Consider the following 288,358-nt stretch of genomic DNA (forward strand, 5'->3'; position numbering starts at 1 on the left):
GGAACTATACAACATTGAAACTTCTGTCTCCAGGGACAAAAAACCCCCAGCCCTGTAGCACCAAAGATATAACAGAGAAGTATTACGGGAGAGGTAACAGCAGAAACAAGAGCCAGAGCCCAAGACAGTGCTGTGGGCTTCCCCACTTATAGAGCAAGTAAAGCTGAAAACCTTTGGACAGGAGGCTTGCTGGTGGAATAGGGTGCCTCTAGGCACTTAATTGAGAAGTTAGGTTTGTTCATCCACAGAGTTAGAGCTGAGTGCCTTTGGGTTGAGGCTTATGGTGGAGTGGAGTACCCTTTGAGCATTTATCAGCAGTGCGAAAAGAACTGTATCCTGATCATTTCTGATCCCGAATTGTAGTCTGTTAACTTCCCTAATAAGTCTCATGAGTGTGAGTGTTGCCCATGAGTTCTACATGGTCATTGCAATGAATAATTTAACTAACGGAGATGTAGAGAGTGCCATGGGAGGTACACTGGGTATAAAGCTGGCAAGGATGTTGGGAGGTGGAGGCCTGTTTGATTTCTGCCTCATAGGAATTGGACTTGAGCTGATCTTAAGTTTGATTCTCCTCCCCTCTCATGCAATCAGAGGAGGCCATATATTTCCCCCATGTCCTTTTGATAGCACTTTATCACATAACTCTGCCCTTCATTTAATCCCACATGTGTTCATGGGCCAGGTTGACACAATAAATGTTAACTATCTCACAGACCAAACCACAGCATCTTCCAAAATAACAATAATGCTATCATAGTTACAAAAGTCTGGCCTCTGTTATACTAGGTTCTCAACTTTAGATGTTATTATTAAACATGCATATGTAGGCAGGTTTCTGGTTAGATGTTATTATTGACCACGCGTATGTAGACAGGTGTCTGGTGAGCTCCGGGTCGCCTTATGCTGCACATATAGCTGAAATCCTCCATATCCAATAGCTTTTCTGAAGGTATTGAAAATATGTATTCGAGTTCATGTACCCGTGACCTCCTGTGTTTCTTTCTATTGGGTGCTTGTGTTGGAGAAAGGTGGGGCCGTCTGTGTCCAGAAAGATGGGCTGCTTTGAAACCCTGTGTAGGCTGCTGTGAGTTGGAATTGACTTAATGGCAGTGGCATGGGTGGGTGTAGGGTTTCTGAGAAGACTGGTGCCTCAGTAGCTGAATGTTTGGCCACTAAATGAAAGGTCACCTGTGGAACCCACTAGTTGGCCCTGGGGAAAAGATGTGATGGTGTGCGTTGTAATTAAACTCCTCCCTCTCAAGTGAAAGAGAAAACAGCACCCACCACCTTAGGCAAACCAGGTGTTCAGAATGCAAGCTCTGATACAATCATTAACAGCACTGAATCTGCAGCTCCGTGAGAAGGAGATGTCTGATTAGAGCACACGGGAACAGATGAAGGGGGAGGAGGAGAGAGTGGAGCACATCCTGGCCCACCAGGCCTTTTGTGGAACAAACCTCAAAATCATCAGAGAGACCAGAGTGATTGGTGAGAGGCAGATGGACCCATCCTTCAGGTCTGAAGCTGAGCTCATCCCTCAGCCACAAAGAAGGAGCCCCATGGTGAATACCAACATTAGGCAGGTATGCCTACCTTAGAACCATTAACCATTTGAGATCAGAGGGCATCATTTGCCCAAGGATGATGTTCAGAAGGCAAAAGGGTGAGGTCAGAGAGTACTAGAAATGGGAACAATGTGAAGGAAGGCGGGGGTGGGGGGAGAGGAGAGGCACATGACGGGGATTACAATGGATAGCAGGAAACAAAATGGGTACGCATTGATGAATGGAAAACTAATGTGTGAACTTTCACCCAATGCAAAATACAAATAAAAACTTTACTTTCATTTACTGCACCCCCTTTTTAATAAGGTAGATGAAACCCCCACATAGCGGGCAATATTAGCATGGCCATTTTACAGATGAGGAGACTGCGGCATGGAGAGGTTACATAACTGACCACGGTCGCAGGCTTTGTCTGGGGTGGGGTTTAAACCCCCCTGGTTTGCCTCCCAAGTCTGTCACTTGCATAGCCGTGCCTCTAAAACTGAGGGGGAACTGTGAGGCTGACTGCTGTTCTAGTTGATGGGGCCAAGGAGGGGTGCTCGTCTTCGTGGCAGTAGGTATTGGGGTCCTACCTTTAAAGGGGGCCCCTGGTGATGCAATGGTTAAAGTGCTCATTTACCAGTCAAAAGTTCAAGTGTGCACAGATGTGGCTGGCTGAGTCTGTGAAGATGAAAAGAGAAAAAGAAAGAGATGTGCCGCCTGGGTAGCCCTGTGGGCTAGTTCTACTCTGTCTGTCTGCAGCGTGGTAAGGGGTGGGAGCTGACTCGGGAACCACGGATGTGGCTGTTTACATTCGAGTTCTTAAAAGGCTGAGAAATGCATTTTAGAAAACTTGAGTGCTCTGTAGCTTGAGATGCCTTTACACCACTCTTCTGCTTGGAGGGCACTCTCACCTGAGAACTAGCTCCCGTTCAGGACACGGGGCCTGTCCTTGGGAGACTGACCACAGACACCAGGGAAGGGAAGCAGCACAGTAGATCTTTTTGAAGAACAAAGTGGCCTCTTTAGCTGAGAGTCTTAAAGGGAGAGAAGCTGTCTGCAGGCATAAGGAGATCACAGAACAGGCCAGGCCCTGGAAACCCCTCTTTTAAAGACCTAATGTGGGGCACTTATTGGTTATAAGGCACAGAAGATCTCTCAGCTGGGGAGCACTTTCATGTGAGCATCTCTTCTGCTCTGGAAATACCCTTTGGACATTGACCGCCAAGTATCATAAGAGTAGGCACGGAAGAGGACGTCATTCAGGTGGGGCTGATGGGAGATAGCAACAGCTCATATTCGGCATTAATCTTGAAAACCACCCCAGTCCCCACAGATTATACACATCCTACAAGTGAAACGGGTCACATCTCTGTCCGACGCCAGGTCTTTCCGTGGGACTTTCCCACAGGCCTGGCCTCTGTCAGGCTTGAATCCATCCTTTGTCTGCGGGACAATCCGGAGACCAAAGGGTTGGCGATGTGCCACCACATAGAGAACTGTGCTTCTCAGTAAAAGGAACTTAGGCGGGAGGGAGATTTTGATGTGCGTGCATGCGTGTGTCTCTCTCTTTGGGTGTGTTTCTGTGTTGCGGGTGTTCACATTGCTGGAGGCTGGAGGCTGACTGGGAAAGCCCAAGACAGGCCCAGTGGGATCCATACTACTTTCCAGCCTTGATGGAGGGGAGGTGTGCTCAGCTCCTTTGTGCCTTTGTGTAGCATTAGATGTGGCCCTTGACAAGGGGGAGGGGGGGCGAGGAGGCCTGAGAAGGGCCAGTGAAGACCTTCAGGTATGAGAGGTGATAAAACTCCAACTCAGGAGGAACTCGTATTTCAATGGACTGAAATGTGGGAAGGCCGGTTCACCGGGCTGGAAAAAAGGAGGCCCCCTGCCACATAGTTTAACATATGTTTGTCTTAAAACCATTCTTTCGAGTGTATTAGCATCTCCTTTTCTTCCTGTCTTCAGGACTACACTTCCGCAGGCATCGATATTGCTGGTCGTGGAGCCGTGGGCGCTTGAGATGCACTTTCTCATGCCCACCGGGTGGCGGGACTTGGCAAATGTGAGGTACTTGTGTCCCACCAAGGGCATTAGATAGCTTGTTAATAGTGTAAGAAGGGAGGGGGCACCCTTGTGAGAATGGGACCATGCAAATACAGTGACTGGAATCCTAGCATCGGAATTGAACAGTTTGTCATCCGAGAGAGGGACAGGAGGGTCTCCTGGCAAGGTGGAAAATCAGAACTCATCTTCGGACCTGAGCCCCCTGCCCTGAACCTTTTCAATCCTAGAGACAGATCTGGGACACTGGAGGCCATGGAAGCCAGTGAGAACCAGAGATGTAATGACAACAGTCACGGCATAGCCTGTGGGCTGCCCAGTCCCAGGAGCAAGGAAGCTTTCTGCTTCAGGATGGAGGCTTTCTGGCAGAGCGGAGCATCTCCAGGCACTTGGTGGATCCAAGTTGGCTTTGGGAGCTAGTGCTGAGTGCCTCCAGGCCCAAGACACTAGAGGAGCAGAGTGCCTCTGGGCATGTATCAGCGGAGAGAGTGCTCAGGTAGTGAATGCTCAGGTAGTTGGTGCTCAGGGAGTGCAGAGACCTACAGGGGCCTCAGGGCGTGTGCATGCCTGTGGATCTACCTAAGAAGATTCTGCCCTGACTGAACAGCTGTACCCTACGTCATTCTGAATGTCAACCTGTTACTTCCTTTTCAGACTTAATAACCCCGGTACTCTGAGCGTGATCTGTGAGTTACTTGGGGTCATTACAATAAATGCCTGAACCTAGCTGGGAAGCAGCGAGGGACAGGTGGTGTCAGGGCTAGTAAGCATGGGGTAGCAGTGGCAGGTGGGACCTCTGCCTCAAAGGACCTCCACCTCGGCGGATGCTATCTCTCGCCTCTTGCCCCTCGAAGTTAGAGGAGGTCAGACACAGACCCCCTATCATTTCTACGAGTACATGAGTACCTCTATTTTATGCTATTCTAACCCTCTCCCTCGACTGGTTGCTAGAGGGAGTGCTCTCTTGGAGAGGAAACAGGTGGAAAAGCATACCTTCTGTATTTTGCGGAGAGGGTCCCCTTTTGCAGACAAGGTTTCAAGGTACATGAGTGGTTTTAGATTTGCTCCCTCTCTGGGACCGGAGAGGCTTGCACTTGAGACCCATGGCCCAACTGCAGTGCTTTAAAGGTCACCAGCTTACACCTGCGGCACAAATAAAGAGAACGAGCTGATTGTCCATTAACATGAACCAAAAACCAAACTCGCTGGGACGCTGGATAGCATTTCCTGGCATGTGAGTCTCTATGGGAACAGACAGCCTCTTCTTTCTCCCATGGAGTGACTGTTGGATTTAAACCACTGACCTTGAGGCCAACACTGACCCAACCAGACCACCCCAGCTCAGTCTACATCAGCACAGTTTCCTTTAACTATGAAAGAAGTAGGAAAAATCAAGAACAAAACAAAACAAAAAATACATAGACTCTATGAGTTCTAGAAATCACCTTCCCCACGCCGCAGCCTTTCCAGTTGGCCCTGCTGAAATAAAAGTCCAGTCAGAATCTAAACTCCAGGTCCAATCACAAAGCCGGAAACTGAGATTAGACGTGTAAACAGGCAGCCTGCTGAAGCCGCACAGGATCATTGTTGCTGGGACTGATGGAGCAATTTCAACCATGGAACAAAATGTTTCTCTTCTTCCATCCCTATGTTCCTCCAGTAAATGAACACTGTAAGTCAATACCTTAAAATATAGAATATTATATTACAATATTACAATACAATATTACAAAGGTGCTTGATACAGTTGATGTGGTAAGAGCTGTAAGAGCCCCCAATAAAATGATTTCTTTACAATTTTTTTAAAAGCCTCCTGAATCAGGCTTCTTCGTCAGGAATCCCAGGTTACCATCTTCTGAAAGCTTTCTCATCTGTAAGCAGAGTATTAAAAAGAAACAAGCAAAGCCTACCTCAATAGGGTTGCTATGAGCACTAAGTGACTTAATGCATATCAGGCACGTACAACAATGGCTTAGAGCAGTGACTTCCATGAAGTCAATTTTGACTCACCCCAACTCCAGAGGACAAAATAGAAGTGCTTCTCAGGGGTTTCTAAAAGCAGATGGCCCCATCTTGCTCCCCAGTAGTGCCTATCACAGCCACCTAACCGTGCCCTCAGGCCTCCTTGACTTAGATGGCTTGGGGTCACAGAGGTTGCAGTGGCCCAAATCATACAGAAACTATTCAAAATGGACAGACATCTCTGCCACCGGTGTTGACAGTGACCACCCGCCTCCCTCCGTCTAGAAATGTGTCCTGCGGTGTTCTCATGGCCTATGTTTGGGGAACAAGATTTCCAGGCCTTTCTCCTGAGCCACCTTTGGGTGGACGTGAATCCCCAACCGTTTGGTTAACTGCGAAGCATGTTACTGCTGGACGCCACCCAGGAACGCCAGAAAAGACACCCGTCCACTGTGTCTGCGGTGCTAATGGGGAAAGGCGGAGGAGGCTGTCTGAGAAGGCCTCTGGGTAGACAGAAGATTCTAGAAAGGATGGAAACAATTGTGCTTCCCAAACATTGGCAATTACAACTTGATTTCCTTAAGAATCCCACCCCAGCCTCCGTTCCTCTTCCTCACGTCCACCCACTAGGTCAGGCTGTCTTTTCAAGGATGAGGAAAACAAGTCAAATCATTTTGTAAAACGGCAACATGCCCTACAGTGTCAAGGTGAGGAGACAAGACGCGGAAATCACACACAGGAAGCACAATCATCTATTTTTTTAATCTTCATATGAATAGTTTGCTCATTCTCAAAATGAGTGATTCCACAGGCATGTTAATTGAATCATGCCTCAGGCCCTCGGGCTTGTTAGTGTTGATTTATAGGGCAGTAAACTGTGACTCAGAAACCATTTGTCCGATAGAGCCCTTGAGTCAGTAACAGAGTTGAAAAGTCGTGCCCTCTGGCTGCACTTGAAGCCCAAAGGAAGGCCTGCCCCCGCAGCACCCTCCATTCCAATCTGCTCACCTTGTTTTGGATGAAGCCTTGTCTTACTACCAGCTCTGATGACTCAGGGGGATCCCATCAGGGTCAGGAAGCTCAGCTGCAGGAAAAGCCAAGTATCCACATGGGAAGAGCCTGGACCAGTTTTTCAGCCTTGCAGGCAGTTATTTTGTCCTTCAAAACACCCCAAAGCAAGAAATGCATAGATATCTATGCGCAAGCGTAGTTGGTGAAGACCTACGTTTTGTACCTTGCTTGACTCTACAGAATCCTTGCAAGAAGACTGTAGAGAAGAGGTTTACACAAAACTGCACAATAGATGATATGTCCCAATGGTCAACCAGCTCTTGAGAAGACGCTGTGCTTCATTAGTCGGCAGAGAAAGTCAGAGTTGAACCACAGTGAGTTCCGCTTCCCATCCAGTAACCCTAACCTCACTCCCCGCCAGTTGACTTCACCTGTTGATGACCCAGTTGGGTAGAGAAGAGCCGCCCACAGGGAGCCCACGGCTGTGATCTGGGAGCAGTGGATTGCCACGTCGTTCTCCTGGGCGCCAGCTGGTCCACTCACACTGCCAACCTGTCGCTTTATCCCCATGACGGTGGCTCAAATGCAAGTAAAGACACCAAGCAGAAATGCAAATTAAAGCCACAATGTGAGACCACTTTCCATCCACAATGTTAGTTCAAATGAAAACAAATGCTGGGAGGAGGTGGAGAGATTGGAACTCATGTACACTGCTGGTGAACTTGTAAATACATACAGACACTGCGAAAAACTATATAGCAAGGCTTAAAGTAACTGGGAATTGAAATCCCATATGATCCATCCAGCAATACCACTCTTAGGAATATACACTAGAGAAATAAGAGATACAACACGGGTGGAGGTGTGCTCTCCCATGTTCCTAGCAGCACAGTTCACAGTAGCAAGAAACTGGAAGCAGCCCAGATGCCCAACAGTGGGAGAATGGGTAAAGATGGTACGTACACATATAAAAACAGGACATACACCCTAAAGATGGTACATACACCCCAAAACAGTACACACACACCTAAAAATCAGTGATGAAAGCATGGAAAACCACATGACACAGAAGGACCTGAAAACCATTGTGCTGAGTGAAGTTATTCAAGCACAAAAGGACAAGGATTATATGAGTCGACTACCATAAGGAGAAATACCCATTAAACAAATCTTAGGGACCAATTCCTGAACAAAAAGGGAGAAGGCTATCAATGTAATAGCCTTATGCCCCAGGGGGATGATAGACAAGGTTTCAGGATTTTTTTTCTATGGGTTTTCGTCTTCCTGCCTTTTGTTTATTTTGCTTTTGTTTTGTGTTACTGTCTGCTGGTTGGTTTGTTGCTGTTATTGAGGTAGTTGGTCTAATGGGGTTTTGACTATGTCGTATTACAGCTTCCGACGCAAACCTGAATCGTGCATATTCCATGGACAAGCAGATGGATTCTGGGCTCCAACTTAACTCTAGCCCCAATCCAAGAACAGTTACTTCTGATAGCATGGCCTTGCTCTATACTCACCTTTACTAAATGATCACTGAAGACAAGGGTGCTACAGCAAAGTATGGTGAAGAAAGCAAATGGTGTCCAGCTGTCAATCAGAATAGTGTCTGGAGTCTTACAGGCTTGATTTAAACCAGCAGCCATCTTAGCAAGGAGTCAACTAAGTCCACATGGAAGAAACACACCAGCTTTTGTGATCCAAAGATGACAATAGTAAAATTGAAATATGATGAAGGGAAAATAATCAGAGCTTAAATTGTGAACACCCAATTTATAGACGGCTGTGGAGGACAGTGGGAACCTAAAACCCATCTGCAGAGTGTAGCTGGTCAGATGAAGCCTCTGGCAGGTCCCCTCTGGCCACAGGCCAGGGGCTCAAACAGCTTTACTCTCAGGTTGAATTTGATACTCGGTCATTTGACTCCCCTCTTCAACCAACCTGAATTTGTTCTAGGTACAAATAGTTCTTGCTTGTTCCATGACAAAAATTTCTTCCCTGGCTTTTTAAAATATTGATGGTGGTTTTTTCTTTCTTAGTCATTATTTTTATTTTTAGCTTTATATTATTAATATTTTATCCTTACCACTTTATTATGTTTTTTTTTCTGTTGGGTTTTCCAGTTTCCAGTGAAACACAGAAACAGGAGATGCATGGAGATAGTAACTGATGCAAGAGTTGATAAGGGATAGAGGGGTGCGGGTGGGAGATAGGGAGGGTGAGGGAATTTGGAGAGCAATGACTGTGGGAAGGGGGAGCACTAGAACTGATTGTGATTACATAACTCATTTTAAAAGCGATGTAACTATGACATTATATGCTATGTGAATACCATATTAAGAAAATCATGAAGAACAAAAAAGAAAGGCAACAAATGTGGCCAATGATTACCGTAGGTGAAGGGGAGAGGGTTGTTGCGCAGAGGCATTGAGTTGATGTCCACGGTGGGAGAATCATTTGGAAAAGGATCTCCATGGTGTAGTCTTCTCGACGCAAAGTGCAGTCAACGACACTGAGTTATACAGGTAGTCGTTGTGGAATTGGACAATTGTGCATATTTTTTGCACAGTTAGAAAAAAAATAATTACATGAATAACAATGAATACGAGGAAGAAGAAAATGTTCTAGAATTGAATGTGGTCATAATTGTACAACTCTTCTTAATATGATGAATTCCTGAATTATATGGCATGTAGGTAACATGCTAATAAATCTGTTAGGAGAAAAGAAAAGAAATCAAGGAAAAGTTAACAATTCCAGGTATTTCTGAGCTTGTAGAACAACTGGATTCTAGTACATGGATGATGGGCGTGTACTTCAGCCATTTCAGAAAGCAATTTGATTATTTCATATTATCCCATGGCCATTCCTAAACATTTTCTCAAGAAAAAGTAAAACCTGCCCACCCAAAGACATGTCCACCAACATTCATAGCTGTCATATTGTAGGCAGCTCCTGATAATAGAGCCCACAATCCTGCTTCGGGACAGTTGTGCTTTTGAGAAGCATCCTCCCTCTTAGTGTCGGATGAATTTAGTGACTTATTCATAACAAATACAACAGATGTGGTTTCCTGTCTGCTCTCATCTTCACTTGCTTACCTGGTCTGATGAAGCCAGCTGCCATGTGTGAACTTCACCACAGAAAGTTCTGAGTGACCAAGAGTTGAGGGAGGCTTCTAGTCAACCACTCTGGAGAACTCAGGCCACCATCCCTGCGGTTCACAAGGAGCTGAATCCTGCCAGCAAGCACACCAATGAGCTATGCTGGCCAACACTTTGACGAAAACCTGGTGAGAGACTTCTTTTGGCACATGAAACACAGTAACAGTAAGATAATAAATATTTGTTGATTTCAGAGTCTATGTCTGGGGGTAATTTGTTATGGAGTCATTGTAATCTCATACTAGCCAAAGAGAGAGAAAGAGAACTCAAATAGGACAAACTCACTGGCCTCGAGTCAATTCTGACTCCTAGAGCCCCTATGGAGGAGAGCAGAACTGTCCCCTTTGGGTTCTTGAGACTTTAGCAAAGCAGAAAGCCTCTCCTTACCCCCACAAAGCAGCTGATGGCTTTGAACAGTTAACCCCGTGGCTGCATCAAAACATGTAACCCACCGTGCCAGCAGAGCTCCTGGGAGAAATGACACAAGAATACTAAACATACCGTGATTTATGCATGCAATGGAATGGAACTAGGATAGTAAGAGAAACACATTTTTGATACATGCAGCACCATGGATAAATCTAAAGCCATGATGCTGATCAAACAAGCTACACACAAAGGAGAATGTAAAGTAATTACATGAACTTCTAGAAAAGGCAAACACTTCTAAAAGGAGAGTGAGCAACATCATTGGTTACCTGGGGCCAGGAGACAGAGGTTCACTACCACAAACAGAGGAAACTGTCTGAAGTGATGGAGAATTTCCGTATCTTCACTGTATCAAGATATACATGTAGGTTATGCCTTTTTCAGAATTCATCAAGCTATGCTCTTAAAATAGGCAGCTGTATTTAAGTTAGATCTCAATGAAATTAGTATGCAAAATAAAAAAAAATCCAAAGCAAATACTATGCATGAATTGATGGCAGCCCATCTTTAAGATCGGCATGATATGAATAGGTTCCTAGCAAAACAGAAGTAAGCATAGTCGGTCCAACAACAAAAATTGGAAAATCCAATTAACAGTGACCAGATAATGGGTCGAAAGGAATTATTAAGGAACTCCCACACGGTATTTATAACCTATTGACTTCTTGACCTTCAGTCATTTAATCTGAAAAGGAAAAGGGAAAAAAATAATATCTCAAAGATTTTTGTGAGATTTAAACAAATACGCCTAGTAGAATCCTTGGGACATAGAATCAACCAACCAACTAGTTGCCATCAAATGGATTCTGGTGCCAGGGGCCCCGTAAGCACCGGCTCCCGAGGGATCCTAACGGCTGAATTGGGGAAAGCGTTCACCAGATGTTTCTTTCCAGGCACTCTGAGTGCATCTCAACCTCCACCCTTTTGCTCAGCAGCCAAGCGCATTAACCGTTTCCACCACCCACGGACATAATAGATGCTCAGTGCCATGACCCGAGCCTTCAGTGGTGTTTTACACATTTCCAATGGTAGTTTCACCCCTCTTCAGATCAACAACAAAAAGTTGCTTAACCGCCCAATAAGCATGGTGCTCCTACTCTTGAGATTCATCTCAACACCCCAGCACAGGATAGCATCTGATGCTTTCTCACCCTGCACCTCCTTGTGGAGTGGCGGGGGGTATAACTGAGAGCTAGACTTGGGAAGCTAAGCCCCCAGAAAGGAAACAGGCCATGAATCTCCCCCATTCTCTACACGCCTGTAGACTCAGACACGTATCCCTTCACAGCCACTAACCTGGCGTTGTGTATTTAAGTCACTAAGCTGAAGGGTTCTAGGAATCAGGGGGTGTCCCTTCATCGGGCTGGAGGTTTCTGGGCCGAGGGCGGAGGCCGCCATCTGGGAGGTTTGGGAGTGGTGTTCAGAGAATGCAGTTTGCTGCCAGCTTGGAGCTCTGAAGGAATGCATCCGGTCAGTTCACTGCTGGCCTCCTCCCAGGCTTGACTGTTGCTCTTGGCCGCCTCCACAGTCTGGGAACTGTAGAGGTTTCAAGAAGTTTCAGGAGCCTCCTGCAACCAGCCCAGGCCAGGAGATGGAGAACACCACGGAGCATTGCTGTGGGGAACTGGGATGTTCTCCTAAGGAGCAGGAGTGAATTCCAGTACAACCGTTAGCTGTTCTTCCCACCTGAGGACACACCTCCCAGCCTGACTGAAAGTCCAGGGATGACAGGGCTATACACTCGGGCCCTCAGGGACCAATCCCAAGAATCTGCCATTGCCTACAGATTTTTTTCTGTGAATTCCTTAGGTGGTAGTCTGTAAACCTTCTTTTAGATGGGGGAATCACATTCTAAATAAGGTGGGGGGCACCTCTGCGGCCTCCATTGTTGTCTCGTCTCTAAAAGGAGTATGATCCTATCGCCCTTTTGCTGCCATTGTTTTGAGAGTAAAGTTAGACGTCCAATGTCAAGTGCACGGTACTGCCGCTGGCTCCTAACAGAGCCCTGACCAGTGGGTGTCTTCTGCTTCCCATTGTCCTTTCATAGAAATCCAACAAGGATGTGAAAGACCCTTCCCCCCTCGTGCCAAACTTGTCTTTATTAAAACCACCATGGAATCTGGAGGGATCTGGTTGGTGTGCTCTTCAAAGAAAAAGAGTTCATCTCAAATTCAGCTTAACAAATATTTGTGGAAATGAGCACTTGATATCTACTGTCCAAACCACTCCAGAACACAATGCCTTAAAAACCATAACAAGAGGGGGTACATCCCCCAAAAGCTGAAAACAGCTCCACCATTTTCAGGTGGAATTTTCATGATATGCATTTTTCCTGCTAGGCGAGCATCCAGCAGCTCCCTCTGAGTTAGTGCACCCAGTGGCATTACCTGGGAAGGTTCTCTCTGGTCACAGTGATTTTTTTTTTGTAAAAGAAGTTTCATTCAAACCCGGGTATGTGTGTGTGTGTGTGTGTGTGTGTGTGTGTGTGTGTGTGTGTGTGTGTGTGTAAGAGAGAGAGAGATGATTTAAGAGAAGAGCATGCCACTGTGAAATTTTGTCTCCTGCTTTGGAAAAATGCCACGAAAATTCATTGTGATATTGAACACAGCTGACAAGGACAGCGCTATGGGGGGAGGGGGTGGAAAGGCCTCCAAAGTGGCAGATGAGGGACTGGGTTTTCCACCACGACAATGACAATGCACCTGCTCACATAGCCATCTTGGTATGACAGCTTTTGGCAAAAAACAGCATGCCTCTCTTGCCCCATGCACCTGACTCACCTGACCTTGCTCTGTGAGAATTCTTTTTGTTTCCATGAATGCAGAGGGACATGAAAGGACAGCGATTTGACGACTTAGAAGAGGTGAAGTAAAAAACTTGGGAGGTGCTGTCAGCCATCCAAACAGATGAGTTTGAAAACTATTTCCAAGAACGGAATCATAGATTTGACAAATGTATTAAGTGTAATGAAGAGTACTTTGAAGGTGATAAGGTTGTTTTGTTAAGTATATAGCTTTGGGGGCAACCAAAAATCTTTTTTTTTTGTATCCCCTCCTATAATTGACTCAGATGGTGTTTGGAGACCACACTGGGTGCTTCTCATGTGGTTAATTGCAGTCGGTGGCTGGTGTGATCTGGGCTGGGTGTCTGCAGCACAGTGAATTCCTTAATGTGACTGTTCTAGAGCGAGTCTTCCTACCTCCCATCAATGAGTTTTTCCTGATGGGTCAGGTAAGAGAAAGCTGGGAGGAGATGCTGTTGGGATTACAGGAGTGTGGGAAACAGAAAGATTTATCCCAAGTCGTCTCCAGCCATCCAGAGCAAGCAGACACCATTGTCCCTCCCACAATGCATAGGGCTCACTCCTTGTTATTAGGGACAGCAATATCTTCCCCTGAAAGCTTAGGGCAAATAAAGTCTCTAGCTCTAGGCAATCAAGGTTAGGCTACCATCATGAATCTAGGGTCCGCCCATCTTGTCACAGGGATACCCTTATTCCCTCCTCTTCCTATAGCGTGTGAACCTAGATCACCCCCCTCCCATTACTGTATTACCTATAGCACAACTCTTTCCTGTGACATACATCTTCATCTATAATTAGGAAGCTTGCACATCCCCAGAGAATATAGAAGCCTTGGTTAGCAATAAATCTCTGTCTCTCTCTCTCTCCACATGGACCACCAAGTGAGGCTGAGGTAAGCATGCTACTATGAAATGTGTCTGACTCCATTATTTCAATCTCTCTTCTATCTCTCATGTTCTCTATGTCTTCACTAAATCTTTACCTATTATCGCTGTACAATTGCGCCTACTGGACCTGTGATGATTTGTTATGGGCTGGATTCCCTGACACATGGGTGGTAGTTATATAATCTGGTGTCAATTTGGAACTTGAGAGGATTAAAAGTGAAGGGGTGGAGTTTAGTTTGTCAATATGATCATAACAAATGAGGCCTCTGTGTGGGCATGGCCTTCTGAGAATTCTTGGAAATCTGTTTTTTTCTCCTTCAAGGCATGAGAGACTCTCTGTTCACTCTCTTAGAGATGCTCTACTGACAAGACACAAGGCACTACGCTGATAGACCCCATGCCTAGGGAACCGGAGAAGTCACATGGAGACCCCTGCCAGTGCTGGGATGCTTACCAGGCCACTGGATCCAAAGACTTTCTACCCACTGGCCTGTGATCATCCTACATTCGACATCACTGCATGTGTTTTGTGAGTCTGAAGAGGACTTTATAGACTGGCATCGGACATATACACTAATATCGGACTTAGGGGCTTGGACTTGCCTGGGCTGGGATGCTTTCTCAATATTCAATTGCTCTTGTATATAAACCTCTTTCTTATAAACATATGCATGTTTCTGAATTTGTTTCTCTAGTCTGACTGACACACCATGGTCCCAGTTTGAGCAACTGTTCACAGAACTAGTGATTGTAACAACGTGGAATTTCCACATAGAGATGGGTCAGTTTGGCCATCCTGCCAGGTACAACATGAGTCATCGCTGCAGCAGAAGGAAAGTTCTGAATGAAAGATGAATTATAAAGGTTAGGCCAAAGCTTGCTGGCACGGCCTACACTCGAGTTTACAGTTCACCTGCACCTTTTTCCCCGGTGCAGAGAACGTGCATACACCTCCTAGCTGTCCAACCCTGCACATTTCGCAGATGGTGGAATCAAGGCTCAGAGAAGGACACTGCCCAGGCTTCCCCAGAGTACGAGTGGCACAGTTCAGAGTGGCTAAACCGCAAGCTCCAGGAGTGCGGGGAACAGGTCTGTGCAGGCGGAGGGGAGTCACTCACTACACGCTGCATACCTGACTGTCCATAAGCTACGTGGGCTGCTCCGTCAGGAGACTCGCCGGCAGCAGGCCGGGCTGGGTTAGGAAGGAAGTTAACTGTGAGTTTATCTAAGTGCTGGACCGTGAGAAGTGACGGCTCTGAAGCTGGGAGAAGAGGTGGAGGAGGCGTCCGCTAGGCCTTCCAGCGAAGGTGAGCACAATGCGAGGAAAGGAAGCAGATGGGAGATAAGACAGCTGGCAGATGAAACTGTCTATTTCTCTGCCCTTTGAGAGGAAGTTCAGACTCAGCAGCTGTCACCGGGCAAGGATCATGACAAGGTCTGGGGAGAGAAGCTCTTACCTGGAGGCTCCCAGGCCATGGGAGAAGATGATCAGAGGGTATCCAGAGTCCTTTGTCTTAGAGGGGCCGTTCCAGCAGACAGGCAGGTGACAGTTCCTAGCAGAGACTTGGGGTATAGAACTTCTGGCTGCCCCTCAGCTGTAATGTCAAGGGCAACATGAGCACGGGCACTGGAGGGAGGGAGTGCATGTGTTCCTCCACTCTGAAGAGCCACTACGCCCCCAAGTCAGATACCCATACTCTTCCTCCTCATATTCTTTAGGAAGCAGGAATGCGATAGAAAATAGAGAGATAAATGCAAAGGGGGTAATTCTGAACCACTGTGAGAAACCACCCCCCTGATCCCTGACATGCAAGGCAGTGGATCCAGCTTCTAGGAGTGGGGTCTAGGGGTTGTGGGAGAGGTTGGCTCACTCAGTGTGCCCCTGCCGGCAGAGGGAAGACATACAGGAGGCTTTATGCGCCTTGCTAGCTAAGAATGTTTCTCTGAGCTATGCAGCAGCGGGCACCAAGTGGGAATTCATACATGCTGGATACATGAGTAAGGGCCACCATCGCCAGCACACACTCAGTCGCAAGCACTACACTACATGCTTTACGTACATCCACAACCACCCTGCAAAGTAGGCCTGCCATGGAGGAGAAAGCCAAGCCTCAGACAGGTCTAGTAACCTACCCAAGACCCAGAGCTAGTAAGTGATAGAGGCTGGATTTGTGCCCAGGGCAGTGGAGTTGCAAAACCCAAGCCCTTAGGCAGATGGTGATGGCCCAACTTTCCACACTACACTGAGCGGATGAATAGCACCCCACTCCCAAGGGCGGGGCCAGGCCCCTCTCCTGAACCGGGCATGCTAACAGGTGCCGGGTCTCCCACGGACACCACCAAGTACCTAGAAAGGCACCCAGGACTCAGGCCAGCCCTTACCCACAGCCAGGTTGAAGAATAACCCTCCCCAGTGCTTCTTATTCTGCAGGTGATCGGCCAGGCCAGCGCAGGACTCCTGGCCAGGCCAGTGCAGGACTGCTCCGTGGTCACTCCCGCCCCCCAATAGGGATAGAAAGGCTAAAGAAGCCCCTTGTGGGAAAGAAGAGCACAGCTGTTGAGAGAGCAAGAAGCCAGGTGGCCAGATTTCCCAACACTGTACAGGAGGGAGGGCAGGGGTTACAGGAAGCCAGAGTGTGCGCTCACGAGGCAGGCAGGGGAGGGGCAGTCGGGTGGGCTAGCAGAGAAAGACCCAGGAACTGACAAAGGGAAAAACAGAAGTCTTTGGTGTGTGTTTGGGGGTGGGTGGGGTTCCCCCCACCACCACCCCCACACACACCTCCGCCCCCCCGCTAACCCCTTCTTTCCTTCAGGGCTGGGAAAGGCTTTGTGATCAGAGGAGAGTATGTTATAGGGTGGATTGAAGCCTTGTAGCTATTTCAGACTGTGACACCGCATCACTGTAGCCCCTCTTGATCCGGTGTATAATCGGTCTGTTTTTACTACTTTCTACTTTGCTTCTGAATGAGGTGTTTCTGTTTCATTCTGCCATGGTTGGGGGCGTTGGTTTGGATTTTCTGTCTATGAAATCCAGGATGGGTAAACCTATAGAACCAACAGTGGATTCCTAGTTGAAGGGATGTGTCAGGGGAGGTGGGCAGAAACGGAGAGCTAACAACAGCCAGGATAAGAAGGAAGCAGTGCCCTGGAACTGGCTGCCTGGTGTCTGCCCAACTCTTATGAATGAGATTGAACTAGTGAAATGTTAAAAAGGAAAATCTGAGTATCTTTGGGGAGGAGGCTCACGTACAGAGTGGAGTGCCCCTGAGCACTTGTTTGGGAGAGCAAGGTTTGCTGAGGAGAGCCCTTGTGTAGTGGGGTAAGCGTGGGGCTGCTAAGGTCAGTGGTTTGAAACCCGCAGCAGCTCTGCAGAAGAAAGACAAAGTTTTCTGCTGTGTAACTTCTCAGAAACTGACTGGGCAGCTGTGCTCCATCCTAAAGGGCCACTACGAATAGGAGGACTCAACAGCAGTGAGTTTGTGCTTGCTGATCTACAGAGCTAGGCTGATCGTTTTGGGGGTGAGACTTACTTAGGACAAAAGGGCGTGCCCTTTTAGGGCATTTGACAACAGCCCCCAAAGAGCTTTATAACACTGCCTGGACAGAGCAGAGACCAAGGGACCTCACTGGTTGAGAGAAAAAGGATCAGAGAGTCGCCTGCCTATGGGCATGGCAGGGAAGGGGTTCTCCTGAGCAAAGGACTCTGTTTTCTGCAAATCTAATCCTGAATTGTAAGCTATTCACTTCCCTAGTGACCCCGTATTCATGAGGATGTCTGTGAGGTCTGTGTCACCCTGCAGTGACTTGTGGAACCCAGCTAGGCAGTAGAGTCCCGTGGGAGGAAAGGGTTTGGATCAGAAATTGGTACAGGAGTTAGATGGGGGAAGCATGTCTTCCTCAGCATCACAGGAATTGGCCTGCGCCTGATGCTGAGTTGACCTCTCCTTCCCCTATGTGAAGTCAGAGGAGGTCAGAGGCCATCGCCATGCCATTTCTTACAGTGTTCACTGTGTTATTTCATTTCTTCCATAACATCTTCAACGTACGTAACAAGCAATTTCCCATCCTCAACACTAAGAGCATTTTGCCAGTACTTCTTCTAAGACAGATTCGTTCCTCTGCTGGCAGTCCGTGGTATATTAAATATTCTTCACTAAGACCACAATTCAAAGGCTGTCTTTTTTTACTCTTTTTAAAATAGTTTTATTGGCATATAATTCACATACCACTAATTTTATTCACTCAGTCATATTAAGAAAAGTTGTGCAAACCTCACCACAAGTAATTTCAGAACATTTTCTTCTCGTATTCATTGTTATGGCTCCCCCTTGCTCCCCAACCTCCCCTGCCCTGTGCCTAGGTGTTACTGTCTTTATAGATGCACCTCTCCTGGGTTTCATAAACAGGAAGTCATATGAAATGCAAACCAAAAAAACCAACAAAACAAAGAGGAAAACCTCAATTGAAAAGAAAGCAGACAATATTAAAAACAGAAACAACTTTAAAATGGGTCAAAAGGAGATCACATGATAATGTGTTACCTTTTAACCCAACTGCATCTGTCAAAGTCAACTTCCCAATGTTCTCTTTCTGATAACAGCGATGCAGCGAGAACTGATTTCTCTGCTGTGCCAGGTACAAAATTCTAGATCAGGTATGTGCAGTCATGTCCTTTTCTGTCTGAGACTGTGTTGTACCTTCTTCTTCCATTTCCAAAAACTTATATTTGTGAAACCGGGTTTTCCATTTGTTGGTTATCAAGTCTAAATATGGAAGTAGACTTGTTGTGGAAGATGATCTTCATTGTGCTCTTGCAAGGACTGCCCTGAGAATTTCTAATCTGGTGAGAAAGAAGCTATCTCAACCTTCACACTGAAGTTGGCTTTTTATGCATACTGTCGCAAAATGTAGCAATGTAGTTTACTGTTATTATATTAAGACTTACCCATGCTACACCATGCTTCAAGACAAAATTTCATTTATTTGTCATTACAAATAAATATTTCACAATAAATAATTGCATATTGTTTCATAATTAATCACTATGCTTGAGTTATGTTCAATTTGTAACAATGAAAATACATCCTGCACATCAGATATTTATACGACGGGATTCATCATAGTAGCAAAATGACAGTGATGAAGTAGCAACAAAAATAATTTTATGGTTGGGGTTCACCACCACATGAGGAACTGTATGAAAGGGTAATGGCAGGAGGAAGGTTGGGAACTACTGGACTAGAGGCATACACTTAACAGCAAGGGGATATGCTGGGGGATACACACGTCAGGAAGGTATATACGTAACAAGCTGGGCACGTTCTAGAGTTAAGATAGCAGCTTAACCTTGGCTGTCCCTGAGCTGGCTTGACCTTAGGGATCCCTGAGCATTTCTCCAGGGGAACAATCTGATCAGTATCAGAAGGGACTCACCTCAGGTGGGGAAGATAATGGGATCTAATTGCTCTCAACCAAGACAACCTTCAGGCAGAGAACCTTCAAACATATAGTAAGAAAACATGTATTTGCAAGAAGCATATTCCCCATTGTGGGGAGTAACTTTAGATAGGAGAATGTGGCAGTGATTCATTTACAACTCACAAACATTTACAACTCACAAACATTTACAACTCACAAACATTTACAACTCACAAACATGAAGACCTCCCTTCACCAGAGTCTTGGCCTCCCAGACTCTTAATTATGAGTGTAGAGAGTTTGTTGGCATATACTCTCCTCCTGATTCTCAGTTTCCCATGTAACACTAACATACAGTGTCCACTACTTCAGTTTAAAGCAGTGGTGACTTGATTCCCAGTTGCTGAATATGGTTCTTGAGGAAGGAGCTGGGCAGCACACTGCCTCTTTACCACTTGGCTGCAAAGCTAGTTTTGCTTTTCACCTTTAATGTTGGAAATGCTCTTTGGGTTTCTCAGTGTTAGGAAAACCAGACCCAATATAAGTCTTTTGTAAAAGCATCGTAGCATAAAACAAACTTTCAGAAAACCTTATTTTTATTTATTTTTAATCATTTTATTGTGGGCTCATACAACTCTTAACACAATCCATACATACATCAAGTGTGTAAAACACATTTGTAAATTCATTACCCTCATCATTCTCAAAACAATTGCTCTCCACGTAAGCCCCTGGCATTAGAAAGGTGAATATAAGACTGGTCCCAATGATGGTGGAAATAAAAGATTCCCCAATGTCCAACTTTTCCAAAATGCAGTTTCTGTGCTATTATCCCCGATACCAAACAGCACTCCTCCCTCAGTAAAAATTCTTTCACACCCCAGGGTTCTACAATTCCCTGGAATGTCTCACAGAACTCACGAATGCTGAAGGAAATGGCGTGCATGGCTGAGCAAGTAATAACTGGATATTTTTCAGCATCGCTTGAATTTAAAATGCATTCAACATTATACAAAGATAAATCAAAAAGTATTGCTAGTAGGGTCCACTTCCTATGTTCATGGGTTTCTTCTAAACAAAGTAAGCATACACATGTCTCTGGTCAGGGGATAGCTGAAGACAACTTCTCTCAGTAATATAGCTTAAGGTTGAGAGCACGCCTTAATGAGGGAGAGTGTGGAGGAGTCCCATCAAAATGGTGCCGCCTTAGGGAATCTACTGGACCAATTAAGTTCAAAGCAGAGAGGTCACCTTCAGGTTTGGGCTACACTTGGTGACCCTGTCCAAGTGCTATAGACTACTGGTACTTTATACTCAGTTCTTTTGAGGTGCACAACATCCTTCATAGGCCACACCAGAAGGACTCAATGTGGAATCCCCACTACTTGAACTGGGTTTTCCTTCAAACTCAACTGTAGCCAATGGACTTAGGCTGAAACTCCCTAGAGGGAGAAGAATCTGATGATTACTAGCCCAAGGGCAGAGAACTGGCAGATATCAGACTTTGGTTAGAATCACTTGCCTTAAGGGGACCCAAAATTGGGACCCATATACTACCAAATACTTACTATTTTAATGGCCTCCTTGCTTCATTATAATACGTGTTCATCTGGTAGGTGAGGCTTTGCTGTTGTGAATGAATATTTCTGGAAGATATGCTCTATCAATAACCCCTCTTGTTTATGTAAATAGCACCCAGTTGAGTTTAATCTGCACAAGTCAACAATTCATGGATTGCAGTTCATAGCTGGCCTATATTCATAAAATTTCCATTTCTCAGCAGTGTTTCAAATTCTATTCCATTGGCTAAACTCATGGCACTATGAATGCCTAGGGGATACCCACTCGGCTGCTATCCACAAGATCACCAGCTAGCTCTGCAGAGGAAGGATGAGGTTTTCTGCTCCTGTGAAAGCTTGGAGGTTCAGAGACTCCATGGGGGCAGTTCTAACCTCCCCTACAAGGTTACTATGAGCAAGTACTGACTTGATGGCAGTGGAAGTGATGCCTCAGGGGGTGATTGATAATGTCCTCTAACACAAAATGACAATGAGGTCTCCCACGGGGGAGGCTTCCAGGGCTTTTATTCAAAGCATTTGGGGGACCTCTCTCCTAGGGCGCCCGTAGAACATATGTTAGGAAAATCGTCTGAGACACACACATGAGCATGTGCCAGCTGGGTTGCCTCTGGCCATGGCCTCTCGGTGGCAGGATGGTGTCCCAGGCCAGCATCTGTGAACAGTCTGAGCCCCACAGGGGTGGCCAGGCCTCTAAGAGTAGAACTTGCTATTGCTGACTCTCTTCTCGCGAAGCCTCCGGTTGCACGTCTCCTGGTACAGCTGCAGCTGGTTCTCGTTGGTGTTGAATTCCTTCACCAGTGCATCCAGGGCGCATTGTGCAGGTTCTGCTGGGTGTCGTACAGGAAGAGCTGGTGTTGAGCTCCTCTTGCTTCCTCCGCAGCTTCCGGCAGGAGGAGTACAGCTCCTCCTCACTCTCCAGGACCGGCTGCATTTCACAGAACACCAGCAGGGACGCCGGCTCCACGTCTTCGCTGTGCCCATTCTTGAGAGGAACCGACCTGAACCGAAACACATGCAATGACGCCGAATGCAGTAGATCACAGGCCAGTGGGTAGAAAATCTTTGGATCCAGTGCAACTGGAAACATCTCAGCGCTAGCAGGGGGTCTCTCTAGGGCTTCTCTGGCTTCCGAGGTCTGGTTGCATCCATGTGGTTTGTCTTCTGCAATGTCTCCCAGGGAGTAGGAGAGAGAGAGAGAGAGAGAGAGAGAGAGAGGTGTCTTGACAATGATGTCTCGGTGAACCAGAGACAGAGAGAAACCATCGATATATGAATGGATTTGGGACTTGCACTTAATTCAACCTAGCCCCAATCTAAGAACAAAGCTTTCTTATGACAGAGCCCTGCTTGAGGCTCAACCTCATGATGAGATCACTGAAGTTACGGGTGCTATGGCAAAGAGTGGTAAAGAAACTATCAGAAAGTGATAGCTCCGGTGCTCTTCAAGGCGTGTTTCAAACAAGCAGGCATCTAGGCTGGTAGTCACCTAAGTGCTCGGGAAAGAAGCACAGCAGCCCGTGTGATCCAAGGTCGTAAATAATACACTCCAAAAAGCGAAAAGGAGGAATGTCGTCAGAGCTTAAATTGGGAACACTTGCTTTGAATGACAGTGGAAGCCCAAAATTCACTTTCAGGGCCCACACAAAGATTAAGCCACCACCCTCTGATCATGGCTGAGGGAGTGTGTATAACCCTGACATCAGACAGAGGGCATGGTAAAACTGATGTGGCAGACATAGGGCAAACTGTATGATATACAATGTAATCTGCCATCATTTGATCTCCATTTTGATCCATTTTAAAACCTTTTCAGTTAAAAAAAAAGTGTGAGGGGGAAATATACGTGAATTCAGCCCCTGGTGCATCCCCTCTGACCACAGACCAGGGATGCGCCTAGCCTTGCTGTCATGCAGGCTGCATTGAAAAATGCATTGCTGCAGATGTCCTTAGGTAAACATTTAGCACCCCATCATTAGATGTTCTTTATGACCCATTGACATTTTTTCCAGTTTGTAATATTTTCTGCTTCCTTTTTGATTAGTTTTTGAAATCTGTTTGACTTTGTTATTCTTGTTGGGGTTTGTCATCATCATCCTGGTTGTTGCTTATTAATGTTTTCTTTTTCTGTATAAGAAACCCAGGGGAGGTGGGGAAAGAAATCCAAGATAGGTAAATCTACAAAAACTTTAACTGGATTGATGGTTCCTTGGGGGTAGGGTATGGCAGGGGAGGTTGGGGGGAAGTGGGGAGAGCTAATAATGAGAAAAAATGTAGAAAATGTTCTAAAATTGATTGTGATGATGAGTGCACAATGCTTCTTGATGTGATTGAACTATTCGATTGTACGATGTATGAATTACATGCCAATAAAATCATTCGAGGTGGGAGGAGGTTTTGTCTACAGTGTTTTATGATTCTAAAGGGGTAATCCTGACAGATTTTCTTGAAAGACAAAGGAAGATCCTGTGGGCTTATAATGAGGATGTGTTGAGGAAACGGAACACTGTGTGGTGAGAAGGCCAAGAAAGCTGCCCGGAGGGATGCTTGTCCCGAACTGCACTGGCCCTACTCCTTCTCGGAGGGTAGCCAGGCAACCCCAGCCACCCTTCAGCCGCTTTCTGGCCCTTCCGACTTCTTTTTGGTCTCATTATTCAAAAAACATTCCAAAGGAACATAGTATGACTCACTTAGGTGCTCTGGAGGTGCATTGAATTGGAGTTGGGATGCTAGCCACAAGGTCAGTAACGCAAAACCAGCAGCCGCTCCATGGAAGAAAGATGAAGCTTTCTACTCACGTAAAAAGTCCAGGAACAGGAATGGGAGTAGCGATACCAGAAGGGTAGGGGGAAGTCGGGGAGAGGATGGAGGGACTGATCACAATGATCGACACATAACCACATACACACACACACACACACACACACACACACACCATCCAGGGGGACAAACAACAGAAACTATGAGGGAAGAAAGACAACGATCAGTGTATGTGAAAATAATAATAGTTTATAATTTATCAAGGAGTAATGGGAGGGGAGGGGAAGAGGAGCTGACACCAAGGGCTCAATAGAAAGTAAATATCTAGAAAATAATGATGACAACACATGTACAAATATGCTTGAGACAATTGATGTATGGATTGTTATAAGAGCTGTGAAAGCCCCCAATAAAATGATCTTTTAATTTTTTTTAAAAGTTACAGTCTTGGAAACCCACAGGAGCAATCCGAGCCAGTGCTTGGGTCGCCAGAGTCAAAATCAACCCGATGGCAGTGAGTATCAAGATGTCAAAACTACTGCTGTTTGAATGTTAGGTAAATGAGAGTACAAGATAGTTTGGGGGAGAGTTCGAGAGATGGAAAGCTCACCTTCAGCAATGCGTAGGCCTTAATGGGGGACATGTGGAGAAACAGTAACTTAACATACTGGTTTATATTTTTTTTAAGAAAGGATTCTATGATTTTGTAGCAATACTTTTTAGACTTCTCCGCCTGTAGGGATCACAAATCAAAAACAATGAACAGACTCGCGGTTATTGAGTGGATCCTGTCACATAGCCACCCTTAGCAGAGCCTGGGAGTTCGTCTCAGAAAGTTAGGTTGTGAGCCTTGTAGTTGATCCCAAAGGGGACTAAAACGACAGGCTCAGAAAGTAGATCAATGATCTTGTGTTTTCCACAGGTCTCTTTCTTTCTGTTTTTTTAATAATTGCGTTATCAGTAGAATTATCACTCCTATCAAGTTAATATTTTACAGGCCCTGATTAATTGGAGCACCGTGCTAGGTACTGTTAGGAACTTTACCCTTTTAAGAGATAAAGTCACTGTCTTTAAGGTGTGTACCATCTCTGGGACAAGGTAACGTGAAAGATTTGGACGTGGAGAGACACCTGGAACAGACAGAGACCTGAAACTTGTGGGGGTGGGAGGGGGAGGGGTAAGCTACAGAGTGCTGGCTTCCAAAGTCCTTCCGCAGATACATAGTGCGGCTCCAGCGGCTCGTGGATCCACTCCTACAGAGCAGACACTACTGACTCCAGGGGCCATTTCTCTGAGCTGCAGGTGCAGGTGCTCCACATCGCTGTGGCTGTCTGCTCCTGCTGACAAAGTGTCGTGGAAAGAGAGACAGAAACCATATGGCAATTGGTTCAGAAATCGCTGGGGGTTAGGGAGTCGCACGAAGTGCTTGGTGGCAAAATGAAGGCAAAAAGCCGAGTCCTGGTTGGCGAAGGAGCAGGGCCGGGGGAGATGCTCTCCAGGTGGCGAGAACTCAGAAATGGCCAGGTTCATGAGTCCCTGTTCGGTGAAGGGTAAAGGGAGCCCCTTATCTTATTCGCTCTGCTTGGTGTCTGTTTAAAATGTTAAAGTAGTTATTTGGGGAAAGAAAGATGAGAACTAGGAACGTGCGGGAAAAGGGAAGAAAGGATGTAGCCCTTCTCCAGTTGCCGCCCAGTATCTGCGACTCACACGGCTCGCCCTCCAGGTGTGCACGGCGGCCGCCTGTGTGTAAGGAAGGGGCTGTCTTTTTCTTGCAGAGCCACTGCTGGGCTTGAACGGCTAACTTTTGATTAGGGGTCATGAATAATTAGGGAGAGGATATTAAATCCACCAGAGAGAATAATAGGACAAAGGCATCATCTTCAGCAAGTGTGTGGCGATGGAATCCAGGGTGCAGCTGACCTAATGGGGGGAAGAAAGATGAAGCCAAGGACCACATTTGTGTGGAAATGAAAACTCAAAACCAAACTCAATGCCGAATCATAGTGATCCGCCAGGGCAGGAAGGAACTACCCACTGGGATTTTTCAGAAGTGTTAACTCTTAACAGGAGTAGAAAGCCTCACCTCTCTCCCTTAGAGCAGCTGGTGAGTTTCGAGCTGCGGACCTTTGGGTTGGTAGCCCAGTACATACCCACTATACCACTAGGGATCCCTTGGAAGAGAAAGAGGTCTTTCTATATCATACAACTCAAAAGGATGGAGATAAAGGACTTGGGTCTTTATTTCAGCAAAGTGGGAGGAGAATGTCTAACGTACAAAGGAGGGGAGAGTGGGAGAAAGGGGGGGTGAGTGTGAAGAATGCGGATGAGGGTTGGAATAAGAGTCATGGAAAGTGGAGGGAATGAGGAAGAGGAGAAAGAGAACTGCCCACTTGTAGGGCCATTCCAGCGGACGTCAGCCTAACGAGTCAATTGGCACACGCTCTGGGAGCCCCTGCCTTGAAGCATGCAGAACAGCAATGCCAGAGCCTTCAGAAGTCTGCAGGTGGGCAGTGGCTGACTGACAAAATGTGCCAGATCAGGTGACAACCACCTGCCACCATTCACAAAGAGCACAAAAATAGAGATACATGGTATATCTATAAATAGATATGCTGATTATAAATAGGCATACATAGATAATCAACATACAGTTTTCATATACGTCTATGACCAAGTATGGCCCCAGGGCCCACCGCCACTTGTTATGCATATATGTAATCAAAGCCATGCAATCTCAGCCCATAACTCTCGGGACTCTACAGCACGCTTCCTGCTCTACTAGAGGCAATGAGGACCACCAATCAGGACACCATCTCTACCCTTTGCATTAAATAATTATTATTATCACTGGGAATCATTTTTCACCATTGCAGTTCAATCCCCAAAGCTGATAAAATGGGGAGAGAGAGAGAAGGGTGGGGGCGGGGGAGAAAAGAGCTTTGTTTTAACTTTGATTTTTCTGTACATTGGAGCTGATCCTTCAAGAGAGCTTCATTCAGTGTGGGCTCCCGGACTCTCCACCACTCTCAGGGTGCATGTTTGAAAACGAGAAGGGACCCCCACCAAAATCAGTTGACAGGACACAGACTTTAAGCCAGTTGCCTTCATTAGCACTCTCCCCCTCCCTGCCCCTCGATTCCATGTCTTGTTCTTGTTTTGTTCTTTAAAATGAACGTAATTGAGAAAGGCTTGTGCAGCTGTGAAGACCCATGCAGACATGGAGACATAAACACAGGCCATAGGCTGTGCTAAACAGTCTCTGCTTTTTAAACGCAGAACATGAGAGTCTGCATGAGAATCCCCGTGTACATTTAGTCCTTTAAAAAGGACAGGGGTCTCCATTGGTGGTGTTTGCCTGTATGGAGGTATTGGGGAGAGTGAGTTTCTGTTGAAATTTAACTTTCCTTGTTACCATGGTGATATGAAAGAACACTAAAACAAATCAATATTTGGGCAGGTAACATGGGCTGAATTTCTCAGCCAGGACTCACACCTCCCTCAGGGGCCACAGGGGTGGCCTTTTGTACTGAGTCTGTGTTAGGAAAGGCCGTACAATACCTCTTTGTGGGCCGTGAAGCAGGGCCACACTAGTTCCTGCTCATTCTCATTATTTTTTAAATGTTGAGGATATGTCTAACCATATAAGGTAAAAGAAGCTACCCAGATTATTGGGGCAGAAAATTCCTTAATTTCAACCTACATGTCTGCAGGCAGTCCTCTCTGTAAATCAAAATACCATATACACTCAAATATAAGCCAATCCAAACTTTTCAAAATTTTAGTTAGAAAGTTTTGGGTTGGCTATGCTTGGGTATATATGGTAGTGGGTCATGGTTTCTGGTTCCCTACAGCATTTCTCTCACCCCTCACTTATTGGCATGTTTAGGTTCTGAAAACCAGCTCATGATTTGAAAGCAGCCATTATTTGAAAGTGGAGGGCGATCACATCACATCAGAGTGACTGTATTATTACATAATTTCCAAATGGCGTCATTACATGACTGCCAAACCACTGAGAATCATGGCTCAGTCAAGGTGGCCCATAACCTTAGCTGTCTGTTTTCCTTTGTTATTCTTGTCAGTTTTGTTTGTTTGCTAATGTCTCTCTGTATATGAACTCGGAGACAGGTGTATCTATAGAGACAGAAACTAGATTAATAGTCCCTTGGGGGTATGGCAGGAGAAGTTGGGGGAATGAGGAACTAAGTTCAAGAATGAAGGAAATGCTCTAAAACTAACCGTGGTGATGATTATGTTACTTTCTTAAGGTCATCGAACTATTGGATTGGATGGTATGTGAATTATATGCCAATAAAATTATTGGAGGGGGGAGGCCAGTGTCACTCTTGCCTATGACCTCAGTGTTCATTACCACCCAACAGGTATCGTTAGCGTGCAAAATAATTGGATAGTAGATTTTTTTCACTGTCATCAAAACGTGATGTCATAAATGTGACATCATAAATCTTGCTATTCCAGATAGCAAGATAATTGTTAAGCAATGAAAGGATATGTCCTGGGGTGGGGTGGTAGAAGTAGGGAGGGGAAAGAGGTGCAGGTGTGGTGAGCCCAGTCTTAGAGTCATTCCTTCCAGGTATGTGAGTGAGGTCATCTCGGACCCGCTGGCTGACTGAAGGTGGGTCACCTTAACTTGCTGCTCCAGGGAACCAAGAACCACTTAACTGAACCCAACAGCATGAAATCATCACATAAGTTAAAAAGATGGCCATGTCCAATTCTGTTCTGAAGGCGTTTAGAATGCATCAGCAGCTAACCCCCCCCCCCCGTCTTGTTTTCTTCATCTCTAAAATAGAGAGGATGATGATGATGATGATGATGATGATGATGACAAGAATAGTGCTGCCTTCCAGGAAAACGCAAAGGAGCAGATGAGCCGATGACGTACGGTTGTTAGAAGAGTGTTTGGCATCTTGTAAGCTCTATTAAAATGTGGTCTCGTGCTATGTTTACAGTGTTCTAACAGAGTAGAGTCTCCAGGTCATTTGGTCTTTGTGTAATCCAACACGTCTCAAGAAACTTTCCTCGTGGACTCCTCATGCTGACGTGGCCCAGGCATTGAGGGGCCAAGCATGCAACCAGAGAGCCAATGGTTCCATTTAAATAACAGCTGCTGCCGACCCCCAGCCACATATTTCCAATTCTTCAGGTCAATGGAGACCTGGCTGGCTGCCAACACCAGCTTCCAGAACATGGCCCTGAGTGCACTGAGCTCCTCGCTGTTTCCCCCAAGACCCATCTTCAACCTTTCCTTTCGTTAACCTCCCCCCTGGTCTCAGATAGCTACTTGCCCTCTCCCGCAATGCAGATTCCATCACAAAAACTTGGGAAATGAGTGAGTTCCACATTTCCCAAAGAGTGAACTGGGGAATTCTCACGTCCATTAAAGTGTGCAGAAAAGAAAGGTTCTTCGGACATCGACATTTCGGAAGCGCCAGACATTGTATTTCTCAACTCATCCTAAATAAAGGATCCCTGGGATGTATATGTTAGGCTGCTAAGGATAAGACTGGAGGTTCAAACCCACCAGCAGGAAGATGGTGATAACATGCTGATAAGCTTTACCCACTTGGGGAGGGAACACCATTGTTTTTCCTCTTTTCCATTTTACTTCTCTGTGCTTTTGATTTTCTTATTGCCAAACCCCCCAAAACGTAAGAAAGCAAGCAAACATTATTTTTTGGTAAGAAAAAGAATCGTATTTCTTTTCCAGAAGAACTGATCACTGCATACATAGACTTCCCACACGGAGCCCACGTGTTCCTTGTATGGAAACCGAAAGGCTCCCTGCCATCCGTGGTGAATCACTTCAGACTCCCTTGTTCGGAAAAGGTGGAAAAGTTGGAAAAGAAAAAGGGAAGGTGGGTGGTTTTGTTTTGTTATTTTTGTTTTGTTTTTTTACTTCCACAAATAAAACGCTACTAAGCAAACAATAGGATGGATGGAGAGTATAGGTTGTGGAGGCAGAGTCTCAATATAAAAATCTTGGGTCTTTCCCTAATTCTGTTGGGATAACTGTGTTAGTCTGGGTTGACTAGAGAAACAAATTCATAGACATTCATGTGTATTAGAAAGAATTTTATATAAAGAGTAATTGTACATTAAGAAAACATCCAAGCCCAGTCCAGACCAAGGCCATAAGTCTGATATTAGCCCATATGTCTGATACCAATGTGTAAAGTCCCCTTCAGACTCATGAAACACATTCAACGACACTGAACGCAGGCAGATCACAGGCCAGTGGACCCAGGGGCGGTGGAAGCATCTCAGCACTGGCGTGGGTCTCCACGTGGCTCCTCCAGCTCCAGGACTCTCGCTGCCATCAGCGTAACTCCATGTGGCTTGCAGTAGAGGGGCTCTCCAGGAGCCTGTGTCCCACCTCCAAGGAGCTCTTTATCTTCTTAGCGCCTCCAGATGAGGTCATTGAGCTGTGAGCTGATTGACAGGCTAAACTCCACCTCTTCACTCTAAAGCCACAAATTTGCAACACATTATGTAAGGGCCACAATAACCTGGAAAGAAAACGCCCCCCCCCTCCCTCAACCGCAGCGTCTCCTTCTGTAGCAGGTACGTGCCACCGTCCTCTCAGAAGGTGAAGCGTGCTTCTGAGATCTGTTCAAAGCAGTGACTGCCTCTGAGCATGGGCCGCTTTCCTCCCCTCAGCACTGAGCTCGCCGAAATTATCTTTAGAAACCAACTATACGTCGAGTCCGTCTCCTTTTCTCCTCTTTCTCTCTTCCTCAGTGGAAGGATCGCAACTTCTGTCCTCCGATCTGAGCGAGTAAAGAACTTGTTGTCAGTGCCCGGATGGAAGAGGACGTCACCGGCACCGACTGTTCTTTCTGATTTCCAGTCCCTCGATGGGCTCTCGAGAGGAATCGGGGTCTTTTGCGTTTCCTGGCACGGCCTTTTTATAGAAAACATATGTTTAAAGTCTTCGGGAGACTGTTTTAAAGCATCCAACCAAGTTGACGTCACTGAAACCCTTTTCCACGACAGCATACGGCCCGTCTGTAACCCAAAAGGGTTTCCTTGATTGGGTTTCTGAAATAGACACCAGACGTTTCTTACTAGCCCGTCTTCGTCTGTCAGTTTCACCGTAGCCTGCTCAGCACACTAGCCTCCACTGGCCGTGCTTGAAACACACTGGCCGGCAATGAACCGAGATCTCCCGGATGGAAGGAAAGAATTCTACCCCGAACCACCACGGAACACAGGTGGAGAAATACAGCAACAACAACAAATTCTGATGTTATCTGTAAAGTCCTCTATGTCTGAACGAGCCTGGGTCCCTGGGTCCTAGACCAGCAGGGTAACACTCGACAGTCTGAAGCCCCACAACAGAACCCCAGACGAAAGAAAGGCCCGAGCAGGACAAACAGCCGCCACATTATTTTCTCTATCTTGAGAAAAACAGAAGACCTTCTGAAGAATCCTTGCCTGCCAGGTTGGTTTCCCACGGAAGAGACAAAGACACGCCTGCAGACTGCAGAAGGTATGGGGACATGCGATGTTAGCCCGAACCTAACTCAGGTATCCGGGCGTTTCTTGCAAAGAGCTAAGGGGCGCGGGCTCTTTATTGGGCAGCCTGGTTGTCGGACGGCAAGTGTAGTGGTTCTCGCTGCTGTTTGTCCCTGTCCTCTCTCGATTGCAACAGTGCGAGTGTCTTGTCTGGCCTGGTGGATTATTAACAGAGGTGATTGGTCTCCATGGCAAAACGATTACTTACCACGTAATCTCATTTATGGAGGGACAGAGAATAGGAAGCCAGGGGCAGGAGCGCCTATAAAGGTCCAGCTCTGACCTGAGAGGCTCTCTGTGAGAAGCTGAAGAGACGCCACAGACACAGCTCCCAGGGCTGGTTTGGCTCTCAGCCCCACCCCAACCCCCACCACCCCCAAGAAGAGTTTGAATTGAAGGCGATTCCTAGCCCCACCCCACCCCCTACCCCCAGGACCACAAACTGTGACGATCCCGTGGCAGAGAGAAGGGCCTTTTCCTAGGACCTCGCTGCTCCCCCAGCATGTGTACTGGGAGCTGTGCCAAGTGCCTGGGGGTCACCCTCATCCCCCTCGCTGTGATTGGCTTGCTGGCGAACATTCTGCTCTTCTTCCCAGGAGGAAAAACGGTCGACAACAAAGAGCAGCTCACGGACGAGGTCTTGTATCTTGGAGGAATAATCGGGAGCGGTGTCTTGGTAAGTAAACTAAAGAACCCGCCCCTGTCCACTGGATTCTGACTCCTGGTGAGGAGCTGGGGGACTAACCTCCAGTCAGGTAGGGAAACAACAACTTCAGAATGACAACTATCCCCACCCTGCACCCCCACCCCCTGCTTTAGACTTGGGTACTAGTTGAACAGGGCCGTCTTTCCTTGCTCACAACAGCCTTTAGAGTCGCACCATGAGAAGTCCTACTGCAGCATGACCCTTCCCTGTTCATGTCTGCCTAGGGCACATCCACGTGACGGACTTAGAAATGAATGCCCAGGCTTGACCGGGTGTTTCCCTGAGTCAATTGAGTCCCATGAGCCCATATGAAGGCCAAGTCCATTCTGTATTTTTAAAAAAAGGCTGTGCCACGAAAGGCCAAGGACCCAAACTACCCTTGTGAGCAACTTCATAACCTTTAAATCACAGAGGACAGTAGGTGCCAGTGGAGCTCTCTGCCATCCGGGCACCCAGAACCATTTCTTTTCCCCTCGGATCCAATAGAAACCGGGACCCTTCAGCTGAGAAAAAGAGAAAGAGGAGAGAGACTCCTCCACCCCTCTTTTTTCCCCAAGGCAATTGAGAGAATAAGACAAGCGTCTTGTCCTGTTCTAACCTGTGGTCTAAAAGCGCACTCAGAGTTAAACCTTGAAGTTCGGCCCCATGGAAGCTGGAATGTACTCAGCCCAATGGCAAGTTCAATGCTCAGTAACTCTCAGTGTGTGCCACCAGTCATTTACTCTTAGCTTTGGCGACAAAGTCCACACTGTGGATGTGGCTCCCCACACACGCAGCCAGCCAGGCAGTCAGGGCAGGCTCTCCACACCCAAGCTGAGCAGCTTCTCCTGCCCTCAGATGATCTTCCCCGCGCTGGTGTTCCTGGGCCTGAAGAACAATGACTGTTGTGGCTGCTGTGGCAACGAGAGCTGTGGGAAGCGGTTTGCGGTGAGTTCCCGACGGGGCCGGAGACACACCAGACTGTGTTCCTGGGGCTGCACTGTCTCCTTTGGTTGGGCAGCTCCAGGCAGGGCCTGTGGGAGCACAAGGTGGTGCAGAAATAAAGTAGGAGCCCTGCTCATCGTGTTCAGATCCGAGACCCCTCCTGCTTCAAGGGCCCCCATGCTGTGGTTTCAATTCAGCAGCAGGGAGTTCAAGGACCACAGCTGGAAGGCGGAAGTGATGCTCTGTAAATAATGCTGGCTGGGGAGGGAAAGGAAGGGACCATAGTCTCCCCCTGCTGTGGAGTGTCTTTGCGGCCTCGGGCTCACACATTGCCCTGTGTTGCCTTGGGTGTAAAAGGAGAGGTTGGGACAGAATGAAAGGTCATCGCATCCCTTCCCCCATAGCTGCATGCATTCTGCCGAAAGATGTATGTGTGCGAGTGTGAGATTGTAGGTGAACACATGCAATGCAACAGGTTAGGTTTTCCTTCAATCAATTCTATACAAATTTCTCAGGGGCGCCAGGTACACTCTCCCCCGGGTCTGCACCGCCTCCGCACTGCCATTCTGGCGGCTCGAGCTTGCCCGTGACCTCTGCTGTGCTCCTGATGTCTAGGGGCTGTTCATGTCCCCACAGGCGAGCTTGGGCAGTCACGCATCTCCTGGGGTGGAAGGGGAAGAACACCACCTTTGCACACAGGAGAGGTGGGGTCCAGTCACTTTTCTGACGCTGGGCAAGTGCTAGAACTGCTCTTGAGAACCTTCCATAATCTCCCTTTTGAACAAATGTCTCGGGCTTCCGGAATTCAATCCATGTGACTTCACTAAAATCCAATGAGTTATGATTGTGTTGGCCGGTGGGTCTAGCTTGTCCTCCAAGGTAGGGATCGAGGTGTGTTTCCTTCCAGTTGGCCTAAAGGAAAATCACAAGTAAGGGCTCAGGTACATTCATGTGATGCACATGGAGAAGGCGGGCTGGCTTGGCCGATGAGCGAAGCTGACTTCCTCTCTACTTGTCCTTCTACCCCGGGGCCCTGAGTTACCCCAGCTCACTTTCACTTCCAGAAGGAAAAGTGATGTCACAATCCATGCTGGCATTAATTTCCCATAATTCTTTCATCGCTCATGCCTTGAAAAACTTATTTCCTGGACACCTAAAAAGGGCCAAGACTAACGTACCAAGTCCGGAATCCAACTGACTGTAAATTTTAAGTTCCTTTGAAAAAGAACAATTTCTCCTTCTTATCACCCATGAGTCTCAAGCAGCCTTGATAATTGATAATGATAACCTTTAAAACCATAATATACGAAGAGATGAAACTCCAACCACAATGCCTTTGCTCTCACCCTATTATTACACAGGCTGTAGAAGCCATGGTATTTAATGCACTCAACTCTGAAGGAAAGGAAGACGTTTTTATGCCGACTCCTCATTGAGTCATCATCTTGTCATCTGGTACTTTGCATTTACAACCACAGTGAAAATTTGACTCTCCAACTATTTTGCACACTGACGAGATAACATCTGGCAGTAACAAATGCCAAGAGGGAGCAGAGCCTGATGCCGGGCCATGGCGATGGTTAGGCGTTGGCTTGCCCAGGCAAGGATTGGCAGTGCTCTGCGATGCAGTCACCCTGTATTTGTGCTTTGATGTGATCATGCTCCATTTTTACATAATGCTGAGTTTCCCATAACAGCTGGGTCTTGGGAGCCTAATCTTGTTGAGACATGAGACATGAGAGTAACTGGTTTTCCAAAGAACCGTAATGATTCCTGATGAACATTGGGGGGAGGGGGAGGGGGAGTGACGCAGGGAGGAGAGGTGGCTACGCTGCAGCTGAGAGTTTAATTATCAATGATTCAGAAACTGGACTAAAAGGGAGGCAAGGGCAGGGCTTAGAAATCTAACATCTCCTTCCCTGATTCTGGGAAGAAGATGGAAGATGGGCAGTTTGTTCCTTTGTTGTTCGCATTCTAGCTTAATGCCGTAAAGACTAAAATAGCATTCCAAGTATCACCAAAACTTGACTTTTTTTTAAAATGGGGGTGATTTTTGTTTAGTTTTTATGTTCTTTTTTAAATTTTGAGACTGATTTTATTCATTATCATATTTTTATGAATTGGGATTTAATACACATACTCTATCATCCCATACTTTAGTCACGTCAAGCAAAATCGTCCCATTGCTACCACAATCAGTTTTAAAATTAGATGGAAGTCCAAGGGGATGCAAAAAATGTCAGGTGTTTTGTTTTTTGGTTTTTTAATGTCAGGTTTTTATAAGCACAGCAGAGTGCATAGGATCTGGTCTCTTTTGATCTTCCTAGCCCGTCCCTCAGCCTCCTGTGAGGGACCTCCTCTCCTTTCAAGCTCCCCGGGCCATTAGGCTCTGCCTGTGGCCTCCACATGACCCGCTGACCAGCCAGAAGAACATGGCTCCAGCATCTGGCTAGCTGGCAGGAAAGCAATTTTGAAAAATCAGAAATCAGTTTTTAGAGATGGGAAGATTTCACAAGAATTATTTACTATAAAAAAATATGTTTAATTGGCATTTCCCGACCTGTAGGTTAGCAGAGCAACCACCGGCTGCCCGGGGTCATGGCTGAGGGCGTGGAGATCCGGCCTCTGCTTTCCAGTGGGTTTCCCTGGTGTTCTGAGGCACACTCACCAGTGACCACGAGGAAGCAGGGTCTTGATAGACGTGTTTGGTCAGACGAGAGTTTAGAAGCTGCAACATCATTGGCTTAGGACAGTCCCGATGGGCCTTTGAGTTCTTTTTCTGCCTGGTCAGTCTTTCTCTTCAGATTCTTAAGAACGTGGCTCTCTGTTGAAGACACCGTGCTCTGTAGGAGAGCTTAGGAAGCAGTGTTCCATCTTTCAATGTCATCCTGTATGAGCATATTCTCTCTGGCTAAGTGCTTGTCTGCTAGCCAGAAGGTCAGCAGTTCAAACCCACCTGCCGCTTCATGGGAGAAAGATGTCGCCGTTTCCTTCCATAAAGATTTACAGCACTGGAGAACATCCAATGGGGGCAGTTCTATGGGGTCGGTGTGAGTCAAGATCAAAGTCATTATAATAGGTTTGATCTGGGACTCTTCTTTCAAAAGAAAGGCCTTTCTTAAATCCCCTGCAAGCTGGCTGTTACTCGGGGCCTTCAGAAGTAGCTGGCCAGGAAGTCAATGGTCTGGGTCTCTGAAATTTCTGTCTGGGTGAAAACCTAGTAGTACTCACCCAGGAGGCTGCTGGGCTCAGGTCTGCCACCTTCTGCACGGCCTTTCCCTCCCTCATATCTTTCCTGAACTATCTCCCCTCTCCTGGTGTGCTCTCCAGCAATTTACTCACCATTCTCTTCCCTTTCCCTGGGGAATAAAATTGGGACATTTCCCGGATAGGACTCTTGATCCAGTCACTCAGTCACTCACTCAGTCACTCAGTCACTCACTCACTCACTCACTCAGTCACTCACTCACTCACTCACTCACTCACTCACTCACTCACTCACACCAGCACATCAGTTCTGACCCAGTATGACCCTGTAGGACCAGGTAGAACAGCCCCTGTGGGTTTCTGAGACTCTTGACAGGAGTAGAAAACCTCATCTCTCTCCGGCGCCCAGGCTGATGCTTTCCAAAAGCCAAGTGTGTAACCCACTACGCCACCAGGGCTCCTCGAACACCTGAATAGGTACATTGCCTTTGGGTGCCCTTGAAGATAAAGTGGGAAACCATCTTGAGATCACCTCGGGGTCCCTCCAGGAGGCTGAGGAAGAGGAAGCAGGCTGTCTGCTGACCCCGAGCAAGGCCTGAAGCCCAGCCCCAGGACTCTGTGCTCCTTTAAATAGACGGGGCTGATGGAGGGCAGAGACTGTGAGAACAGAGTGACTTTCAAGCCGGCCTTGCAAACCTTGACCCGGGTTTCCTATCAAGGGATTCTTGGCCACCCAAGGAGACCTCTGCTTCAATACATCACTAGCTCATGCTAAGTGCATCCTTGGATAAGAGCCCGGGTTTTCCTCTGGGAGTGGCTTTAATCAGGGGACCGAAGGTGGATTGATAAAGGAGATTCATGGGTGCGGCCAGGCATTTCAGCATCCTGAAAGCATATCAGGTAGATAAGGGCCCACCCCACCCACAGGGACGGCCAGATGGTTGGGCGGTCCATTTGGAAGGAAGATGTGGGTCAAGTGAAAGCAGTCTGAGTGTCAAGGGCAGCTCTCCCTCCCCTGCCTGGGTTGCCAGCGCCCCCTAAAGATGCCTTCTGGGGGAGCACGCCACCCCTGAGACCAAGTGCATCCAAGGACAACTGCATTCCTTGAGCAGCACACAGTTTGAGGGGGAGGTTAAAAGACATTCCTTTTCAAAGATTAGACCATCTTAAAGGAAGAAACTAAAAACAGGGAACCCCATTTCCTTGCTACGTGTTTCCTGGGCCTCGATAGTTTCTGTGCTTCGTGGTAGACACCATCTTTCAACAGAGCAAGGAAAGGATGTGATGTGCAGACTAGGTGGGGACATCGCCAGCCTCAGGGTCTGGGTGCCAGGGAACAGTAAATGTGGCCCGGATGAGCGGGATCCGTGAACACCCAGGATGGGGTTGCAGGTGGTTTCCATCCTTCATCTCAACCTCGTGATAACCTTTTGAGATGAGCACCAAGCCTCTCTCTGTAGAAAGGAGGAAACCGAGGTCCCTGCCTGCCACACCCTCCACCCAAGGCTGCAAAACAGGGTTCAGGCAATCCCCGTAAACACTGCAGAATGAGCCCAGGGGGTGTGGAGGTGGCGGCGGCAGGCGGTGGGCAAGGCAGGACCCCACCCACCCACTACCCTCTGCACCCCACCCCCACCCCCCACAGGGCCCTTGGACAGAGGGGAGGGTTTTCACCTAGACCTACTGGTGGGCAGAGGCCTAGCAGGGGGGGGGTGTCATATGACTAAAGTGGGAGGTGGGGTGGGGGTAGGGCAGGATGATACCACAAGTTCTATTGCACTGAGAACACTGCAGTGACACCACCACGAAGTCCCTAATGACGGTGTCCCCAAACGCCCGCTTTCCCTTTCTTCCCCACCCCCAGGACCTCCTCCATTGGGCTGGGTCCACCAATGTCTCTAGCTGACCAGGGCCACGCTAGGAATGGATGAAATGCTGGATCTGATCAGCCAGTCCCAGAGCTTGACAGAGAAGGTCTTAAAGCTGATAACGTGGCATATTGGAGAGCTCGCATAGCAGGCCCACTTCCCTCCCATTTCCGGGGTCCGTGTCAAAGGCAGTGTTTCTTTAGCAATGTGAACACAGGATGTGTGCTAAACAGACACGAGGTTGGGTTATAAACCTTTTCTTTTCTCCCCAAAGTCGTGTTGTGTGTGTGTGTGTGCGCATGCGTGTGCGTGATGCAAGAGTAAACATGGTGAAATAATAAAAACGATCATACCATCCTGACATTGATCTAGGGCAACGGTTCTCAATCTGTGGGTCATGACCCCTTTGGAGGTCGAACGACCCGTTCACAAGGGTCGCCTGATTCATCACAGTAGCAAAATGACAGTGATGAAGTAGCCACGAAAATAATTGTATGGTTGGGGTCACCACCACATGAGAAGCTGTATGGAAGGGTCGCGGCATTAGGGAGGTGGAGGTCCACTGGTGTAGGGCATGTGAAATCACAAGAAATGTTCCTATGTTGGAAATAGACCAAAGGGATTGTGTCTATCATGAGCCAGCAGCCCAGCCCCTGCAGGGTATCTGAGTTTCTAGAAGACGCACCTGGGATGCACTGCTTACTACGGGAGGTGGGGTGGGGTGGGGTGTGGAGCAGGACATGTTCATGCTGTCCATCCATCTCTGTGTCACTGTCAGGACGCACCGCCCCACAATCAGGCGTGTTAGGTTTGCCGCGTGGGAGCTCGAGACCGTCTTTGGAACTCGGCCATCTCGCTCGTTCTCTTGCAGATGTTCACCTCCACCATATTTGCGGCCATCGGAGTCCTGGGTGCAGGATACTCTTTTATCGTCTCAGCGCTGTCGATTAATAAGGGTCCTAAGTGTCTCATGAAGACCAATGCTACCTGGGGCTACCCCTTCGTGAATGGGTAAGACTACATTCTGCAAGGCCCACACATCACCACAGAGGGCCTGAGAGGGCAGGCGGGCCCAAGAGGAGACATGGGACGTCCATGGTGTGGCGTTGTCTGCAGTCAGACATGTTACTGGAGTTGGTGGTAAGGAGGGAGGTTGCCCAGGATCTCACTTCCAGTGGCCTCCAACAACCAAAGGGCCAACAGGCGATGATTAAGATTCTGAGTAAAGTCAGAGAAGATAGGAGAGAGTACATAAAGGAACCAGACACGTTTCTATGGTACATGCTCACCTCAGCCCCTCGTGATGGAGCACGTGGAGCTGGGAGAAGCGGGAGAGCGAATCTTTGCTATCTTGCGACATTTATAGGTGTTCATAAGACATGCGTGTTCCATAGTTACATGTGTTACAAGGTGGGTGGTGTCTACATTAAGGTCTCTGAGCTCACAGGTGAGGAAACCTAATACCTGCATTGGGGGAAGGTATGAAGGGGGCTGGGTGACACGGTGGGAAGAGAGAAAAGGATGTCTGCCTCTACGGGGAGACAGAATCAGCCATGTGCTCACTTTAAGGCCGCACAGCTGTTAGAGGAGGATCTGTGGGGATATTTAAAGCAGGATCATGTACTTGGACTTTATCTCTAACTCACCAAAATAGAGGCTTTCCAGTACATATACAGCTTTCCAGATTCCGTCTGCTATAAAGTAGGGAATCTAGTCCTCGTCCCACTTCCCTCAGTGTGAGTGTCCCGGTCTCCTGTCTGTAGAGCCCGACGCCTTCCCTCAGACACTCGCCCCTGGTTAGGGTCAGTCAGCAGGGTAACGACAGGTGGCCTGGGGGCCACCAGAGGCCATGCCAACTTCTGGGAAAGACAGGAGGCCACTGTTCAGAGTACCCTGCGTTGGCCGCTGGGACGAGTGAGGTTCCTGCCCTCCCACAGACAGTGCCTGCTCTGAGACAGGTGAACTCGTGGGCCATCCTTCCGGAGATCCTCACAACGTCGGGTCCATCCGTTCACATGGATCAGACCATGGGGCTTTCGGAATGCAAACCGAATCATGCACCAGCCCAGAATCCTCCCCGCACCCTGCGCCCGCTGCCAGGCAGCGACCAGTCTCTGAGAGGGGGCTCGGGGGGATGTCTAGCATCTTCAAACCCATCCGGGCTCCCAAAGGACTGTGTAGGGATGGAACCACCCAAGCGGATACATGCCGCTCTCCAGGGTCAGCGTAGGAGAGCCCAGAGTGATTTTCGACTCTGGAGGGTGGATTTTCCACCTGTCCTGACTTTAGAATGGAATCCCACCATGGTGGGGCAAGGCATGACCATCATGTGTCAGTCAGGATGGACTAGAGAAACCAATTCATAAACACACATATGTGTGTCAGAGAGAACTTTATATCAGACAGCAAGTGCACATTAAGAAAACATCCCAGCCCAGTCCAGATCGAGTCCGACATTACCCCAGAGGTCAATACTAGTCCTTAAAGTCCTCTTTAGCCGCCCGCAGCTATGCAATGTGGGAAAGGCAGCCAGGAGGGTGGGTGCAGTGAGGTCTGGGCTCCCTTAGTGCACCCTTGTCCTCCGCTGGTCCTCATGCCCCAGCGTCCTGCGTTTGTCTTCTGCATTGACAGTGGTCTCCCACCACCCCACCTACCATCCCTCTGCCAGCTGGCCGAGGGCCCTCTGGCACTTGTGACCGAAGCCACAGCTCTCGCTGTCTCACTTCCTGGGTGCTCCCCCTGCCGTGTGACATTTCATCCGCACTAAACATCTGGGAGCTCATTCAGGGTCCCTGATGGGCAGATGGGCCAGGGTCTGGGGAGGACAAGGGATTTCCACCCAGGAAATCCAGACGGCGTCTTGGTGAGTGAGGCCCACAGCAAAAGTCTTCTACAGCTGAGCCACAGGGCTTTCCCTGGGGTGCATCATGGACAGGTCTGTCCCCTTGTCCTGTGTGCTGCCTGGATTCCCAGCTGCCTGAGCTTCTGGGCTTCCCTGGGCCCCGTCACCTAGGAGGGACTCTGGGCCACCAGTCAGATCCAGGTGTGAGCCTCACTGTCTTGGTGCATGTCCTAGGTGCAGATCGAGCACAATAGGTGGACAAGGATCACCTGGTGGCTGGCGGTGCCCCTGCTGCTTCTCCATTCTTTTCCGCCTCCTCCTTCCCCCCCCCCTCCTCTTTCTTCCTTAATGATAAGGCAAAACAAGTGCTTTGACAAGCCTGATCTCACTTCATCTTCTTGGAGCTCTGACTCCTGGGGGAGAAACAATGAATTTCTTTTTTAATTTAATCTTTGAATGTTTTATTAAGAGGGAGATCATGCATCTAGCATATCCTTGCACCCCTCAAACATGTCCAGCTGAATTATGCACTTGCTATAACCACCATCCGCGGCCAAACATTCCTTTGAGTATGCTAGCGCTTCACCACCTGCCCCAGTCCGTAGTTAGTAGAGGGAGCAGGGTGCTCCCACGGTGGCTGCTAACCACAGGTCAGCCTTGAAAACCATCAGCTGCTCTTTTCTGGAGAAAGAGGCGGCTTCCCCCTCCAGGAAAGATTCAAGGTCTTGGGGCAGATTGACGCTTCCCTCTAGGTCTGCTCTGGGGTCGCAGCTGAGTGGATGGCAGTGACATTGCGGAGCGTTTAAACAGATATGGACTTGTTGGACACCCCTTTGTGCTCGGCCCTGCGCCAGATGCAGAGCGCCAGATCCGACACAGTTTCCATCGGATGCGTGCATGGCGAGGCAGGCAATATGGTCGATGCCCCAGTGATGGGTGGAATAGACCAGGAGGCGGGGGGACATCCCTGCGAAGGTAATAGGGGCCAGTGAGGGACGATAGACCTAAGCTTGCTTTCCAGAGAGGGCGGAAAGCAGACCTTTGACGGGAACCAGGGCAGGCCAGGGAGGTTCAGGCTGTCAGGAAACTACGATGGTGTGTGTGGCCTGTGGTGGGAAGAGGGAAAGCAGAAGGGGTGGGGTGGGGGAGTCCAAGCAAGGGGGGTGAAGCTGAGAAGCAGGCTGGGGTGACGGGAGATGGACGGCAACAATGCATTATACTAAGCAGGATGTACCATGCCGCTTGGGCTATTGGGGATGGTGGTGGTGGTAATCATAATAATAGCAATACGGATGGATGGACAGAAGGGCCCCGTCACACACACGCACACACCAACAGAGAAGCTGGGAGGATGAGCCAACACTTCATGGGAGATCAGGAGCCAGAGAAGATTCCTCAGCTAGTGTTACCATGACAAAAATACCACAAGGGGGAGCTTTGCCAAAGGTATTCATTCTCTCACGGGCTAAGAGGCCAGGGATCTAAATTCAGACCCCCAGTGACCTCTCATGTCCGCTCAACTCTGATGGATTGTCCATACCCTCCTTTAACCCCTGAGGGCCTGGTGTCCCTTGGAGAGCTGCAGGTGTCACCAGGCTTCTCCAGGATTTAGGAAGCTCTCGTCACAGGGTCCCTGGATCCCAAGGATGAACATGACTTTCACCCCTTCTTTTGTGGTGGTTGTAGGTCCCTCGGGATCTGAGCTTTCTTATTTAATCTCTTTGACCCCTCTAAAGACACAAACTCAAAATGCAATCTAAACGCTTAGGCTGCCTCATGGGCGCCGCTGTAGTGAGGTGCCGGGAAGTCCGCTCTGACTCAAGGCGACCTCGTGGACGACAGATGGGCAGACCAGAGCCCTGTGCTGTCTTCACCATTAGAGCCCTGCGCTGTCCTCACCGTTGGCCTAATGTTTGAGCGCCTTGTTGCAGCCACCGTGCTGCTCCATCTCAGCGAGGGCCTTCCTCTCTTAGACTGCCCTTCCACTTCACCAAACGCGATGTCCTCTTCCAGGGACTGGTCTCTCCTGACAGCACGTCCAAAGTATGCATGGCAGAATCTCGCTCATAAGGAGGATTCTGGCGGTACATCTTCCGAGACAGATATATTCGTTCTTCTGGCAGTCCGTGATACTCCCGATGTTTTCCGTGGTACTCCCGATGGTCTTCGCCAGCACCATCATTCAATGCATTGATTCTCCTTCGGCCTTCCTTATTCCATGCCCGACTTTCACAGACCTATGAAGTGATCACCAAGACCACGGGTTGGGTTTGGCACACTACAGTGAAAGAGGTCTTGGGCAGCAGATTTCCCCAATGCTGTGAGCCAGTGGACCTTTCAATGGCTGCTTCCATGAGCATCAATGGTGGATCCAAGCCACATGGAATCCTGACGGCCTCTGCCTGCTCCCCAGTATCGTGATGCTATGATGGGTCCAGTTGTGAGGATTTGGGTGTTCTTCCCATTGGGTTAACACGACCGCCTCGAACCTTGCCTCGATGCCATCATAAGGGTTGGCATTTACAAGGCATGGAATCATTGCTCTCATCACTGACCAAAGTCGTTTCACAATTCTGAGAGCTCAGTGGACACCTGTTTGGGGCAGGGACAATGCAACATCATCCGAATGGACCCAAAGTTGTCCATCCTGCAGTGCTAACCTAGCATGGGAGAAGGGAAAGTAGTCTGGCACTCTTGAGTCCCCCTCCGGACTTCCTCAGAAGGAACGCTTCCTTCCCCTTCCAAGGCCTTCCTTTCTAAGACAATCAGCTCCCATCTCCCCTTGAACTTGTACCCTGACCCTGAGCTGCCGAAAGGGAAGCAGTTCGTTCAGGCGGTTGGGACAGCTGTGGACGAAGGAGGCAGAGGGAGAGCTTGCAGGAAGCTCAGCAGTGGCAGCCCGACACAGCCCAGCCCCGCGGCACCCCAGCCTGCCTCCCCTTCTGCTCCCCAGGGGAAGAGCACACCGAGCAGGGCAAGGCTCGCAGGGCTGTGGTTTAGATACTGAGACACAGAACTAAGTGCAAAGAACTTCCCCCCCAAAACTCTCCATGGAGAAAGCCTGCCTTCACATTAAATAAGAATAAGACCCATCAGCCACGAACACCAGGAGCTGGAGCTGCCGCAGTCTGGTTTCCCAGAGCTGGAAGCCACACGGATGGGATGAGCTTGGATGAGACTGGTCTTCACAGAGCAGGAGCACCACTGATGGTCACACTGCGTTCTGTCAGTGGGCTGCCTAAGAGTCCAGCCACACCCTGCCTGCCACCTACAGTCAGCTCTCAGGTGCTCCATCACCAGCAGCATCTACCTCCGACGTTAACCTGGGAGTGAAATTAGCTAGCGTCGGAAGCCCTTGGCACAATGCCTATCATGTTCTAGTTAATAGGCATTTGCCCGAGGAGTGTTTCTTGTGAGTGGAATTCGCTGTGATGCACTAGAACTTTCTGGAATGTTGTACTTCTCTCATGATGTTATTAGGCTTTCATTTCAGTCTTTTCAGCCAGGCACAAGAAGGTTCAAAGGGAATAATCTTTTTGCTGTGCCCCGGACAAACCTGGATTGGGACACTCCATCAATATGTATCTTGTCTAATTCCATGAACAAATCAAACACTAGGGGAATCTACCTGCTCAAGTAGAGGCCTCTATTTGTGTTCAGCAATCGCTTTGGAGCCAGACGGGCTGGAAATCAGACCTGTCTCTTTAATTCATCAGCCGGTCACTCGGAAGCCTCAAGCATCATGGTCTCTTTGGTGGCCTCATCAGCATGTGACAGTTGGACAGGGAGAGAGTGACCCCTGAAGAGGGGCGGGTGCATTGGCATGTAGGTGTTGGCGAGGAGTATTGAATACACCATGGGCCACTGGAAGAATGATCCAGTCTGCCTTTTGGAAAGAGAGCCAGAATGCTCCTTGGAGGCATCGATGGTGAGACTTTGGCATGTCATCAGGAGCGCCCAGTCCCTGGAGAAGAGCGCTCAGTGAAACAGAGCGCCGCTCCAAGCCCTCTAGGAAACAGAGTGGCACAGCGGTGGCAGCAGTGAGCTCAAAGGTCATGACCCTGGTGAGAAGGGCACAGGCCTGGGCAGCTCCTCCTTCTGTTGTACCCAGGGGTCCCAGAAGGAGGAACTGACTCAGCGCACCTCACACCCACGATGTCTTCATCTGGGAATGGGTTCCCCCCTGAATGAAGACTGAAGTCAAACGGTACCTCCTTGTCCCATCAGGGAAGATGATGCTCGCCACGTCCACGTCCGAGCCTGGGCCAGTGCAGGACCCCGTCAATCGTGTCATTGCTGGGTTCTAAGCCATAGCGACCCCGTGGGCCAGAGGAGAACTGCCCCGGAGGGTTTCCTAGGCTGTAGCTTTCTCGGCAGCAGATCTCCAGGCCTTGTTCCCACAGAGCTGTTTGCAGGACTCAAACGGCCAACCTTTGGTTAGCAGACCACTGGGCTAGCAGGGCACCCAGGCTGCCGTTTGTTGAGCAGCCCCATGCTGACACCCACCGGGAGAGAGTTGCTGAGCATCTAGTCTCTGCCCTGGTGTGTTTACAGACAGATGGGTGGCCAGGGTCAGCACACATCCTAGGTGCTCTGCAGGAGAAAGAGCATGGGTCGTGGGATGGGCAGAAGTGGACATGGCTCCTTCAAGAGCCCAGGCAATGGGGACCTTTTAGAGCAGTGGTTCTCAACCTTCCTAATGCCTCCAGTCTTTAATACCGCTCCTCCTGTGGTGGTGACCCCTATGTGGCCATATCAGCATGTGGTCGACTCACTTGGAGATGGATGGAGGAGCAGGGTCTCGGTTCCTGACTTAGGTGATCCCCCCAAAAGGATCGCAACCCCCAGGTTGAGAACCGCTGCTTTAGACCTTGGGATCCCTTTAGGCCCCTCTTGCAGCTACTGTTGGTGGTGGTGAGAAGTCAGTTTGGGAAATGATAGGTTTGCCACGAGTCATAAGTCGCTTGGCAGAGGTGGGGTTTTGAGGCTGTACTTTTTTGGTTGGAGGGGCAATGACTACAACTTAGGTGGGAGTGCCCTTTGCCCTAATCCAAGGCTGCTAAAATCCAATTAGATAGATTTGCATGGCCCCAGCTCCCCTCGCCTCCCAAAATGAGGAATTTTGATTAGCTCGCAGGTCTGTGGAAAGGATGCGTCCTTCTCTCTCAAGATTGGCACGTGTGACCCATTTAATTGGGCGGGCACAGTCCTGAGACTGTGGTTGCCTCCTCTGAGGGCCTGGGGGCAGAGAAGGCCCTGGGGTGGGGGTGGGATGGCTGTGGTATTCTGTCAGGGTGGCAGGGCAGCTGGAATGACCCTGAGAGGAATCCCCACCCCCACAGGCACCTACACTCAACGCTTTCTACTCTGGGCAGCCAAGGTTACCAAACAACTCCTACCTGCCCTTTGATATCATGTAAATTTGCCCTCACTTTGAACCAACCCCTCCCAAACTCTCCAGCCTTAGATTAGCTAGAACTGACAGTGACCATATAGCAAAGGGTAGAAGTCCCCGTGTGTATCCCAGGAGGCAAATCTTTCTTTCTTTCTTTTTCGGTAAATCTTTACTGGAGCAGAAAACTCTATTTTCCTCCCCTGACCTCACTTTTCTCCCCTGGGAAGGGTGGGAGGGCTCACACTGCTGACCACAGGGTGAATGGCCCACTATGTAACCTTTGCACCGCAGGGCTCCTCAATCAGCTGCCTTTTAAACTAAATTCCTCCCCACGGTCACCTTCAGGGTGACTCCGGCAGGTGACTCTCGTATATTGCTGTTTTGAATCGGAAAACTAAAGGAATGCTAAACAAGAATCATTTGCAGCTGTGCCCACTGGCCTGCAAATACTACAACCCCGGGAGCAATAAGAATCATTTGCAGCTGTACCCACTGGCCTGCAAATTCTGCAACCCCGGGAGCTCATCTCATTAGCGACCTGGTCAATCGCCATCCCTCCCTTGAGCAATTCCTCCATCTCACCGCAAGGTGGTGGCAGAGTCCGCGATGCAAACTCCAGCTTGGAGAAAGCGCTGTGCCTGAAGACCTTTTCTTTCTTCTTCCTAAAAAATCATTTTATTGGGAGCTCTTACAGCTCTTTTCACATCCCATACATCCATTGCTTCAAGCACCTCTGGACATAGGTTGCCATCATCATTTTCTAAACATTTACTTTCTATTTGGGCCCTTGGGATCAGCTCCTCTTTTCTTCCTCCCTTCCCCCCTCCCCCACCCTATCTTGAGACAGTGGACCTAGACGTTTCCTTGGTATCTTTGTAGCCTCTGGTAGTTACCGCGCGTTGATAGGTTGGGCAAGTAGGAACAGTTCCCATATTCAAACCCCAAGGGATATCTGTACTGGAACCTTCTGAGGACAAGTGTTTTACCTGAAGGAGCTCATTCCAGTCTCATGGTAGCCCTGGAGAGAGGTCAGTCCACATCACGCCCATCATCCAGCTCAGGAAGGGTCTTTCCATAAGGCAACAACCGGAGATGATCCTGGACTGGTTCCAGGATGCATAGACTTGAATCAAGGCTGTAGAGAAAGGCTGTATTTTAAATCACGGGCAAAATGCCCACCCCTTCCATCAGCCCCACCCCCCTTCCATGGCATCCCAGAGCACCTCCCAGTATCCCCCAAAGAACTTTCCAGGCTTAACACAAACTGTATTTCAGTAAGCATGCCCTGATGGAAGGAGAATTGAACAAAAGCAGAGGTTGTAAACCTGCACGGGGACACAGTCTTCTCTCTCTGCTAAGGGCGGCAAACCCGTGTGACTTCGAGCGAGCAGCCGTGCTTAGGCTACAGTGCCACGAGGGGTCCTGAGAACTCTGAAAACCGTAAAAGAAAACACACTGCTGTGGAGTTGATGCTGACTCATGGCAAGCCACTGTGTGATTTCCCATCTTTCTGGTTCCACAGGACCAGAGCTCCTTGAAGTTAGTGAACCCAAATTCATAGCATCGAGTTGATGCCAACTGTCCGTGCCCATGTGGGACAGATTGGAACTGCTGATAATGAACCCAAATTCACGGCATTGAGTTGATGCCAACTGTCCGTGCCCATGTGGGATGGATTGGAACTGCTCACATTGGGTTTCCCAGGCTATAAATCTCTTCAGGAGCAGAGAGCCTCATCTTGTGCCACCAGCGCTGCTGGTGTCGTGTGGCTAGTTGCTCAAAAGGCCGTCCACTACACCACCAGGTTCCCTTAAAAAGTATTTCAACAAAAAAAAAAGTATTTCAAACCTAAACTCACCGCCATTGCGTCCACTCCATGCAGAGTGACCCACCAGCACAGGGTAGAAGAGCCTGTGTGTCTCAGAAACCATGACCCTTAACTCACAGGTAGAGCAGGCCCTGTGACCTCAGACAGAAAGTCTGATCTTTCTCCTGCAGGAGGGCTGGTGGTGCTCAACTGTTGACCTTGCAGTTGGCAGGCAGTCCAACCTGTGTCCATATACCACCAGGGCACAGGTGCTAACTCAGTTCCTAGAGGAGGGTTTCCCACCAGGGCCCTGAAGGGGTGCAGGACGTGTGGGGGAAGAAGGAGGTGCCCATTGTCTGCAGGTTTCAGCATGCGAGAGGGGATCTTGTTCCTCCAAAGGACTTTACCCACTTGGCTCCCAGCCTGGTCTCAAAGACCCAGCACTTCACTCTGCTCCTTCAAGGTGCCTGCTCTGGAGACGGCAATCTCATTGTCAGCAAGGGGATGTGGACCCAGCATGACCCTGTGGGGCAGGGTAGAGTTTCTGAGACGGTAGCTCTTTACAGGAGTAGAAAGCCCCGTCTTTCTCTCCCATATTGCAATAGACAGATGTTTTTGCCTAAGTCAAGGCTGTGGGAAAACAGAAACTAAGGCAGCAGGTGTCTTCCTTGTAAAGAGAATGAAACGAAACGATCTGCGAGTGGGATGCCTACCTAGGGCAGAATTACAGCGTCAAATTCACACTTTGGTTAAGCAAGGGCCCGACCACGCGGCATGACTGAAAGCTCATGGTTGCAGATGGCTGACAGGCTGGACAATATTTTGTGGGAAGTGAAAGTGACCTTTCGGCACAGTAGCCAGGACAAAGGTGGTGGACACTTGGGGCTTCTGCTGCTGGCCCCGCCAGAGATGGGGCATTGACCAGTTTCTCATTTTGCTTGAGAAAATCTTTCCAGCTGCGTGGCCCAGGGGCAAGGCACTTAACCTCTCTGCGCCTCTATTTCCTCATTCACAAAAGGCAAGAAAGGAGCCAGGGGTTTCTATGGGGAACACATCAGCTCGTATGTGTCACGTGCTTACAAAAGGGACGGGCACAGGGGATGTGCTCAATAAAAACCCTTGTGGTCGCTGTTGTTAGACGCTGTCCAGCCAGTTCCGACCCATAGGGACCCCATGCGCAAACGAATGAAATATGGCCCGGTCCTGCAGCACGCCCACCATCCTCATGTTTGAGCTCATTGTGGCGGCCCCTGTGTCAGTCCATCTTGGTAAGGGCCTTCCTCTTTTCTGCTGTCCCTCTGCTTTACCAAGCATGATGTCATCTTCCTCTAGGGACACGTCTCTCCTGACAGCATGTCTGAAGGGTACGTGAGACACAGTCTCACCATCCTTGCCTCTAAGGAGCATTCTGGCTGCACTCTTGCAAGATAAATGCATCAGTTCTTCTTGCAATCCATGGTGCCTTGAACAGTCTTTACCAGCCCCATCATTCAAGTGCATCGATTCCTCTCCGGTCTTCTTTCTTCATGTTCACCTCTCACAAGCATATGAAGTGATGGACATGCCCACGGCGTGCAGGTAGTTGCACCTTCGTCTGCAGAGGAAGGTCCTTCCACCTCTCACACTTGAAGGAGGTCGTGTGCAACACGCGTACCCAGTGCAGTGCATCGTTGGTTCTCTTCGCTGCTGCTTCCATGGGCATTCATTGTGGGTCCAAGCGAGACAAACTCCTTGACAACTTCCACCTTTTCACTGGTTACCGTGGTACCGATGGGTCCAGTGGGAGGGTTTTCACTGTCTTGACATTGAGTTGTCATCCATAGGGAAGGCTGCCATCCTTGAACTTCATCAGCAGGGGCTTCAAGACCTCCTCCCATTCAGTAAAGGAGCTCTGGTCATGCTGTGGATTACCCATTGCGCTGCTAACCGTGAAGTCTGCGGTGCAAAACCACCAGCTGCTCTGAGGGAGATGAGTGAGGCTTTCTACTCCTGGCAAAGATTACAGTCTCAGAAATGCACCGGGGCAGTTCTCCTCTGACCTGGGGGTCGCTGTGCATCAGAATGGACTCAAGGGCCGTGCCCAGCGGAGCCCTCGAGGAATTCTTGGGCTCAACAATACGCTTTTAAAATAAAAGCATTCCAATGTCAAGAAAACATAAAGCTTCACACCCGGACCGATAAACAAACTCATGATAAACAAACAAACAGGCAAAAGCATTAGGGACGACTTTCTGCATCACTATTCTTTTAACCAGGCATGACCATGGCCGTACGTGGGCTGCAGATGGCTCTTGTGCTTGGCGAGGAACAGACAGGCAGGCTGCTGGTTGCAGTCTGCTCAGAGGGCAGCTAAGAAGAAAGGCCTGGCGCTCTAATTCTGTGCCATCAGCCCTGGAGAGGAAAATCTTACAAAGGGGGCAGGGCCCTGCTCTGACACTCGTGGGCTCGCTGGGCTCCTGCACTGGCTCCCGGGCACTGGTTTCAGAATCCTTTCCTGTCGAGCTTATATTTGGGATGCAAAGGACTGCACCGGAGCAAGGCCCGTGGTGACTGTGCTTGAGAATATCACCCGTTTTGTCTGAATGTCCCCTCTGCTCCATGTCACCCATAGGGATTACCTCAACGACAAGGATTTATGGAAGATATGCGCACAGCCTACTGATGTGATTCCCTGGAATCTGACCCTCTTCTCCATCCTGCTGGTGGTCGGCATCGTCCAGATTGTTCTCTGTGCCATCCAGGTGGTCAACGGGCTCCTGGGCACCCTCTGTGGAGACTGCCAGTGTTGCGGCTGCTGTGGGGTAAGTCGAGGTCCTCAGGGCTGCTGCACAGCCTGCGGGAGGCCAGGACACCAGCCACAGGGACTGAGAGTGGGCTGGCTGCAGAGACCAGACAGGGACTGGCCGTCTAGGGAGCCTGTTCTGTCTGCTCACGGAAGCAGCATGTTGTTATGTTGCTGAAACCCACGGACACTGCTCTTTATGCCACAGATTCACATCCAGGCTGAAGTTGAGCCAAACTGACAGCCACGTGCCCACGGGCCATAGTCCTGAAAGCAGAGGGTTTGGGTGCACAGAGAATCGTACACTGTGCATGTGAGGGTGCATGGGAGGTGGGCGTTGGCCCTCTGGGTTAATTGGTAGCTCATAATAACAGAAGACGTAGCCTATGCAGCCCCGCTGACTTCCTGACTTAATCCAGGCGAGGACCCCCGCAGCTGCCCAGGAGAGAGTGGGTACCATACAGTGGGCATTTCTTTCCCTTGGCACATTTTCCACAAGTGAGCAGAGCACGCCAATACAAAACCGATATTTTGATGAGATTTCTGATATAGACGAGAGGCTTGATCCTTATGTAAGGGGGAGAGGGGAAAAAATAACAAACAGTTTCCAAATAGGATCGTAAAATATCAACCCCACTGTTTTAAGTGTCAAGATAAACTCTTGGACGGTGAGACTGGCTGTTTCAATGCATAAACCAGGTCAGGCAATGAGTCACGTGCACGCACCAAGCTATGAAAAAGAACATCAAACTTCAGAGTGTCCTAATTGATAAGCTTAGGATGTAAATAGATGTAAGTAAAATTGCATCTCTTAGTGTACTATTATTCCAAACATTTGAATTATTTAAATATTTCCCCTAAATTTCTAAGAAGTGTATTGTATTACTCAAAACTGTGCCCCAAAATGAGAGTTTTTTCCCTTACTGCTTTTATTTCCTCCAACTTAAACATGTTTTTAAAAACTGTAGTAATACTGAAAATACTTATGAGATTGTGCAATCTGGGAATAGTAGGGTACAAAAACTGTAGACATCATATATTGCAGTATGGCGATGAGTTGTTGAAGAGTTATATACAAATAAGAAAAGAAAAATACAATTAATAGAAAAATTATCTAAAGAGAATCAAACATAAATGTTAAATGATAGTGATTTCTGACTAATAGGACATTTAGATATTTTTCTCTTAATCTACATTATTTTTTAAATCAATTGTCATATGACCATTTTAAAATATATAACATATAAAATGTCCCCAAAAGATCCATTGTAAAGTGAACAAATCACAAATAAATTTCACTGTCTGTTGAGTTTTTGCTCCATAAGCTTTCCATTTTGGTGTGTGGCATCAAAAAATGTTTTAAATGATTTTATTTTTAGTATTTAAATACAATAGTGGGGTGACAGGAAGCTCCTTGATCTCAAATATTTTTATGATAGCAGTTAAGAATCCTGAGCATTTAGGTCTTGTCCTTCCTCCAAGATGAATTAACGCTTGTAAAATAAGCGATGGCATTTCGCAGAAGGGAAAGGCCTATGGTGTCGTTAGATGGCGAAGTCTGTTTGCCAGATTGGTGGAACCTGCTGCTGCCCTTCCACGGGATGACAGTGGCTCGTGGAACCTGAGGACGATGTGTCCACTAAATACGTGCCCACAGATGCTAGCCTTTGACTGCTCTCAGCAACTTGATTTGAATGTCGTGTTGTGGTGACTGTAACTACTGACTCACTTGATCGCCACACATGGTAGATGGATTCTACAGTGGTCTAAGCACACTGGAGGATACCAGAGGGTCAACTCCTTCCTTCCGACCTTCCTCCTGCCCTCTCCCCGCTCCCGCCCCCTCTTGCTTTCAACTCCTCTCCCTCCCTCAGTTTCTTCTCTCCTTGTTGACTTCCTCAACTGTTTGCTTCGAAGACTTCAAGCCTACACGCGAGAGCAGAACCAGAACACCTGGATGTCCTAAACTAGATCCATCTCACACTAAGATTTGGTTCCCCACACCCCCCTCTTTGAGCTACTGGCAGGCAGGCAAATTACAGACATCATGAAACTTTACTCCTAAATACTTCAACATATGTGAGGGGTGCATTAAAAAAAAATCCAGTCTGCTGCGGATTCCTGTCTGGTCTCTCACACAGCTGGGTGGCACTTCTCCCCAGGAGGATGTGTGGAAACACTTGGGCCTTCAGCCTAGGCAAGTGACCTCGTTTCTCAGAGCTTCCGCTTCCACCACTGCCTCTTGCTAAACTCTGAGCAATTGAGCGAATCCACAGTCATTTGGGCAGGAGCACGAAGTTCGTGAAAGCCTCCTTAAGCCAGGCACAGTCTTTAAATGAGGAGATAGAGGGGAAGGTGCTTTGCATGACCAGCTGTGATGAGACTTGGCTTGCAGGTCCAGCTGCATGGGCCGGGCCAAGCCAGTTGCCCTCAGCTGTCTGTAAAATGCGCGTGTTTGCACCTCTCTCCTGGAGTTGCTGGCAACATTCCTTGAAGTGATGGAGATGCGCCTATGTCAGCCCTTCAAAGGCTCAGTGATGGCCCTGCTGTTCCCTGAGAGCTTGGCAGCCAATCAGGGGAAGGAAGCACATAGTCCCTGCTGTCAACATTGCTGTGGTCACATCTCAGCTCTGCTACGTCCTAGCGATGACTTCATATCCACCACAACATTCCCCTCATGCCTCGTATCAGTGCGATTCTTAATACTACACGATGCGAGGTAACATGAGGCTCCATCCCTTCAGCATCAACGCACGTGGTACAGTCACACTCGGAAACAGAGTTGCCAATGGAGAGACAGCTGCAGAAAGGAACCTGGGAGGGGCCAGGGAGCAGGAGGATGAGCACCTGATCCTGGGGAAGGGGCAAGGCAGGGGAGAGGAGAGGAGAAAGAAGGAAACAAGGAAAGGGATGACATTGGCACTTTGTTTCTCCACCCTCTAGGGAGACGGCCCCGTGTAAACCTCTAGGACGAGCTGGCCCTCTCGACAGCACGGGAAACTCCAATGGACTCTTCTGCGCAAGGGGAGTCGATTCGGGCCATCTTCCTACTGACCGAGCTGAGGGTGGGCGGGCAGATGGGCAGGGCTGGGCCAAGTCCTCTCGCTCAGTCAGGCTTTGATATTCTTTTCTAATGGCAAAGTCCTTTTCAAATTTGCTTCTCTCCGGTACTTACAAGCAAGTTCCAAGTGAGATTTTCCTCATTTTCCTTTAGCATCGTGGAAGGTGTGGTCACCCCAGCAGCCCCGCTGCTCCTCTGGGTATATGATGCTGACGGCGTTTGTTGGTCTGCAGGATGCCCAGGGGAATGCACAGGAAAAGGGAGAAACCCAGATCGGTTTCTGCTTTAAAGACTTGGGGCGGAAAGATTGATGTGTGTGTGTCACCATCAAGATTCGCTGGCTGTAGATTGATATTTCTTTTGCCTCCCCTGCAGCTTGTCTTCGGAGCCTGACTTCATTTGTCGGGGTGTGTGTGTGTGTGTGTGTGTGTGTGTGTGTGTGTGTGTGTGTTCAATTAAAATTGGAATTCTTAAGAAAGGATCCTACAGACTTCTGGGTTTGGGGTGGGCCAAGCAAATGGTTTAAATTAATAATACTTTTCCTCAAAAATGTTTCCTTTGATCACTGTGTGAGTCTGGGTTGGCTAAAGAAACAAATTCATAAACACTCATATATGTATAAGAGAGAACTGTATAGCAAGAAGCAATGATGCATCAATAAAACAGCCCAGCCCAGTCCATGAGTTCAATATTAGTCCATAAGTCTGATATTCGCCTATGAATTCCTCTTGAGACTCACACAACACATGCAATGATGCCAAATGCAGGAAGGTCACAGGCCAGTGGGTGGAGAGTCTTGTGGATCCAGTGGCAGTGGAAGCATCTTAACACTGGCAGGGGTCTCCACATGGCTCCTCCAGTTCCAGGACTCTACTGTAACTCCATGTGCCTTGTCAGCAGGAATGTTTCACAGGGAGTGTATGTGTGCCCGCCTTCCAGGAAGCTATTTATCTCCTTAGCATCTCCAAATGTGGTCATCAAGCTACACCTGATTGAAGGTTAAACTCCACCCCTTCACTCTTAAAAGTCTCAAATTGACAACAGATTATGTAACTACCACAATCACACAAACAAAGAAATTATTTTTTAAAAGTTGATTTGGGCAATTATTATGTCCACCTGTCTGTGGCCTGTTACGACAATTATTGGTTATTGATCCTGGCATGATATGAAGATCTTCACTTCCATATTATGAGTCAGGCACTAACACAGAGCCGAATCCATTTTGTGGATGTGAGGTCAAATCCCAATTCTACCATGAAACCAACACACACCAAAAAAACCCCACTCCTGGTGAGTCGGGTCTGACTCACAGTGGTACCACTACAGCTAATAATAAAAACATTGTTCTCTAAGTCTCCGTCCCCGATCAGACTGTCGACGGATGAGCAGTCATCCAAGAAATAAGGAAGTCAACTGAGGTGTAGCGAGATGGCCTGAGGGGTTATGAACTCCACTGACACATAAGAAAGAAGACTTCAGAGATGACTGCCCGTCAGGGTCTCACTTCTGTATCAGCCGATCTGTTAGGCCACCTTGTAAATATATGTCAGGCACACTGAGCACGTGACGTTTCAATCATCAGCAATAAAGCAATCAACAAACATCTACAAGATCCTGTGGCATGGCGGTTATATGTTGGCTTGCTAACTGCAAGATCAGGTGTCTAATACCACCAACTGCCCCTCGGAAGAAAGGCCGAGTAAAGAGTTACAGTCATGGAAACTCACAGGGGCAGTCCCACAAGGCCCTAGAGGGTCTCCGTGAGTCAGCATCGACTCAATTGCAGTGAGCTGGGTTTGCGGGGTCCTTGCTGCAGAGAGGAGTGGACTGTGGGAGTGGGGAGGGAAGGAGAGGGGCCAGGCATTGAAGACAGGAAGGCCATCCCTCCATGATTTTGTCCTCACTACCGCATGAACTCTCTGAGATCAGAGGTCTCATCCGGCATCCAGAACTCCCTGGGCAAAATGGAGAAAGCCAAAAAGTGAGGTTCTTACCCTCTAGAGCAGTTGTTTTCAACCTTCCTAATGTGGCAACCCTGTAATACAGTTCCTTGTGTTGTGGTGACCCCCCCCCCCCAACCATAACATTATTTTCATTGCTACTTCATCACTGTCATTTTGCTACTGTTGTGAATCAGGCGACCCCTGTGATGCCTCAAAGGGAGGGCGACCCACAGGCTGAGAACCGCTGCTCTAGAGGGTGGACAAACGAACTGTACACATGTATGCACACATGTCTGCACACACATGCACAGCATTTCCATGCAGTCCAGAGCAGTAGTTCTCAAGCTTGTCATGAGACGCGCTCTGAAAAATGCGCTGGAACTACAGATGCCTGAGGCCGGACTGTCGCTGCTGAATCTCTGTTGGCTCGGGGTGGCTCCGGTGCACAGAGCAGAGCCTCTCCTCCAGGTGTGACCTCTCAGAAGCACAGCTCTGGGCCTGTCTGGGCCCCTCTGGGTGGGCCAACCCGGAAGCACCTTCTGGTCAACCATTGGCATCACCCAAGGACCCAAACCCTCATCCAGACCAACGGAATCTGAAAATCAGAGCCCTGAGCCTTTGAAAAGTCTTCAAGTCTTGCCTTTTCACTTGTTTTTCTGTTTGTGACTTCACTCGTAAAACTCACCAGGTGATGATGAATTCCAATCACTGATACCCATGGACTCAGCCCCTGGACCCACAGGAACCAGGGAGGAAGATGAATCAGATCCATCACAGCCCACTGGGGCTCATACTCTACTGAGAAACCTTCATACAAAGGGTCTCCTGTGAAGCATACAAGGGTAACACGAGTAAAAGATGTGCCAGGAGTTCATAGAGGTCAGGTTCTTTGGCCTGTCCACCAACCTGACTTCCTTGATGAGGAAATAGGAATATAGGTCATTCATTGCGTCTTGAAGGGTCTGCATCAATTCAGAATTAAAAGGTGCAGACTCCGTATCCATGATCAGTACTCTACTGGTCTTACAATGTTACAGATGAAGAACAGAAATAAGCCTTCGTCAAACTCTCATACAAAAGATCACTTGGCAAATCCCCAAACAAAAAAACAAACCAACTGCCAGAGAGTCGATTCTCAGTCTGAGTGATTCTGAGGCTGGAGATCTCCGTGGGCATGGCAGCCTCATCGTCCTCCCGGGGAGCAGCAGGTAGGCTTGGGCTGGCAACCTTGTGGTCAGCAGACCAGTGCCAAACCCACAGCACCACCAGGATTCCCTAATACAATGAGGAGAAATTTTATCAGGGGAAATCTCTATACTGCTTACCTTGTGAGACAGTATATAGGAAAGAGAGTAAGAATGCTGAGGATCCTCTTTGGGAATATTTTCCTTCTTCTACAAGGTGAGTCTTCACAGCACCCACACACTTTCCTTATAGGAGTTGCGAACTTTATGTGGCTTATCAAAAGCTTTCTTTCCCTACAGTTTGGACTGCACGTTCTTGGAACAAAGGGCAGGGTCTCATTCAAGTCCCAGGGCCTACCACAGGACGCAGCACATTACAAGTACAGTAGAAATGTTCGTATAAACAATCGAATGTGCTGTGTGGATGAAGGGGCCCCAGGACTGGGGGAGGTTTCAGAAATTAGTGCTAACCACCCTGGGGTCGGTGCTGACACGCAGCAAACCCCTGTGGGTTTCCGAGACGGTACCTGTTGACAGGAAGCGGAAGGCCAGTCCTTCTCCTGAGGAGCTGCTGGTGGGTTCAAACTGCTGACCACGCCGACCACAGCCCAACATGTAACCACGACACGTGTCAGTAGCCAATAAAAAGAGGAAGAAAGCATCGATGGACATCCTAATTGACCACAGAGCCATGAGTATACGAATCAGAATGCAGTGCTTCTGTAGCTGCATCTGGCTGCTGACTGAGTAAGATAGTGCCGGGCTGTAACGTGCGTCCTCCTGGGGGTTTTCATCTGTCTCAGCATCACGCTGAGCCCTGGAGAAATAACCACAAACCTGCTGGAAGGAGAGAAGGATAAGGGAGCACCCTGGGAAGGGGAATGTGTTAGTCTGAGTTGACCAGAGAAACAGATTCATTGACACTCATATATGTGCAAGAGAACATTTTATATCAGGAAACAATTGTGCATCAATAAAACACTCCAGCCCAGTCCAGATCAAGTCCATAAGTCCAATATTAGCCCATAAGTCCGATATTAGCCCTTGAATTCCTCATCAGACTCACACAGCACATGCAATGATGCCAAATGCAGGAAGATCGCGGCTGGTGGGGGAAAGTCCTGTGGGTCCAATGGACGTGGATGCATTTCCAGGACTCTAGCTGTCCTCAGTGTGGCTCCATGTCAACAGGAATGTGGAGCAGAGAGAGAGAAAGAGAGAGGCTGTGACCTGATTGACAGGAGAGACTCCACCCCTACATTCTTTTATCCAGTTGACCTGAAATTGTGTAACTACCACAGGAAATAAAATGATCTGTGAATGTTTGTTATCCAGCTATATTCGCACAATATGCTAATGAGCTCGGGCCTTTACTGATAACTGAGGAAAGAGGTCTAGAATTTCTGGGTTATACCCAAACATATCAACAGGATGTACTATCGGCACAAAGACTCACAGAGGGCTGACGATACCACAGTGGAACATAAATGACACCCAACTTCTCTTTCAACGGCTGAACCCTGGACGGAGGGTGGCGCTAACGTTGGCATCTTGAGGTGGCAAGAGCTCTAGGAGCGAGCTCTTCATATGGGGCAACAAAGCAAAGGTTCAAATAGAGTCTTAGCACAGGCACCTCAGTCCTTCAATCTAGAGAGGCCCGGGCGGCAGCAGAGTATGAATGACTTGTGCTCATTTCATGGGAAAAACACTTAGAATACATCCAAAGTCAGTCAGCGAACCCTAGAACAACTCTCTTGTCCTACAACCCTGGCAAACAGGAAAGGAAATCCAAGAATTGACCAGGATTAGTATGGGCCTAAGCCATGGCATCCAGGCATCCGGAAGGTTAACTAGGATCGTGTCTAAGACTGTGTTCCCCAGGGAAGTATAACCGGAGATGCTTGTACAGTATACTTGCAGATAAATGTATATCAAAGGAATGGATCGCACAATTGTAGAAGTTGGCAAGTCCGAGTTCATGAAAGTTCCACATCTGGAGGTCAGATCTTAGGCTGGAGGCTTCTCCTGACCCATGTAGCTGTGGGGACTGATGATCCTCAGGAAGATTACAGGCTGCTGGCTGCAGAGGAGAATTAACCCACGGTCAGCTGGTCAGATAGAATTTTGCTAATGACTCCCAGGATCCGTAGGCACTATGGTAAGGCTAATGGCTCAAGTCCAAAGAACCTGAGTCCAATGAGCCAGATGCAGGCTCTAGACCCAGAAACAGAGAAAACCGATTTCCCACAGCATCCACTTGTATCAGAAGCAGGCCATATCCCTGAGGCAATGATTTATATTGGGCTCTGAAATGTGTAAGCCTGATGCATTCCATCCTAATCTCATCCCATCATGGAGGCTTACAACTGATTAGCTGTGATTACCTTGTATTAGATCAGGTCAGGGGGCATTGGCTAGCCATTGATTGACAAAGCACTGAAAATCCTGGCCCAGCCAAGGTGACACAAAATCTTAACGATGGCAAATAGTTAATAACAAGAAATAAGAAAGAGAAAACAATAGATCCGGAGTTTGGAACAGTTCCTTGGGGAAGACTGCCATGATGTCCCCAGGAAAGAAAATCACAAGAAACATGACCTTTTGACAAAGTTACGTAATCTTGTGTGAGAAACACTACTAAGGTAACCTTGACTTTAACCTGTCCATCAATGTTCAATCAGAGACTGCATGTGTGTGTGTGTGTGTGTGTGTGTGTGTGTGTTTCTCAGTCTTTATATCAAGATTTCTCAACCTCAGCACTATTTACATCTGGGTCTGAGCATTCTTTGCTGTGGGAAGGGTGGCAGGGCAGTTCTTTTCTTGTGGATGCAAGGATGTGCAGCACCGAACATTGACATATGTACCCTGTGAGTCAAAGTTCCCATGGTTGCGAATCATTGGTCTGGAGATCTAGTCTAGATCTGGAAGCAGGAACCTCTAGTTCTCTATCTTAAAAGCCATCACAATATTTTGTACATAGAAAGTGCTCGGTAAATATTGGTTAACTGCACACTTGGGTGCATAAATATGTACTTACCGTCAAAATGAGGTGTGGACCTTTGGAAGCAGGTAAATGTATGGCGACCAGCACTGCTTCTACTGGGTCTGAATGATCTCCTGGGTGATGAGTCCTAATGAGTACTCTTAGGACTCTGCCTTCACCTCCCCTGCAACCCTTTGGAGGGCTTGCTGAAACCCAAATAATTCACCCCCAAGTTTGATTCAGTAGGTGTGGTAGCTATATAGTTTCATGTCAACTTGAAGATATACACGTCAGCCACAGCCTGGTGGTACCTACTGGTGGGCATGGCCTTCTCACAAGGAGGCTCCTGGGAACTTCCTCTCTTTCACTCTGCTTCCCCTTCCTGTTGAAGAGGCACACTGGTAGCTGTCAGAGCCCTGTGATGCCACTGCCACCCTTGGATCCACAAGACGTTGCACCCACTGGCCTGTGATCTTCCTGCATTGTTGCATGTGGCTGCATGAGTCTGAAGAGGGACTTATGGACCAGTATTGGACTTATGGACCTGAATTGGACATAATTACTTCTTAATATAAAGTTTTCTTGTAGAGAGGGGGAATCGATTATAAGGATCTACATATAACCTCCTCCCTGGGGACGGACAACAGAAAAGTGGGTGAAGAGATACATCAGACAGTGTAAGATAGGACAAATAATAATTTATAAATTATCAAGGGTTCATAAGAGAGGGAGGAGCGGGGAGGGAGGGGGAAAATGAGGAGCTGATGCCAAGGGCTTAAGTGGAGAGCAAATGTTTTGAGAATGATGAGGGTATCAAATATACAAAAGTGGATTATACAATTGATGTATGTATGGATTGTGATTAGAGTTGTATGAACCCCCAATAAACTTATTTTTTTAATGAAAAAATATATATACGTACATACTCAAATATAAGCCGACCCGAGTCTAAGCCGAGGTACCTAATTATTACCTGGGAAACCAGAAAAGCTGATTGACTCGAGTATAAGCCTAGGGTGGAAAATGCAGAAGCTATTGGTGAGTTTCAGTAATCAAAGCAAATGAAAATAACATTACTAAAAATTGAGACATCAGTGGGGTAATGTATTTAAATATTTATTTAAATAAAAACATAAATAAAAGGACAAGTCATTTAACATTAGTAAACCAGCACAGCAAGTAGAAAATAGGTTCAACAAAAACAATAAGGTATCAACAATGATACCTTAACAGTACTATTCCCTGAGCTCAATCAGCAACCAAGCTAAAATGTAAAGAGTTAAAATCCTTCAAAACTGGATTCCTCATCATCATCCGTATCCCAATGCAGAGCTTCAGCTGGTGTGAGGTCATCATAGACGCTGTCCTCACTGAGATCGCCGTCATCACCATCACTGCTGTCATTTTCATACAAAGCACAGTCTTCACTGCCATCCATAGCATTACTAATACTACATTTCTGGAAGGCACGTCGCACCATGTCTTCTGGAATGCCTTCCCATGCATCTCGAACCCACTTTGCTATTAACTCTATGTCAGGCTTCATGAGATTTCCTCCTATTGTTAGTTGGCCTTGACCAGATGACATCCATTCATGTCACATCCTTCGCACTGGTCTTTAAAAGGCTTATTCAAAGATACATCCAGAGGCTTCAGTACAGATGTAAGCCCACCTGGAATAACGGCTCAAGTAACTTTACTAGATTTTTCCAATTTTTATTATGTCATCTGATAGGTGGGCTCTGAACATATCCCAAACAAGTAACGATGGCTTTTTCTTTAAGGCTGCTCCTGGTCGTCGGTTCCAAATTTCTTCCAGCCATGTTTTTGTTCCGTCTTCATCCATCCAGCCTTTAACATGTGCACACACAGTAATTCTTGGTGGGAAATTGATCTTTTTAGACAAGGTCTTTCTTTTAAAAATAATGACAGGATGCAGCTTAGTTCCATTAGCCAAACATGATAGAACAACTGTAAAGTGTGTTTGTTTGTTTGTTTTCATTTCCTGTGATTTTGAGAAAAATGTTTTTTTCTCCTAAACTTGCCACAGTTCTGTTGCTTGGAAGATCAAAAGTCATGGCAGTTTCATCCATATTCCCAATATCTGCCAGGTTACAATTATAAATCCTTTTTTGTTTTATAATAAATGACTGGAATGGCATGATTTTTTCTTCAAAGTCTTGTGCCAATTCCTGGGAAATCTTTGTTCTTTGTCTCAAACATAGTAGGCCAAATCTTTTCATGAAGCGGGTACACCATCCTGCTGACGCAGCAAATTTTTCAATGCCTGGTGCTTTATATTTGTCATCCTTAGCCATTTGTAGAGCACGTATGTGGATTCCCATGCATGTTACACAGTAACCATTTTGACAACACTCCATAGCCCATTTATGCAATTCAGTCTCTAGAGCCCCATAAAACGACGTTAAACCGCCAGGAGCTTTTTTAGCTTTTGGAATCTGTTCCAAGTCAGCCTTCATTTTCAGCCACTCCCTCACTTGCTTTTCATCAACACAGAATTCGCTACTTGCAATATTGTTATTGCTCTCTTCTACTCTTGACACAACCTTCATTTTGAAACCAGCCTCATATGACCGGTGTTTTTGTTTTGGTTCAAGAGTATTCATTTCTAATAGGATAAAAAAACAAGAGTTTGAAAAAGAATTTTCATGGTAATCTGCCCCCCCACCACCTGTGACATGTTAGCCAGGAGGAGGGGGTGGAGTCCGTACGGGTGGGGGATGCAGGATGTGAATTAACACAGAGACCAGAGGGGAGAGTTGGAGTGCAGCAACAGACACATCCTTACCAGTTCAGCTGCCAGCGTAAGTGAATCACTACAGGTGCTTCTGCGAATTGGAGCCGTCCATGTCATAGGACGGCTCTGATTGGTTAGATGTGAGTAAACAAACATTCAAAGCCCTGCAGTGTCAGCGGGGCTTTGAATGAACAGTGGAGAAACGGCAATCACCCGTGAAATAACTGGCGCTCCTCCCATTACCTCGGGGGGTGGGGGTGGGGGGGGGAGAGGGGAGCAGCGAGATGTTACACCTTGCTGGGGTACCAATGAGATGAGATGTTACACCTCGCTGGGGTACTACTGACCCGTGTATAAGCCGAACCCCAGTTTTTCAGCACAATTTTTTGCTGAAAAACTCGGCTTCTACATGCGTGTATACGGTATATATAAAGCCCTCTCTTGAACATATATCTGAGTATCCCTGGCTTCCTTTCTCTAGTCAACTCGGCCTAGCACAGAAGGTTTAAAAGTGGGGCTTCACAACTAGCTCCCGGGGCCCCATGCTGCTGCTGAACCCAGAGATCTCTACAAGCTTTCACACGCCCTGAAATGGTCTCTATAGCCGACGAGTGCGGCAGCATGTGCACTTAGAAATGTAACTGGATAGAAAGCTCGTAGAGTTCATTAGAGTCTCCAAAACAAAACAAAACACCACCCACGACCCCATGATAGTTCGGAGCCAGACTTAGTTTGCCAGGCAGATACTCACAGCAGGTGACGTGGTAACTGGCTCAGTCTCAATGTAATCACGTGGCTGTGGTTTTTTGTGTGTTTTTTTTAAGTCCTTTTATTAAGGGCTCTTATAGCTCTTATCAGAATCCACCCATCCATCCATCCATTGTGTAGAGCACCTTTGTGAAAATATTGCCATCATCATTCTCAAAACATATTTTTTCTACTTGAGCCCTTGGTATCAGCTCATTTTCTCTCCTTCCCCACCCTTCCTCCCTCATGAACCATTGATAATTTATATATATATATATATTGCCCTGTGTGTACATTCTTATTGAAGCACCTAGTCCCTGCTCAGCCCTGGTGCCTGCATGTTTGCCCGCCCACCCTGTGCGACTTCGTATCCAGAAGTTTTGCTCACTGCCTCAGCTTGAGGACAGGGGTAAGCGTGGTGGTGTTTCCCAACAGTGGTGGGCATTGGTGGGGTAGGAAGACAGGGACGGAGGGAAGCAGGAGGGCTGGAGGAAGAGGTAAAGAAAGAACGGGAAGAGAATGGAGCTACAGAAATCCCAACAATACCTCTGCACACCACCATGCTGCCTCACATGCCCATGGATGTGGGGGAATGAAGGGTGTGGCATCATTGCTGCCCCAGGGATCCGTTAAAGACCGTTTCATAGGCATCAATCATCCTCACGGCCTGGGCCAGCATGTGGCGTAGTACGTTCACACACACACTCCTTGCGAGCTGCAGTTGAGTGAGCACTGACTCACGGTGGCCTGTTGATGACAGCACAAGGCAGAGGCCAGGTCTGCAGGTCTGCACCGTCGTCTCCCTGACTGGCTGTGGATGACAGCCCACGGGGATGCTGCTGGCTGGAGTGGCAGTCTGTCTTTCTAGTCTGCCTTCATCTGGGAGCGGCACTGAGGGCCATTCTGCATCACGGCAACTGCAAGCCTCCACGGATGGATGCATGGAGGCCACGCAGGAGACACACTGACCGGTACCACCCTTGAGGACAGAGTAGATTTCTCCCCAACCGCTCCCAGGGGTGGGACCTTTGTAGAAGCAGACCCCTGCGTGCATCTTCCTCCTTCAGACCAGCTGGTGGGTTTGAACTCCTAAATGTTGTGTTAGCAGCCACGTGATTAACCCCTGAACTACCGGGCACCTCTTCACAATATGCTACAATCGTCATCTTTGTGTACCATTTTTAAAAGTAAGAAAACAGACACGCACACACAGGATCTCCGAGATGCAAACGTGGAGCAATGCCAGGTGTGGTGGGCCTCAAACAGGAGAGCCCCTGGAAGCTCGCTGGGACTGTCATTGGACCACCATTCCAGAAAAGCACGTTTAAACGTGCACTCCAGAGTAGTGCAAGTCACGTGATTCCATGACACCATTGTGAACCTTACCCTGATGATATTCTCCTTAAAGAATAGACACTGTGATGCCCACCTCCCAGACACGATCGCCATAGACAAACTGGGTGCATAAGCAAATGTGGCGAAGAAAGCCAGATGGTACCCGGCTATTAAAAGATCTAGTATCTGGGGTCTGAAAAGCTTGAATCCAAACAAGTGACCATCTAACAGGGAATCAACAAAGCCCACACGGAAGAGGCACACCAATCTGTGTGATCATGAGGTGTGGCCAGGAAAAGACATCAGAATAAAATAAACAGTCTCATTGAGGTGACGGAGAGGCGTCAAAGTAGAGACCCAGAACCCATCTGTAGATAATTGGACATTCCTGAGCAGAGGGGCTGCACAAAAGAGAAAATATACCCAGGGGGTAGTTTAATAATGATGAAACACACAAAGCCCCTCTAGTTCTTTAATCCCTCCCCCCCCCCCACTATGATGATCTCAATCCTAGCTCACAAATCCCACTAGAGCAGTGTACATACTGCAGCACAGGCAAGAACATTCAGTATACAGAACTCACGGTAGGCAAACCCCTCAGAATCAGTAATGGGAGTAAGATTCCAGGAGGGCAGGGGAAGGGAAGGGGAGAGGGGGAGCAGATAGCAACAATGGCAGAATAACCCCCTGGGTGGTGGGGGGACGGACAAATACCAGGATAGTGGGTGAAGGGATAGAATGGGCACTGTAAGATATAGCTATATTTATATAATAACAACACATAATTTGCTAAGAGTTCATGGGGGTGGCCGATGGGGGAGGGAGGGGAAAAAAGAGTTGATATGAAAGGGCTCAAGATAAAAGAAATTGTTTAGAAATGGTTGAGGCCAACAATGGTAGCTGTCGCTTGATATCAAGAATGTATGGATTGGTATAGTATATGTAAGAGCCCCCAATTAAAAAAATAAACAATAAACATTGTGGTTAGAGTTGCCTTACTCATTTTCACACACCACCCACAGATCAGCTCTCCCCACGGAGGCAATATATGCAGATGAACCCAAAGAAGGAAACAAAGGCAGTGATAAAAAGAAACCCTTGGCAATGCCCCCCTCCCGCAGCCTCAGCCTGTAGCGCCCCAGAGTGGGGGCTGGTGACCACCTGGTGACAAGACCATCTGCTGCCCTCTACTGGTGACTGGCCTCAGTAGGTCACTCGGTGGCTATTTCTCAGCAGGAATTTTAGGCCATCTCTCTAAACAGGGCAATTACTCTCTGACATTTTCCCGTCAAGAGGTGTTTTCTGAAAGCCTCATTAATGCAAGATACGGACACGTGAGCTAACAAGTCAATCAAAAGTAGTGCTGTCGAAAGGAAAGGTTGCTGAGCGCAAGATCACGTCTCACCAAGAGGCTCATTCATTCAACCAAACGTGCAAAAGCTTCATCTTTCAACTGCAGGCTAAGCGCTGGTCCCGCTGCTGGCTATGAAACTAAGGACAAACGCCTGCTCTGAAGGAGCTGGCAGGCTCCTGGAGGAAGACACGAAGAGGCAAGTGACCTCTTACTGTCGAGCGGTCCGCGCTGTGGGGAAACATGTGACTTGGGAGGAAGAGAGACATGTTCACCAAGGAAAGAAAGGAACAAATATGGAGTAGAAGCCGGATGCTCTGTGCAAACGACTCCTCGCCCTCCTCACCCACCCTCACTGTCAATCCTGCTCCTCTCCCCATGTGAAGAGGCCAGTGTTATGGGGGACGAAATTGCAGTTCCAAGACCTCGCTTACTAGACTTGGCTCGGGCTGCAGTTCGAATGAATGCTTACATGGCCCTGACCGTGTAGCGGGTGGTAGGAGCGAAGCCTGGGGCCAGTGTGCAAGGAGACTTCCCACGTACATCCTTTGTTAATGCTCACACTCCACCTTCCTCGGAACATCTCCAAGGCTGCATGGGGTGGGCAGGGGTCCCTGACCTGCCCCTTTCTTACCTTCTCATGAATCCCTGAAAGCTTGGCCCTATAGACCCTGTACATGACTTCCCTTTCTAGGGTGCAAGGCGTTGGTGATGGTGCATCTCAGCAGATCCCATGAATTCATGGACCCCCTTTATAGCCCAATAATGTTTGTGATAGACTGTTCAGGTAGAAGTTGGGCGTTCAAACGCACCCAACATTGCCACGAAAAATGCCCTCATCCCCCTGCTCTGAGGATGACGGCCAAGGAGGCCCCAGGATGCAGTTCTGTGCCCTAACACGGAGCCTAGGGTGCAGTCTGTGCCCTAACACGGAGCCCAGGACGCAGTTCTGCGTCCTAACACGGAGCCAAGGACGCAGTTCTGCGCCCTAACACGGAGCCCAGGACACAGTCTATACTCTAACCCGGAGCCCAGGATGCATTTCTACCTTCTAACACAGAGCCGGTCACCGGGAGTCAGAAACTGACTCGGGGTTAAGAATTTAGTTCGGTTCTGCTCTCATAGCCCAATGAGTTCTGCCATGGTAACCCAGGTGAGGTATCAGAATGGGATTTTTCTGGAAACAGTTCCCTGATTCCTACATGTAGAGCCAGGTCCTCTGCTGGGGAATGACGGGCATACCTTGCTAAGATCATGTCACTTAGGGGGTTAGAGTGTGGGTAGCGTGCCCATTTGTCATCTTCCAATCTGCTATGGGTGTCAGACCCATAACATCCTGTAAGAAAACAGAAACAGAAACAGTGACTGCTTTCTGGCTGATTGATAGGAGAACCTCAGGGAATATCAAAGAAGACCCGGGAGTCTAAGTTTTGTGTTGAGGGGGGAGGGTGAGGGGTGAGGGAGTGGGAGGGAGCTGTCCTTGAGAGAAAACCTGGTTGAGGACAAAGAGCCTCAGAGCCTCCTACCTCTCTCCAACTACTGGAAATACAGAGGGGAATTGTTCCCTCTGGCTCTGGCTCAGTCCTCAGCTGGCTGCCTGGACGTTTCTGGGAAAGGCTATTTTCAGAGAGCAGGTTACTAATTTCCAGGATGAATTATTATAATGATTTCCTTGTTTGCGAAGCACTTTAACATCAGCCTTTTCTGTCATATTCCTACAGAGGGATGCACTAGGACTCAGGATCCCTGGCTTGCAGGGTTATACAAACCCAAACCAAACTGGTTCTGACTCCCGGTGGTGACTTCTGCACCTGCGAGTCTCTAAAGGCCCAGGCAACCTCATCTTTCTCCCGTGGAGCAGCTGCTGGTTTTGAACTGCTCACATTGTGGTTAGCAATTCACTGCTTACCCAAGGTCACCCCAGGGTTCTGTGCAATAATGATACACGAAGAGAGACCCATGCATAGGGCTGGCTTCCTGGTCATGCGCCCCATACATACAGATGCTCAGGGTCTCGCTCTGAAGGCCCTGCACTTGGCCTAATGTTCTGCTGCCAGCACCTTGAAACTGGAAATGCCAATTCAGTTCTGAGCAAGCTCTCCCCACACCTCTGCCGAGTGCAACCGATAGCCACTTCTCAATGGCTTCCGGCTCTCTGGGACTTCGTTCGTTTGTTTCCACATTGGAAGTCTTGGGAAGCTTCTAGGTCCCAGACAAACTCAGGCAGTTGGTCCCCCTTCTTCTGATCCTCAGACTACAAGCTGTGAGTGACATGTCACTACATCCAATGAGTGACATGCCCTAATGACCCACAAGCAGAAAATCCATTTAGAGCATGAAACACTAGCCCCCCCCCCCATATTAATATTTCAAACACAACTTATACACATTTGCTAGCTACCTTTCAAGGTCTTATCAACCCACAATTTTTAAGTCCCACAACGGCTTTCAAAGGCAACCTGTGGACAAGGTTTGCTGGGTCTAAAGTCAATGGGAGGGCGGCAGACAGGCTATGAAAACCCACTTCTGACCCTGGGAGCGCCACCCTTGGACCGAGCAGAACTGCCCCGCGGGTTTCCAACGCTGTAGACCTGTCTGGATGCAGACCGCTGTGTCTGTTCTCCCGCAGTCTGGCAAGTGGGGTTGAACTCCCGACGTTGCTGTGAGCGGCTAAGCTTTCACTCACTGCTCTCCCAGCACTCGCCAGGGGCCACCTGGACCGAAATGATAAATGCGCTGCCCGAGTGAGAGTGTCTTACTGCAGACAGCATCTAGGGCTTTCCTCAGTTGCTACAGCCTTGAGAGACCCTGAGAACGTAACATGTGCCGTTGGTTAGTGGATTTGGTGAATCTCGACATTTGGGAGTCTCCCAGAGAAAGCTCATTTTGGAGTTCAGCCTTGAGGAACTGAATTCCCAGAGCTTTGTGGAGGCATGACTGGTATCAATTCATCCCATGTAAGGCCAGAAATCGGGCACACATTTATCTCTGATGACCAGAAATGCAACCTAAATAACATTCCAACGTGCCCTATTTTTACACCTATAATGCACTCGCGACCGCTTCCTAAGTGTGCTCTGTACATTGAGTGTGTGCAGGGGCTATTTATGGGGCCATGTTATATAGCAATATGTCTGATCTCCACTGGAAAATGTTACAGATATGGATCACTCTGGGCAGTCAGACCGATGCCATCATTTCTCCTCATTCTAACCTCACACCAACGATACTTTAGATGTGATTCCAATAAAAGTCAAGAGTTTCAATGCCCATGAAATACTAAACCATACTTTTTAAAAAAAATACAGAAAAGGCCTAAAATAAGAGTTATTCTATTTTAATGAAAACTATCAGAAAATCCGTTTTTGGTAGATTGCGTTTTTTAACAAGGTCCCCTGACTATTCTATCAGTGTACAAGTCTCTGCTCTGAACTGGTGTGGCTGCAATGCAAGCCATGGAATTGTAGCTGACTTGCTAAGTCAACTAACTTAGCTAAGACATTCCTCCTTCTTGGTTTGGAAACCCGACTGCTTTGTGAATCCCTCCCAAAAGGACTTGCTTCCCTGTGGAATACAGGTACCAGAAACATCTAGTCCATTCCACAGACCGTTGCTGGATATCCACAAGGGGGATTCCATGGTCAGAAAACAAAACGAAACAACCCCCCCCCCCAAAAAAAATCAAACAGATGAAGTTGTGAGTCTCGTGGGGCTTGCCAAGTGACTGGGTCGATTTGCACAGCCAGCAACAAGGCCAGAGTATCCCCCTTTCCCCACCTTGTAGCCAACACTGGGTATTTCTAGTCTTTCTAATTGTGCCAGTTTGAATGGCACACCATGATTATCTCAGTTCCCATGATCCTGATGAGCAAGTTCTGAGGTTGACGAATGATGGACTGCCCGATTTCCTTTCCCAGGAATTGTCTATGTGGATCCTTTGCCAGCGCGACTTGGATTGTTTGCTTTATTTCTGGTCTGTAGCCGTTGGCTGTTCATTTTGGAAACTCGCTCCGCTCTGGTTTCCAGAAGCAGACTCTGGGACAGGGACTCATACACATTTTTTAAAGACCCAAGAAAAGCTTTATTAAAGAAGGGATACCTATTTACAAGGGAAACCATGGGAACGGGGAGAGCAGGGAGGGGGGAGCCAAGCAAAGACGTTTCTCAGGCAAAATCCCACTGAGAGGAGGCTCAATGACCATATCTGCCTGCCATGGGTGGAAGGACCTGCTGTGTGAGCATGTGGACTCCTAAGCATCTCTAGTCCTCTTGGTCTACTGGCAGCCCTTTCAGGAGAACCTCAGGTGTTCACTGCTGGAAGCAAAACCAAACAAAAGACCCACTGGGTAGAAACCGGACATGATCCGCTAAAGGCCATAAGGAGGAAAAGATCATTTTTGTTTCCACTTTTAATCCAGGGACTGAAACAATCCTGGAAGCTCATCTTCCTCCGTCACCGTTGTGAAGACTTCAGGGGTAGGTAACACTGAGCTCTTGAGCCCCTGGGAGGTAGCTTGTGCACTTGTTGCTACCTGAAAGGCTAGTGATGCCAGTCCACTATTAACAACTATGTACCATGTTGAGCACTCGGGAGACTGGCCGACCTCTGAAACACCAGTCACGGAAGACTCTTCAGAGGCCAGTTCTACTGAGGGTCAGCATGGATCCAAAACCACCTGGTTTTAACACTTTACGATTTATTTTTTTATGGTGTTAATTTTAAAAAATCATTTTATTGAAGGCTCTTACAGCTCTTATTACAATCATCCATCCATCCATTGTGTTACGCACATTTGTACCTATAATGCCATCATTGTTTTCAAAATATTTTCTTTTTTTTTCCTTGCCTGGATCAAGATTTTTATTAGGGTTTGAAAAAAATGTGCTTCTCCAATTCTGTCTTTCTTCTTCTTCTTTTTAATCATTTTATTGGAGGCTTGTACAACTCATCACAATCCATACATCTGTCCATTGTGTCAAGCACATTTGTACATTTGCTGACATCATCATTCTCAAAACATTTTCCTTCTACTTGAGACATTTTCCCCCTCCCTCCCTCATGGACCCTTGATAATTTATACATATTTGTTTCATGTTTTACTCCAACTACTGTCTCCTTCACCCACTTTTCTGTCGTCCATCCCTCTGGGAGGGGGGTTATATGTAGATCATTGTGATCGGTTCCCATTTCTCCCCCCACCTTCCCCTTCCCCTCCTGGTATCACTACTCTCATTATTGGTCCTGAGGGGTTTATCTCAGGTTTTGACACTTAAAAAAAAGATAACACTCAGCTCTAGGTTGGCGGACATTGTCCCGGGAGCATTCATCAGTATGTTTCTTTGGGGGAAGAATATTTGGCTCATCTACCGAAATGGAAACCATATACCTTTTGATGTAATAGTTTCCTTCCTGTGGATTGCCTTCCAGCCATATTGATACAAGTGCAGGTTCATGGCAGCTTCTGATAAGGTATAGCCACATGGAATATTACTCACTTAAAAATACTACTGTGTCACCTCTATGTACCGAAACAGAGAGATGCTCATGGGACGGTATACACACATATTTGCTGTTACTAGACCTCAATTTCTTTGCCCCATAAAGTGAGGATAACAGTATTATTGAAATAATAGGGGCATTGGGCATATTAAATTATGTATGTATCAGATTTAGCAAGTGATCCATCATTAATGGTTTTTGCTAAGGGGAAAAAGCACTCCAGTGGTGCAGTGGGCTGTGTTGCGCAGCAAACCACAGGCAGGAGGTCCAATCCACCAGTCACTTGGCAAAGGTTTACAGTGCTGGGAACCTTAGGGAGTAGTTCTACTTCCTTTGTTCTATAGGGCTTCTATGAGTTGGAATTGGCGTAAAGGTGCTGGGTACAAAAAAATAAAATAAATTCACTGTGGGTGTCCAAGATTGTAAATTTTTACAGGAGTAGAAAGCCTCGTCTTTTCCTTTCAGAATGGCTGGTGGTTTTGAACTGCTGACCTTGTGGTTAGCAGTCCAACATAAAACCCACCACAGTACCATGGCTTCTCAACAATGTGTAGAAGAAGGGGTTAAAAAAAAGCATACTCCCTCAATGCAAGAACACTTTGTTCTACTAAAATGGCATTCCATGATGCTCACCTTCCTGACACGATCGCTGAAGACAAATGGGTGCATAAACAAATGTGGTGAAGAAAGGTGATGGTGCCCGGCTATCAAAAGATATAGCATCTGGGTCTTAAAGGCTTGAAGGTAAACAAGCAGCCATCTAGCTCAGAAGCAACAAATCCCACATGGAAGAAGCACACCAGCCTGTGTGATCATGAGGTGTCGAAGGGATCAAGTATCTGGCATCAAAGAACAGAAAATAATATCATTGTGAATAAGGGTGAGTGCAGAGTGGGGATCCAAAGCCCATCTGGGTCACAGGGAGATGAGCCAGTCAGGGTGCAGCGTAGCAATGATGAAACATACAACTTTCCTCTGCTTTTTTAACACAGGAAATCCAGGACAGATGAACTCTTCAGGACCAGTAGTGAGAGTGGCCATACCAGGAGGGTGTATGGAAGGTGAGGTAGAAAGAGGGAACCGATCACAAGGATCTACATATAATCCCCTCCCTGGGGGATGGACAACAGAAAATTGGGTGAAGGGAGATGTCAGACAGTGTAAGACAGGACAATAATAATTTATAAATTATCAAGTGTACATGAGGGAGAGGGGTGGGGAGGGAGGGGGAAAATGAGAAGCAGATACCAAGCGCTCAAGTACAAAGCAAATGTTTTGAGAATGATGAGGGCAATAAATGTACAAATATGCTTGACACAATGGATGTATATATGGATTGTAAAAAGTTTTGAGCCCCAAATAAAATGATTTAAAAAAAACAAGTTTCAAACCAGCATATATATTATTTTTAGTTTTGTTGTTGTTGTTGAAAAGCCAAACTCCAACTTATATGACAAGGGGAGCAGGGAATCTAAGAATACAGATTTCTGCCCAAGTGTGCGATTTAGGCGATAGAGGACGCTCCCCATTCCTTTATGTTTACTTGTTTGCATTTCCAATGATGAGTCAAGACGGCCTTAAAGTGATCACTAAGCGTGTGTTCTAAAAAGAGAATGAAGCTTTCACTCTGGAATGTTAAGCTGTGTCCACCAACGCCTCTTGTTCCGTTGCTTATCTGAAGGCTTATCTGCCAAGCGTGCTCTCATCTGAAGTTGCTGTTGAGTGGAAGGAGGTATCGTGGCAGTGAGAGCCCGGGAACAACACAGGTGAGGATGTATACCCTCATGGCACTGCACTGAGGGCATTTGTAGGGACATCAGACTAGCTGCCACTGTGGTGAAACTCTGGCCAGTGCAAGCGGGCACGTCCTAGTCATGGTAGAAGACTAGGAGTGCTGTTGTTGCGATGTCCCAGGTCCATAGGAAGGGCTTACTGGAGGACCGATGTGCTCTGTGCAGGTGGTAGACGGACAGTCTGATGTTTTCTGAACAGGTTGTTGTCGAGTCACGTTGGGACCCATAGCGCCCCATACCCTGCGTCGCCCCCACTATCTTTGTGTGAGCCCATTGTTGCAGCCGCTGGGTCAGTCTGGCTCCTTGACAGTCTTCCTGTTCTGCCAACCCTCTGATACCAAGAGAGATGTCCTTATCCAGGGGCTGGTACCTCCTGACATCTACCCTCCTTGCTTCTGAAGAACACTCCGGCTGTGTTTCTTCCAAGGCAAATTTGCTCGTTCTCCTGGCAATCCATGGTATGTTCGATCTTCTTTGCCGACACCACGATCCAGAGGCATCGATTCTTCGCGTTCCTTATGCCGTGTCAGTCATTTGCATGCAGGCACAAGAGGCACTTAAATATGCCATGACTCGTGCCGGTATCTCTTCCTGGTCCTAGGACAGAAAGTCCTCCCCTGGCTTTTGGAACGCTGCTAGGGTCTCCTCCTTCTTACGCACGATACACGATTGTCTGTAGCCTTACCGCCTCGGGCGGGGTTTTCTGTGGTTTTCCGTTGGGTCTCCCAGCTGTGAAGCACACGAGTGATGCATAATGATGATAAGGGAATACAGGGGGGAGGGGAGATAGGGAGGGAAAGGGAATTTCGGGAGTAACTCCTGAAGATGGAAGGGGGAGGGGGGAGGGGGCACTAGAATGGACTGCGATTGCATGAACCATCTGAAAGGCGGTTTATTTAACCATGGTGCGGGCAGGGGGAAGAAGGTTCTAAAATTGATGTGGGGGTGATTGTACAATTCTCCTTGATATGATTGAGCGATTATTGAATCCTATGATATGCAAATTACTTCCCAATAAAACTGGGGGGAAAAATTCTATGATTTAGGTCAGGCACACCCTCAAAAGTGCCCTCTAAGCAACCTATCGACTGTGTCACACTTTAAGGAAGTGTGCAGCAGATGTGCCCGATGCGACACAGCATTTTATTTCTTGACTGCTGCTTCCATAGGCGTTCGTGGTAGAACCAGAAAATGAGAGCCCCAACCGCTGTGACCTTTGGCTCCTCTACCTCGCTAACTGGTCCAGTTGTGAGGAATTTTGTTTTCGTTGTGCGGAGGTGGAAGCCGTACTGCAGGTTTTTAAATCTTGGGTACTAAGTGCTTCCCATCTTTTCCCATCTAAAGCATACCAACCTTTCCGAGCTCTCGCTGGGATACTCCAGGTGGAGCAGGAAGCAGAAACTCGTGAGGATTCACAATGTGAAGAACCAGACCTGAGCCCACAAACCATTTGCCGACAGAATGTTATTTCCTGCCCTCTGCCAAGAAGGGTTCATAAGCATCACTTCAGAATCACCCCCCAGACTCTCAATGAAAGGTACACACACACACACAAAGGCAAAGGCTCCAAGTGGAAATTCAATTGTATTTATTTTTTCTTATACAGAATCAGGAAAGGAAATACCAGTACCAAACCCTTGGGGAAATGGTTTGATCCGATTGATTTGGCGGGGTACTCTCTGGTATGCATAGCATTCTAAATTAAAAAATAAATGCACATATGTCATATTACAAAATGCAGAAGTAACATTTTTAAAAAGTTTAAAAAGACTAGCATATAAATGATGTAGTGTGTTAGGGAATGGCCCCTGTCAATCACCCATTTTCCCAATTAAATTAATCAACCATTGTCACTCCCCACTCCCCCAAAAGTTACACTTTCAGAAGTTACTTTCTCCTTACATCATGAGGACACAAGATGTAAGTAGAATTCCTGTCTCACTTCAGATTCCCCTTCTTCAACAGAGAACCCTTCTCTCAAGCTGTGATCACCAGCACCCTGACCAGCCCACTAACATCCTCAGTGTTCCCCGTGCTGCCGCTCGGTGGCAGAAGGAGTGAAGGAAAATGGACCCCACATCCTAAACACCACGGCGGAACACCTTCTAGAGGTCACCTAGTTTGAGCAGAGCTACAGGTCGGTTTTGACAATGTATTCACTTCGAGATACTTTATCAGGGGAGGGGGAAAACCATCAAAGATTTATGAAAGTCTTTTTCAATTTCACTTCCTAAAATACCTTTTCCACGGCTAACTTACTGGGTGGAAAGGTATTCATTGATTCACTTAGGATGAAAAAGACTAGACACCCTGGCCATTGCTTCATAGTGAGAAATGTAGCATCCATATAGCACCTTATCATGAATTTTTCAGGAAAATTTATTTACACTGATAGAAAGCATCCCATGTAAAAGTTGTCCCTCCTTTAGGGATTCTAGTTTTAGTGTTTTCTGATAACGGCCACACTTTGTGGCCTTAACCCCCCCCCCACACACACACACAATCCTGTATCTATTAGTCAACATACAGTCAGGATCCATCCTTTATTTTGGAAGAGCATTTATGATGCTCAGGAATAAATGTTCCAACTCATTTCACTAAAAAATTAAAATCTAGTGTTTTCTAATGCCACAACCCTCCTAGAGAATCACCTTTAAAAACTGGTAATGCAGAATTCATCATTGTTTTAATTACTTTAAAGAGAGAGAGGATACTCATTTCTTATGCTTAATAACCTGAAAATGAGTCTATAAAAATATTTCTTAAATACAGTAACACTGCTTCATTGTGTTAGGTCCCTTGTTTTTCTTTCTTCTTAGAATGTGCAACTCTTTTTGCAACTATTGCTAACACACAAGAAAAAAAAAGTACTCCTTCAATGTAGTAGCCAAGTAGATATTTATCTACCCATCTCTCCCAGAGTGCTCAGAGAGAGGGAAAGGACTTAGGGGGACATGACCATGGGTATCTTGGGAAGCGTTCCTATTGCCTTGGAAGTCCCAGCAGGCTTGTGTGCTTGTTTGCTGCACGCCCAGCCACACCGTGGGCAGGGCACCACCAGCCCTACCCGCCTCTTCTCACCTAAAGTGCACCAACATCATCTTCCCTCAGCAACACTCTTGGTATAAACATTGTAGCAGGAAATCATTGCTTCATTCTTGCCAGGCGCCTCTCCCACCTCCTGCTTCTTTTCAATGGGGGTGCGGGGTGGGGACTACGACTCCTCTCCTGCCACTTTGCCACGAGTCGTTTCTCCCTTAACTAGACTCACTGAACTTTCCTCCTTCATCTCTGCCTTCTCACTTGCCTCTTCCCAATACGGTAAAAAAAGTATTCTGCATGCCCCCAGCCTGTCTGGCATGCCAAAAAAAAAAAAAAAAGGATCCGATTCGAGATCCCTCACCAAGAAGCATCTTTGGGAATCAAAAGGTTCCTCTCAGAGACCTGAATTATTAATGCTTTCTCCAAACCATACATTTTAAAGAGGTTAAGTTCATAGATTATAAATAATGTTGGTTGGGAGGATTACGCGGTTGAGGACTTCATCAGCATGGCAGGCCGACGTTGAGCCTGATACGCTCTCTCCATCCTTAAAAGCTATGAAAACATTCCTGGTTACATCAGAGGTATTGAGTACATATGCCAGGCCTTTTCATACCAATGGCAGCAAACAAGGTCAGGATGATACGGGCAGAGATCCGCGAACTGACTTCAGAAACACAGGTCTCCACTTTCCACCCACAGAGGGCATTTTTGGGTTTGTTTGATTTTACACACACATCCGTCAGACTTGTTTCATCCTTCAAACAGTCTCATGGATAAGATCATGACAAGCCTTGGGCATCCCTAAAAAAGGCAGCTGCATATTTTCCAGAACCATCTCAAGAGGCAAGCGATGGACTTGCCGCCGATGTACCCGGAACATTTGGCTATCTAGTGTTGTCTGCTATGAACCACCACCCACCTCCAATTCTAAGCTGCAAACTTTTTTAAAAAATGAAAAGAGCAAGGCACAATTTTAAAGAAAGGGTGTGTTGGGTCAATGCTCGGAATTAGTACCAAGCTAGAGTCTTCCCAAGACCCCCCAGTGTGGCTAGAGCTGCTCCCATGGGGTGGGGTGGGGTGGGGATTGCTCTAGTCTGCTCCAGCCTCTGCAGGAGACGGCCAGAGCAAGGCTACATTGGGGCTCTGTGGGCCTTTGTAGAGTCTTGGGAGCCAGCGTGGATTCCGAGCTACACTGTATCCCTCCACCAGAGTTTCACACTGATTTTTAAAGCTCAAGTTAGATATATATCTATATATATATATGCATTTAAAGCACTGGATATTACTTCCACAATACACTTGTTGAAAATTGCAAATCAGGTCTTACTTTTGTGCACATTTCCTGGACCAAGACGCTGGCCAGGAGCAACTTCCCGAGGCTAGCTTTTTGTGATTTCTAATCAATTGATTTCTAATGTTCAATGATCACCCATACAGCTTAATCATGAAGCTATAGGGGGGGGGGCGGGGGAAACATTTCAAATCATTAATGCTGCAGAGACAAATCTTCATCAGCCATCACAGGAATGCGGGCTCGCAGAGGATGACAATATAATACTGATTTATGAATTCATCTGAAGCTACTGCGAATCAAAGCCTGGGCCACAATTAAGCTGGCCGCATGGAAAAGACAGAGCAAGGGCCCTGGATACAGAAAGGGGTGCACCTGCAGACATGCGCTGGCCCACTGCTGGTTCCCAGGGGACCCTGGAAACGGCAGGCTACCAGCTGCATGTGCGTGGCAAGGGTACCAATTACAGCCAGGTTAGGAAGGGCTCGCTTTTGTTCAGAGCAGACTCCACGTCGTTGAAGAGGGGGATCAGGTCTTCAGATTCCAAAGTGCCCAGGTCAACGTTTGTTCCCGGAAGACAGTCAAGGAAGTCAGGGAAGCGGGTGTGCTGGGCACTGATGGTCATCGGGGCCTGACCTGCATTTTCTGCTGCAAGAAAAGGAGAGACAGTGTTTCAGTTCTCTCGCTGCAGCCCCGGGGGAAAGGAAGCGGCCAAACGTCCGCTGCACGTGTGCTTATTTAGTTCCCCCGCGCCTGCACTGAACGCCCAAGAAGACGCTCGCGGCCGGTCCAGAAAGATTCGCCTCGGTGCTGACTCTCAGCTGCCACAGCACGGCTACTGAGCTGGTGGCCGCACGCGTGAGGGAGGCAGAGAGGACAGGCGAACCGTCCCTAGGTGTTTCTCCATGGGAATTCCAGGGAGATGAGCAGCGACCCAAACTCACCGCCATCGGCTCACAGGCTGAGCCCTGGTGACCCAGCAGGGCAGGCTGGAACACTGCCAGAGTAGAAAGCCCCTCTTTCTCCCAGGGCGGGAAGCCAGGAGCAGGCTAAGGCGCCATGCTCTGCGCTCTGAGCCTCCCCTCGACAGAGGCTGTTTTAGGACAGCCGAGACTCCACCTGTGATGAAGACCTTTGTACAGAGCTGTCGTCTCAGGGTTTAACGATACACCAGTATGTACTCACATGTTCCAAGACAGGAGGAAAGGAGTTTCTTTTAACCGTGTCATTAAAACCTCTCTTCATTGATGGCCCTGGGCCTCTTTTTCAAAGCATTCTCTCCAGTGGGCTCTGCAGATGTGGCCCTGCCCTCCACACCTACCACTCCCCTTCCCATCGGACACACTGCCCATGAGCACGCTGAGGTTTTGAAGTGACTTGCAACAAGCGAACCGGTTTTATTTTAAAGTTAGTGTTTCCTAGATCTACTTAATTGCCCCTTTCTATTTTGGAGGAATGTGCTGATATCCTAAGGAACCACAGTTCTGCAGAATGCAGGTGGGAGAATGCTGTCCTGGAGGAAGGCGACCCGAGGGGAGAAGACGAGAAAAGGTATCTGTCCTTTCCATGGAGTCGAGCAGGAGAAAGGGGCTCAGTCTGGTGGCGTAAGATGAGCTCTCTAGCTGTGTACTTAGGCACACTCATCCGACCCTTGGTCTCCAAACACCGTTCTCTGGCGTAGACTAGGCAGAAGTGGGTAGAGTGCGTGGGGGCGCCTGTGCATGCTGACGTTTAATGGCGGGATTTCAGAGTTGCAGTGACTGGGGAGACCGTTTCAAACCACAGTGCTCCCCTGCCCCGCCCCGCCCCCCCCACTATCATGATCCACTTCTACCTCACAAACCCAGCTAGGCCAGAGGATGCACGCTGGTGCAGATGGGAACTGGAAACACAGGGAATCCAGGACAGATGATCCCTTCAGGACCAGTGGTGAGAGGGTGGAAGGAAGGTGGCGTAGAAAGGTGGAACCAATCACAAGGATCTACATATAACCCCCTCCTTGGGGATGTACAACAGAAAAGTGGGTGAAGGGAGACATTGGACAGTGTAAGACATGACAAAATAATAATAATTTATGAATTATCAAGAGGTCGTAAGAGAGGGGAAAATGAGTTGATATTAAGGGCTCAAGTAGAAAGCAAATGTTTTGAGAATGATGAGGGCAGCAAATGTACAAATGTGCTTGACACAATGGATGGATGTATGGATCGTGATAAGAGGTGTACGAGCCCCCAATAAAATGATATTTCTTAAAAAGAAAAATACATAAAAGAAAGACAATAAGTAAACCACAGCGCTCGGCTCCTACCAGTGTCCATCTCGTCCACGTTGCTGAGGAAGTCTTCCGGAGTCGTCGGGACGCTGTAGCATCCCAGCCCCAGGCCGCTGTCAGTGCTCTGTTCCCTCGAATGGTACGACCCTCTGAGGAGCAAGAGGCGCAGATTCATCGGGTGAGCTCGGCAGAGAAGCCGCAGAGTTCACAGACAGCCATCAACACCCGACACCCCGAGAGCTGACCCTTCTCCCCCGCTCCCCAGGTGGTGAAGGGAAGTGCATCTCACCACGGGGTGAACTGTAGTTCTCAGGCTCAGGGTCAACAGTGAAGGTACGAGCCAGCGTTTCCCCAAGTGGGTAAAACACCTCCCCCCTGGGGGGCACTGCACCAGTTCGGGGCGTGCTGTGAAAGCAGCACCACACATTATCCTGGACTGTGGCCCATAGTACACAAGTTTTTAATTGACAGCGATGCACTGAGGAATTTTTTTTTGAAAAGGAAGGCATAGACCAAATAAGTTTGAAAATCTATCTTTAGAAGCTAATAAAACGGGCTATTCACAGGAGGGTGACATTGACTTCAATAGCACAAGTCATATGCATATGTATACATTCACACACACATATACACCACTTACAGAAACAAATCTTACATAGAAAACTATATAATATATAGAAAACTCTATTGATTATTGCTTGTTGGGTACACACAAGAAAAAGTAGTGACACGGATGAGAGGTTGTTGCTGGACACACGGCAATTTCGGGACAGTTGCTATCACTGAAGAAGAAAGAAGGGAGGGAAATGAGGATTCAGTGGTGGTAGGGGTAGGAGTAAAATATTTGCAAGTTTCTTATTTAAAAAAAAAAGACAGACCCAAACCATCAAGGTGTGGTGAAGAAACCAGATGGTGTCTATCAGAAAGAATAGTACGGGAGGTCTTAAAGGCTTGTCTGCAAATAAGCAGCCATCTAAGGAAGGCATTATCGAAGTCCACAGAGAAGAATAACACCAGCCTGTGTGATCCAAAGGATTGTAAGGAATAAAATCCGAGTCCAAAGGAGGGAACGGTATCAGAGCTGAAATTGTGAGGCACCTGGTTGGCAGAAGACTACGGATGGCAGTGGAAGCCCAAAATCCATTTGCAGGGTCCTCATACGGATTAAGCCTCTGGTGAATTCCCTCTGCCCATAGTCTAGGGATGTGAATAGACTTGTTATCAGACAGAGAGCATTGTAAAGTCGATCATGGCAGGTCTAGTTAGGTTAAAGTTATCATTTGATCTTCCTTTTGATCCATTTAAAGTTGTTTCCGTTTTCAGGATTTTCTGCTTTCTTTTGGATTGCGGTTTATCTGTGTTTTGTCTAGTCATTGTTGGGGTGGTTAGCGTGTTGCTCTCTTTCTTGGTTTGCTTCCCGTTTGTGTCTTCTATGATTTTCTGTCTATGAAATCCAGGGCTGATAGATCTACAGAGACAGTGGCTGGATTTACAACTGCCCAGGGACATGGAGGGGAGGAAGGGGTCACGGGGAGCTGGCAACAATGAGGACCAGAAGGGCATGTCCTGAAACTGATTGTGGCGATGATCACACAGATCGTAATACACTACAAGAAGTATACGCCAACATAACTTTATTTTTACAAACCCATTGGAAAAAAATGAGACAAAACTGGATGGTGGGTAGGTAGATGGGTAATTCTTATATTATTCTTGATAATTTCTCAGATATTTGAAATATTATAAAAACAATCATTTAAGCGTCTGCTCCCCTTTTTTCATTTCTGTCTTTTTATCTTTAGTAGCTCTTATAATTGCAATCATTCGCTTGCCATAAGCTTCTCCAGGAGTAGAAAAGATAAAGGAAATAAAGGTTTAAAAGCTACAATTAAGGTTGAATATACTCCTGGGTAACTTTCCTCTTTTCTCCGCTCATATGTTTCCTCTTTTTTTAAAAAAAGAATTCCTTTTAAAAATTATTATTTCCTGTTTTACAGTAAGTTTAGACTCCCATGGAAGTTGCAAAGAGAGCACAGAGCGCTCCCCTGTGTCCTTCACGTGGCTTCTCCCAAGGACAACAGCTTATACGAATAGAGCACACCGGTCGAAACCAGGAAGTCCACGCTACATCACACGATGAGCTAAGCCACAGGCTTTCCTCAGATTTGACTATAACTATGACCACCTAAGTGTTTTGTTCTCTTTGCACCATGCCTTTGTCTCTGCTGGGGATAAAACTGCAAGTTTCTATCAAAGCATGACTACCCACCCCACGGTGTGCCAGCTGTAAGCTCATCTCCTTATAACGATTCCTGATTGGGACTTTTGCTCTATGCCAGAGAACCAGAACTTAAGATTTTATGACATATAGGTGACTTATTTTGCTTTGCTTTTTATCCAACCACCCCACCCCCACCTCTGACTTCTACCCCTACTTCTACCCCGACTTCTCCCCACACTTAGGCACTGGAGACCCCACAATAAAGAAGTAAGAGAAATGCCTCCCAAAGCCACTTACCCATTGAGGAAAGGATCCGAGCCATTGTTCGTGATCGGTCTCATGTCTGGGGTCATGGCCGGGGCGTTGACGGCAGCCTGGATCGTGGCCATGGCCTCGGCGGCTTCCACGGGGAGCTGTCTACAGAGGGCAGCCTCCTGCAGGAACAGGACCACCACAGAGAGAGGGGAGAGTCACGCATCGTCTCAAGGATTGGAGCAAAGGGCACACCACAGGGCCATTTCCCATCACACGAACGCCCAGCACTCTATCTGTGTTCCCAAAAAGCACATCAGCAGGACCATCTTTCTCTGGAGAACGTCCTAGAGCCGGAAGCCACCTTCCCCACTTTCACGAGAAGCTCGGCTAACGTTTGCCCCTTGGCTGCTGCTGTTTGAACGCCCAGCCAAGTTTAGGCCTCCCAGGATGCTCTCTTGGAGGCAAGTTATTTCTGCCCTGGGTTCTCAGACCCAATCGAAATCCACCGATTCAAAGCGTTTGGACTGCTCTGGTCTCCAGCTCCACTGCAGATGGCTGCCATTCTCGGGCCAGGAAAAAGGAGGGGTCCCAGGGTTCAGGCTCCACATTAAGTGACACCTGGCAGGTTCCTGTCACTGGTCAGAAGGGCACAGCAGCCAGTTAACAGAGTGGTGGTCCACCAATTTTCCTATCAGGTGCCTTTCCTTCGTCTCAACGCCTGCGGGTCGAAGAAGCAGGCTGATGCAAACCACGTATCACTGGTATGGTTAATTGCTGACGACACCTCCGCAACACACGTTGTGCTCGAGTTCCTATTATATTGTAACTGAGCACTATTTTGATCTTCTTTAAAAAAACATCATGTTACTGGGGGCTTGTACAGCTCTTATCACAATCCATACATCCATCGTGTCCAACACATTTGTACATTTATTGCCATCATCATTCTCAAAACATTTTCTTTCTACTCGAGCCCTTGGTATCAGCTCCTCACTTCCCCCTCCCCTAACTTTCCTCCCAACCCTTGATAATTTATCCTTTCTTTTTTTTTTTCATGTCTTACATCGATCATTGTTGACCTTCACCCACTTTTCTGTTGTCCATCCCCTTGGGAAGGTGTTATATGTAGATCATTGTGATTGGTTCCCCCTTTCTCTCCCCACCTTCCCCTTACCCTCCTGGTATCTCTACTCTCAATATTGGTCCTGAGGGGGTTATCTGTCCTGGTTTCCCTGTGTTTCCAGCTCTTATTTGTACCACTGTACATGCTCCAGTCTAGCCGGATTTGTAAGGTAGAATTAAGGTCATGATAGTGGGGGTAGGGAGAGCATTAAAGAACTAGAGGAAAGTTATGTTTCATTGGTGCTATACTGCCCCCTGGCTGGCTGGTCTCTTCCTTGTGACCCTTCTGAAGGGGGATGTCCAACTGTCTACAGGTGGGGTTTAGGTCTCCACTATTTTGTTGAGGAGACTCCACCTGAAAAGTTGCAAGTTTATGAACTCCAGCCACTTCCTCTAGCTGTAGCCTCTCTCATTTTGGCAAACATGACCCGACACCCAACTCCTTTCCAACACACTGCTCTTTTCAGAGCAGCGCATTCTGTAGGTTTGCATCCCATGCCAAGGGTAGGCCCTCCCCCAGGTTTAGACCCATCAGCTTCCCACTTTCCATGCCGAAGTCACTGGTCTCTGCCTCCCCCAAGCCCCCAAAGCACAGATACGAGGGAAAACAGAACATTCAGGCCATGGAAGTAACAGTATCTTTGAGATCTCTTCCGGCCCTGACACGCTATGACTGTGGAGCGTAGCTGCTGTCTAGACAAGTCCCAGTGAAGTCATCGCCTATAAAACTGCAGGTTACTAGAGTTCACTGCAGCATTCTCCAGAGTTATGGCAGTTTGAGTCTCAGTGTGCTCAGACCCAAGTGATAAAAAAACAAAACACATTAAAAAAACTTACACCAAAATCAGCACCCTGACTAGGAAAGGCCGTTGGTTCACTTCTGCCCCTTCACGGTGCAAGGAACCACAGTGCCCAGCCCACGCCGATGCCCTCCTTAATCCATTAAAGGATGACGACAGCAATGATGGTCTTAATAAAAGACAAGTTTAGTACATAATTTAAATCACGGATAGACATAGAAAATGGGATTGTTTCACAGTGACTGTTTCTATGTGGTGGGAGAAACCCTATTTTCAAACAAAAGCTTGCTTGGAAGCCCGGTATGGAAAAACAGTGGAAAGTGCCTGTCTGAAACTAGCTGAGGAGACTGGCATCCGGCAGTGCCAATCCCTCAGGCACCCGCCAATACTCCAAACCACAGCTTGAAAACAGGGAAGCCAGGCTGTGGCCTGCAGGGCACTGTGTACCATCAATGCAAGGCACATCTGGATGCTAACATTCTGCATGTAAAACAAATCACCCTGTGCACTCAGAATACATGCTGGAGTTTACCCCTAAACAAATGCCCTTGAAAACATCTATATTGGTTATAGTATACAACGTGTATAATGCAAAAAGGCTGTGAACTTCTCTGCACTTGATAAAAATGGTATAATGTTTAGGAAAACTGATGGATTTGTAATTTCCAGCAGAGCGTATATAGAATAAGAATCATTTATATAATTTCATAAGACAACTCTTACCCATTTGTCTCATCTATATGTGTAGTATGTGTGTGTGTATACTTATGTAAGTAGATAAGGGTATGGATAATGTTAAGTAAACTACCTGTCGTCTGAGATGAAATATAACATGAAAATTAAACTTACCAATTGAAGAATAAAAATTGGGGACTAACATATAAAATAGAGAGTTGTACACATTCCTTCTCATTTAATTTGCTCCTAGCCTGTGTCCGACAGACAGGCAAGGCTGTTGGCGGCTGAAAACAGAGCTAGTCCACGAGGACTGTCTTTAATAACAAGATCTGAAGGAACTTATATCAGAGAAAACACTTTTCGGTGCCCTTCCACACTGGCTCCCTGTGTTTTAATGTCAGGGTCAACAGAGGGGCCCAGGCCCTTCTTTAGTCTCCCGCGGTTCCCCTAACTCTTCTGGAGACTGGGCCAGGCTGTGACAGGAAATGCCACATAGGGGACTTCCTGTCTGTAGGGCACTGGCATTACCTTTCCCACCGTCAAAGGGTTGAAGAATGCTGCATATACCTGAATAACAAACTTGAGAGAGAAACCGGGCCTGAGTGAAGGCATCCTGATGGGCCAGCAGCTCCCTGCAGTTACCTGTGTTAAGGTGCTTAGAACGGGCCTTGGCTCAGGCGATCTTCTCCTAGGCGTGAACTAATGATTATCATCTCAAAATACAAAATGCAACACTTGTACAAGTCACGTGAACCACGTGTAACCGATCCGGGTTCAGAGGTGAGACACGTCTTCTTGGTGAGCTTTCACCTCGGAAGGATGACACTCAGTGTGACACTGATTGGGATGCGTTGGCAAGGCTCAGAAAATGTGGCTACGGTTGATTTCCACTTCTCCTGCCCCTCCACCCCCTGACAGCAAGAAGAGGTTTGCAAGACTTTGGGTTTAGCGCATAGTTATTGCTTCATATAAGCGGAGAAAGGCGGGAAGTTGAATGTCACTTCATTAGACCACTTGGAAATTTCTAAACTTTCACAGAACGAAAATATTTTTTTGTTTCTGTTCATGAATTGAGTGAAAAACAAACCACAACAACAACAACAACAACAAAACAACCAACCCAAGTAACAAAACAAACAAACAAACAAACCAAAAAAACAAAGCAGAATGGAAGCCAGGGTTTTAACATAAAGGACAAACTTCACGGATATGATAGGAGTCTCTCTGAAAAAGGAGGGTCTGATTGTTGTTTTAAAACTAGCTTTGGGGCTATTCTTAAGGCTCAGACCTCGGTGTCTTCAACTGCCACACTACTGTAGCCCGGACTAAGAAAACTTCTGTGGAACAGAGAGGGGTGACGGATGGCCGAAGGATGACTTACTAGGAGCTAGCTGAGCTGTTGATAAAGGTGAGCTGTTATGAAAGTAGCTGACGTTGCTGTTATACAGGATGCAGAAAATCTGTCACAGTGAGGCAGCTAATCAAGAGCTACCACACCAAACTCAAGCCCATCTCTGTGGTAGCAGACAGCCTCATCGTTCTCCCAGAAAGTGCCTGGTGGGTTAGAAGCACCGACTCTACATCTAACAGCCGATGCCTAACTCACAGCACCACCGACAGCATGGCGGACAAAGGAAAGCCAAGCACTGAGGTGGGCAGGCTGCAGGCTTTCAGCCCCATTCACCTACACGTGGTGGACTTTGGCACATGACTTCCCTTCCCTGAGCCTGTTTTCCCAGCTAGAAAAGGGGAATGCCAACCATCAGGCCGTCCAGAGGAGGATCTGGGGAAACAGCCTGCTGACTGCTCCACACGCGGTGCCCCTTTCGAAAATCGCAAAAATACTCGACCGGGTACCTCCTTGGCTCCTTTTCAATAGATAGGGGATGGAGTTCGAATTGTGGGAATTCACAGCCTATCAAGCAATGATGTAAGCTCCTATGTTAAAGTCCAGCTTCAGAAAGATCTGGAACATTGCCCCTAGTCCGCCTAACCCTTCACTCTCCCCAGAACCGCAACATTTTCTCCCTACCTCCATGCTGCGGGTGGGCAGACGCCTGAAATGAAAAGGCGTGGACACTTCTTTCAGAGTTTGCGGGCTGTTCCTCTAGACCAGCGGTTCTCAACCTGAGGGTCATGACCCTTTTGGGGGTTGAACGACCCTTTCACCGGGGTCGCCCTATTCATCACAGTAGCAAAATGACAGCAATGAAGTAGCGATGGAAATAATTTCATGGTTGGGGAGTTACCACAACATGAGGAACTGTATTAATGGGTCGTGGCATTAGGAAGGTGGAGAACCACTGCTCTAGATCTCTGGATTGCAGACACAGTACCTGGAACTCTTAGTGGCTGAGGGATGAGTGGTGTGTAAACATCTGGGCTAAGGGAGGTCAGGGACAGATGCTGATGTACACAGGGGTGCTCCCCCAAACCTAGAATTTCCTTTTTCAAAGCTATGTATTAAAAATCTTTTTTAGCCAAGCAATCTTATCACCTTCAGAGTACTCTCCATTACACTCATACATTTGTCAAATCTGTGATTCCATTCTTGGAAACATTTTTCAAACTCATCTGGTTGGATGGTAGACAGCCCCTCCCTTCTTTTCTTCTTCACCTCTTCTATGTGGTCAAATTGCTGTCCTTTCATGTCTCTCTTCATTCATGGAAACAAAAAGAAGTCTCACAGAGTGAGGTCAGGTGAGTAAGGTGCATGGGGCAGGAGAGGCATGCTGGTTTGTTTGGGGTTGTTTGCTTTTTTTTTGCCAAAAACTGGCACACTGAGAAGGCTGCATGAGCAGCTGTACTGTCGTGGTGGCAAAACTAGTGCCCGTCTGCCACAAATCAGGCATCTTTTTTTGAATTCTGTTACGTGATCTTTTCAGAACTTCTCATTAGCACGCTTGATTAACAGTCTGACGTGGTAGAATGAATTCCAAATGCATAAGCATCGGCATTTTTGTTCCATTAGGAAGTTGGTGAATGTTCAAAATGAGGTTTGTCATCAATCGATGTTTCACCTTTTTTGACATGAGAAAAAAAATAGTCGTACACTTGAGTTTTCCCCATAGTGCTGTCCTTGGAAGCTGTGTTCAACATCACAGCAGTTTCCGCGGCATTTTTCCCGAGCAGGAAACAAAATTTCATAGCCACACACTGATCTCTTAAATTGGCCATCACAAAAAACGAGGTTCAAGTGAAACTGCTTTTATGAGACAATTCATTGTGACCAGAGAGAACCTTCCCAGGTGATGTCACTGGGTGCACTAACTCAGATAGAATTGCAGGATGCCAGTCTAGTGGGGGAAAATGTGCACTACAAAAACTCCATTCCACCCAGCACAATTCTGTTTTGGGTTGTTGTTGTTGTTGTTGTTTGGGGGGATGCACTCATATAAGTTGACCTTGTCCTGGGAGGCAAACCTCAAACACCCTTTCCTCCCCTCTCTCCATTAGCCTGCAGCTTGTTGAGTGGATCAACAGGGAAGGCAGGTGAGAAAGCAAGCAGCAGCTAATGGCATATTACAGCCCTGCCTGAACCAGCACCTCCCTCCAGCCAGCGAGCCACCTCCTGGCCTCCCTGGAATGTACTTCAAAAGGGGAACAGCTGTCTGCAGCCTTCTTCTGGGGGCACTCTCCCGAACTTCACAGCGCTTGGCAAGGGAAAGGAGTCTACAAAGGTGAGCGCCTGGATTGGTCCCATGGTGAAGGTAGGGTGGGAGGAAACAGATGGGAAAGGGGGCAGTGGCAGAGAGATGCAGCCCCTGCTTCCATCCATAGATACAGCCTTGGCAACCCGATGGACAGGGCAGCTCTGCTCTGTCCTAAAGGCTGGGTCTGCATGTGGACTCAACCTGATGGGTAACGGGTTTGGGTCTTCTCTGGTGTAGAAGAGCTCCTCTCTCAGATAGTGAGTCTCCGCCTTAGAAACACTACCGGGGTGAGTCTGTTCTGTCCTGGAGGGTCACTACCAGTGAGGTGGAATTGGTCCAATTGCAACGCAACTAGTTCTCCGGTTCCGGTCGGTATTATTTTTCAGCAAGGGAACACTACGTAACATTGCAGAAAATGAATTCTTTCTAGGGCTTCTTGGCAAGGGGAAGATCTGGGGATAAGCAGACGGGAAGCTTGCTGGGTAGGCAGCAGGTCGGTAGCATCCCTGTACATTTAAAACCTTGAACATCTGCTGAAAAAAGGTGCACTTCACCTCTCCGAGTACTACGGTGAGGTCGTTAGTCATCCTGACTCACTGTCGCCCTGTGTGTCACAGAGCACAAAGGCCCGGGGGATTTTCCTTGCCCATCATCTCTTCCAGCGGGGCACCTCCCGGTCAGTCCCGAAGGACTTAGAGAGTGATTATGTGCTGGACTAAAGGGCCTCTAACATCCCAGTCAACTCTGAGACGGAGTTCTGCGTGTCGAGTTTGGCTCTTTTATTTTTCTTACGACTCAAGCGGCGTTCTGAAGGAGAGACTCTTATAACACAGCCACAGATCCGCTGCGAGATGACACGTTGTAACCTCTCTCCTAAGCTTCCCCAGACCAGCTCTGTTCACAGCCGGGCGTGTCCACCACGGAGCCCTTGGGCAGGAAGGGCTGTGAGAGGGGCCAGCTGGCCAGTCCGACTTGGCAGTGGCTGTAGCCCGAACTGAAATCTGCGGGACCTGCCAGGAGAATTCTGCGGCCTCCCGCCCAAGCCCCATCCCAGTCGCCTCGGCAACCAGAGGCCAGGCTTAGTCAGCATTTCTGTCCAGGCGCTGTAGTCGTCCTGTCCACCAACCCCCAATTAAGGAAAGGGATGGAGGCAAAACAACAGAGCGGGATTTGTTTGGAAATCCCAGCAATGCTGCCTCTGGAGGAGGAGGAAAGAGCAGCAGAGGTTGCTTCAATGACAGCCTTTCAGGCTCAGGAGAAAGAGGGCCCTGGGTTAAAATGGGAGCCGGAGGCCCTGCAGCCTTCTGCTGAAAGGAGCGTCGCAAAGCCAAGCGCCTGTTCTCGCGTCAGGGTTCTTCTGTGACACGCACAAGCAGGGTGCAGAGCCCCTTTCTCAATTCTTAGCAGTTACTAAAATTTTCCATTTCCTTTGCTAGCGTTGCAGTCAGGCCCTGGAAGACACCAAGCAAGCGCTCTGTTGCATTTTAAGTGGGAACAGCGGCATAGTCTGGAGGACCGTGTGGGCCAGCATGGCTCCTCGTTCTAAAAGGATGTCCATTCCTGCTTCACACAGGACCCCGGGCAGCCCTGTCCCTTGAAGTCCACCACCACGTTGGGGTGGAGCCAGTCCCAGGCCCCAGTCCAAGTCAGAGCACAGTGTCCCTGACGGCTACACGGTCAGCATATAACCTCGCAGTGTATGCAGAGAGCAAGGAAGACGGAGCAGTCTGATCACACCCCCCCAATCTGTCCCAACAAACCCCAAACTGTACAACACTGCCCAATGCGAGTGAGTTCTGGGATGCTATGGTATCTGTAAGAGTTCCCAACAGAATGATTAAAACTTTAAAAACAAAGTCTACATGCAGCTTCAAACAAAAAGAATGGAAAAGGAGTTACAGACGCCTTCTGTAAGTCGTAGGAAAAGATTCTTCTCTTGTGTTTGAGTGTTGTCAACCTTTTCTATGATGAACGTATGCTCTGGGCATTGTTTGTGTTTTAGTTTGAAAAAAATGTAACACTGTTTATTTAATTTCAAAAACATTTCAGCATTCTAAATATACAAAAACCAAACCAAAACAAAACAAAAAACCAAAGCCCCAGAACACTGCAAAGCGGGTTTACGTCCAGATGGCTCCATCAAAACAGCGCTCATCGCTGACAATGAAGAGGTCGACAGTTTGCTCAAAAACTGGTCGAAACGTTCGCCCTCAAGTAAAGAAAAAAGAAGCAAACACTTCTCACGCCAGCTATGTCACTAAATACAGAAATAAGACAACCTGAAGCTAAATGGACGGCCCCCACAGTGTCAACAGGTCAGCTTCACCGCGCAAGCCCTGCCTTCCGGCCCCTCCTAAGGGCGCCTCACCCCACCCCCTGCCTCGATGTGTCCTGGCTACCTCCTTCTTTCTTTCATTTTGTGTCTTTACAAACATCGATATGTGCAGTGTGGAACGCGGGAGTCCCAGCCGATCACCACTTAGTGATCCCCACCTCACCACGGGGACAAACCAACAAACACGAGCATCAGTGCCTTGTCAGCTCCACAGCAGAGGGAACATACCGAGGGGCCCACAGGCACCTTTTCTTTTACGAATACATGGAAATATGTACAATTTTGATCCAGTTCCGGGGTGTTCCGGACCCCCTGACCACGTCACGTAGATCCTGGACAGGTTCTAGAGCACTATGATCATGACCCAACTGTGGAATTGAGCCTGAGGAGGGTACCGAGACGTGGCAATCCCAGGCACTCCCTACTCTAAGGTATTCACAAGGAGACAAAGAAACCGGTCTTTATTCATCTTCCTCCTCCTCCTCCTCCTCTTCCTCCTCATCTTCTTCATCTTCCTCTTCCACCTCTGTCTGGGTAACTTTGGTGGGACCCTTCGCACCATCAAACCTGGCCTTAGACTTAGAGTCTGCAACATCCTGGCAGGATATCCCATTCTGGCTACAGCCCCCCACCCCACCCCCACCACAGTACCGCAAGCCTGGGACACAAAGGAGTAAAGTCATCCAAGCCACACCCTCCCGGGCTATTGCTTGCCCACCCACCCAGGCATTGGGGGCTCAGGGGAGCCAGGGGAGCCCTTGGGTGCCTTTACCTTTTCATACTTCTCCTTCAGCTTTGCCACCTTGTGGATGTAAGGCTGCTTCTCACTGTCACTCAAGTAATCCCACATCTCACCCAGCTTTTTGGCCACATCGGCCGTGGAGATGCTAGGTTTGTAGATCTGATCTTGGGCGGAATTCAGAACAGAAGAGGAAGGATCCTGATGGCGGCCGTTTGGGAGTGGGGGCCCTTCTTCTAGCTGCCCTGAACTGGCCCATAGTCCTTCATTTCCCGGTCCTACCACACTTTGTCCGCCACCACCATCTCATCCACTTTGGATTTCTCCTTCCCAGACATGGTCTTCCACCGTTCAGACCACTTCTTGGGAAATTTGGCAAAATGGACAGGGATCTCTGGATTTTTCTTAGGTTCTTGTCTGCACGTCTGCACAAAGCAGGTGTCAGCAGACGTCTGGCCTTTTGGTTTCTTGGGGTCACCTTTCGCCATCCTGACTGATCATTTGGGCTCTGGGCAGCGCCCGCTCTGGGTTTTTGTGTCATGATTTCCCCTCCCCCCACCTTCTTTTTCCCAATTAAAAAAAACAAAACAGTAAAATTCACTTTGGGAAATTCACCTTTATGGTCCAGCTCTGCGTCTTGCTAGGTCACCAAGTTGTGACACAAGTAGCGCTGTGGAGACACAGAGCATGCCAGGCCCCCACATTCACTATGGCTTCCCCGCTGTCACCACCCCTCCCCCACCCCGGATGCTCCCTGGCCATCATGGACCAGTTTGCCACGCCTACACTCCTGCCTCTTCCGGAAGGCCACAGACGTGGGGCCCTGCAGCACGAAGCTTTCTTTGTCCATCTCCTTCCGCCTTAGAAAAATGTTTCCTTTTCTTCATCCAAGAAAAACTTTAATAAACTATATAGTGCAATTTTTAAAGAACATTTTCTTCATTCTCGCTTTTTAAAAATCATTCTATTGGAGGCTCTTACAGCTCTTGTCACATCTATCCATCCACTGTGTCAAGCACATGTGTACACAGGTTGCCATCATCAATTTCAAAACATTTTCTTTCTACTTGAGCCCTTGGTATCAGCTCATTTTCCCCCTCCCTCATGAACCCTTGATAATTTGTCTTTTTTTTTCATTTTATTTAAAAATTTTAAAAAACCTTACATGTCTCTCAAAACAAAAACCACCACCACAACACTAAATCCTCACTTCTTAAAAGACAAAAATAACGATGGAGGGGAAGCGGAGAACACACCAAAAGCCTCACCAAGCTCCAGCGGAATAGGCTATTGCTTTCTTTTCTAAGGCGGCTTTTTTAAGTGAACCCGAAATCATCTCAGGTCCTTTTGGAGAACTTAGCAGAAACACCACTCTCATTCTAATGAGTACTGGGGACTGTCTTCACGCAAGCCCCGTCTCTATAGTGCCTGTGATCGATGGCCACGAGACCGCAGATCCCACTTTGTGCCCGCCCTGCTCCCCGCCCTGCTCCCAGTACCACTGTGCTCAGAGAGCCTGTCACATGCCTGGCAATCCATGCATTTATCAGATGTCATTACTGGAACTCTCCTGCTAGGACGGCTCCCCCAAACAAGACAAAACACCCTGTCAGTCTAGGGATCGATTCTGACCTGTGATGACCTCATCAGTAATGTAGGTTTTCTTTGGCTACCGTTTTACAAAGCAGATCGCCAGGCCTTGCTTCTGCGGCACTGCCTTAGACCTCTGCGGGAGTTACGGCCAGACCCCATCATTAATGAGCCAACAGCCAGATTCTCTTTGGTTTGTTTGTCTTTTACGATTGCTGTACATACAAAATGCTGGCTGATATTTGAGAGGTGAGGAGTGGGCGAGGGCCCTGCCCCAGGAGTAGGAAGAAAAGGGCCCTGCACACACCCATTCCCAGGACATGTTCACATTCATTACTGACTGATCAAATTCGCCCAGCGGTCCAGGGTGGCCAACCTCCCCCCATTCTATGGAAAAAGCACGAGACAGTGTCTCCCGCCTGAGACTTCTCTTTAGGGTGGGTCTAGGCCTGCCTGAAGGGAAGCCACCCGGGATAGGCTGTGGAATGAGGTGCTCCAAAAGCCAAGGATAGCAGGCTGACTCCAACCTGTCCGCTGGCCAAGGACACAGGCCAGGCAGCCCTGATTCCCCAGGGCAGGGGTGAAAGAGGTACCCTTCACACCTCCCCCGGGCCATCATTCTCCCGTCCCTTCATGTTTCTCTCAGATGCTGCAGGGCAGTTAAGCAGATTAGATGTCACTTAGACTTCTGTTGCATCTCCTTGGCCTCGCCTGGTCTGGCCCAGACACACGGTGAGGCTGAGCACCACACCAGATGAACCCCACAAGGTGATGCGCATCACACACACACACACACACACACACACACACACACACACACACACTCACACACACACACACACACACACCCCGCCCCCTCAACAATCAGGTCTCTCGGCAGATGGGCAGAGAACTATACTTCTGCGTTGCTACTCCCCACCCCTTTCTGTGGGCAAGACAGAGGAGGGCAGGCACAAGAGACACACAGGGGTAGTTGGAAACAGAGAAAGAGATTTTGGGGTTTTTTTTTGGGGGGGGGTAAGAAGGGTTATAGCTTTATGTAAAAAATCAAATCCAACCCAAATCAAGGATGGCTCACTCTTGGGATTTATAAATGCCACTGCGACCCTGTGTGGTTTAGGCTACAGTGTCAAGGAGGAAAAAAGTATCCCACCTGGAATTCTCCAAAGACAGAGACTCGTGATATCGCTATTTCCTGCCCAGAGACATGATCTTACATTTCTGAAAACAGAAGAAACACCGGCCCGCGTGAAATAAGTACGCAAGTTCGGGCGTCGAGCCGCAGGCCCCGTGTAGCTGTGGGAGGCCCCGCTCGCAGCTCTCAACTCCAGAGGGACGCTGGGTGGCAGCGCGCACCATGTCTCATCTGGAGCAGGCGAGAGTCGGCACCGGCTTGGTGGCACTGAGCTTTGGAGTCATGTCTAAGGAACTATTCTTCACCGGCACTCTATCTGACATTACACGGGCCCTAGCGTTTCTGTGCAGAGAAATAATATGCTTCGTGTATGGAATCAGGAATGAAAAGCTGATCGCCGGCTCAGTCAGGACTGAAGCCGGAGCATGGGCGGGCGTGCGGCAGGCTTCCAGCTTCTCTCACCACGGTGCCACACAGGAGAGCCTGGGAACCTTCAGACGGGCTCAGCCACCAGCGACACGCCACCCCGCCACCCCACAGATGTAGCGCACCAGAAGGAACTTAAAAGAAAAATGTGTTTACAAGGAGGACACCCCTCGCTCGGAATACAGTTCTCTGGAACAGTCTGAATGCCCCATTTCCTTAAACTGGAGGAAAGGGGTGACCCATCCATCTCGAGCCGCGTGAGTCACAAAGCAACGTCTGAAAATGAGAAGGACAAACTGAAGCTCTCCTCCCCGAGACGCAGCCAGTGAGATTTATGACATCCGCAAACACGAGCTACGTGCGTTTCGCTGCGCGGACGAACGCGTTTCTGCTCTTCCGTACGCCCAGCCATGGGCGTGAGGGGGGACCCTGGGGGTTCTTTCCCTCCCAAACATGTTTCTGATGGGCCAGGCTCAGCCTGACACACGGTGGACACACCGCGGCCAAGGAATGAAGGGAGGGACGGCACAGAGTCCAGGGAGGTTTGCCGAGCTCACTGTCCACGCTCATGGTAGCACCATTTTCCTTCTCCCTTTACCCCTCCCCTCCGCCCCTCTCTCTATGCACCCTGGCAGAATGAGCTCTGTCTTTCCCCTGAGGAATGTCCCCTCCACCCTCTGCCTTCATCCAGGTGTGCTCTGCTACTGTTTGGACCCCAAGGACTCTGGCTACAGGGACTGCGACGGCTTCCAGAGCCGGGCCCTGAGAACCGGCAGCCCCCTCCCTGCCTCCTGGAACATTGCTTCTGGGAGAGTCTGAGCTGCCCTGGGCGGCCGATGCCATCCAGAGGATAGTTGAAGACCAGGCTCAGTCAGGACTGAAGCCCGGCGCATGGACAGGTGACTGTCCACTCGCCACACAGGAGGGCGGCCACCTGCGACCCTTCAGACCGCCCAACCCACCAGTTATATACCACCCCACCCCCAGCCCCCGAGAAGAGAAGACTAGCCACACTGAGCCCTGCCCAAATTCCTGCCCCACGCAATTGTGTAATTGAATTTTTTAAAAATGTTTTAAAGGCTATCGTTTTAAGCCACTTGGGTTTGGGAAATTTTGTTCAACAGCAATTGGTCAAAACGTGCCCCTTTCTCTCCACCCTTTTGGAATACCATCGGTGAAAGCCAAAACTAGCAGCCGCAAGCACAGAACTAGACCTTGCCCTCATCAATTCAGCTCTGAAGACCACGCAGACAGGTTTGTGGGGAACAAACTGGCTTTGAGGAAAAGGTTTACCCTGACTGCAAACACCGCCTCAGCCTGGACTCCCAGGACCGCCCCATACCGTGCAAGGCCTTACCTGCCTGATGAGCTCCTCTTGGCGCATCCGGATCCTCTCTCTCTCCATCTGAATTCTCTGAAGGCGCAGCTTCTGCTGCTGCTGCTGCTGCGTGGTCAGCGCATTGGGCATGGGCATGAGCCCTGCGGGTGGGTTCTGAGCAGGGTGGGTCGGCGGGTTCAGGTTACTGGCTGCCATTTGCTGCTGGTGTTGATGATTCATCACTAAAGGGAGGCAAGAACAGACAGATTAGCGGCCAGGCCTACTGTGTGCTGTGCTGACAAGGCCACTTGAACACCTGCACCCTGGGTCCTCGCAGGGCATGTCACAATCCACCAGTACTGATTCGGTCGGTCACGGCCACCTGCATGCGGTTGCTGGGGGCTCCGCTCCGGGCCTACTCTGGATGCTCCTCATTCCTGTTTTTGCACGCTGTCTAACATCCTAATTCCCACCCTTCCCTCTCTCCAGGGTCCACAGCAGACTGTCCACGATACACTGTGATGGAGAGATCTTCACTGGCTGTCCTACAGAACACCATGCTCAGGCCAGGCAGCTCCTCTGCTCTGTTGCTAGCACCGCACTACCTGGGGCGCCATTCGAAAGGCCAGATACACCATTGATTGGGCTACTTGAAAACCTACTTATTACCCATCTTTGCATGCAATGTACTAAAAGATCTATGATATGTCACTTCTGGATTTTCAGTGAAAATCTGTCACCATGCTAATCACGTTATCATGAACGGGCAACAGAATCAAATGCAGCAAAAGTTGAGCGAGGTCTTTTCTCAGAAAAGAAGCAAGTGTATAAACTAACGCCTTGTCACCGTGGGCCCCGCTATGTGTGCAAGTAAGTGGAAAGGCATGTCTGTCCTTATTATGAGATTTGGACAAATTTTAATGGTAGACTGCTTTAAAAATCACTCAACATATTTTAAAATGCACTCCACGGAGGGATGCGAACGGTGGCATCTACGGACCTGGCAGGGAGCCCTGGTGGTGTCGCGCTGACGTGCTGGGTTGCTAAGGGCAAGGCCAGCGGTTCAAACCCACCAGCCACTCAGTGGGAGAAAGAGGAAGCTTTCTACCCCCACAAAGAACTACCGTCTCAGATGCACAAAGGGGCAGTGCCAACCTCTCCTACGGAGCGGAACTCCCTCGATGGCAGGAAGTGAGTACATCTTGACCTGGTGGCTGCGGGCTAGTCGTTGTAGCCCATACATTAAAAAAAGCAGGCTGGGTGAAAACAGAACGAGATGTATAGCTTTTGGGATATGCATGTATATGTGAATAAACATGTGTGTGGCTATGTAAGAATATATAAAAACATAAATGTATATGTGTAAATGTCTATCCAAACATATAAACACTGAATAGTTTATAAAATATTGGTGAAAGAATTCAAAAGCAGCTACTTCTTCCACATGAAAAGATGTTAGAAATTCACCTCTTCAAAAGCAGAGGCTGCCCAGCTATCAGTTGGAAACAGCACCTGGGGTCTCAACGGCTTGCATTCAAACAAGCAGCCAGCTAAGTGAGGCATCAGCTAAGTCCATACGGAAGAAGCACACCAGCCTGTGTGATCCAAAGATGACGATGACACAATCCAAAGACAGTGAGGGGGAAAGTCTCAGAGCTTAACTTGTGAACACCCAGTTTGTTGGAGGCTATGGAGGCCAGGGGGAACCCAAAATCTATCTGCAGAGTGTCTGGTCCGATTGAGCCTCTAGCAGCTCCCCTCTAGACACAGGCGAGGGACTCAGACGGAGAGCTCATTGTAAACTCGATTCATGTGGATCGAACCTTGGTGCACTAGGCTACTCGGTCAGTTGATCTCTCTCTTGACCCAACCTGAATTTTCTCTGGTCGCAACTATTTCTTGCTGGTACCATGACAGAAAGAGGGAGTGCTCAGGAGATGATCTGACAAATGAATAAAACTCATCGGCTGGGTCTTAAGCTCTTAGTTCAAAAGCAGAAAAATAAATTTTTAGAAGTGCGAAGTAATGTATTTGATCGGTACCAGATTACCCCAATGGGCGTTTTGCTTCTCTAGCCTGTTAGTGCACTGCTGTGATCCCTAGCTGAAGCACTGTGGAGGGGGCTCAGGGTGATACATTCAAGTAAGACAAAATCCAGATATCCAAAAGGCTTCCTTCATAAAGCATGCCAGGTCAGAGGAGAGAGGCCTCACGGGAATCTAGTGATTATTTCAAAGTATAGGCATTTCTGAATCTTTCTGAAAACATATGGGCCTATTTTTCTTTAAAACTACAAGAAAAAAGATGTCCAGTTATGTCTACAAGAGAAAAGTGTAGGCTGATTATTCCCCAAACCAGAAATCCCCAGATTCGAACAGAGAGGCATGGAAGGTTCGAGTTATTGACTCTATGCTGGTTTTTAGACATACTTAGAGACATTAAGAAAAACCGGTGCAGGTCTTGTAAGCACATTGACATGATACACAGACTGGCTGATGCGCGAACTTCCTCTCTTTCTCCCTAGAGGCAGGCCTCTCTCTCTCTCTCTCTCTCTTTCACCTTCCTGTGGAGGAGACACACTCAGAAAGCTGGAGCAGCCACATGGAGACCTGCGCCAGCGCTGAGATGCTTCCACCGTCACTGGATCCACAAGACTTTGCACCCACCGGCCTGTGATCTTCCTGCATTCTTCATGCTTGCATGTGCTGTGTGAGTCCAAAGAGGATTTTGTGGACGAATATCGGACATATAGGCTAATATCGGACTTAGGGACTTGATGTGGACTGGGCCGAGGTGTTTTCTCAATACACCATTGCCCTGTGATATAAAGTTCTCTCTCTTACACATCTATGAGTGTCTCTGGATTTGATTCTCTATTCAACCTAGCCTGACACAGCTGGTTTTGTACCACTTGGTTTTAGTGTTGAACATTCGGATGCAGCCTCTCTGGTTAGCAGTAACTGTAGAGACTGAGAAAGAGTGGAGCTTGGCTGTGGCTTTGTTTCCAAAGTACAGCGCACACCAACAGAAGGGCGTGTCGGGTGCTCACTGCAGTACTGTCTAATGTAAGCATGGGCATGCTACCTGGGGCGATGTGTCTGCACCAAATGTCTCTGGAAGGAAGCACAAGGAAATGATATCGGGGGGGATGTGTGCCTCTGGAGAGGAAACTGGCTGCCTGGATGGGAGGAGATTTTCCTTTTCCTCTGCTACCCTTTGATGTTTCCCCACATGCATTTATTGCTTAAATAAAACATAAATGAAAGTATGAAAGCAAAAAACCCACAAACCAATGTGTTTGCTTTGGCCGTGCATGCGTCAAGCTCACCATTCTCTTGGTGAAGGGAGAGCGGTAACCCTCAAATCACTTGAGAAAGAACGAGTAAGGCAGAGACATCAAGCTCGTCAGAGCTGAGCCGGTGCGTATGCATTGCCCTTGTTGTGGAGATGGGGATGCTAATGGCCAGAGAAGGAGCCAATGAGGTCAAGGTCCTAACATATGTCAGAGGCCTAGTAAAAGGACGCCTTGACTCAATGCCCTCAATTCCATCTGTGGCGAAACCTCTGCTCCCCGAAGCTCTTTAATTCAAGTCATCAGCAAGTCTTCTCTGAGAAGGAAGGAAGCTCACGAGCTTCACTGCTGACTGAACTCCTAGCTGGCTACCACTCCTGAGCAGTTTAGTTTGTTCAGAGATTCTACAGAAGACTCTTGATCAAAAGGGGGGGGATGTAGGGCAGCATTTCAAATTCTCAATGGCTCCAGAACATCCCCTGACCCGATGAACCCCAGACACTATCCGCTCTAAGATAATTTCTAAACCTAATATCAGAAATGTCCCCTACGTCTTTTTAAAACCAAACAATAGCCTTGCTTGACCAGTGAAGAAGTTCCTCTGCCTTGAACATCATGCCCCTTCAAGATCTGTGTGCACATGGGGTCAAACTGACAGTGGCGGCTCAGAAGACCAGATGGGAACCTGATGATTCAGGCTGTGTGCTCATGCCTGGGGAGGTCCACTCAGCAGAGGAGTGTGAGGCTGGTTTCAGAGCTCGGAGAATAGAATCCACACAATTGTACGCGGAGAAATTGGAACCGCTGTATGTGTTTGCTCTGCGTATGCTCAAAAGAACATAAAATGATAAACTACTTTTAAAACACCAGAGCAAAACAAACAAACACTCCGTTTTAGTTACCCGCCGAGGGAAACAGTGAGGAGGTTGGGGCCAGCGGCAGGGTGGAGGCAGAGACACACAGAGAGGAGGCCTCAGAAAGGCAGGGGGAAGCACGACATCTAACCATGTAATGGACAGACTATTCCTTGAGCTAATCTTCCAGCACATTTTAGAGAAAGAACAACCATTCAACTTAAAAAATAAAAGAGGCAAGTGTCGGAAATGTAGTGTCCGAAGCCAAACCGGATTAAGGGCAGACTGCCATGAACATTCTCAAAAAGGCAAAACCTCTGGTTCTCAACCTCCGCCAGTCCGCACACAGAGGAATGACCCGAACAGAAGACTGCTCCCTCCAGACAGGGTGCGTCAGAACTAAAACAGGCGCCTCGAGTTTTGCTTTCCTTAGTTTTCCTTGCAAGAGTCGGCCTTTCAACCCACAGCGCCCATCTTTTCCTTTAGGATTGCTCTCATCTTCTTTTTATTTTTTAATGTTTTGGGGTGGGCTTTGTCTTCAAAGCACACAGGCCTATCACACCTTGCAGGTGAAAGACCAGACACTTGATTAGATGGGTCGTATTCAGTATCAAATAAAGCCCCGGGAAAAACCCACCCCGCACATGCGAGACCTGGTGGTCCTGTGGCTGTGTCTGTGGTGAACGGGGAGCCCCGGTGGGTGGCACGGTGAGAGATGTGTGTCGAACTGCTAGCTTCAAGGTCGGCCGTTCGAACCCATGACCGCTCTGCTGGGGAAAGAGGAGCCCTCTGTTCCCATCAAGATTGGCAGCCTGGAAGCTCCAGGGGCAGTTCCTTTCCAAGGCGTCATCCACTCTGTGACAGTGTGTGTGTGTGTGGGGGTGGGGGATCTGGGTCTGCCTGGCTCCTCTGCGGCCCTCCGGGAAGGAGTCAGCATGGGCGGGGGAGACGGCAGGGTGACTCGTGTTGGACTTGGCGTTCTGGTCCATGCTGCCAGGACAGCGCACACAGCACAGTCGCTGGTCACCGCAGGTGAGCACAGCCGGTCACTTCATCAAAGGTCCGGGAGGACCCTGGCTCAGCTCTGAGGCTGCTTGGGGCTGGCCAGGTGAAGGAGCAGACCTGGAAAAGGCGAAGGCTTCATTCCCGAACTTCTGCTTTCTGCCGCAGCACCCGGGGAAAATCGCGAGGGTGCACACAGAAAATTCTTCGGCAGTTGCCACCGGCCGGGGAGCTACTGGCAAGCCCAGAAGCCAGAGACATGGGAGCTGCCCGTGCACCTCCGGGAATGATGTAGAAATGTCTTTGTGGCCTCAGAGAGGTTTGGTGGCTTGCTTCCCTGGGTCTTAGGCTTGCTTTTCTCATTTTAAAAATAGGCTTTGGGGACACCACACACACACACACACACACACACACACGGAGACAACCAAACTGTAGGTTAGACTCGGATGGAGAACCGCGGTGTCAGGGAGCTGGCTCTGCACTGGTTGTAGAAAGAGCGCCCAGTGCTCCCATGGCCCCAATGGCTTAAAGAGACACAGGAACGACTTGACCCCCGAGAGACTAGAACTGAGTGTGTGACACAGCTCATTTTCAAGGCGATTTAGTCGTGGGGGATCTGGGGGTGGGGGTGGGGGTAAGAAAAGAAAGTATTCTGAAACGGATGGTGGCCCTGATTGACCAGACTTCTTGACAGGACTGAAGGACTGGTATGAGATGGGTTGTGTGCCGGTAAAACCGAAAGACAAAGAAACGACTTGGCCCTCTGCCCATCCTTCCCCGATGTCCAGGTGAGTCTGGGGAAATGGAGGACTACTGTCACTGGTCACGCTCTTCCCGCATGGGGCTCAGTCTCTGCTTTCTGTGTTAGCCAAGCTATCCTTGGTGATTTGGTCGGAACTGCGGAGTCACCACTGATTCCGTTTTTGCCAGTGGGAAGCCTCCCTGATGTTACATTTGCATCGGCCCATCCCAAACTGCCCTGTGCTTCAAGAATGACAACGACGATGGTTAACCAGGGTCATAGGGTACGGCAGCCGCCAGTTCCACAGTAAGAAGAGAAATACAGCAAATGGATCGACAAACAAATGTGGGACCAGAGCCCAATCTCCTAGGTGCAAGAATTCCACCCCCCACAAATGTATGTAGATCCCACGGGGGCTTCACAAAGTTCAGAGGCGTCCTCCGGAAGAGCGCAGTACACGAGGGGCCGGCACAAAGCCCTGGGCCTGCTTTGCCAGGGGATCAGAGGCACAGCGGAACTCAGGCTGAGAGTGGGCTCCCTAGGAGGGTGAGATGAAAGAAAACCTCATCTCTGCCCTCCCCAAAGCCCATCATCTCGATCTCCTTCCGGAAAGAACACCAGGCAAATCCCAAACACCAGGCGAATCCCAGCTGTCCTCAAAACCACCAGGACCCAGGATCACCCCAAGCAAGGAAAGCTTGTGAAACTGCCCCCGCCAAGGGACACCAAAGGAGGAACGATGACATTTAATCATCGGTGCCCCACAGGGGACCCCTAAAGAGAAAAGGGTATGAGGGTGGACATGAACACAATCTGTACAAAGTGGGGGTTGGAGTACCTAAGATACCACTATTGGATCATTCATTACACCACAGGTACCATGCCAATTAGCTTCTGTTAAAAATAGGAGAAACTGGGCGAGGAGGTCTACAGAGCATGGGAAGTCCTCACTCTGGTCCACATTTCTCCAAGTCTGTGCTGATGGATAAAATGTGTGGATGTGGGCAGCATGTGGTTTCACTGCGTGCCCGACGCACTTGGCACGCTGCCTTCAAGATTTACTATGCATTCATTTATAAAACTCATGGCCAGTCCGGTTCCGACTCAAAGCAACCCTATGGGCAGAGTAGAACTACCACTATAGGTTTCCAAGACTCTCATTCTACAGGAGTAGAAAGCCCTTTCTTTCTCCCGAGTGGTGGCTGGTAGTTTCGAACTGCTGCTCTTGAAGTTAGCAGCCCAATGGGTAACCACTACACCACTTGGGCTCCCTATGAATCAGTGTATAGAAGATTAGAAAAGATACAATATTCAAAAGTAAATACGCTCTAGCATGTGCCCAAGGGAGTAAATAAGTTATTAAGCTATACAACCACAACCCAACCAGTTGTTGCCAGAAGTATTGCAGGGCAAGTGTTCCTGACGCTCAAAGAGTAGCAATAATGCGTTAGATGGCACGGTTTCTCAGAGCCTGTAGTGTACTCATAGACAATGAGATTCTCCAGGAGGGGATGAAGGGTGTAGGAAACTTCTTAAGCTTGCAAGGCCAGTGTTCTCCTAAGTGGGAAGACTGGGGCAGGCTAGTCCCACTGAAACTTTCCCAGATGTCAGGGGCAGCACTGATGAAGCACCTACTATGTGCTAGGCTCTTTAATGTCCACTAAACAGTCGCTCAGGAGGCAGAGCCAGGTCAGCAAAACAGCAGCCAGTGGATGCTGAACAAAAGTGGCTTTGGGTGCCTCGAATTACCGACTGCTATTCAAGACACAAGTACAAAGAAAAACAGAGAAGCCAGGGTTATAAAACACTGCCGGAATACAGAAGACCTGCTGAAATCCTCCACAAGCAATGGCCGATTGAACAAGATCTCAGAGATGGTTTAATGCACCTGTTAGTTTTCACAGGTGAACAACATCTTGCTGGGGAGAGGTTTCATTGTATTCATTTAGATTAACAGGCGTCCTCAAACTACAGCCTGCCAAGGACATTTATCCAGCTCGCCAGTGTTTCTGCCCCATTTGTGTTTATTTACCTCAAAATAAGATATGTGCAGTGTGCATAGGAATTTGTTCATGGTTTTTTTAAAACTATAGTCCGACCCTCCAATGGATCTGAGGGCAGTGAACTGGCCCCCTGTTGAGGACCCCTGATTTAGAAGGTATAGAACCTTTTTTGTTTTTTTTTTTGTTTTTAAAACTTGCTTCTAGAATCTAGGATAGAATGATTTTGTTCTTGTTGGGTGACATGAAGTCCATTCAGACCCATAGCAACCCCACGTGCCATGGTAGAAATATCCCTTAGAGTTTTCTAGGTTATAAGCCTTAGGGAAACAGCTGCCTAGTCATTTCCAGGGCAGCATCACCGGTGGGTTTGAATTGTCAGCAAGAGAGCGCCAGGCCTCCTGATCTTGCCCCATTAGTTGCTCCAAATAACTCCCGTGACATCATCCTGGGGGACGAGGAAAGGGCTGAAATTGTTTTGACAACCTGAGTGCAATGTCTCAGAACAGGTGACTTGGCAACATCCAAATGTACCTGGGGTCACACACACTGGATTCAGGACCTGGGAAACTCCCCCATGGATGAGAGGCGCAGGTCAGCCTGAGACGGGGCTGCATCAAAGCCATCTCTAGGAGGCTACGCCACCAGTAGAGGAGACGTCAGGAGCAGCAGCAGCGCTGATACTGACGAGCCTTCCTGTGACCTCAGTCTCCCGCTGTCACAGAGAGTCTGCCTGCTCTGAAAGGGTTTCTCAGGAGGCAGGATTTTCTGCTACCCGGCAAGGTCCCGAGCAAACCAACTGGTTGCATTTTCCCCTTGGCCTGTGGCTGCGACTGCCCACAATCATGTTGCTAACCAACGGCAGCAGAGCCCAAGCCTCCTAGCTCCATCCTAATGCCTTCCCTTAGGAAGATGCCCAGATTCAGGAGCCAGGTTGGGCTATCCAGATGACCTGCCCATGTCACCTCCCTGATCACAATGAGGTGAAGGCTGTCCTCCTATGGTCCTGTGTTGCTTGATACTCGGAGGGGAAATAGGACAGACACATGTGCTTTGTAACGTTTTAACGAACCCATGCGTTATTTATGATGCCCGACAGTCAGGGCAGAGCCACATGCATGGTACAAGTCACACGGCCCTCTTCATTCCCTGTTATTGGAAAGAACCCACATTTCCTCCAGGTCTAGGTTTGTGCTCCTTATAAACAAATCACAGGAAAGAAAGAAGTATGTAAGTGTTGTCTACTCTCAAAAAACCAACTTCAGTGACACGGATCTTCCTTACAAAAAACACGCAGAAAATAAGCTCAGTGTGCTTTCAGCCTGACTAGCTTCACACACACAAGCAGTGGCGGCGGCGGCAGCCACTGTCAGCTTCCATGCCGGAGACCCCCGTGCAAACCGCAGCAGAGCCAGCTCCACAGGATCCTTTTCTGAAGCCGATCTCCAGGCCTCTCTTCCAAGGGCCCTCGTGTGTTGAACTTGCAATCTTTTCAGTCAGCGGCTGAGCACTTAGACCCTGCGTACCACCCAGGCACTCTGACGAATGCACAGGGAAACCCAAACAATCCAAGCACACTGCCACCGGGTCGATCCCGACTCGAAGCAATACTGCACAGGGTTTTGAAGACTACGTTTTTAGGGGAGCAGACAGCTTCAGCTTCCTCCCAAGGAGCGGCTAGTGGGTTTGAACTGTTGAGCTTGCAGTCAGCAGCCCAGCATCCCACCCTTGGCATCGCCATGGCTCCTCTGCCCATGCCGCAGCAGTACTGCCGTGGGTCAATGCTGAGTCCTGGCGACCCTATGGGGCAGATGGAACTGCCCTGGCAGTTTCTGAGATGGGAAATCTGCATGGGATTAGAAAAATCTACGTTTTCTCCCGTGGAGCGGCTAGTGGCTTTGAACTGCTGAGCTTGCAGTCCCGTGGAGTGGATGGTGATTTTGAACAACCCACCTTGTGGGGAGTGGCCCCAAGCATCACCCACGATCACACAGAGGCTCAAAGTGTTTGCCTTTTATTTGCTCATGAAAAAGTCAGGTGTTGGAAAATAAAGAATTGCACCGCACCGAAAAAAAAAAAAAGTCAGGTGTAGACTGAGTTAGTTATCTACCACTATGAAATGCACTCCAAGTTTGATGCTTTATAATTTTTTAAACAGAAAATAATATAGGGCTTTGTTGATCAGTCTTAAAAAAAAGGGAAAAGGCATGGACGAATTCAAAGGAGTTTTGGAAAATTGCATTCCACAGAGCAGGCAGGTTGACATGGGAAGAAGGGACTGGCATAAGCCTTCCAGCCACAGCGGCTTTAGAGGAGTTGGGGTTGGGTCACACTATGCAAATGTGTGGCGGTTACATCATCTCCTGTCAACTGGAATGAAGAGGTAGAGTCTAGCCTGTCAATCAGGTCTCAGCTTGATGACCTCATTTGGAGGCACGACAGAGATAAATGGTTCCCTGGAGGCCGGATCCAGTCTCTTTTTCTTGCCTTTCCTGCTGTGGAGACACTCAGAGCTGGAGGAGCCACACAGAGTCAGGCGCCTGCATTGAGATGCATCCCCTGCCACTGGATCCACAAGACTTTGCACCCACCGGCCTGTGAGCTTCCTGCATTGGATATCATTGCATGTGCTGCTTGAGTCTGAAGAGGAATTTATGGACTAGTATCGGACTTGTGGACTTGATCTGGACTGGGCTGGGAGGTTTTCTTAATATATAATTACACACTTTGATATAAAGCTCTGTCTTTCACACATATGAGTGTCAATAAATTTGTTCCTCTAGTTGCCCCAGACTGACACAAAAGGGAAGCAACTAAAGCCTACAGGTGATCATTGCATTTGCCAGGTGTGGGGACACCAGGTACACCAGGCTTAAACAAATACTATGGTATCTGGAGCACCTGGCTGCAGACTCGGCTCTTTCCTCTGGGTTCCAGACCGTCCACGATACAACTTATGTGTGCTGGCCAGTGTCAGGTGTCACGCAGCCCTGTCTGATGGGAAACACATGTCCACAGAGGCGGAGAGAAAACCCTGTCCCGGCCCAGCCTCGACTCCGTCATGACATAGCGCAGGCCGGGCGGGCGGAGAACTGCTGCCGACGTGTCTCTTGCCCTCCCTGAGCCTTTCTCTCAGCTTCTGCCAACAAAGAGCAGCTTGTCTCTCGCCTTTCCCAGAAACGGCCTTAGCCGTCCAACAAGGTCAGCACACACACACAAAACAGGCCGCTTTTCACTTCAGGCTGCACTGGGTTCCAAAAATCTGTAAAGTATTAAACCAAGAAGTTGCATGATCCCAGCTTCCTGTGGAGCCCTTTCTTCCAACTTGAGGTGAGAGTTTGCAGATGGCTCAGCCGACACAGGCACCGAGGCCTGGGAGACGTGTGTGCTCAGCTGTCCTACCTTCCAGGTTCAGCCTGGCCACCGTGTCCAGCACTGCCCACACCTGCCGGGTGGACCTCAGCTGCTCCAGATGCACCGAGCCCTAGCACTGTGTGACCCGTCACTTGGGCTGCCGCCGCTTCCTGGGGAACCCTGTCTGATCTGCTCACAGACACAGCCCTCTCGCCAGCACCCCAGGTGCAGTTCTCTGAGCAATCCACATTGCTCTGTCAGGTGGGCAGACTGGAAGGCCCGTCACCCTGATCTTTGTTTCCCTAGTTAACGCACGACCCCAATGTCTACTTCACAGACATCCTTGGCCAGGACCAAATCCAAGCCAGCCAGTTACTGGCAAATCCATTCCAGTTCACTGTCGCCCCATGGATGTCAGAGACCGGTGTTCAGTGGGGTCTGCAATGGCTGGGAAGTTTGGGCAATAGATCACCAGCCTTTTTTTCCAGTGCCCCTCTGGGTGGATTCAAACCACCAATCTTTCAATTAGGAGGTAAGGGCTCAGCCAGCTGAACCATCTAAGGACTCCTTTCTGCTGCAAAGCAGGCAGGGAAGCAGGTAGGCTCGAGAACTCTCTCTCTCCCCTAAGCTGACTGCTCTTGGATCACTGTGATGCAAAGACAGGCCACTCTTCCAGCTAAAGCACCACCAGAAGGTACCACTCTGCTCCCATCTGATCGCTGGGGTCCTGAGTGGCCTGGGCCAGGAAGCAAAGCACAGCCAAGCCTGGGGAGGGGCGGAGGGAAGTGACATTCACATGGGCGCTCCACAAAGTTACCTTTGTGATGGCATTTAATTGCAGGCTGGCAATAGCAGACGAACCAGAACTGTTTTATTATCTCCAGACAATAGGTACAGTTTTACCCCAGCCGGAAATGGAAACTCTGATTCACGCCTTTATTTTTCATCAGGCAAGGGAGGGTTTCTTGTTGCTTTTTTACTGGTTAGCTTCCCGGAATGATTTCCAACACCACTCCAGATACAGTGTGGCAAAAAAAAGAAAACATGATTCTCTAGCCACATCTCACACGCAGTGGAGACAGAGCTGCCAGGGTGGACTGCAGCTCTGAGAGCACGCTTTGTATAACATGACAGCCTGGTAAGCATCGTTATTATTCAGACGGCTCACACAACAAAGGACGAAGAATCCAACAGCAGTCAGAGGACTCGGGCATCTTATGGAAGAGAACGTGCAATTAGCTTCAGAAGGAATCACAGCAATGCAAATTAACAGAAGAGCCAGTGTTCAGCCACACCGGTTGAGAGAGGGGTGAGACATGCTGCTATTTCTGAGTCAAGCCTGGACCACACGCCTGGACAAACAAACAAAAATTAAGCCAGGGAGAGCAGATGAAGACAATGCAGTTAACGGAATTCCAAACACTGGGGGATGGGTGTCAGTGGTGTGCTTCTGATGGGGGGGACCCTGGTGTCTCAGTAGAATTCTAGCTTCCACCTGGAGACCTGACTTTGGTTTCTGGCCAACGCACTTCGTGCATGGTCACTGCCCGTCCCTGTGGGAAGCTGGGGTGTTGTTAGGGTGCCAAGCAGATTTCTGTGGAGCTGCCAGACTATGAACCAGGAAGAAAGGCCTGGCAGTAGACTTTGTGACCACCGACCCATGAAAACCAGATGGATCACAGGGATCTGTGATAACCCAAGTATGGGTTACCTTCAGAGTAGCCAACAACCAGAGAGGACCCACGCAGGTCGCTTTGAAATGAAAAAAAAAAGTACCAGGATGTTAGGAGTGGCAAGGATTAGATGGTGAGAATGCAAATGAGCTTTGTTTTGGTTTCTGACCCCCAGTGTCCTAGGTTCGTTCTCTCTCTGCCGAGTTCCAATCAGGTTCTGCAGATGCCGGGAGAGACAAGATTGCAAGGTCCCTGTCCTACAGAGAGGCTAGCCCGTGGGGAGACACACATCCATAACTTCAAGGTCTAGTTAAATAGGAAGGGCTCTGAATCAACACACATGGAGCTATTTTAGGAAGGGAGGTTCAGGAAGGGCTCTATGAGGAGATGTGTGATTTAAAGAGGCCTGGGGTGCAGAAATCAGGGTGGGGGACATTCTAGGCTGAGGCTGTATGTTCAAAGGCCTCATGAACCCAGCACACAGGGGTGCAGAAACAGAGACCAGTGCAGGAGCGGCGGCAGAGGGTGACCTGGAGTGCTGGGTAGACACCATGTCACAGTGAGCACTTACTGGACCACGTTCCAGAGTGAAAGAAATCTCTTTGAAGCTCCAGCGCAGAAGCCCTGTGGAAACTGCCAGGTCATTTTATAACCAACTCAAGCCTTCAAGTTGACTCTGATCCTGGTGGCACAGGAGGCTACTCACTGGACTGCCAAGTGCAAGGTCAGTGAGGAGTTACAGCCTCCGAAACCCACAGGGGCAGTGTGACCCTGTCTAACGGGTCGCTATGACTGATGATGACTTCATTCACTGTAGGAAAATGTGGGGCATGGGAAAGGCTGTGAAGCTAGTGAGAAAAGCGGAGGGCAGATTTAGGGATGTGTCTGGGACCAGGAGTCATGGAGACTTAGTGCTAACCTCCAGGTCAGTAGTTCTAAACCACCACCATATAGTATTTTAACTATGAATGCCATCATGCAGGCTAGTCATAAAACTTTGGATGATCATATTTTTTAATATATAAGAAAGAGCTTTAGATCAAAGAGTAATTGTATATTAAGAAAACATCCCAGCCCGGTCCAGATCAAGTCCATAACTCCAATATTAGCCCATACTAGTCCCAGACTAGTCCATAAATCCCTCTGCAGATTTGCATTGTTGTATTCATAGGAACAGTTGTAGATAATATTGACTATCTTATAGGTTGAGTGAACCTAAAATGTTTTGAATATGAATTAAAGCTACTACTAGGGGTAGTGAGCCTACTAATGTGTAAAACAGAAAATAAAGGACAGTATTCAGTCACTTGGTTTGGTTGCCTCAACGAGTCATAATAATTAGTGTAGGAATTAATGAGGCATCAAAGAGAATATGAAATAAGATTAATTCAGTGGAAGAAAACCTTATGATAAGAAAAACTGTAAGAGAATTGATATAGAGATGTAGGCCTCTTCTCGGATGAGAGGTTCTTTTATTAGATGAAATTGGCCGGCTAAAAGTATAAGTAGTGGAAGTCAGGCTGTGAGAATTACCAGGGGAGTTCCCCAGCTGCCCCAGGGGAGAGAGAGTGGCTTTCTACTACAGTTAGGGTTTACAAGATACGTTTGGCAAAGACTCTATCTGTGTAGCTCCCGACACAGGTATTTGTTCTAAAATAAAACTACAATGCACCCATCGATGGTCGGAGATGGTCATTTGCTGGTCATCCCAAGGGGCAGGGGCACAGGTGACAGCAGGCCTGGTGGACCTCGAAGCCTTTCTTGAGATTCCATTGTCTTTCCAGAGCACAGTAATTAGGACAAGCCAGCTGCCCCGCCTTAGCCTTCCATGGACACCATCTTAAGCAAGTAACCAAGGCGGACATCGCCAATACCGCGGACCCCAGGCGTCGCCCGACAGGGTCCAAATACAGTCCATAACCTCAATGAACTCATGAGGAAATGGGGCAGAGTCCACTGTAAAGGAAGCCTGTAACTGGCCCCTGCTCTTCAGAAACAAGATGATCCAGGCTGAGACACTGCTCTTGGTTAAGAGATATGGCCGGGGTTATAACAGGCAAACGCTAGGCACAGTCCTGGATTATATTCTGGTCCCGGAGAGAAAGCATCCAGGCACGTCGTTAAAGGGGCGTCTGGGAAAGTTCAAACGTGGGCCATTTGGGTCCGAGTGGTATCAATATCAACGTCAAATTGCCCGCTTTGGATATCGGTTGGTACTTACGTAAGGATACGTTGTTTTAAACCGCACCGACTGAAATACCTAGGGATTAAGAGATACGATGTCCCCAATTTAGTTTCAAATAACTCGGAAAAACAATTTTACACAGAGAGGGGAACACGCCAGTGAGGCAAATTATAAACAACTGCAACAGTGAATCTGGACAGAGAGCATGTCAACATTCCTGTACTGGGCTGAAGCGCGTCTTCTGTAAGTCTCAGATTCCTTCACATTAGAAGTTACATATTCAGAACAAAAAGTAATGTCCCTGTACACACCCAAGCTCCCTGGGGACTGAGAAGTCTCGCTGGCAGGCTCCAGAGAAGCTGCTCTGTCCATGACCATTGTTCTCTGGCATTATTTATGTTGGAAGCAGCCTTGATTAAACAATGGGTTTGCTGACTGACTGGTTGGGGAGATAGAAATGGCGCTGTAACAGGGGCTCGGTGACGTGGGCAAGTGGGTCACGCCCACTGTTCTTCTCCGCCCTGCCCGCCCCTCACGGCTGAATCTGTTCATTAAAAGTCATTCCCCTTTTCGAGTGTGAAAAACAGAGCCTGGGATGGCAGAACAAAGAGCTGCCTTCAGGGTCTAGGCCTTCAGAAGGAAGAGTTCACAACAGCCGTGCTTGTGAACAAGACACTCACAGGTTGGATCAGGGAATTACAGGGTAGCCAGTTAGTGGACGGTGAAGTCTTGGGACCTGTCACAAAAGGCCCTCACTGCTCTGTCTCAGAGCTGAAGAATCTGCGCCCTTTCACCTTCTCGGTGGGAGGAAAGATGAACCAGCTAAGAAAAACAGGGATGAGAGTGGAGAATGGGAACACATGTGAGGGAGGAATGTGTCCGCGGCCAAGACCATCCTATTTTAACAATACTTGGAGCTTGGGATTCCCTCAAACTCCAGGAGAAATGTACACTTAAAACTGCATTAGACACACACAGCAAAGAAGAGGAGGCATGTCAATGAGACACGCTGTGCATTTGAGGCATGATGTCTCCCAAGCAGGAACCCTGGTCTGCCGGGTCCGAGGCAGTAGCAACAGACACACAACAAACTATGCAGGGAAGGAGTCCAGAAACCTTCCATCTGGAACTGCCCTGAGCATTCCTTTCGAGAAAATGGGATGATCCAATTCCTTTGGGGGAGAAAGATCAAAGTCCCACACTAACTAATTCATGTACTACGGCAGTTGATCAGCATGGAGAGTTATTTTCTTGGTGTCAGGAGCGTGAGCTGTGAAGTAGCTTTTACGAAACTCTGGTGAGCTGTGACTAAATAGGTCACACATAAGCCTCCCCCCCCTCCGACTCTGCAAATATTTAATTCTTGGCAAATTCAGAATTCACAACTCACTCCTCAATGGTGTCTGAGAAATAGAGTACTAGGAAGGAAGAGGACAAAAATAATGTGGAATGAAATGCACGGGGAAGCAAAATAACTTGCAATGAAATTTCCATTTATGGCTTAGTCAAAAACATTCGGCTCTGAAAGCTAAAAAGACAGAGAGAGTGGGAAAGCTTCCAAAGGCACTTTTTAGGTGTCAACCTGAAATCACTTATAAAGAGAAAGTCAACCCCCAAACACATTGCCTCGCCACCCTCCCTTCCAACACACACAGGCAATCTTGAGACAGTGACTTACTAGGCTCGATAAAAGCATGCCATGTTAAAATTATACTCCTAAAGGAATGCCTCTAAGTCCCACAAGCAATACAAACATTCTACAAAAACTGGGAAAAGGAGCGGCTAAAGGCAGGCATAGCATTTATGTGAAATAAGGTTCTTGGTAGAGTTGTTTATAGAGATTTAAGAAAAAAGCAAAATCAACCCATAGCTTTCTCAGCCGAAGAGCTGGTTAAATAGATTCTGGTAAAACCACACAGTGAACACTGTGTAGCCATTCATAGGTTGTCCTGGTTGACACAAGGAGCCCTGGTAGCACTGCCGGGTCAAAGTGTTGGACTGCTAAGCTCAAGATCAAAGGTTCAAGCCCACCAGCCACTCCTCCAGAGAAAGACGAGGCTTTCTGCTCCTGTAAAGTTTCACAGCCTTGAAGACCCCCTATGGGAGTGCGATCAGTCTTAATCAACTGGATGGTAGTGGCTTGGCTTTGTTTTGTTTTGTTGGGTGTGTGTTTGTATGTATGATATTTTATACATACACAAAACATGTCCAAATCTACTCATCACAGAATACATACAAATGAAAACAATCTAGTTGCTAGCTGCCAGGATTCAGAGTAAAAAGGATGGCAGGAGACCTCAACGATCAGAGTAAGAGGAAAGTAGCACTCCGGGGCTTTGCTGACAGAAGTGTAAACGGTATCACCCTTTCGGGGGGAAATGGAAGAATAGCAGTCATTGTTATAACCCAGTACAGATCCTCTCTGACCCAGTAATTCCTCCTCTGCAGACTGCCCTCTGCAGAGGTATCTGGTGCCCCAGGATTTACATGTGAGGACCCACGTTGTGTCACCGGAGCAGCGAGCAACCAGAAAGCAGTCTAAGTACCCGGTTACCACAACGCTCAACTAACAGTGCGTGGTTGCCGGTTGTTGGGGGCTGGTTAAATACACAAGGGCACATCCACAAAGCGCAATATTATGCACGCACAATATTGCATTAGTCAATGTGTACGTGCTAACTTAGGAAGCTCTCTAACTGCAAGCTGCGTTTCACAGCCACATACACCTGTGAGCACACCAGGGATGAGAGGATGTGCAGACGAGGCGGCGGCTCAGAAAGCAGGTAGTGGTGATCTCCTCCAGGGAATAGAAGAGGACGGGGAGTCCCGGTGGGAAGGAAACGTAATTGATCATGAAAACCCTTCTGAACTACGTGGATTTTCTAACCTACATCAGCGTTACTTTCCCAACAAGAAGCATCCAATAAAAAGCATATGGAAAAAAATTTTTTATATGAGAAGATGCCTATGCTCACGGAGTGTTGAGTAAATCAAAGAAGGTGTAACAGGTTTTCTACATTTTGTTTGCTTGTACAGAAAAAAAGAACCAAGAGGTTCATCCGATTTTGAGTGCTAGGGTCCCAGCGTTGTTGCTTCCCGCATTTTCGCTGATCAGTGTCTCCTACAGTGACGTATCCAAATTAGATATCACGGAAAAAACGGATCCTCGTGAGTCTCTGGCTGCCTCACATATGGTCAGGCTCCTCTTGTTTTTCATGACAATTTTGTCCTTCCTGTCTGTTGTTGTTTTAAAAGCGAGGCGAGGAGGGTGACCATCCTCTTTCCAGCACTAAATGAGGAAAGACGATTAAGCCTGGCTTTTTGGATGATATTATCTTGCCGATTTCAACATGGAGAATGATTCAGAGCCAAGCCTGTGGAACAGCTGCCCCTGACCACCAGCACCTGTGCGACACCCGGGGAGTAAATTTAGACTGTGAGAAAAGAAGAAGGGAAAAAAATCCATCTTCCAGTTGATACCCGAGTGGGGACGGCGATGATTACACCCTGGGTGAGGGAGTGAGGGGGCACCCCCATGGGGGGCCCCCAGAGGAAACCAAAGGGCAGTGCCAGGTGATCACTCGGCCCTTATCAATTTGGAACAAGTGACTGGATACAGCAAGGCAATCCAGACTCCTCTCACCCTTTACAGGGCCTTAAAGGGGAGGAAGTTCCCACTTGGGGAGGAAATTCCGAAGGCAAACCCTTAGAAGTTGGCTTGGAGCTCCAATAGCGTCACACTTCTGTTTAAAACTTGACGAGAGGAAACGCCAAACTCACAGCCGAGGAGTCAATTCCAACCGAGAGCCACCTACAGGGTAGGGCAGATAGCCTCTCAGGGTTTCTACCCAGTTTCAAGACAGTCAACCATTTGTGGCCGTATGAGGCCTCGTCTTGCTCCCAAGGGGCGCCTGGGGGTTTCGAATCCCGACCCAGTGTCTATCAGCCCAACGTGCCACCGCTGCACCATTAGGAATGAGGTCCACTTGAAAGCAATCCATCAGTCAGTAAAGGAGGTACCAAGAAGGTGCTAAAACCTGCTGGAACCTGGCCAGTTTCCTCCTACCTGAGAGGTTTCTCCCTTGTCCAGGAGGTGAGCCTGCAGCGTCCTGACTGACAGACTGTCCGACCTGCTCTCAGGTCGTCCGGTTGAAAGTGAAGTCACGCGTTTGCCCAGTGAAATCAGACCGCCCGGGCCAAGCACCTGGGCTCCAACAGGCAAACCTTCCCCCGGTGTGGAGGCTCCCTAGGGATGGCTGAGGTCAGACCTCTCTGAGAAGCGGCTTCAAATGCTTGCTCACCTAATGCGCCCGTAGACTCGCAAACCAAACGGGTCCCGAGGGACACCCAGCAATGCCACCCTGCATGTCTACTTCAGAGTCCGGTCCAAGAGGTGGGGATCCGCCCAATGCTCAAACTAAAGAGTTGATTTTGAGTGGTGGTCTGTGTGTATGTATGTATGTATGTATGTATACATATATATGTATACACACGTGTGTATGACAGCATTCCTCAAACACGGTGCGAAAGGCACACAATCTGATTGCATCCAGGCACTTGTAAACAGCTCCCACTTCCAGATCCCAGGCGAGGCCTCGAGAAACAGACTTTCCCGGGTGGAGCCGGTCACGGTCCTCCCGGGACAGTCACAGCCTATGCCGACTACTGGATTCTGAAGACGTGTGCTTGACCAGAGCCTCGAGGGATTCAGCTGGTGACAGCCTGGACCACACACAGAGAAAGCCTGATCTTAGTGGCTGCTCAGTGACGGGCTTGTTACAGAGAGACCCAGCCAATCCATTCTCCCCGCGGAAGCTGTAGGAGCGGGCACATTCATGGTGGCACCGGGGACTGGGGTCTGGACCCTTGTGCCCCACCCACATCCTCTGCCTCTCACCAAAGAAAGCGCTGGTGGCTGTCGTGGTCTTGAGATTTGCTCTCATGTGAGTCATGTAACCTATGACAGAGGCTAGAGAAAGAATCTCTTGAGAACCAAAGGCTTTCCTATCACTGCTATGGAAACTTTAAATACAAGATGGATCTACTCGATTCATTTATTTCTAACAGGAGGTGCCACTGGTGTAGACGGCCCTTTGCCAGGGGTTAAAAGCACACAGAACAAAATCTCTGTCTTCAAGAAACCTCATTAGTCCTGTGGACAAAGAATCTTGAACAAAGACAATTTTTAAAGAAAAGCAGAATTATTGTGATAGCTCTAATGTCTGTTTTGAAAAACTAAGGTGCGACAGAAAGCCTTCCGTGGAGGTACATGGGAAATGATGAAGTCTTTTTCCATGTAGCTGTAGGGAAAACCAAGTCTTTGTAACTGTGATTTTACTGCTGAAAAGAACAGAATTGTTTTATCATGTTATTAATTTAATTTCTATCATGATACTTAGTTACCTTCGCTATTACTTATCTATTTATTCATTCATTGCTATTTGAAAAACACATCTTTGCATACACAAGTTTACAAAGTGCCCATCTAGCACATTACTTAATCTTATTTTAGAGAATATTGCTTTGGGGAAAACTATGGAGTCAGGCCTTTTTTATGACTCTCAATACCTCTTATCAAAGAGGGAGATTTTATACTTCCATATCATATAATAAACCCACAAGTCTTCATCACTTAATCTCAATATACCAAGATAAATAAAAGTGGATTTAAATGTCAACAAAAGAGCCATGATAACTCAAGATTTCTTTCTTTCTTTCTCTCTCTCTCTCTCTCTCTTAAAGATACACAATTATCTTCCTCTTTGTTGCATAAAGATCCTTGGTGGCATAGCTGGATACAAGTTGCATGGCTAACCACAAGGTCAGCGGTTCAAGCCCACCAGCCACAGAACAGGAGAAAGTTGAGGCAGTCTGCTTCTGTAAAGAATCACAGCCTCTGATGCAGCCCTACCCCGTCCTCTGGGGTTATGTCGATTCAGAACAGACTTGCTGGCAGTGTGTTCAGGTAGGGCTGCTGCACAAAAGAATCTGAATCGATGGATCTAATCCTATTTTTCAGTCCCATCTCACAAATTTCCTGTCTATTGTGATTCAAGTGTAGGTTCACAGAGTGAATGGCATCCCCTGCGTTTCACATACTCTTTAAACTGATACAAAAACCAACTCACGACCATTGAGTCTATGCCAACTCACAGTGACCCTACAGGACAGGGGACAGGGCAGGGTTTTAGAGACTGTAAGTCTTTATGGGACAGGAAACTTCATCTTTCTCCCTTAGAGTGGGCTCAAACACAGCCCAATGTGTAACTAGCATGCTAGCAGGCCCTCTACTTTTAGAATTTTAAAAAGCAAGCTTTGATCATTCTCATTTGGGAACACGCACATGGAGATGCTCTCAGCCAGGTTGCTTAAATAGTGAATCTGAGTAATAGATGACTTGCCCCAGTATAGCGTTGGTTTGGGGGAAAAAAATGAATTTGCGACTGCGTTCTGACGGCAAGTCCTTCCTTTCCTCATCCAGACAAAAAACAAACCAACAAAATTGTTTTGAGTAGAGCCTTTCCTTTTTACCTTGAGCCCCCCCTGCCCCCACCAGCCTTCCTTCCTTTCTATAAACATACTTTCCACCCCAGCCCTCCCACCAATGTCTCCCCACCCCCTCCAGTATATGGGGTTCTCCTGATTGCCTGTGGGCTTGTGAGCGCCTCTGCTGGTGTGTTTCAGGCTGATTTACACCGCATCACTCACAAAGTTCAAAAAGCAGTCAGCGTGCCAGAGCTGGAAAAGTTGTTTCAGTAGCCAGATGGGTCTGCATTGAAAAGGTGAGGAGAGGGGAAACATTGGGAAAAGGGGGAAAAGCAGATCTCTTAAGTATAAAACTAAGTCTGAGAGAACTTTCAGGATCATGTTCCATGTGTGTGAAGCAACATGAGGCTGCAGTATCCCTCCGCAGTTTAATGAGCTTTGGATGAATTATTTTTGAGTGCTTTTGTACAGAGTGGAGAATGAGCCAATAGAGCAAACTTAGCTCAGACAAGATTTTCCATCTTGTCTTGAAAAGAGAGCCCTTGAAGGGGGGGAGGGGGGTGGAATAAAATGAAAACCCTCTCACATGTGTTTATAATTTTAAGTTCAGATCAAGACCCAGACATGGAAGACTTAGGGCTCTGGGCTGGCAGACGGCACGTCTTCAAAGGCACAAGTGTGTGTGTGTGTGTGTGTGTGTGTGTGTGTGTGTGTGTGTGTGTGTGTACCGTTTTACAAAAACAGTACTGTAGCACTGAAAATGCACGTGGACTGCACTTGAGAAAGCTTCTGGAAAGCACGGCTGGTCGCCTGGTGAGGTTGCTCCATAGTCTGTGTTCTTGCCTGGGAGGATCCCCGCCCCTCGGGCCAGGGACACATTCCAACCCAGAGCTCCGTCCACGTGGGGACCAGAGCCCCGCACACAGTGGTTTAGGAATGGTAGAATAAGCACCCACAAGGCGAAATGACACGTCATTTCTCTTGGCAAAGACACTGTATAGGGTGGGGCTATGTTGAAGGGCCACATGATCTCAGGACTTGGGTGGCCCAGGACTGGGTGAAACCGACAGTCACCACTTGCAGGGGGCGAACACTGTACGTGTGGGCCCCGCAGCGTGACTCCCTGTGTTGACGATCGCGGGTGATGGGCTGGGTCATGAACAAGTGCCACTGTATCTTCTCCCCAGTGCTGTCCGAAGTGAAGGTCGTGTGTGTGTGTGTGTGTGTGTGTGTGTGTGTGTTTTCCTCGCAGTTTGTAAGCAAGAGTGCCCAAGCAATGATGGTCCCAGCGACCGTGGTTCCGTTTGCCTGCAGAAGACAGCTGGCTTTCCAACAGCACTTCCTCTGGGTCCGCAGGTGCCAGGAGAGTGGGGGCCATGCAGCCCCGGCTATTTATATTACAATAATGCATTTCTTAGGGGGACTTTGTTGCTGCTGAGTTCTGGCCTCTCCTGGTGAACACATACACATGCAACCAAGTGAAACACCGCCTGGCTCTGCACCATCTCCAGGACATTTGTGCTCAGTGCTGCACTGTGTCACTGCTCTGTCTCACTGGGGGATTTTCCTCTTTTTCACTTCTCTACCCAAACTAAAAAAAAAACCCCAAAAAACCAACCCAACTGCCAGTGAGTCAATGCCGACCCAGCGTGACCCTGTAGAACAGGGTAGAACTGCCCTTGTGGGTTGACCAGACTGTAACTCTTAATGGGAGTAGAAAGCCTCGTCTTTCTCCCTCGTAGTGGCTGGTGGTTTCAAACCACTGACCTTGTGTTTATTCACCTACCAACGTAACTTAGACTTCTCACATTACCAACACACGAGAACAGTCTCGCCATGCTTGCTTCTGAGGAGCATTTTGGCTGCAAGTCCTGCAGTACGGATTGGCTCAGTCTTCTGGCCATCCAGACATGCAATGTTCTCTGGCCCCACCGACACTGAAACGTATTGGTTCTCCTCTGGTCTCCCAGCTTTCCCAGGAGTGTGAGTGAGTTGAAATACCATGGCCTGAGTCAGGTGCACGAGCCTATCTTCCTGGACGATTCCTTAGTCCTCGAGTGATACCTGACTCTCAACATATTAAAAAGTTCCTTGCGCAGCCGACCTGCCCAAAATTCCACACCGTTTGCCTTCCCCAACGGCTGCTTGCATGGACAAAGGTTGTGGATGGAGGTAGGATGAAGTCTGTGACTAACTTCGATCTTTTCTCTAGCACAGTGTTGCTCATCGGTCCAGTTGTGAGGGATGTGGCTTCCTTCAGGTGGCAGTGTGATCCATCCCAAAGGCCTTGGATTTCACCAGTAAGTGCTCCAACGCTCTCTCCACTCCCAGCAAGCAAGGTTGTGTCATCTGCCTACCTCCATTGATTACTGAGTCTCCCTCCATTCTTGATGTTGGGCGCATTCTTATTCCAGCTTCCTAGACCACCCACTCTGCCACTGGGCCCATTCTGACTCCTAGTGACCCGACATGGGGTTTCTGAGGATGCACATCTTTACGAAAGCAGACAGCCTCATCTTTCTGTAGAAGAGCGGCTGGTGGGTTTGAACCACAGACCTTCTGGTTAGTAGACCAACACGTTCCCACTGCCACACAGGGAAGCACAAACAGAGGATACAATCCTGACTCACGCCTTTCCTGATTTCAAACCATACTCTGTTCCAACAACTGCCTCTGACCTCTCTGCTGTGACTGTAACTGGCCTAGCAGATCCCCCTGGAAGCCACTACTTTGATCAGACCTGGCTTTCTGAACCACAGTTGTAAAGCTAGGGCTCGTTCTCAGTTATGGCTTATTCCATAAGTGTCTTCACAGGCTTCAGTCTTCCCTAAAAGACTCATGGAAAAGATGAGCTCTTGAGCTAGGGGACCTCTGCCCAACAAAAGTTCTTAGCATTCTTTTTTTTTTTTTTTTTGGTAAGGCCCCTTGATTAGGCGATGATAGCTGTAGTTGTGAGAGAACAGGCCTGCACCAAGTCCCTGGTCACAGACGCGTCTGTGCACATTTTCTTGGGAATAAGTCTGTGCAGGTGCTCACTAGAGCCTGGCTAGCAGCACTTTCGACTTGTTCTCCTATCACTAAGTTCGCTTATCTGTCTGTCAGCTGCATCAGATTGAAAAGTACCGAAATTCTAGGCTAAAGGGAAGAAAAGTCACCTGCTCTGTTTAATTGTAAAGAAATCAACCTGGTTGTGAATAATTTATTCTTGGGACCGTAAGAGGACTCTACATTGGCTCCTGACCTCGGAATCTTTGATGGATCTGCTTGTCATGGATCTATCGAAGGATCCCTCTTCACCTCTCTGTACTCTCGGGATGCCCAGCATAACAGGCAAACACTCTGGTGTTCTTGTCGATTTACTGGGAATCTGGAGAGCTAAGGCATTTTATTCAGCCACAAGTAAACGCGCTTCAGTACTTCAGCATTTATAACTTTGATACATGTCCTTTCCTAATGCAACTGGGCTTTCAGTACGACTTGGGTACTTCAGTATCAATCAAGTATTCCAAGTCCTTTTAATTTAATTAGTTAGCTAAATTCCTCCAGGTGGGAAAAAATTTTTTTAATTAAAGAAACTGAACAAAGTGGGTAAGAACAAGAAAATGTACTCCGGTATTGTGTAGAATAGCAACACACTGGTACTGAAATATTGAAATAAGTGAATCAATGACATGATGTCAATGTGCTGGTCTACTGGGTAGCTTTCCATATTGGTGTTTTAAGAAGTAATTCTTTAGGTAGGGGTACACATGTGAAGAAAACAAGGTGCAGAACAGTGGGTATGATATGCTACCATTTGTGTGAACACACACACATACACTCTATAAAGATCACGTGGCTATTGAAAGCAAACTGGATGACTGAGGAAATCAGGAGAGGGGGAAGGTCTTTTATTTTTCTTAACTGCACATTGAAATGTTTGCATTTTCTAACCATGTCAATGATTTTTTTTGCCTCCCAATCATAACTGATGGTAAAGTTAAGCTTACAACGTGAATAGTCAGTGTCTAGAATAAGTGCTGGTTGAAAACGACATGGTTGGACACACCCTCTTCTCCAGGCTACCAGCCCTCACCATGGGCTTCCTTCCCACCACTGCCCCGCCTGCACCTGCTTTCTGCACAAGTTCCTACATGTGGGCACAGGATTCCAGGGAAGCCTTCGCGTCCTGCTGCCAGTACAAGAATCCGTGTCATTTCCTTTGCTCTACCCTTTAGATAACAGTGGGTGAAGGGAGACCACGGTTGGTGTAAGACATGAAAATAATTGATAAATTATCAAGGGTACATGAGAGTGGGAGGGTGGGAGAGGGAGGGAAAAAAATGAAGAGCTGATACCAAGGACTCAAGAAGAAAGAAAATGCTTTGAGAATGATGATGGCAACAAATGTACAAATGTGCTTGACACAGTGGATGGATGGATTGTGATAAGAGCTGTAAGAGCTACCATAAAATGATTTTTTTAAAGGCACATGAGAGGTTTTTTCCAAACCTATTTGCTTTGGGGATATATTTTAAGTTGGCGGCTTTAGAACATGAATCCCAGACTTCCCGGGAGAGTGGACACTGTGCTCGGCTAGGCTGCCCGAGTGCTCCTTGAGGTCTTAGCTGCCGAGGCTGAGCCTCCTCGGAGGGGAAGGAGTCCAGGAATAACTCTTCCGTTTTTAGCCTGCTCATTCCTGAAAATCCACCAGGAGACCCTTTTCCTTGCCTAAAATTAACTCTTTTGTGCACAAAGCACGAAAAAGGCCTCTTATTTGTTAAAATCAGTTATCTGATTTTCATCCAAATGTTTTACAATGTGCATTTTATAAAACTTAAACACCAACGTCCTTCATTTTTAGTCTTAATCTGAAACAATACCAAATTCAATGCCACTGAGTGGATTCCGATGCGTGATGGCCCTACAGGCAGAGTGGAAGTTCTCCCTAGGGCTGCCCAGACTATAAATCTGTAAATAAGCAGACTGTCTCGCCTTTGTCCAACAGAATGGCCGGGAGGTTCTAACCACTAAGCCTTCAGCTAGCAGCCCAATGCTTATCATGCTGCACCACCAGGGTTCTTGAGGCCTTCAAAACGCAAACTCACTGCCATCAGGTTGATTCGCCTCATCGAGACTCTGCAGGACAGAGTAGCGCTGCCTCTTTGGATTTGCAAGCCTCTAAATCTTTACAGGAGTAGACAGGCTTCCTCTTCCCCTGAAGAGTGACTGGTGGGTTTGAACTGCTAACCCTGTAGTCAGCAGCTCAGCACAGAGTCGACTATGCTACCAGAATACTGCGGAGGGGAAAAATAATTTCAATATTTTGGGGGAGGAAATAAAAGCAATCAGCAGAAGGCATGCTCTTCTGTTCAAAATCACAGCTAAGCATCATGAATGAGCAGTGAGTCATGTGGCCCCAGGATGAGTATGGGGAGAAGTCACCTGTGATGATGTAATGGTTGCATGCATTCACCTGCAGATGATGTAATGGTTACATGCATTCTCAAGTCAGACCAACCTGGGTTCAAACTCCAGCTCTGCTAGCCACGAGTTAGATGATTTCGGAGAAGTGCCCTCATCTATATAATGGGAATTTCATTACGTATTGTAGGGTGGTTGTGAAAATGTAAGGAGATATATGAAAAATAATACTCACTGCTATTGCGTCTGACTCACAATGACCTTACAGAATGGAATAGAACTAACTGACCCTGGGGAGTTAGTTAGTTCTGAGATATTTTATTTTATTTGAGATTTTATGTCTTGAGGGCAATACAAAGCCTTATCGTTCTCCAATGGAGTGGCTGGTGGGTTCGAATGGCTGACCTTGCCCATAACAATGGCTCCTAGTGATGAAATAAGGAAAGACGGAGATCTGAGGCGGGACACACAGCCTTTGGGAGTGCTTAGGGGTCAAAGGTTACAGGAAGCAGTCCACACTTTACTCACCTTAGATGGAAACAGGAAACCCAAATGACGTCTCAAAGAACTACCATACAGGGGCTGCCAGAATGCGGTGGTACCAGAGAAAGGAATGCAACAGAAGGACTGCAGCCAAGAGGGGCGGTCCATGCTCCAGGGGCCCTGGGAGAGGCCCAGGGACCCCTGTACAATGCCTGTCCCCGCATCTCCTGGTGGAAGTGGGGGAGGGGACTTACCGAGGTTGGGCTGGGGCACTGCCATGGCCCTCTGAGGCACCGGTGTGGAAGAGGCGGCAGGGTGGAGGTTCATATGATTCAGGGGCTGATTCATCGCCTTCCTGGGGTCTTGCCATGTGGTGATTTTTTCTATATGGCTACAAGAAGGAAAACAATTACCCTAATTGTCAGCCTCATCATCCTCATTACCACCCTCTCCCACAACAGCACAACAAGTTAGTGACTCCGGGCTCTTCCCTTAGCACGTGCTGACGTTCCACATGGCTGACAAGCCGGGGTTATTTTTAGCCAAGGACAGGCTTGACGACCTATCCATCCAGCTCATGTGGGCACACAGCAGACTTTGTAGGGTCCTTTCTGAACCCAGGTCCCTGACTTACCTGTCAAGACGGCCTCTGAGAGCAGCAAGTAGAGTTTCTAGCAGAATTCTGGGAACTCCGCGCATAACCTCCACCCTGTTAAAGTCCACCTCCCCCAGCCTCTCGGGATGGAGGGCTTCTGAGCCAGCCATCGGGCAGCGGATGTCAGGGCATGAACTCCTCTCCCGGAGCAGACCCCTGCTCTCCAGCCTGCCAGCCCTCCCACATGCTCCTGACTCATGTCATGGATATAATGAGGCTACTTCCTCCTGTCCTCAGTCCTTGGAAGCAAACTAGCAAGCACACCATTGAGCTTCTGTTGAGCCGCCACAAGGGTCAAACACCAGAGCCTCCAGGTGTAAAGTAAGGACCACACACCTGGGGGATGAAGGGTCGAAGCACAGGGAAACTTCGTTGGTGAGGCACACGAGTTTTGGAAGTAGAAGGGTCGGATCTTTGATCAGAGTCTACTTCCAAAATGTGTTAGTGGGACGGGGTCACAGAGGCAGATGGGGGCTTCCAGCTTTGCTTACCACCCGGCCATCCACATCACACGCATGCAAGCACACCCTTACACCTGCTCATAGGCACGCGAGCACAAGTGCACAGCGGATAGGCAGGAGTGCCTGGTGCCTGGCGTCTTGTAGACACAACCCGTCAGCCTCTACTGCTTGGGTCTGCTGTACTTCCTGTTACAGGTGAGCAGACCCGTCTGGTGCCACAACTTTTGTCTTGTGAACGGCGCCAGAGACCGTTCTCTCTCCCTAAAGGCACGCATGGGGAAGCCCTTGATGACTGACCCAAAGGCTGGCAGTTCGAATCCAGCCAGAGGCACCTCTGATGCAAAGTATGGCAATTTACTTCAGAAAAGTCACAGGCTTACAGGCCCAGGAAGTGAAAGTGGAAACTTGGAAAGACCGCACGCCATCTTGAAACGACCTTTCCCAGAAGCCCTCTTCCCAAAAGTCTTGTGTGCAAAGCCTGGAGTGCTTAAGCATCCATGGATACAGGGGAGAAGTAAGAAACAACCAAGACTGGCCTTGAGGGCTGGGGAGGCTTTTCTTCCTGCTGGGAGTTTCTTAATAAGATGCTGTTAGCGAGACTGTGTATCCCGAAGTAAACCTTTTTTGGGGGGGGGGGGAAGGCAAGAACCCAAACCTGGGTAATAGATACCTTGGGGAGCACCCCACATGGTCAAACCAAAATCCAATGTCAATGAACACCGAATCATGAAGACAGCCAACCCCAGTAGCAGACACGGAATACTGCCCCTTTGTTCTGGTCAACGAGGCTCCCTGCTTCCAACCCACCAGCGACATCAAGCCTCAGACTTCAGTGCCCACGACCACCCTTTCCATCCAACCCACGGCCATGCTGAACAACAACGACGGGCCTGTGGTCTTCAGTGCAGGGACACGCTCTTCGCCCTCGGATCGGGTCTCATCCGAGAGGTAGAATTCCACGTGCCTTCCTGGAACCCACTGCTTCCGTTCCACACCTGTGAATACTGCCCGTGCTGAAACGCTGCCACCAGCCCACATCATCACTGACTGTGGGGATGCGCCACAGCCTTCGGGGGAAGCGTGATTGGGTTCCCTGGAAAAGCCTGGGACCGAGTGAGTGAGATGAAAAAGCCCTCCTCGGAAGCGGGATGGGAGACCAGGGAGTCTGAAACACTGAGTTACAACCCTGTGCCTGTGAGCGCCATCGCCTGTTTGCGTCAAGGAAGGGGTGGGGAGGGGGAGAAGGTTGTCTGTAAAAATGGAACTGTCTGGAAGGGATGAAAATAAAGGAACAGTGACTAGCTTGTGTGTGTGTGTGTGTGCGTGCGTGCGTGCGTGTGTGTGTGCGCGCGCGCGTGTGTTTTAATAGATGGGAGCAGAATGAACTAAAAAGGCAGGAGCGTCATTTCCCTATGCATGAAAAAAAGGCGGCGGGTGGCAGTCGAGGGGAACGACGGTGTCCGTGACGCCGCGGGGCGGAGCCACTGTCACTGCTCAAAGCTCCGTCCCATGCCTTCTTGTGCACCCAGGCCCGCTCTGGAGTGAGGAGTCGCAGGAGGGGGAGCTCGGCGTGAAGTAGACTCCCTCTAGCAAAGCAATTACAGCTAAGCAGCCCTGTGCCGAAGCCTTCAGCACGGCACTATTAAAACATGTTTTCCACGACAGGCATGGCCTACGTAAATAACCTCCCGCTGTGGCAACAGGAGAGGAGGAATCCTCTCTTTCAGGAGCCTTTGGTGGATGCCCTTGGACTGACGCTTATGCTGGATCTCACGTCAAAGTTGTTCTTGACCCCTAAGTCAGGGTGCCCCACGGGAAGTCACAGGGGTCCCACACTCAGAGAACACATCGACGCCCGGCCCTGCGCTAGCCTTTGTGAAGCACGGGGTTTTCTTTGCTCGGTGATCCTAAGTAGATCGCCAGGCCTTTCTTCCTCGCCCATCGTCATCTGCACGCTCTGCAATCACAACAAATGCTAACATCCACTGACGAGACTGGCTACACCTGAGGTGCACTGGCCAGGAATCAAATGCCAAGATGGACCGGGCAATTTGATGGTCAGGTGCTCCCAGGTCCAGTTCTTGACTCTGTCCCGGGCCAAGCTCACGACATCCCTCCCTTCCGACCCAAGGGGCTGGGACTTCGAATCTGACGGAGGCAGGTGCACCCAGGGCAGAAAGCCCTCCGACTGCTGAGGGTAAGAAGCACAGCTTGCCCAAGGAGGGCCACTGTGCCTTGCCAGCCTCCGTCCCCTGAGACTTGGGGTGTGGCTTTCTCGGTGGACACTCCTGCCCTTGGCCTGGTGTGTCTGATGCTGCAGATCTCCCCAGAGCCCCCCCACTGCCCTGGGAGACCGCAGCCCACCCTCCAAACTCCACACCCCAGCCAGCAGTTTTCAATGAGCTTGGTCCCCAGAGGATCTGTTCATTAAAAGTGTCAGTCACCATCTTCCCCAGAGACTCAAGTACAAGAGGGAGCCTTTGTTACGTGAGCAGCTTTCGCCGCTCCAAAACAACTCTGAGAAGACAGGCGTGCACATTCCCAGCCTGTTCCTGAGCTGCCGGAACCCCATCAGCTTAATTCTCAGACTCAGCTTGCCCCGTGTCAAGGACAGCTCGGCTGAATGCAAACAGCAGGGAAGAGAGAATCGCTCCCACTCTTTGTGCTTTGCCGGAGATTTGATTTAAAAAGTAAGATCTCCTTCATTCAAATCGCTTCGTGCCTTGGGCTCCCCCTGACCCCAACTCTTCTTCCCAAACCCAGGATGTGTCTGTCGGTCACGGTCACTCTTTCATGCTGCTGTCTCATCCCTGCCCCTCTCTCAGAGTCACTGAGTCATTTCCTTTCTGGGATTGCTCAGCTGAGCTTTGTTGTTGGCCAGGGCCCGAAATTGAGCTCCATTAATCCCTGCTTCCCTGCTGCTCCCAGCTCCTTCCTGGCTTCATGCCCTGGCAGAAGAAAGTCCCTCCACAGACGGAGAAGTATGATTTCCCTTGGAAAGTTTTATAGACACATAGGTCTGTGACGGGAGCCCTCGTGGTGCACACAGTGGACTGCTTGGCTGCGCACCCAAAGGTTGATGGCTCACACCCAGCCTGTCGCTCTACAGGGATGGCTCGGTGGGACTGCATTGATAAAGAGAAGGGTCAGGGAAACTCTCTGGCCAGTTCTACTCTGTCACATGGGATCGTGATGAGTCAAAAAAAAGACCACGCAGTACTTAGCAGCACCAGTGTATACACATGTATGCACTGTATGTATAGGAACAACAGCAGCAGTATACACCCATATATACACTGTATGTGTAGGAACAGCAGCCGTATACACACATGTATACACTGTATGTGTAGGAACAGCAGCCGTATACACGCATGTATACACTGTATGTGTAGGAACAGCAGCAGTATACATGCATGTATACACTGTATGTGTAGGAACAGCAGCCATATACACTCCTGTGTACACTGTATGTGTAGGAACAGCAGCAGTATACACGCATGTATACACTGTATGTGTAGGAACAGCAGCCGTATACACGCATGTGTACACTGTATGTGTAGGAGGTTCAAAGAGTTGGTAGAAAATGGAACTGAATGAGAATGGATCCCCCTGGTATAGCTAATCTATCAATATTCGTGCTCTTTAAGTATATATTCTATCGATTCATGTTCTACAGTTTCCCTACTTGGCAACAGAATTTAAGAAAAGCACAAGCTTATGTACGAAGCCCTGGTGATGCTGTTGCTAAGATGCTGGGCTGCTGACAGCAGACTGGCCATGTGAGCCCACCTGCCACTCCAGGGAGGGAGGTGTGCCCATTTCAGAAACGATTTCCCCCTGGGGAACCAAAGGAGCTGCCTGACTCAGGCTCCCGGAGGCTGTGGGTTGGAATCGACTGCCTGGCAGTGCGTTTGGATTTTTGGTCGGTCAGTTGGTTTTGTTTGTCAAACAACTGCTGGTGACAGCTGCGGGGACTTTCTTTCTTAGCGAAATTCTTCTACACTTTCCAGATTTTCCGCAGTGACGATGCACTGCTTTCCCGAGCACTAAAACAAAACAGCCTCGCGGAGGTACGAGAGGAGGAGGACTGGGCACCGTGTGTCACGATCAAAGTAAACTGCAGCCTGCCAAAGTAAAAGAGGAAATGGAACTAGCTGCCTGGCTCAGGTTGTTTAAAAAGAAAAAGAAATTCGTCCCAGTCTCTCTGGGGAAGGTAAGCTTTTGACACACACACACACATCCCTTTAACTAAAGAAATCCCTACAAGGAGCGGCAGCGGGGTTCGAACTGCTAACTTTTTGTTTAACAACTCAGCTTTTTAACCGCAGCACCACCAGGCTCTTTAAATCAGGTCATGCTTTTCCTCCATTCTGCCGTGTTCAAACAGGAAATCGATGCATTTCCCCCGGGGCGTCCTGTGCATGTGTGCCATTGGCAGCCAGAGTCATGGGAACAGGTCTTTCCCCTTCTGCTGGGTCTCGGATCACAGCGTCCAGAGAGCCTGCTTCCTTCTGTCTCAAAAGGCGGAAGGCGGCCCCTGCCTCCAACCACATCAGGAGCCCCTATTGAGCGAGCCGAGCCGCCCGGATTAGAGAAGAGGCCCTGGAGTCCACGAGGGGCAGCAAAGGCCACCGCTCCTCCTGGTGACATCCAGCTTGACCCAACAACGCCTGGAAAACCTGTACTGTGGGAAACATTCATTCCCGCAGATGCACATTCTCCTCCAGGGAGACACATTTATAAACTCGTTGTATTGACTAGGAAACACTGTGGGGATGGTGATGTGGGCTTCAGCTGCCCCCTCTACAGCCGCTGCTGGCTACACAACAGGCGACACCTTCGCTGCTCACCTAAAGGCTGGCCGTTCAAACCCACCCAAGGGCTGGCCATCTGCTTCATGAAGATTGCTGTCGTAGGTACGAATATGCTTGATACAATCATGCGTGGATCGTTGGGAGAGCCCCCTATAGAATGATCTTTTGATAAAGCAGAATTTTAAGGAGAGCGTTTTGAGGCGCCTTTGAGATAGCGTCAGCTCGTAGCTACCATGGGCACCACGGAGAGAGCGCTCGCTGGCGCTCAGCTGACCTCACAATAGTGGCTATGTTTGAGCCCATGCGCTTCAGCCACTGTGTCAATCCATCCCCTGCAGGGTCTGACCTTCTGCTCATGAAACCGCAGCGAGGAAACACCTGCGGGGTAGCTCTAGTCTGTAGGACACCTGACGACTACAGCTCCCCCTTAGGAGTCCCTGCGTGGTACCAACCCCTAAAGCTGGGCAGGCCACTCAACGCCTCTCAGAAGAAAAAGCCTGGCCACGGACTTCCAAGAAACCTCATTTTTCACCCCAAACCCTAAGGAGCCTTGAACCAGAACACACTCTGAGGCAACTGGTTTGTGTTTGTTGATTTGTTGATGTCTCTTTTGGGGGGATGGAGTTATTTCGTCTTGAACTTCCACCTCGAAGAACTCAGTGGCCTCTAGCCTTCCCTTCCTCTACTCTTTCTTTGTGGATCCCCCCCCCCCGTCTAGCCGTCCTACATCCTACTTCCAGAGTCACGTTTCCCAAGGCAGTTGGGACACAAGTCGCCCGCAATGACAGTGCCACTCACACAGACATCCCCCAGTGGGGCAGGGGACACCACCGTCTTGAGACCCACGCAGATCCACCTGGACTTGCATACAAACTTGCCCTGCTCGGCGTCACTGGAAACGCCATGAGCCATGCCGTTTGGGCAACTTGATCCAGGTTGCTGCTGCTATTAAGCGCTGCCAAGTCAGTTCTAACTCACAATAATCCTAGGCACACCACCACAAAACACTGCCTGGCCCCGCAGCTCACGACCGTCCCTCTATTTGAACCCATTGTCGCAGCCACTGTGACAGTCCATCGTGTGCAGCAGGTCCTTCCTCTTTGCTGCTGACCCTCGACTTTACCAAGCACGATGCACCTCTCCTGGGACTGCTCCCTCCTGGCGCCATGTCCAAAGTCCGTGAGACACAGTCACGTCACACTTGCTCCTAAGGAGCATTCTGGCTGTACTTCTTCCAAGACAGATAGCTCCTTCTTCTGGCAGCCCAGGAAACATTTGCAAGTCTTCACCACCGCCATAATTCAAGGACATCCATTCCGCTCCGATCTTCCTCGTGCACAGTCCAGCTTTCGGACATCCACGAGGGATGGAGAATGCCACAGCTCTGGCCAGATGCACCTCAATCTCAGAGTGGTAGCTATGCAGCTGATGCGCCCCGGCCAGCCCATCCTTTGATTTTTTTTTTTTTTGACTGCTGCTTCCAAGCACATGGGTCTGGGATTCAAGCAAGTAAGTTGATCCAGGAGCCCAGAGTACAGATGCCTAAGGATGTTAGTTTCTTACTATGAAAGGGATTTGTTCTTGGAGTCTTGTTGTCGGGCACGGTGAATCCATTCTGACTCACAGCAACCCCGTGTGTCAGAGATGAATTTCTCTAAAGACTTCTCTTCACTAATCTCTGCAGAAGCAGATCAGCAGGTCTGTTCCCCCAAAAAACCACGGGGTGGGTTTAAGCCACTAGCATTGCCGCCCTGAACCCTTTGCCACTTGGGGTCCTTCTGGGAATCTTAGGGTTACCAGAGCCACTTTCAGATGTCAGACCAGGACACTGCACTCCTAAGCTGATAGGCTCGGCTGGGAGTATGTGTGGAAGGTGGACAACGTTGGGTTCCAGGCAATTCGGCAAGCATGGAGTACACATCTGTCCACAAGACACTGCATAGGTATGAAAAATGAAACGCAATCGGCAAATACAACCCCCAGAGTTAGCCGCAGGCCTGGCATTTCTGGAAGCTTCTACCTCCCGGTCCATGGCCTCTTACACTAGCTTTCTGGGAGGGGGCCACGGGCAGAGGCTTTCTGACCCAGACATGATTTGTGTAAGACAGCCTGGTCTGATGGACGCATACGGAAGACATAGAAATAGGAATAACTGCAAGCGCCCCTTTTGGGAAACTTGGGAGTTTGTAGCATTTTTCTGTTTGTTTCTATAGGCAAGATTTTGTGTTGTAATATCAATGTTTAGTTTTCCTTGGTCCTCATCCTCTCAGCCCCACATCTTTACATAGACCAGAGTTTCCCATGCATGTCAGACCCATGTACTCAGGCCTCCTCACAACACGCCGAAGCTCATGGCCAACTGCTAACAGAAAGAGAAGGCCACCCAGAGGGCCCTTGGGAGAGAGGCTGGCAGTGGGCTCTGAAGAAGCAGCCACTGAAACCTTAGTGGCACCCCGTTCTCCTCAGACGCTCAGGGGGTGCTCAAGGGTCAGAAGTTGATTCCATGGCAGGGGTCAATCTCAAGGAAGCTGTTAGGAAGTAGCTTCCGACCTGCCTCTTCCTACGCTGTACCCGGGAAGACACCAGGAAGATGGGACTTCAAAGGCAAGTCCCAGAGCCCCAAGTGCTCCTCTTGGGTCTCCATTCCTCTGTAATCTCATCTAACTCTCCCTGCCTGCCCTTTGATTTTCTTTAAGGCCATCCTCTCCCTCTTAATGGGGAGCCCTGGGGGCATAGAGGTTGTGCTTTGGGCTTTGATCCCCAAGGGCAGCAGTTAAAACCACTAGTCAGCTCCTTGGGAGAAAGACGAGGCTTCTACTCTGGTAAACAGTCTCGGACGCTCACAGAGGCAGTTCTACTCGCTCTAGAGGGTCACGGGGAGCTGGCATCGACTCAGTGGCAGTGAGTTTGTTTGTTGATTTAGTCTCTCTTACTGTGGGCCTCGGCTCTTCAAAAGGCAGGAGGGACCTCTGTCAGTAGCAGGCATCAAAAATGGAACGTTTCCACCCCCCCCCCCCAAGATCTTTCCTCCCCCCCTTAAGGCAGGCATCAGGCGTCTTCTTTTTAAAAATCAAAACCACTTTTCTACTTAGTTTCTAAGCCTGGGACCGGTAAACAGAGCGTACACCAAAGATAATTGTCTTTAAAAATGACCACGAGGTCATTTGGCAGGAGCGTGCTTTTTGAGAACCTTTCACACCAATTCGCTGAGACCCACCAGCGTTGCAAATGGAAAGTGAAACAGATTTGGACGCCCCATAACTTCCCAGATAGGGATTGCCAAGGAAGCCCGACCTGTTGTCCGGGGACAGCAAACGCAGCGCCAATTTTTAATCCTGCTCCAGATGGCAAGGGGGCCTGCCCAAGACTTGCATTCAAGTTTGGCCTTTTTTTCCTGCTGGAATACAAACAGGCTGAAGGTGAGGTCCTTGCTATGTTGTGTGTGACTCAGGAATAAGCGTGGCCTATCTTCAACATGACCATGTTCGTTGTGTGCGGCTAGGACCTGTCATACCTGCTCACGCTTTTGCAGAATCTGAGTGGGGCTTTGGGTGGGAGGTGGGTGTTAAGGGTACTTAGTTCTTGCGCTGACGCCAGAGCTGAGCCGTTAACCTCCAAACAAGAGCAGCTGGAAAGCACACACTCACTAACTCTCCCAGGGCACTCCTGTGTGTCCCCTACATCCAGAATGCACCTGGGGGCCCTCACCATGGGACAGCCTCCCTCTGGGGTGCTCAGCCTCTTCCTGGTTTCAGGATTCTCCCCCCTCTGCTCAAACCGAGCCAAGAGGGCCGGTGGGTGAATTCCAATGCATTGTGAACTGGAAAGACAACCTAGCTCTTCTTCCAGAGGGAGCAACCTCCCTGCCGTGTTTCCTTCTGCTAGCCCCACTGACGGGGCTATCCCCAGGAGCAGCTGTTCCAAACCTGTCATCGGTGACGGCGCTTCTCCTACGGGCCACAAATCCTAAAGAGCGCATCTCCTGCTAGTCTGATGCACAGACATAAAAGACACAAAGAGGGTCAAAGCCAGGTGGCCAATGTGCACGGCTGACGTAGCCATCGGCACAGGGGCCCTGCCACTAAACCCAACGCTCCATCACCCTCGTGGCTCGCCATCACAGGGACTCGGGGAACACAAGTGCCTGGGGGATGAGGAAGCTCATCCTTCTTGGAAACCACAAAGAGGTCCTGATCAGAATCCACGCCGCAGCTGGCTCATCAAACATGACAGACTCATGTCGGAACAGGAGACGTTTTAGGCTCCTTTAACGAAAGACCCTGCTAGACCAGAAGCTTCAGGCCTTGGCCAGCTCCCTTGCCAACTCCAAAAACATGCCAGCGTTCTCTGGAATTCCGAATGAATGGCCGACCAGGCCCTAATCCTCGACTTCCACCACAGCCTTGCCAAGAGGCCCAGTGAACTTCTGCGGGTGATGGGAGCGGCCGCCGCTCGAAAGGTCTGTCAGCGCTTCCGGCGGGGCCAGCTGCGGCCATCCGTTTACCCCAAATCCTCTGTGGGGGCCCTGCTGACACTTGTGCGGACTCACCCTGTCCAGACCTGCTCAGTCCGGGGAGGGGGGGGGGGAGCAGCTGAGCCCAGCCAAGAGATGCTGTCAGCAGCACAGAGTATGGGGAGGTGACTGTACCCATGGTAACCCCCTGCCCCTGGGATGTGTTTACCAGAGTTCTGGCCCAGGGGAGGGGACGCTGTGAAGGTCCCACTTTGGGAAGCCAGTGATGGATTCATCCACACAGCCACTCGGGGTGACTCGCAGCCTTACTCCGGGAGGGGGGGGAGGAGGGGGGAGGCATCAGCCACTGTGTCACAGGTCTGGCTGCCATCACAGGCTCCGGGCACCGTGGTGTCACCCAGCCCTGGCAGACCGGCCTGCCTCTGCAAAGGGACAGAGCCACACTGTTAGGGGACTTGGACCTATGTCTGCAGTTACACTGTTGGCAGATCTGAATCGATCTCTGCAGTCACAGTTAGGAAACAGCCTGAACTTGGCGTCACATCTCGAACCTTCCTGTCCTTGCCTGTGAAATGGGCAGAAGCACACTCATTCCACTGGAGTTGCTTTGAAGAGTCAGCCACCTAAGCACAGTGCTGGTATACTGGACTTTCTATCGATAGCCGTTCCCTTTGGCTCCCTTCTGACACTCAGCCCCAAGGGCTTAAGGGGAGCTGAGCTACACACAGCAAACACCCCACAGTGCGATGACCCCGCGAGCATGGTGGTGGAGGATTGATGCTGAATGTGAATGCCCGGTGAGAGCTGCAGGGACACTTGACGGAGTAGCCGCTGATCTGAGGAGAACTACTGTAAGACACGCTGCAGCCACAAGCCACGATGCTCCCCCACCCAGGCCGTGGGTCCACTGCGATTCTGTCAGTGACTCGGTTAGCGTAGGTTCCAGTGGTGGATGGAGGAGGGCCCACCAGGATAAAACGCTGGCAAGGATTGCGGTGATGGCTGCATGTGGTCAATGCACCCGTGAGCACTGAGCGGGACCCTGGAGGAAAAGGCTGAATTGGTAATTGCCGTGAGTCTCTCTATCACGCGGGGACAACTGTGAGGACGGTGCAGGACCCGGCAGTGCCTCGTTCTGTTGTGCACAAAGTCCGCTGGAACCGACTCCGTGACACCTAACGACAACATGCACACACCCACATGTAGAACAATAATTTCTAAAAATCCAGTATCCAATGGCCGGTCCTTTTTCCTAACTGAGAAATGCTCAAGATGTTGGGGGACTGTTTCATGTTTTTAACCATTTACACAAAGAGGTCCATCCTTCCAAAATGCACACCAGGTACAGAGATTCAGGACTCTTCTGGGACTTCAACTAACAGAGAAACAAATTTAGCCATAAGGGGGAGGGGGCACATAGTCCCGCACAAAGGAAGTCTATGCAAACTCCAGATGGATCCCTTCTGTGTCCACACAGGAACGCTAATTGAAAGGGGAGAAAACAGGACTGCTTAACTTCGCTCTAGTTAATAATGCTTGCACATGCGCATCATCTATGTTTTCCTTCTGTTTCAGTTAAAGGTGCTCTGAGCTGGGGAGGGGGGAGGGCAGTCAAGGAGGAGATCAAGAGTACTGAGGGAAATTCTATAATTAAGCAATGTTCCACGGAGCCTCCTGACAGCTGTTGGAGGAGGAGAGAATCTGAGAGGCGTCAACAGACTGAGCTGGCAGCCTCTCGGGGGCGGGGGGGAGAGGGGGGGCTGTTATCCTGCTCCACCGGAGGCACTTCACAGGACACCCTCAGCCCTGCACCTGTCCGCATGGGACTCGCCCAGCTGCGGGGCTGGCATGGCAGCAGCTGCCTGCTGCAGGAGGGAGAGGCATTCACTGCGTGTCTCTGGACAGATGAGGATGGAGATGCCTTTGATGGTGTTTATGAAAGGGCTCACCTCAAGGGGGACTGTGCTTCCTTCTGAGCCACCTCAGGTTGTTTTTTGTACTTAGTAAAGAAAGTTTCGGGTCGAAATCCACCCCTTGCAGCTGTATTTTTTCCCCTTTTCCTTTTCAAACCCCCCTTTGCTAATGATATAGTCGCTACAAATAATGGTTTAAATTTAGTCCGATGACCAGCTGCACCGTCCCACCCTTTTCATCCCGCTGAGAGGCACATCCTGCCTCCGACCCTCACACAGTTCCTCCTGACTGGGAGGGGGGCTCTGGAGCAGGGGTGGAAACAGCATGTGGGCCTTCGGACCGTCTTGGTCCACAGCGGAAATGGCATTGTCTTGACCGGGCTCCCTGAAAGCCTCTGGGCGTGGGGTGGACGTGAAGGAGGCCTCACATGCGCGCTCTGCTTCTCAGCAAGGCCAGTTATAGGCGGAGTGTCGGAGGCCTGGCAAGAGGCATGCCTTCAAAAAGAACTCGTGGGAATAAGTGATTGCCTCGACGGACGGACGGACGGATGGATGCATGGATGGATGGATGGATGGATGGATCAGCACGCTTAATGGGCTGCCTACAACTCAGCATTTGGCTTTTCAGTTCTCTGTATCAAATGACACTCAGCTAGATCTCCCTGCTCCGGCCCCATGACGAATCAGAAAGCTCATCGGGGTATAGCAGTTCTGCACTTGCGCCAGGCAGGGCATGAACACTGGATGATACTACGGCATCCTCTAAAACCAATTAAAACGACATCACTTCGTTCTCCTTTAAGGTTGCATACGGGTTGGCCGACTTTTCTATCAGGTTCCACCTCCCACCTGATTGTTGATGCTCAATGAACAAACGCTTGTTGAATAAATGAGTGAACTGAAAACACCATCCCTTCTCACGAAAGTCAGGATTATTGTGTTCCCTCTCAGTCATACACCATAACGTTCAAGGTGATGGTTTTACCCATCATAATCATTCTCATCGCAGCACTTTTCTTGCTTCCACCATCATCTGCATGGGATTCTTACCTAACGAGGCTAGTCGTCAATCTTTTCAGGATGCAGAAATAGAGATGGAAGAAGGGAAGTGTCTGGGGCAAAGTCCTCAGGTTTGTGTGTGGCTGAGCAGGGAGCCAAATCCTGTTCCCATAGGCATGTCTGTGCCTTTCCCATGACATGCTACTTACTGCCTGTAGACTACAGCATGCAAACTCACAACATCTGGACCACTAGGGAGGAAGGGAGGGGGGGAGGGAAGGAGGAAGGCAAGAAGGCAGGAAGGAAGGAAAGAAGGAAGGAAGGAAGAAAGGGTGGGTGGGTACGGACAGGCAGTGCTGACAGTCTGTTGTTTCCCTATAACCCCCCCTCCTTCGGGGGGAATGGGCCCCACAGATAACTTCTGCCCTGTCCAACTTCAACAACAAACCACCATTCCCACCTGGCCCTCCTTGAAGCCTGCGTGTCACTCACACAGTGTGTGAGCTTGCCTGCCTTCGGCTGCCTGGTTTCAATCAGACCCACAGTGTCACAGAAAGAGACCCTCCTGACCGCACTGCCAAGGGCCCCATGCGACCCTGTGGCGGATGCTGGTGAAAGGACGGCACCCACAGAGCACAAACTGCTGTAACCAACGCCGACGCCACGCAGGGCCCAAGCGCTCAAGAAGAAGAGGCGGAATTGCTCTGGAGACGGCTGTGATGAAGCAGAGTGTCACCGGAACACAGAGACAGAGTGTGGCTGAGACAGGCCTGCCTCCGGGCAAGCCAAAGCGTGTTCCCCCAGCCTCCACCTCTGCTGGAGACGCGCCTTCGTGGTTGTCATGGTGATGAGGTGCCCTCAAGTCCGTTCTGACTCACAGCTACCCTGTGTCCACAGAACCAGACACTGCCTGGGCCTGCGCCATCTGCACAATTGTCTTTATGCTACAGCCTTCGGTTTGTATTTCTGTCGAATGCCGGGGGGACTATTCTTCAAATGGCAAGAGAGTTTTAAAAACGAAACGTGCTTGTTCTATCATAGAGTGGGGTCACCACCCTTTATCACGCATTGTAGTAGTTACATAGTCAGGTGTCAACTTGCGAAGGGGTGGAGTCTACCCTGTCAATCAGGTCACAGCTTGATGACCTCATTTGGAGGCGCCACGGAGAGAAATAGCTCACTGTAGACCACATACACACAGACTCTCTGCTTTGTCTTCCTGCTGACAAGACACACGGAGCTACTCGAGAGCCCTGGAACTGGAGAAGCCACGTGGAGACCCCTGCCAGCACTGAGATACTTCCACTGCCCCTGGATCCACAAGACTTTCCACCCACTGGCCTGTGATCTTCCTGCATTCAGTGTCATTGGATGTGTTATATGAGTCTGAAGAGGAATTTATAGACTGGTATCGGGCATATGGGCTAAGATCAGACTTACAGGTTTGATCTGGACTGGGCTGGGATGTTTTCTCAATATCCAATTGCTCTTTGATATAAAACTCTTTCTTATACACTTCAGTGTCTCTGAATTTCTTTCTCTAGTCAATCCAGACTAACACACATATCATAACTATATTTCTTTAACCACAAATAGATTCCATTTCTTTTCTAAAAAATAAGTACCGATGCACTAAATGCCACATTTCACAAGTTCCTTACCCGCGAATACCTTGAGCTTTGTACGCTTTTTCAAACCTTCAACACTGTGCATCTTAAACATTCACACAAAGTACGTGTTTAGGACGTGCTATCAGCAATAATTACACTAGGACGATACATTCTGTTTTGCGGTAGGATCTGCAGTCAGGTTACTTCAGTTTGGGAGGCAAGGCTCATGTGTGCATACCATAGACACATGATAAACATGATGATTTACACAAATGGATGGAAAAAGGTACCAATATCAGATGTTGTCAGGTGTTGCACCTAATGTGGAAATGTGTTGTCAGGTACCACCAAGCGCACAGACATGTGATGGAGTGACAAGTTATTACCTTGAGGAAGAACGTGGTCATGGCCACTGATCTGTGTCCATAGAAATGGTTAGGTCAAAGTTTGTTTTCTTTTGTATTGTCATAAAAAAAATCTTGTCATTGCTTTGAAGAGTCACCAAGGAGAAAGAAAATGACAAAGATGAACCTGCATGACTATCTAAATGGACCTTTTCTTTCGGGAAGGGTCTGCTGTTCTACCACCAAGATAGAAATTTAAAAAAACTGTAGAAAGAAGCTGAGTGACATTCCTTCCCTGCCCCACCTCGACCCCATCCCATGGCGGGCATTTCGGGAGTAGACTACCAGGCCTTTCTTCCAGAGTGCCTCTGGGTGGGCTCCAAGCTCCAACCCTCGGGCTAGTTGACTAAGTGGATTAACCGTCGGGACCATTCAGGGACTCCTGTCTTTAGGTTCTTGAGCATCGCATGTGTGTCCACGTGAGTCTATCGAGGAGACCAGGGGGAGTCAAGCAACCAAACTTTGGTCTGTGTAATCCCCATCATACTAGAGATTGTGTCGGCGAAAAGATGAAAGTGTGCATGAGGCGAGGCAGTCTGTAGGAATTTACTGTTCAACGATTAGCCGGGAGGCAATTTTGAGTCTGCCACAGATGGACATCAATGCACGGAGAGGCCACCTCCCGCGGTTCCATCTGGAATCTACTTTTCAGGGACAGAAGTTTTCAGGCTCCCCCACAGTGTCTGTGAGGAGAAACTAGTCCGGGGCAGAGTAAGTTCATGTGTGTTCCATGGGGCATTGGTCCTAAAAGACACTACCCTCCCCCCACACACACAGGTTTCAGCCACCGTGAATGTGGTAAATTGTGAACGCTTTATGTCCTGACATGTACACAACACAGACATGCACAGCAAAGATAGGAAACCATAAAGTTAAACCTGAGGTTCTCAACCTAAGAACTGAGTTATTTGCACCCAGGAGCGTTTACATGCCCCTTTAAACGTTTAACTTGTATGCTAATATCCATATAGCAAGGCAAAAGCAAAGAACACTTTAACCATTTTTAAGTGTGTCCTTTGCAATTTCCAAAATCTTTCCGTCATCCCAAACAGAAACTGTGCTCACGAGTGCTAGCTGCCCATTCCTCGTTCTCCCAGCCCCTGGGGGCCGCTCAGACATCTCTGGCTCTGTGCACGCTGCCTGCCCCAGATGCTTCCTATATGAGCAGGATCTTGCATGATGGGTCCTTTCTTGTGATTGCCTTACTTCGCTCAGCACATTGCAGGATGCTCAGACTACGCTTTTCTTTATGGCAGAATAAAACTGTGTAGACAAATCACATTGGACTCATCTTCCCCTCGGCTGATGGATACTTGGGTTGTACCCACTACCGCGGGCAGGGCTGTGATACCCGCCCCTCAGCCCCTCGGCCGCCTTCATTTCAAAAGCAGGAGGCTGTGCACACAGATTCTTAGTGTGCATTTGAAAGGCAGCATCCCCGAGTTCAAGGTGGTAGCTGTGCCAGAGCTCTCCGTTGGCTCCTCTCTGTCCTCCTACAACTGGTGGGGACAGAGGCCCCGGCCACCGAACCAGCTGTCCAATCATGCTGTCTAACTTTAGGAAGCTGCTTAGTCACTGAAGTCCCTGAACCCACCACCATCCTGTCGTTTCTGCCGCCCGGTGTCCTCACAGGGGAGAAGAGACTGGTTGGGTTTCTGAGACAGCTGACTGCCTTCTCAGTCTCCAGGTTAGCTGCTGGTGGAGCCAGATCACTGACCTTGAGATCAGCAAGCAAACACGCATCCCACGACATTGCCTGGCCACTAAGACTGGCCATCTCGAAAAGCCCAGAGTAAAGGGAGATTCCTATTCCTCTTAAAAAGAAAACAAACTCCAGGTTACACAGAGCCGGATCTTCTGTGGCCACCATCATAATCCCCTCCCCGCTGAAAGCTGACAATGTGGGGCCCACTCAGGGCCTTCAAAGGCTGAACTCAAAACACGACAAAAATAAACTCAATGCTGAGAAGCCGGTGCTGACTCACAGCAACCTGAGAGGACAGGGAAGACCTGCCCCTGTGGGTTTCTGAGGCTCTCAGATTTTTTGGGAACAGAAAGCTCCCGTCTTGCTTGGACTGATGGCCTCGTGGTTAGCAACCCCACACACAAGCACTACAGCACGGGGACGCCCGAAGGCCACCTATGCGCATGCCTCTCCCTCTCTCGCCATTTAGACAGGGGTGGTTCACCGGGAGGACGTCCACCTTCCAGGCAGAAGCAGCAGGTTCATACCTGGCCCAAGTACCCTGAGTATGGCCACCAACCACCCCGCGATGTAGGCTTGCCTGTGGCTGGGGGCTCAACACACACACACACACACACACACACACACACACACACACACACGGGCTTCCTTATTAAATACAGGGGGGCCTGGCAATCTAGTTCATCCAAACACCCTGTGGTTCAGCCCACAGCTCGTCAAGTGCATGATGCTGAGACAGGCTGCATGCAGTCTCACTGGGCACGGGCTTGCCTTGAGCGCAAAGCTGACTCAACAGCAGCTCATGACTGCTCTTCCCTGTTCGGTCCTTCAGAAACTGACCTGGTCTTGTGAGGTAGCTACATTTAGGGACAGTGGGGGGCGGGGGGGAGTGTCCCTCCCATGCCTGCAAAGGACCCCATGAAGGAGATTGGAAGGAAACAAGGCAACCACTAGACACCTATGAAGACCCCAAACTGAGCATGCTCCCATGGGAGGTACACCTAGGTGGTCCAAACTAGACCCAGGCTCATGACATCACCCAGGTGGGCTCCACCCAGCTAATGGGGTCAACCATGTCTTCTCCAGCCAGCGGGTGGACTAGGATAAAAGCAGGGAGCGCACTCTGGGGTTCACTTGTACCCTGCTCCTGGTCAGTGGCAGGTTGGGGGGTAGGGACCCCATCAGGGCCCACTCGAGAAACCTAACAGTCTCAATGCAGAGTTGAACCATTTAAAGTCTAGGAGACCATGAAAACCCGCCTTGGGCTCCAGAGACCCAAGCGTGCATACACACGCTCTCTCTGGGTCCTCTGACCAAACACAGGATGCACACTTTCCCACCAAGTATGGACTCACTGCTCAATCTCCATAAAGCCACGTAATGGAGTTACTTGGACGTAATTGACTGGACAGGCCCTCCCCCTGCTTTCCTTTCTTCCTGCCTTTTCAAACCAGCCCTCTTGGTAATTCCTTGCCCCCAATGCCGGGCGATTTCACAAGGAGTTGACTCTTGATTAGCCTGTGAGAGCTACTAATTAAAATAAATGTCTTTCAGAAAAAAGAGTTGCTCTTTTTCTTCCCCACCCCCCTGCCCCTTTTCCAGAATTTACTTCAACCCTGCTCCCGCTGAAGAGAACTCTTGAAGAATGTCTTGCTGAGCTCCCCTGTAATTGACTGCTTCCATTGTCAACCTAAGAGTGGACTTCAAACCATTAAGCGACTTATGCAAATGGAAACAAGATGCCCTTTGAGTTCCATTGATAACTTAACCTTTAATGTTTTGGACAAAATCCCAACTCTGGGGAAGCAGGGGAGCCATTGAATGGGACCATTATGTACACTACACTGTGGTGGGAATTATTTTGTGTGAGGACATACACAGCATACAGCATATCACTTTAAAGGTCTTGGATGGAAGGTAGGCTTTCATAATCTGTGACTAAAATATGCATATCTTTTAGGGCTCTTCGCCTGGGCGCTCCCTTTTTCGGCGGAGTGGGAATCACGTCCTGCAGGCAGATAAACCCCTGGCACGGGACCCCATGAGAATGGTCGGCCGTAGCGGGTGAAAGGATTGCCAAGCGGGCAAAGGGGGCACTTCGTGGAGCTGGGAATGTCTTATGTCTTGGACCCATCTGGTCTCATGGGGGTGTTAAGGGCTTGTGAGAACTCCTGGAGCAATACACAAGTGAATTGTAAGCTTCTCTGCATGTGTGTTATATTTTGTTTGTTTGCTTTTTTAAAGCAATTTTCTAAAACCCGAAGGAGCCAAGACTCAACACCAAAGGTCAGTGAGCCATCTGAATCAGCGACCAGCTCTGAGGGAGAGGCCTACAAGCCCTGTCCACAGCCAAGAAAACCCTCCGGAGGCCGAAACTCACGCCATTGAGGCAACGCCGATGCAGAGCGACCCTGCAGGGCAGGCAGAACTGTCCTGTGCGTTCCTGAGACTGTGGCTCTCTCCAGGAGTAGAAAGTCCTGTCTTGGTCCCATGGGGTCCTTTTACTCAGTCACAGGGCAGGGCCTCTGTGCTCGAAAGCTTCTCCACAGCATGCAACGGCCACTTAATGACTTCAGTCTGTGAAAGTCACGTTCATGAAAGAATAAAGGGCGGCGTTGCTAGCTCGCAGAGGCATGCAAGTTCATCCAAGGGGAGACGAACAGAAGCCGCGGAGGATGGGAGACAGCGGTCTGTGTGAGATATGAAAATAATAATAATTTACCAAGGAGTCACGAGGGTGGGGAAGGAGGGGGAAAAGAGGAGCTGATCCCAAGGGCTCAGTAGAAAGTAAATGTCTAGAAAAGAATGACGGCAACCTAGGTACAAATATGCTCGATACAACGGATGTACGGATTGTGATAAGAGTTGTAAGAGTCCCCAATAAAATGATCTTGTAATTAAAAAGAATTCATCTAAGGTATTTATAAGGCACAGAACTAAAAGTGTATGGGTTTTCCCCTACTTTATTATTGTTGTTGTTGTTGTTAAAAAATGGTGCATAACACGTACACCTGGCTTGAACAAATCGACGTAAAAACAAAAAACAAAACATCACTTTGGGACCAATGGGGAAATGTGGGTATGGACGGACACTAGAATATAATGTGAAACTGTTCCTTTTAGGGTGCAATGAGGAATAAGCAAACCCACGTTGCTGTCCCCTAACCTTAACCTACGTCAATCAGAAAGAGACTGTATAGGTCATTGCCATGGGACCCAAAAAAAAAACAAACTGTCCAAATATTTTTTTTCATTTTGTTTAAAGCAATGGAGGTGGCATTGCTTTGAATCTGAAAAGATGGAACCACTACATGTCAAGTGTGGACCTTGATTGGATCTCCACTGGAAAACACACACACACACAGTCCTACAAGGGGCATTTGTGAACCAAATGGAAATTCGTAGCTCAGGGCAGCATATTACTTTGTATTCATCACGTCCCTGGGTGGTGAAAGCCCTGAAAAGGTGCCCACTCACCACCAAGGTGGCCTTCAGATGCGGATTCAGTCCACTGGGGTGGAAATGCAAATTCTCATCAGGAGGCTGAACCAATGGGCTAGTTCATAACCCCCTCTCTTGTAACCCTGCTGCCAGGCCAGTGCTGATTAATTATTTCATTTTATTTTATTTTATCAGTAAGGGAGACTGGCCTCTCTGCTGTTCTGTTATGGTAACAGCAGTCCATAAACCCACAGACTAGTATGTAGTGCAGCGGTTCTCAACCTGTGGGTCGAGACCCCTTGAGGGGTTAAACAACCCTTTCACAGGGGGTGCCCGATTCATAACAGTAGCAAATTGATGGTGATAAAGAAGCAACACAAATAATTTTATGGTTGGGGGTGTCCCCACAATATGATGAACTGTATTAAAGGGGAACGCCATCAGGAAGGTGGAGAACCACTGATTCAGTGGGATAGACTCCAATTTTGAGGCTGTGCGCCTAGGGGGCAGCCATCTGATGAATGGAGTCAAGAAGAACCAGGTGTAAGCCCCAGCTCTACCATTTCAGAACTGTGTGATCCTGGACAACTGATTCAGCCCATCTGGTTTTCACATTCTTATCAAGAGAATGGAGACTGGAGTCAGACTGTGTGCATCGCAATCCTCACTCCTTCACGTACTGCTGTGAAAACTCAGTGCCTCAGTTTCTCACCTCCACCTGAGGCATGCCATGATCTTAAGATACAGCCCCACAGACAGAAAAGTGTCAGTAAAGAGCAGCTACCAATATTACTCACATGAAAGTCTCCACCGCCTAAAATGATCATGAAATTGAATTTGCTAATTCATATATAAGCCCTTATGCAGCTTTGTAGGGCCTGATATACCGGATAAGAGTCACTGCCAGTGAGTCTATTCCAACCCGTAGTGATGCTATAGAGCAGTGGTTCTCAACCTTCCTAACGCCCCAACCCTTTTATGCAGTTCCTCATGGCGTGGTGACCCCCAACCATAAAATTATTTTCATTGCTGCTTCATCACTGTAATTTTGCTACCGTGATGAATCATCATGTAAATATCTGATATGCAGGATGTATTTTCATTGCTACAAATTGAACATCATTAAAGCATAGTGATTCATCACAATACAATAAGTATCTCTATATTGTGAAGTATTTATTTCAAATGACAAATCAATGAAATTTGTCTTGAAGCATGGTGTAGCGTGGGTAACGGTCTTCAGGCCTGGTACTCATGTGTGGGCGTGTCTGTATTTTGGCGGACCCGCCTGGAGACGGATAGTGGAGCGGTATCTGAGTTCCTAAGGCCATCGGAAATATGTGTTTTCTGATGGGCTTAGGCGACTGCTGGGAAAGGGTCATTCAACCCCCAAAGCATTGCAGCCTACAGGTTGAGAACCGCTACTTCAGAGGGTTTCTGATGGATAACCCTTGCCAGAAGCAGACAGCCCCATCGTTCTGCCACTAAGCAGCTGTTGGCAGCTTAGAACTGCTGACCTTGCAGTCAGCAGACCAGGACGGAGCCCACAGCACCCCAGTGAGTGCTCGCCATCACTGGGCTTTACAATCGCCAGTTGGGTGAGCAGCGCCTACACAGTATCAGCGGTTTGCTGATAATGACGGACAATAAGGATCAAAAAAACTCAGAGACTTTGTGTCTATCACAAGCTCCTCTCTGCTTCCTGAAACTCCCCACAAGGAGAGAGAAACACGACAATAACCATCTGCAGGACGTGCCCTGAAGCACCCTGAAATGAAGTTTCTGGGGGGAGAAGGGGAGAAAGGGGGAACCGATCACAAGGATCAATGTATTAACCCCCAAACACCCCCATCCCTCTAAGGGGGACGAACAACAGAAACATGGGTGAAGGGAGATAGCGGATGTGGGGGGTATGAAAATAATAATAATCTATCATTTATCAAGGGTCCCCAAGGAGGGGAGGGTGTGTGAGGGAGGGGGAGAAAAGATCAGCTGATACCAAGGGCTGAAGTGAAAAGGAAATGTGCTTGACACAATGGGTGTATGGATTATTATAAGAACTGTAAGAGCCCCCAATAAAATGATTTACATATTTAAAAAAACAGAAATGAAGTTTAAAATACAAAACAGTCAAGGTTGGTAGCATTCATGAGCTGACCTGGCGTGGACACCTGGAAGAAAAGCAAAGGAGCCGTGGTCGTTACATAATCTGGTGCCAACGTGAGACTATTGAGCGTGAAGGGATGGTGTGTAGCCGGTCAATCGGGTCGCTGCATGATGACCTCATTTGGAGGCACGACGGAGATACATAGCCCACTGGAGGCCAGATACACTCTGCTTTGTATTCCTTATGACAAGACACATGGTGCTATACTAGAGAGCTGGAGGAGCCACGTGGAGACTCATGCCAGTGCTGAGATGCTTCCACCACCACTGGATCCACAAGACTTTCTACTTACCAGCCTGTGATCTTCCTGCACTCAGTGTTATTGCATGTGTTGCATGAGTCTGAAGAGGAATTTATAGACTGGTATCAGACATATGGGTTAACATTAGGCCTATGGACTTTAACTGGAATGGGCTGTTTTCTTAATGTACAATTTCCCTTTGATATAAAGTTCTCTCTTACACACATGAATGTCTATGAATTTGTTTCTCTAGTCCACCCAGACCACCACAGAACCCCAGAACCTGGGCACAAAGACACTGTACACTGCACCACTAAAAGTTTTAGTGGGGATATGTTTTCGTTTGCTGGCTTGAAAATAATCTTGAGGCAAATCTCTTTTAAAAGTCAGTTATTGTGTTTCTTTCTCCCCTGAAGAAAATTAGCACCTTTGTTCATAAATGTGGTCAGAGGTACATATCCTTTCTCACGTCACTTCAAATACGCAGCGCTTGCCTTCCAGCAAGTTCATGCCTTCAGGTGTTGGTCTGTCTCAAGTGGGCAGTGATGGTCCCTCAGGTGTGACAGGTGCCTACAGATACCAGTATTGGGTGTTTCCCTCGCAATGCACCTGAGGTACCATAATGGTGGATTGATGCTGTTAGTCTGGGTTGACTAGAGAAACAAATTGAGAGACACTCATATATGTGTGAGAACGAGTTTTACGCCAAAGAGCAATTGTATATTGAGAAAACATCCCAGGCTAGTCCAGATCAAGTCCATTTAGCCCATATGTCTGATACTAGTCCATAGATTGCTCTTCAGACTCACACAGTCACATGCAATGATGCAAAATGCAGGGAGATCACAAGCTGGTGGATGTGAAGTCTGGTGGATCCAATGGTGGTGGAAGCATGTCCAGGGCTGTGGCTGCCATCAGCGTAGCTCCAGGTGGCTCTTCGACAGGAACGTGTAACAGAGAGAGTGAGTGTGTGCATCCCGCCTCCAGAGAGGAAGAGAGGAAGTTCTCAGAATCTTCCTGAGAAGGCCACGCCCACAAGGAGGCCTTAGGCTGTGACCTGATTGACAGACTAGACTCCACCCTTTCACGCTTAATAGTTCTCCAAGTGGACAAGAGATGATGAAACTACCACCCGTGCCTAGCGCCACATTGACTTCTCCACAGTGTGTCCGATGAGGGGTTAACTGTGTGAGACAGCACAGTAAGGCATTCAGCTGTAGCAAAGAGCCATGGAAAACAATTCCTGAAGCCATTCATATCAGCTACCGGCCACCAGGGATCCTCAGGGTGCACCAGTTTCAACAGAAGTTCAAGAGCACCCCTATGCATGCTGACAGAAAGGTCACTGGAAACAGTTCTACACTGAGACGCATGGAGACACCATGAGTCCAATCAACTCAATGGCAGCTGGTCCTGGAACCTACCACCTGCTGATTCTCCTAAATCAGAGTCTCCCAAAGTGGGTGAAACCCCCCTCTGAGGGTGCTAGAACAATCAGGAGGTGGGGGCTGTGGACACAGACTGCTATCCTTCATCCAGGGTCAGGGGTACAGAAACTTTTCACTGCCAGGCGGTGCCAGGTAATTTTTTTTATTTTGTCTTAAAAGGGCAGAGGCCAATTAAGTATGGGAACCTCTGTCGTACAGAATGTCAAGATTGTGTTCTTGAGTGATTTGAACCGTCGGATGCAGAATTGAAGGTCTAAAATGTAATTCACAACAAAAAATGTCATCGAGAACAATCATTATATGTGTATCGTTATCTTATTAAAGGCTCACAAGAAAGAAATGGGTATTTCCTTCTAATAAAGAAAGAAACGGGAGACTTGGTTTAAATTCTGTCCTGCATAAATACCCACTTGCCACTGAATCGACTCCGAGTCCCGGGGACCCTGCAGGACAGCACAGTACTTCTCCCAGTGCGTCCAAGACTGTGAGTCTTCATGGGAGCAGACAGCCTCATCTTACTCCCTCCCAGTGGCTGTTGGGTTTGAACCACCGACCTTGGGGTTAGCAGATCATACACAGTCAGCAGGATTACTCTAGACATTTCCTTTAATTTTCTTTTTAGTGCATCATTATTATACACTTAATACCCAAATCCACTGTCATATGGTTGATCTGACACATGACAACCCTAAGGATAAACATAATTCTTATATGCACTGGTGGGAGGTGTGTGTTGGGAGGTGGGGACAGAGAGACTACTGAACAAAGCACTTTATCGCTGTCGTCTGGATTGGAATTCAAGATCTCGCTATGGGATGCCTGTACCACCTCTCTGCTCAACTTCAAAAACCTGCATACAGATTAAGTTTCTGTTTCTCACATTTTTGTCCTCTCTTAACCCGCAATAGGCTAATTTTCTTACCAAACCCCTTCAGTGAAATTAAATTGGACTGAAGGGGAGAAGTACCAGAAGCAGAAGTCTTTGAGGATTTTAGCACATTTATTTCTTGTCCCTGGTGCTTTTAATTATGGTAGTGACCTGCAGTAGTTGGTCCAACCTCATGGTGAATGGGGTGGGGTGGGGAGGAAATGGGGGTGGGTGGAGTGTGACACTATTGTCTATTTGTTCCCACATTTCAGGAGGTTAAAAGAAGTTGGCTAATTTTCTTAGACTGTTTTTTAAATGAAAGTGAATAAAAATAAACAGTTAATAATTTTATGGATGATTTGAGTATCCAACCTGGAAGTCTTTGCATGTTTACATAGATCATTCGAGCCCTTGGAGGGAAACAAACAAACAAACTGAAATGGGCTTTTTCACAAGAATTAACACTTCTGCAGCAGGCCACTGTGCTTTCCTTTCACAGAAGTCCTACAAAGATGTGCAAACTAGAGATCAGCTTGGCCCACGCTCATCAAGCTTTGTGCAAAGCAAACAAACAAAACAAAACTGACTGCCATCAAGTCAATGCTGACTCATGGCCAGGGTGGACCTGCCCTGTGGGTTTCTGAGATTGTAACTCTAGGGAAGTAGAAAGCCCTGCCTTTCTACCAAGGAGCAGCTGGTGGTTTCAAACTGATGACCTTACGGTGAGCAGTCCAAATCACAACCACTCCATCACCAGGGCTGGACAAATATTCTGATCATGAAAACATCAAGAGTCTTTCATGCTTCCCTAGAATTCCTTCTGGCTACAAAAGCCTGAGCTGGAATAGGCCTGTGCATGAATAAGCTGCCACCCTAAGGGCCAATTATGTGGGGGCTTATCCTCGACTGAGGCTTCCCTCCGGCAAGTGATCTCAATGATCCAGGGGCCAGTCTGGGGGAGCATGTCAAACACTTGAGCTAGACCTGGAATCCGGGGATGAGGAACCTTCTGGATCTGACTATGCAAACAATGAAAGATGCAACTCATTTGAAAAGAAATGTATTTCCTTCCAAGATTTTTATCGTGTCTCTTTCCCGATGCATGAATGTCCATCCAAAAGGGACAAACCTCAAACTCTGCCGTAGAGTTGATTCCGAAGCAAAGCAACCCTATTGGACTGAGACCTGCCCCTGTGAGTTTCTGAGACTGTAACTTCACAGGAGCAGAGAGCCTCATCTCTCTGCAGCACAGAGGCTGGTGGGTTCAAACTGATGACCTTGTGGTCAACCATTGTGACCTTGCAGCCCCACAGGTAACCCATTACAGCACCAGGCCTCCTTCATGCGTGTCCATAGCTGTGATCAAAATATGTAGAATTCAGCTCTTCCTCCCCACCGCCACCCCCCATCTGCCCTATCCCACTTAGTATCACAATAATATTCCAATGCTATTAAAAATTCTTCAGGTACCTTAATGTGATCAAGTCCTACTGTTAGACTATAGTTTTTGTTATTATTTTTCAGTACAAACATGTGTAGCATAAAACTTTCTAGATGTTTGGGGTCATTTCTTTAGGCTACTGTCCCAGAACCATTGAGTCAAAGAGCATTATCATTTTAACTTTTGATTAGTTTTATAGGGTGGATAATGTTAGTCTTATTATTAATTACAATAGTCCTGTATATAAGGCCTTAAAGATTATTGGTCCATAAGAGCAATTTTAATCATGTGTGTTCAATGAAATGATCTGTAACTGAGGAAATCCTATGTGATCATCTAGCAGTGATGTTCTGTTCCTGACTGGTTTGGAGAACGTGTCTTCAAGGCGAGGACTTCAGAATCGCAATGATCGTGGCCTACCGTGGGTTCCTGGTCCAGAAATTTAGCACGATTTCCCAGAGCTCTGATTTATAGATGAACTGCTCGAGCTCCAAGGCAGATTGATTCATCGAAGTGAACAGCCAAGGAGAAACAATAGGTCTAATTGGCAGATGGATTGTGCCTGGACCCCTTGCCTGCCTTAAAAAGAGAAGTTGGTTGGTTCTCATGGTACAAAATGCAGAACAAATACTCAGGTTAATCGCTAAACTTCAGAAAATTGGCCCGTAACCGGACTTTGGGTTCAGGAAATCCTACCAGACAGGCACTGTTTGCAAATGGATGAGGATCTGAGTCCTCAGCCATCAACAACAGACGAAAAGTGGGATTTGGTCAAAAGAATGAGTATTTGTCCAAGCAAAAGCCTTTCCAATGTAAAGAAAGCATACGGTGGCTGCCAACTGAGCCCAACTGAGAGACAGGGACAGCCTCCCACTGATTCTCTCTCTCCCCAAGGTGAGTACTTTGTACGAAGGATTGAGTAGAAATAAGACCTGCATTCTAGTCTGAATGCTGCTGAAACAGAAAGGCCACCAGTCCGAGGCTTTGACAGACAGACAATTGTTTTCTGACAATTCAAAGTCTGGATGCAGCCTGCCTGAAGGGCATGGTGGGAGGGAGGGGCGCTGGAGCATTTGTCTGAGGATTTCAACCTCAAGTCAGAAACTCTTGAAGTTCCTGGGCTGGTAGACTCTGCTGCCTCCCACCACTGAGGAGTCTGCCTCCCCGTGTGCGCCCACCTGTCTGTGTGTGTCCTGCTCCTCCATCTCTCAGAAGTGATTGATTAAGGTGAGGACACGGGATGGATGTGGCCTCACTGAAAGAACAAAGAAAACTATTTCCAAGTAAGATTATATCCACAGGTGCAGGGTTGAGGATCCCAGGACCTACTGGTTCTGGGGTGGGAGGGGAAGGTGTAAATCAAACTGTCACATTAAGCGAAGGCCCTGTCAATCACTGACAGTGTGGGGATATCCCAAACCAAAACGCCCGGGTTCTCGGGAAAGGAGGTTTGGGATTGTGGTTTTTTAACTAAAAATAAAATAAAACATACTAAGATGATATCCATTTTAGTGGCAATGAAAGCGACGCTCATAGGAGGGGGTGGGGTGTGAAAAACCCACTCTCGGTCATGCGGTCCGTTTGGGCTCTCAGGGACCTCGCAGGACAGGGCAGAACGGTAACTGTCCCCAAGACGGCAGCTTTTGACAGGAGTAGAAGCCTCATCTTTCTCCCATGGAGCGGCTGGAGGTTTTGAACTGCTGCCCTTGAGGTTAGCAGCCCAACGCGTAATGACTATGAATGTTTTCAAAAATTTAAGAGTTTCACACCAGGTTTCTTTTTCTGATTTTTTTTCTTTGTCTTGGGTGGGTTTCCAGAGCAGATCCATGGTCAATTCAATGTCGTATGTTTCATTTTTAGCTCCTTCCTTGCAATCCCCGGAACATGACCCTGTGCACGCCCTCCTCTTCTGAGCTTTGTCGCTTGTGTAAAGGCTGTCCCTCCGACGTACACTGGCTGGTTCTTCTAAAGTGTGCATGCCCCACTGTCATTGCTCCCCTCACAGCGGAGCCACACGCAGGAGATCAGCTCCTCACCTGAAGGGTGACTAAGCGCCCAACGGTACCTGCCCACCAATAAAGCCTGGTAATTTCTAAGGCTCTGAGTTTTGTTTCCCATACTTGCCTCCCACTTTATCCAAGGCCTTCTAAAACGATCCCTTCAGGACACTGGCTCTCAACCTTCCTCGTGTAGCAACCCTTTAATACAGTTCCTCATGTGATGGTGACCCCCCCCCCCCCAAACATAAAATTATTTTCGTTGCTACTTCATCACCGGTCATTTTGCTACTGTTAGGAATTGGGACGGCCCCTGTGAAAGGGTCGTCGACCCCCAAAGGGGTCTCAACCCACAGGTTGAGAATGGCTGCTTGAGGAGGAGTGGTGGTGGCCGGGCACCACTGAATCTTTCTGGTCTCAGACTGATGTCCTCTGTTTCCTTCTTTCATTTCCTCTGGACATGGTGAGACCAAGAGTCGCAGCGATTATTTTAAAATATCAACCTGTATGATACAGGGTGAGGGATTATTTCTTCCTAGAAAAAATGTCACTCTTAAGAATCAGTAGTAGTGGCACCGATGCAAAGGCGCTTTTTAACAGTCTCCTATGGGATGTACTTAAGTGAATCACAATATGTACGGTGCCTGGCGTGCGGCAAGCACTATAACCATCAATTTAATAAAGTCTTTATGGGAAAGGAAAGCCTCATCTTTCTCCTGAGGAGCGGCTGGTAGTTTCAAACTGCTGACCTTGCAGATCACAGCCCAGCGATAACCACCAGGCAACCAGGGCTCCTAATAATCCTTCACTGTACCCAGTTGACTTGAAAACCAAAACATAACCAGACATGCCTATTTCTCCTGGTCTTCATCTTCTCCTGGTAAATGCCATACTTCTTTCTAGCTAACAGCTAACCCAATACCTACAAATCAATATAGTCTCCAATTCTTTCTCCTAGAATGCCCTTCCATCAAAACAACACAGACCTAGGATGTGAATTTACTGTCTATCGAGCCATTCACCCACCAATCACAAGATAACATCAAGTGACCTAAAGACAGCAGGTAAGCAGTATGGGTATATATGGTATGGAGAGGATACTTCTGTACCAAGCACCCCGCCCCCACCCCAAATAAACTCACCCCTAGCAGGTCCATTCCAATCCACAGCAACCCCTGTGAGTTTCTGAAACTGTAACTCTTTGTGGGAGTTGAAAGTCTCGACTTTCTCCTGAGGAGCAGCTGCTGGTGGGCTTGAACTGCTGACCTTGCTAAATATATGTGAGGGCTGATTCCACAGAGATGGACACTGGTGGCTGGGCAAGGTCTTATTTCCCATCAGCTCTGAGACTCCTTTGGAGCCGGGGCCACATCTAATCTGTCCGTCCACCACAAACAACCACTAAGTGGCCCTAGCAGAAAAACGATCGATGTGAATTGTGGAGGCGCTCAAAGAGACGTGGAAAGAGAATGAGGTGGCCCAAAGGGGGTTTTCTCAAAGGAGACATACGGTGAAGGAAGGGAATTGTGGGAAAACCAGGAGTACAATTCAGTTAGACGTTTCATCCCCGGAGGCTCGGTCTAAAAGAAGCTTTTGAATACCTCAGTGTTTGTGAATGAGCGGGAGTGTCTACCTGCCGACACCCATGTTGGAGTGAGTGCGGATGTGCAAAGGGGCGGGAATGGAGACGGCTGGGGCGGGAGGGCATTCCTGTGGCTCTGTGCCTTGAACAACCCTGAGATCCCCATCCTCACAAGCTTGGAACCGTCCCAGCTCTGAGCACAAATTCTCAAATACAAGCTCTCCACAAGACCTGAAACCCCAGCGGCTGATCATGGCTTGGCTTTGAAATACTCACTAAGTGCATGCGGTCGGCACACTTGGCTGCTACCCAAAAGGCGGGAGGTTCCAGACCAGGTAAAAGCACCAGGGAAGGAAAGGCCCCGTGATCAACTTGCAAAACTTCAGGCATTGGAAACCCGGTGGATGTCAACTCACGCAAGATCCCCGTGAGTCAGAATCCACTGGGTGTAAGCATGGGTTTTTATCGGTGGCGCGGTGGTTAAGCAGTCAGCTGTTATTCAAACCATCAGTAGTTTGAATTCTCCAAGCACTGCTCGGGAGAGAGAGGGGACAGCCTGTTCTCTAAAGACGGCGGCCTTGGAAGCCCATCCAGGCCCGGCGTCAGTCAGCATGAGCTTGATGGCACTGAGTGCTTGGACGAGGTCCCTGAATGTCTAGCGCTCTCAGCACTGTGTACAACGATCACGTGGATGTGCAAACGCTATCTGAGGTAGTTCGTGTATTGTGTCAACCTGGCCCATAAACACATGTGGGGTTAATTGAAGGGTGGAGGGATAAATGGCTTGGTGAGCCTCGCCTTCCGAGTTCTCAGGTCTCTTGCTTTGTGATGGTCGGATCAGGGTGCAGCTTCCTTAGCCAGTTCCCTGCTTTAGCTGGCAAGGCTCACTTCCTGCAAGACATCCCTGAGGAGAAGCCATTTGGACCTATTCCGATAAAGCCCTGGGTGCTGGAGCAGCCATGTGGAGACCCCTGCCAGCGCTGAGATGCTTACATGTTCACTGACTCAGCTTTCCTCCTGCAGTCGGCATCATTGCATGTGTTTTGGGAGATGGAGGACTTTGTGGATTGGTGTTGGACATATGGGTCAATGTTGGACTTGTGGGCTTAGGTAGCACTGGGTTGGGATGTTTACTTGATGCACACTTAACCTTTATATAAAACTCTGTCTTATACATGAGTTCCTGTGGATTTGTTTCTTTAAAGTACCCAGACTGACACACTATCAGAGAAGCTGGATTTTAGAGCTAACAGAACCGAGATCATGAGAATTTTGACACATCATAAAAACTGTAACCACTAATAAAAAACACAACTGTAACCACACCAGCCTATGCCATAATGTCGTGTCGATGGGATCAGGCATCGGAAGACCCCCAAAAACAAGCAAAAAAAAAAATATTGTTAAGAATGATGGGGACTGGAGCAGCGACCCCCAAACACATCTGAGGCGATATGACATCCTTCACAGAAGGGGCACAAGAAAGGGATAAGGCAACCAGGGTGCAGTAGAGCACCGATGAAACACACAATATTCCTTGAGGCTTCCTCACCCCCCACTGTCAGGACCCCAGTCCTGCCTTTCATTGCAGGCTAGGCTGGAGCACATGCACTGGTACAGAAAAGAGCTAAAGATACACAGAATCAGGTCCGATAGACCCCTGAGGAACAAACTTAAATTCCATCGTCAAAAATATACTAACTTGGGGCAAGATTTTTTTTTTTAATCTGACAAAAAGAGACTGCGGGAATATTCAGGTCCAACTTGGAGGCCCTTTGTCCCCACCTGTCGCAACCTCACACACTGCCCTATCACTGCCACTCTCCCTCCTCCCGAGTCCTCGGGGAACAGGCTCCATCAAGTAACCAGACTCCATGATGTAACAGAGGGAAAATGGAGATCATGAGGGAAACTGAGCTGGGCGGGGACATAAAGGGCCTATTGTGAATTATTGTACAAGGACATGTACATGGAGCCAGGCTGCGTGAGGAATACTGACATCCTAATGAAGATTGATGAAGAATTTCGGGCCTGTAAATCTGCAACAACGGGGGACGCAGTCACATTTTTTAAAAAAATACTGATTTATGATTTCTTCAGCATCAACCCAGAAGACAATGCTCTGATGCTAGTCCTCAGATCAGAGCCGTGAAGGTCCCATTTGGCTTTGTTCCATACTCGACCTTCATGACATACAGCCTGCAGCCCCCCTCACCCGCGGACCGTTTCTTCTTTCTCTGGTTGGGGGGCAACTCTCAGAGTGCCCTGAAGCTGTGAATGGGGGTGGGGGGCACCCACAGATCATGAGAGTGATTAACTTTGGGGCTACACACTTCTCCTTGTTTCTGTCCTTCGTAAGGCAGAAAACAACGGTCAGTTCCTCCTCACACTGGTTGGATTACGAGATCATGTCAATAAGAAAGAATGCCGTCGTGGTAAAATGCTCGACTGGGTGCCACACAAACACCAGGCAAAGCCCCAGCATGTGGAACAGCACAGGTGCCAGGGGAGGGACACACATTGCCCACATTCAGGTCAGAGGTGGGATAGGGCCACAGCCAGGGATTTTAGGTTGCATCCTGGTATGCCAGGCTAATGAAAACACCCGCTATGAGTTGATAAAATCTATCCAAAGGGCAGAGTTCCAAATATAAATACGAGAGGGTACCCCCAAAAATCAAAATGTTTTTTTCCCAAAGCTATGTATTTATAACCTTATCACCTTCACAGGACTCTCCATGACACTTCATACATTTGTCAAATCTGCAATTCCGTTCTTGGAAACATTTTTCAAACTCATCTGCTTGGATGGCTGACAGCACCTCCCTCATTTTTTTCTTCACCTCTTCAGAAGCTTAACATCAGATCGCTGTCCTTTCATGTCCTTCATCATTTGCAGAAACAAAAAGCTATCACATGGAGTGAGGTCAGGTGAGTAAGGTGTGTGGGGCAAAAGAGGCATGCTGATTTTTGCCAAAAACTAGCGCACTGAGATGACTGCATGAGGATGTATATTGTGGTGATGGCAAAGCCAGGCCCCTGTCTGCCACAGATCAGGCCTTTTGGTTGCACCCTGTTACCCAATCTTTTCAGGACCTCTAAATAGAGATCTTGATTAACAGTCTGACCTGGTGGACCAAACTCCACATGCACCGAGTCAACATTTTCATCTGATCAGGAAGTTGAGGGACGGCTACCAGAACGAGGTTTGTCATCAATGACATTGCACCTTTTTTGAAATGAGAAAACGACTCGTGCACTTGAGTGTTTCCCATAGCTCTGTCCATGGAAGCTGTGATCAACATCACAACAGTTTCTGTGTCATTTTTCCCGAGCAGGAAGCAAAATTTCACAGCTGCTCGCTGTTCTCTTAAATTGGCCATCACAAAAAAATGAGGTTGCAGTGAAACGACTTTTATGAAAAAATTCACTGTGACCAGAAAGAACTACTGGGTGCACTAACTCAGAAAGAGTTGGTCGATGCTCGCCTAGCGGTTTTCTAGGGGTTACCCCCCACACACACACACACCCCTAAGGACACTACAGCGGAAACAACTATGACTATAAACAACAACGAAGGCAGGCAAGGGACTTCCACATTTCCTCACAGGCAAAGCATCTTTGCTGCTGCTGCTCCTAATGCTTAGCCCGTGCTCTAACCCTAAAAGTGTAACCACTCACTGTGTAAGCGAAGACACGGAAGGCTAGAAATTAAACAGTTTCCCCAAAGCCGGGCTGCTAACTATTGAGTGGGACCAGTCCCTCAGGGAGCCCCTCAGCACAGGCCCCAGGGAACCCTGGAAAGTGGGGGTGGGGGGGAAAGGGGGGAATAGGACTTTGTAAAGGCGTCTGGGTCTGCTTCCATATCTCGACTCATCAGCTAGAGAAGGGTCTTTGGCTAAAGGAGAAGCTTATCTTCAGGAAACCAAAGTTAGGAGGAGGGTTTGCTCCAAGGTTTCTGCCCCCTCAACTTTTCTCTGCAATTCCGAAAATGCAGGAAGTGAAAGCAGGGAGGTGGGAGCTCACGCCCCGGGCTTCCTGGTGGGCCAGGTGCCCCCAGTGGCACAGCTGCTGCCACACGGATTGCCTTAATCCCTTGCCCCTTGCCCATTCCCAGCCCTCCCAACCTGCCTGCTGGCCAGCTGTCCCATGCGTCTGTGCAGGGGCGTGTGGGGACAGATGTCAGGCAAGACCAGGGCCCCAGCCCTCCTTCCTGCTGAAATGGTGCAGATGGATTTGTCCTGCGCCCCCCTCCAGCCCTCGCAGCCCCCCCCCCCATGGTGGACATTTGCAGGCCGGAAGGCATGTGTGAGGACAGGTGCAGGAGAAGCCATGGCAGAAGACCTTCCCAGAGACAGAGACCACACAGCACTCTCCCTGCTCCCCCCAGCGGGCACTGGGAGGAAACTGCTCACGCGAGAGAGCGCCCAGTGTTGGGGTGTGGGGTCGTTTTGTTTCAAAGTAGTGAGGGTCAGAGCGGCCTGTGCACTGGAGACAGGAAGGCTCACTCCTGGAGGGACAAAAGCAGACAGCAAGGGGCAGCATGAGCAAGAGCCCTGAGGCTGGAGAGCGTATAGACGGTGCGCAGGAAGGACGGTGAGGAACTCAGTATGACTGGGGCCCGGGGGCCAGGTCACAGGGCCCAGCCAGCTTAGTGTAGGAATGATGTGCACTTGATCCCAAGGCCACAAGAAGGGTTCTCAAAGCCAGATAGCACAGCATTAAGAGATGACACCGATAACAACGGGAAGAAGAGTGGGACAGTCCACAGGGAGAAAGACCAGGCAGCAAATGACTACAGGAGCTCCAGTCACGAGAGTGACTGAGGCTGTAGGGAGAGTAGAGACGGGAGTGGGGCACCTGGGGAATTCAGGAAACGGGACCGTGCAGATGTGGAAGGACTGAGTAGAGTTGGTGAGCAGGAAGGGACAGTGAGGTTCCAGCTTGGGAAACATTTCCTAAGTTACCAGATCATGAGAGGGGGTACAGGGGGACTGGGGAGGAGGAGAGGGAGGAGAGGAAGAGAGAGAGAGAGAGAGAACTTGGGGTGGGGGGGCGAGAGAACTCATGTGGAGGTGTTAACAGCACATACAAAGGGGATCCTCTAAGAGGCAAATAGACAAGGATCTAGAACTCAAGAGATTTCCACTGAGATTCACCCTGGGACTCACCTACTTACAGGTGCCCAGGCCTTTTCTCTAGTTCCTGAAAAGCCGTCAGGCCTTGCTGACCCCCTTGGGTGCTGACCCCCCCCCGGGTGCAGACCACCTGGTAAAGACAGCCTCTCTGCACCAGTGATTTCTTTGACCCTCTGGGAACTCCTCTCCCGCAGCTATCAGTGTGTGCAAGGTCTCTTAGAACTGGGGGGTGGGAGGGAGAAGGCCCAGCAGATGCATGGCATTGGTTATTCCGTACCTATGCTGTTTCTTTGCTTTTCCTGTCCCACGAAACCTTCAGCTGTTTGAAAAACAAATGCTGCATCTGATGGATGACCTGTCCCCCCCCCCCCCACCCAAGGCCCCTGTTGGCATTTGTTGTTCCAAGTATTCTGTCCCTGTGTGTTCTTCAGCCATTAAAATGTCTAAGACATTCCAAACATTTCCTCAAATCGTAATTGAGTAAGTCTAGCCAATCATCACCCAGGCTTAGATAGCTAGGTTCTAAAATAAGGAAGTTCTTTAGAAGAAAGGACACAGAATCACAAGATGAAGTTACATCGTGATTTCTAAGCCACGGGACTCGAAACTCTGGGTGATGATGGTCCATGGGGCGGGCCCTGGGGCCTGCACACCTGGCTTGGCAGCCCCAGGTCTACCTCTCACAGGGTTGTCACCTCGAGCAGGTTCTGTCCCTGTTCTGTGCCTCTTGGAAGGCCTCCTGTGTGAGGTGCGGAAGGTGATCCATAACTAATAGTTCACGCATACCAAGCCAGGTAAAGCCTGACAGGCCCACAGACTCCCCCTTCATTGGCTTTACTGTCAGTTGATGGCATACGTAATGGATTAGAGTTGCTCTAAGGGAGAACTGCAAGAGACTATTTAAAAAAAAAAAAAAAACACACCTCGCTGCCACTGAGTCAATTCCAACACATAGGACGGTAGAACTGCCCCTGTGGGTTTATAAGACTAAGTCTTCCCAGGAGTTTCACCAAGCCTCGTCTTTCTCCCTCAGAGGGGCTGGAGGTTTCAAACTGTTAACCTTGTGGTAAGCACTCCAACGTGTAACCCAGGACACCACCAGGACTCCCTGCAGGAGACTAGACCACAAACCAAACTGGCTGCTAACTTGGCAGTGAGCACCCCAGCACATGCGGCCTGGGCCACCAGGACGGGTGCACAGGAAGAGAGAACCCCAGTGACGTGGGAAGGAGGGAAGGTTTAGTGAGTAGATGCCCCTTCTAGGTGACATGTGTCAGAGAGTGACTGGGCAGCAGGGTAGGGGTAGGGGTGTCCTGAAGGAGATGGAAACGCATCTGTGAAGGGTCAGAGGTCAGATTTCACTACATTAGAAACCTGAGACAGGGGCTCTGGTGGATCCTGGTAGGGAAGGCTGGGAAGAGAGACCCCTTTTGCTGGGCTGAGGGCACTTGTTCCTTCCAGGGTTATAATCAAGGGGGAGGGGTGTTGTGACACAGTGGGTTAAGCATTGGGCTGCTAACCAAAGGGTCATTCAGTAGGATAGGTGTCTACAAGCCATGGCGTCTCGCCGAACCCTGACTATACAAGCCGCAAGCTAAAAGAAAGTGTCTTTTCTCCACATCTGCAGTCAAAAAAATTGGAGGAAAAATACTTCATGAGCTGGAAACTCTAATCTTTGCGTCCACCCTGTTTTATGAGAATGCCATCACACGTGTGTGTCTATGTCTTGTTGGCGTTGCTTTCCAAGAAACCCTGGTAGCCTCTGGGGCTCTGTACCAAGCTGCTAACCAACCACAAAGTTGGCAGTTCGAAGCTGCCAGCTCCCCCTCAGGTGATCGAGAAGGCTTCCACTTGTTGCACCTGGTCGCTAAGAGTCAGAGTTCACTGGACTGCCTTGTGTTTGTTGGTTGGTTGGTTGGTTGGCTGGCTGGCTGGCTGGTTGGTTGGTTGGTTTGTTGGTTGGTTGGCTGGTTGATTGGTTGATGCTACACTGCTTCTATGCTACAACACACAGTGGAATCATCGACAAGACATCGCAGTCCTACAAAGCCTAAACTACTATGTGGCCTTCGAGAAAAGCTCTGCGGGCCCGCACTAGCCTGCAGTGAGTGCGGCCGTGGTCAATTCGCCCCCAAAGAGCCGCTCTGTCCCTGCCAACCAGGTACAGTCACTGCCTGCTATTTCCTCTTCTCTGGTTATTGAAACTCCACAGCAAGCTATTGTTTTCACCAGTCACCAGAAAACAAAAAGTTTCCACAGAGGAAATAAGAGCCTTCCTTTTCCAAGGCCCTCATCTGCCTCACTTCCAGTGAAATTGAAAGGAATGCTCAGTCACACGCCGTCTGTGTCATTGTCCCTGCGTGAATCCAGAGACTCCGGTAGTGCACTTCTATAATGAAGGGTTCAGGCTTTAAAAAAACAAAACAAAAAAAGCCACCCTAGGATTGGTGGGTTAGCAAAGATGAATCTTACTTTAATTTTTAAAAAAAAGAAAGAAAAGCTATTCTTGTTAATATCAAAATGCCTAAACTGCCCTTCTGTACATCAGGTAAAAAAAATGAAAATTGTTTAACATTTTCAACTTGCTGTTTTTATGGTAGAAAGCCAAATACACAATGCATACCTGCTCCACGTTGCAAGATGAATAAAGAAATTCACTGAGTTTTCTCATTCGATGTTGTTTCTGATGAATTTCTTCTCCCACTCTCCACACAGGACTGCCGGGTAAAGCACAAGCATCCACAGCCCCCGGGCCATCTCTGGAAATGGCTTTAAGGGCAGCCATGTTCACTGACACGGGAACCCAGACATAGGCTCCAAATGTTACAAAGGGCCACTCTCCCTCCACTTCCCCAGCACATTTAGAGAAACCTAAGGTTAACTCAACATGGGTAAACAGTCGCCAACAGGGTCTGAAGAAAGGAGCCTTTGAACTGTAAATAGCAGTGGCTCAAAGCAGCCTAAGGGCCTAAAGAAGATGCGGAGCCAAGACAGAGGCAGCACTCAGAGGGCTCCCTCATCACTTTCAAGAAGAGCAGGGGCAGGGGGAAAAGAGGACAGGAGTGCCCCCACCCCCAAGGTGGGGAGCCCCAGCTCCTGACAAGGGCCCCCACTCAGTCACTGTTGACCCCTCTCCCAAATGGCAGCAGAACATCCTCCTGCGTACTGGGGTAAGTCAGAAAGCACCGCGATCCCACCATGGGCTCACAGCAAAGCAAACGCGCTCAGACGTGTCTGTGATCAGTGGATGGCTGATGGCAAGTTCCCTCGGAGAAGCACTTGTCTTAGTTAGCTAGTGTTAGAACTAACTAGTTAGTTAGTTAGTGTGGTAGTTACATAATCTATGATTATTTTGAGACTGAAGAGTGAAGGGGTAGAATCTAGCCTGTCAACCAGGTCGCAGCTTGATGACCTCATTGGGAGGCGCTAAGGAGATAAACAGCTCATTGGCGGTGGGACACACGCTCACTTCCTGCGGGACATTACTGGTGACGAACCTGACGGAACTAAGCTGATGCAGTCAGAGCCCTGGAACTGAGAATCCACATGGAGATCTATGCCAGCACTGAGATGCTTCCACCACCAGTGGACCCAAAAGACTTGCCACCCGCTGGCCAGCGAACTTCCTGCATTCCGCCTCATTGCATATGTTACGTGAGTCTGAAAAGGAATTTATAGTCCGGTACTGGACATATGGGCTATCGGACTTATGGACTTGGACTGAACTGGGCTGGGATGTTTCCTCAATATTCAATTGCTCTTGTATATAAAGCTCTTTCTTATACATATATGAGAGTCTATGAATTTGTTTCTCTAGTCAACCCAGACTAACACATCAATCCTTATCTTTGGAAAACGGATCATCTTTAGTTTGCGCTAGCTAATTTAAGGGAAATTCATGGAGATACATGGTTATACAGTCTTCAGTCCCCCCGAACTCTATTCTCTCTGCCATCTAGTCAACTCTGACAGGCTGATAATGACCCTAGATAGGGCTCTAAGTTTGTGGAACCTCTACAGGAGCTGCCAGCCTGTTCTCTCTCCAATGGAGTGTGCATGGGTTTGAACTACTAACCTTGTGGTTAGGAGCTCAACACCTAACCCACAGCATCACCCAGACCCTCTGTACTGGTTAGCACACAATAAACTGTACTTGAATGAAACCCTTGGAAATTCTAACTGCCTTCCAGTTGAGTCTCAGCATCTGTTCAAGGAAGGACCATAAAAGGGCTTCTACCACTTGAGATTGTGGGATATTTCTAACACATAAGGACCCGAGAGTGTGACTCTGAATTTCTCCACTCATGTGCTAGTCAGTGTAACGAGGACATTCAAGTGCAGAAAGGGGCGGAGAGTTCTTCCTCTCAGTCGGTCAGGTGTCACTTCCATCATTTGTCATCCCAGAGGTCAGAGGGCTCACCTTCACCAAACATGTATAAATGGCTTCTTCACCATGGAAATGGCCTCTCCCCCCACCCGCCTTTCCTGCGTCTCTGTAATCATGCCCCGCACCTCCACTGATCCAGCAGCAACTTTTGTGGCCCGATGTTGAATGTCTTGTTCCTTTAACTGCTTGGCTTGTACAATCCCATCCAGGGTCTTCTAGAACAAAGCGTTCTCATCATGGCTAACATCACGACATTGGTTCCAAAAGCAAGTCTGAAAATCATCCTGAAATGCAAGGGGGCTTCGAGAAGTTCACGGACAAATGGAACAAAAAAAGGAAAATGTTTCCAGTAAAACTTTTTGAAGTCCCTGGTAAGTAACACTTCATCCTACATAGAGGTTGGTAGGTCGGCCAGCTGGCTGGGGAGCAGAGGAATGGTTTTTGGTTGTTTTTCTTTGCTTTCAGGACCAGAGAGGGAAAGACTAGACCAGCTCATGGGGTTCCCACTTCAGTTGACTTCCGCCAACTCTTAACTCTTCCTGACATCCACCTCTGGAAGCCAAGGCAACCACAGAGGGCAAAACAGGAAACGTTCACAACGGCAGAGAATGGAAAGGAGGGGTGTATGGAAACTCAACCCAGCTTGGAAGCTGGCCGAGGAAGCGTGGATGACTGTCCTTCCACCCAGTAGGCCTTGTAGGTAAGCATCCCTCCCCACCCATACCCAGAAAATGAGAGAGCAGAAACCAGACAGGGCACTAGGCAAAGAGCGTGTGATGAGCAACAGGACAAAAACAAAAGCCACACCTGGTCTACCTGTGGCCAGAAGAACTAGATGGTGCCCCACTACCACCACCAAGTATTCCGAGCAGGACATATGGTAAGGTCCCTAAAAGAATGGGAGAAAAATAGAGAACAAAATTCACTTTCCTAAAAAAAGGTCAAGCCTACTGGACTAAGAGAGACGACTGAAGCACCCCCACCCCCACCCCGAAAACTATCACCTGAACGTAATCTTAAACCTGGAACTGATGCCGCTTCCGGAGGTTGCCCTCAGCCAACTCCTGAATTTGCTCATAAAATAAACAATCTTACCCCTGAGCAATTCACTGCCTTCACAACCAACGGTCGGAGACCTGACAGTCAACACGTACTCCCAAACCAAGGTGAGAAGGGGAAGGAAACGAGATCGATGGCAATAGAATCAACCTAGTGGAAATCATCCGAATGCTGCTTTGCACACATTCTGAAGAGCGTCACCAATATCACGGAACAATTACTTTAGAGATTGATAAATGGGCAAATGTGCTGCGTAAAAATTCACTTACAACACAATTCATTATTTAAAGACACAAAATCTCGACGCTTAGAAGAAAGCATCTTTCTTCCTTGGCTGAGTCACCTCAAGGTAGTCAATGTCCACCTACTCCCTGCATTCTCTGATCTTCAGTGATGAGCCCTGGCGGGTGAACGGCATCACACTAATGCACTGGACAGCTAGCCATCAGGTCAGCAGTTCGAACCACCAGCCCCTAGGAGGGAGAAAGATGGAGCTTGCCACTCCCAGACAGTCACCATCCAGGAAATCCACAGGGCAGTGCCACCCTGTCCTGGAGGGATGCTACGCGTCAGCATGTCCTCAATGGCAGTGAGTTTGGGATCCCTTGACTGTCTTCTCTAATCCGGGGTCATGGTGAGGGAAGTGTACAGACTACAGATGAACAAAGTGAGACAGAGAGGCATAAAGGGGGTGGAAGAAGAAGGAAAGGGGAGGAGCTTCGCTAACATCTCGGTACCTGGGGTCTCCCTCCTGAACTTGTTCTTTCTCACTCACAATTTGATGGTTTTTTCTTTAATGCTTTGTGATCATTGGATTTACTTTTCCTCCCCCCAGCTCTGACAGCAATCAGATACAATTCTCAAAGATGGTGACCACGAAGATTCAGAATTCCTTTCTATCTAGGACAAGACACATGTTGGATTCTACACATTCTTACAAAATTAAGAAGGTTGTTTTTATCCCAAAAGCCTCTTTTAGAAACCCACCACCAACATCTTTTAACAGAAGAATCACAGGGACAGCTTGGATGGTGGGTAAAGGGGTGGGGGGGTCTGTTCCACAGTGCTCCACACTTCAGGGATATGGTTGAAAGATGTTGCTATAAAAACACTTTGCATCCGCACTTCCATGCTGAGTCATCTGTAGGCCAATAAGCAACGTACTCACTAAATAAAATGAACATGTTGTACTTTTGAAGTGCCACTCTCAAAATATCTGCGCACATCTGCCAATTTCCTACAACAAGGTCTAAGACTCAGATGTAAAAGTAAGTTCAAACTGCTGGTTTATATCATTTTTTCCCACAAGGTTTTCTTATTGGGAGTTTTAATTTATCAGATGCTTCAAACCTCTCTTCCTACAAAATTATAAGTCACCTGGAATGTACTTGGGGGACAAAAACACACCTTTAGCTAGTAGCTAATCATTACAAATATTTAAATATTGTTAGAAAGATGGAAAGGATTCATGAATAAGGGAGGCAGGAAGTTCAATGTTGAAGCAGGTGGACGGGGGGGGGGGGAGCAGGAGTTGTTATACATGGCTTGCTCTCCTCTTGTGTGGTTGAGCCATAATAAAATTCTTTCCTTTTCAAAAATTCCTGTGAATGTATTTCTTCTGTGGCACAGTGGTGACACCCTGGGCTGCAAACTGCAAGGTCAGTGGTTCAAGACCACCAGCTGTTCCAAGGGAGAAAGATGAAGCTTTCTACTCCCCTAAAGAAGAACAGTTCTACCCTGTCCAACGGGGTCATGATGAGTCGGCATCCACTCCACGGCAGTGATTCAGATTGGGTGTGGGTTCGTGTGAATAAACCTTTTATACCCAGTGTAAAGATTATCAGACTTCATTGGGGTGGCGGCTACTGTGTGCCCAGTGCATTGTCCCTGGCACTTTAAACCCACATACATATCTGAACCTGCCTGCTTCCTAGGTGCTGCCAGTCCCCACTAGACATCCACAGAAGCCAAGGCACAAAGAAACAAGCTACCTGGTCCAGGTCTCCAGGGTGGGGGTCTGGGGGTGGGGGGCAGGACCTCGGCCACCCCACAGAGGAGTCTGCTGTACGTGGTGTTTTTCCCCGTTTATAAATATTATCCTGTGTGAGCTTGTCTGCCTCGTTGTCACGTGCAGGATTTTAGTTCATCCTGTTTTTCTAGAAAAGTGAATCAGCCTCTCTGCTTATCCAAGATAACAACACAAAACCAAAAAAAAAAAAAAAACCCACGGTGTGGAGGACAATATCGGTCTGATAGCGGCCACCCTGCCTGGAAAAGGAAGTATCCCTGAGTCAGTATCCGCAGTGAGGGACACCCTGGAAGGTACAGCGGGGCCTGCGGAAGCACAGGCGTCCCCATGGCTCAGTAAAGCTGCTCCATGTCAGCGGAGATAATTTTCACTGTCTGGACAGGCTCCCTCCCCATGCCCACCCCCTACCCCCCCACCACCCACCACCATCTCCCACTCACCCCCATGTGTGCTCTTCCCTCCAACAGCTCAGGCTGTACAGCTTCTCAAAGACCTTTCTATCCCCCCTCCCTTCCCTGCGAATACCCTCTCCCTACCCACCAAATTTGAATACCACCTTGTCCACCCCAAGCCCAGCTCAGAGCCTCTCCCTCTGTGACCCTGCGTCACCTCTTGGCACTGGGTGCTTCTCCTTCTGCATTTTCCTAACACAAAGGGCTGGCCTCTCCTCTACTAAACTGCTTTCATTCCACTAGTATTTTGATCAGCCATTTTTCAAATGTTACACACCCCCACCAACCCCCCAAATATAATTAAGCTACTTAGGACGAATGGTCATGTATCAATTCATCCCAACAGCCCCACAGTTCCAAAACGTCATAAAAGCTCCATGCCAACGGAAAACACACAAGTCTAAAAGGAGTCAGGTTGTGAATGCTACCTTACAGATCTGGCTAGACTGGAGCATGTCCGTGGGGACAGATCAGAGCTGGAAACAGGGAATCCAGGACAGATAACCCCCTCAGGACCAATAATGAGAGTAGCGATACCAGGAGGGGAAGAGGAAGGTGGGGAGAGAAAGGGGAAACCAATCACAATGACTGACATATAACCCCCTCCCTGGGGGGTGGACAACAGAAAAGTAGGTGAAGGGAGAGAGACGTCAGTCAGTGTAAGACATAACAAAATAATAATAATTTATAAATCATCAAGGGTTCAAGAGGGAGGAAGGGGCAAAAATGAGGAACTGATACCAAGGGCTCAAGTAGAAAGCAAATGTTTTGAGAATGATGATGGCAACAAATATACAAATGTGCTTGACACAATGGATGGATGGATGGATGGATGGATGGATGGATGGATGGATGGATGGATGGATGGATGGATGGAGTGTGATAAGAGCTGTAAGAGCCCCCAATAAAATGTTTGCTTTTTTTTAAAGAGGCAAGTTGTGCAGTCAGCGTGTGAAGGCAAAACGGACGTAGGAAATGGTTCTTAAAACCCCGTTAAGCGCCCAGATAATGCGCTATGCCATTTCTGGGCATTTCATCTCTTACTAAAGCCAGCGTGCCCAGGTCTCCCTGCAGCTTGGAGAAATACAGTGGGGAAAATGGGCCTGCAGGAGCCACACGGTATCACGACACGGTAGCCACACTCCTGGGAACCACGAGGAGCAGAAGGCAAAACAGACCCCGACCTGCTGCACATTCAGCGCAGGCACCCACAGCCTGGAGTGGAGAATGTGTCGGCTCGGTGGGCATGTCTCTCTCCCCAAGCTCACAGAGGGAGAGCCAGGCACTTGGTGATTCGACCTCATCGGCTAGCCCTATAGGTTTCCACGTGCTGGCTAGCCACTTATTTATTATCTACCTGCCACATTTACTATTTTATTATTTATATTTTTATTATTTATGTGGCCGGCCCCTTGCTCACAAAGAATTTGGAGCTTTTTAGAACTCTTATCGAGTAGACTGATCATGACCAGTGGACCCTACAAATGCCCCCTGAATAAAAAGCAGGGAAACGTGGTGCATGCTACCACCAGGGGAGAGAGAATAACCTGATGATGGTCCACATACCTGGAAAAATCTGGAAGGATATCTGCAAAGTGGGAAATGGATCCTCCGGTGGGTGGCTTATGGGATATGTTCCCTCCTTTTACAAGCGTCACCAAGAACTGTAATTGCTTTGGAAATCACTCTGAGCGTCCACTGCAAACGGCTGCGATGGCGTGTCCACGGACGCAAATAGTGCGTGCAAACACTGACAAACGCCATGAGGGCTCTCTGGGCGGACACACAGCCGCTGCGGACCACCAGCCTGGGGTACAATGCCACGTGGCTCTCAGCCACTGCCATGGTGGGTAGAGATGCTGTGACCAAGCTGCGGCAGGGAGTGCAACATCTCTGGGCACCCATCCAGGTGGGTCTCGGAGCCAAGGGCCCAACAGGCATTTCTCTGTCACCCTCGTGTCAACACTCAGAGCAGGCCAGAAACTGGAAAAGGTGCCCAATGCCACAGTGCCAGCACAGGCCCAGGGATGAGACCGGATTAAGTCTGGCTCCAGGCAGCACTCTGCACTAATGGGAAGATCCGGCCCCTGCACCCTGGAGTTCACAGAGCAGAGAAGGAAGACGGGGACATGCATGTCCTGCGTGTGTGAGGAACACGGTCTGTGAAGGGTAAGCACAGGGGTTCGGGAAGCTGAGAGCTCAGCCCAGTCCCTCCGGTCCTCACTTCTTTGTGCTTCTCACTCCTGAGGCTGCCTGCCCAAGCTTGAGACTGGACAGAGGGAGAAACCTCCCACTGAGAGGGCAGTGCCAACCTGTCCCTCTCACCCTCCTCCCTAAGTGCCATCTGGGCTCCCCAGAGAAGCGGTGCCAGAAACAACACCGACTCCGTCCCGGTGACAACTGGGTGACATCCAGAGACCTTCAGGCTGCTGTCCAAACAAGGAAATCCAAGATAAACCTGCTTTTCTGCCATGACCTCATCCTGCTGGGAGACAGGCAGGGACAAGGGCCACGAGGACCAGCCGAGCGTGTCTACAGGAAGAGGAGAACTTCACCAGCAGTCGCGCTGCTCTGCGCGGTAGCAGTTAGAGAGGCAATGAAATAGGGGTTCTCGTCAAGACAACACGCCTGCTGGTTAGGAGAACGAATACTCTTGATTGTCCGCAAAGGTTCTACTCATTGAAAGACGTCCCCCCAAAGCAGTTTTCATTAGAGTTTTCATTGAAAAGACATCGGGGGTGCTTGGCGCTGGCTGGTGGCAGCTTCGGTTCCCCACACCCTCTTTATTGAGGTTCAGTCAATGTATTTATGTCCTCGGCTGTTACTGTAGGCTGAGGTGACTACTGGCAGGAGGATCATTGGGTGGGTGAGGGAGGGGGGCAGGTGTGAAGGCCCCCTGCAGGTTGAAGCCCTGGGATCTGATCACACCAGTGGGGCTGGTTCTCCCACCAGTCAAGAAATGGATCTCTGAAGCTTGTATTCCAAACTCATGATGCTCTGGACGCCTTTGGGATTATGCTTACACACCTTCCACAGGGGTCTGGCTGGAACCTTCCGTGAAGAGCCCAGTGCTGGGCTTGGTTCCGTTTACAGCGATAAGGGCGATGGGTTGGTTTACTCAGCACTGGGATCCATCCTAAGACGCCCTTAGGACAGACTTGCATGGACCCTTGCCGAGCCTGGAGCTCTTTGCTGCCAAACCACCACCAAAGACAGTAGGGTTTTGGGGGTGGTGGTTGTTTTTTTAATAATCTCTGTTGATTCCTGAAGAAAACAGGGAGAGTCATACCTGTCTCCAAGGAAGGTCCCCCAGTTCCCGGGAGGCAAAGCTGAGAAACGAACATCAAAAATTGGACTTCAGCATCCCTTTACAGAAGGGTCTCAGGGAGGAAACGAGCCAGTCAAGTCAGAGTGCAGGGTAGCAACAATGAAACATACAACTTTCCTTTAGTCCCTAAATGCTTCCTTGCCCCACCCCTAATCATGATCTCAATTCTACCTTACAAATCCTGCTAGACCAGAAGATGGACACTGGTACTGATAGGACCTGGAAACACAGGAAATCCAGGGCAGATGAACCCTTCAGGACTAGTGGTGAGAGTGGCGATACCGGGAGGGTGGAAGGAAGGTGGCGTAGAAAGGGGAAACCAATTACAGGGATCTACATATAACCTCCTCCCTGGGGGATGGACAACAGAAAAGTGGGTCAAGGGAGACATTAGACAGTGTAAGACATGAAAAAAAAACTTTATAAATTATCAAGGGTCTGTGAGGGAGTGGACAGGGAGGGGTTGGGGTGAAATGAGGAGCTGATACCAAGGACTCAAGTAGAAAGAAAATGTTTTGAGAATGATGATGGCAACAAGTGTACAAATGTGCTTGGCACAATGGATGGGTGTATGGATTGTGATAAGAGTTATGAGCCCCCAATAAAATGATTAAGGAAAAAAAAGCCAGACTACAGAACCAGCCTCCTGGACCATGTCAGGAGGAGCCCCTTCTCCAACAATGAGTGCTTTGGGTAACTTGCTCGCTTTCTTTCTTTGTTAAACATAAGCTACCACCAATTGAAGCAAGGTTTGAGGCATAGAAACCGTTTCCCAAGGTCACGCACGGGGGGCCATCCTAACCCTGTGGTGTGTGACCTGAGGAAGCAGCGGGGTCTGCTTTGGACCTGTCTGGCTAGCCCTTAGATGGAGGTGTAGTAGAATTCACCTTGCAACACATAGGACGCCGGCCCACAGAGAGCCCAGCTAAACGTAGCAGACTGGATGGGGCCGGCAGAACTGGGGTTCAAATCCCTGCCACGGAGTCTGTTCTGACTCGTAGTGACCCACAGGACAGGGTTGAACTGCCCACCCCTGTGGGTTTGCGAGACTGTAACTCTTTCACACAGGGCGGCAGATGGTTTCAAGCAAAAGCTGGGACGAATTGCCTTCAAATTACATCTTGAGTGTTCGGTGCAGGAGCCGTGAGGAGTCAGCCCATGCAACCCTGTACCACCCCCGCCCCCACCACACACATGTGCACGCACACCTCCACCTTTGTAGAGACTCCTTGTAAACAACGCACTGTCCTTCCCACCAACAGGACAGAGGAGGTCACACAGGGGCTAAAACGAATCCCTATAGCTCTCTTCTGGACGCCTTACCTAACTGTACTTTTTTTTGTGTGTTAATTTTTTTTATTAGGGGCTCATACAACTCTTATCACAATCCATACATATACATACATCAAAGTAGAAAGCACATCTGTACTTTTCAGTCCAGACTAAAACCCCTTCTGTCTTTCCCAGCAACAGCCTTTGCGCAGCAGAACATTGCACCTGGCTGGGTCTCCTGTGCAGGAATAAGCCACCAGGCTGCAGGACTAGGAGAACACACACACACACACGCACGCACGCACGCACGCACGCACACACACCACCCCCTCGGACACCAGAACCGCAAGCTTTCTGCCTGCACTGCCTTAGGCAGGGCTCTGCTTGCTTGGGGGGATACAAGTCGAGAAGACCCTGGAACCTGGGGCCTTGAGAAAGAACCCCTTCCCCGTGGGGAGCAAGGCTATCCTGGGAATCATTTTGCTGAATGAACCGCAGATCCCTGAAAACAAATCAGCCGTCAGTCTTCCTTTCTGCTCCTGGCAATGTCACAGGGCGGCATGCGGTTCTGGCTTGGCGTTCTCTTTGTTTGCGCTGTTTGGACGCACACTAAATATGGCAATTTGGGAGGAGGGGGAGCATGAAGCTAACAGCTTGTAGGCCTTTCTCATGAAGAAACAGTCCTTGTTTTAAAACTTTTCAAGTCTCTTCAATGTGCCTCTTCGCCGGCTAACGCTTTTAAATTCCCAACAGTCCCCCTAATCACAGAAGTCTTTGTAAAGTTATATTTCTGTGATTTTTTTTAACTCAAGTCATGTTATTGGAAGGAAGCAGAAAACCACAGCGCCCAAACAGAAGTGACTAAGGCTGGTAGCAAGAGATGTAATAAACAAGGCCCCACAGAGCAAGCGCCCACAGCTCTACAGTAGCCTGTTGTATATTCCCACGGCCAGGACTATTAAGACCAGCCACCAAGTGTCCCAGCTCTCTTGATGTGTGCATCAAAGCAACCAGGTGCAACCCTTTTACTGGCAAAGGTGACCGAAAGAAAAATTATGGAAGAAAACAAACTACGGAGGAAATCTAAAGAAAATGCTCAACTCCATAGAAAACTGTAACCACACTGTGTGTTTTATTAACAGGACGACGGTTGTGATTACGTCATAACTGGAGGTAATCAAATTGCGATGACTTCAGAAAGCATGTGTGACACTTTTTCAATGGTGGCAAAAAACATTTGCCACTTTATCACTTGAACGTGAATAATTCCATGACACTAGTCATGTACTGCCAACTTTTTAGGGATTCACTAAGACATGCAGATGGCCTCTGCCCAACGAGGTATCACAGGGCCGTGTTCAGAGTGTGCGCCATGACTCATGCTATACGGGGGATGTTCTCACAAAGGATTGCCCATAAGATAAGCCAGTGGCCAGGCATTAAAGGCTTTGAGATTCTTCCACCACTGCTTCGACGTTCTCTTGGCATTGATTGATACACTGTTTCTTTTTGGTGTTTATTAGCATGTTCGCAGAGAGCCATCGGTCTTTAGCAATTATTTTAACTTTCCTTATCTTTGTTGTTCCAACTCTCACTTACTCGCTGTCATCTTAAAAAAGATTTTGGTAAAATTATGCATCAAAAACTAAATAGAATAAAATTACACATCCATATCCCATGTCTCCCCACTCTACCCTCCCCCATAAAAAACCATAAAGCTATTTGATACCGCTCAAAGACGATATAGACCCTTCCACTTAGGAGATGAAGGGGAGTATCTATCTTTATTGTGAATATAATGCCCAAGGGCTTCATTGAGCTCAATCTTAGGAAATGATTCCCTGACAACAAGCTGACCAAACCACATTTGGGGTGTTGTTGGGTGTGCCTCTGGTAGTGTTTTCTCTAGAGTTTGTATCTTTTCCACCAAACTTTTTTATTTCAAGAATTGACCCATTTTCCCAAAAGCCATGAAGATATGGTGGCGGTCGAGAGCAATGTCGGCATAACCTCCAAGGACCACCACCTGTGGTTCCTGCCACCACGCAACTTTCTGTCTTCCCCACACAGGAAATAAAAGGCAAGGAAAATAGAGCATTGGTGAACCTGCTTCCATGACCAAATGAAATGACTCTGGAGTTACCATCATGCCTCCAATAAAGCCACAGCTGCAAGAGCCTTGGACCCAACAATGCCATGCCTAAGACTTCATTCTAACGAAGCAAGCCATGGGCGTATCTTAACCACTGGCAGGAATGTCTATCGCCGGGATTCTTTAAAAGAGCAGAAATGGGGAACAATCCCAATGCTCAGTCTTGGGGGGTGGATTAAGAAGCTAGGGTGCAGCCCCCTAAGGGAACATGGGGCAGCTGAAAGTCACGCCAAGTTGCCCTGAGTGTGGACTGCAGCCATCTGTCATCTCAGACGCAGTCTCGCTTTCTCATAAATAGAGCCTTTGTCTCTAGGGGGGAAAAATAATCTTTTGTGGACCTGCATTCTAACACGGTTACGTGAAGAGGAAAAGAAATCACTGCTGTAGGTCATTGACAGTCTGTCTGGGTAGAAATTCTTTCATTGCCTTTAGGACTAGTCGTCGGCCGCATGCACTCAAGAAAAGTAGCACAAACCAAATGATGACTAGAGGCAGCTGGAGACTGTCGGAGACGACGACTGACGCACGCCTCGCCGCCTCCCTGGGTGACCGGGACTCTCTACCTCCCCATCGCCTGTCATGTGTACCAACACCTTGGGCTGCGCTGGCTCTGGGGATTCCATGTTCTCTCTCCAGGAATGATCAGTCAGGGTGAGGGGCAGGTGCCTTGTCTCCCACCTGGTTTTCATACCTCCTTGCCAGCCCCACCATGACTGCCACGTGTGTGGAAAAACGATTCTTTCTTCCATCCAATGGTGGGATTCTTGGGTGGTGCCCCATCTACGACCTTGATCCTCTGGGCTAACAGGGGAACAGGTGAGCAGAGACTGGCACACAGAAGCTGGGAGTCCAGAGGAGCCCCCTCACCCCTTTGAGGTTTGCTCCCAGGACATGGGAAGCCTAGATCTGCTTGAAGCCTTGCCCTTGGCAACTGGAGATAGGAATAAAGATGAGGGACAAAGAGGTCAAGGGGACAGATGAGCAGTCCAAACGATGCTGATGAGGTCCCTGGGTTCGAGGTTGACCTTGGACTCCCCAGGTACTTAGACCACCTGATGTGAGTTTGGACATGGAGCCTTCCAGGTGGAACTTGCGCTCACATAAGCCAGATACAGAACTCCACTTTCTGGCTATTTTTGTTTCTGTTTTTTAAGAACTCGTTGCTTTTTTTAAATTATTGTGATTAAAGTGAAGGTTTATGGAGACTGATTTGCAGAGCATGAGTTTTATAGTCAACACTTCAAACCTATTTTGTTCCAACGTCCCCATTTCAATCCCTTCAATGCACTATCACTTATCCCACTTCCTCCAAATGTTTCCTGTGGCCCTTCCTCCTTTGACCCTAAATCTGTCCTCCCAGTTCTGCTCTGTCTTCATTGCCAGGTGAGTCTGTTCTCTAAGCTCTCCGGGGAACTGGGTGATCATCTTGGAGGCGCATACAAGATCTTGTCTGAAAGGGTGAATTACTAAGGAAAGGGGAAGTACATAGTAACTTGGTGAAGGACAAGGAAGGTAGGAATCATCAGTGCTTGTGCTCATCAAGACTCACAGCCATCAAGTCGACACTGACTCACAGAGAGACCTTGAAGCACAGGACAAAACTGCCCCTGTGGGTTCCCAAGACCACAAAATCTTTCTGAGTTGAAAGCCTCATCTTCCTCTCAGGGAATGGCTACTGGTTTCGAACTGCTAAACTTTATCCTTAGCTGCCCAAGTACCATATCATAACCCACTCTGCCACCAGGGCTCCAGGTGAAGGAATTGGTTCATTTTGTCTCTGACTAAAATCAGATAAACAAGTCAGGTGGCTCTCAATCTTCATCACCTGCTCAGGAGACGTTGGCTGTTATGGCAGTCCGGGGTCTCCTTCTATAAACCTACCTTCCGGGGTAGAGTTGAGGGACTCCGGTTGTTTGTGGTTGTGTGCTGTTGTTGTGTGTGCTAATGAAGTAGAAAATCCGCTCCTGTGCAAACAAGTGTTCTCTCTTAGGAACGACACCGGTGGTTCTGAGCACAGCATTTAGAAGCCCTGACTCAAACCAAAAGCCTCCTCCTTAATCACTAAAACACCGCCTTACAATTTCTCACTGAAGGACCTACCAAGTCCCTCCCTTCCTCCGTGTCTGACACCCAGCTGAGCTCACAGAGCAAGGTGACACTCATAAACCATTACTAGCAATAAATGTGCCGCAACCACACGGTAATGACTGCAAAGTCATTGTCATTCATGACAAAATAATGAGTATTCCTGCAGGGCCCAGGAAACAAACACATGGCAGAATTGCCACCATGGCTTTCTGAGTCAAGTACGGGACAAAGGGCAGGTCTTACATCGGGGAAATCGTGTATGCGGATACTTCGGTAGGAATAGTTGCCCACGAACGGATCAAAACCCCACTGTGTTAACCCTCTACCAGCCCAAAACCAAGCTCATCACCATCGAGGGGATTCTGACCACAACCACCCTAGCTAGGGTTTCTGTGGCAGTAAATCTGTACCGGAACAGACAGCCTCGTCTTCCTCCTAAGGAGTGGCTGGTGGGTTTGAACCAAGACCTCATGGGTATCAGTCCAACGGTATCTGCTAATTAACAACAGCCTCCAAAAAGAGTGCCAAAAGACCCAGGAGACAGGCAGGGGTCAGGAGTGCAGGCCAGGGAAGGCCAGACCAGGGTCCTTTGGAAAGCCTCCCAAGCACATTGCCTCTGGGGTTTCCTCCCCTCAGTGCCATGCAGTTGAAACCACTGAGGCTACACAAGGAAGGGCACCAGCAGAGCATGCGCGCCCGTGGAGAAAAATGTGTGTGTGCAATCACACGCATATTCTGTAGTTTAGGAGAAACAATGAGCAGGGGGGCAGGTTGGGCAGCTAACCACAAGGTCGTCAGTTTGAGCCCACCAGCTGTTCCCCGAGAGAGTAATGAGGCTGCCTATGGCGGTAAAGACTTACAGTCTAGGAACACCCACGGGGGGGGGGGGGGGGGGCAATTCTACTCTGTCCTACCCAATGGCTGTATGTTGAAATCACCTCAAAGGCACTGAGTTACACAAACGCCTAGTATGAAAAACACAGGCACAAACTCAGTCTTTTAGGCTGGAGGGCAAATACTCCTCTTTTTTCTAAACTGACAAAGGACGTACTGGGAGTGTTCGTCCATCGAAGGCTACAGGAGGATCACAGCTGGCCAAATGCCCAAACTGCATGTGTGGGCAGAAGGAGTGATGAAATCTATAGAACCTATGGGTGCAGCATCCAAGAATAGTATCCAAAACAAGGAGTTGCCCAACCTGGCCATCGAGAGAACAGGTCGTTGAACACCTACTCTGTCCTGAGGTCACCAGGCAGCTGCTTGGCCAATACCTTATGTATGCCCTGCCCTCTCTTAGTTCACCATCACGTAACATCCTGCCTCTGCGCCTCTCTGGGTACCATCCAAAGCAAGGAAATCTTAGGTCAGGTAAGCTTGGGAGACACATGCGCGCGCAGCATGGAAAGTATTTTGGGGAGTCGGGTTCCCAGACTTAGCAACTATCAATGCAGGATAGGATTCAATGTGGATTTCAGACCAATGATCAGTGTTTCATTTAAGGATGTTCCTGGAATACTTGAAACAGGCTGATGCTTAAAAAAAAAAAAAGTACTCATTTATAGCTGAAATTACAATTTAACCAGATATTTGGTTTTTTTATTTGTTTGTTTGTTTGTTTATTTTACTACCTGAGAGCTACTTAGGGAAGACACCAGTCGGTCGCTATCCGTGAGTCAGCCCCCCTCTTTCCCAACATCAATGTGGAATTATGTAGGAAATAATGTACCCCAATGTTCAGCTACCTGGGGTGCCATCTGAGGTGGTCAACCCCCAGCTGATGTTGAGAAGCAAGATGCAGGGAGCAGGCAAACACCCCATTCTGATGAGATGGAGCAACATTCCCGTTCCTCAGGCTGAAGACGCTTGTGAGAAAGAGCAGCATCCTGCCTGGCTCTCAGCACTGCCCTGTGGCCTCGGACGGAATGCTGGGGAACCGGGGAGGAGGGACCGGGGCGGGCACTGTGAGGAGAATGCACATGGCAATAGCAGGTAGAGCAAAATCAAGAGTCAAAACCGGTGCAGCACCAACCAGGGATGCCCGTCAAGCCATAGGGTCTTCACCCACTAATAAGATCAACAGTCTTTTCACCCAGCCCTAGCCCCTATGATGTGGGCTGGACCTGATCTGGTTTATGAAACATCTGCATTCTTGGTTTGTAGTGTTTTCCTTGGTTTCCGCATGTTCATGCCGGGGTGAATCTCAGCGGTGCCCTGTGAATGGAGGTCACCCTCTTGAAGCTGTGTTATATGCTTTTTCCATTGTTTGTGATATGGAACACAGGATTGTGGAGCCCATAGGAACAGCAAGTAGAATAAGTGGTTCGGGAGGAGGGGGTACAGTGGTATGGGGGGGCGGGTAAAAGGGGGGCGATGTCAAGGAGTTTGTGTAGGAAGAGAATGTTTGGAAAGTGACCGTGGTGGCCATTGTACCAGTCTGCTTGACGTGATTGAAATATGCAATGATGCGATCGATGTATTCATCCCAACTAATCAAAAGCAAAAGACTGACAAAGCGGATCCCCACCGGAAGATTCAGGAAGCTCTCCCTGTATCTTCCTATCCTGTGGCCTGTGACAGTCTGTCTCTCCCCCGCTCCCCTCTCCCTTTATCTTCTAAGAAATGTTCTTTTTAAGCGCAGAATAAAACTGCCAGCAGGACACCAGTTTCGGGGCACTCTGACCTCTATGTTCTGCAACAGGAAAACCCAGAGAGAGCAACAGGGCTGGCACAGACAGCTCACGCTGCCGCCAACAAGGCAAGGCAGTGCGTGACACTGCCCTGGTTTTATAGAAGGGGCTCTTTCTGCCCCTCAAGTCTCTTTCTCTGTTTGATGGGCTGTGTCACTTACTTTCGGTCAACGGGCAACCGAGCTTTTCGAGGGCTGGGCAAACGGTCATCTAAATCAAGCCTAACGTCCCACTGAAAGGCAAGAAAAAATCCGATACACTGGTGGAACTCCCAAGGCTGTGGCCCTTAATCCCCCTCCAAGCTGGGAACAGATCTCACCCGGTGGCCCCGCTTCAGGCCACACAGCAGACAGGCCGGTGTGAACAATGGCGCCAGAGAGGTGGTGGGTTTGAACAGTGGAAGGAAGACTAATTTTCTCTGCTCACTTTCACCCAAAGTCAAATAAGAAGGTGGTTTGTTTGTTTAAGTCTTATTAATCTTCTACCATTAATCTATACCGCAGTTTAAGAAGCACATTTTTCCTTTATTATTCATAGACACGGGTCTAAACGTAAAAAGCAAATAAATAAATAAAACGCCTGGAGCGCTTGCAAGTCTGAACACTGGCAAGGGCTTAAGTCTCTCCATCTCACGGCAAGTTCCTGTTGAGGAAAGGCAATTCCACTCCTTTCTCAAGAAACTAAGCTATCTGTCTTTGATCTCACAGCAGAGGTGTTCCGGCCTGGGTACTTCCTGACAGTCATACCCTCCTGCCCAAGGAGTCCCTGGGTGGCATGGCTGCACCTTGGAAGAGGGAGCTGGTGATTGCTTGGGGGATGTCATAGCGGGAAAACCCTAGGGCAGCTGTTCTCAACCTGTGGGTTGCGACCCCTCTGGAGGTCGAACGACCCTTTCACAGGAGTCACCTGATTTGTCACAGTAGCAAAATTTCAGTAATGAAGGAGCAACGAAACTAATTTTATTGTTGGGGGTCAGCACCATATGAGGAACTGTATGAAAGGGTCGCGGCCTTAGGAAGGTTGAGAACCACTGCCCTCGGGACTCAGCTGTGCTCGGAAGCACTTGGAGTTGCTTCCATGGTAACTGGTGCTGAGCGGCCCTGACAGCGCTTCTTCATGACCGGACTCGCTGTTTCTACGGGGCGGGAGCTTGCTAAGTCAGGCTAACCCTAGCCGGGCTTCAGGATGGCCGCCACAGGGCCCAGCCACTGAACCCAGTGGTGTCCCCAACACTCATCCCGTGATTGGTTCTCTCAGAGCCTGAAGGAAATCATTTCTCTTTTTATTTTCCGAATGGCAGTAGCTGAGATCCGGCACCGGCACCAGGGGGAGGACAGAAATAAAGCCACAAAGATCTCCTCTAGCAATAACAACCTAATCTTTGATAGGCATCTTTCGTGTTGGACACACTGCTGCCCGGAGCTACTGAGTTGATTTCTACACACAGCAAGCCATGGGACAGAGGTGAACACTCCCCCCACCTCCCCATGCGGTATTCTAGATTTTAACTTTCACACCAGCAGATGGCCTTATTTTTCTCCCGCGGAGCCACTGGCTAAGTTTGAAATGCCAACCTTTCCATTAGTGGCCGAGCACTTCACCAGTGCGCCATCGGGATCCCTCGACTGACACTAGATAAAAAGAGCACTAAACAACAGTGAGCTCTATATCTGAGTGGAAGCACATATGAGGGGGTGGGAATGGGGGGGTTCTTAATGCCTTTCAAAAGTGAGCCTCTCCATCCGCCATCTGCAAGGCTTACTTACGCTAGCAGAGACCAGGAAAAGCACATGTAGATTAACCTATAGGGGAAACACTTGGAGGACATTAGGGCGATGTCTTTCCTCTATCTTAAGGAAATCCCACATGGTCATTATAAATTGCAATGGAATAAATAACATTGGAATATTTTAAGCGAAACGCTAATGCCGTTCCTCCCAACAATAACTTATCTCTCCAGGCAAGCCTTCAATTTCGCTTTTGCCGCTGGCTCTTGCCACCAACAGGTAGAGGCGATCAAAAGGTGTCCGTACAGGACACCTAAGATTCGGGACTCGGGCCAAGAGCCAAAGCCAAAGATCTAAAATGTCCACAGGAATTTGCCGTCTGCACTCTCCTCTCTCTGGCCACCTCCCGGAAAGGATATGCTTCGGGACAGAAGATGAGCATTTCAGCTTGCTCTTCCTCCATGCCAGGTGGGCCTCCTGCAGCTGTCTGTGCGCAATCAGCAGCCTCAACGAGACAGACAGAGGCAAGGCTTATTGCCTTGTGTGAAGCTCCAGGCACATGCGCAGGGCCGTCGCAAGCCCGCGGACAAACACGATGTTGCAGGTAAGTGAGGGCACCTCAGCCTAGGGACCAACAACCGGAAGCAGATCCCTGAAGTCCTCACAACGGTCGGGACTCAGGATCAAGCCTTCCTCCCTCAAAGTCCGAGGGACATGAAGCCTCCTTTTGGAATGATGGCCCATTCTCACCTCATCCTTGCGTGTTTGCACAGTTTGCTTCTGGGAGCTTCTGAGCTCTGCTTCCTTCTGGAACAGGGTCACAAACTAATGAGGGAAAGGTCACGTCAGACTTAATTGAGAAAAAGGGGGTGCGTGCCAAGGCCCCAGGAAAACAAAACTCCTCTTGTGGAGGCCTCCCACGCAAATCTGGTCATCGCGTCAGCCTGGCTGGGCCGACCTTTTCGTAGCTGCAGCACACAGTTCAGACGTGACCTGTCCCTGCTCACCTGAGGTCAGAACAGGAGAGGGCAGCCAGCGATCCCTTTTCTCTCACTCCCACCAAGATCACGGAGCAGAAGTCACATTGGGAAAAGAAAAGTCACTTATGTACTTTCGGCCTTTTCAAAAACCCAGCTGTGGCATTTGCTGAAAGTCGTTATGTTTCTAAAACTGGTTTCAAAACAAAAACTCTCTGCCATCGAGGAAGTGCCAATGACAGCAATACGGCCGGACAGGGCAGAACTGCCCCTGGGGTTCTGACCCTGAGACTCTTGACCAGAGCAGAAAACCTCACCTTTCTCCTGAGGAACGACTGGTGGTTTCAAACTGCTGACTTTGCGGTTAGCAGCACAACCCAAACCCCTTATGCCCCCACCAGAGCTCCCTAAATCCTACTTACTACAGGCCTCGAGTCAAATTAAAAACTCTAAGGCTCCCCTGTTTATTAATAATGGCACTACTTTCAAAGTGTTTTATTATTATTAATCATATGGGGTGTTTTTTGAGGGGGGGTTGGTTTGGTTTTTAAACTCTAAGTGCTAACAAGGACCATGCAACCTTTGACAAGGTCAGGTGGCCAGCTCTGCCCTGAGATAAACTGCAAGCAGAGCCTACAAGGGAAGCTTCGCCCCACCCATAATCGCTCCTTCCGCATCATCCCTCTCCCAGAGGGAAGACCATCTCAGCCCTGCAGTTATTCTTCACAAACAGCCTCCAGGGGAGACTGACTTGTCCCCAGAAGACCCAGCAGGTCCACCCTGGCCAATGCCTGAGGGGGGTGACCCCAGGCTGCATGCAGGCTGAACGTGAGGTCTTTGGACACTCCTTTTTTAAAATCATTTTAATTCAGCCATTCATTTCATAAACGGCCATGATAAGCTCCCAGCATGGGGTCAGTTGTGCCAGGCTCCAACATCCAAGGCCCTAAGAAAACGGGCCAGGTGGCCTCGATCTCACAAACAAGGAAACAAGCTGCTGACGTTACGTCAGCTCCCAAGTATCGGACCCATGATTCACCCGGAGCGGTCTGACTAGAAAGCCCAGGCATCCTCCCTAAGCCTGCTCCCAGCTGCCCAGGACCAAGCAGCCAGCCCGTCCATCCACACGAGGCAAGCCCGGCCAGGAAGTCCAGCCCCTTACTTCTAGAGCAGCAGCGGGAGGTTGTAACTGGCTACTGTGGAGACCGCCACAGGGAAAGCCAACCACCACCATCACCCCTCAAAAGTCGGCAACATCATGTCAGCAAGTTCAAGCGACCTGGTTATTATCTGTTCCAAGGGCCTCATGGGAGGACAGGAGACCCTGCCAGGAGCCCATTGCAGCTGGTTGATGCTGAAGAGGCCAGAGTGGTGGATGTTGGGCGGCTGATCCACGGGTCAGCAGTAGGAACGGACTAGAGGAGGCTTAGGAGGCTTAGGAGACAGATGGAGCCTTCTGCTCCCAGACAGACTCACAGCCTCAAAACTCCCCAGGGGCAGTTTCACTCTGACCTCTAGGTCCCCAGCAGTCAGAATCGACTCTCCCACCATGGGTTTAGTGGCTAACTCAACTGACCCAGCCAGCCCCCTATCCGTCCGAGTTGAATTGTGCTCTGCCGTCAGGCTTTGTATGGCTGAGTTGTCAGAGTACCCCAGCAGGCCACTCCTCAAAAGTGCCTGGCATGGGCTCAACCCTGGAAGGGCTCAGTTAGTAACTGAGGGTGTTCCCCCTTGACCCTTCACCCAGGGACTCCAAGGAGCTCACGATGAAGAGCCCCCTCAATGAAATCTTCAACCTAGTAACTCTCAATGCCCTCATGAGCTCTGACGACTGCCCTCAACTGCTCATCTCGCAGCACAGGGCCTGGCTGATTCTCCTGAAACTCATCTCTCCCTACCCCCAAAGAGCATCAATCTAGTTGACACTTTTCAAACTGGAAACAGTGGGGTTGTACCCAATGTCATTCATTTCAGAGGAGCTAAGTTTCAAACGCTACTGAGAACTCAATCAATCGGGCAGGAGGTGATGCTTGTACAGAGCCCTAGGTGAGAGGAGCTGGATAGACTGACAGAGTGGAGAGGGCCCTCCCTCTCGAGGCAAACGATGGACAGGGGCCATGGTGGCAGGTGGGTTTAGCAAGGGGGAGTGAGGTAGGGTGAAGAGTGAGTCTGGAACCAGAAGGGAACTCAGCCCGGACAGGAAGGGAAGCCAGAGAGAGCTCTACAGCAGGCATGACAGACCTGTGGGGAGACCCCTATCAAAACAACAAGGAGATACGACTCCCCACACCCACCCACCCACCCACCCATCGGACGAGGATGGCTGTGACCAGAAAAATGTAAAATCCGTGTAGGTGAGGGTGTGGAGAGATGGTCCTCCTCATCCACTGCTGGTGGAATGCACAACGGTGCCGCCATATTGGGAGAGCGACACAGTGGGGCTTCACAGCGTGACACAGCATCATCTCTGGACTCACCAAGGCTACACCTGGAATATTTGACACAGAAACGTGAAAACTAAGACTCAGCTACCCGTGTACCACTGTTCCCTGCAACTTTATTCACAAGAGTCATTTTTAAAAAGTGGGAATGCAAACGATGACAAGACATGAATGGATAAGCAGAGCATGGTAAAGCCCATACAGAGCCATGTGGCGCAGCGACTCACAGAAATGGAGTCTTAATACAGACCGTGTGCAGTGCGTGGGTTACTGGATCTGGGCCCCCCAGCCATGGTCTTTAGAACCCCAACCACATGACTGCAAATTCGTCAGGTTTGCCGTGCCCCTGGGTTTGGAAACGCACCCAGTCAGAAGGAGAGGTAGAGAGCTCAAGAAAGAAGAGGCAGGAGGGATACATGCCCTCTGGACCTAAGTGCCCGGTGCACTGACCCTCCTGGATCCGGGGACACCAGGCAAGTGGCAGCAGAAGAAAGAGCCTCTCCGGGCTCAAGGAGCAACTGAAGCTGGGTGCCTTCGGGCAAGAAGCTCACCTGCAGAGTGAGGTACTGGAGGCATTTAATCCAGGGAGCTAGGGCTGCTGCCCAGGGCGCTAGAGCGGATTGCCTGCGGGCAGATCAATGCCTTTTGGACATTTGCAGCAGCACTACAAGAGTCTATAACCTTGCTCACCGGGGCAGAGGCCACCAGGCCTTGTGGCAGACACCGAAGACCAAAGGGAGCCATGCTTATGCGCACCTCTGAGGAGAGACTATGCTGGCCAAAGAATTGTACACTGAGCGTTTCTGATCCTGAGTTGTAACCAGTTCACTTCCCTAGTTTGTGAGTTCTGCGTGTGGCCAAGGCAATGTTCACGGAAGTCAGGAGAAAAGCAGAGAATGCCACGGAAGGACGGTTGGTGTCGGAGTGGATTGAAAATGAAAAAGGCTGGCAGGTGGAGGCATGCCTGACCTCCCCTTCATAAAAACAGCCCAGGGCTAAGGAATTCGTCTCTCCTCCCCACCAGGAAGTCAGAGGAGGTAAGCTGTGGTGCAGGCTTCTTTTTATATCATGGAATGGAGGCACCTTGAAAATATTACGCTGAACAACATGTCTGACCCAAAAAGCATAGTCAATAAAATCCCACTTAAGCGAAAGATCTAGAATACATCAACACAGAGAATCAAAATTTACACAGAGAGGAGCTGATACCAAGGGCTCAAGTAGAAAGAAAATGCTTTGGAAACGTCGATAGCAACACAGGTACAAGTGTGCTTAATACAATTAAATGATGGATTGTTACAAGATTTGTAAGAGCCCCCCAATAAAATGATTCAAAGAAAAAATGAAATCAGTTTTTAAAAGAAAGGTTAAAATGTTTACATGGGGTGCATACAAGGGAACCCAAAGGTGTTGTTACCAGGATAGACAAGAGAAGCAAGGGAGAGTTATTACTTAGGGCGGATTGCTTATGTTTTTGTTATAGGTAATGGAAGAACTGGAAACTGCTCGTGGTAATGGTTACGCAGTACAGTAAAAGAAATTAACATCTCCAACTCATACACATGAAGATGGTTGAAATGGCACATTTTGCCACCGAATTTTTTTTTTAATAGAGGAGGTAAATTTTGACAGAAAGACCCTGCCCGCCAGATGGGTCATGCAGGCTGGCTCTCTGCAGTAGCTATTTTAAAAGTGGCCAGTGAGGAGCTGGGGGTGAGGGGGGCTGAGGGGAGTAGCACCCACGGTTTGCAATGGGCGGCCCCTCTCAACGCTGGCATTCAAACAGAACCACACACTCTACAGAGAGAGAAGCCTGGCAAGCCGCTTCCATCAGCATCCCAGCCAAGAAACGCCTGAGAGAGGGGCTACTCTACCCTACGGGGGCACCACTCATCAGGAGCCCTGGTCGCCTAGTGGGATACACACTGCACTGTTAACCACAGGTCAGTGGTTCGAACCTACCAGCCACCTCTGCAGGCGGAAGATGAGGCTGTCTACTCCTAAGAAAATGTAGTCCTACCTTGTCCTGTCGGGTTGCATTGGCCAGGAATCGACTCAATGGCACTGAGCTCCACTTTCGTTGACCAGGATGGCAGCAAACAGTAACTATCTCACAACAACTACAGCTGATTGCAAAATAACAGGTGGCAGTGCCCTAAGCTCAGCTGCTCTTTCTACCAGCCTGCCAGGCACAGCCTCGGGCCCAGGAAACACCAGCCTCTCCCTAGCCCGACTGCCTGCTAACTCACCCGTGCGCCTGGCCACACTTGGCTCGTCACCATGCCAGACCCCTGAAGACTTAAAGCAAAGACAGATCTTGAACGGACAATGTGACTGAACTTCTCTGAGCAGGTTTGCCGTCCTAAGAGCTCTGCTGATTGGGACTAAGTAGAGCAAGACTCTGCTCTACCATCACTTCTCCCGCGAGCTTGCAAGAATACTGGAGACACGGCACAAGGACCCCCCGTATTAGAACAGGGTGTAAAGGAGCCATGTTGACACAGTGGCTCAACACTCAGCTGCTGAGAGGGGGGCCGTTCAAACCCCACAACTGCTCTGTGGGAGAAAGACAAACTGAGCCGCCTGCCTGTAGAAAGATTCCAGTCTCAGCCACTTATCAGGACAGTTCTACTGTCTTGCAGGTTCTAGTGAGCTTCTAGGGATCATCAGGCCTTTCTTGCTACTCTTGTCTTAATCTGAAAACGCCTTGGAAACCTGTTCAGCATCACAGCAACACCTGGCCTCCACGGAGGGATGGGTGGAGGCTACACACAGGCGGTGCTCTGGTGGGGAATGGAGGCCAGGACTGGCACAGGGAAGGAAGGAATTCCACCACTAACCCCGCCCCCGCCTTAAATAACTCCACAGTGCTGTAATCAGGGGCTGCAGAAACAAAGTGTGGTCCAGCCACACCACAGCTGCCCTGGTGTCACAGGGAGCGACAAGCTGGGCTATTAACCTTAAGGTCAGCAGTTCAAGACCGCAGGCTCCTTGGATTTTATTCCCATAAAGATGTATCGGTTCAGAAGGCCATAGGGGGCAATTCTGCTTTGTCCTGTAGGGTCATTCTGAGTCTCATTTGACTCAATGGCAGTGAAGTGTTGGTTGGTTGGTTTATAGTGAGCCATGCTATGGGAAGATGTAGTCAGAGAGATCTTCAGCTACTGCCATGAAAAAGACACTTTTAAGTTGGGCGTAAGAAGGAAAATACGGGCAAGATTGGAGAGAAAGTTGTGACCATAGTGTTTCGGCATGCACCTGAGTAGGCATGTCTCACTGAGACACAGAACTATGGACGGGCTCATTGGGAAGGTTAGCAGGCTTAGACGTAGAGAATCGAGACGCTGCCATTTTGTCCAGATTTCTTATAATAAAAATGTATTCATGCATTATGTAGGTTCTTTTAAAAATTCATATGTCATAATGTTACCTGTAACTATGTGACCACCGCTGAGTAGACCTGGTTTACAATGTTTCCTCCCTCAGTTCTGTTCAGAAAAGATCCCATTGTTCCGTTCTTTGGACATCAGAAAAGATAACTTTATTATACCTTGGGTCACAGTGAATACAAAGCCAAAGCCAAGTTTTGGAAATGCAGATAAATCCTTGTAATGGATGTGGGGTCTAGAGGGCAGTATTCCCAGCAGAATCAATCTCTGGGCGACATAAATCTGGCTAAACTCCCTATCGAATTTGCGTGTGGATGATGGCGACCTCACGACATGAACTCGGGCTGTGTTTAAATACTTGCTACTAACTGACTTCACTGAATCTTTGTACTCGCTATTGACACAGTGAATCTGGTCGTTTGTTGATGTCTCAAGTTCTACTATTTACTATGCATCCTGAAACGCCCTTTGAAGCCTCCACGTCTATTACGCCTCCAGCTCCCATGAGAAAAGTTACCGTCTTTGGATCCATTTGAAAAATGGGTGAAAATGGGCTGGGTGGGGCCAGAGGGGGCCGTCCTCTCAGTGTGGGGAAAAATGTGGAAATAATGTGGGAGGGGGCCACTGGATTATCTCCGGTGTCCCCAGCAATACTTCTTCTCTTAGATCTTCCCTGTGAGAAGTGAATTCCCAGAGTTTATCATGAAGATAATATTCTAAAAAATAAATAAACTATATTCTAACGTCAAACATGCTTTCATTTCACAGTGAACCACTAGGCTAAGCACCGTATCAGACACAGTCAGATACACTGTGTTCAATAAACACCTGTATGTTTATTACCTAGGAAAGGAATTCCAGAAACAAACAAACAAACAACTGTCACTAACTATTACTGTAATGCAGACTGTGCACCAGGGGGTGGGTCAGGCATCAGAAGTGCAAGGATAAGATTTTGACCTTCTCCTTGAGGAATGTACAGCATTAAGTGTGATCTTAACGAATAACACTCTCCTTTAGAGCAAATAATCAGGGTTGGCTACTCTTTCTTAAATTCAGTGTCAAATCAAGCTCATTCTCCTAGTACATCTTATGCTATTACATCATCCCCTTCAGTCTCTAACCACTCAGTAAGATTTTTGTTATTTTAAGGCTACATCCCATATGTGTTGATTTCAACATATATTCCCTGATAGGTATGTCATTTCCTTTCACTGGGATCCACAATAAATGCCCATGGAGGCAGCAGTCAAGAAATCGACATAATGTATTTGACAAATCTGCTACCAAAGACCCCTTTCAGAGGCCGGAAAATGAAGATGGCAATTTTTGAGGCCTAAGGAGCATCTGGTTCGAGCCATGGGATTGCCTAATCCACAGGCAAACGCTGGACAAGGAATACGGATCAAAGAACAAAGGACTCAGAATTAGATACTGTGCACTGCCCACCCAATGAACACCTCTGTCTTGGATCAAGTACAGCCAGAATGCTCCTTGGAAGTCAGGATGGTAAGACCAGTGTCCAGTACTTTGGGCATGTAGTCAAGAAGGAAGCATATCAGGCTTGGTAAAATCAAGGGCCAATGAAAAAGAGGGGCACCCTCAGGGCGGAGGCTGATAGGGGCCGCTGCAAACAATGGGCTCCAACCTAGCCATGATTTTGAGGAGGCAGGACCCGGAAGTGTTTCCTAGGGTCACAGTGAATCAAACCTGATTCAGTGCCCCCTAGCAACAAGAACAATAAGGATGGACAAGGCACCATGAATAACAATATTCCATATTCTAAGCGTTTACAATCAAGTTGGAAAGTAAGCCCACTCACTGAAGAACAATACTTGTATACACCATATTCATAGACAATTGAGGCATTCGATTGGCAAGCCACTCCTACAGAGCGACCATAATCACTAGCACATCTGGAGCAGAGGGGAGATCTCTTCTAGCTCCTGGGCCAATAAAGTGTGGGAAGAGGGGTGGGTGGAGTCTGAACAGACAGCCCAAGAGCAGAGAGAGGCCATGCCGGGCGGGAGACGAAGGACACTCTGAGCCTGATGAACGCTTCTAGCAAGGAGCCACCCTGTATGACAGTGGTTCTCAACCTGTGGGTCGAAACCCCTTTGGGGGTCCAAATGACCCTTTCACAGGGGTCGCACGATTCATAACAGTGGCAAAATGACAGTGAGGAAGTAGCAAAGAAAATAACCTTATGGTTGGGGGTCGCCACCACAGGAGGAACTGCAGTAAAGGGTGGTGGCGCTAGGAAGGTGGAGAGCCACTGGTCTATGACGTGCACAGGAGTCAAAAGCATAAAATGCGTAGGCTGCAGAGGAAAACGTCTTGATCATTTGTGAAACTTGATTCAGGGCTGTTTACTAACCTATTCAAAAAGCAAAATCACTCCACAGTTCTGTCCACATCAGCCTGAACACTGACCGGCTGCACAGGCACGCAAGCCCACGGCAGAGGGAAACCCCATGTTAGTCTAAGGAGAGTTCACATGAAGGCCAGTGCCCAGCCCCACGCTGGCGCCCGAGCCGGGATTTTTCATCGAATGTTAGAAAGTGCTTCCCTTTCTCCTTGGTCTCCGTCTGCTCCCCTCGCCTCCTTGGCCTGGTTCTCTCCGCCTTTATTTTTGTTTTCGATCCTCCACCCTTCTTGGCTTACGTTTCAGAAGAAGGAAAGAAGAAGCAGTGCACGAGTCTGCACGGTGAAATTCGGTCGCAGGACCTGCCCCCATGTAATTGCTTCCATACCGTGTATGTCCGCGAGTCACGTGAGACCCGCTAACCTCCGCTACAAAGCAGCCCTTGTCCCACAATAACCCCCACAACCAAAGCACAGGAATTATGGGAAAGGCCCATCCGGCCAACTGGGTGAAACAAACAGGTTTTCAAATTCACCCCGAGCAGGCTGCGTTTGGGCAGGAAGCAAATCAAAGCTGGGCAGTTACTCTGAAGAGAGAGACACTGGAGCGCTCGCTAGTGGGGTGTAGATCCACGCTCTCCTTGCTGGTCAATCAGGTCAGCAGCAGGTATCCGCCCCCAGAGGGGGCTCAGGCCAGCAGCCTGCACCCTACCTGCCTACAGACACTGCATCCAATCAGGCCATCCCAAAACGTCCCTGCAGAGATCCAGAGGTCTCTGACATGGCATGAAGATGAAGAAATCACCCTGCATTTATCCTTTGTTACTCTGAGCAGGCTTAAGTTACTTCTATCCTTCTTCGATAAGCAACTCAGGTAAGATTTCTGGCCTCCTGGACACACACACACACACTCAACTAGTTGATCCGAACTCACAGGGACCCCGTAAGACAGTATAGAAACAAACACCCCTTTGGGTTTCTGTGGCTGTAAATCTTCCCAGGGCCAGAAACCTTCATCTTCCTCCCACTGTAGCTGAGAATATTTATGAACATGTCGCAGTCTGATAAACCCTTCATTTTCTGGACACTTGTTCCACTTCCCCTGGTGATCTTCCCCAGCCCCTCCCCAGTTCAGATCGCCCCAAAGCTCCCCCTTTGAAATCATTAACTGCTCAGGGGCATGTGCAGGGCCTTGTGAATCTCCTTACTCAGAGTCCACAGGGCACGCTCCCCTCTACCTTACTCATAACCCGCTCTGAGCACCAGTTCTGGTCCTCCCCACGGTAGCCAGATAAACCCCTCTCCACCAAGAATTTCTTCCAACCATTCTTGATTCAGTAGATTACCTGTACTTCTTAATTCCATAAACCAGTATTTTTTCTCCCCTATGGATAATTAGAAAATAAGAACTGGGGCTGGATAAATTACTTCTACTCTTAAAAACAGATTTTGTTACAATGTTGCTGACAGCGAAGGAGCCACTTTTAAGCTAGTATAAAACAAGAACAACTTCTATGTTATTCCCTATCATTAAAGAGTTATTTCTCTTTCAATGACTAGACAGATGTAGTCGTTCTGATTGTCCCCTCCATCTAGAGACACTCAGAACCGTAACTTAATTTTATAGATCAAGTCCATTGGCCGAATGAAATAAAAATTACTTAAAAATATTCATTCAAAAGTTTATGGGACATCCTGGTAGGGAAATCTTGCGTTTTGATGGAATGCCGTATTATTGACTGGGAAGTCTCCCTTTTTCATCTGTTCCATGCCTTAACATTTCTGTTTTCCGCTTGGCCTACTTGACTCACCCTGAGCAAATCCGACATTGTTTCAAACATCCATTTGTAACAAGTGTGGGCAAATGGAATCTTCTCCCGCTCAGCTGCAATGGCTCCAGGGCCGCCTCCCTGCTTGATTGGGAACATTTATAGTATACCTTTTTTCAGCAGTCTGAAAACACAGATTCCAAATAGATTCATACCAGTCACCGCGATATTAACCAGGCCGAGAAGAGCCTTCCAAGAACTCTTAAAATGCAACTGGTTACTGACAAGTTGTCTGAAGGCACACATGGGCCATGCCCTTTAATGAGCCGGTGGTGTGAGCTCACTCACACACATGAAGTAGGTCGAATCAGTCTAGCACCTGGGCAACCACGAAGGCTGAATCCTTATGTGGTTTCTAACCCTGAACCAGGGCTGGCCGGGGATTACGTCAAAGGGAAAGCATCTGGTAAAATGCGACTCACTCCACGATGGCAAATAATTGGGAAAGCTCTGCTCATCCACCCCTCGGCGTTAACTCACCTGCCAAAGTTGAAGGCAAAATCTTCGAGGAGTTGGAAGCATTTTTCTTTCATGTTGACGCTCTAAGTCAGCGGTTCTTAACTTGGCGGTTGCATCCCCTTTGGGGGTCGAACAGCCCTTTCACAGGGGTCACCTAAGACCATATTTCTGATGGTCTTAGGAACCAAGACACCGCTCCTCTATCCGTCTCCAAGGGGGTCCACCCACATGCATACACCCACATATGGGGTCACCAGCACATGAGGAGCTGTATTAAAGGGTCACGGCATTAGGAGGTTGAGACCCACTGCTCTAAGTGGTCTTTAAGGGCTCTACACTTTCCTTCCGTTCCTCCTCACAGTCCCTCCCACCCTCACTCGACACCCCAGTCCTGGGCAAGTATACATATGATGGTTGCCAATCATTGACTACTTAAATTTAAGAATCACCGACTAGTTATTTAAAATAGGAGCAACTGCAGGCCCGAATTGCAACTTCTCATCCACCAAAGACTGTCGGGAGCCATGGAGGGCGCAGGAGTCCCTGAAACTATTGTCCTGAGATCACCTTCAACCAAAAGCATTCCCCCCAAAGTCATCTTGAAGCTCAGCAACAGTTCAGCAGCGTAACTAGTGAGAAAGAAAGCCTGCTTGGGTAGTAGGCTTTTTAAAGAACCACCTTTAGGAATGATTTCCTGAAATGACTGTCCTGAGATCAGCTTTAGACCTTCAACCAAAAACATCCCCCAAGTCATCTTGTAACCCAACCACCACTTGGCTTCTCTAGTCAAAAGGCATGTCTGCCTTGCGCATTATCTACGACAGCGACTTGAGGGAGGACCATTTTCGGGGGGCAGTGAGTTTGTGACTCGGGAGGAAGGGAAGCAAGGCAGCACAAGTGGCTGTCACTAGCATCACTGTGTACCTAGAGAAACTGTTAAACTGGTACACACACCGCTGAGTATGCTCTCGGCAACGATAAAATGAGTAACACCGAGGAAGGAGAATGTAAGGGACAAACCAAGGAAAAGAACAATGGCTCTCTGCCTCCCCCTGAGTCACAGTCCCTCCCACCCACACTCGACACCCCAGCCCTGGGCAAGCCAGATCCATAAGCTGAAGTTGAGCTTTTCTCAAACCACAAGCAAGAAGACTAATTTTCAGTAAATGCCGACTGGTGGGGGCGGGGGAAGGAAATATTCTAAAATACACTCAGGCTCTATCTTAACTCTCCTCGGGTTACGCATCCTTCCTCTGATGCCCGTCTCTCCTTCAGGCTTTTCTACAATTTTGACTTCCAGATTTTATGGTAAAATGCGCCAGCTGTCAAATACAGATGGGTGCTGTCGTTCAGTCATATAAGATGGATCCGAATTTTCTGAAAGGTCTATAATATAAGCACAGAGCTTATGTTTCAGATGGGAGATCCCCAAAGACTCACAAAAGTGGGGGCAAATTCATTGTGCTGGAGAACACGTCTTCAGAAAACACAACTCATTTGGCTAAAGTTACTGCTTCTCTTGTGATTCTCAGTCCCTCTTTGCTAGTTCACAAATGTACTCAACATCCCAAACCAGCAACAAGGCCACCAAATGCTTCCAAATTGGTAAAGTACAACTTTGAGCCACAAAACGAGCTTTAACGACATCTCCAAGCCAGACTGGGCTCTGTATGCAGTGTAGTCAAAGCAGGTCTGATCACAGTAAGATCCTCAGTCTGTAAGCGAAAGTCTCAGATGCCCCTTAGCCAGGTGTCAACATCCATTGAGGCAAAGGGAGAAACAGATGGGAAAGAAGCTTCAGTAACATACTACTGTGAACCATACAGTTGTCAGCTGATTCTCTCCGAACCTGCCCTGCTGTTTTTACAGCTGTTGGTTTAGCATGACGCATCCTGGCACTCCCAGTCCTGGGCACTACCAACCAGCCTGCCACACCGTATTGGCTGTGGCTGGGGCAGGAGACTGTAATGATCCTCACGGCAAGTGATGATCCTATCAATTAAGAGGAGTATTTTCACCCAAGCCGTATAACTTATCTCAATTAGTCATAAAGCTCAGAATTCTGACCTGGTTTTAAGAGGAGCTAAAATAAGCAAGAGGGTGGTTCTTCGACACTGTTCAGTGAGGGAGCCACTCATGGTCCTCAGAAGGAAGGTTGTCTCGATTCAGTGGACATTCATGGGACTATGTTAAAAAATAGACTGTCCTGGGACAGTGTCTAAAGCAAGTACTTAATGGTAGCCCCAACCCTGACCCACTGCCACCGAATCATTTCCAACTCACTAAGACCCTGCAAGACAGAGCAGAACTGCTCCTGAGATTTTCTAAGACTGTAAATCATTATGGGATCTGACAGCCTCATCTTCCTCCCAAGGAGTCATTGGTTGGGTTTGAACTGGCAACCTGGCAGTTAGCAGCCCAATGCCTAACCCACTGTGCTACCAGGGTTCTGAATTCATTCCAGAGCGGCAGTGTATTCAAGGCATTGCTTATAAATCCTAAAACTGCAATTAAAATTTCTAGGCCTGTTTCTTTCCAGGAGGGCCTTATGTCTGATCAGTGTGAAAGGACCACAGGACTCAATTACGGAACCCCAAACTCAACTGCAGTCTTTGGGCCACGATTAATCCAAAGGTTTTTCCACTCCTGACCTCCCCATCAGATACAGCAACAAGCTATCTATCAATTAGTCCCTACCTACACTCCATCCTTAGGGTGGAGCAGTGTCAACCAGAAGCAGACACTACTTAAATGTTGCTTCCTCCAGTCCCTGAGCATTGGAGGGAAGCTTTTAAAAAACAAGGGAAGTTGTTAAAAACCAAGTCATGTCTCTGCATAATAAATTTCTACAAGGAACACAAGCAATTATTAACAGTGGTGAGAGCCGAAGAAGAAGATCAGTGAGTGAACTTTGGATAAGTTCTTTGACTGTTCATTGCATATCCTTCCATTCTGTTTTAAGCTTCTATAATAAAATGTGTTGCTTTTATAAGACACGTAGCTTGAAAAACAATAATGAAACCAAACTTCAAGTCAGTAGCGTGTCGTGTCTGTGCACTTAGGTTTATACATCGTTTGGTGATGTGCGGTCACAGTGGCTGCTTCAATCTTAGAACATCTAGGCCAGCAGAGGTGCTTCAGGGAGAAAACTGGGAGAAAGCAAATATTATCTGAGTATGTTCAGAAAAGCCATTATCATGGAGACATTTTGGGAAATGAGCAATGCAGCACATTTGGAGCTGCAGCCGGTAGTACTGACAAGTAGACTGGTAATGAGAAAAGGCACCCCGACTTCGCTTTTCAACCATGTTGAGCATCACCATGTGCCAAAGTTTATTCTTCAAACAATGAGGCAGTGCAGAGGCCGCAAAGATAAACTCTGTTATGTACTGGGACAGAGACTCTGTTTAACTTCTGTGCCGTCGCGTTTGTTGTTAGATTGAAACTCGTGATTCGGGCTCTTGGATTGGTGATTCTTGTTGAGTTCATGGAAGCTGGGATAAATGACTAGATTGGGTGACCAGTCCATGAAAGATACGTTATAAGGATAGGTAGATGGATAGAAAAATAAAATAATAGGGCAGCACAGAGATGATAGATAGATAGATAGATAGATAGATAGATAGATAGATAGATAGATAGATAGATAGATAGACAGACTTAGGAAAGAGAAAAGGAGATAGTTTAGTGCTTCTCACACTACCTGTGGCAAAGGATTCGTGTTTACTTTTAATCTGTCAAGGAAATGGTCTTGCTGCTCCTGACTCATCACACAAGTTTGACACACCCCACCTGCCCTGTTCAGCAAGACAACTCCATGACCATGAGCCCTGGTGTCACAGGCATGGCATTTGACTCAAGTGTCTAAACATTGATTCTCCACTTCTCGATCTTGTCCCAAGCCAGTTCCGTCTGCACCCTGTCATGCAGCAAAATCAACCCAAAGAGTGAGCGCGTGCACTGAGCTAGATGGCGAGCCATTTCACACTGTGTGTCCGAGGAGAGTGGTGAGCTACAGGGTTGTCATGGCTGACGCTGTTGGAAACAGATCCCCAGAGCTGGCCCTGAAGTGCCTCTGGATGGGCTCGAACCCTCATTTGTATCGCCTAGGGAGACACCAAACGTAGATCAATGTGTCAATCACAGTACAGTTGAACATAGACTGACAAGCTAGCCAGGTAGCGACATAGATAAGAACCAGACCGCTGCTCTTGACACAAAGAATGTTTCTGCATATTACCAACTAGGTTCTCTGAATAGGGTAACTACAGGGAATCCAGTGAACCAAAAAACCTCACTGCCATTGAGTCAGTTCTGACTCATTCCCTATAGGACAGGGAGGACTCTCGGTGGTTTGCCTAGACTGTAACTCTTTTCAGCAGTGAAAGAGCTTCGTTTTTCTCTTCACGCTGCTGGTGGCTTCAAACTGCTAACCTTGCAGTTAGCAGCCCTTCAGGTAACCCACGAGGCCACCAGGGCCCCTTCATGAAGAACCAGGGCTTTATCTTCCATGCTCCTCCTCCTGGCAGAGCTTGAGGGGAGAAAGAAAAGGCTGTCTGCTCCTGAAAGACTTACAGCCTCTGAACTCGCGGGGAGGGGAGGGGTGCTGCCAGCGGTGCTGGAATCGACTCAGTAGCAGTGGGTTGGGTTCCGGGGTAGCGTCCCAAGAGGTATTGTTTTATCAATAGAAAGAGAAAATCGGAAATGATTTATGTGTGTCTCCAGAGGGGGATCAGTTAAGCCAAATGCACAGTCCCTCTAGATGATGGGGTGCTCTGCGGTCTTTCAAGCAAGATAAAAGGGGTGCTTCTGTATACAAGAGAAAGGAACTCCAAATACATGAAGCCCCAAAAGAAGAGCGCACGAGACTGTGTCCCGTTCACAACCATGTGAGGGTAGAACAGTCATGGGTGGGGATAGAGGTGGTCCTGTACAGTCTATACACACATGGGCGTGCTGAGAGAGCTTCCCGAAACCCCACAGCCACCATGAGAGTTGCTCTGAGAAAACAGACCAGGGGCTGGGAGAGAGAGAGAAAGAGAGAGAGATCTTTGATTTTTTCTGTCCTTTACATGTATTTATAATATATTCAAGAACTTTTTTTTAAATTAAAAGACCCCCCCCCCATCAAGCGGACACTAACTCGCAGCAACCCTATGGGGCAGAATAGACTGCTCCCTAAGGTCACAATTTAGGAGAACAGAGCTTCCTCTTTCTCCTGAGGAGCGAGCTGGTGGATTCGAACTGCTGCCCTTGCCATCAGCAGCCCCACAAGTGACCCATCATGCTGCCTCCCAGGCTCCTAAATTAGAGGAAGCCATCTAAAAGGATTAACTTGCAACTGGGCATCATGGCTTAGTTGGGAAGGGCTGTCAGCGGGCTTCACTACGGGTTGGGAAACATGCCCCTGAGCAGGACACCACAGGTCCCCTGCAGGGGGATGCGGCCTGGGAGGGGTTCAGTGGGGGTGACCGTAGCTCCCGCATCTCAGTTTTGCAGCTGACCGGCCTCAGTGGAGCTGAGATCGTGTCCATTCTCACAGGAGGATATTCTGGGAGCCAGCAGAACAGCAAGCTGCTCATCTGCAGCAGAACTAGAGGACTCCATGGGGGTGGGCCCGAGTCAGGGTGGTGTGGAGAACCACTGGGTGAGAAAGCAAAGACCACCCTCTCTGGGGGGCTGCCCTTGCTAAACTGGAGGCTGATGAGTGGGTGGACAGGAAGGAAGATTCCAATCATTTTCAGACACAGCCAAGTCTGTAGACAGAGTTAGATCCCGACAGAACGAGGCAGGCCCTCACGCGGAGGAAAGGGGTGGGTCTGATGCCCATTCAGGTACAGAGGCTGCCGTCCGCTAAAGGAAGGTCCGCGTGCCGTCCTGGCTGAGACGCTCAACCAACCAACCCTTCCCTTTGACCCCAGTCAAACCAACCTCCTTCAGGCCCGCCAAAAAACATACCTTTGACATTTCTGCATCTGCGCCTTTTCTCTCATTGCCTCTTCCTGGGAAGCTTCTCTCCTCGCCTCATCCATGCTGCCTTCCCTTCAAGGCTCCCCTGGTCTGCAGGCACTTCCACAGCGACTGCAGCGCCGGGAGCTTCAGGTGTAAACTGTCCGTCCAAAGGACACGGGCAGGACGGATTTCCATTCTCAAGCACGGCACACTGTGGCGAGCAACGCCGCTGCACAAGTGCTCCTTCATCCAAGCCCTCCTCGCCAAGCACCGGCCGGGCAGAGGGCACCGAGAAGGCCTTCCACAAGCCCTCTCGCCCGAAGTTGTCTATCAAGTATTAGCTACTGTGTGCCGGGCGTCGTACGTGGGTTACACCACAGCAACCAGCAAGGCAGATCGTTCTTGCGGCAGGGTGGTGACTGTGTGGGGGAGAGAGAGCTAGGCGAATGGAAGCGCTCGTGCCGTGAGCGCCTGGGTTGGGGAGATAGGAGAGCTCTGGGTGGACGTCGCCAGAGTGCCTAGCCTAGGGTTTTGGCTTTGCTTTGAGTCAGGGAAGGGTTCTTGTGGCAGGAGGTGGCACCTAAAGGTAGCATCAAAGTTACCAAGGCAAAAGAAGCAGGGAAATACAGTCTCAAGTGCAGGTAATAGCACGGGCCCAGTTCCAGAGAAGAGAAACCCAAAGACAGCCACACGGCTGTAAGCTTCCGCCTGAAGGCCACAAAAGACACGACAGACATGTGACACACTTTACGGGTGCGCACACACACACACACCCTGCAGTGAGAAGCTGCTCCACATCCTGGCGCCACACAGGTCAGAGGCGGCCGCTGGGTCTGGTTTTCCAGGTGCTGCCCTGGCTCCGCCGCCAGACTGCCAGCCGCCTGGGTTGGGAAACCTCGCTGCACACCGCTGCAGAGACAGCAAGTCCCAAACACTTACTACCACTGAGTCCTGCCATAGCGACCCTACAGGACAGAGGAGACCTGCCCTGTGCGTTTCCGAGACTGTGACTCTTCACGGAGCAGATGTGGCAGGTGGTTTCGAAACGTTTGTGACAAAAAGGACATCGAAAGATCGTGGAGCTTTCCCATGAGCGTTCAGAAGCCCCAGCGCTTCCCTCTGAGTGTGGAAAAGGCTACCAATGTTCTAGGCCGACAGAAACGTGGGTGAAGGGAGACAGTGGGCAGTATGAGATAAGTAAATAACAATAATTTATAATCTATCAAGGGTTCACGAGGGTGGGAGGGTGGGGGAAGAAGAGGGTAAAAAAAAATAGAGGAGCTGGTCCCAAGGGCTCATGTAGAAAAGAGATGTTATGGAAATGAGGATGACAACATATGGACAATGGTGCTCGATATAATGGATGTATGGATTGTGATAAGAGCTGTTAAGAGCCCCCAATGAAATGATTTATTAAAACAGAGAAGAGAAGATCTGATGACTGACTCATACACTGAGGGACATCTCCCGGCATCTATTCTGAGTCACAGGGAGCCCCTGTGGTGTAGTGGTTATGCATTGAGCTGTCAAATGCAAGGTCACCCGTTGGAGACCACTCACTACTCCTTGGGAGAATGATGGGCTTTCTACTCCTGTAAAGCATGACAGTCAAAATGAATGAAGAGATTAAATGGGAAAAAAAAGAAGAACAATAACTTCTAATCTATCAAGGGCCTGCTCACAAGGGTGGGGGGGGGGGGAGAGAAAAAGAGGAGCTGATACCGAAGGCTCCAGTAGAAAGAAGCTGCTCTGACCATGAGGACAACGACCCAGGCACCAGGGTGCTTGATACAATTATGTACAGATGGCGATGAGAGCTGTAAGAGCCCCCAGTAAAATGATTCAAGAGAAATAAATAAGTGAAGATGCTCTGAGAGCCTGAAGGAAAGGGCATGAGAGATGTCAGCCCTTACCCATGTGGCCCGCAAGTACTGGCAGGATGTCCCACCCTCCTCCTGGTGCAGCTGTGCCGGCCACACGGCAAAGCCATTGGCACCCATTCGCTCCCTCCCTCGCACGCTGGATGGGGACATGCCGTGCTCCATGCTCCTTCCTCCCTCGCTCATCACTCCCTACGCCTGGTTCTGATCACGAAGATGGCCCCAGCCCAGGCACCAGCCGTGCTGTCCTGCTACACACGGCTAATATCAGAGCTTTCCCTGGTCCACAAAGAAAATACACGTCAACTGTAGGAGCATTAGAACAGACAGAAAGGTAGAAAGTCAATAATAGGAAGCATGTGTTCCCAGAGATGATCATTGTAATCCTTCTGTGTGTGTGTGTGTGTGTGTGTGTGACACACACACACACAACCTCTTTTCATAAAATCAGGGTGGTAATGCGACCACACTGTACCTTAATTGTTGGCTTTCTTATCTACAGCCCTCTCATCTGATATTCATGGTCATTGATCTACCTCTCTAGTCTCAGTGTCCTGTGCTTGGTAAGTCTTGGTAATTGGCAGACACATCCGCCAGGGATCATCAATGAAAAGGAAATGCACAGGTACAGAACACGCCAAGAGGGAAAACACTGTGGTGCCATGGTCATGGTGGTGAAAGTACCCAAACATTTCCCAAAGTGTGGTGTGTAGAGCACGCCTGAGTAGGTAGTAGGATTAAACAGTGTTCCTAATAACTGACTGTGAGTCTTTCACGGGTATTGGGAATCTCCAAGGGAAAGGCTGAAGACACAGCACATTCCAGACCTCCTGACAAACCATCGGAATGGGCTGGGGTGCCCGTGGAAATCACTGTGGGCAAGACCGCTCCCTCAGTACTCTACCACGCTGACAGGACCCAGACCAGACCAACCAAACTCCCTGCCACCAAGCCGATTACGGCTCACGGAAACCCCGGTGAGTGTCTGAGACTAGAACGTTTACCCGAGTAGAAAGCCCTGTCTTTCTTGGAGCGGCTGGTGGTTTCAAACTGCTTTTGAGTGAGCTGTAGCCCCATGTATAACCACCGTGCCCCCAGGGCTGCCAGTGCCCCATTGACCAGCAGAAATGCCATCCCCTCGGTAGTTTACCATCCAATAGCTTATCACTTCTACTGCAAATCTTGATCACACTTAAAAAAAACAAAAAGTAAAGGCCCTCGGAGGAGCTGTGCTTCCTCTCTCCCTATCACCGAATATCTCCTGCGACTGACAGGCGATTGAGCGACCGACCGGGAGTGTCAGGACTTGCTATAGAAGGCTCCACTTTTTACAGCCTTTGCCCAAGTGCGGGGAGAGAGGGACTTTTTACTCCATAAAGAGTGACGGTCTCGGAAACTCACAGGGCAGTGCCCTGTCCTGTAGGGTCGCTGTGAGCCAGCATCAACTCGATGGTGGGAACGCTCAGGTGGCCAACGCAGTGAGATCCACCGTTGCCTCAATTTCACTACCACAACCTCCACAATTATAAAGGCAGGGAGAAGCCACTGAGCTCTTTTTCCTCTGGAAACACTTTGCATTCATTATCTAACTAACCCTTTCCCACCAGCCCTCAGCAATACACCCGCACCTGACATTAACTGGGTGTTGGGAAGCCATCGCCCTCCCTGTTCCCTGTAAAATTATGGGTGGGGGTGGGGGAATTATTTGTGATTGTTGGAAATCTTGTCAGAATAAAACCAGAATATGCACTGGGAGCCTAGTCTCCATGCCTGGCAGGGTTTGGTTTGTGTTTAGTTTGGTTGTGCGTTTTTCTTTACCATCTCCAGTTCTCCAGTAATGGGCACTCTGGTCAGAGCACCTATCCTGAGCCCAGAAGCAGACTCAGATGCTCCATCCACCACTCCTGAGTTATCTGGTCATTAGGGATACCTAATTATAGGGCCTCATTATGGGCACATAAATGGCATGAGGCATCAGGGCAGAAGGGCAAGGCACGAGTTTGGGAACCACACCATTCTAATCCCTTCTCTGTCAGTCACCCAGTTTGTGACCCTGGGCTATTTACCTAATCTGTTTCCTCAATAGTAAAATGGGGTAATAATATGTCCCTGTTCACAGGGTCACTGTGACGGTTAAAAGAATATATGTGAAAACGCCCAGGGATACTTATATATTTAGATAGATAGATAGATAGATAGATAGATAGATAGATAGATAGATAGATAGATAGATAGATATGTAAATCTTTTTCTTTTCTTGACCCACGTGTCTGGGGCTACTTCTCTGGAAGCAGTGTCCCACTCACTGTCATTGAGTTGATGCTGACTCACAGCGACCCTACAGGACAGGGTATTGTGTGAAGGATGAACGATCCTTTAGGAGAGCAGCTACGTTATATTCGCCTCCAAAGGCTAACAGGAAAAAATAGGTTGTACAGTACTTTTTCTAAGGCCATGCATCTATTTCTCAAAGAGGAAAGGATTTGAAAGGTGGAGGTCCCACAAAGCATTTCTGAAGAAGTCACTCCAGGGTGCACTCAGTGAAATGTGGGCATAAACCAAAAAGAGACTCGAGAAGAGAAAAGGGACAGGTGCTTCCAGCCTGCGAGGAAAGAGGGCAGTTCTGGACTAAAACCTAGAGTGCAGGCCCAGAGAGCAGCCGAGCCAAAGCCAGGGAAAGCTGCCGGACTGCCGGAGCGAGCGCTTGGGCAAAGGAGGCTTGAGAGACTGGTAGCGCGGGATTGAAAGCCTGGATAATTTTTAGATCCTAATACAGGTAAATAATACATAAAGATCTATCAATGAGGAACTCTTCAGGAGGAATAAAAATTAGAGGGAAAAAAATTTCAAGAAAATCCTGATCAACTTATAAAGAGATTAGAAGATGATGTGAATTAAATCTAAACAACTGACGAAGAGTGAGAAAAAGAGACTCCATTGACTCTGGTCCAAATAGATCTTCCTGTGATTAGCACAAGTGTCTGTCTCGGCGCACAATCCTAACACCCAATCCTCGCGCACACCAGGGACATAGCTTCGACCTTAAGAACAAGGAGAAGGACAAAAGGCTGCGGGCCAAGCACAGGTCAGTTCTGAGCATGAAGCTCTAGCCGTGTTGAGGCATCCTTGATGCAAACGAAGCTGTGGAACGGGCAGTGACCCAAGCATCCTTAACTGACAAATTCGGGAGTCAAGAAATACTCCCAAATTGACAGGAGTTAACAAAGACACGGGAAACATGATCTCATGAATAAATAAGATGAATGTACCTATCAAACTGAAAAGGGGGAGAACACTGGGGTAAGGGGCTGGATGGTCCGCTCTCCTGCTAGAATTAAAAGTCAGCAAATCAATGAAGAGTGCTTAAAGTGACAACAACAACTTGACACCGAAGGTCGGCAATTACTTGAAGGCAAAGATGCGAACATAAGGAGACTGTAGCACCAGGAACAGAACAACCAGAACCCAATTTTTAGGAAGAAACGCTGACACGCTGCAGAAAATATAACAAACGTCACTCCACAATGGTAGGCTGTTCTTGTCGGTGACGTGGACGCAGGTCCAACATCTACGACTCTGTATCCAACAGAAGGAAACACTACTTGCTCTGCACCAGCCCCACCTCGGCAGGTTCCTGTGTGGGGACCTGCCCTTGTAGTCACCGTGGCAATTTATCTCTTGGAGAGGCTTCCTCTGTTTACTAACCCTCACGTCACCATTTCAGAAAGATAAAGCTGTCGACTGCCAGGAAGGCCTGCCAGCCTCAGAAACCCTGTCTAGGGTAACTGAGTTGGAATCAACTCAATGGCTTTGGGTTTTGCTACTTTTACCAAGCAGGATGTCTTTCTCCCGGGAGCGGTCCTTCTGGATGGCATGACGATATGAATTGATACTGGCCAATGTGTTGTGTAAGTTTTCATGGAAAACACAATGAAATATTTTTAAAAGAAGAGTGGTAAGAACATATCTCCTGCGGATTAGGAAGATAACAATCTCGGAAATAAATACAGAAACGGTTAACAAATAAATTAAAAGGATCCCTCTGTGAGCCATGAGATGATGAAGAAAGCCATTGTTTTTCAACAAAAGTCCTTCTGTGCTGTTCGGTGCGGTACCAAGTCCATCGACGACTTTCATAAAAATAATTCAGTGCCATACATCTCAGAAAAGGCAAACCACTAAAATTAATGCTGAAAATCGCAAGCCGGAACCAAATGTTTAACTGGAGGAACTGCAGCCAATAAACAAAACAAAACAAAACAACCGCCCTGCTAGGGAGTTGATCCTGACACACAGCGACCCTATGGGACCTAGTAAAACCGCCCCTGTGGCCTGTATCCCTTTACGGGTGGAAATTATTTTTCTTCTTTACAAAAACGCCAATCAAATGAAAAGTTTTTGTTAGGAATGCTTGTAGGAAAGGGTAAAAGTGGAAAAGACCTTCGCAACTGGAAGGAAGCTAGCTCCTCTTTTTCTCTGCAGTTATTTTCCAGCGTGAGTCCAATCGACATATATCCCACTTGTAATCAGAAAATTTTAAAATGCTTTAATGTGACCCCTGTCACACCTAAGACCCCACCTCACCCCACTCCGCCCCCACCCCCAGCCTGGTTCTTGAGCTTGAGAGGGGCAAACACAGCCATATTAAGAGGTCATGCATTTTCACAGTGGAATTGCTCCACTGGTACCTGGTACCAGAAAGAAGTGCGTGAGTCCCAGAAAAGGCATGGATGTTCAGTACAGGGGCCCTTTAAGAGATAGCAAAAGGCAATTTCATCATACCGAAAAACCATCTTACCGGAGAAAAATGTCAAAAAGTTTTTAAAGCTTCTTAAATATGGGCTGCTTTGCTTCCCATAAAGCTCATTGTTCAACTGGGAAGGCCACATGGGGTGGGGGGATGGTCTGAAGGTGGGGAGGGCGTTGGAATCTATCTTGGTAAGTAGGGTAGATAAGATCAGAAGTCCATTAAATAGTCTCATGACTGAGAGTCACAGCTCATCCCCTACCCTGGCCTCCATTTTCAAACAACCAGGCAGACAGACAACCACAATCACTGTAACCTGTCCCTTGTCAATGCTCAAATCCTCTGGTTTCTGATTTTCAAATCCCTCAACTGCCCACAGAGCCCAGAATGGAGCTCAGTGCTGGCCCCATTTCGTAGATGAGAGCGCAAAGTAACATATAGTTTCTGTGGAAATTAACCCAGGGCCAGTTGCTATCACACACCTCTACTCCATCCACCACATGACATTGGCCTCAGAGGCTGTGTGACAAACTCGGACCGAAATCACTGACCTGATCCCAACTTGAAAGAGGGCTCTCCAAGAAACTCAGAGAGCACTTGGCAGAGGGCTTGTCCCAGCAGACAACAGTCATGATCGTTTCGTTCTCTTAGCCACTTGGCCCAAAGCTTCCAGGGACAGCATCAGATGTGGCCAAGCTATGACTTAACGTCTTTCAGAAGTCATTTTCATTGAGGGCCCAGGCATCAATGTGGATACATTGTCTGCGGACGCACAGCAACTTTCTTCAAACCCAGCTCGGGGACAAGGACGTCCATCCTTGTCCTTGCTTCACCAAACACAGATCAGAGCACCTCCAATCTCTTATAACATGTATAAAAGGATTTCCACTTTTGTTTGTTTGATGCTTGTTTGGGTTTTAGTTTTCCGTAGTTTCCCTCTGATACTCAGTAAACTCACCCCCTATTTCATCTATTTAATAACCATCATAATTATGTTGGTCATATTTCATGTACTAGGCCCTGTGTGTCTGGGAATTCAAAAACAGTTTCAAACTCATTTAAAATTAAAAAGGGCCCTCACGGCCATCGAGTTGCGTCCAATGCATGGCAACCCTGTAGGACGCAGTACAACTACCCGTGTGTAAATCTCCACGACTCACAGAGAGGCTGGTGGGTTTGAACAGCTGACCCTATGGTGAGGAGCACAAGGCTCCTGAAACCAAGAAAGGCCTTCTCTGCCTCTCCCCTTCCCACTTCCCATGGAAACGTAGTGAAATTTATTAAGGGTTTTCCTTCTAGTTGCATTGCTTACCAATCTCCTTGCTGTAGAAGTCACAAGAAAGTATCCAATCTCCACTGAAGTAAACTTAAGGCCGGTACTTGTTAGGAGCCCAGGTGATATCCTAAGTCAGCATTCTCAACATGTGGATCTCGACCCCTTTTGGGGAGCGAACAACCCTTTCACAGGGGTCGCCCGATTCCTAACAGTAGCACGGTGAGGAAGTAGCAACGAAAATGTTATGGTTGGGAGGTCACCACCACATGAGGAACTGTATGAAAGGGTCGTGACATGAGGAAGGTTGCGAACCACTGCCCTAAGGTAAAGTGCTCAGCTGCTAACCGCAAGGCTGGGGTTCAAACCCACCAGCCACCCCCAGCCCACCATGCCGTGGGAGGAAGATGAGGCAGTCCGCTTCCTCCATAAAGATGGGCAGCCGGGGAAACCCTAAGAGGCCATTCTACTGGGTCCTGCAAAGGCACTAAGAGTCAGAATAGACTCGACCCTGTGGCTCCTGATTTGGGTTTTCAGGCCACAGTTAATTATGTCCTTGCATTCAAAAAAAAATGTAGCATGTTTGGAAGGCACCTATTTGACCTCCACCTGCTCTTCAGCAGAGAACGCATGTCCAAAGGTATGACTGAGCACCCAATGATAACCAGCAGAAGACCAGTTGTGCCAGGAAATGGCCATTGAGTCCGCTTCGGGACCACTGCTTCTCAGCATGGTACCAGCTCTAGCTACACAAGAAAGAATTCCTGCTTCAAGTGATGCCCACGGCGCTGGGGCAGGGAAGGAACAAGAACTGGCCTGGTACTGGGATGAGTTAAGGCCTTTGGGGATGTTAAGCCTGATCGGTCACTGCATTTTTTCTTCTCAGGATAAACTCATAGCGATCAAACATTCGTGATGCTGTGTCTTACGGTAACTTTTGAGTGAAACTGCCCTGCGGGCGAAGCACAGGCTCAACAACGAAGGCGAAGGCCAGTTCTTATGAGAGGAGTATCCCTTCTTGGCAAAGCCCGCCACTGTTGGCAGCCCTGCCCCCGCGGGACCGCGGGCACAGAGTGCCTCTGCGCTAGGAGTCTCACCCGCTCTGACTCGCGGGTGCCGTGCCAGTTCCACCGTGGGTCTTCCTGGGAAAGGAAGTATCTGAAGTTACCGCGCACGGAGCAATCGACCCTCCTGCTTATGAATCGTGTTTTCCTACACATGGCAATTTGAACATAAGACTCCCTACCCGATAAAACTATAAACAATGCGAGCAGAAGAAGGGGGGAGACAAAGCAGGCACCTTGATTTTATGGTATGTTAGTCGACTGAGTGTCCGTGATGAAAACTCCTGACCCAATTTCCACACAATGGATTCGTCCAGCCCACAACGCCTGAGCCGTGCAGTCGCTAATTACTTCACTGCGCCGTGAGTTCATTACATCACCCAGATGGAAACAGTCAGGCCCACCAGGTCCTGCTCGGTTTTCCGACTTCCCCTTCCCAGGAAAGAAAGATGTCAGACCACCTACACGGACAAGAATCTTGCTTGTCCCCACACCTGGGGACTATTTTTGTATTTTTCTTGCTGTCGCTGCCCCATTCAGGGCACCTGGCTCATAGATATCTAACTCCCGGTAAGAGGGTAGGGGGTCTGGGCCCAGGTGTCTGTTTCCTCCTCCAACTTTGGGATCGGAGTCACCTATGAGTTAGGTACAGCACTTCCCTGCCTGCCCCCTCCACCACGGCCCGGCTGCCCCCACCTCTAGAGCTTTGGAAACCCTGAAGAATCTGAGACTCCCTGGACTCTGGCCGAATCTCACCAGAAGAGACTCGCTTACTTCTCTCTGATCTCAATCCAGTACCCAGAGCCTAGCTCCTCAACAGCCTTCCAGATCTTAGGGAAAGAACCCGGGGACAGGCATGCGCCTTCTAGACTCTTGCAAGTGCGCGCCCTGAGCCGTCCGTCTGTCCCCCACGCCGCGCCAGGCTGACTTACTTGAGAAAGTATCTCTGGCCAGTGGACGTAAAGGTCATCTCCCAGCCGGGGGGCAGCGGCAGCTCATCGGTCACATCGTAAGACTGTTGGCGGAGGTGAGCATGCTGCTGCGTCGGGCTGCCTGCAGCGCCCGCCGCGGGGCCCAGCTGCAGGGACGCGGGCGATGAGTGGGAGCGGATGTGCTGGGCACTGCCAGCCACCCGGGGCCCCGGGTGGCTGCCGGACGAGTCGGTGCTGGACTGGCGCGAGTGGGCGCCCGAGTCCGGCTCCTTGAAGAACGACTCGGGCAGGATCTTCTTCCGCCACGAGCTGGGCTTGGGGTTCCGCACCGAGTTGAAGAGCGCGTCGAGATCGGTGTCCAGATCCTGCGTGACGTGGATCACTTGCTGCCCGGGAGGCGGGAGCGGAGGGGGCCCCGAGACCGGATTCATCTTCTGCAAACAAACGACAGAGAGGTCGGCTCAGCCTTTTCTGGAACTCCAGCCAGGGGAGGGGAGGAAGGCTACCAGAAGCTCAGGACACGGAGAGGTGGCCGCCTCAGGATGGCCCGCACTCTGGCCCGCAGTGCTGCCCGCAGCGCGATAGGGGTGGCGTCCTCCTCGCCTGGAGAATTATGCAACTTTCTAAAAGCAAAAAAAAAAGTTTCTCGGGAAGAGGGGGGAGGGGTGGTAGCTGCATGCAGGGTACTACGGAACTGCTGGTGGCCCAGAAAAGGTCGCTGCTCTCCGGGTCCGGCAGGCTCCCCGCGAAGTCAACCCACGTCAACTACTCCTGCCACCACGTCTCTAACTCTGAAAGCCGGGGACCCAGTCGGCGCGGGCCGGGGAGCAAGCGCGCCCCAGCAGGAACTACCTGGGCGCACAGCGGCCGCGGTCCAGCCTGAAATGGGCGTCCGGCCGGGGTCGCTGGGCTGTGAACCGAGCTGGCGAAGCTGGAGTCAGGGTCCCGCGGGTCAATCTGGACCCAACCCGGTGCCTAGGAGCGGGGGACCTTCGCCTCTCACATGCCCTGCTCGCTAAGCAGACCGAGCTGCCGCCTCGCCGCCCCAACTGTCCCATAAACAAAGTTTGGAGCACATTCCCACCCCCGGGAAAGAGGCGGGCCGAAAGTTGAGCTGTTGAATTATACATGACCTCCTAGGCCAGCGCGCGCCTGCCCCCCCTGTTCGCCCCTCCTCTTCCTCCTCCTCCCTCCTCCCGGGCCTGCAGAAACCCTGGGCGTGATGGGTACTTTGTCGGGTAAGAGGAGACGGGTGCCCCCCACCTCCTCCTCCAGGCCTGGCAGACTGCTCCCGTGGAGCCCCGGATCTGCATTCCTTTGAGTTTACCACGGACTTGGGGCGGGATCAAAGGGAAAGTGGCCCGAGCCTGTTGAATCAAGGGCTGGTGGACCGAAACCGAGTCTGGGGGCAGCGGAGGGCACTCACGGGCGAGGGGGAAGGGGACTATGGTTCTCGCAAGCCCTAAGTCTTGTAAGTCCTGGCGCGCTGCGAGGGCCCGCGGACTCTCGTGCGCCCCTGGTCCCCGAGTCACCAAGGCCAGTCAGTCTCTCCACGAGAGGCCGCTCCGCTCAGCACTTGTGACCATATTTGGTGTGGCGAGGAGGCCGCTGGGCCGCCGGCTTCTCAATTGTCTGAGCTGGAGCGGCGCAGACGGTGCCCAGAAAGTGCCTCTGTCCCTGGAAAGGCAGCTTCGCAATGGGTGGGCCGTAAACAAACAGTCTTCCAACAGCTCGTCCAGGCGGACTTTCTTCTGGGGCGCCTCAGGCCACTGGGATTGAAGGAGAAACAGCGGGAGCTGCAGGCTGTGGGGGAGAAAGATAGGGACCCCCTTCCCCGGATGGTGGGAGGTTTGGAATGTCCTTGATGGGGAGCCTGGTGCCGAGCTGGTGGCTAGAAACAGGGTGTGCCAGTGACCTGGAAAAATCCACACACACCCCATCCCTACCCCCACCGGCTGGATCTGGGGGAAGGGTGGAGACCCTATACTAGCGGCAGGAAGTTCAGCCTGGCAGGACCCACCCTGGCGAGAAGTGGGAGGTGACGGGACCCTACGGAGCAGCTCCCGCTCCTCCACCCAGAGGGAAGCGTTTCCAAGGCTGGCTGCGCTCCAGAATCCCGGCACCCCGTCCCACTGGATTCCCAGAGAGCACTTTCTACACCATCTAATACCGCACTCTCTGCAATGCTGGGGGGGGGGGGGTGCGTGGAGGGGGATCGCACTCGGCCAGGCCACGGGGGTGTCTGTTCAATAGGTCAGAACGATGCGGATGCTGGAGTTCAACTTCATTCTAAGAGGGGGGAAAAGTCGGGGTCTGGAGTGGCTTTGCACCTCCCCATGGTCACTTTCCTTGGAAGAGGGGCTTGAATTTAAGACCTGCTCGCCCTGCTGTCTTGGCTTCCACGTGGGCTGTGTGCTAACTGCAAGGTCTGCAGCTAGAAACCACAAGCTGCTTCCACCCCCCACCCCAGTTAAACGTGAACCTGACTCGGAAGCCCACCGGGGCAGGTCTACCCTAACCTGTCAGATCTCTATGCATTGAAATAGACTCAGTGGCAGTGGGTTTGGGGTTTCGTTTCGTTTCTGTTTGGGTTTTTGCTTTGTTTTGTGTTTCCCTGAATAGTTGCATTCCCATGACTGCCCAAACTTGAGCCAAACTCATCGGGGTGATTCAAATCAGAGCAGAGTGCACCAAAGGGAGCCCCCTCTCCCATTATCTGGGAGCCCACAGGCTGGGAAACACCCAGGTTGCAGGGTTGCAGCTGAGAAGAACCTCCTGGACCAGGCTTAAAAGTAAACAGACTTCATTCCGGGCCTTCTGAACCTCCTGTTTTCCAGACAGCACGTCCTCTGCCCAAGGTTATCTCAGGGAAGTGGGAGGGAAGCGACCACAGGTAGCTCCATGGGAAGCAGCATCTTTGCAAACTAAAGTGACAATCCAGCACAGCAGCCATCATGGGAACATAGAAATGTGCTAGGGTTAAATGGCTTCTAATTAAGGAGCCCTAGTTGACGCAGTGAGTTTGGTTCCCAAAGAAAGGCCGGAAAAGAACTGATGGCACACCCTTACAGAAGGGTCGCAGGAAGGAGACCAGCCAGTCAGGGTGCAGTATAGCACCGGTGAAATGTACAACTTTCTTTTTTTTTTTTAAATCGTTTTATTAGGGGCTCATACAACTCTTATCACAATCCATACATACATCAATTGCATAAAGCACATTTGTACATTCACTGCCCTCATCATTCTCAAAACAGTTGTTCTCCAACTAAGCCACTAGAAGCATACAACTTTCTTCTAGTTCTTTAATGCTTCCTCCCCGCATCCTGACCCCAATTCTACCTTACAAATCTGGCTAGACCAGAGCAGATACACGAGTACCTGGAAACACAGGGAATCTGGGACATAAAAACTCCTCAGGACCAATATTGAGAGTAGCCATACCAGGAGGGGAAGGGGAAGGTTGGGGAGAAAGGGGAACAGATCACAATGATCTACCTATAACCCCCTCCCAGAGGGATAGACAACAGAAAAGTGGGTAAAGGGAGACATCAGTGAATATAAAACAAGAAAAAAATAATAATTATAAATTATCAAGGGTTCATGAGGGAGGGATGGTCAGAGAGAGAGGGGAGAAATGAGAAGCTGATACCAAGGGCTCAAGTAGAAAGAAAATGTTTTGAAAATGATGATAGCAACAAATGTACAAATGGGCTTGACACGATGGATGGATGGATTGTGGTAAGAGTTGTATGAGCCCCAATAAAATAATAAACAACAACAACAAAAAAAAACTGATGTTAGTGAAGAAGATTGAAAGTATCTACCACAGACTGCCAGAAGAACCAACAAATCTGTCCCAAAGAACTGCCAAAATACTCCGGCTCAGAAGCATGGTTGGCAAGTCCTTGTCTCACGTGCTTTTAGACATATTATCAGGAGAGAACAGTTCTGGAAAAGGACATCATGCTTGGTGAAGCAGAAGGGCAGCAGAAAGGAGGAAGGACCTCTGGGGCATGGATTGGTACCATGGAGGTACTGATGGGCTAAGCCTCACCACGGGATGAGGATGGCTCAGCACTGGGCAGGGTTTCGTCCTGCAGTGCAGAGTCACGGTGAATCAGAACCTACTCAATGATACTCAAGATACAATTTATCTAAAAATTGAAGATAATACAGCTGTCATCACTCAAAATGCAAGTCCACTGCCACCAAGTCTATTCTGGTCCTCAGCGAGCCTGTGGGCCAGCGTATCACAAGCTGCCCTTCCGGCTTTCTAAGGCTGTAATCTTTATGGGAACAGAAAACCTCATCTTTCTTTTTTGGAATAGCTGATGGTTTTGAACTGCTGACTTTGCAGTTAGCAGCCTAACACGTAACCCACCACACCACCAGGGCTCCCATACTTTCTTAGTTCATTACATTTCTGGCTTTCACTGGCTCACCCTCCTGATATGCACAACCTTGTGTAGGCAGTTCCATGAAATTTAGATTGGGTCTGTGACTTCGCTTGTTTTAACCAAGGACAATGTGCCAGTGAAGCTGTCCTACCCCGCTGCTCCTCATCCCCCATCCCACCCCCACCCAGCAGAAACTCTTAGAAGACATGAAAACTTTTTTTTTTGACACTTCTGGGAGAATTGAGCTGTCAGGTGAGAGAGTTCTACGCACTCTCCTGGGGAAACCACGTGGCGAGACCAAAAGCCCTGAGGTGCAAGGAAAGAGGGTGAAACTCAGCTACTGAAGCCCAACCCCCAGCCAGCTCCACTAGCTAATGACAAACATGTTTTGCTCTCCACCAACACAGCCAGCAGAAGAACCACACAGCTGAACTCAGCCCAGATGGCAGAAGCCAATGGATACTGTCTTCAGCCACTAAATTTTATAAGTTTGTTGTGCAAATGTGTGTCCTGCAAATGTGTGTCCTAAATATAAAGTTAGAAAGTTCTTAGCACATGTGCTACTATGTATCTCTAGAGGAGTGGCTGGTGGACTTGAACCACAGCATTTTAGTCAGCTGCCCAAAGCCTAACCCACCGTGCCACCAGGGCTCCTTAACATATGCTGGGGCACTCCTACTGGCTATTGCATAAGGCTCATGACCAGAATAGTCCCAATGAAAGGAAAACTACCTCATCCATATACATGTGATTAATTTGGCCGGGACAGGATGGGGGGGACATATACATGTGATTAATTTGGCCGGGACGGGGGTTGGGGAGGGAAGGGGGCATTGGCGGGTGGGTGGGAGGAGGGATGAGATTCAGCCCAGAGTTGGTAACACTAAAGGCAAATTACTTGCTTCACTCTCTTGGCCTGGATGAGCTGGGGGGTTGTTCCCTGGTATTACCAATTTAAATCCTCATGAGACCTACTTCCTGCCAATTTCATAAAGAAATGCCACCTGTTTGTTTTGTTTTTAAGACAATAGACTGAGAGGACACTCCTGCTGCTAGCTAAATCTTTCTATGTGCAGAGACTTCCCCACCAAATCTCTATTGCCTGCTTCTAAAAATTCCCATCTGCCTCCCTCCCTTCCCCGTCTCTCCCTGTCTTTCCACAGCACACCCCTGGCAAGTGCTGGTGCTTCTTTCCCTGTGTCCCTCAAATCTGTGCTGTTCTCCCTCTCCCACAACATGCCCTTATCGCCAACCAGAATGCTTGCCGTCGCCTCCTGACGGTTCCTCTCCTCCAGGATCTCCTATTGGCACGAAGCTTGGAATGGCTGCCCACACGAATATAAGGCAAAGCTGCCAGTCTAGCAGCTGAGGTCTCCCAGCAAACTGGCACCGGTTTCACAGCTCTGCGGGGGGCTCCCACACTGCCCAACAAAGATGCCTTCTTTATCCACTCTGGCCATTCTGCGCCCTGATCCCACTGGACCCATTCTTTGCCTGTACCTCTCTCTCCAGCTCAGCCCCGCTCCAAAGGACCACCCCAACCTCACCATCCAGGCTTCTTCCTTTCCCTGCAAATTTAGGCTGTTCTTAACTTTTCCGCACCCTTGCCATCATTGGCCAGAGCATTGGCCTCTGTTTGTATTTTAACATTTTCCTATTTTTGATGAACTGTATCTTAACGTTCAACCCTCCTTAGGAGCTCTTGCCTCCACAGCTGGATGGCAGGGAGCTGCAAGGCGAGCCATGCTTCGCTCTGACATCTCTCCCCTGAAGACCGGGTCGTTCCCTTCTCTCTGTCCGTCTCGACTGGTGTGTGCTTAGCAGGGGTCAGGCTCTCCCACCAGGCACTGCAGTTGCATACACATGCAGCTCTCAACCCTGAAACAGCTCCTGGAGAAGAGAACTTCATGTCCTTGTCTTCTTCCCATCCTTCACACGGTGTTCTTCACAGAGGCGTAAGCAGCACGTGTTGGTATTAGCCTGTGGGCCACGGTCTCTGGCATTTTGGTCTTAAGTGCCACCTCAACCATTCCTCCTTCCCCCCCTCCCCCCCCCCGCATCTTGGTCTGGGTGGCTGATTCCAGGAGTGTGGATGGTTAGGAACTTGGTGGAGTGGCTAAGTTGCTAGAGCTGCTGCGACCCAAAAGCCCTTGGGGAAGAACCTGCCTGGACTTGCTGAACCAGTACAGAGAAAATTCCCAAAGCCCAGCTCACCATTAACCCTGAAGGAGGAGGAAAACAGACAAGGGCTTTGAATAGATAAGCTTCAATAAGGAAGAGCCCAGAACACTCTTTATGGGATTCATCTTTCTTTTCCTAATAATTTCTTCATTTTGCATCCTTTTTAAATTTTTAATTTGTTTTACATACTTCACATAGCATGCAATTCAATGGTTTAAATACACCCCCAAAGAATTGTGCAATCATTACCACAATCCATTTTAAAACATTTCCTTCATTCTTGTAGTTATTCTTATTAGGCCCCCATTTCCCCCTCCCATCCCCTCCTCCTTTGCTGTACCCCGAAGACACTATCTGTCCAGTTACTGTCTCTATAGCTTTACCTCTCTCCTGGATTTCACATGAAGCAAACTATAACAAAATAAACTAACAAAAACCGAACCATAATAGAATCAAGCACACAAAAACCCCTCTATCTGGAAGAAAACAGAAAATAACAAAACCCAGAAAAAATTTAAATGGGTAAAAGGGGGAAACACATTAATAGGATTCATCTTGATTTCAACAGAAGCGTAAGAGTTGGCCGTTTCCTCGGTGTGCTTGACAAATTGCAGGTGGTACCGCATCTCTGTCATCTACCGTGTCTCATCTAGCATGGTGCCTGGCACGCAGCCAGGAGACAAAGCTTAAAGCCAGTGGTGTTCCCGCTCGGGTTTGTATGGTTCCTCTCCCCGGCGCCGCACTTTGCCAAGCTTTGTTTCACTCTTTGTAAAAATGTATCCCTAGAATGGGCTCAGACAGAGGGCCATGGTGAGGGTGGAGCGGCCCCGGGCAGTGTTTCTCTCCATTGTACAGAGGGTCGCTATGAGTCGGAGCCCACTCAATAGCATCTAACATCAGCAGAACGATCATGAAGAGCACTGGTGCACAGAGGGTTAAACACATGAAAAGTCTCTAGTTCAAACACGCTGGCCACTCTTTGGAATAAAGGTGGGTCCGTTGGCTCCTCAAGGAACAACCCTACTCTTTCTAGAGGGTGGCGATGAGTCAGGCTTCGTTACACCACAGTGGGGTTTGCTTTGACCTGAGCATGCTCATGAGAGTAAGTTCCCTCAGGGTTATGGTGTGGAACTATCTGCCACTAATGTTATCTATTACCTCAGGAAGTGACAGACTACAGGAAAAGGGGTTTTCTGAGATTTATTCTTTTTTAATTATTATTATTACTATTAATCATGTTACTAGGAGCTCTTACAGATATTATAAAAATCCATAATTCAATTAGATCAAGCATAATTGTACACTTGCTGCCACCATTATTTTCAAAACATTTTTCTTCTTGAATTTTTCATATCAGCTCCTCTTTATCCCCTCCCTTCCCCACCCTACCCCCCAGGAACCCTTATTATTATATTATATTACATTATATTATAGTTATCGCTGTATCTTACACCATCCGATGTATCCGTTCACCTACAATTCTGTTATTCATTCCCCTAGAGTGGGGGTATACAGTCATCACTGCTCTCGGGCCCCCTTTTCCCTTTCCCCCTCCCTCTTCCCATACCCTCAGAGAGTCATTACTCCCATTATTATTTCTGAAGAGATGTATTCCTTTTTATTCTTTACCTTATGTGGGCACTGTCTGGAAATTGTTTATTCTTAGTAGTTTTCCTATGCTTCTGCTTAGCTGAACAAATATTTTTAAAGGAGAAAAATAAATTGATAAATATTTTTCCCCCAAAGAAAATACACATTGGAAAATACCCAGCAGTATATGCTTTCAAAGCTAGCAGGCGATACATACTGCAAAGTTGCCGCTGCCGCATAATCTATTTTTTTGAATCATGGCTGTGTCAACGAGCAGCCCAATGTTGAATTTAACCCACGGTCCCATCAGGCCTCATTAGCACAGTCTGTCGCCCCCTGTCATCCACTGGGCTCTGGCACAGAGCAGGCTTGTGGTGGGTGGCTGTGCTTATACCGCCATGCCCCTGGAGTTCCATGCCAAAGCCGCTCCATCCCGGCGCGTCTGACCCATCACCCAGGCCAATGCCACCAAGTCAGTGTCGTCTCATGGTAACTCTGCACAACAGAACAAAACACCGCCCAGGCCTGTCTGTTCCAGCCTCGCCATTTTGATGTCCGAGCCCATCCTTGTGGACCTTGTGTCGAGCCCGCTCCCTGAAGGGCTTCCTCTTTTTCACTGACCCAAACCTGGTGTTCCCTTTCCAGCGGCTCTCTCTTCTAGTGATCCGAGCCAAGTCTGCGAGAGGACTCTCGCCATGCTCACTTCTCAGGAGTGTTCTGACCATACTTTCCTCAGACAGATCTGCTGGCTCTGAAAGCAGCCATATTCTTCACTAACACCAGAATTCCAACACACCGGTTTTTCTGCGGCGTTCTATAGTCTTTGTCCAACGTTCACATGCAGGTGAGGCAACTGAAAATACTATGACTTGAGTCAAGTACACCTTAGTCTTCCCCATGGCATTCTTGCTCTTTATGCTTGGAAAGGTCTGTGCAGAAGATTTGCCCAATCCAATACACCATTTGATTTTTTTTTTCCCCATTTGATTTCTTGACTGGTGCTTCCATCAAGCAAGATGAAATCCTTGACCACTGCCATTTCTCCTTTTATCGTGACATTACCTGCTGGTCCGGTTGTCAGGATGTCCAACAGTGAGTTGTAATTCACACTGAAGGCTGCAATCCTTGATCTTCATCAGTAAGTGCCCCGAGTCTTCCTTTCAGCAAGCAAGGTTATCTGCATATCACACTGTTAATCAACCTTCCTGCAAATCCCCGACACTGCGTTCTTCTTCAGATCATCCAGTTTCTCAGGTTATTTGCTCAGCACACAGACGGAATAAGGAAGATGAAAGGATGCAACCCTGATGCACACCTTTCCTGATTTTAAACCGTGACCTATCAGCACCTGGCTTTGTCCTAATGCCTCCTTCTTGATCCACGTACAGCCTCTCCTGTACACGATGAAGTGCCCTGAAATTCCTTCTCCACTCAGTGCTGTGTCACAAAAGCTAAACTCACTTCCATCAAGTCAATTTAACTCATAGCACCTTTTAGGACAGGATAGAACTGATCGCCATACTAAATTTCTTCACTGGGGCAGAAAGTCTCATCTTTCTCCTAAGGAGTGACTGGTGGTTTTGAATCACTCACCTTGTGGTTAGCAGCCCAATGCAGAACCCACCAGAGCACCTTAGTATGAGAAAACTGGGACTTTCCCAAACATCCACCAAAAGAATGGTTAAGTACCCCTAATGGCTTGACCGCTGGAGCTTCCGGTCGCTCTCTGAAATCGTGTTTATGAAAATAATATAACAGCCTGAAAAATACTTTTCACACAAGCGGGACCCTACAATAGTTGCCCTTTTGTGACTAACTTGTTACACTCACCAGTTTTTTCAAGGTTCACCCATACTGTGGCCCGCCTGAGGATGCCAGGCAATAGGTTCTCTTGAGAGAAAACCTGGTTGTTCTTAAGGGGGTGTACACCGATGTGCACGCGCTCCTATATTAATAACAAATCCAGGGGCAATTTTGCGTGAGCATCCTAATGAAATTACAACTTTGTCCAAAACATGGAGAGATTAACGAGAAGCAAGGTGCTAAGGTAAGAACAAAAAAGAAAAAGGATATAAAAAAGGAGGGGAGAGAGATATTTTGTGCTGTGTCCTCAGACCTGTAAAAATATGCGCCATACTAGGAAAACGGAATCATCAGTCTCAAAAGCTGCAAGTAACTTCCATCATTTTATTAGAATCCTTTTGAGTGTAATAAGAGCAATAAGTAGCCGTTGGGGGGGGGGGTGGTTAGTATATTATTTATTTATTCAACAAATCTGTATTTATTGAGTGTCCAGTATGTGCCCAAAGCACTAGAAATGGTCTTCCGAGCTGTGTGTGGAAGTGTCTGCTGCCTGACAGGACATGTCCTGTTCCGTGATGTCATTCAGGTCCTCCCTCTACTTAAGTAGGTCCCAGATCTAGTTGCGCCAGCTGTTCAAGCCACTGCTGGTTCCTCGTGCAGACAGCAGTGGGCCCACTCTCCAAGCGAGGAAAGGAAGGGCAGCTGGTGGTTTGGACCACGAGGAAAGAAAGATCTGCCAAGGTGATGGGAGACAGAGAAGGCCCAGAACTCAAATGCTGCTCCCCAAGGGAGCTGGTCTGAGTGAATTCAAACTCACACATGCTTCAAACAACAGGGATGTCTCTCAGAGGACATATTTCCAGACGTCCCCAGGCATGCCACAACACAGACAAACCTTGAAAACATGATGTTGAGTGAAATCAGTCAGTTCCAAAAGGACCAATGTTGTAGGGTCCCACTTGTGTGAAACGTCTAGAATGGACAAATGTCTAGGAAACTCAGGTTAATAATGGTTCCCGGGAGTGGTGGGTCAGAGGGAGGGTGTGGGGGCTTGTTGCTTAGGGGGCACAGAGGTTCTTAAGGGTAATGAAAAATTTGGAAGTAGGTAATGGTGCTGCATGCATAAGACATTGAATAATTATGGTTACAAATTTGTATATATTTTTTAAATGCTGAAATAGAAAATATTTTTGTTTTGCATGCAAGTGGGAACTTTACGTTAAGTCCATTCTTCAAAAATTTTTAGAAGCCCCCATATGTAAATTTCCCACAATTAAAAAAAGTTCCAGATATTTGTGACAAAAGGGTGGCTTGTTCACCTACAGGGTCTGTCACAAGATAAGTAAATACTAACCTGACCGACCACAGGACTGAGGAGATCTCCATTTGGTGTGATCATTATAAGTTTACAGTGTTTCAACTTTGAGAGTAATAATGCATACAGGACCACCCAAATATGAAATTTCATAGTGACCATGTAAAAAGCGGCCAACAAGCAATAACTTGCTAGAATTCTTGGTTTAAAGTTAGAAAAATCAAAGTCCAGAAATGTTTCTGTCTGGCCCAAATTCATTTGGCTAGTAAGCCAGAGAATCGACCTTCTCAGACTCCACCACCATCAAAAGCGTCCATATTATACTTTTCTCAGAACTTCTAAACTGCACCAGTCTTACCTGCTCCCACTTGTGAGCCTACCCAATCCTTTCTATTCCTCTTTTAAAAGAGACATTTTTAAAGTGATTTTGTTTCCCCTGGCTGATAGTATCACTTCACAAAGGCTTCCACATCACATCATGTGATCTAATCACGAGTCCATGAGCAAAACTAAACTCAAACTCCCTGCTGTCAGATCTATTCCAACTCATTGCAATCCTGTGGGCAAGATAGAACCACCCCAGGTGGGTCTCTAAGTCTACAGATCTCACAGGAGTAGAAAGCCTTACCTTTTCCTTGGGGAGCAATTCGTGGTGTTGAACTGCTGGACTTGCAGTTAGCTGCCAGGGGAGTCAACGACTCCACCACCAGGGCTCCTCTCAATGAACAAAGGTTCCTAAGATTTAGGTGGAAGTTTGCCTTCTGCTTTTTAAAGAAGCAGAAAACACAAGTGTGTCGGAAGGATCTGAAAAGTGCTGACGAACGTTGGTCAGGCGCCCCTTCGTGTCTCGGAAGCCTCGATTTGAAGACCCCTGGTGGACAGCCAGGAGTCCTGGCGGTGGAGTGGGTTGTGTGTTGGGCTGTCAACTGTGAGATCAGTGGTTTGAAACCAGCAGCTGCTCCAAAGGGAAAAAGATGAGGCTTTCTACGCCCTAAAGTTGACATTGAATTGATGGCAGTGAGCTTTGTAAAAAAAAATTTTTAACCCAAATCCGTGGATGCTCAAGTCTTTTATTACAAAGAATGGTGTGTTTCCATATAACTAAGCACATCCTCGCGTGTACTTTAAATCATCTTTAAATTACGAATAATACATCCTACAATGTAAAGGCGATATAAATAATACTTTATGCTCTCTCTTCCTCTTTGGGGAATTTCTTTGACCGCTTCACTGATCACCTCACGCCATCTCAAAAAAATCTCACTGCCATGGAGTGGATTCTGACTCATAATGACCCTACTGGATAAGGTCACAGCTGAGACTCTGCCTCCTCAGCGTAGCAGAAAATCCTGTCTTTCTCCTCTGTACACACTATTTCTGGCCCACGGTTGGCGGCCTCAGTGCAGGTGAGGCCCTGTGGATGCAGAGGGCTGTTCATACTTCTATGTTTTACAGACCCCTCTCGGAGGTGAGTGATCACATCTAATAAATTTAGGACATGTGTCCTTTCTTTCTTTCCTTTTTAACATCGTTTTTGTTTCTAAGGTTACTAGTAAACGGGCCATTTGGAACTCAACGTGTTTTGTTATCGAAGAAACAATATTACGAATGATGACAAGATGCCCAGCAACCCCCAGAGATGATGCTGTTATCACACAGCCCCGAGTCCTTTGAAGATTTGAAGCGCGAGTTCTGTTCCGGTCCTCCGCTCAAGTCCTCCTTGACCCTGAGAGGACTCGGAGGGGAGGATTGAGAAGGCAGAAAACAGGCACATTTCTTCCATAAGAGCAAAGAGAGCAGATGCCCGCAAGACAAAAACCTTTCCTGTGAGCCCACGGCTACCTGACTGAGCACATCGACACGGTCGGTGTCAGTTCTTAGGTAGAGTCCCTGCGTGCCCCAGACAGTTCAGAGGCCCGGCTGCTGTCCAGCACGCTGGCCGTTCACCTTCCTTCATACGTGCCAGATGACTGAAGAAAACAAAAGTAAACACTGTTGCCATCCAGTCGATGCTGACTCATAGACCCTGCGGAAGCATGGGCACGTGCGTTTCCAAGGCTGCATCCGTATGGAAGCAGACTGACATCACTCGCGGCTGCTGGGTTAGGACTGTAGGCCCCTCGGTTCACATCCCCACCCTGTCCTGACTGACCCATCGGGGGCTTTGCCTGAAGACTCATTTCTGACAACCATAGCCATCGGAAACCTGATGGAGCCCCCCGTTCTACTCTGCACTCCTGGGGCCTCAGAGAGACCAACAGGTTGACAGGTGTGGGGGGAAAAAGTAGGGATCTTCCCATGAATATATAATTAGGTTTGATGGAAGGTATTTGTATATGTGTATTTACCTTTGCTGCCAATCTATCCCTGAATATGGTAGCGGATACAGGGGCGAAGTGAGACGTGCTTGTTGGATTCAGGGAATGAGTTGCCGAGCCTTCGGCACCGGATCCTCGGGTCTTCAGGGAACAGACATTAAGACAATGAAAAGCTTATGAGCAGGCACTGAAGACACAACTGTTGCTCTTGCCTCCTCTGGGGGACAGAAGAGTATGGGAAATGAAGACGCATGAAACAATTCCTTCTGTGGACTCATGGACCATCCAAACGCCAGTCTCCACAACCTCGATACCAGAGCTAGATGGTGCTCAGCCACCACTGCCAACCACTGGGAAAGGTCCAGGGGAGAGGGAGGAAACGTGGAACGGAACTCAAAATCATAGGAAGACCAGGCTCACTGGTCAGATAGAGAGGGAGGGGACCCCCAAGACTATGGCCCTTTAGTTCCTCTGCCCCCCCCCCATCTGCAAGTGAATTCACCTCAGACCTCAGTTTTCAGCCAAACACAGATCTATACAGGGCACAAGGACACTAGTGAGGTGGAACACACACCTTAGAATAATCAACCATTGGCAATTACAGGCCCATATTGATGCAAGCTCTGAGTTCAGAGGATTCTGAAAGGAAAGAGGATTGAAAACAGAAGGCACATGGAGGAAGTGGAAGACATGATGTTACATTGAGGAGATGCCCGTGACAGAAATGAAACAAAATGTGTACAAATCATTGAGTGGCGAACGGATGATTTGCTCAGTGAACCTTTGACCAGTTCAGAAATAAAAGTTTCTTTGTTCTTTTAAGTAAGATGAACGTGAACCCCAAGGGAAGGCAGGAAGTCCCCAGAGAGGAGGGCCCCGTCAGAGAACCCCCAAATGCAAGAGCCGCTTGTGTTGACATGTTGGCTGTTTCTTAACACAAACACATAGCATTCAGCCGTTTGCTTTTGAGAAGAGAAGCATTAATGAAGGGCTTGGAGATATCACATGATGTTCCGACAGGCCAACAATTCCAGGAATAGCTGGACGCCAATGTAGGGGTGCAGAGGTCTACCGAAACATCACCTATTCCATTGGCCATATTTCAGCCAAGAGATAACTTCCACTGCAAACTGCATATGAATTCACACTTGTCATCATTTTCTTTTTCACATTTAGAGGGGAAAAGATTTTTTTAATTGAGAATGAAAACATCCTTAATTTCCGAGGTTTCCCAGTAAACGATAACAAACGAGCCTAGATGCATCGTCTCAGAGTTCTGACTGCCCCCTCGTAGGTCCCTGAGGGAGGCCCTCTCTTACCTCTCCCACTTTCAGCGATTCCTTGGCTGTTGAAGCTTCCACATGGCCATCCTTCCACAGTCTAGATCTCTGTGCCTCTTCTTTCCTTGTAAGGAGCCCTGGTGACGTAAGTAGGGAATGCATTGGATGGCTAATGCCAAGGTCAACGTGCAAGCCCAACATTCACTCCATAGGAAAAAGACGAGACAGAACCCATAAATAGAACCCCAGCGAGCAGTTCTTAGCATAGCATAGCTGAGTCAGAACCCGTTCCGTAGCAGTGGGTTTGGTGTCAGATTGGATTAGAACCCCCACTCTACTCTGGTTAAGACTTCGTGTTAACTGATAACATCTTCAACACCCTTTTCCCCAATGAGGTCACCTTCACAGGTGCCAAGAGTAAGGATTTCTATGTATTTCAGGGAGAGAGAGGACACAACTTAATCTATAACCTTGATCCAGTACAAAACCAGACTGGAGGAGAAGAGTCTACTCACCATGTTGCTATGAAATTGTACCCTGCTGTCAAGGTTCTTCCCTGGTAGAGACTGCACAGCACGGAGCTCAGCTTTATAGTTGATAGGAATTCAGTCTGGTTCTAGAACACTAAAATGATAAAAATAAAACAGATCGATGGTTAGGAACCAAGAAAGGACTATGATTTTAGTTGTCCATTTCTCTTGAAGCTGTAAACTCTGATACATCTAACCCAGAAGTTCATTGCTGTACCCATCACGTGACTGATTAAATAGGACAACTTGAACCTTTCGATGATAAAGGACACAGTTCTCTGTCTAACATTGATTTAAATATATTACTTGGCACAAAATGTGACTCTTTAATATAGCCTGTGGATAAGTGAAACGAGTCTTCCAAGAGCTGAAGCCGCACTGCTTCGAATACCAAGCTGGTGTCTCAGCTAGAAGTGATCGATGTCATTCCTAGAACAAAATCCAGAATTCACCAACAGAAGGGGGCATGTTGATTAATTCTCTGATAACTCTGGAGCAATAATCATACCACTGTTCTCTGATTAATTTCCATACTCTCCAAAACACACTCTATGGGTCCTCAGACTCTGTGGATTAGTGTCTAGACATCCCTCCAAGAGACTGTCAAGAACTGTCCCTGTGTTCGGCTGGAAAGACAGATGTAATCTCAGCGTGGTAACTTTCATCCTAATGAAGACTCCAAGTTTCTGGGTAACTTGGCCAAAGGAGTCACTTGACAGCCACCGACTCCAGCTGCTGGCATGAAGAGACCTGGCCCTGGTTACCCAGGATCACAGGTGTCCACGGTTTTACCTGGAGACGGTTTTCTCATTGTGCCACTGCAAGGGGTGGGGGCCAACTTTTAGGAAAAGCTTCACGCGATTTCACACCCTGACTGATTTCCTTGCCACAGAACGTCCTCGGTGGCCACAGAACCACCCCCCCCAAAAGAGACTGCAACTCTAATACGTGCAACCAAGCACGTCCTTCTTGTTGCCGTCACAGGAATCCAGGCATGGGGCAGCAGGGCGTCATTCCTCTGGGAACAAGAGCACCCGTTCTTTCTGATATCACCTCCCCATCTGCACTCTAACGAACCTCACTTAAACCATCCATTGAACTTGGCTTTCTGTTGTTGGAAGGCAGTCAGGAGAGTCCATACTACTAAAGTTCAATGTGAAGGGGGACCCAAGCCACAGACCATGAACCCCGAATGGATTCTGATTCCTATCGACCATATCCATGGGGTCCCCAGGCTGTGCATCTCCACAGAAGCAAATAGCCTCATCTTGTCTCCTGAGGAGTAGCTGGTGGGTTTGAACCACCAACCTCAAAAATCAGCAGTCCAATGCTAATTTTCCAAGAGTACCACAGGAGATAATCAAGAGAAAGCTTTGAAGGTGAGCTTGTCCTTCTAAAGACAGCCAAAGTGATAGCCTGGCTTCCCGGCTACCAGTTTTAAAGGGATTTAATGCCCTATTCCCGCCCTGCCCCCCCCCCCCCCGCCCCAGCCTCCAAACACACCTCAAGAGTTAAATTGCAGCAGTTTTGCAACAGAGATATTAGCATTTATTAGGTGGGTCTGTTTAACCTTCAGGGTTCCAACTACCCCTCGGGGTGGGGAGGGGAATGAAGGAAATGAGATGATTAGTGGGATAGGGACTGGCCAACCTGGATTTTGTGTCCCCTCAGATCAGCCAGGATGTCGGCACCAATATGGACTCAGATGCCTAGGACATTTCCTGTGAAACCCTGGAGGATAAGGGGTAGAAAACAGAGGAGCAGGCTCGGTGTGTATGGTGATGGCAGTGCAGGTGTGCCGCCGGTGATTAGAGGAAGGGCAAAGACTGGGCAGAAGAATCCCTACTGACGGTGGAGCCCTGTGGAAGCAAAAGCAAGCTCTGGGAATTCCCAAAGCCGTGTCAAACCATGAAAGAAATCCTACTCTAGCACCCCAAGGAACGTGATCACAGGCACTGAGTTTATGTTAAGGATGGTTAAATAATTTGGAAAAGAGTATCAATAACAGTGTGCAACAGGAAGACAGAGTTTGCAAAACTGAATCCTAATCTTTCAATATTAATCTGTCACAGAAATAACCAGAAAAATGAGTCAAAAGGAAGGAGGAGGAGGAGGAGAAAGCCGAGTTCAGTGGGACAACATAAGCCATTAAGAGAAATAATTTGCATGGGATTGGAAATCCAGAAGGAGAAGAAATAGGAAAATCGTGGAAGATTTGTTGAGAAAGAAACCCTCCCTAATATTGTGAACATTGAGTAGGTATGCATTCAAGAATCACAACAAACACATAAATGATAAAACCATAAAGGAAATCGCCAAGCCGTACAATGACCAAACTCTTCAAAATCAACAACAAAGAAAGAAACCTGAAAGCAGCTGAGGGAAATGAAAAAAGTTACCTCTACAGGTAAACCATTAAGAATTACACTGATTTCTCCAGATAAGCCACACAGGCAAGAAGACAATGAGGGATAGATATAAAGGAAGGAAGGAAGGAAGGAAGGAAGGAAGGCCCACCAAGATTATATATCCAGCAAGATCATCCCTCGAATATGACAAAATCAGGACACTCCCAGATAAACAGAAAGGAAACAACAATGTAAAAACCAGACCAAGCTTACAAGAAATAGTAAAGGGAGTCCCTGCAACAGAGAACCAACAAGGGCAGACAACAACCTGAGATGAAGACATCTGACAACACCACCAAGAAGACAGTGCAGAGGCAGAAGAATTAAAAAGATCACCTGCACAACTGAAAATGGGGAACCAGAGATGTCAAGTCATAAATGAGGATAAAATGGGGGTAGAGGTGGGGGAGGTATAATCACTGAAGTCTAATTAACACAGAACTCAAGACAATTTCTAGATACAAGAAAGCACAGAGTAACCTCAAACAAAAGTCAGAACCTTACCAAGATATTTTTAAAAAAGAATATCATATAAATAGCTCATAGACACTACAATAAGAGCAATGGAAACAATAAAAAAATCCATAAAGAAAATGAACCCACCACAGAGTAATAGATGGAGCAATGAAATCCTGTGCACACACATGCAGGTATTCTTGCACAGTTATGTGCACGTGTACACACACACACACACTAAAAAAAACCAGCACAATCCTATCTCCTGGAACAAGGAGGTTCACTGTACAGGGATCTCAGGGCCCAAAGGATAAACTTTGCTCCTGTCTCTTCTTTCTTGATGGTAGTAAGGTTCTCACCCTTGGATTACCTTGCTGGCCCATTTCTGCTTCAGAGATGGCTCATTTTCTGTCCAGAAGGATGGCAGAATTGCTCAGTCCCCGTGTTAAGAGTTTCAGATTTTTACAGCCACAAGGAACCCTGTCAAGCATCACTCACAACTTAGGTAGCTAGTCCTCCCAGCATTCCCGGACCTCCTCTTACCCAGACCCATCAGGAAAAGAGGAACTGTATCCTATCTCCTTGGCCCCACCCACTTGTTTAGTGCAACTTACAAAAACTACACCAAGAGAGACATATCAAGTAAATCCCTGCATTACAATGTCTCATATATAATATTGTGCAAAAATATTTAGGAAAATGGGGTTAAAAATCTTGTTTTTGAAATCAAGATAGCCGTTAACCTTGGAAGCAGGTGTGCTTCTGGGGGCTAGCTCTGTTTTGTTTCTTGAGGGGGGCCCTGACAGGCTCAATAGGCGCACATGATACTTTCTGTGTGCATATGTCCAGTAGGCTTCAACAAAATGTTCAAAATATGTCTATTGAAAGTCACTAAACACTCAGGAAACCCTTCTGAATACAACATTTTGAATTTCTTCATGTAAATCAGTACTTCCCTGAGAAATATCATAATCACTTTTTCTCAAATCATTAGAACTTCCTGCTTTAAGGGAAAAGGGGGGGAAAGCCCAAAACATCATGATGATCATATGTTAAGAGAACAACTTCAAAATCCAAAGAATAGGAGAGGTCTGAGAGAGGATCATTGAAGTCCTAGAGCAGTTTTGTAGGTAAGTGCAGGAATGGTCTATGTGGTGTTTATTTTTTAATTATCTGCCCCCCCATAAAAGGTAGTGATTGATTCAGTCTTAGTACTTTTCAAGAATTAGCCTATCATTTCTATTATCACTTGAATTCTGTAACATACAAGAATATCTGTATCATTTTGAGTTTTAGTTTCAGGTACAGTCCCAATAAAATACTCCTTATGAACATTTGACCCCACCTTAAGTGAATTCACTTCAACGGTCTTTTCTCCATGCTTTCGACAGTAAGCCCACACCATGTACACTATCAGATTTCACCCCTTCCTGGGGAACTACATAAATGCAGCATCAATTAAAATGACGTCAACGAGAATATTTTCACAGCTTTCTTAGAAAACATGTCAGTGAAATTCAACCTGAGCTCCTTACAAGAGCAATACATATTTTTTCTATTACAAAGATGTATATTATCATTATCTGCCAGCTATTCAATCATCAAATTATTATCAGGGACCTGATTTTTTTTTAAAGGCAATACACTAGGTATGTTAGTCCGAGTAGACAAGAGACGCAAACTCATGGACATTCATGCGTGTATAGGAAAGAGCTTCATATACAAGAGCAATTGAATATTCAGAAAACACCCCAGCCCAATGATGTGAAATACAGGATGATCACAGGCCAGTGGGTGGAAAGTCTTGTGGATCCAGTGGCAGTGTAAGCATCTCGGAGCTGGCAAGGGTCTCCACTGGCTTCTCCAGCTCCATGTGTCTTGTCAGCTGCAATGCCTCCTAGGGAGTGAGCTGAGAGAGGGAGTGTCTCCAGCCTCCCAGGAGAAATACAGGAGTTCCCAGAATCCTCAGGAGAAGGCCATGCCCACAGAGGCCTCATTGGCTATGACCTGATTGACAGGCTAGACTCCACCCCTTCACTCTTAATCTTTAAATGGACACCAGATTATGTAACTACCACACTAAGGCTTAAGAGAATTTTGGAGTCTTGGTGGCGTGCTGGTTACTCAAAACCTCTCCACAGGAAAAAAATAAGGGTATTTGCTCCTGTAAAGCGCCACCATCTCAGAAAGCCACAGGGGCAGTTCCACACTGTCCTGTAGGGGTCATGGTGAGTCAGAATTGACTTGATGGCAGTGAGTTACCGGACAATCGTAAAGATGTTGCCACTTTGCAATGGAAGCATTCATACTTTGTGTATGTGGTTTCATTCCAGGTTGCTGTGAAGGACTTCCTGGCTGAGGGTGGACTTGCTAGCTGAAGAGTTAGTGGTTCAAATCTATCCTGAGGCAGCTTGGAAGACTGGCATGGTGACTTGCTTCTGAAGGGTCAGCCATGAAAATGCATGGAGCAGTTCTGCCCTACACACGAGTTGGCATCAATTCAGTGATAATGAACAACACACCTCCACCACCACCCTCACCTCCACCCCCACTTCAAACACTGCTAACACCTTAAGCCTCTCTCCTGTCAGCACCACTATCCCCACTTCTACCACCACCATAACCGTCAACACCACCAATCATCATTACCATGACCATGAACCGCCAGGAAGACCTCACGGCGGTAAAACACACTGACTATGAAAACTGGGATTGAATGAAGCATTCTCTCTAAACCTATGTGAAATAGTATCTCTCCTGCATTAACAAAATTCATTTATTTTGCTGTCTATCACATATTACCAAGATGTGTACCACAAGATGCCAACATTTTCAGAGCAGTTTTACGACATATAGACATGCTAAGAGGAAACTCAGCTTGAAGGGATGACAGAAAAATATCCATTTGAATTCCCTGATCATTGAGATGAAGAAAATGAAGGTCAGAGAGGTGAAGTGCCCTGTCTGAGAACGGGCAAGGGCTGATTCAGTCACTGCCCAGGGTTTTTGCTGCAGCTGCAGGATCACTGCTGTAGAGGGATCAAGCACAGCCTGCCAATCCAGCCGCAGGAGCAGTTACCACACCTTGCAGACAGCGAGGCCCTCTCTGCAGAAGGGGAAAGCGCAGCACACCTCTCCCAAGAGTCCTTTGCTAGTTCATCCTGTGCCTGGTTATGTAAATGAGGTCATACCAGAGTGGATCATGAGTTTCCTGGGGCTTCAACCCGACAGCGGCGTATGTGTCCTGGGAAGAGCAGGATACTTTGCGCTTGTATAATCCTTTGGCCTGTCCAACAATAATAAATGATTATTGGTGCTTTCAGCCAGACCGCGCAAAGTACTTAGCACAGAATAAACAAGGAAGGAACGCTGTCCAGTTTGGAAGAAAGCAGCTCACAAGTGCGTGATTTCTTGGGGAGTTGAAGGTCGTCAGAAATGAGTCTACACCCAACTGAGCGCCACTGCGACACGAGGCCTTCCTTCCTTTATGGGAACTTTCTCTGAGGGCGCTTGGACACAGGAGTTCTGCTAGGGTTCAGGTGGACCCAGAAGGTCCCTGGGTATTCTTCAAGTCCAGTGAGGCGATGAAGTTCTCAAAAGACGTTTGGTTGTCCATTTCTTAGGCATTCTTTGAAGAGTCTCCAAAGATCTTTGCTGGTGTAGCATGAATGCCACCGCCTCTGAGCATCACTGTATGTGGCGGAAACTGTATGTTAAAATACCCTGGAAAATAATTCTTTAAAAATGCTTTTGCTTTCACAAAGTTCTTATTTTGCATCTGAAAATTCCGGCACATGTTTAAAGGGTTGCCAAGGTTGCACCTTCTAGGATATGAATAGTAAAGTCATTTGACAAGAAATGGATTCAATACTCTCTGTCGAATATCCAACTGAATCCAACATCCGAGGGACTTAACGGCCATTACAGTCCATTTGAAAAATGCATAAGCAAGCTCTTTTTCAAGTCATACATTTTATATCACTCATTCCATTTCTTTTCATTTATGTTTTTCTTCCACTTTTCCTACACACATTTTCCTCGATGTAGGGCCATGCTTGGAGGTGTTGTTATCTACGCTATTACATTTCTATGCAATAAAAACAGGTGTAAATTAGATTAAAAGAAAAACTTCTCATATAATAGGCATAGTACTTAGGCTCAGCTGTAATTTAGCCCAAGCAAGAAATGGCACACACAAGCTGTCTCTCTTTTCCTGAGAAGGACGCTGGTGTCAGCAAAGTGCTCTCCTCCACACAGTGCCTTCCACAGCGGCTGTCCACCAGAAACAGTTCAGCACAGTCTGTTGTTTGGGTGTGGCCTGGACGCTGATTTTCCTTTTGTAAGAGCGATCATAGGAGATGGCTGTGCAGCAGAGACTTTATCGCTGTTGGTGGTGTTCCATGAGGTCAAGTCAATGAAAATGCACGACAAATCTAGGTCGAACGACTGGTCCTGTCGCACACCAGCCTCAACACCATTCCTCTGCTGGGCATCAACCCTTCTCCCCGGGGATCTTCCTCTCTTTCTGGCCTCTGCTTTACCCGACAGGGGACTTTTCCTAGGACTGGTCCATCTTGCTCATGTATCCAAAGCACACGAAATGCTTTGCCATCCTCATTCCTGAGGGGCATTCTGCTAAACGTAACAAGGAACATTTTATTAGAGATTCAGTTCTTAGTAAGCTCAATGATCTGATTTTCTTCTCAGTTCACCAACCCCAATTGAGAGTATCAGTCTCATCCCTCCTTTTCATTTTTATCAATGTTATCATCAAGAAATATCTCAAGAGGATGAGAATGGCGGGGGTTTTTTGAAGTCATTTTAGCTGAATTATGTTTTTAAATTTGTGGATCGTTTGTTATCAACTTTATAATGGTTCATCAGAAAAATGTGCTTTAGGAACCCAGCCTCCAGCAACCGGAATAGGAATGTCCTTAAATGTGATGGGAAGCTGTTGACTGGAAGCATCGAGGCTTGCAAACTGAGTTGGTACCCAGTTATACAAGCTATTTGCTCCTCGATTTCTGCAACACGGGCTAAGAGTTTCTATCAAGAGGTAGCAAATGATTGCATTCTCTTGAGAGGCAACTTGTATACTCTGATACACAAGAAGAATTGGGAAATGAAAATAATCTCTAAACATTTTGCCAATAATTTCCCCCTAATAAAAATATTTTATCTGAACACATTTTAAATAACACCCCCCTGAAGTTTTGTTGCCACTAAAAGCCACTGAATCGGCACTCACTCTAGCAAGCCCACGCCCCACAGAACACAGCACTCCCCACTCCTGCCCACCCCACCACTGTTATGTTCAGTTGCTTTTCAGCTCTTTTATTTCATTTCTTCCACTCGTTTCAGCTGCTCTATGTTCAACAGCAAGTTTCAGAGCCTCTTCTGAAAGCTGTTTTGGGCTTTTCTTTCTCTCTGGTCTTCTTAATGACCTTTGGCTTTCTTCATGAATATGTTCTGATGTCACCTGATCTTTTCTCATTCGTGTCTGAGAGTCAAATCTGTCCTTGAGATGGTCTCTGAATTCAGGTGGCACGGACTCAAGGTTGTATTTTGGTGCTCGAAGACCTGCTTGCGTTTTCTTTAGCTTCAACCTGAACTTGTAGCAGAACCATTGGTGGTCTGCTCCACAGTCCGCCCCTGGCTTTGTTTGGGCCGATGCCATTGAGCTTCTCGCTGATTCTTTTCACAGGTGCCGCCCATTTGACTCCAGCGGTACTCTCTCCAAGGAGTCCTGGAGGCGGAGTAGTTATGCACTGGGCTGCCAACCTCAAGGCTGGCAAATTCGAAACCAGCAGCCACTCCAAGGGAGACGGACAGGGTTGTCTACTCCTGTAAAGAGTTACAGCCCTTACAGGGCGGTTCCCATGTCTCATAGAGTCGCAATGAGTCAGCATCTACTCAGTGGCAGCGAGTTTGGTGTTTTGGTTTAGTGTTTTATAGGGTAAAGTCTGTGTGTATATAGTCACTTTTTCTCTAAAGTGTAAATAAATTTGTTCCTCTACCACAGATATTTATTTATCTCCCAAGCGACCAAATGCAACAAAGTAAAGTGTTCAGGTTTCATCAGCAAAACACGGCGAAAGGCGAAGCTTATGGCTGGATCACCTGCCCCTACCCTTCTTCTCTCCTCCCCATTCACAGTGCTTGCACCACTTAATAGCTGACATTCTCCCAGCTCTTTGGTTGGACTCAACACAGTCAAGTCTCGGCACAACCTTCTTTGTAGTCTGACCCTCTTCGAGAACATTGGCTCAGTCTGTCCACCATGGCCACTCTGCTTCCTGGCCCATTGTGGCTCGCCCTGGGCCACAGAGCATCTGCCCTCCTGGTCCTGTGTCGCTTTGTGGGGTTGGTGCTTGCCGCGCTTCTTACGGAGCGGTCAGCAGCAGGTTTCAGGAGCATTCACCGCGTTCATGCACACGCTGCCAGCACGAAAACGACAGTCACTGTTTATGAAGCTGAAGAGAGAGGTTTACAGTGGAGAAGTCTGGGGTCTTGCAAAATTCGATCGTGCTGGCTTGAGCTTTGTCTCTAGGCCATGTTCTACCGATTGCTGTTTCTTGTTTTCAACTTTGGCATCCCCATCGCCAGCAACGATTAAAGTCTCTTGAACTGCGTGTTTGATCAATTTCAAATTGCAGCCGCTGGTAGAATGCCTCCATTTCTTCATCACTGGTTTTAGTGGTTGGTGTGTGTAGGTGAATAGTCATTGTTTCCTTTGGTGTTCCTGGCAAGTGTACGGCTATCACAGACAGCACTGTATCACAACACAGGTCTAGAAATGGTCTTTTTTGACAATTAACGTGTCGTCCCAGCATAGTCAACCACGATTGTTGTCCTCAAAATGATCCATATCAGTTCCTTTTAGCTTACTAATATCCAGGATTTATGTATTCCATTTCATTTGGATGACTTCTGATTTTCCTAGGCCCCTAATAGCTGCCCATTGTAAAAGTGTTGAAAAGCCAGAAGGTTACTTTGAGGACTCAGCTCTGCCTGACCCACGCCATGAGTATCTTCAGTCAACTCCTGTGCGTGTAAAAGAAGGGAAAAAATTCAATGAATTCGAACTGTGATGTTGGCGAAGAATATTGAAAGTACCATGGACTTCCAGAAGAACAAATGGACCTGCCTTGGAAGAATTACAGCCAGGAGGCCCCATGTGAGGCAAGGAAAATGAAACTACTCTCATGCAGTTTGGACATGATACCAGGACGGACCACTCCCTGGAGAAGAACATCCTGCTTGGCCAAATGGAGGGGCAGCGAACAAAGAGGAGGGCTCTTGATGAGAGGGATCGAGCCAGTAGCTGCAACACCCGGCTCACACACAGCAACAGTTGTGAAGACGGTGCACAACTGGGCGCTGGTTGGCTCTGTTGTGCTGGATGTAGGGTCGCTATGGGTGGGAACTGCTTCACCAGCACCTAGCAACACCACATTCCATGTTGACGGCCGTTTCTTCTCATGCTGAATCATGCTCTGTCAGCAAATGAAGGTCCTGGAAGCTTTGCTCCACCGCATCAGTAAGGCTGATTCTGTGATGAGCCGGCGGCAAGTCCCTGGTGGTATCTTGAGTGCCTTCCAACCTCATCTTTGGGATTCATTCATAAGGATTCAGTGGCTAAGTTTTCATAAGTGGAACACCCCAATTGCTTGTTCCTCATCTGTGCTTGCGCTGGTCTGATGTCTGACATCACCGGAATCAGTTCAAATGTGATTTGAAGAGGAGCAGTATTGGCGTTCCTAAGAAGTTATAGAACACACTTTATAAACTAGTGAACTAAGAGGTGCCCAGTGGTGTGGAGAAAGTCAATGTACTTCACGGACATGTGTAACAATGTATTATTTTAAATTGCTTATTCTTGTCACAGCGTTTACATTACATTCACATTAAATGGGTCTGAAATGTTAAGTGCATTGTGAAGCAAGGGCTGAGAGGAGTCCTTGGTCAGTCACCCAGTTGCCCCCTTAGTAAATGGGCATGGCTACAGGAAGGGGGGGCAAGGGGCGGCTGAAAAGTAAGGGTCACACAGAGAAAATTGGAAAGCAACCCATTGGTGTTTTCATTTTGAAACTTGTTAACTTTCCCCATCTATTTAAAAGCCACTCCTCCGTTTGTCCTCTGGTGGCATGTCCAGATGGATAGGAGGCAGATAGAGCGCCTGCAGGCAGGGAGAGGGAAAAGCCATCCCCGAGTGAAGTACTGGGAGGGGCAGAAGGTCTGCAGGGGTGATTTCAACAGCCCGGGATCATCTCAATCTTACACCTGCAACCCCGGGAGGGATGATTTCAACAGCCCAACCCGGGCAATTTCAGTCTTTGACCAGGAGGCAGGAGACCCCCTAGGCAGATCTTAAATTCCAAAGTCAGCAAACCCAGGGCTCTTTCTGCTGACCCATTGCATGCTGACTTCTCTGTCCATGCCTGTGGCCGTGGGGAGAGCATGGCCAGGTATCCGATTGGACATGAGAAATAGGACGAGACCTGGAATTGGTCCGTTCATCACCGGGAGACAGAAATAGACCAAGGCCCCACATCCAGGGAAAACCTCGGGTCCATTCGGTGGCCACCCAGGGGAGTCGCCCACCTGCTGTGTCGGAGGGTTTTCTCCCCTCTCCAAATAAACTCTGCTTCCTGCTTGCCATTTGTAGACCGTGTGTCCATTCTTCAGTGGGAGAGTCCCAGAGCCCCTGGAGGCCACATCAGAGGAGTGGCAGCCATGGCTTAACGTCCTGCTCTGATGCTGGAAACAAGCCAGCTGAGCCTCAAACAGAAGCGGCTCACCCACGATGAACAGGTTTCAGGGGAGCTGCTACCACGCAGCCCTAGGGGAGACTGCAGCATTGAAAACGAGGAAAGGTGGGCACCCAGATTGTGTCCTTCTACCATACTTAGGACATCTGTGTGTCAGAGAAGTCAGGCTGCCTACAGAACCTGGCACTGGGCCCGGCGGGGGCTCACGAAGAACCTTCCTGGTACAGTTGACACAACCTTGCTGTCTGAGAGCAGGGCGGTTTCACACTCGCTTGATGTTGTGTTTGTAACTCTTTCATTTCTAACCTCCATTGCCAGACGCACAGAACTCACGGGCAAAATGGGTGATAACAGGGTGCATGGACGAAGTTAAGTTGAAACGCTGGTGAGCAACGCTCAGGGTTGAGCCGTTTATCAAGACACATTACACATAGGTACAAATGGGCTTGACACAATGGATGGATGGATGGATGGATGGATGGATGGATGGATGGATGGATGGATGGATGGATGGATAGATGGATGGATGGATGGCGATCAGCGCTGTAAGAGCCCTCAATACTATGATTTTAAAAATTTTTTAAAGACACGTTACAAAATTCTTCCGTGGCTTCTCTGAAGCACCCAGAGGGGCATCGCACTTTGCTTTATAAGCCTAACGTCACGCAGCTGCAGCCCCCGAGTCACCAAACCCAGCCCTCTGGATTAATGCCCAGAGGCACCCCCCTCCAGTCAACCTCAGTCCGAAGGCACTCAGCTCCGCTTTCATGGGCCAGCAAACCCAACTCCCCCCATGAAGTGCCCCCAGGAGCCCCACTCCACAGGCCCACCTCCTGCACAAACGCACTCCGTTCTACTTGCTCCGTGGGTCGGGAAGTCCGCCGCTCTGTTCCACATTCTGGCTCCTGCTGTTCTGAGGGTACCACTGTTTTCTAGAGCCAGGAGGTTCACTGCACCTGGGGCTCTGGGTTCAAAGGACTTGCTCTCCTCCTGGCTCTTGCTAATAATGAGATTCTCCACTCCAGCTTCTCAGAGGGCTCATCTTATACCCAACAGGTGGCACACTGGGGAATCCTATGCATAATTACTCACAGGTGAATCCGACCAGTATCTTCCTCACCATCTTACCAGACCCACCGAGGGAAAGGTTGCCTGATGGGAGTTAGAGACTTTAGCTAGAAGAGCCATGTTCAGTCATTCGCACCGACTTGAGGCACTTACTGATGACACTCAAAGGCTGAAGCTTTCACTAGGTGCCACCACTCAGGGCAAAGAGAACCAAAGCCATCACCATAGAACCAAAAGATAATAACAATGTCATGATAAATAGAGGGAGATACAGCTGTCAAGGATTTCGTGTTACTTGAATCCACAATCATTCTCCATGGAAGCAGGTAAGAAGTCAAAGGACATATTGCATTGAGCAAAGTCTACTGCAAAAGACCTCTTTAACATGTTAAAAACAAAAAATGTAACTTTAGGTTTAAGGGGTGCCTCACCTGCATGAAAAGCCTGGACCACGGATGTAAGGAAGACTGAAGAAGAAATCGTGCCTTTGAAGCATGGTGTTGGTGAAGAATATTGGCTATATCGGATGGACGATTCTCTCTTGGAGAACAGACAGCCAGATGTTTCTTACAAGTACGCAAAATGGGAAATTTTTCATCTCATCTACTTTGGACATGTTATCAGGAAGGACCAATTTCTGGAAATAGAAGATTTATGTTATACCACTGGCCAGTTTTCAGGGAGGGTATGCGCACTGATCATCTGGAAGCAGGTTCCCTGGACAATCTGGGATTATATCTCCCCTTGGAACATTTTTCATTTAGTCGGAAGATTTCTCTTTTACGGAGTTTTCTGGGCACGGTGCCTTAGGTTAGGCAAAATAAGTATGTCAGGGAGACCACATAGGTGTGTGTTCCACTCCATCTAGAAATGAATATTGTTGGTGCCAGCTTTTGACAGTCCAAGCTCCTTGGAGCTTCCAAGTCTAAGCTTTGGAAAATGTATGGTGCATTTGAATGTTTTTCGGAAGATCCAAGAGAACTAAAATTTTAAATGAAAAAAAATTTTAAATGAAAGGGCTCTGTGGAAAGCAGTGTTTCTGGAAGATAAATCTGGTAACACTGTGTAAGGTGGGTTGTGAGGGAAAGGTGCTGGAAAACTAGTTAGGAAAGAGTTCTTGTATTTTTCCTAAAAGGAGGTCACAAGGACTTGGACTAAGAACCAGAATGAAACACCTTCTTTTCGCTTCCTTCTTCCTTATAAGGAAAAATGACCTTTTCCCTGGCTCAGAGGTAAATCCTGCATAAAGCCAGCATGGTAATCTAAATGTCCTTGTCACTGATTGGCTGAAAAATGAGGTGAGTTAGGTTAAAATGTAGTATCCTCTCATTTGATCTTCTTCCTGACGATCCACTTAAATATGGTCAAGGTTTTTTAATATCTTCTGCTTTCTTATCTCTTAGGGTTTTCATCTGTTCTACTTTATTATTCTTATCACTACTTTTAAAATGTTTTCCTGGATATGAAATCTGGGATAGGCAAATCTATAGAGGCAGTAACTGGATTAATGGTTCCTTGGGGGTCCGGCAGGGGAGATTGGCAGGAAACGAGAAGCTAATAAAAATGAGTTCAAGAATGAAGACAATGCCCTAAAGCGGAGTGTGGTGAGGACAGTATGATTGAACGATAGGTGAATTAGATGCCAATAAAACGGGGGGGGGGGGGGACTGAGCACCTGGCCCATTTGAGACAAGGAGATGTGAGAAATCTGCCGAAGGACTTCTGGGATAGATTGCTTCCTTCTTCCTAGACCTAGATGGGAGACACCCTCTGTGTCTTGTGCATGTTGGCGAGTCTGATTGTGATGTGTAGGGGTTGCCGTGAGGAGAGAGAGCAGCCGGCCTGAAGATGGGTCAACAGAAAGACAGGAACAACCCCAATACTTGAGCCACCCAAGCCCCCAACTTTCCACTTACATCAGCAGAACACCGGAGAGAGGAATGAGGAAGCCAGTGGGAAGGAAGGGCTTGGTGGAAGATGATTAAGCCTTCCAACTCACAGTGTTGGACATGTGGACTCTTAAGCCTGGTGGTGTTTCTAGGTGTAAATGCTGAATGCTAAGCATGGTGGTGTTTCTGGGGTAAACTTCCAACACCTCCTTTGAGGCACGAAGGTGGGGTCAGGGGTGGTCTCAGGACCCAAAAGGTCAATTCCACTGCCGGAATTAACACCAGAGGGGGAAAGTCATAACTTCCCATCAGCCGAAGGAAAAGGTGAGAGAGAATCATCCCTGCCACGGTATTCGGAAGTATCGATTGACATTCCAGAATGTGAATCCTGCTGCCCTCAGTGGCGACAAGAAAGAAACAAAAACAGCCTGGAAAAATTTCCTTCCCTGGAAAATTTCTTTCCCTGGAAAATTTCCTAAAAATGCTTCCAGGTTAGGGGTGTTAGTGCTTCCTGCCTTAAAGAGGAGTTCGAGTTGTCTCTCATCAATCACCCCAGCAATGTAAAACCCAGTCTTATTCTAATTGAATCAGAGCATAATCTTTAGCCAGATCCTTTCTTTGAATGCACTTGTTGCAAAAAGAAGAAAGCAGGTGGAATATATATATATCTATATATATAGATATATATATATTTGAGTAGACACCTGTCTGATGATAGATATCACAGCTTTCGCACACTAGGTTTGATACCGGGTGTTTTTACATGTCATCTCTAGGCCTCTTAGCAATGTGCCAGGGAGGAATTGTAGTCCAGTTTTACAGAGGAGGAAAACGATGGATCCCACATACTAAGTCCCTGGCCCCGGGGCCAGCTCTCTCAGTCACGTCTGTCCGTCTTTGCAGCACATGCCCTTTTGCCACACACCACTGGCATTTGAAAGGGGAGAGAATAAAACAGGGGAGGCGATGGGCCTCGGGTGCTTCATGCTTGGCAGCAGTAGGAGTCTGCCCTGAGAGCCAGAGAAGGTGCAGGCAGACAGATGGCATTAGGTCTGTCTTTGTTACCAGGGGTTGCTGTCACAGAAACATAACAAGGAAATGGTTTTCAGGAACAGAAATGGATTTTCCCTCAGTGCCGAAGGCTGAGTACAAACCATTAGAAGTATTTGGTCACATCACGTCGATTGTGTCTATGGGCCTCTCTCCTAGCACTAGGGTCTGCTGTCATCCCTTGGCCCTCGTGGCCTTGTGAGAGCATCTTTCTCCATCGTCTGCCTTCTGCTGGAGTTTTGCTCTGTGTCTGTTTTTCTTTTCTTATAACTTGTGATACTGTTTTCAATCTGCCCTATGGTGGAATGATTTTATAATATCTAACAGAAGAAAACAACCTCTTTCCAAACGAGGCCATATTTACAGAAATGAGCAACCGGATTTCAAAACCTATTGATGGGGGAGGGCACACAGTTCAACCCGTAACAGGCTCTGCAGTCTATCTGCTATCTGGTTCTGGATCACTGAGCCCAGAAAATCACCTGATGGGAGGCAATCAACTCCCATAATGTAATCGGCCAGTGGAGGTCCTATCAGCATATGAGGGATCCTAAAACAAGTCATTCTAGAGTTCTGGAAAGAGCAACTAAAGCCCCAAATCCACTTGTCGGGTCCACACATGGATCAAGTCTCCGATGAGTCCCCTCTGATCATAGAGGAGAGATGCAAATACTCCTGTAATCAGACAGAGGGCATTATAAAGTAGATTACGGGAAAAAGTCATTAGGTCAAAATGTAATAGCTGGTCATTTGATCTCCGGTTTGACCCATTTTAAAGTCATTTCAGTTAAAAATAAAAGCGTGAAGGGGAACCACATGTGGAAGAAGTCTCTGACCTCATCTCCTCTGGGCAGGGGCGTGACTAGCCCTGTTCACGTGCAGGTTGGATTAGAAAGTGGATTATTGCAGCAGGTGCAGGGAGGTTAAGTTTCGCACCCTCTCATTCCATCTCCCTTAAGATCCATTTACATCTGTGCTACTTTTTTAATATTTTTTGCTTCCTTTTTGATTGAGGTTTGTATCTATTTTATGTTGTTATCCTTGTTCGTTTTGTTTGTTTCCATGATTTTCTGTATTTGAAATCCAGGATCGGTAATTCTATAGCGACAGTAACTGGATTAATGGTTCCTGGTGGTTACGGGAGGGAAGGTTGGGGGGAAATGGGGAGCTAATAACAACGAGTACACGAAGGAAGAAAATGCTCTAAAAGTGATTGTGATGATGATGGTGCAATTGAACTATTGAATTTTATGATATGTGAATTATATCCCAATAAAACTGCTGGGGGTGGGTGGGTAGAAAGAGTAGCAAAGCCTTGGTGACACACACAAGGAAAACCTAGATGTCCCATGAGGATCTTCTAAACCAAGAAATCTCTCACAGGACAACCTACAAGACAGGGACGCACATGCCCCAGACTCTGGTTTTACACTTTCAGCCTTCAACAGAGCGACACTGTCGGTCTCTGTCCTCTGACACACCCGCTTGTGGTATGTGCGTTACCACAATTGCTTCCCCTGCCTTTTAGGGAACTAGGACGGCCACCTGACCGATTTCAAGCCAGGGAAGTGCCTTCACTTTCTGACACTCGAGCCTCTTTCTCCACACCACTCAGCCTTTTCCTGACACGTTGCAAGTTCAGTAAGGTGGCCCACACATTAGAGGGCCGACTGGTTTTGTGGTTTCTAATACATATGTCTGTAGTCTGCATTTTGGTTGTATTTATTCTTTTTAATTACTAGTAATATCGATATCTTGTCTTGAAGAATCTTCTTTATCCGAGTTGGTCAGCGGTTGGCAACCACCAGCCGTGAGGAAAGATGAGGCTTTCTACTGTACAGAGTTCCAGTCTTGGAAGCACAGGGGCAGCCCTACCGTAGCCTAGACAGTTGTTACGAGTTGGCATCCCCTCGATGGCAGTGAGTTTGGTTTTGTTGTTGTTATTTTGCCTCCCTAATTTCTAATAGCCCTTGCCATGGCTACTCAGAACTCACAGACAAAATTCCACCTGAGAGGGTTTGATCAAGGACGTTAACAAGTCAGAATGTCTGTAAGAAAGACTCAGGTTGAGCTGTTTATCAGGACCTGTTAACTTCTTCCAGGGCTGCTACTAAATGCCTAAAGGGGCATACCGATCCACTGCAAACCTCACCCAAAGGCATTCAGCTCTAGCTTCAGGGGTCAGCAAACCCTGAATTAAGTGCCCAGAGACATGCCCCTCCAGTCAGCTTCAGCCTAAAGGCACACACTCAGCTCCACTTCGGTGGCTCAGCACGCCCAGCTTCCCCAATGAAGTGCCCAGAGCCAAGTGCCCAGAGCCACCCCATTCCAAGTCAGCTTCCTGCACAAAAGCACACTCCATTCAACTTATTCTGTTGGCTGGGAAGTCCACTACTCTGGCTCCTGGTTCTGCTGCTGCTCCTCTGAGGGTAGAGCTGTCTTTTGAATCCTGGAGTTCCACTGTACCTGGATGTCAGGTCCAGAGGACATGGTCCATTCCTGACTCTTGCTGGTATAAATGAGATCCCTCCTGCTGCTTCTCAGGGCTCATTTGATATACAGCAAAGTGCCTCTCCAGAGAGTCCTGTTCTTAATTACTCACAGCATCTTCCTCACCATCCTACTGAAGTTACAGATTTTGACTAGAAGAGCCACATTCAATAATTCACTTCTCCTGCAATTAAAAAGAGCATCCTTTTATTTGCCTACAGTTTTCAGTATCAAAATTAAAATTGCTGGGGAGTGGGGGGGTCAAAAGGGTATGTACATTTAAATTTCAACACACACACACACATGTATTTTCCAAAGAGATTGAAATGACTGGGCTCTGCTAAAAAGAAAAATACTCAGGCACATCCAAAGGTGTCATCGAGAAAGAGCCCACAGACAGGGAAACCTGTTTTTGGCAATGATGTATTTACGGGTTAATCTGTAAAATTAATAGAAAACCATAGCACCTCCACACAAAGACGATGAGGCATCCATTGAAAGAGTGATTAGAGGATGTGACTAGATGGCTCATCAAAGAAAACATCCAGGTGGCCAACACGCGTGTGAAGAAACACCCGGGATCACTAGCCATGCAAGAGATGCCCGGGAAAAGCAACGATGAGCTACCACCTCACACCCACATCGAGAGAAAAGCTTAACGAAACAAACACAAAATTACAGATGCTGGAGAGGCTGGAACCCTCCGGTGGAACGGGAAGTCCAACCATTGTGAAAATGTACCCAGCAATCTCTCTGCCGGGTATGCACTTGAAAGAATGAAGAGCCGTACCCAAACAGACATGGGTACCCATGTTCATCACAAGATGATTTGTCATAGCAATGAGATGGAAATTACTGGAATCTCCATCGGTGGGAGACGGGAATACTACAGATTGCCAAAGAGCAAAGATGATACTGTAATGCCTCCTGTCGTGGTTGGATTGGGGCACATTATGCTGAGAGAATGTATCCAGTCACAGGTGAACGAATATTGTATGAGACACTGTTACGAAGGAAACACAAATCAAGACAAAGATTTTGTTGCCCAAAGAAGCAAGAGGTTGATGATTATCAAGCGGGGAGGGGAGCTAGGGAAAGCAAAGGTAGGTCTGAACAAGAGGGAAGGGGACCATCTTGTTCCCCAAAAAGGAGAAAAGGGTCGGGCAGGACAAGTTTGGGGGAGGCTTGTTAAGCTGTTGAATGAATGATCATCTGAAACATAAACCCAACGTCATTCTCAATAAAAATTAGAGAGATTGAACATGAACTGTACGAGCGACTATTCCCTTACCATTCTCTTCCACCTCTGGTTGCCAATCAAGATCAACATCCTGACCTGCACAGAGTTACGAGCTTAGGAAAGGAGGCTTGTACACTGGGTCTAATCCGCCCTGATGTGATACTTCAGGTGCCCCAGCTGCCCACAGGGAGGACAGTCTGTCAGTGAACAGTGGGTCTGCCAAGGACTTTACCAATGTCTCTAGGCCCTGATTCAAGCTCTGGAGCATTGATCGCATCATGAAGATGCTTGTGGGTACTGAGAACTAAATCATGGGATCATAAAACCCGAGGCCCATGTGCTAGACAGGGTCCTCTAGAGAAACAAAAGCAGGGTACTTATGATTATATGTGTATATAAAACGCAAAGAACTAAACAGCTAACTCGTCCTCAGAGCAGTACAGAGGGCTCAGTTCAACTCACTCATTATAGTGGCAGGGCTACTGGGTACAAGTCAAGGAGGCAGACAGCTTAGTCTTCTGTGAAGCAATACAGGCAATCCGGCCACAGGCAGCAAGCAGCAGGGTGGGTCACCAAGAGTCCGCCAGATGACAGGGTCTAACAGTCCCCAGCTCAAGCAATGTATAAACCAGCAGTGTGATGAAGCAGGTCTTGAAGGAACCTCAAACTATAGCGACACAGTCCATGGGCTGGGTGTCCCACAGGCAGTATAGCTCAAAAGTTGAGGCAAAGAACTTGCTAAGGCAGCCACACACAGGTTCATCAGAGAGCAAGAGAAAGAAAGGCGAGGCTCACTGAGCCGTTTATCTCTTTGCCCTTTAATTAAACTGCAACCTTATTAATCCCACATGTGTTCGCGGGCCAGGTTGGCACAATAAGCCTACCTATCACAACCCAGAAGGTCAAAGTTACTTTTGGAGGCAGATAACAAAGGCAAGTGGATGTAATTAAATTTGGTAACAATAACAAAAATATGTTGAGCCCCTTTGTTAGGATTTTCTGAGAAACCAAGGTGTACAGCCCATTGACATCCTTGTTGATCCTCATTGGCAAGAAGCTAATTCTCCACTTTGATGAATCCATATTAGCTGGGTTGGTAAGACAAGAGGGCTACAATAGCCAGGGCTGGGTTAACCACGAGATCACCACATCCAGCGGTTATCTGGAGAAAGTGAAGAACGGGACAATGTACAGAAACGAGCGGCGCTGAGAGCCCTGAGAGCCCTCCCGGGACAGCTAATTACTGCACATCATTAGCAAGAATGAGTTTTCTCTCTTTGTTACTTTAAATTCTATTTTTCAAATTTATTTCAAACTAAATGGCAGAAGTCACATAATACATGGCGTCTGGGGGGACAATAAAGAAGATGGCGCACCACGAAGCACCAACACCCTAGGGAATTTGTTTGGCAGAATGCCTGCCCCAGACTGTAAGAGGTGTTGATCTCCTTTCCCTGCTTCAAAGCTATGTTTGATACCGCATTGTGCACTGAATGAAAAATGAGCTGCCTTGCATGTTTTCTGGAAGCCAAGGCTTTCAGCCGCGTGGTTCACAGAAAGCCTGGGCACAAATTGGCTGAAACAACAAGAAACACTCATCGTCTCAAGAATCACGAAGTCGCCACGTAGCAAATCTTCGTGTTTGCTTAATTCGGTTCCCTAACGATGACACAAACACACCCCAGTTTGTTCTGTCTCTGTTCCAATACCTAGGAAGAAGTAACGCCTTGGTCTTCAGCAAAATTCCTTCATCGTCACGAAGCGATGATCCTATCTCCCAAAACCGCACAGCAGACGCAACCAGGAGCGAAAGGGACTATTCGTTCTGTCAGTCTCTTGGAACAGTGGAAAAATCCTTCTTTCAGGTCTCACAGGCCAGAACAGAGTTACATAACTCTACCTAAGTCCATGCTGGCAAAGGACATAGGACTATCATGATTGGACAAGACTACTCAAGATTTACCCCTGGACTAGAAATGGGGTCACATTTCCTAGGTGCATTTACTTGAATGAGGAAAAAGTGGGTGATAAGTAGAGTAATTTATATATACAGGTGATCCAACAAAATGAGGAGATTATTGAACAATATCATTAATATCACATGCAAGTAAAATTATGTTGGAAATAACTTGGTAACAGTTGCAGCAGTACATTGACAAAGAACTGTCAGAAATTCAACTCAGATTCAGAAGGGGACTGCTGATGTCAGCTGGATCTTGACTGAAAGTAGACAATACTAGAAAGATATTTTATTGACTATGCAAAGACATTTAATTGTGTGGATCATAACAAACTATGATTAACATGGCTGAGCATGGGAATTGCAGAACATTTCACTTTTTTTCCGTATGAAACCTGTACATATACAAAGAGGCAGTCATACACAGAACAAGGGAATACTGCATGGCTTAAAATCAGAAAAGACGTGTGTTACTAACATTTCACTATCCGTATTTAATGCTGAACAAATAATCCAAGAAGTTTCCCATACGAAGAAGAACTCTGCATTAGGATGGGAGAAAGGCTTATTAACAACCTTTATTACTTTTTAAAAAAAAAACAACCTTTAGTAGCAGATGACACAACCTTGCTTGCTGAAAATGAGGAGGACTTGAAGTACTTGCTAATGAAAATTAAAGACCTTCACCTTCAGTCTAGATCACAACTAAAAGTAAAGGGGAAAAAAAGTCCAAATCATCCAAACTGGACCAATATACAACATCATGATAAACAGAGAAAATTTGAAGTTGTCAAGTATTTTATCTTGCTAGTATCCACAATCAATCCTCATGGAAGAAAGAGTTAGGAGATCAAACAATGTATTGAATTGTGAAAATTTGCTGTACAAGGCTTCTTTATTTTTTAAAAATCATTTCACTGGGGACTCGCACAGCCCCACCACAATCCAGATACACATCCACTGTGCCAAGTACACCTGCACACATGCTACCTCAATCATCCCCAAACATCCTCTCTCCACCTGAGCCCTTGACATCAGCTCCTCATTCCCCACCCCCCGCCCCTTCCCTCATGAACTCCAGACAATCCATATTTCCCCCCCTATGTCTCACATGACCGTGCCTCCCTTCACCCACTCCCCCGCTGTCCATATCTCTGGGAAGGGTCCACATGCAGACTACTGTTACCAGATCCTCCCCTCCCCCTTGCCTCCCACCTCTCTGGCATCTCAACTTCCATTATTGGCCCAGAGGGGTTTATCTGTCCTGAATTTCCTGTGTTGCAAGCTCTTATCTGTACCAGTGTACATGCTCTGGTCTAGTCAGATTTGTAAGGTAGAATTAGGGTCATGACAGTGAGGAGGAGGAAGCATTAAAGAAATAGAGGAAAGTTGTATGCTTCATCAGTGCTACACTACACCCTGACTGGCTTGTCCCCTCCTCTTGGCCCTTCTGTAAGGTGATGTCCAGTTGTCCACAGATGGGCTTTTGGTCTCCACTCTACACCTCCCCACATTCATGTTGATGTGATTTTTCGTTCTGGGTCTTTGATGCCGGACACCTGAACTTATCTACACCTCGTGGTCACACAGGCTGGTGTGCTTCTTCCATGTGGACTTTGTTGCTTCTCAGGGTGATGGCCACTTGTTTACTTTCAAGCCTTTAAGACCCCAGATGCTATATATTTTGATAGCCGGACACCATCAGCTTTCTTCACCATATTTGTTTATGCACCCATTTGTCTTCAGGGATCGTGTTGAGAAGCTGAACATCAGAGAATTCCAGGTTACTGGAAATAAGTGTTCTTGCATTGAGTGAGGACTTGAGTGGAGGCCCATTGTCTATCTGCTACCTTAATGCTTAACATATAAATATAAGTACATAGATCAATTTCCCTACCATTATACATTGTGGTAGATATATAATCGTTTGTCAATTTGAGGATTAAAAGTGTAGGGGTGGAATCTAGCTTGTTAATCTGGAAATAGCCAATGAGGCTTTTGTGTGGGCATGGCCTTCTCCTGAGAATTCTGGGAAATCTGGTACTTCCTCCTTGGAGGCAGAAGACACCTCTCTCTCTCTATTACTCCCTAGAAGACATTGCAGAAGACAAAAGCTACATGGACACAACCAGACTTCATAAGCTGGAGAAGCCACAGAGAGAGAGACCCCTGCCAGCACTGAAATGCTTACAACACTGCTGGACCCAAAGACTTTCTACCCACTGGCTTGTGATCGTCCTGCATTTGGCTTCATTGTATGTGTTTCCTGAGTCTGAGGAGGACTTTATAGATTGGTATCTGACATACAGGCTAATGTCAGACTTATGACCTTGGACTGGACTGGGTTGGGATGTTTTCTCAATGTTCAATTCCTCTTGTATATAAACCTCTTCCTTATACACATAGGTGTGTCCATAGATTTTTTTCTCTAGTTGACCCAGACTAGCACATACATAAATATATTTACATATGTAAATGCCTGTATTTAGACCTCTATAAATGCCCTTTGCCTCCTAGCTCTTCCCTCCATCTCCTCCTGCTTTCCACTACCATGCTCGGCCTTCATTCAGGTTCCAGCAATTTCTCTTGGTTACATTGCCCTTGATTAAGCCCCACCAGGCACTCAATGCTCTTCTCTCTGTTGACTTTAAACCATCTGTTGTTCCCTTGTCTCTGGGTTGGCCCACACCCCCCTTCCGTTCCCCACCTCCCCCTCTCCTGTGCCTCCCCAAAATTGCAGTTCCCATTGTTTTCTCCTCAAATTTATCTACCCTGCCTATCTTATCCAGATAGACATGCGGAAACAATAGTAAGCACAAACACAAGACAAAACAAGGTCTCCTTAAAGTATTGAAGAGCAAGGATGTCACATGGAGGGCTGAGGTGCACTTGATCCAAGTCAGGGTATTTTCAAACGCCTCACAGGTATGTAAAATTTGGACAACGAATAAAGATGATTGAAGAAAAATTCATTTGGATTGTGGTATTAATAACAAATGTGGAAAGTTCCAGGGACTGTCAGAAGAACGAACAAATCTGTCTTGGAAGAAAGACAGCCAGAATGTTCCTTAGAATCAAGGATGGCAAGACTTCCTCTCACGTACTTTGGACATAATCTCAGGAGAGACCAGTCCCCGGAAAAGGACGTCATGCTTGGTGAAAGAGGTTCTATGAAAATGCGGAAGATCCTCAAACAAATGGATTGGCAGAGGGACTACAATCAGAGGCCCAAACATAACACAATTGTGATCTTGATAGGCTCAGGTATAACACAGTGGTGAGGATGGTGTCAGACAGGACTCTCTCTTGCATAAGGCGTCACTATGACTTAGACCCAACACGATGGCACTTAGCAACAACATGCAACATACAATCCAGCAAACTCTGAGCTCTTCTGCCTTAACTCGTGCCCGGTCTCTCCTTGTTGAACTCATAAATGTTCCCAGAGCATTGGCTTCGCATCTCTGCTTGGCAAGTGCTGTGTACAGCATTAAACTGCTTTTCTCTGCTGTGTCTACATAGAGCCTACTGGCTACCTACCTCACCCTAAGACCAGCTACCGTCACCCCTCAGGGATGTGGAGGAAAGGAAAGCGGTTGGGGACACTAAAAAAAGCATTATCTGCTCCCTCTGTTGTTGTTGTTGCTGTTGTTGTCAGGTGCCATGAATTCCGTTTCGATACAGAGCAATCCTATGTACAAAACACACATGTCTGTCCCTAGTGTGGTGACTTGTGCGTTGCTGGTGCCTCTGCTCCTGGTTTATGGCGGGCAGTTTCCCTTAGGGCTTCCCTCGGTGAACTGGGCTACCAGTGACCGTCTCACCTGGGCTACCAGTGACCGCCTCACCCTTTTCACCCGCGACCTCTTTAGAGGTCACTGGAATTCTGTTAGCCCCTCGGCAAGATAAGCAAGTGGCTTATCTGTAGTGTTGTTGTTAGGTGCATTTCAGTCAGCTCCAGCCCAATGGCACTCCCTGCACACACAACACACCAAACCAAAACACTGCACGGTCCTGTGCCTTCTTCACAATGGCTCCTATGCTTGAGCCCACTGAAGCAGCCACACTGTGTGTCCATCTCCTTGGGGGCCTTCCTCTTTTCCCTGCCCTTCAACTTTACCTAACAGGATGTCCTTCTCCAAGGACTGGGCTCGCCTGACATAGGTCCAAAGTAGGCAAGACAACGTTTTGACATCCTTGTCTCTAAGAAGCACTTTTCCCAATATAGATCAGTTTGTCCTTTTAGCAGTCCTTGGTACTTTCAATATTCTTCTCCAGTGCCACAATTCAAATGCATCAATTCTCCTAAGGTCTTCCTTATTCAATGTCCAACTTTCACACGCATATGATGTAATGGAGAACACCATGGTTTGGGTCAGGCACACCTTAGTCCTCAAAGTAACATCCTTGCTCTTCAATGTTCTAGAGAGGTCTTGTGATCAGATTTACCTAATACAGCACATCTTTTGATCTCTTGATTGCTGCTTCCGTGAGCAGTGATTGTGGGTCCATGCAAGATAAAATCCTTGACAAGCCAACGTTTTCTCCATTGATTGTGATGTTACCTATTGGTTCCGTTGTGAGGATTTTCATCTTCCATACATTGAGTTGCCACCCATACTGAAGGCTACAATCTTTGATCTTTACCAGCAAGTGCCTCAAGTCCTCCTCACTTTCAGCAAGCAAGGTTGTATCCTCTGCATGTCGCAGGTTGTTAATCAGCCTTCCTCCAATCCCGATGCCACATTCTTCTTCATAGAATCCAGCTTCTCTGGAGACTTGCTCAGCACACAGACTGAACAAGTCTGGTGAGAGGATACAACCCCAACTCCTACCTTTCCTGATTTTAAACCATGTTCTAGAAGTCCCATTCTTCTCAAGGTTATCCAGAGTTTATTAAGGTCCGCACAGTCAAAGGCCTTTGCATAGTCAATAAAACACAGGAAACATCTTTCTGGGATTTTCTGGTTTCAGCTAAGATCCATCTGACATCAGCAGTGACAGCCCTTGTTCCACATCCTCTTCTGAATCCAGGCTGAAATTCTGGCAGTTCCTTGTCCATGTGCTGCTGCATCCATGGCTGGATGATCTTCAGCAAGGCTTTACGTGCATGCGCTATCAATGATATTGTCTATGATTTGAGCATTCTGTTGGGTCAACTTTCTCTTGAATGGACACAAGTGTGAATCTCTTCCAGTCAGTTGGCTAAATAGCTGTCTTCCCAATTTCCTGGCAGAGGTGGGTGAGTGCTCCCAGTGCTTCTGCAGCTTTTAGAAACATTTCAGTTGGTGTCCCATTCATCTTGGGGCTTGTTTCGGCTAATGCATTCAGTGCAGACTGAATCCCTTCCTTCGGCACTATTGCTTCTTGCTCGTGTGCTAGCTCCTGGAATGCTCAGAGGTTGACTGGTTCTTTCTGGTACCACGGCCCTGTATACCCTTTCTATCTTCTGCTCATGCTGTGTTGTTCAATATTATGCCCCTAGAATGCTCAAGATCACCACTCAAGGCTTGAGTTTTTCTTCAGTTCTTTCCGTTTCAGATAAGCAGACTACGTTCTTTCTGATGTAACACTAGGTCTTTGCACATTCCATTGTAATAGTTCACCTTATCTTCTCGCACTGCCCTTGGGGACTTTCTGTTCAGTTCTTTGGCCTCATCATTTCTTCCGTGTGCCTGAGTCACTCTGCTGTGAGGAGGAAGTTTCTTGGTCTTCTCTTTCTTCCCTGTCTTTGTAGCGACTTTTTGCTTTCTTTGTGTAGGATGGTCGCGATGTCATCCCACAGCGCGTCATGTCTTCTAAGTCCTAGCAGGGTTTTTAAAGCCTGCTCTACTCAGGCCTCAGTTTATTCCTCAGGGGCCATCTTTAGGCCCTCCTTCACTGTAGTTTTAAGTGTCCTAAAAGTAAAGTTTGAGGGAACATTTATAACATCTCAATCTCTCAGACTCCAGACCTTGGTCCGAGTAATACTCTCTGCCTAGACTGGCTCTTCTATCATCCCCTGTCTTATGTCCCTCACAGCTCAGTCCTGACGTCTCGGCTTCACGCTCACTCTCTCTGGCAGCCCTGGCCAGTCTCCTCAGTTGGGTTGGCGATATTACAGAGCAACCTTGGCACATAGTGTCGTCACCAGCTACTCCTTCTAAACTCCTCCACCAGGCTGAGCTGGGGTGCCTCACCATGGCATCCTCAAAACCTACCCCAAAACCCTCACTCCATGAATATTGGATAAATGAATGAATGTGGGTTCTATCAAGGGGAGGCTATTTGAGTAATTGCTTCCTTGTGATCAGCCCCCATATTAGAATCTCTAAAATGAGTCTAAATCAGCATCGCAAATGCAGACTGAGCACACACTGGTCTCCTTCTCTTGCCCCAACTCCTTATAAAGACAAAAAGAAGAAAGGGAAAAAAAACACTTAAATAACATGGAAACAGTGACCCGGAGGCTTCACATGGCATATTTAATGTTCTTGGCATTTCCTGGAATATCACTTTTGTGTCTCTATGTACTGAAGTAGAACAGTGGACACTTCCAGGAAGAGGAATTGTACTACAGGGGCCATGCATAGAGGGAGACTTACTTCAGTGTCCTCCAGAACCCATAGGCATGTACAACCTATTCAGAAGAATAAGTAAATTATAAAAGGAAAAATGTGGTCTGGCACAAAGCAGACATTAAGCAAATGTTAGTTCCCTTCGCAGAAAACAAGCTCAAGAAAACACGCAGCTGGTTCACATCAGTGCCAGGCGAGCACAGGACCGTAGGCCTGTGTAGTTTCTCTATGGGGCAGACCTAGTTTGACCCAATAGAAGTCCTTTTGTAGCTGTCTCTTGCTGTCCACAGTGTTGGCCATCTGTGTGCTTGTGATGGAAGGTGATTTTCAGGGCTGATGGTCTAGGTCACAGGATTGTACCACAGACTAGGCAGGCTTGTCTTTGACCTTGTTATCTAACAACAAGGATAAACCCGTTTGTTAGCCCAGGGCACATCTTGAATGTGCTCTACCTCCATAAAAGAAACCATGCACCCCAAAATACACAGGGGGGAAGGACCTTACCAGTCTTAGCAGGACGGGCTTGCTCCGTGCACAGAGACTGGGCTTGGGAGGGAAAAGTTCTAAAAATCTTGCTTTTAAAATTCCATGTAAGTTTTTGACTAGCTGTGTGAGTTTCTGCGCCTGCAAAAAGCTGTCAGCTTAGCAGCAGTTCCACCCTGTCCTCCGGGGCCGCCACGAGTCGGCAGCCCCTCGGTGACGATGCGTTAGTTGTTCTGTTTTGATGTGACCTTGGCTGCTCAGCCGCTCTGAGCCTCAGCTCTTTGCAGGTGTAAAAGGGAGATTGTAATATACCACAGAATTGTTTGAGAAGATTAAATGAGAATATGCCTGCAAAGTGTCTAACCAATGGCAGGTGTCAGCAATGCCTGCGATTCTGTTATTCGAAAGCAGCTTTGTAAGACGCTATGCTGCCATAAACCAAACCCTGACGCCAGGCACAGTCCCATGGGCCGATGGGTGGGTTAGCCCTTGACGCCGGAACAAGAGCTGCATCGGTCTGGATGACCGTGGCCGTGCTGCGGCTGGGACGGCTGGTGATTCTGAGTCAGTTTTGCTGGAAGCCTGGCCCATGCTCACACATCCGGGCAGATTGTCCCCCTGGAATGAGCTTCATCAGGATGCTCACCAGGGAGGAACTTCTCTTGAGGATGTCAGTCAATTTTAAGTTAGGAGTGAAACTGCTGAAGATGTCCGCGTGGACTATGGGCCCAAAGCAATACTCCTTTGTCACCCATAGCTGGTCCTGTGACACCGCTGTACGAGTCTGTATCGACTTGATGACAGTGAGTTTGCTTTTGTTTGTGACCCCATCTCCAACCCACCCAAAGTACAAATGTACCCTTCTCTCATGTCACAGAAAGACGGTAGACTAGGACATCTTTTAAAAGAACATCTCTAAAATTGATATCACATCTCAGTGTGTTCTCACTATAGGCATTCGTCCCTCGGAGCATTCTATCGTGAGAGTTGCCAGGAATGAGAGCCGGAATGACTGGATTTGGGGACTTGATTGGGCAGCCTCTGGGGTGGTGGCGGTGTGTCCCCCAAAGTGGGAGCCCAGCTCTTAGGGCCCATGTGGGGTGCACATGTCGTCATCTGTAAACACATAAAAGAAGTCGAACAACCCCGAGTATTTGCCAGCAAACGTAAGCCGTCACCACACTACATTTTTCATCGGCCAAATAGTGTGAGCTAGTGAGAAGCTCGTGGACGCCTTTGCACCATCATTCTGAGATTGGTGCGCTGACTCACCAGAGCTTTTTGAGATCTGGCACAGAAAATCTAATTCCCACAAGAAGTTATTATACCAAGGCTCTCTTTTTTTATTAATGCTGCTAAAAGGTGGTAAATTAACAAATGCATTTACTCTCAAATCTCCCCCTTTAAAAAAAATTAAGGGGATTGAAGAAGTTTTAAAGACGTATGCAAGAAGGACAAAGACATAGTTGATAGCAACACAATTGTAGAAGGTGAACACCCGATTTAACAAAGTGACACGTGATTGAACAAAGCTGAAGAAGTCAACTCCTAAACCAGGCGAGGGGAGGGAAAAACGCAGCAACCCGATTGTTAGTGTCGAGCACCCCAAAAGCACGCTCGGTTGTTTGAGAGTCACTCCAAATTCCTGCAGAAGACCTGAGGTTTTCCGCTGAAGAAGGTGTAACAAAAGGTGTCTGAGCCAGAGTAGGGTCACTAAGCACGTTTGAGGTAGGACATTTGTACTGGGGGCCGGGGGGATATGTGATTCCCAGTACACACCCAGAACGTTCAGCTTCTAGAAGGTTGGCAGCCAGATACAACCAACCCCGAAAGGCAAGAGAGGAGAGGAATCCTCGCTGGAACACTTCCTCAGACCTCGGGGACAGTCCTAACGACCATGGCACAATGTGCTCGATCCCCGGCCCAGAGCTCTCACCAGCTCCGGGGCTATAGGGAAAAGACCGCCAGCAGCCGAAAGGAACCCTTTACCAGAGGGGACAGCGCGGAAACACGGAGAGAAAAAGACTGGGAAGTGAAAACAATCCCAACTCATCTTCATTATATCCAAGCAGCAAAAAGATAGGATGATACTGAACGCTATTAAAAAAAAAAACTATCAGAGAACGACAACAACAAAAAATGGGTGGAGGGAAGCTTTTGGAATTTAAAATACTGTAGGTAGGTGCTGCCCAGTTGGTTCTGACCCATAGTGACCCGATGTAAACAGAAGGGAACACTGCTCAGGGGGCTGCCAGGGCTTGGATCAGGCACACCTTAACCCTCAAAGTGACTTCTTTCCTCTTTAACACTTAAAAAAGGTCTTTTGCTGCTGACTGATAGACCTCCACCAAACTCGTCATTGAAATCTCTCAGAATCCCAAAGGCCCTAGCTAAACCTGCATGTTGTTTTCAGAGGCGAAAGGTCAGAGTCCCACCAAAGATCAGGAATAAAGAATATCATTTCTCGATCCCGCAGCTGGGGTGGTAGGAGGCGGCCCAGTGACAGCACAGGGTGGAACTGGCCTGGGTGGGCGGGTGTGTGCTGAAGAAAGAGGTGACGAGGCAGGCTGTGAGGCTGTGGAGCTTGTGGCCAGAGTGTGCAGGGTGGCCTGGCAATACAAACGCAACATCTGCTCTGCAGAGGAAAGAGGTGGCTATCTGTGTCCTTAAGGATGTATGCCTTGGAAACCCCAGGGGGCGGTGGTAAGGTCTCTGGGAGCCCCTGAAGCAATTGGTACAACTCTAGGGGAAGACACATCTCTCTATATATACAATTTTAATAATTAGTTTATTTTTAATGATTTTGCTCATATTCAACCCACAGATCATACACTCCAACGTTCAGTCACAGTCATAGGGCTGGGCAAGTCTCCCTGCTATCCACCCTAGTAGAGTTCTTGCTTGTGTTCGGTGTCGGTCACTCCCCATGTCCTGGCAGCCTCCTTGTCCGGTCCCTTTGAATCTATTTCTTCTGTTGCTGCCTCTATCCTTCTATCTGATCTGGGCTTCGTATCCAGAGCATCGTACAAAATCCAGACAGAATACAAACAGCTCACCAACAACAACACCATGGAACAATGAAAAACCTCCGTCGATCACAAAGCAGAACATCTTAAAAACTGGAGCAGCACGCTGTGGGTCAAGAGGGAGCTCACTCAGAGATTGTCACATTGTGACCCGACTGTCCACCCTGCCAGGGGCTCAGTCTGGTCCCGGTCCCCTCTCTGGTAGAATTCCATAGTGGCTTTGTCCCCATGAGGGGCCCTGACAGTGAATTTGGGACTTCCACTCTCACTCACAGACTTCTGCAGACCTAGTGTTCGGAACCTAAGCTCTGAGGCCCTCCTAATCCCCTCCTCCAGGTTTGGATGTGATTGTTTACATTCTTGGATCTCACATGCTGGTGTGCTGCTTCCATGCAGACGTAGCCGGTGCCTCGTTTAGATGGCTTCAAGACAAGCGTTGAAGACCCCAGAAGTGATTCTCTCTGACAGCTGGGAGCCGTCTGCTCTCTCACCGTCCTTTGCTGGAGCACTGATATCTTTAGTGATCATGGCGGCAGGTATTGAGCAGGGCTGTGTCGTCAGAACCATTTGTTCTTAGATCAGGCTATTATTCACGGTGAGCTCAAAATCCATTCGTATATCTATGGTTTATACATGTCCCTGATTCACTTTAAAGAGATCATTAAATTTTTTAAAGAAGATTATAAATGATCCCCATGGGACATATATGTCTAATGACATTACCATTAATTTAGCCACTCGTTCCATATGCATATTCAAACATTTCTAGTGTGTTCAACAAATATGTCAAAATGAGCGACACATCAAGAGGCACCATTGTGAATACCTTATGGCAGCGATTCTCAACCTGTGGGTCACAGCCCCTTTGGGGGTCGAGTGACCCTTTCATAGGGGTCTCCTGATTCATAACAGTAGCAAAATGACAGTGATGAAGTAGCAACGAAAATGATTTGATGGTTGGGGGTCACCACACCATGAGGAGCCCTATGTAAGGGTCACTGCATGAGGAAGGTTGAGAACCACTGCCTTACGGAGAGATATTTTCATACATTCTAAGGTTGTTAGGCAGTTGAGAGAGTTCCTTCTGGGGAAGGGTTTGGACCTTCACCTTCAGAGAGAATATTTGATTCTTTGGGGGAAATAGATACATTTTAGCACCATGCTATGCTTGCCAAAAATCTTGCTGTTATCAGCCACCCCGGTCAGCCGTCGCAGCTTGCTCTCCATGGGATCCCGAGAGTTCTCACTGGCTGATGTTTCTCTGCGGCTCACCCAACTCGTCCTGGTCCGTCTTAGGATGGAAGCTCTGCGGAGGCCTGTTCGGCCTCGGGGCATCCTGTGAGCGTCCATGGACCGAAGCGTGGTGGCCAGAACTTGAAGAGCTTGGGCCGAAATCCAGCCTGGGTCTCCATCGTGGAAGAGGAGAATTCCATCACTGAGCCTCCATCCTCACATGCCCAGGGCAGACACAATTCAGTCTACAGATACTTGCAGGGCACCCCTGGGGGGTTGGCACAGCGCCAGGAAGTTGGGTTCCTGTGGGCACCTGAGAATGTCCTTCTACTGGAGCTCCTGGCCTCATTACATTGGGTGGTGGCTCAGGGACCGCCCTCATGCTGTCCCCTTCTTAGCCCGGCTCTGCCGGCCCTCCCTACAGCACGGCCACTCTGTACTGAGTGCTCGTGGCTTGTTTTCCTTCCACCCAGAGGGTACATTTGCCGTGGGGATGTGGGGAGGCCCCTGAAGTGGGAGTACAAGTCCGCAGGAGAGGCAGATGCAGCCCTCAGCTTCTATGAAACTAAGGGGAACGCTGGGTTGGGAGCAGCCTGCTTCCCAAGCGCCTGTTTGTTGAACTCGGCTGGAAGCAAAGGTTGCCTGTTTGGGGGTTGGGTGGAGAAACAGATTTTAGCAGGTACTTCTGAATCTGGGAGAGCCACGAAACCACACCAAGAACAGCAAACTCGGGTCAGGCATTCACTGAAGATGGTTACTAGACCTTAGCTCCCCAGGAGCCGGACGGGGCAGAAACAGCGACACTGCAGTGACCAAGCTGCGATTTGGTTGTAGGAATGGAGTCACCTACCCCAGGTCCCCGCAGTGAAGGAGAGAAGCTGGAATTCAAGCCCTAGGATTTGTTCTTTTAATCCCCAGCCACGACATTGGAAAAGGAGCGTTTGTGACTTGAACATTTTCGTCAGAATGTGTAGTATCGCGCCCCGTGTTTCCAGCCATACAGAATCGTAGAGTCAGCAGAAAGACATGTACCAGAGAGTTTACGCCACTTTATTTCCCAAGGGGGAGGTTGGGGGAAGAGTAAAGCAGGAGATCTGAGCGCTGTACATCCCAAACCTGTTGGATTTGGGGGGTTGGGGGGGAAGGAGCTACTTTGAGGAATGCAATAAGACAATATGGCCCCAAGCACTGGTCACTGTCTTTCTGTCGCTGCCTGCGGCCCTCAACTGCTCAGAGGTATTTACGGCCAACCTGCAATGAGGTCTTGTGCAGGCTCGTGAAAGTCGGTCTGGCAGCCATTTTTCACGTAGACCGGCCCCTCCTGGGTGAGTTTCCCCATATTAACCTGCTTCCATTGTTCTCGGCTGGGCCTGCCGAAACGTTAGCCCTGTCCCAGATGTTTCCTGAAGGCAGCGTCCAAGATGTGCTGGCCAGCTGTCTTGACAATCGCAAGAGCCCTTTGCTGTGTGCTCCAGCTATGCAAATGGAAAAAAAGGAGGGGACCAACACCCCAAGCTGGGGGGGGGGGCGGGCGGGAACGAATGCAGGGATGGATCTGAGTGCCCCCACGTTGTGTCGGTGGAAAGCTGAGACAACAGCGGTCTTGGACCCAAACCACCAGCAGCCTCCACAGCTTCTGCCCAAGGAGAAGGGTCTGTCGTGCCTGCCCCTTCTCAACTCTCGCCTGGGCTGAGGACACCCCTGCGGTTATTTTGCGAAGTCAGAGTACCCACCAATCTATGGCTGCGTGAACCAGCTGCTCCTTGGTGTTACTTTCTTGGTAGAAAACTACTCACATCAAGCATGGGAGAAGGGTCCCCGTTGAACAAAGGAGGGCATTGAGGTCCAGAGAGGCCCAGGTCGCTAGCAAAGAGCCAGGCCAGCATCTCTCTAAAGCCAGGTTCACAACAGAAGGCCTTTCTCTGAACCACTGTGCCAACACGCTCCCTCCCCTCTGCTCTAGCGCGCGGCCCCTGGCTCGTGCCAGCCTCCCACGTGGAGGATGTGCAGTCTCTGTGACAGGCAGAGTTTAGGGAGAAGACTGAGGGGCAGGAGAAGAAAGGGCGAGGCACAGGCCTTAAAAAACAGCCTTCAAAACTAGCTATCACAGCAGAAGCATGTGCATATGAAATCAGTAAGGGAAACCACAACAAGCAAGCCTACGAGATTCTGCTTAGCATGAGGTGTCAGGAAGGGTAATGGCCAAGATAGTTCACCTCTGAGTTTTGAGTCGCCAAATGCCGGCAACTGCTTCTAGTGCACGGGTGCAGGAGCACGGGCCAGGGTGTAAGAGCGGGGTGAGCTTCGAGGTCAGGATGGGAAGTTCCTGGGACCTAACTTCACTTGCCCTTGCAGGCGATTTGAGGAATAACTTCCCTATGAAGTTATTCGGTTCTTTTTCCAAGGGTTGCTGCGAAGATCGTTTTCATGCAACAAGCTATGTGGGAGAGCTGAAGGGGAAGGGCGCCCACTGACCATCAAAATTATGTTACGTCCAAATCTGATCTTTGTAAGTCCAGTGTGTATGCTTCTTAATGCAAACACCACAGAAAGAGCTGCTAAGCATCTCTACAATCTGCTTATCACAGGGAGAAATGACCCACAATGATTAAGTAAGTGACTTGTCCAGAGAGACTTACTTAATCCACACTCAGCTTTCATAAAGATGAGCTCATGGATAAATGTGGTGATGTGGTCATTCAGAAGGAAAGCAGTGTGGCTCGGCCAGATGTTGTCTGAGTGCCATAGGAGGCTGGGGAGGACACCCAGGAGAGCCACGAGATGCAGTTGTGTTGTGGGATAGGACGCGCACTGGGACGTATTTTATTTTATAGAGAAAACTATACCTCTGCACCTGGGAACACACGCTCTTACCACTAGTTTCAGTCCTGTAGAGTCTTATCTATCTGTCCTCTCTGGCCAGGTGGCCTTTCACCCCAAGCAACTCACTGCTTCTGCCCAGGTCCTTGATGGTCAGGCATCTCCTATCTTTTATCTGAGAACATTTTCTTCTCTGGACATCTGTGGCATCCTGGTCTGCTCTCACCTGGCTGCTACTTCCCGATCTTGGTGGATCACGTCCTTCCCTCCTCTGTTCCCTGACCTCCAAAAGATAGCAGGGGCCCCTGGGGATTTTATCTACCACCTTGTTCCCTGCCCTCCAGGTGCATCAGTCTTTGGCTGTCAACAAGCCACGTATGCTCTTACTTTAGGGAAGCTGGGCTCTGCCCAGAACATTATGCTCCCAGGTATCTACAGTTCGAAATTCCCCATCTCCTGAAAATGTCTGCTTAAAGCTCATCTTCCCTAAGAGGGCTCTAGCCCCGACATTCCTATGTAAAATCCCAAGCCAGCTCTACCCTTCCCAATTCGAGTCCTCCTTTCCTTCGAATGTCTCCACCCCCTTCAGATAAAACTTTTCACCTTCTAGGATACTTAGGTAGTTGAGTTGGGCTGGAAATCACACAACCCTCAGTTCAAAACCATTAGCTGCACTGGGGGGTGGGGGTTGGGGGGTGGGGCTTTCTACTCCCGCCAAGGGTTCCGGGGGCAGTTCTTCCTTGTGCTACAGGGTCGTAGGAGTCCGCATGAACTCTGTGTCAGGGAGCTGTTGTTTACTTTTGAGTTACGATGCTTCAACAATACTACCCCATTGCAGGACCTAGCACAAGTGACACTGAGAGAGACAGAACGCGGGGACGAACCTGTTTCTCCAGCTCCCGCAGCTTGCCACTTCTGACAGTGTGTTATTTTCCTATTGCTCTCTGTTAATCGAAAAGATTCGTGCTTTTTCTTCTTAGACAGACTTCTGCCTTACACAGGTTCCCACGTTCACAAGTTTACGTGTCAATGCCAGCACATACCCAGGAGGCCCTGGATACGAAGGGTGCCTCTCTAGCGTGCCGGTAGCAGTCGCATGTATAGCTCCAGTCGTGCTCTCCACGCCTCTCAGCTTTAGAGTCCCGTATTCAACTGCCTGGCGGCCTCTTCGGTGGAGTCTGAAGAGGAACTTATAGATTGGAATCGGACATATGGGCTAATAGCAGACTTATGGACTTGATCTGGACTGGGCTGGGCTGTTTTCTCAATAGTCAACTGCTCTTGTATATACAGCTCTTTCTTTTACACATATGAGTGCCTCTGAATTTGTTTCTTTTTTGTATGTATATAGGGTTTTATTTTATTTTTAAATCATTTTATTAGGGGCCCATACAACTCTTATCATAATCCATACATACATCAATTTTATAAAGCACATTTGTACAATCACTGCCCTCATCATTCTCAAAACATTTGCTCTCCACCCAAGCCCCTGGCATCAGCTCCTCATTTTTCCCCTCCCTCCCTCCCTCTGAATTTGTTTCTCTAGTCAACCCAGACCAACACAACCGCCTCTCTGCTCTTCATCCTTCCAATCATTGGGACTGGCAGCCCATTCGCCACAAGTGTGAGTCTTGGAAACATAAATCAGACCGTTCTACCCACTTGCTTAAAAGGCACCGATATAAAATCCAAAACCAAATGATAGACTACAAGGTCTTTCATGACACGGCCCTGGCCTACCTCTCAGGCTTCAGTCGCACAGTTCATTCTCAAAGCCTGGGCGCTTGCAGGGCCCACTGCCTGGGGAACTCTTCTTGGGACTTCAAAGGGCTCTTCTCAAAGGCCACTCCCCAGGGAGGCCTTACATGACCACCTGATCTAAGGGGCAACCTAATTACACTCTGAGGCGCCACTTCCCTAACACTGGACACTCTGAAACCAGCATGTTGATGGATGGGTGGTTGCTTAAAGGTTTGCTGTCCTAACCAAGGTACACTGATGAGACCACACCCTTCAGGTTGTCATGTTGTGCTGAGTCCTGTGCCGGCCACCTGAATGCTGACTTTGTGTCCTGCTTGAGTCAGTGCTCACCGCAGCTGAGGTCATGAAAAGACACAAGGGGTTGGGACGTGGCAGGAAGAGGAGGCCGGGGGCAGCAGAGAAGGCAGAATTTGATTTCACGGCATGAAAGGCTAACCTATTGGAAAATTTGAGAGTGAAAAGAAAGAGGGGGATGAGAGAAAACACTGAGAATATTACCATCACCCTCCCTAAATCTGATTTCTCTGTAGTCCTCGGCTTCACGGCTTACTGTTTTCAACATCCCGTTGTTGGACAATTTCTATGTTGAGATCATGCTGTTTCTTGACTACCCAGGGCGTTTTTCATGAATGAAAAGAGAGCTTCTTGTCTTGAATGAAAGTCAAATGTGACCGGCACAAGGAGGACTGTGTATCCCACCTTCTTTATCCTTGAGCAAGAAATTAACAAGCTAAAAAGTCATTGGATCAATGCTAACCACAAAAGGTCATTGTACAGAGCAGTCACTGCCTGGTGCTGTCTGACTATGCACGCGGCTCTCAACTACAGCTACTCACCACCATCCAGTCCATTCTGCCCCAATAACTCACGGACTCCAGAACATGGTGGGAAGTGGTTAAGAACCAATGAAGCTCCGGAACCAGACAAATAATATCTCATTTCATTCTCAAAATCACACCAAAGTCATTCCCTCATTCATCAAGTAAACTCAGTCCTTATATAGAGTTTCCAAAACTGTACGTCTTTACATCCGCAGATAGTCCCGGCTCTCTCCCAAGGAGCGACTGGTGGATTTGAACTATGCACCTTGTAACTAGTAATCCATCACTTGCCTCCCACAGTACCACCAGCGTGCCTTACCCCAAGACATGGAGTTAGTAGTTCGATGGAGGTCAAAGATGAAGTTGAGGGAGATGAAATTCAGAACATAGTTTCCCACATGCAAAATAATAATATGTTTGACTTGAAAACTTCCCACAACACTACAAGCCATTCTATCCTCTAATGACGGAGATGCTGAATGTCAACACATATCAGTTCTTTGACCTTTACTGAGACAATTTCCTCTCTCATAAAATAAAGACAATAGTATCTCCTACCCTGGAGGTAGCTCACATCTTAGCTGGATGATGATAAGTTCACAGGCACCACTGTGGGGAAAGCACTATCTTCCTAATAATTACACTATTACAACTCTCATAACAATCCATACATTCATTGTATCAAGCTCATTTGTGCATACCATATATAGTTGAGTATAAGCTGAGTATTTTTACTCAGCTTTGCAAATTTTTAATTCAGTTTTGCTCTAAAATTAGGTGCCTCATCAGATATTCGGGTCAGTTTACACGTGAATATAATTTTACTGGGGGCTCGTACAACTCTTATCACAATCCATACATCCATTCATTATATCAAGCACATTTGTACATTTTTTTGCCTTCATCCTTTCCAAAACATTTTCTTTCTACTTGAGCCCTTGCTATCAGCTCCTCTTTTTTCCCTCCCTCCCCCACCACACACAAACACACAAACACACATACACAATGTTTAGACTAAGGCAGGGGTGGGGTGGTGGTTGGAGCAGAGACCCAAAATCCATCTGTAGACAATGGGACATCTTCTCAGAAAAGGTTCGCAGGGAAGGGAAGAATCACCCCGGGTGAAGTATGGCACTGATGAAACCCAATATTCCTCTGGTTCCTTGAGCCTTCCTCACCCCCCACTATCACATCCCAGTTCTGACTTTTACAGAGGGCTAGGCCAGAGCATGTGCACAGGGGCAGATAAGCACTCAGGACACAGGGAATCCGGGTCAGATAACCCCCTCAGGTACAGAACTGGGAGTACTGATACCAGGACGATAGGAGGTAGGTGGGGAGGAGAGGAAAGAGGAAGAGACCTCGGGAGAAGGAAGACAGCAGTTGGTGCAAGATATGAAAATAATAATGATTTTATCAAAGAGTCACCAGGGTGGGAGGGAGGATGAAAAGAGGAGCTGATACCAAGGGCTAAACAGAATGTAAATGTTTAGAAACTAATAGAATATAAATGTTTAGAAACTAATGATGGCAACATATGTACAAATATGCTTGATACAATGGATGTATGGATTGTTAAGAGCCCCCAATAAAATGATCTTTAAACGAAAATTCTTAAGGTGTTTTGTTTTTTTGAAATCCCATGTCCAGCTCTGCGGCCATGGTATTTTACAAGCAGTGGGCGGCTACGTGGCCTGTGCTGACGCGTAGTTCAAAGGAGCCCACAAGGGTTGACAGATTCGGAAACCGGCGCGTTCCCATAAAAGAAGCTCCATGGGCCATCTGTCAGGCACATGAACACAGGAGCCCCACATTCACAAGGGGCTCTGCTGAAGGGCAGAGTCAGTGTGAGTGGTGGTGGGGGGGACCCTCCACAAGGCACAATGCCGCAGGCTCAAAGGAGCCAAAGAGGGCAGGGAGGGTCCCATAGAAGGAGGCGTGGTTGTACTCTGTTGTGCATCGGTACCGACACCACTGTCTACAACACTCACAAGACTCAAATGCTAACTTCCCTCCCTTTAGAAAATGTGCTCCTGGCAATCCTGGCTCACCATTGATTGATTACTTATTAGGCAAAGGACCTTATGGACAGTTCTCCTGGAGGTAACTAGACTGTACAGTGAGAGGGGCTTCTCCCTCCCCCCCCATCATACCCCCCTTGGAAAGCACTGCATTTCCATCCTCTCACCTTGTAAGCTCTGAAAGCTAGAGTGATCTATCGATTCTTAGACTGTGAGTCCCCAAACAGTAAATGCTAGTAAGAACAACAAAACAGGGAGATTAGGCACTGCTGGTTTATCAGGCAATTCTTTTGATGGTGCAGGCTGACAGGGGATGCCAACCTCCTGGGTAATCGTGACTTTCTGTCTCTGGTAGCTAGCTGTATTTAACCCATGCTGCTTCTCAGGAAGGCCACAGCTGAATTGTTCCGCTAAGCGTCTTCAACGTGCTGAAGCAAACGGAGGGAAGAGATTCAGGCCACAGAGAGCGCATGACGGTGTCTGCCCTCTGGTGTCCAAGTTGGTGCAGGACGAGGACGATAATTGAAGTACAATACATTGAGTCTCCCTGATTGGGTGGTGAAGATTATTCATGTTTTATGGTCTAGACAGAAAACTTCAAGCACTCAGTAGGTTTCGTCTAAGTAAAGGTGTAGGAACCAGGTGGTACTAACTTGCAAGTCATTAGGTATTTTCTAAGCAGGTTTGTTACTGTCTAAGATTTCTTATCACCATGGACAAAACAAGGAACAGGAACATCCTCCCATTGAAAAGAATGGAATTAGTCACACCAATAGGACGCACACAGGTGACTACGAGGGGAAACCATAGACAACCCCAAGCCTAGCTCAGTGCGTATTCAGGAAGAAGGGATTTAGCAAGTGGGTCCTGAACCCCAACGTACCGTACAATCACTTACTCTTTCACCTTGACGCACGCCCATTGATATAAGCTCCAAATATTTGAAATAAAATTGGTGTAGCAAAAAAAAAATCGAGGGACTTCCAAAATGACCCATCTCACACCAACTTCGTGTGTGTGTGTGTGTGATTTTATTATAGGACTCAAAAAACTGGGATTGTTTTGTCTTGGAAACTAGCCAGGAAGGGGATTGGAGAAGAGGAAACAGCTGTTGGCAAGAGATATCCCAGCCCTCCGCAGCCGCTAGGGACCACTCGTGTCATGAGCTCCGTGGCTCTCAGGGCCCTTTGCTCAGACCTTTTGGCATGCATCACCCAGAGCCCTGTGTTTGTTCTTATTTAAACCTGGCGAAGGTTTGCAGCACACACCGTTGGTGTCACCGTCAGCGTCACAGGCAGCCATCGACAAGCGTTTGGTTTCATCTCAGCCACGGCGGTCCCCTCATCCCACTTCTGCCCTGAGCTTCCTGTTTCCTGTCCTTTCCTCTCACTGCCTCGTGGAGACACCCACCCCCGCCCCCCATTAACCGCTTACTCCCTCTGAGCTGCTGGTGGTTGCCAACGGTCATGGTCACCCGTGGGGTTCGCAGCCCAACAAGGAACCCTTACACCACCAGGGCTCCAGAGGTCCTAGTCCCTGTCCAACTTCTTCCTGGAAATGCCGCCCCTTGGAAAGGGGCTCTTTATTTTTTTAAAGTATAATGCGTTGTGAACAAATGTACAGGTAGGCAAAAGTGACAAGCATCCACCCCTACCCCCACCCAAGGTGTCCTTAGGCTGTCACCTGGTTTCCACAGGTGGGCTGCCCCCTTTCTTACCGTGCATTCCAGCCTCTCCTCCGCTCTGGCTTCCCTCCACCTCAGGCTAGCCTTCAAGCCGTGCGATTTCCCAGCCTCTGCTTCGACTCCAAGGACCAATCAGATACTACGGATCCCTGACTACTGCAGGCCCTTTCATCTTTCTGACTTGGATCAGGTTCGTACCTCCAACCAACCTGCCCTCCCCGGGACGCCTTACAGAAGCAAGGAGAGAACAACAGGGATGTGTGCACGACTTGATGGCTGAGCTCCCTTGAGAGTGCAGGTGGAACACGTTGAGTTGGTCAATGTTAGTCCTCTCTCTTTGACAACCACAAAAAAATATACAGGAGGGGGAAGGGGCACCAGGAGTCCCTTCTCAGGGATGGGAGGGCCTGAGGAAAGTCAAGGACCATCACGGAGGACAAAAACACTCACAGGAGTTTGCTTGCAGGAAGTCCCTGGATAATAAACATCCTCCTAGGATCCGGGTTTAAGACCCCTGGTGTGAGTTGGTTCCGAAAGGTAGGTGTCTCCCTATGTCCTACCTGCTGCTCCTTGTAGCTGAAGCTCTGTTGCACAGACAGGTAGAACTGAAGGCTAGGATAACACTCAGCTCTCCCTCTCTTGTAATCAGAGGCCAGACAGGAGGAACTCGTGTCTGCCAGCTGCAGGGACCATAGCCCTCAACATTCCCCATCCTTGCTTCCTCTGCCTGCCTTAGACACCTTACTGTCTCTCAGAAGTAAATCCAGGCCAACTCCCAGAGTCCTTCCGAATACTCAATCTGAACACACCTGTGTTCCTAGGCCACCTCGCCGCTCCTCTCTTTTCTCACTTCACCCCAGCATTGGGTTTTCATGAACCACTAGGAGGAAAAATACTAACAGACTTCATCTGCCACCCCTGGAAAGGGAATTGAAAGTAACATTTTAAACAAGTAGATTGTAAACTACAAAGGTGGCCTTCTGTGCTTATTTGGCGGGTTCGATTTCTGTTCAGCTCTGCTTCCTGCTCATGCCCAGGGCATCTTTGAGATGGGAAAGTCCTTTGCCTACTTACCTTATCAAAGGTGTGTGTGGCCTCGGGGAGTGTTCGATCTTTCTGGTTCTTCCTCTAGTGCTGACCCTCAGCCCCAGATGTAGATCAGCATCTCCTGTGATGGCTTGCAGTTGAAGAAAGGGGACGGGCTAAGATGCTGTAGACCCTACAGTGAGATAAGTGCCTATAAGCCATCCACTGTAAGGTGGTGTTCGAGGAAATAATGTCATTCACTGTTCCTGGAGCTTGTCGCTCGGCGATAGAGAAATATTTCATCTTTCATAATCATGTTTAAAGACAACGTATTTTCAGAAGGAACATGCTACAAGAGGGGAATTTAGAAGAAATGCGGCCAATGGAAGCTTCCCTGAGGTAATATTTAAAGGACTATTTTCCTCCATTATTTGACTGGAATCATGGCATATAAAGATCTCAGCTCAGCTGAAATACACACACACGTGTGTGTGTTTGCAGATATGACCCTATCAGATGTGTGCAGGTGTGTCTCTGTATGCGGACTTTAAACAGTTCATGGAAACGTTCTGCTGCCTTTTAGTTTCATTTTTCCACAAACGTTTGGAAGCTTCTTTACATATCATCGTTGTATACAAATGAACCGGGTTCCCGGGTGGCACAGATGGTTAAATGTGCTCAACTACGACCTGAAAAGTTCAGAGTTCAAAGCCAACCTGAATGACCTTTGAGGATAGGCCTGGAAATCGACGTTTGAAAGGCCAAAGCCTTATAAATCCTCTGGGGCAGAGCTCGAGTACACACAGGTCCACCGCGCGTCTGAATCAATTCAGTGGCAATTGTGATGATGATGCTTGGCTTATAATCATACGATTATAAGCAAATAATATGTGTATTTTATTTTGATTTATAGTATAAAAGTAAAATGAAGTTTTGTAAAACAAACAGATGGCGATCTTAACACAGCTGAATGAAATGCACCTAGCCCCATGCCCTGAGATGCTAGCATGAAAGCGGTTCTCAACGTGTGGGTCGTGACCCCTTTGGGGGGTCAAATGACCATTTCACAGGGTCGCCCAATTCATCACAGTAGCAAAATGACAGTGATGAAGCAGCAACGAAAATAACTCTATGGTTGAAGGGTCACCACAACTTGAACGGTATTAAGGGTCGCGGCCTGAGGAAGGTGGAGAACCACTGACAGAAGAGGATACAGGAGTCTAATCCTGACTCTCCTCCCTTGAGCTCCTGAGAGGAAGCGAACTGCTTCTTCTGAGTCTCTAATGTGAGGAGCGCAGACAAGCACATGACATACATTGGGATTCAGCTCCCTCAGATGGGCTCAGCAATCATTTGTGTGGGTGGCACTCCCCGAGCAAGTTGGTGCTTATCCAGCAATGCAGCCGCGTTCTGTTTGTGACAAGATGGCAGTTCCTTCAGGATGACAGCACCCTCCCATTTCCTGCCCTGTGTCCCTTGTCTTCATTCATCCCCTTTCCTATCCCCTCCTGCCTCTGACCTCTACGCTGGGGCAAATGTGACCTTTTTTGTCTCCCTATTTGTTTTGTTTTTTTAATTGTTTTATTAGGGGCTCATACAACTCTTATCACAATCCATACATACATCAATTGTGTAAAGCACATTTGTACATTCATTGTCCTCATCATTCTCAAAACATTTGCTCTCCACCTAAGCCCCTGGCATCAGCTCTTCATTTTCCCCTCCTTCCTCACTCCCCCTCCCTCATGAACCCTTGATAATTTATAAATTATTATTTGGTTATATCTTGCCCTGTCCAACATCTCCCTTCACCCACTTTTCTGTTGTCCGTCCCCCAAGGAGGAGGTCACATATAGATCTTTGTAGTTGGTTCCCACTTTCCAACCCACCCTCCTTCTGTCCTCCCAGTATCGCCACTCACACCACTGGTCCTGAAGGGATCATCCACCCTGGATTCCCTGTGTTTCTGGTTCCTATCTGTACCAGTGTACATCCTTTGGTCTAACCAGACTTGCAAGGTAGAATTGGGATCATGATAGTTGCGGGGGAGGTGGGGGGAAGCATTTAGGAACGAGAGGAAAGTTGTATGTTTCATCGTTGCTACATCACACCCTAACTGGCTCGTCTCCTCCCGAGACCTTCTGTAAGGGGATGTCCAGTGGCCTACAAATGGGCTTTGGGTCTCCACTCCGCACTTCCCCCCTCATTCACTATGATAAGATTTTTTTTGTTCTGATGATGCCTGATACCTGATCCCTTCGACACCTGGTGATCAGACAGGCTGGCGTGCTTCTTCCATGTGGGGTTTGTTGCTTCTGAGTTAGATAGCCGCTTGTTTGTCTTCAAGCCTTTAAGACCCCAGATGCTATATCTTTTGATAGCCAGGCACCATCAACTTTCTTCGCCACATTTGCTTATTCACCCGCTTTGTCTTCAGCAGTTGTGCCGGAAAGGGAAGCATCATAGAATGCCAATTTAATAGAAGAAAGTATTCTTGCATTGAGGGAATACTTGAGTGGATTTGCCTCCCTTTTTGGTATGCTTGTTCACTGTCTGTGATTTGAAAGTTGAGCCACCTGGGATTCAGTTCCAGCTGGAAGGCTGTGAGGGCCATAGTCTTTAAGGTTTCCTTCCATCTCTATCACACAATAAACCTGTCCATTTTACTATGCTTGGAGACTTTAACATCCATTTTTATCCGACTATCAAGGACCTTCTGTTTGGCTCCCTTTCAGAGCAATCAGCATGGGGAGCGGGGCACCATCTAGCTCCTCTGGGCTCAGGGTGGTGGAGGTTGGACTTCACGTTGTTTTCCAGTGCTTTGGACTAACTGTTGCCTTGTCTTGACTTTTCTCACTCCAGATGAGGAGAGGCCGGTAGCTATGTCTTCAATGGCTGCTCACGGCCTTTGAAGACTCCACTGGCTCCGCACCAAAGTGGTGTGCAAAACGTTACTCTGGTGGATTCTGTTAAGCCAGCCAACCTTGGTGTCTCTCCAAATACAGGGTCCTGAGAATTCAGACCCAGCAACCAATTGACTCAGGGTGTTTGTGTATGTCTAAGACACTTTCATGACTTTGCTGCCTGTACACACCACTCAAATCGTGGATGTATGTACAGCAAACATACAAATGTAGACGCACAACTAATTTCTGTCAAAAGTGTGTGTATACACACACACATACATATTCATGTGTGCATGGTCCTGTTCTCTGCCCCACATGCGTTCAGCCTGCATGTCTGTGTCTGTATCCACTTCTAAGTTGCTAAGAGTCCCGTTCCTATAGGATCGAATGTGTCATAGCGTTGACTCTGTTGCCTTTAACTCTGGGCTCCTCCCAGTGCATCCCTTCCCCTTCCCCTGTCCATCGTCTTGTTTGTGATTCTCTCTCCCTGCCTCTCATGCCCTCATCACCCCCCAAAGAGTTTGTTTTTTTAGTGTATGTAAAATATTTCTTGACTTTTTACAGGAGTGGCTCCGTACACTACACGCCCTGTTGTGACTGGCTCCTAAAGTGCTGCAGATCCGTGCAGGGGGTTGCGGGGAACTCACCGATATTGGAAGCTAGCACAGAGTCACAGGCCTTCTCTTTCCATCCGACGTCAGTGGCAACGGGAAGTGCGGAGTTTTCCTCCACTTTCCGCCCCAGTACCTCTGGGAAGCCTTGGGAGCACTCTGCTGCCCCATGAGAGCAGCCCAGCCCTGGCCCTGGAGCCGGGTGGGGGTGGTGTGCCTGTGTGTGAGTGTGTGTGTGTGTGTGTGGTGGCAGTGGTGGTGGTGATGTGCTTAATCAGAGAGACTCTCAGGAGACCAGTTAATTGGAGCCAGATACAGCAGCCCAGCTGAGAGATCATGGTGACCAGAATGGCATTGGGATAACAACACCAGGAGGACAGGAGAGTGGACTGATTTGAGGGATATTTAGGAGGGCAGAGTGACAAGTCTTGCTTACTGACAAACTGAGGACAATACAGAAGTGGGGGAGGGTGTGGCGAGAGACCCAGGCTGGCCCATGTGCCTCTGGTGTAGGTAACCATGTAAATGGCGATGCTGTGTAGTGCATAAAGAAGATGAGTTAATTTTGCCATCTTGAGTTTAAAACATGGTGGACATCTGAGGGGAGATACTGCACAAGTGGTTACGTGAGTCTCAAACTCAGAAGAGCAATGTGGGGATGGGATCTGTAGCTGAGAGTCTCCATCAATGGATAACTTAACAAACCAGGTTGGCAGGGTAAGTCTTTGGAATGAACTGGCTTAGGACAAAGTCCCCTCCGAGGGACTTCCACAAGTAAACAGAGCACGGACAAGGACACAGCCTACAAAGCAGAATGGAATCTGAGCACAAGGCAGGGGCTGTAGGAGGCAAAATAAGAGACTGTTTAACCAAAAAAGAAGAAGAGGGGAAAAAAGGGGAGGCAAGCAGTGAACCGTGCCGAATGCTTCAGAAAGATCAAGTGCCATGAAGGCTGAAAAGTGAGCATGTTGTTTTGCAGCCAGGAAGGCCCTGACAAGGCTACTGGGACCGGTCTGGGAAGGAGAGGGAGACGTATTTAACAAGGCGGAGGAGAACTGGTCTGGTCATTGGAAGAGGAATGCGGATCAAAAAGGATAAGAGTGTAAGACGGATCAAAAGACATGCTTACATATGTTTATGGAGTGGAATCAGGGAGCTGGGTAAGTAGAAGGTATCAGATGGTCAGGAGATCGGCTAGGAAAAGATCCAGTAACAGGAAGGATACCTTTTTATTGTAATCCACTCACTCCTTACTCAATGACACTAGTCGGCTCCAAAGACCAGGCCCGTGGGTGCTACAGTCGGTTCCGACTCACAGCAGCGCGAGGTACCGCAGCATGAAACACTACCCGGTCCTGTGCCGCCCTCACCCCTGTTCTTATGGTTGAGCAGCAGCCGCTGTGTCCAAGCATCTCGTCAAGGGCCACAGCCAGCGTTCCTCTCAGGCCATACCTTGGTGCCCGTGACTACCAGGCAAGCATTGTTACTGTGTGAAACCGTTAGATCAGAGATTTCTCACTGTTATTTGAAAGGTGAATGTCAGATCATGACGTCGTTGGGAAGTGAGGATTAGGGCCACAAGCAAAAGAGAAGGATAGGTGCAAAGAACCGAGAGGACGGTGGGTTTGGGGACTGGAAGTGCAGAGAATGCCTATCCGATTCCTTCTATGGGTGCTCTGAAAAGGGAGATCAGTGAGTGCGTGGCAGTGGGTGGCTCGGAGGCCAGAGGGGAGTGGAGAGGCTCTGAAATGGTGGCGGGAATGGAAGACGGCTCCCCAGGGAAACAGCACTGCTCCAGTCATATGACAGCGCTGCCTGCTTGCGTCACACGAACCTGATGACCAGGGATGTATAAACTTGACACTCTACGAGGTTCTGCATAGCCTTTCCTGAAGGGCACCGCAGCCTAGAAACTAACAAGAAGAAAAGATGCGCAACGGCACACAGAGCAGGTGTGATGGAAAGGATCCCGGGTGCTGGCTAGAGAATGTCTAAAGCAAGGATGGCGCTGAGACCCCTCCTGACAGGCACAGAGGCTAATCAACAGGCGGGAGAACCGGCGGTCTATGCTACCCGAGACGGAAGATTTGAGATGTTGAATGTGATTGAAGTTTACTGAATTTATTCAATGGCTTTTAAACTTCCTGACCTATTCAACTACTGAAATAATTGGAAATACTGGCTCAGTAAGGGGATGGAATGCCTGGATGTGGGACTTCAGAAATGGAACCGCTCAGGTAGAGAGGGACGAGGTGTCCTGACCTCTCTCAACAGCTGAGGGCCATGTCTATGACTGCCGGCATCCCGCCTACTTCCTCATGGCGGCTTCCTTAATGTGCTCAACTACTGTGGACTGAGCATGATTCGTGACTGTTTCTTTTATTATGTGATGGATATGTTTGTATTTTGTTTCAGCAGGCAAACTCAGATATGCTCACTGAAAGGACGATAGTACAAATAATGAAAATTCTAAGGAGTTAAGAGTCTATCAAGTAGAGAAGGAAATAAAAGCAACAGCTGGGCATTAAAAGGGAAGGCTATCTGATTGTGTGGATTGTCATAGAGCTGTAAGAGCCCCCAATAAAATGATCTTTTATATATATATATATATATATATATATATATATATATATATATATATATATATATATATATATGATTTAAAAAAAGGAAGGGTACTTAGGAGTGTATGTTTGGAAACGTGTCTCCCCATCAAACTGTGAGATTGAAATTGAGTCTGTTACAACCCGTCTCTACACTTAGCTTGAAATAATGCCTTATAGATGCACAGCCGTGTGCAGAGCTGTTTCGTAAGACCCCTGTCTCATAAAGTATGCAGTTCTACAAAATTAATCTAATTCCACCGGGCTACCTAAGTAGACATCGAGTTGAGCAGAGCACTTGTTGAGACTGCACTTGTGCCGGGTACCCTGCAGACTCAGGGGGCAGCTCTGGGAACCAGGTCCTTAAAGGACAAGACAGGGGTGTCTTTGGCAGGCAGTGGAGCAGGTCTGTCTGCTGCAGAGAGAGCCCCTCCCGACGCTCGCGTCAGCGGTTCTAAACCTCGGCACTCCAGTGTCCCAGTCCTGAGCTCAGCAGGCGCAGGGAGGCCAGGGCTCTCGGTCTGACATTCCACGGGAAAGAGATTATGCCACAAATACAAAGCAGGGTACAATTGGTGAAAATAATCACAGAAAGAAAGAAATGCGGCTTCCTGGTGATGAATCACTTCCTCTCATGGATAGGCAGAGCCCTTTGTTGGCCGAGTCTGTTCGTCCGCGGAATCACCCTCCGCGGGGCTGGCTGCGCTGCTCTGGTGCCTCCACAAGCCTGTGAGCTCTGTGTGGTCATCGGGTGACTATTGTAAAACTAGTTTAGAAATATTCTGAGGAGGGTAGTGACAAAGGCATTCCAGCCCCCCCCCCCCCGAAAGACATTCATATATATGCTTTCTTTTTTTAAAATCATTTTATTGGGTCTCTTACAACTCTTATCACAATCCAGATATCCATCCCTTGTGTCACGCACATTTGTACGTTTGTTGCCATCACCCTTCTCAAAACATTTGCTTTCTACTTGAGCACTTGCTATCAGCAACTTGTTTTTTTTGTTTTTGTTTTTTCAGGTTTTGCCTTTTAAGACGAAAAAGCATCCAAAAGGAATAGGGGAAGGCAAACATCCTCCCTGGTTTTCCCGTCTTCCCTAAATCTGTCCCATGTTCTCCTTTCAGTGGAGAAGGATCATGGTTAAGTGGGAAAGCACACGGAGCTGTTTTTCTTTGGGCCTTTTCAACAGGTTCTCGGACGGGCTCCCTCCCTTGAGAACCTCAGGGTAAGGCCCCAAAGAAGACGTTTGGTCATTGGAGAATAATTCTACTCCTACCTGGCTGGGAAGAAATTTCCCTCAGATTTTTTCTTATTTGTATCTGGGAAGAGCATTCTAAAACAATCGATATGGAGAATATACTACGGAATCTGCCAGGGGTTCTCCTCTGAGCACTATAAAATAAAAGACAACACACTTCTTCTATGCAACCGGGAATAATGGTAGAAGAAACAAGCAAGGAGAGATGTAGACAATAATTACATCCTTGGGAACTTGAACTTAAAACAAACAACAACAACAAAAATGCTCAAAGTTACATTGCTTATTCTGTAAGACAAATGCCGTTGGCTTTTTGGAAAAACAATATCGGGACTTGCTCCTTTGTTCGGATACTGAAAATAAGCATCTATAATCTTTCTTCTTTCTCTTTATTCTGTGAATCTTATAACAGTCTCTGGTGCATGTTAGTGATTACACTGGGGGACAGCATTGAAGCTTCCCTGAGCTGGGTAAGAACTTTCTAAGGCGGTGGGGAATAAAAGCATCAAGGTCTTAAGGCCGCGCCAGGATACCATATCCCAGCCCCCAGGAAACTCAAAAGACTTCCTGGATTTCCTTTCCTCGTTCTCTGCATGTTAATCTGTGTGGCTTCAGCCTTTGAGTTAACGGAGAAGCCTTGTCGGTCTGTGAACTCAGCACATTCCTTCAAAACCACAGGCATGCGCTTCTCCTCGGAGGTAGGACAATCATAACATTGGCATGCAGGTGAAAGGGAATCCATTCGCCTTTCCCATCGCACCTCTGGTTACCTCAGGGCACCCCACTTCCACAGAAAGGGAATAAGGGGCCTTTCTGCCCCGCTGGCCCCGCCCGAGCATATTCTACTACAGTGATCTAACCAGCCCTCTGAGCGTTTCTCCGGCTCTACCCATGAAGCATGGGAGTTCTGCCTCCCCCAAGGTAGAGTTTCAAGGAGAAGCCGGTGTGTGTCCCCCCCCCCCACCCCACCCCCTCCAGCACAAACCAGTGGACTCTCCTCAGCACAGTCCCCGGGAGAGCCCTCTCTGCAGCCTACTGGGTTTGCGGATTAAATTATGGTCGAGGACGGGGTGGCCTGACAGAACTCTATACCCTGAGAAGATTAAGACTTGATTCTTTGCCTGACACACAACACGGATCACTCTCAGCACTTAATAAACATTGAACCGAATGGTTCCTGCCCCATGAGACACAAAGAATTGCGAGGGGGTTTAAAGTATGCTTTGCTTTCCTCATCCGCACAGTGTCATGCACAAGTGGACGAATTATATAGCTCCGAGGGAGATCATTGCTGATGTCAGGTGATCTTGGCTGAGAGCAGAGACTCCCACGAACATGGTGCCTGTGTTTCACTGACTAAGCAAAGCCATTTGAGTGTGTGGATCCTGACACTTTTGGGAGAACATTCCAAAGTGAGAATTCCAGAACGCTAAGTTGGGTTCCCTTGGTGTGCATAGACTGAGTGGCAGTCATTCAGACATCACAAGGGGACACTTTAAAAATCAGCAAAGGTTTGTGTCAGGGTTGTATCCTCTCACCAAGCGTATTTAATCTTTGGGATGCGCAAATGATCCAAGATGCTGGATGATGAATAAGAGCATGGCATCAGGATTGGAGGAAGGCTCTCATGAACCTCCTGCGGTATACAATAACACGATCCGCTTGCCGGAAGTGAGGAGGCCTTGAAGCACTCGTCAATGAGGATCAATGTGAAACAAACAAAACACGCACACTGCCACCGAGGCAAGCCTGACTCATCGTGACCCCTTCAAGGGTTTCTAACCGGTCCACGGGAGCCCACAGCCTCCATGGGCTCCCTCTGAATGACAGATAAGTTGGTAGAATCTCTGACCTTGTGGCTAGCACTCCGTTGGTTACCCGACGTTGCCACCATATGCTAATGTCAACAAAACAAAAATCGTTACAACCGGGACTCGTGATAAACAGAGAAAACATGGAAGTTGTCATGGATTTCATTTTGCTTGGATCCACAGTCCAGCCCATGGAATCAGCAGCCAAAAAAAAAATTACATTTTATACTGAGAAAATCTGCTGTAAAAAAACCCCTCTAAAATATTAAAATGCAAAGATGCCAGTCTGAGGACTGACCGAAGCCATGGTAAGTTCAGTCACCACATACGCACGTGAAAGCTTGACAATGACTGAGGACGGCTGGAGAACCAAAAGGGACGCGCCTGAAAGCGTGAGAGAGAGCTTTCTGTCAAGAAGGAATTGTAGATCAAGCCAACGTCCCAGCCTAGATCAAGTCCTGACGTCCAACACTAGTCCATCAGTCCCTCCTCAGACTCATTCACCCACATGCAAAGATGCAGAATGCAGGGAGATCACAGGCCGGTCAGTGCAGTCTTGAGGATCCAATGGCAGGAGACACATCTCCAGGGCTCTGGCTGCCATCAGTGTAGCTTGAAGTGGCTCATCAACAGGAAAGTAAAGAAGAGAGAGGGAGAGAGAGACACGGTTCCCAGGACCTCCTTATAAGAAGGCCACACCCACAAGGAGGTACCATCAGGTTGTGATCCAACTGACACCCCTTCACTCTATTTATCAAGTTGACACGAGATTACATAACTACCTCACTGGAGAAGCACTGTTGCCGTTGAATGGTGGTGCCGGCAAAGAATACTGAATAAGCCACAGTCCAAGAGAAAAAAAATAATCCTGTCCAGCAAGTACAACCCAAATGTTCCTAAGAAGACAGGATGGTAAGACAAAACCTCACATGATTTGGATATATCAGGACAGAGCAGTCCCTGGAGATAGACTTTGTGCTTGGTCGTGGGTCAGTGGAAGACAAGAAGACCCTCCATGAGATGGACGGAAACAGTGACTGCAGCAACCAGCGCAAGCCCAGCAGCAGTGGTCAAGAAGGGTCAGAACCAGGTCAGTTCCACTCTCTCCTACACAGGGCAGCTTCGAGGCAAAACCAACTCAACAGCACCTCGAAGCCTGTGTTCCCTCTGGTTTAACTGCTTGCTGGGCAGACTGTTTGGGGATGAAGCTGCAAGAGAGGAAACTGTAAAATGTCCTCGCGAGTCTTTGAGCCTGAATGTCAGTTGGGGGCTCACGCACAAATAGGCGAATATGACCCCTCTTGTACGGATGGCCCTGTAATATTCCTAATTGTAACAAACACAGCTTATGCTGTAATAAATAAGAAATCTTATGAAAAGTTGTTTGGAATTAGGGTAGCAAAAGCCTGAGAAGAAGCCAAGTTTCAGACTGGATGAATACGGTTATTTGCACTCCGGATGCTCCTTTAATTTTGAGTCTATTAACCAAAAAGTGCTTTCCCTGTATCTCCCTACTATGGCCTATAGGACTGTATAGACTCCTGGCTCTAAGCATACATTAGGCCTTTGGATTCCTGGGCAGAGAAGAACAAGGAAAACATGAAACAAAGCCACCAGTGTTCGGCGATCAAGAGATTAATACATGTGCTGCTGCCAAAGAGTCTTTCATTGCTTTCTCACACCCAGAGCATATTGTTCTCCAAAGCTGCAAGTAACAGGCTCGCTCTGTTTTTATAATGACAATTTTCAAAGTTTGTAAAGCTCCATGAACTAATTACAGTAATTGTAGAGCTGGGCTCTTGTTTTCCATTATGAGCTAACATGGACTCAACAGCACACACAAACAACACTCACGTTTTAAACACAATAGTCATAATGGTTCTAAAATAAGCATATTTAAATTAGAAGCGATGTGGTAGAATAAGCTTTCACCAAAATGTTTTCTACAGTTTTTGGAAATTGGACTCAGAAGTAGAGCCTGTGATTATGCAATATGTTAAGGAGAGATCTATTCAGATAATACATTTTTTAATTAACCATCTTCTTGGGGGGGCTCTTACAAATCTAATAACAATCCATCATTCAATTGTATTAAGTACACTTGTACATATGTTGCCATCATATTTTCTTTTGACATGAGCCCTTGGCTCCCCAGATAATATTTTTTTAAATGAGTACAGAGAAGAGCAAATTCCAGCAGGACAACTTTCATACAGCAGTTGACAGAACCAGAAGGGTTGTGAAACACTAAAGAAGAGTGTTAGGTGATGTCTCTAAGGTGAACCAGGTATGTGTGTGTGTGTATATATATATGTGTGTATATATATATATGTGTATATATATATGTGTGTGTGTGTGTGTATATATATATATATATATATATATATATATATATATATATATATATATATATATATATATACCATAGATAAATGAATGGATTTCAGGCTCACACTTAATTAGTTCTTATGATATGGCCCTGCTTGAGGCTCAACCTCATGAAGAAATCTCTAGGGATAAGAGTGTTGTATCAAAGTGAGATGAAGAAACTAGATGGTGCCCAGCTACCAGAAAAAATAGTCTAGGGCCTGAATGCCATCTATGGGAGGCATCAACTACGTCCACATGGAAGAAGCATACCAGCTTGTGTGACCCAAGGACTGTAAACAATATAATCCAATAGAAGGGGTGGTGTCAGAACTTAAACTGCCAACAGCTGGTTTGCAGAAGGCTCTGGATGGCAGTGGAAGCCCCAGTCCATGTGCAGGTCCACACACTGTTTAAGCCTCAGATGAATCCCCTCTGACCATAGTCAAGGGTGTAAATAGCCTGTCATCAGGCAGAGAGTGTTGTCAACTGGATGGTGGTAGATACAGTTAGGTTAAAATGTATTCTCATTTGATCTCCCTTTTGACTCATTTGAAAATTAAGCTCAGAAAACAGAACAAAAAGTGAAGGGAGAATACAGATGGATGAAGGCTCGAGTGACCCCTCTGCCTGCAGACCGGGGCTGAGTAGTTCTGCTATCCCACAGGCTGCATTAGGAAGTGGGTGCTTGCAGACGTAGGTAGCTTAAGAGTTAACACCTTATCATCTGACCCCTCTTTTGAGGGATCGTTTTCCATTTGTTCTACCTTTTCAAGAGTTTTTTTTTACTTTGTTCTCTACTGACGTGTTTCTGTATTTTTACTTTGGTATTGTTGTCAGTTTTTTGTTTTTAAAGTTTTTCTGTACATGAAATCCAGGACAGGTAGATCTATAGAGACAGTCACTAGATTAATGGCTTCTTGCGGGCATGACTGACAGGGCTGAGGGAAATGGGTAGCTGATAACAGTAAGTACAAGAAAGAAGGGAATGTTCTGAAATTGATTACAACAACATAATTATACAACTATTCTTTTTTTATTATTCTAGATATACAACTATTCTTATTATGATTGAATTATTGGATTGTATGGTATATGTATTATGTGCCAATAAAACTGTTTTAAAAATAGATAATTCTTTATCTAGATGTACTGCTACCTAAAGGGAACTGGCTTAATGCCTCGAGATTCCCTTTCATTAATAAAAGAGAGTCAGAAAAGAAGAGGAGGAGGGAATCATACTGATAGAGGGACTGCAGACCGAGTCACTAGTTAAGACTCGTAGCCTGAATACTGGGACCCCTTGGGCACAACGTACTTTAGTTAGCTGTATGAGGGGGGCTTCAAACAATTCCTGGAACATTTCCATTATTTCTTCATTCCACTTTTCCATGAACTTTTTGAAGCCCCTTCATATACTTTATCATCCTCCCCAAATTTAAAAAAACATATCATAAAAGTGTATAAAATTGATTTATTTATTTATCCTTCTTTCAATACTTCAAGGTGAAGTTATTTACTTTGGGGGAATATGATAAACATCAAATGCATTATAAATTAAAAGCCATGATCTTACTACTAGGGAACAACTACTGCTAACCGTTGGTCCCAGTCTCCTGACAGGGTAAATGGGGCAGAGTTCGGTACAACTCAATAACAAGTATTTTAGTAGTGGGTTCTGTTGGGTTGTTTCTAAAGCTTCCTCCTTTACTAAACATCCCATGTATCTGCTATTGCGTAGTCGGTCCCTGCAAGTCAGGGGGCTGCTATCACGCAGACTGGGGAGATGAAGAGATCAAAGCTTTGAGAACTTATCAAGGATGTACAAGGAGGTTCAGAGCCCAAGTTCAAGGCCTTTTGTCTCATTCTAGAATGCCCACAATTATACATTATTTTTTTCTGTTTCTCGTTTCAACAAGCTGGAAAAATTACTTGGTGAACAGTTTATCCTACCGCAATGCCTCTAATTTAAACGTCTGGCTAGAGCAGGGACCAGGTTTGTCTACTAAGCATGCTCCAGTTTCAATCCCCGAGCCTCAGTGGAGTGGTACACCTGGATTGGCCCAATCTAGGCCAGGTGAGCTTAATTCAGCCAATGGGGTCAACCAGACCGTTGACCACATCTCCCAGTGGAAGACCCTAAAAAGTTGGGACCTGGAGACCACCCCCGTCTTTTTCCAGTTGCTTCTTGGCCCAATCCTATGCCAGCCTCACAATTGCTATCTGCAAGTCCAATGTTGGAGCCACTGTGTCAATCCATCTCCTGGGAGATCTTTTTCACTGCCTACCAACCATTGTGTTCTTTTCTATGGACTTGAAGGTAGTCTCTCCTGTGCCATGTCCACAGTGCATATTTCCTTCTAAGGCGCATTATGACCGTACTTCCTCCAAGACAGATTGTTTGTATGGCAAGCCATGGTACTTTCACTATTCTTCCCCTGACCCTCCTGGTATCACTACTGCCATTCCTGTTCCTGGGTTCCGTGTGCTGTGGGCTATTACCTCTTAGCTGTACCTATGCACATGCTCCAGTCTAGCCAGCAACTTGTAGTTTTGTGTTTGATGTCTGAATCCTATTAGCTTCTGGGGCATGTTGCTTTTCAACTTGATGCCAGAGCTGATATATAAAGTTACTTTTCGTATGTGAGGCCGAGGGAGTCACTAATCAAACAATCACTATCATTTAAATTCATTTCCCACTCACCATTGGCTAACATCTGATATTGCTGATGCAGAACATACACCTCTAGGAAAAGGCTGGCCCAACATCTGCAGGGAGGACAACGAGCTGCAATGCTCCTCAGCTTCCCTCCCACTCAACGCCGGTCCCTGCTAGTCTCTGCTCTCTGGGGGGAAAACAGAACAGAAACAATCACGGTGTCCTTTGGCCTGAACGTATCTCATTCTTAGGAGGGAGGTGAACTATTGTTAAGAGTTTGGAGGGCAGCTTAGCATTTGGCTGCCTCTAGAGGCCTCGCTGGGTTGCCCCCTGGGAAAAAGACTCTCGGGTTGAACCCCTATGTACACATTTTAGGCCAACCCCCATTTTCACCCTTCCATGTGAGTCTTCATCCCAAGTCTGACACCATGCCCTTCTGTCAGGCTGACCAGACACAGCACCCTCTGAGTATTTACTGGAAACAGAAGACCAAGGCTGTAAACAAGAAGAGATTGCTACCTGTCATGTAACCATCTGCTCGCCTTCCTCGTATTGTAGAGCTCAGTCAAACAAAATGATCAAGAAGACCAGACATTACATCCAGATAATCAATTTATCACATGACTCCTGCATCCATGACTTTATAAATATGTATGGCAGCATACTTCTTAGATGCTTTTCATTCTAAGGGGGGAAATTAGCCCCTAATAAAATGAAATGTGTGTCCGTACACATTTGAGACCTACTTAGCTGATTAGCTCTGGCAATTTAAACTAAGCCATATGTTTATCTCGTTAGATTCACATGCAAAGAGAGATTCATGTCCTCTGATCACACAGCAGTTTTAAAAAGTCATTTCTACTTTCAGCTTCTTTGTGTCTTGAGCGTATCTCTTGTGTGAACATTGGGCTCTTGGGGGCAGTGTAAGCATGTCCTTTGGGGACACAGAAGCTTGGAACTAAGGAATCCCCTGCACAACCCTCAGCCCATGTCCCAGGGTAGAGACATTACCCCAGGGTAAAAGAGATGGAGAAACTATCAAGAAACAAAGGGGCCAGCACCAGATGCACCCCGGAGAAGGCTCAGTGGTCAGTCAGCAGTGGCCTGGAAAAGCTGCCTAGAGTCCAGGAGAAGCAGAAGGCCAAACAGCGACCAGCAGACCTACAGCATCCTGCATTAGCTGGACAGTGGAAAGCTCAGGGAGTCTGGGCAGTACTTCCTGCTCCAGCCCAGAGCTTAGGTGAGGCCCATGCAAGACCTTGGGACACTCTGTCCAGCAGTTACCCAGAGAACGTCTGGTACTTCAAGAACTGTCATACCAGCGCAGGGCTGTCCAGAGGTTGCTGACTGCAATGCTGGTTGGTCATTGAGGTGGGAAGAGCCAGCCAAAAGGCATGAGAAGGAAACGTGTCACCTGAACCATGACATATCTCCTGACATCTAAGCCATGATGAGCCTGCCCAATGACATAAGCTTAAACACTGGTTTGGGGGAGGGATGAGCAGGTCTCCTTTGAAGTCATTCTCTTAGGGAGCAAAGTAGGGCATGCATAAAATGGTCTCCATCCTGACTGGCAGGCTCTCGAGCCTGGTGGGGACTGGCTCACCCTGAAACCGTTTCTGTTGTCAGCAACAACACAATAAGCAGAAAAAAATATTGAAGGTGTAAAGGATTTCTTTTTATGTGAATCTACAATGAACATCCCTGGACGCATCTGTCGATACATTACATTAAGTATTGCATCGGGCAGATCTGCTGCAAAAAACTTCTTTAAAGTCTTAAAGCAAAGATGCCACTTGAGAGACTAAGGAGCACCTGACTGAAGCCATGGTATTTCTAATCACCTCACGTGCATGTGACAGTTGGACAACGAATAAGGAAGACTGGAAGACAACTGAGGCTTTGAATCCTGATGTTGATGAAGACTCTGAATATAGCATGGTCAGAAGAAAGAATAACTCTGTCCTGGAAATACAACCAGCACGCTCCTTAGACGGGTGAATGGTAGCTCAGTCTCATTCATTTTGGACATGTCATTGGGTGAGACCGATCCCTGGAGAAGGGTATCATGCTTGGTGTGGTAGTTATATAATTGATCAACTCGATAAAGAAGTGTGGGGGTGGAGTCTAGCCTGTCCATCAGGTCACAGCCTCCTTGTGGGTGCGGCCTTCTCATGAGGATTCTGGGAACATGCTCTCTCTGCCTCACCTTCCTGTTGAAAAGCCACACTCAGGAATCTGGAGGAGCCCCACGTCCACACTGCGATGCTTCCTCTGTCATTGGATCCACAAGACTTTGCACCCACCGGCTTGTGATCTTCCTGCATTTTGCATCATTGCATGTGACTGCATGAGTCTGAAGAGGATTTTTGGACTAGTATTGGACTTATGGGCTATTACAGGACTTACGGACTTGATCTGGACTGGGCTGGGATGTTTTCTTAAAATACAATTACTCTTTTGATATAAAGCTCTTTCCTATAAATATATGCATGTCCTTGGATTTGTTTCTCTAGTCAACCCAAATTAACACATTATAGTACCAGGAGTGGGTAGCACACACAGAGAGATAGGTTGCCTCCCAAATCTGAAGAAGTCCTCAAGGCATTGTGCCTCCTGTCTAGTTGGGGGTGGGTGGGGGTGGGTGGAGATGCAATACCTTATCCTTCACTTCAATATGAATATCTCAACATGCCCCACACCACTGGACCCCTAAAAATTTTACTGAGGTGGAGGGTGCTTGAATCTTCTTTGGTTGCAGGCAGATGTTGTACCAATGAATCTAGAGTCTTTGGTACTTCCTCCCTAGTGGGTCTATGTCATAAATATAATGGACAGTGACATTCTCTGGAAGAGAAAGGAGATCAAGGTCACTTCAGACTAAATTATGCCACAGGGTGGAAGAGTTGATATACCCCTGGGGGTGAGTTGTATTGTTGCCCCTGCCAGCTGAAGGCAAACTGCTTCTGGTGGTCCTTTGAGACTGGTATTGTGAAGAAGGCATTAGCCAGATCAATAGCTGCATACCAAGTACCAGGAGAATTAATTTGCTCAAGCAATGAAATCACATCTGGAATGGAGTTGCAATTGGAGTCACCACCTGATTAAATTTAGAACAATCCACTGTCATTCTCCAGGATCCATCTGTTTTTTGATTTTTATAGGCCAAATAGGTAGGTTAGTTAAACAGGGATGTGGTAGGAATCACCACTCCTGCATCACTCCTTCAAGTCTTTGATGGTGGCAATAATCTCTGCAATCCCTCCAGGAAAGCGGCACCGCTTTTGGTTTACTATTTTCCTAGGCAATGGCAGTTCTAATGGTGTCTACTTGGCCTTTCCTATCATTATAGCTTATTCCACATCTCGAGGAGCCAATATGGGGATTCTGCCAGTTATCAAGTATGTCTAGTACAATGATGCATCCTGGAAGTGGATAAATGACAGGATGGGTTCGGGGGCCCACTGGACACTGAGGTGTACCTGAGCTAAAACTCCATTAATAACTTGGCCTTCACGTGCCCCCACTGACTGGTGGAACTGCAAAACATTTTGGGTTCAGAGCCAGTGTCCAGTAATCTGTGAAAATTGTGATTATTTCCTTTCCCCCAGTGAAGTCATTCTTGTGAAAGGCCACGAGTCCCTCGAGGGAAGGCTAGAAGATTAACAATATAAACCTTTGGCGATGTATTATGGGTTCATCAAAGGGACCTGACCTTCCCCCTCATTCACTGGATTGTGGGTCTGTAAACTGGCTCAGGTCTGGGAACTGATTGTGGGGTTATGACTTTCTATTCTGGTAATGTGAGTTCATCGATCTAGCATTCTTCTCTTGTATGGATCAGTTGATTCAGTGCTGACACCTGCCCCCTACCACCACAGGGACCTATCAGCCCCATTGTAGGTAAATGTTGTAATTCATTTAGGGCAGTTCCCTTTGTTAATCCTGCTGTACATTAAAAAAAGCTATCACAGGAGTCCTCAGAGATGCTGGGGCCCCCTTCACAAACTTGTTCCTTAAGGTTTTAGTGAAAGGTATGTCCTCGGGGAGCTCCTTTTTTTGGGGTCTATGGGATTATTCTGATAGATCCATTCCAACATACCAGTTTCCCTAAGCTTTTGGATATCTTCTTGTACAGTGTACTAAGGTAGGTCAGGTGCCTCAAGAGTTGGTCTAATCTAGGCCATCTGTTAGCCCATGCTTCGATGAACCAAGCAAGCAGACTATTGGATCCTTTCTTAACTTCTCAGGCTGAGACACTGAAAGAAGAATCTGTGCGTAGGGGCACACTATCAAGAAACTCAGAGTGCTTGTGGTGTCCACTTAAGGATTAAGAGTGTAGGGGTGGAGACTAGGCTGTCAATCTGGAGATAGCCAGAGACTTCTGTGGGCATGGCCTTCTCCTGAGAATTCTGGGAAATCTGTTATTTCCTCCTGGGAGGCGGAAGACACTCTCTGGGAGACACTGCAGAAGACAAGCCGCATGGACGCAACCAGACCTCGGAAGCCAGAGAAGCCACAGAGAGACCCCTGCCAGCACTGAGATGTTTCCAATGACCTTGGATCCAAAGACTTTCTACCCACTGGCCTGTGATCGTCTGCATTCAGCGTCACTGCATGTGTTTCTTGAGTCAGAAGAGGACCTCATAGATTGATATCAGAAAATATGGGCTAATATAGGACTTGTGAACTTGATCTGTATGGTGCTGTGATGTATTCTCAATGTTCAATTGCTCTTGTATACAAATCTCTTCCTTATACACCACATATGTGTGTCCATGGATTTGTTTCTCTAGTCTACCCAGGCTGACACACAGGTCTAATCGTATATTCCTTGCACCAGTATCCCACACCCTTGGTAACCATTCCCATGCATATTCCCCAGGCTTCTGCTTATACATATTAGAAAACTTGAGTGGGTCTTTATGAGTATAGTGCAGTTCTACCTGAGTCATCATCTGTACCTCACCTGTTGGATTTCTCTAGTCAACCCAGATGAACACACCTGGTCAACCAGAGGGTCATCAAAAAAGAGGAAGACTCTCAAAAAGATGGATAACAACAGGTGCTCCAGCCTGATGGTGGTAAGGATGGTGACAGAACTGAGCAGTGCTTGGTCCTGCTGCACACAGGTTGTTCTGAATCAGAACAGATTTGATGACAGCTCACAACAACTAACAATTCTGTGGTTATTCACATTGTGAGGTGCTCTTAAAAGTTAAAAAGAATTCAACTGTTTAAGATATACTGCGTAGTAAAACACAAGAACTTTATTTTCAAATTTGGTCAGTGAGGAAGAAAATAATAAAGAAAATCAACCAGTCAACAGAAGTATCAAAAACAGGATAGTCATTCAAATATACAGAAGATATAAACAGTATAGATTCATTTCCACTGGATTTAATCCTATTTACACATTTAAAATACAAAACAGAGTTTAATTGGTCAAGGATCTTACCACAATTTGCACCAGGAAAGGAAATTTAGTTCATTATCATGTCCTCAATATCTTGGCACAGAAAGAAATCTCATCTAATCTCTATGTATTACCATCAACAATTAAAAAAAATCTGGAGAGTAATTACTGTCATCCCCAATTCCCCGACGACGCAGAGGGATCCGTGTCTTCAGCCTGATGGTGCTACTTGATGTTTCGGACAACCCTCCGACAGTGCTTCGTTTTCATCTCGCCCAGTGCTTGTTCCAGCTGCTGCACCAAATGGAGCAGGGTCGCTGGGTCAGTCTGCAGAACCCTGGTAGTGTGATCTCCATTCTCATGAAGGTGTAGCTTTATCGTCACTGATGGCTTTATCTGTTGCCTGAGACTTCTGCTTGCGAGCTTGATTTTAAATGGAATAAAAGCAAAATAAATATTTAATAACCATGCTGAATACATGCATATGCTTACCTCAAATTGTACCAAAAAATCAAATTCCAGGTAGGCCACAGATTTCAAAATATTAAACTTTTGAAAAGATAATGAGAATATACATATAATCTTACACAAGTATTTTTTAAACATAATATATGGCACAAACCACAAAGGAAAAATCTAATAAATGTTAACTACAGTAAAGTTAATCAACTTTCTTCAAAACATCAATCTGGTGGAAAAACATGTCATAAACTAGAAGGTATTTTAAAATACACATATGTACCCAATAAAAAATAAGCATCGATGTTAGTCCGGGTAGACTAGAGAAACAAATTCATAGACACTCTTACGTGTAAGAAAGAGCTTTATATACAAGAGTAATTGAATATTAAGAAAATATCCCAACCCAGTCCAGATTAAGTCCATAAGTCTGATATTAGCCCAAATGGCAATATCAATCTATAAATTCCTCTTCAGATTCACAAAACACAGGCAATGATGCTGAGTGCAGGAAGATCACAGGCCAATGGGTGGGAAGTCTTGTGGATCCAGTGGTGGTGTAAGCATCTCAGCACTGGCAAGGGTCTCCACGTGGCTCCTCCAGCTCCAGGGCTCTAGCGTAGCTCCATGTGTCTTGTCATGAGGAATCCGAAGCAGAGAGTGTGTGTCCCACTTCCAGGGAGGAAGACAGTTCCCAGAATCCTCAGGAGAAGGTATGCCCACAGAGAGGCCTCATTGGCTAAGACTTGTCAGGCTAGATTCCATCCCTTCACAAGTTGACAGGAGAGTATATAACTTCCATAATAGAGGAGGCACAAAGAACTTCTCTGATTTAATAAGAGCCACACTAAAAGACTAAACCAAAAACCGTGCAAAGGACCTAAACAAGCATTTCAGCAGAAAAGTAACACAGATAGATGAAAACACAAAGATGGGCTCACCTTTCTTAGAAAGCAGGAAAATGGTCAATAAAATAAAATGTGGTACTATTTTACACACATAAGACTGGTAAAAATGAAAATCTGTCCAAACTAAGCATTGCAAATGGTAATTGTGGGAACTCTTGCTCACTGCTGCCAAGTAATTAGAGAAGAAGTTGGAAACAATACGCCTGATTTAGCTATTACAGTGTAATTGCACTCCTAAGGACACAGCTTAGACTCTTACATATACCCGTTCCTCAAGATAGCACTTGTTTGAGATAGTTAAAAACACCAAATATTCACTAGCAATAACAAGACACTGCTCATATAACGAAGTTATTACTAAACGAGTGAAAAGACATGAATGACAATAACATGAAATGTCATGGGTAAATTTAGAAGAAAATGTCAAATAAAAAAGGAAGTCATGGAATAATACATGCAATTTCATTTTTATAAAGGTCAGAAGCAAATAAATCTAAAAAACCTATGGTGGGATCAGCCATCTAAGGTGCAACTACTGGTCTCTTCCTGATTGGTGGACAGAATGAAAACCTGGAATGCTATAGGGAAGCACTGAGTCCAGTGGACAAATGGACCACACAGACATCAGCCTCCACAACCCTGAGACCAGAAGTACTAAGTGACGCCTGGCGGGCGACCATCGCCAGCTCCTCCCCTGCTAGGGTTGAAAGTCCGCACTCATGGATTGGTCGTTAAGAGATCGCAATGGAAGACCCTGGATAAAATGGGAGGAAAATGTGGAACAAACCCACAATCCCAAAAGACACCAGGTCTACTCTCATTCAGGGACTGGCGGAACCCCAAGCCCATGGCCCTTACTCACCCTTCACGTCTGGAGCTGGGCTCACCGCTCACTAATGACGGACGGACGGGGCTTCCTGCGGTAAGGTGCAGGGCAGCATTCGCCCAGGACCAAGGACAGAGGTTAGGGAGGCAGGACAGATGGAAGCAGGGCAGGGCACACGGGGTGAGAAGCGAGGACACCTTGAGGTCATTGCAGTGGATGAACAGAAACAAGGTTTCTTTTAACAGTCGAATGTAAAACTGCGACCACCTCCTTCACAATAAAACCTCTCAACAAAACCCGGCACGCAGGCCACTCTGGTCAGCCCCTGTGGGGATCAGTAAGGCAGACCGCGTCGCGTTAAGACATGGAATAAAGCTGTAAGAAACGACAAATGAAAGTTCAGTAACGGTGGCTCCCAGGGGCTAGGAATGGGGGCAATTAAGGGATGGCACAAAGCAATTCAGACACTAGCTTGGCTCTGTATCTTAAGCTCGGTGGTAGGCCCACAGGCACTTATTTTCTTTTTATTCCTTAAACTGGCTACCTGTGGACATTTGTTTCTAATGCTATATCTCAAACATTTTTGAATAAGTACTACTGACTTATGTAATGGTGTGTGTGTGAGAGAGGGGAACAATGACCAACTGAGGAGCAGTGACATTCAACCCTGGCACCAGATGATATTCTCTATAAATTTCCCAAAAGAACCCAAAGTCCCCTGGAAGTAATCTAATCTGTCATCTGTATGGGTTGATTCAAGGTCTGTCTGTGGCAGGAAATGCAGACATTGGGGGTTCGGTGTG

General features: G+C 48.1%; 3 protein-coding genes across 6 annotated transcripts in view; 1 reads left to right on the forward strand and 2 right to left on the reverse strand.

Annotated features, from left to right (window-relative positions):
- Positions 1 to 31,660: 31,660 nt before the first annotated feature.
- TM4SF4 (transmembrane 4 L six family member 4) lies at positions 31,661 to 53,650 on the forward strand. Its single transcript, XM_075555560.1, has 5 exons — positions 31,661 to 31,834; positions 32,702 to 32,791; positions 38,735 to 38,874; positions 50,519 to 50,708; positions 53,633 to 53,650. Exons 1-5 carry the CDS (start codon positions 31,661 to 31,663, stop codon positions 53,648 to 53,650), a joined length of 612 nt encoding a protein of 203 aa, XP_075411675.1.
- Positions 53,651 to 74,918: 21,268 nt separating this feature from the next.
- Positions 74,919 to 208,633, reverse strand: WWTR1 (WW domain containing transcription regulator 1). Of its 4 annotated transcripts, none has more exons than XM_075555922.1 (8): positions 208,400 to 208,633; positions 207,548 to 207,981; positions 123,956 to 124,092; positions 96,267 to 96,469; positions 82,474 to 82,610; positions 81,054 to 81,152; positions 79,992 to 80,104; positions 74,919 to 78,328 (listed from the first exon to the last, which is right to left on the reverse strand). In XM_075555922.1, exons 2-8 carry the CDS (start codon positions 207,976 to 207,978, stop codon positions 78,147 to 78,149), a joined length of 1,302 nt encoding a protein of 433 aa, XP_075412037.1. In that variant the 5' UTR covers positions 207,979 to 207,981; positions 208,400 to 208,633; the 3' UTR covers positions 74,919 to 78,146. The 4 variants fall into 4 exon arrangements, with proteins under 4 accessions (XP_075412037.1, XP_075412036.1, XP_075412039.1 ...); XM_075555921.1 differs by having other exon boundaries at positions 74,919 to 78,331; positions 208,400 to 208,630; XM_075555924.1 differs by lacking the exon at positions 81,054 to 81,152 and having other exon boundaries at positions 208,400 to 208,627.
- Positions 208,634 to 285,194: 76,561 nt separating this feature from the next.
- Positions 285,195 to 288,358, reverse strand: part of COMMD2 (COMM domain containing 2) — a 13,584-nt gene continuing 10,420 nt past the window's right edge. The window contains exon 5 of the mRNA XM_075555925.1: positions 285,195 to 285,785. Within this exon, the coding sequence (XP_075412040.1) occupies positions 285,588 to 285,785 (198 nt within the window). The 3' untranslated portion in view covers positions 285,195 to 285,587. The remainder of the gene's footprint in view (positions 285,786 to 288,358) is intronic.

Source organism: Tenrec ecaudatus, chromosome 8 (assembly GCF_050624435.1).
Source record: "Tenrec ecaudatus isolate mTenEca1 chromosome 8, mTenEca1.hap1, whole genome shotgun sequence".
NCBI lineage: Eukaryota > Metazoa > Chordata > Mammalia > Afrosoricida > Tenrecidae > Tenrec > Tenrec ecaudatus.

Bases quoted from the DNA above. Each gene is read 5' to 3' on its own strand.
- TM4SF4 (XM_075555560.1), top strand. From the start codon at position 31,661: ATGTGTACTGGGAGCTGTGCCAAGTGCCTGGGGGTCACCCTCATCCCC. The intron at 31,835-32,701 runs GTAAGTAAACTA...TCCTGCCCTCAG, and splicing joins TAATCGGGAGCGGTGTCTTG to ATGATCTTCCCCGCGCTGGT. The intron at 38,875-50,518 runs GTAAGACTACAT...TGTCACCCATAG, and splicing joins GGCTACCCCTTCGTGAATGG to GGATTACCTCAACGACAAGG.
- WWTR1 (XM_075555921.1), bottom strand. From the start codon at position 207,978: ATGAATCCGGTCTCGGGGCCCCCTCCGCTCCCGCCTCCCGGGCAGCAA. The intron at 124,093-207,547 runs GTAAGTCAGCCT...TCCTTCTTGTAG, and splicing joins GGCCAGAGATACTTTCTCAA to CCATATAGAAAAAATCACCA. The intron at 81,153-82,473 runs GTAAGTGGCTTT...TCACATCCCTAG, and splicing joins TCGGATCCTTTCCTCAATGG to ACTATGGGCAGAGGGAATTC.